This window comes from Nelumbo nucifera, chromosome 7 (assembly GCF_055504915.1).
Source record: "Nelumbo nucifera cultivar China Antique chromosome 7, China Antique-T2T, whole genome shotgun sequence".
Classification (NCBI taxonomy): Eukaryota; Viridiplantae; Streptophyta; class Magnoliopsida; order Proteales; family Nelumbonaceae; genus Nelumbo; species Nelumbo nucifera.
In genome coordinates, this window is record NC_142655.1 from 171,009 (window position 1) to 375,751 (window position 204,743).

At 39.2% G+C, this 204,743-nt stretch overlaps 5 protein-coding genes, 1 long non-coding RNA gene and 3 pseudogenes across 13 annotated transcripts; 5 read left to right on the forward strand and 4 right to left on the reverse strand.

Moving 5' to 3' along the window:
- The first annotated feature begins 4,573 nt into the window (after nucleotides 1-4,573).
- On the forward strand, nucleotides 4,574-22,097 carry LOC104597791 (putative apyrase 1). Its single transcript, XM_088891425.1, has 9 exons — nucleotides 4,574-5,304; nucleotides 6,213-6,341; nucleotides 6,457-6,513; nucleotides 6,647-6,739; nucleotides 18,007-18,212; nucleotides 18,913-19,004; nucleotides 21,052-21,269; nucleotides 21,374-21,563; nucleotides 21,672-22,097. Exons 1-9 carry the CDS (start codon nucleotides 4,984-4,986, stop codon nucleotides 21,785-21,787), a joined length of 1,422 nt encoding a protein of 473 aa, XP_088747551.1. The 5' UTR covers nucleotides 4,574-4,983; the 3' UTR covers nucleotides 21,788-22,097.
- Nucleotides 22,098-26,781: 4,684 nt separating this feature from the next.
- On the forward strand, nucleotides 26,782-30,667 carry LOC148790059 (uncharacterized). The gene is made up of 2 exons (XR_016078753.1): nucleotides 26,782-29,504; nucleotides 30,205-30,667. It is a non-coding gene; the product is annotated as an uncharacterized LOC148790059 (long non-coding RNA).
- A 2,351-nt stretch (nucleotides 30,668-33,018) lies between these two features.
- Nucleotides 33,019-63,956, forward strand: LOC104597723 (pentatricopeptide repeat-containing protein At5g15010, mitochondrial). Of its 3 annotated transcripts, XM_088891426.1 has the most exons (3): nucleotides 33,019-36,029; nucleotides 39,062-39,146; nucleotides 60,656-61,032. In XM_088891426.1, exon 1 carries the CDS (start codon nucleotides 34,075-34,077, stop codon nucleotides 35,839-35,841), a length of 1,767 nt encoding a protein of 588 aa, XP_088747552.1. In that variant the 5' UTR covers nucleotides 33,019-34,074; the 3' UTR covers nucleotides 35,842-36,029; nucleotides 39,062-39,146; nucleotides 60,656-61,032. The 3 variants fall into 3 exon arrangements, with proteins under 3 accessions (XP_088747552.1, XP_010257745.1, XP_010257744.1); XM_010259443.3 differs by lacking the exons at nucleotides 39,062-39,146; nucleotides 60,656-61,032 and adding an exon at nucleotides 63,757-63,956; XM_010259442.3 differs by lacking the exon at nucleotides 39,062-39,146.
- Nucleotides 61,830-63,670, reverse strand: LOC104597724 (NAC domain-containing protein 2-like). The gene is made up of 3 exons (XM_010259444.3): nucleotides 63,005-63,670; nucleotides 62,636-62,919; nucleotides 61,830-62,545 (listed from the first exon to the last, which is right to left on the reverse strand). Exons 1-3 carry the CDS (start codon nucleotides 63,180-63,182, stop codon nucleotides 62,096-62,098), a joined length of 912 nt encoding a protein of 303 aa, XP_010257746.1. The 5' UTR covers nucleotides 63,183-63,670; the 3' UTR covers nucleotides 61,830-62,095.
- A 10,726-nt stretch (nucleotides 63,957-74,682) lies between the features above and the next one.
- Nucleotides 74,683-104,481, reverse strand: EULS3 (hydroxyproline-rich glycoprotein family protein). 3 transcript variants are annotated; one of them, XR_016078496.1, is made up of 5 exons: nucleotides 103,770-104,481; nucleotides 103,378-103,500; nucleotides 75,616-75,845; nucleotides 75,422-75,479; nucleotides 74,683-75,017 (listed from the first exon to the last, which is right to left on the reverse strand). XR_016078496.1 is itself a non-coding variant. In XM_088891266.1 (5 exons), coding segments are annotated over exons 1-4 (984 nt in total). In that variant the 5' UTR covers nucleotides 104,400-104,481; the 3' UTR covers nucleotides 74,683-75,017; nucleotides 75,465-75,478. The 3 variants fall into 3 exon arrangements, 2 of the variants coding, with proteins under 2 accessions (XP_088747392.1, XP_010257743.1); XM_088891266.1 differs by having other exon boundaries at nucleotides 75,465-75,479; XM_010259441.3 differs by lacking the exon at nucleotides 75,422-75,479 and having other exon boundaries at nucleotides 75,617-75,845; nucleotides 103,770-104,480.
- LOC148790060 (large ribosomal subunit protein uL5-like) lies at nucleotides 86,168-88,701 on the forward strand (annotated as a pseudogene).
- A 2,550-nt stretch (nucleotides 104,482-107,031) lies between the features above and the next one.
- Nucleotides 107,032-108,943, reverse strand: LOC104597721 (plant UBX domain-containing protein 10-like; annotated as a pseudogene). The gene is made up of 4 exons (XR_016078674.1): nucleotides 108,143-108,943; nucleotides 107,819-107,992; nucleotides 107,552-107,731; nucleotides 107,032-107,457 (listed from the first exon to the last, which is right to left on the reverse strand). The product of XR_016078674.1 is annotated as a plant UBX domain-containing protein 10-like (transcript).
- A 3,130-nt stretch (nucleotides 108,944-112,073) lies between these two features.
- Nucleotides 112,074-114,502, forward strand: LOC148790061 (protein LYK5 pseudogene; annotated as a pseudogene).
- Nucleotides 114,503-196,562, reverse strand: LOC104597720 (uncharacterized). Of its 3 annotated transcripts, none has more exons than XM_088891238.1 (13): nucleotides 196,221-196,562; nucleotides 186,739-186,946; nucleotides 159,626-159,755; nucleotides 159,022-159,124; nucleotides 150,825-150,948; nucleotides 144,624-144,689; nucleotides 144,363-144,401; nucleotides 129,609-129,689; nucleotides 129,397-129,444; nucleotides 118,045-118,095; nucleotides 117,849-117,917; nucleotides 115,754-115,999; nucleotides 114,503-115,084 (listed from the first exon to the last, which is right to left on the reverse strand). In XM_088891238.1, exons 2-13 carry the CDS (start codon nucleotides 186,886-186,888, stop codon nucleotides 114,830-114,832), a joined length of 1,362 nt encoding a protein of 453 aa, XP_088747364.1. In that variant the 5' UTR covers nucleotides 186,889-186,946; nucleotides 196,221-196,562; the 3' UTR covers nucleotides 114,503-114,829. The 3 variants fall into 3 exon arrangements, with proteins under 3 accessions (XP_088747364.1, XP_010257741.1, XP_088747365.1); XM_010259439.3 differs by having other exon boundaries at nucleotides 186,739-187,204; XM_088891239.1 differs by lacking the exons at nucleotides 159,626-159,755; nucleotides 186,739-186,946; nucleotides 196,221-196,562 and adding an exon at nucleotides 159,225-159,411.
- Nucleotides 196,563-204,743: the final 8,181 nt, after the last annotated feature.

The window sequence follows — 204,743 nt, forward strand, 5'->3', positions numbered from 1 at the left end:
GATGGGATTCCACCGTAAGTCTCCGCTATAATGAGTAAGAGACTTTACGTCTTTACCAATCAATCGGTTGACCCTTAAATCTGTGAATCAGGTCGTACCGCTCGTGGCCTAAGATGAATTTAGATTGGCTTAATATGACGGTCTGTGACTTGTGCTAAGTTTGGCATGATCATATGGGTCGTATTGAGTCTGCAGTACGATCTCAGTATGATCCATATATATTATTTATATATATTATATTTATATATTTATATATAATATATTATATAAATTATAATTATATAATAATATATAATATATTAATAAATAAAATAATTGCTTTTTGAGGTACCCTTGTCAACCTTCCTGCAATTGCTGACCCCTTTTGAATTACCATTATTAATCAGTGCTGCCAAGAATCCCATTTTAGTCTTCTTCCAACCTATACCCCTAGACACCCATGGATCCACCACGACCACCACATCTTTCTCAACGACATTACAAACCAACCTAATAAAATTCTCTACGTCATCCTTAGTTTCAAAAAATCACCTCCGGCTTCTGGACTCTCCTACACTTCTCATATTTTTGCAAATATCTGGATATCTCCAACACAAAATTGATGCAAATATTTGCAACTTAACAAGAAAATACTATGCAATTCTTTTATGTCAGGACTAAAACAATGTCAAAGCTAAATTTGAAAAGAAGAACAAACAAATAAAACACAAAGTATAATGGTGCAGCTATTGTGCAAAAGAAAAAGACTATAATGGTACATTTTATACGGATCTTAAACAATACGTACCTTTGTTGAAAATGATTATAAGGATCTTAAACAACACGTACCTTTATTGAAAATGATTCGTCTTCAATGAAGATTGGATTACATATGAAACCAAAGCAATTAGATCCCAGATCAGAGCATGGGCGGTTGATTTAGAACGAGGAGGAGGAGGAAGAGGAGGAGAATGATTCAGCAGTTGTCTTACCTCGCGAGACGTTATTTTGGCGACGACAGATGGTTTAGAGTTCTACACTGCTCGCAGTCTCTGTTCGGTGATGGCTCTTCGTTTGACTAGGGTTGGGAATGAAGGGGGGTATTCTTGTAAGGGTCCGTTTGGTTTGCGGGAATAGTGTCTAGAATCGGAATCGGAATGGACTATTTCAATTCCAACTGTTTGGTTGAGTAGAATCGGAATCCCATTTCCATTCCTACTGGAATGACATTCCCCCATTTGAGGGAATGGCCATTCCCTGCCCTTCCCTTGGGAATGAAATCTCATTCCTGTTGATTTTAATTCCCATTTCCATTATTGTCTGAATCAAACAAACTATGGGAATGGACCATTCTAATTTCGATTGCAAACCAAATAGACCCTAAAAAAAATAATAATAATTTATAAAACTGGAATGGAAATCCCATTCCTTAGGGGGGTCAAGAATGCTCATTCTCCCATACGATGGATTCCCATTCCGGTCAACCAAACACTTGAAATGGGAATGGGTCATTCCGATTCCAATTCCAGGCTTCTATTCCCTTGAACCAAACAGACCCTTACTTTTCTTGAGTTTTCTCATAAATAACTATATCTTTCCCGTAGGTTTTAATAGGACTTAAACCTCCCCTGTTCATATAAAATGCCATTATATTTGACAAAAATCATCAAAAATACACTTTTATCCTTCGATGTGTTTTAAATTTTCATAATAGACTACCAAAACTGCTTCATTCGAAATAAGAAAATAACAACCCTTTGATTTAAATGCCTAGTTGAGGCATAATGACCCAAAAAGGTGAGGCGTAAGCCTCAAAGTGTTGCACGGCATAAAGAGTTTAATTAAAGTTTATAAATTAATTAAGGAAAGTAATTAATTAAAGTTTATAAAATGATGAAAGTAACACAATATGTCAAATTAAAATGATATAAAGCACACATATCCATAAACTGGAAGTTTATAAACAATAAGTTTTGGCATTTAAGCATTAAAAAAATAATAACTAATAAACTAACAATTGTAAACTTTACATTTCATGTAACAAAAACCAATTTAGAATAAAAGAAACCACTTAGTTTATTTGATCTATAATAATAAGAATAATAATTAAGAAAATAGGATCCATTAGTAGAATAAATGAGAAAAATAACAAAACCTAGGACATTACATTTAGAGTAATAAGAAAAATCTCATTTGATTTATTCAAAGGAAACTAAGAACTTGATTAGTCATTTTTGCATTGAACTCTCTTAAAACACTATGAAAACTAATAGAATTTGATTTGTCTCATTGGCTTTTTTCTCCTTTACTATTTTATTTAGCCTATAATTATTGAAATGTTCTTCTAAATGTATTAAATTATAAAAAAAATATTTGTTTAGCATTAATTCACTAAATAATCATTGGTACTTGAGGCTTACGCCTTTTTACACCTTACGCCTTAAGGCTCGAGGCTTACGCCTCATTTTGACAAATGATTAAGCATCACGTCAAAGTTGTGAGGCTTAAGTTTGTGTTCGCCTTAGGACTTAAGCTTTTAAAACAATGATTATTAGTATCTTCAAGGGAAATTTTCCAATCAATACCATATACTTTGGGCCTATTGTCACTTAGGTCCCCAAACTTTAAACTGCTACAATTCAGTTCCTAAACTTTCAAAATGTGTTAATCTAGTACCTGTCATTAACCAGTCATTAAGTGACATTTGAAAAGACACAAATGCCCATTAAGTGTCATCTATTTTTTTATTTTTTTATCAACCATCCGCATGTTGATAACAAATGAACAGTCTTAATTCCTTGCCTCTTCTGTTCAAGAAAGTTGGGGTTACATCTCAATTGGCATTCTAGTGCCCCCATATTTCTTGAAGAGAAGAGGTAAGGATATTGGACTGTTCATTTTTTTGTTAATATTTGGATGGTTGATAAAAAAAATTATATGACACTTGAAGGGTATTTATGTCTTTTTTAAATGACACTTAACTACTGATTAACGGAATAGTTAATGGCATCTATTTAATTGGCATGTTTTAAAAGTTTGAATACTAAATTATCATATTTTAAAATTTGGGGACTAAAGTGACACTATACCCAAAATCTTTAACTATTATAATAATACAAGCGTCAAGAACCCATTACTTCAATATGAGTTGAAATGATTAGTTGTGAGCAGATCTGATCTCTTCAAATATATACAAATACAAATCAAACAAGAACTAATAACGACCAATGTTTTCCAAAAAGTCATTTATTTTTAATGGTATTATCACTTAAAACAAAGAGGGTCATATTTCATTGTCCCCGAAAGGAGGTCCATTTGATCTTTACAGCCTCAATGTGGTGTCTACGATGTACCCTACCCTTTCCTCCCTCAAGTATGAACGTAGTGGATCAAATGTTAATTCAACCCAAAACCGATATAATCAGTTTGGTTCAGTTCGAGTCATCATTGGGCCTCAATCAATCGCCACGTGGACTTAATGACAGAGAATAGCAGTTGGCCAAATCGGGAACCCCTGTGCATCCTAATCTCATTGGCCACTGAGGCCATTCCCATTTGGTGCAGAGGCAAACGTTGGTATATGCCATTAGATCATGAACACTAGATGGAGTCCACTATGCCGGGAATAGTGTGTTTGACCTCAGTGTATTCAAGTTCTTTATCCTGCCATGACATGTGTCATTTTTTAAGTGAAGGACACAATGGCACTTCTTACTTAGTACTTAAGGGCACACCACCTATCATAAACCTTGTTTACACTATGTCACACTCTAGCTTTTCATGCTCTTTGGTTCTATTGTTGTTTGAACTCTCTAACTTGGCTTAGTCAATCATCCTAACTCGTTTTCTAACCCAAACATCTGAGTGTTCCTCCTCGGAGAACCATCTCGAAGCTTCTGACATTTTATGTATAGGTCGTCCGGTCTAGATCAGCTCGTCCAGTTTATATACGTCATTATTATCTATTGCATGTATATAAATATATTATTGAAATGGAATTTGGTTTTCAATATATAAATAATTAAACATAAATAAATAATATTTTACATTATTAAATGAAAGAAAAATGATTTTATATCTTATTAACAAAATGAATTTACAATTTGATAAAAAAAATAACATTCAAAACGCTCCGTAAATATAGGCACATGGCTACCAATTTTATGATACTAGTTACAGGTGATTCCGGTATCATGTCGTAAGAGTACAGTCGTCTTTCATTGTACATTTGGATGAGTGAAGATTGTATAAAATGGGATCTACTCATTAATGAGTGCGTCTCACACCGATTTTACAATCACATTCCACCGTGCATTGAGAACACATCTTCCATGAATAATAAATATAAATACAGAAGATGTTCCCGATTTACGATCAGGACATACTGTAAGGAGCAGATCCGCTCTCAAATTGTATGCCGTGGGTTCAATTGATACGATGGTAGTTCGTCATATTCTACTTAGTTGACAAGTGGCAAATTAGGCTCCCGTTTGGTTTACAACTTTACGCGTTTTATGTGCCGAGAACACGTTTACGTTATTAATGGACGTTATTGATACATTTCTATTACATAAATATGTAACAAATTAAAACAAAATCTTCGATCCTGATTGGCTGATTAATCCCACCGGCGTCATTCTGGTGCTAGCACTGCAGAATCCAAGTCCCAAGTCCTCTCTACCTCCACGCAGAAGGGCCAACCTCCAACCTTGTCGTTGGTATTGGCCATCAGTCGTTGCAAGAGAGCATCACTCCTGCGACGATTGCTTCATCTCCACTCGTCTCTCTCTAACCCCATTACCATCTCGAACCACACTTTGGATTAATTCCTTCTCTCATTTGTTTTATCTGTTCACTGGAAGAGAAGAAGAGCTGGAGCCTCTACAGGAAGCCCAGTCCTTAAAGGCACCTGGAAACGGCCGGATCCGGTATAGAACACCGTCAGCCGCCGATTTAGCAGATTCACACATCCATCCCCTGTCCGATCCAGACCAACTGGAGAAGATGCTGAAACGATCGAGACAGCAAGATTCCTTCTCCGACAAGCTGCATAGGTACAGGGGGATCATCCTCGTCGTCTCTGTCCCGCTCCTTCTTATCTCTTTCGTTCTCTTCCTCATGCCACGATCCCCCTCCGATGATCTCATCTCCGTCGAATCCGATAATGTTCGTCTCGGGCGTAGGGGCTCCCCTGAGCACCGGAGATCCCGGTCTTATGCGGTTATTTTTGACGCCGGAAGCTCTGGTAGCAGAGTTCACGTGTATTGCTTCGACGAAAGTCTGAATCTCGTTCCCATCAGAAAAGATCTCGAGCTCTTCGTACAGGTAACTTCTGTTTTGATCAAATAGTGGAAATAGAAATGGAATTTGCTGCAATGCAATGTTTCTTTTTCAAAGAGGATATTTTCAGATGACTATTCCAAGGGCCTATCTGGTTCATGGAATTCGAATTGGATTGTACGATTCCATCTATTAGAATCGGAATTCGGATTTGCAGATCTGTTTGTCCTATGCGCCACAGAATTAGAATGTTTATTAGCTCTTTTTGATTGACGTCCTGAGGTTGGAATTATAGTGCTTCTTTGGCTCCTTTAGAACAACTAAACTTGGATTCAAATAATAGGTTTACGTTTGGATTGGAAATGGAAGTGGAATTTGTTCGTTGTAATGCAATGGGTTTAGAGAAGATTCTCAGATAACTATGGTTGACCCTATTCTGTGCATGTTATTGGGATTGGAATTGGAATACAGAGTATATGCTGCAAAGAACTACATAACTATAATTCCCAGTAGGTCTTTCAGTTTCTTTAATCCTTGATTTCTAATTTTCTACTGTTTTGATGGCTCTGGTTTAGACAATTACAGGTTTCTGCTTTTGGGGCTTGTCTGCTAGGTTTTGTTTTGGTGATTTATTTGTTTTAAACCATAGACACTTTTATTCCTTCTAAAAATCTTTACCATATAACGCTGATACTTGCCTTGGCTTCATGACAAGACGAACATCAAAAACGTTTTTCCTCTATTTAGACAACCTAGCAGAATGCTCTTTTTTCTTCTATGTTTCTGGCTTCTTGCTCTGTTCTCTGAATGTTTTCTGTCTCCACTTATTTTAGCCCCCATAATTAGAGATAAATGAAGACATTTTCATGTTAACATTTATGAGGCCCATCCTATGATGTACATGTCTAGCGTGCATGTTTTACTATGTTCATTATGGTTCATTGTTGTTGCAGAAAAAACCAGGTTTGAGTGCATATGCCAATGATCCCCAGAAGGCTGCAGATTCTCTGCTATCTCTTTTGGAGCAAGCAGAAGATGTTGTTCCTAAAGAGTTGCGTCACAAGACACCAGTCAGAGTTGGGGTGTGTACTTATGATATCTTTTTTCTTTTGTTTCACTTTTCTGTTATAAAATATTTAACCTATGCAAGTCTTCCATACATGTTGTCCACTCTGATTGACTTCAATGCATATTCAGGCAACGGCAGGTCTGAGGGCATTGGAAGGTGATGCTTCAGATAGAATTTTGCAAGCGGTAAATCTCATGTTGTTCCCCCTTTGCTTTTATGACTTGTGTCAGTGTGTATATGCATATGCTTATATTGCCTTTTCTTATAAACACTCGAATAGGTACTCCTACTCATGGTTTAAAATACTTTGTTTCTTAGGTCAGGGATTTTCTTGAAGACAAAAGTTCCCTGAAGTCAAAACCAGAGTGGGTCTCTGTTCTGGATGGAACTCAGGAAGGCGCTTTTCAGTGGGTATGCCATTTTGAACTTCACTCTATATACATAAAGATTCACAGATTGCATCACAAACTACCTAGTTGACTATGAAGGAGTAATTTTTCCGTTATAGATGAAATCCTGCTATGCAATCTTAAATGTAATGATGATTGACTTTGGGAGACTGTAAAGAGAGGATTATGATGCTTTATGAATTATACCTTTCTTTCTTTAGATGCATAGCCCTTTCTAAGCTTCATTCAATTTCTCATTCTTTAGAAACATGTAGAATTCATCATTTGGGTTGGTGATTTTTTCTATTCTCTATTCTCATTTTCCATTTCATATAAATCAAGGTATTAATTATTGGTTATTTAAAAAATCAAGTTCCCTTGGAACATGTGCTATGACATCAGTTGTGGTGAGAAGTTAGCAAAGGTTCCCGTACCTTCTTGGGTGAAGAACTGAAGATGGATAAAGAAGTTAGTAGTACAGAATTAGTAGAGACAACAAAAAGGACAAGAAATAGCATTGTGTACTTACAAGAGACTAAATGAAAGTAGAAAAAACTAAAGGAATTGATGTCTACAAGCTATGGTACATCTGGACAACGAAATTAAGGACCCCCAAGAAACTCAACGGCCAAAAAAGAGTAGGAGATAGTTTCCTTTGAACATATTTAGACTGGACAACCAACTTGTGATCACCCCAACAACTACATTGATTACTGTCCACTTAGATTCCTTTTCTGAAAAGAAAAATCTAGAGCTCCTTTCAAGCCAGATATCCCAAAGAATTGCCAAAGGGACAACTGACCATAAAACATTTGCCTCTTTTGTTCATTCCATAGATGCACCATTCTGCTAATAAAGCTGAAACAGAACAGGGGAAGTATCAGTGGAAGGGAATAGGCTTGGTGAAGTGCAACCAGATTCTAGAAGAGAAGCTGCAGTGAAGAAAGATGTGGCTATATGCCTCGGGTTCCAGGTTGCACAAAGGACATAACATGTCAGTAATATTTTCTCCCTTTTTCACCAACAATTCTTTGGTTAGACTTTTTCTCCCATGCCACTGCTCAGGTAAAGAACTTGGTCCCTGAGGGGGCAGCATTGCCCTAAATAGCCTTACTTGGGAAGGAGGAGCTGATAGGTCCAATCAGACCATGATAGAAAGACTTACCTGAAAATAAACCTGATTGAGACCATTTCCAACACCTGGAATCTTAGGCCCACAAATTAATCCTCTGGCTCTAGAGCAAAGCAAGAAAGTCAACAACCTGTAGCAGCACCCGATCATTGAAACTCCTTCTCTCAAGGATGGGGTCCAAGTGAGTGACTCCCTCTTCAAAACAGAAGTATCAGCTATTGAAGCTTCCTTATTGTCAGTCATTGAAAACAGATATGGAAACAAAACCTTCAAGGGCCTATATCTTCACACCATGATCCTTCCAAAAACTTTTTTTTTTTTGAAAAATAAACTTTAATTCATAAAAGAAAAAGAATACAATGGGAGGTGATAAGAAATTGCCTGAGAGAGAAAGACAAACACTGGACACTCGAAACATCTACCAAAATCAAAACAAACAACACCCTGGACCTCCAACATCCAAAAACCAACAGACTGAAATAGAGGACAACAAAAACACCTTTTTCCCCCAATTCAAAAGACTCCCACGCATCTCCACCTTTCTGGAACCGAACACTAATCAATACTAGCTCTCTCCTCAATCCTCCTCCTCTAGACCTTCCTCTTGACCTTCATCTTCTTCATTCCACGTTTCTTCCCCTCCTCCAATAGCCACTTTTTTTTATCAGCAAAAGGATTTCATTAATAATTAACGATTTCATCTTAATACAACTGATGGCAGATTCAAATACCCCATCAGTACACTGTTTACAAGTGTGCCCAGAAAATACTTTGCCTATTTACTCCCTGTTTAGCTAATGCATCTACTACCCCATTTGCAGTTCCTTTCACCCAGCTGAAGCATGTATTTAATTTCTTTGCAATCACATCGATCTCCCTAAATGCATGTCTGTATTCCAAGGTGCTTTGCCCAATGAATTACTATCTGTGAATCATCTTGAACTTCCAAATTTCTGAGATCATGCTGTTGTTCTAATCTCAATCCTTGTAGAAGTGCCATGGTTTCTGCCTTGACTGAATCTCCTAAACCTGCTGGACCTGAATACATCACAACCACCAAACCTTGATGGTTTCTAAATACCCCTCTAAACACTACAGCCATAGGGCTGAGAAAAGCTTTCAGCGTCCTAGCCACTGGCACAATACTTTTCAGCAATTAGATATTTAGATGTCTCAGGAAATTTAACACTTTTGATATGCTCCAAAAGAGAAGGCCTAACAGCTGTCTATCACCCCATATTTGTATCTTGTGCAAAGTTAGTGCTGAGACCCTCTCCCATATACTAATCTCTTGCCTATTTTTGTCTCATGTTTGGGAATGCTTCTACTCTCTCTTTGGATGCAAGTGGATGCTACCTTAAGATGCTGCAAATTATTTGGAGAGTATAGGAGGTGAGAAACAATAGACTGTTCAAGGAGCAACACAGGTCTTGGGATGCCCTAATAGAAACTAGAAAGGATTTCTTTGAAGCAATTGATTGGGTCAAAACAATGGAGATCTTTAAGGGTTATAATGTGGATGACATGATTAGAGGCTGACATTTGATAGCAACTTTCCCTACGTTGAGGATCAAAACACAAGAACAATGGGCTCCACTGAGTAATAACAGAATTAAATTGAACTTTGATGGGAGTTCCTTTGGTAACCCTGAACCATCAGGTAATAAAGTGATATGAACTTGTGCCGGAAAGACAAAGTAGAGCCAAATCATGATCTAGTGATTACCAAACTCAAGCTAAAGAGTTGAAGTTAGCCATCAAAAGGCCAATCACAATCACTGAACTGAAGAATCAACCATGTCAAACAACTAGATAGTAAAAAATGCCAATAGAATTACTAAAATGGAGCTAGTTAGCGGAAAACCAACTATGACAATTCAAAAATTCCATGAGCCATAGTTTTGTACTCTTTCTCTACACTAGATCAAGCCACAACAGATTGCTTCTTACTTCTCCAATCAACATCAGTGTAGGCCTCACCTTTGAGATGCCCATGATCAGAATACCACATTCCTTTTCCTGGACACCCCTTCAAATAGGCAAGTATTGTATTCACTACTTGTATATGAGAAGATTTGGGCTTATGCATATATTGACTGACCACACTCACAGCCTATGGTATATCAGTTCTAGTCAAACATAAGTAGAGAAGGTGATCAACAAGTCTCTGATACACACCTTTTTTAGGAAGAACATCTCCATCATCAACTCCCAACTTATGATTGTGATCAATTGGAATTTCAGCTTTTTTACAATCCAATCTTCCTATTTCTTGAAACAAATCAAGAACATACTTCCTTTGAGAAATATGTATACCCTTTTTGATGTTGCAACCTCAATCCCTAGGAATAGGAATTGCAACGGGGCGAGTTTGGGGCGAGGGTCATATTCCCCGTCCCCAACCCCGATTATGAAATTAACCCTGTCCCTGTCCCCGATCCCCGCCGAGGATAAAAATTGTCCTCCATCCCCGATCCCCGACGGGGATGGGTTCCCCGCGAGGACCCGAATCCCCGAAATTTTTTAGATAACGACATTTATTTGAAAAATAAATTTACTTACAATAAATAAAAATTTTAAATTACAAATATTTTTTAAATATGTTTTGATATATAATAAAAATTATATATATATATACACATAATCGGGGTTGGGGCGGGGCGGGGACCTCAATCCCCATCCCCAACCCCGACCCCAATCGGGGATTCCTATTAATCCCCGTCTTCATCCCCACCCCGCTAAAATAATTCCCCAATGGGGGAAGTTGGGTCCCCGTTGGGGATGGGGAAAATTGCCATCCCTACATGGAAGTACCAGAGATTTCCAAGATCCTTAATTTCAAATTTAATAGCAAAGAAAGACTTAAATTCAACAAAACCTGAGAAATCATCCCCTACGATAACAATATCATCGACATATACTATCAACATAGTCACATGGCCATTGACTCTCCTTCTGAACAAGGTATGGTTAGCTTGAGATTGCATGAAGCCAATTTTCAAGATTGCCTTTCTAAATCTGTTAAACCAAACTCTAGGTGACAATTTAAGGCCATAAAGGGATTTCTTCAAGCAGCAAACCTTTCCTTCACTTCTTGGGATGTTCACTCCTAGAGGAAGATCCATGTAAACATCTTCCTGAAGGTCACCATTAAAGAAGGCATTCTTAACATCCATTTTATACAAGGGAAAAGAATAGTGGGCAACTATAGTCGTAATCATTAGAGTTGAGTTCATCTTGGTTATAGGAGCAAAGGTTTCCTAGTAATCAATACCATAAGATTGTTCAAAGAGGGTTAAGGGATGAAGAATTTCATTGTGTTTCAGAGCTATTATTGCTTCTAGATTTGGTGTGTTTGGACCCCACTAACCCGGATAAAAGAGTCTGGGCCCTAACCCTGGTTGGCTCCTTCACTTGTGCATCTTTCTTTAAAGCCCTTTGCTCTAACCCTTCCTTTCAAGTCTTCCTTGTTAAAGAGGTTTGGTTAAGGCAAATATCCCCCAAAATAGCAGTGTTCTGTTGGGATGCCTATTATGGTAAGATCAATATTGTGGAAAACTTGCAAAAGAAGAAACCTTTTATGTGTCAATTATCAAAAAAAAGAAACCTTTTATGTGTCTGTCCCCAAATTGGTGCTTTATGTGTAAAGTGAAGGGTGGGGACTGTAACCATTTGCTGATATCACGCTCCTTTGTTGCCAATATTTGGAATTGGGTTGTTTCCTTATTTGGGTGCAGGACTGGGGTGGATTCGAGCCGAGTTGAGCCGAATAGTACGAGGCTCGAGCTCGGCTTGAGTCAAAAACTCGTAAGCTTGAGCTCGATTTGAGAAAAAAATGTTTTATAAAAATAAAAAATTATATATAAAAATATTTTTATTTGATATTTAAAAAATTAAGAATTATAACATTTTTATTATATATGTTATTTTCTCTCTCTCTCTCTCTCTTATATATATATATATATATTCGAGCTCGGCTCGCGAGCCGAGCTCTATTAGGCTTGAGCGCGACTCGTTTATTAATCGAGCTTGTAAATTGGGCTCGAGCTCGGCTCGAAGCTCGATTGAAGTTGAGCTGAGCCGAGCTTTTCACAAGCCAAGCTCGAGTAGCTCGTCTCGTGGCCACCCCTATGCTGGAGGAACTTGCCCTCTGAAGTAAAGTTGCTGTTCACTCTGACTGTTCTTGGGAGATTGACAAAAAGAGGGAAGCTAATGTGGAAATGTATCAGAGCCGCTACTTTGTGGATTTTATGGGAGGAGAGAAATGCTAGAATATTTAAAGAAAAGGAAAGAAGTCTTGTTGAATTCAAGGAATGCATATTGACAAGGACATTTGAAATCTTCACAATTGTTGGTAGATTTCTCCTTTGATGACTTAAGGAGAAACTGGGAAGCAGTGGCTTCTACAGTATCTACCAAGAACAAATCACAAGTTAAATGGAAACCCCCACCGGATGGAGTGGTAAAATTGAATTTTGATGGCAGCTGCCAAGGTAACCCAGGGCCATCCAGAATTGGTGGGATTCAGAGAGAAAAGACAGCAATGTGTTGTCTCTTTTTTCAGGACCAGTGGGTGAAGGTGATTCTGTAAGGGCAGAGTTACTAGCAGCGGTACAAGGTATACAGATGGCTAGTCAAATTGGAGTGAACAATTTGTTAGTAGAAGGGGATTCCAAGGTAGTAGTGGGCTGGCTGAATAGCCCAAATACAGCTTGTTGGGGCTATAAGGACCTGTTAAAGAAAGTTAAATGGATGACAAGAAATATGATTGTCACGTTTCAGTGGGTCAGCAGGTCAGCAATTGCAATGGCTGGTTCTCTGGCCAAGCAAGGGGTGTTAAGGGGAGATCTGTTTTGGGCTACTTTGTAATTTGTGTTTCAGGCTTGGGCATGTTTAGTGTATATGTTTCAATCCTCAGGGGAGGTAACATCTCGTGCCTCTTCCTAGGTTGATTGTATTTTCTTTATTTGAATTAATAAAACTACTCTCATTTATAAAAAAAAAAATCAATACCATAAGACTGAGTGTACCCCTTTCACCATAAGGCGAGCTTTATACATTTCAATTGATCCATCAACTTTATGCTTCATAGTGTATACCCGCTTACATCCAATAGGAACTTTACCTTTTGGGAGAGAAACAATTTCCCATATTTGTTTTTTTTTTTCAAGAGCCTCCATTTTATGATTCATAGCATCCTTCCAATGAGGAAATTGCAGTGCCTCGATAACACTATGGGGGATAAAACAGAAGGAATGATAGAGATATAAGCACAATAAAAAGGTGGTAAGGTGTCATAAGAGACATAATCTGGGATAGGATATTTAGAACATGTTCTTTTTGATTTATGAATTGTAATAGGGAGGTTAAGGTTAGAGCTCACATTAGGAAGCTCAGTAACACATATTCAACACAAGCATCAAAAGCAAGAAGTTTAGGTTCCAAATTGCCCAAGTCTAGGAAGTTAGATTGTAATGGACATTTAATTTCCAGAGTTATCCTCTTTTTTCATCTGACAAACCACTAGTGCCAACACCGAGGAATAGGAGGCAAAGGAAGAGGTACAAGAGGAGCACTACTACCAACCACCATATACGGGAGGAGAAGAGGAGGGACCAACAATATCAATTGTAGCTGACACAAGAACAATCATGACAAAAGGAATCTGATCTTCACTAACATTCTCTCCTTGAAGAGAAGGACAAGAGGAGGAGAAGGGAGTAAACTCAAAGAAGCTGACATCTTTGGACACATATCTCTTACCAAAACAAGGATCATAGTAGTGATACCCCTTTTGAACTGAAGAATACCCAAAGAAGACACACTTGATAGACTTTGGGTCAAATTTCAACCTAGAAGAACTCATGTCATGGACAAAGCAGACACACCAAAAGACCTTGAGAGGGAGGTGGAAGTCATCCTCATTGGGAAAAAGAAGCTGATAAGGAGACTGGACATGAAGGTTACATGGGGGAAGTCTATTAATAAGATGTACAGCTGTTTGGGCAGCATCCCCCCAAAATCGAGTTGAAACATGCATGTGGAATAACAGTCCTCTGGCCACTTCAACCACATGTATGTTTTTTCTTTCTGATACCCCATTTTGTTAGGGAGTACGAGGACAAGAACTTTGGTGTAGGGATGCAAACGGATCGGATCGGATTTGAATCGAGGTATATCCGAATTTGATCTGATAACACAAATCCTAGATCCGGTCCAAAATCAAGATCTGATCGGATCTCACAAATGATGATTCAAATCTGAATCTATTAAGGATGTCAGATATCTGAATCTGATCTGATCCGATTTATTTTATAAAAATTTTAATAAATTATTAAAAGAAAAAACGTAACAATTTATATAAAGAAAAACAAAAAATACAAGTATTTTTTCAACTTTTTTTATCATATATATTAATATATACATGTCTTTTTTATAAAAAAATACAAAAAATGCAATACAAACATATTTATAATTGGATCGGATTCTTTCATATTGGATAGGGGTGATCCGAATCCGAACCGATTTTCAATCGGATCTTATTATCCGATCTGAAAATTCCGTAGGAGATTATTCAAATCTGACAAAAATAGGATTAGATTTGGATTAAGTCAGATCATGATTCAGTCCATTTGAACCCCTATTCTTGTGAATTACCCCTTTCTCGTTAAGGAAAGCTTGTAAGTGCTTCTTGAAGTATTCCTTGGCATTGTCAGATATGATAATCTTATCTTTTTCTCAAACTAGGTCTCCACCATATTGAAGAAGTTTTTAACAATTAAAGGCATTTCATCCCAGCTCTTCATCAAATACAACCAAGTATACCGTGATTAGTCATCAATAAAAAGAATGAAGTATTTGTAGCCACCCGTACAAGGAATAGAATAAAGTCCCCAAACATCAGCATATATTAAATGAAAGGCAATATTACTTTTGTTACTTTCAAAATTTGTGGTTGTACATTGCTTTGATAGTTGACAAACTTCACACTATAGATCAGAACTAGATGTAAACTCAAAACAAAAAGGAAACAAAAACTTTAGTGAACCAAAGCATATGCCCAAGTTTCAACCTAGTTTCTCATTGTGATAGGACTCAGACTAACACATTAACCCTAACTTTGGGACTGATCAAGAAGATAAACTCCATTGGCTTCATGTCCACTACCAATAATCTTCCCCATATTCAGATCCTAAAAAACACAATGAGAAGGAAAGAAGGTTATAGATCAAATGAGCAATTATGAGATTTGGTAAGGGGACCTAATAGACAAAGATTTCTATGAATTATGGAACATGGAATACAGAGTTCAAAGAAAGGTTGTTGGTAAGTTTTTTTACCCGAAATTGGAGTTTGAGATCCATCGGCAATGGTAATCTTACCTTTCTCTGAAAATAATGTATAAGTGGTGAAGTAGGAAGGCATACTAGTCTATTGATCATTGGCTCCTATGTCAACTATCCAAGAGCTAGGGGATGAGGCATGTAAGTGCAATACCTGATTTTGCAAAGGCACTGAAAGGTGCATGTGAGACAGTAGATGTGGGGTAGCCCGCTCATTTCAAGTTGATGAAAGATGCATCTGAGTTTGTCCATCACATCAGAGGTGTCATGAGTAGATGCCTGAGCAGGAGGATTTCTCTCAGGCATATGGGTCTAAGCATCATGGTTGCCTATAGCAACATGAGCATTTCCCTTCTAGTTTTAAACTTCTTAGGCTTCAAATGGGGGAATTCAATTTCTAGTGCCTATCCTTGGTGTGCAGTGTGCAGTGTGCTTCAACTTCTTGCAATATTCACAAATAATCTCTCTTTAGGCTTTTCAAATATAGGTTTACCGGAACTCTGTTTGGGCTTGGTGGACACAAGGGCAATGTGTTTAACTATAGGTACCTGCATCATAGCATTCCTCCTACACTTCTCATTTTGCACAAGGGAATATACTCTAGAGAATGACAAGATATCGGTACTAAGAATGTGCTGCCTGGTGAAGTCATAGTCAGCATTTAGTCCAGCAAGTATATCAAAAACTCTGTTCTTCTCAATGTACTTCTTGTATTGTTCAACATCTATAGGATCCTTCCACACCAAAGCCTCTAAATGATCAATTTCTTCCCAAATTTATTCTAGGGAAGAGAAATACATAGCCACCAACCTTTCCCCCTTACACATACTACACGCTTCTCTCTACAACTAATAGATTCTAGCAGTGTTTCTAGCTTGAGAATAAGTGGCAGTTAACTAGTCCCAAATATCCTTGGCTGTTGAGAGGAACACATAGTTATGGGCAATTTATGGCTACATAGAGCATACAAGCCATAACATGACCAACGGATTATCTCTCCCATTTGGAATGATTTGGATCTTTAGGTTTTGGTTTAGCTTCCTTACCGGTAATAAACCCAAGCTTACCTCTCCCCACTGATTGTAAGCTTAGTTGATTGGGACTGTTCAAGGAAATTTGTTCCGTCAAGTTTGGCAGTAGTAATCTATCCACCGGCATTATCATTACCTCCCGAGAAGACATAGATAGGCACACATACATATTTGTGTGAGTACATCGATCACAACCCTTCCAAAAAGCTTTTCTCACCAACACCACAGTATTCCAACACCAGCTGAAAACCCAAAGCCCCTTCTCACAAGGTTGAACAAGGGTTACAACAATAAAAAAGGGAGAAAACAAGTGCTGAAGGCAAAAAAGAGGAAGAAATTCCTCAAAAAAAATTTAGGGCTCTAAAAATTTGGGGATTACCTCCTGCATGCTCAGAAATTCCCACGATCTAGAAACAAGAGATTTTAGAGGCAACCAACCCACCACACGATCACACAGCCCTAAACTTCAGATCTGGATTTTTCACCATTTTTCATCCAAAAAATTAAAAAAAAAAAATCTCAAACACCTTCAACCTACCATGAAACATATATCAAAATTCTTCTAAAACTTAGGTGATCAATATGCATCCGAAACGGTAGCTCTACTTGTGAGTCACAACCGGCAGCAGAAGAGTCCCTTGATCTCAAAGTGCTCTGATACCAAGTTACAAACAATTGTGTAATAAAGAAAGAAAGAAAAGAAGAAAAGAGAAGAGAAGAGGAGAAGAAGAAGAGTTTGTCGAGAGAATGATGCGTGTTACTGTTCACACCAAGTTAACAAATGATTGTGTGATAAAGAAAGGAAGAAAAAAAGGAAAGAGAAGAAGCAATGAGGTGTGCTACTGTTCACACCCAGAAACAAAGTATTTGACTATAATGAAGAAATTACAAAAATGCACATAACTAGGTGCCCTAATACAAAAACACATAGCAAGACAAAAATGCCCTTACACTCTCAACAATGGATTGGAGGGATATCCGGTCCATTGACATTCTTGCATATAACATAGAGTCTACATGAATTGGCAGCAGACTTCTTGGATTTGCTCAATGTTATTGGCATTTGTATCAACTCAGTATTTTTTTGGGTTTGGGCTTGTAGGATATCAAGTTTCCTCTAGTAGCATCTCTAGGTGTTTTGAATGTGTGTTACAGAATTGTTTTCTATGCTGCAAATGTTTTGTTTTATTTTTTTCTTTTGTACATCCTTCATGTACACCCCTCTTTTGAAAGTTACCTCTTTTCGAAAAAAAAAAAAAAAAAAAACAAAGAAAGAAGTGTGGTACATGTCAACAGTGTCTATGATCCTGTATTAATTTGTCTGAAAGTATGGAAATCTCCTCAAAGAGATTTGATTTAGGAGTATGTTTACTTCTGGCACATGTTTCTTCTTTATGTCCAAGAAGACACTATAGCATTCTTCTTCTTTTTTCATCATATCGTATAAAAAATGAAAGCTACCAATAAAAAGATCTTGTTCTTTCAGTGCATCTTTGTTTTGCATCCTTGTACTTATTATTAATATTTTTTATTATCTTAAAAATGTCTGGTTCTTTTAGCCATTCATTCTCTCGGGATTTATGAAATATTATCAACATAACGTTCGGTTATCGAAAAGAAAAACGCAAGCTTCTCAATTCCCAACATTTATAACATTTATAATTGTAAATGAACTATGTATCAATGATGTATTCCTGCATGTCATATACTCTCTTCTAAACCTTAATAATTTTCATTGGTTATAGTTTTGCATTCTTTACTGAAATTGCTTCTAACTGGACAGGTTACCATAAACTATCTACTAGGAAGAGTGGGAAAGAAATACTCAAATACAGTGGGAATAGTTGATCTTGGAGGTGGATCTGTCCAAATGGCATATGCAATCTCAGAGAAGGATGCTGAGAAGGCTCCAACAGTAAAGAATGGGGAGGATTCATATGTGAAGGAACTGTTTCTTAAAGGAACCAAATATTATCTTTATGTCCACAGGTCTGCCATCTCCTTATGCTAATCGATGTTATGAATTCTAGGGTTAGTTATTTTTTTAATAATCAAACATTAAAGACAATTTCATTATGAATAGAAAAAATCCTTGCTATCCAAAACAATAGCAGGTTACAAACAAAGACAGCAGTATACTCCTGTATTCTTGATATAGAAATTCCTGATAAATCTTCTCCCATTCCGGAATACCCCATGCAAGATTATCTGTTGTGGCTCTTATTCTAGATAGAGAATCTGCCAAAGTATTTGCAGGTCTAAGGATCCACTTGAATGACCAATTCAGGTTAATAGCTAGAGGTCTTGCTTCTCTAACCAAGAATCACGGCATCCATGGTGCATCTTCACCTGATGTCATCTACTTTACCACCACCAGACAATCTCCTTTGACATGTAATTCTTTATCTGTTGAAGAAAATTTTAACACGTGTTTTAGTGCTAACAATTCTGCATTTAACAAGTTTCCAACACCAAGTCATCAATAGGCCCTGAGAAGCTAAGTAGAATGTTTCTCCTATCATGTCTGATCTCTTGAATGACAAATTTTTCATGGTGGATCCTTTGGTAGCTTTGAAAGACCATTATTGTTATTTTGAATGAAACACTTATATTTTGAAATATTGCTTTGGTTTCTTGAAAACAACCTGTTAAATATGTGCCTCTTTACATGTTGCATTTTGTATTGCAGTTACTTGCACTATGGTTTATTAGCAGCCCGAGCAGAGATTCTGAAGGCTGTGGGAAGTTCTGAAAATCCATGCATTTTGAATGGCTATCATGGTACTACATATATCTTCATTTCCCATAATATCTTTGATGCAGGGACATTGCTGTGGTTTTTCATTGTGTGTTTTGAGTCATTAGTGGCTTTCCTGGTTGTACTAGGATTTGGTTTTCCTAGTTACTTAATAGTTCATTTTCCTAAACATACTAGGAGTTGTTCTAATTGGTTGAGTTATTTGGGCATGTCAAATATATGCTAGTAGGCCAGAATCATAACCCTAATTCAATTTATTCATGGTCCTAAGTCAACTAGTATTTATCTCAAACCTAAGTAGTTAGACTTGTACATATCACTCTAATGGGATAGGGAATTGGGCAGCTGTTGCTGCCCAGGGCCCTTTCATTTTCTTTGGGCTACATGACGTTTACTAATCAAAAGAAAAAAAAAATGAATGGAAGAAAGAAAAAGAGGCCATTCAATGACTATATTGCTTCTACTATAGTACAGCCTACAGATTGTTTTTGATAACCAAGATGAAATTTTATTAGATCATTAAATAAGATGGTACAAGCTTCTCAAGGAGAGGCATGAGATGTAACCTCCCACAGTAACAAAAGGAAAACAAATTACAACTGAGCCCAAAACAAATGACTCCTGGAGGGCTCGGATTGCCCTGGCTACTCCCATCAAAGTTCAATCTCACTGGTCCTGAGAAAAGAGCTATGACATGTACAGATTCTTCTCTCAATACCCTCCAATTCCTGGAGGACTCGGATTGCCTTGGCTACTCCCATTGAAGTTCAATTTCACGAGTCCTGCAACCAGAGGCTTCCAAGATAGCTCCACTCTTTCTTTTCCAGAAAAGCTTCTCGCCACCTCCCTCCAATTTCTCCAAATGTCATCAAATGAGTTGCGAGAAGGAATCTCAGGTTCTAATTCATTGAATAGCCCTGACCATTACACATTCCTTTACCGCTTCTATGCTCTTTCCTTTTCTAAGAAGATTCTATCATTCCTCTCTTCCCGAAGAGTTCAAACTACTGCTCTCACACGCAATTACTTGATTCTTCCCCTTTGCTTAGGCCAAGTGAAAGTAGAAGGGTTGAAAAGCTTTTCCACCTCTGTTTGCAAATTCCCCACCTGCGCCCAAACAAAGAAAAAAAACCTTTCCCAGATATCTGCAGCAAAGGGGCAGGAGAATAGTAAGTGGTAATAGTTCTCCCCATTAGACTTGCACAAAAACACAGCAGTTAGGGGAAGATATACAAAGAAGGTCTTTTTTTTTTTGCAAGCTATCCAAAGTGTTGATCTTCCCAAGTCACACCTCCCAACTTCATCAACAACCTCTTACATATTAATATTAATATGGTCCCAACTTACTTCATCAATAACCTCCTTTTATTTTATACCTACTCTGCCTGATCTAGGCATCTAGCATATAAGCAAGCTTAACAACTAAAATAGCCAAGTCCAGAACTACAATGCCCTGGCTCATTATGTTTTGAAATTGCAGCCTTTAAGTGATAAATCTCCATTGCATGCCATCTCAACGTAGGAAATAAGCATGTGATCTCGTCAAGCAAAGTGAACTTCTTGACCTTCTATTATGCCTGCTATTTGGGAACCCTATGACCCCTCCTAACATTTCAGGAGTTGCTTCTTTCTCCCCTCCTTCAATGATAGGGTTAATTGTGAGGGAAATGTGTTGATTGTCTATTCTTTGGAGTATTTGAGATAATTATGGTGATAAGTGGAATTCGGATTTGCTCCTCACAGAGTGCACCTCACACCAACCTCACAGCACGTTGTGGCAGTGCATTAGGAACATCTCCCCATGAATGATAACTTACAAATACAGAGATGTTCCAGATGTGTGGCTCCAAGTGCTTGTGAGGTTGGTGTGAGAAGCACTCTGTGAGGAGCAAATCTGAATTTGGATAATTGTAGAAGCCAAAAACTAGTGGTAATTACCAGGGGATAATCAATGCTTGTTGTCTTCCAATTTTGAATGCAATCCTTATTATTCCTGTTCTTATGTTTGGTTTCAAATGGTAGCTCCAAATAACTTTTGCTGATAGATGATGCCCCCTTTTCTTCTTAAAGGGTCCTACAAATACGGGGGCCATGAATATGAAGTATCAAGTTCTGCATCTGGTTCCAACATTGACAAGTGCACAGGGGCTGCTTTTAAGGCTCTCAAAGTTAATGAATCAGCATGTACACACATGAAGTGCACTTTTGGTGGAGTATGGAATGGTGGTGGTGGGGATGGACAGAAAAGTTTATTTGTTGCCTCATTTTTCTTTGACAGGGCTGCTGAGGTAATTAGACATTCTTGATCTAGATCCATGAGAACTTCTATCATCATCATCATCAGCTCTGTTGCTTTGTGTCCATGCTGACTGAATCGTGTTTCTATGTACAGGCTGGTTTTATAGATCCCAACCAGCCCGTTGCCAAAGTCCGTCCTGTGGAGTTCCAGGAGGCAGCAAAGCGTGCTTGTGAAACTAAACTTGCAGATGCTAAGTCCACCTACCCGCATGTTGAGAAAGATAACTTACCTTATCTATGTATGGACCTTGTCTATCAGTTCACATTGCTTGTAGATGGGTTTGGTACGTTATAGGTCATCCACTGCTGGAAATTCATTCTTACTTTTCTCTGGCAAGCATTATTAAAGGATTCTAATCTTCCCATATTGGCTACTGTTGTTCCTTGGACAGCTCTAGATCCATGGCAAGAGATTACATTGGTGAAGAAAGTGAAGTATGGGAATTCCCTGGTTGAAGCAGCTTGGCCACTAGGTAGTGCCATTGAAGCTGCATCATCATCAACATAACCGGAACCTACATTATTTGCGATAGTTGGGAAAATTTTGGGTGCACGGATTTCTTTCGCATTAACAATTTCTAGGGACGACTGGTGAATCATACCTAAAAAGCCTTGAGGGATTAGACTGTTTTTGTTCATTTTTTGATAAGCTTCTGTAGGCAACGGAGATTGGATTTTTTTTCTCTCTCTAATATCGAGAAGTGGGCGGTGGGAGTCTAATTCAACTTCCCTTCATGCTGTTTGTTACAGAAAATGTCAATTTATTACATTTGTAAGAGAAGATTTGACAAATTGATTGTTCATTAGAACTCCAAAAACAGATGAGATCTCGGAACCCTTCTCATTTATCATGCTTCTTTGAGCATTAAACTTAAAACCATTATTCCCACTAATTTATTTTTAATTCCATAATCAGAAACAATTACTATGCTTCTTTGAAACATTTAACTTAAATCATTTTTTTCCATTTATTCATTACTTGCACAATCAGAAATTGTAGGCAATTTGGCTGATAAGTCCCAGCACAACCCAAAAAGTTAGGGTTGGGCTAGGGTTAGGTTAAATATATATAAGTCCAACTTGGTTAAATATATATAAGTCCAATGACATAAGGAAGGTCTTAATCTATTTTGAAATGTAAGGGGAAATTTTAGTATTTATCACAAACTTAAAGGGAAGGTTAAAGGCTTTTACCCTAAAAGGGTACTTTGGATAAATTGTTGAAACCTCCCTTGAGGATTACAAAATGGCTGAAACCTCCCCACTTTTATGTTAATGGTAATATCCTCTTTTGACATTTATATTTGTATTCTTCCCAATTGTGCTTTTATTAATCAAAATGAAGACGCTTAAAGTTCAGTTGTTAATTTGTCAGCTAGCCTCATGGGGATGGCGTCTGGGTGAGATTTGTAAACCCCTTTTATTTCTCGGTTTTTATCTTATTCTTTCGGCTTTTATGCTCAATAGTTACAATTTTAAGAAAACTTGACCAAATGGCTAGTGTTCGATATGGTTCGAAAATTTGTTTGAACGTATTTTCTAAAGTTCTCAATGCATATGTAATTAATTGATTTTATTAACGGTTTGAACTTTTTTCACCAGATACAAGAGATTGGGATTGCATTTTCACAACATCGGGTGGATTTCCCTTGAAATCTTGTACTCCATGAAAAGCAAGGAAAAATAGGTTATATAGCCTATAAAATTGACATTAGAATGCCTACTATCACAGATTAGAATGGGACTGCGTCAAATTAATCCTAAAAAATTGAGATTTCAGTATTTCACTACAAATGAATAACTGGATAATGCAATGTGTTTCAACGGTAAGTTATCAAGTACTAGTAAATGGATCCCTAGGATAGTTAATCAGACCAACAAGAGGAATCAGGCACGGAGATCCCCTCTCCCATACCTTTTTGTCCTAAGTTGTGAGGCATTAGCCAGGCATATGGATCTCCAATCGAATGGAAATAATGAAATTTTAGGTTTTAAAAATTCTAAAAATGTGCCAAAATCCCAATTCTTTAATTTGCGGATGACTACTTGATTTTTGCAAAAGCATCTTTCGAAGCCAGTCATTCCTTAAAGGATGTTTTCATAAAGTATGCTGAAGCCTCGGGTCAAGGCCAAATTTTCATAAATCAGCAATGAGTTTCCCAAAAAATGTGTCCACTAGATTCCAAAAAATGTTGGCTAGGATAACAGGCATCCTAATAATGAATAATGATGAGAAATATCTAGGTACTCCGATTATAAATTCTAAAGTTAAAAAAAAAACTTTTAACAATATATTGGATAAAATGAAATGTAAGACTCTATCAATTGCTAGAAGAATATCAATGCTTAATGAAGGAGAATTTGGAAGAGACTCTCACACCTCGGATGACCCATAACCTCGAATCCAGTGACCTGATCAGGACCGAGTTAGGGACCTTGGCATTAAGGGGTGACCTCATCACGATTGAGCTTGGGACCTTGGCATCAGACGTGACCTCTTCCCGAGACCCGATTAACTTGATTGGGGCCCAGTGGCCGATCTGCTTGATGTGGCAACTAGTTTTCTTCATGAGTGAGTTATTGTCCCTGATTTCTTTGAGAGCACGATGCTCGACTGTTAGACCCGTCTCGCGCATCATTCGCTTTGGAGTCGATTGGACGGACTTAATCCCTTTACGTGGATCACGTTTTCCGGCTGAGAAATCGCCTCCAAATATGGCGAACGTGGCTTCTCAGAGATCTTAGATGCGTTACGCAAAGCTCCTAGTTCCTTACGCCTATATAAAGGCGTCCTCTCTCTCTCTCATAGAAGGTACGTGCGATTTAGCTTCACATCTCTCTTACTTTCTCATTTCCTAGCTCTCCAAAACTCTTTGCTGACTTAGGCATAGGAGTGTTTGCACCGAGAGAGCATCCCAGACACTCTGATCTCTCTTTACAGCTTGGCCAGCTGTCCTACCCAACTCACCCTCCGAGTTGTTATCCAGTAGGGAGCGATTAGATCGTGCAACATCAACTGGCACTGTTTGTGGAAACTCACTATGAAAAGTCAATTTCTCACCTTTCTATTAAATGAGTAATGGCATCTTTAAGCAACGCCAACAACAACAATGCCGACAACCTCTAGATTCAGCATTGCACCTGGGGGCAAAACTAGTCTGCGTCGAACATGGAGAACCCATTAGTTACGATTGGATAGTTCACCATCCCTCTTACTCTGCCAGGCATCACGACCACCCCAGGACTGAACCTCCCTCTGCCCTCTTTGATTGCGCCTCTCCTAGCGGTTGAGCCCTTAGTGGGTCCTGTAGGAATCAATGGCCATTAGTTTTATGAGCTGGTGCAGTACATCCACTGTATAGATATGAGAATGTAGTCGTGGAAAGGTCGTTTCGCAGCAATGCCCCACCAATTTGTACCCAGCATGTAGATGCCACAGGTACCTCAATAGCAACAACAACAACATGTTGCCAACCAAATGAACGCAAACAGAACCAACATCCGAATGACCTGAACTAGGATCAGAATCAAGTGTTAGTCCCTCGCAACAACTAGAATGACCAGAACCAAGGTCGTGGTTGGGGCAGAAACAACAGCCAAGCTTGGATTCGCACCTCGGAAGCTCAGGATTCCTCATACGCCCCGTCCGAAGAAACTAGCCAAGCTAGCTCTACAGTTGACCTCAGCAACACTGGTGCAACGGAGGGGAACCACAAGAGACGCCGCAGACGCTCCCAATAGAACCCAAGGAAAACCCGCTTCACCCCAAACGAGGGGGAAGAGGTTAGTCAGGTTGCCACTTCGTCTGCTTCACACATCACCCGCGTATCACCATTAGCAGTCGAGATCCTTGTGGCTCCTCGACCAAAGGACTTCAAAGCCCCCAGCCTCGAGTCTTATGATGGTAACTAACCCAGTCGACCACCTTGATAGTTTCCAGGCCCTAATGCAACTTCATGGGGCATCATACGCATGCCTGTGCATGGCTTTCCCAACCAGTTTTCAAGGTAGAGCTCGGATGTGGTACTCTGTGTTGCCTGCGGGCTCAATTAAGACATGGAACTAGTTTGCGGATTTGTTTACTACTCACTTCACAATTAGAAAACGGTGCCCAAAGTTTGCAACCAATCTCTTGAATGTGGTTTAACGACCATATGAAAAACTTAGGGACTACATCAAGAGGTTTGACCTAAAATGGCTCTAGATCTCGAACCTCGATCCCGCTGTTTAGCTCACTACAACAGTTAACGGCGTCCGACACCTTGACTTGCACTGGGAGGTTGAGTTGAATCCTCTTGCTTCAATGGAGGAGTTATTTGATAAGAAAACCAAGTATACAAAGGCCGAGAAGGCGCTTTGATCCTGGATTGAGCTAAGTGGAAAGAGGAAGAGGTCAGCGGATAACCAAGACAACAGCAAACAAAAGAAGAGGAGCAGGTCTCCCAGACGCAACGGTCGCCTCATAGACGTAGCAGGTCTCCATAGAGAAGTAGCGTGTCGTTGGGCCGACGTTTCCAAATTCGCCCATAAAAATCAAGAACTACACTCCACTGAATGTAAAGAGTGGGGAGTTTCTGATGAAAATCAAGTCAGCCGAGTACGTGAAGTGGCTACCTCGCCTTAAGGGAGACCCAGCCAACCACAATAGGGATAGGTATCGCCACTTCCACAAGGACATAAGGCATGACACGAGAAACTGTTCTAACCTCAAGGATGAAATCAAGGAATTGATCAAGAGAGGTTACTTGAAGAAGTTCATCAAGAAGGATGACCGTGACCATCCCGCCAACTAGTCAATAAGAGATGAGCCTCCGTTGAGGAGAGATTAGCCCCCACATAACCTATCGCAGGAAGACCACCCAATTCGAGGAGTTATTAACATGATAATAGGTGGTTCTATAGTGGAAGGCTACAACACCTCGGCTAGCCAAAATTTAGTTCGTGAGCTGATCCATGAGGAGAAGAACCCGCCAAAGTGGTAGCATGTTGAGGAGGTGATATAATTTACTAAAGACGACACATGTGGGGTCTAGTACCCCCATGATAATGCCCTTGTTGTCAAACTCATCTTCCAACAAACGGTGCCAATTGATGTTGCACAATTTGATCTCTCTTTACATCTTGGTTAGTTGACCTACCAAGCTTGCCATCCGAGCTGTCATCTAGCAGGGAACGACCAGATCGCGCAACATCAATTCTTAAGGCAGTTGTAGGGAATCTTGCTTAGTTTCAGATGAACATATTTGGTATGCTAAAAGAAGTAACTAAGGAAATGGATATAAAATGCAAAGGCAGATTTTGTGGGGGAAATTAATAATAATAATAATAATAATAATAATAATAATAATAATAATAATAATAATAATGATAATAATGATAATAATAATAATAATAATAATAATAATAATAATAATAATAATAAATGTTTTTCCCTTGCAAAATGGGATCATATATGCATGGATAGGAAAAATTGTGACTTGGGTCTAAGAAAAACGACTCTTGCAAACCAGGCAAATCTCAATAAATTGGGTTGGAAGATCTTAAGAGATAATAACAATCTATGGGTGCAAGTAGTTACAAGTAGATGGGGGAATTCAATTTCTAGTGCCTATCCTTGGTGTGCAGTGTGCAGTGTGCTTCAACTTCTTGCAATATTCACAAATAATCTCTCTTTAGGCTTTTCAAATATAGGTTTACCGGAACTCTGTTTGGGCTTGGTGGACACAAGGGCAATGTGTTTAACTATAGGTACCTGCATCATAGCATTCCTCCTACACTTCTCATTTTGCACAAGGGAATATACTCTAGAGAATGACAAGATATCGGTACTAAGAATGTGCTGCCTGGTGAAGTCATAGTCAGCATTTAGTCCAGCAAGTATATCAAAAACTCTGTTCTTCTCAATGTACTTCTTGTATTGTTCAACATCTATAGGATCCTTCCACACCAAAGCCTCTAAATGATCAATTTCTTCCCAAATTTATTCTAGGGAAGAGAAATACATAGCCACCAACCTTTCCCCCTTACACATACTACACGCTTCTCTCTACAACTAATAGATTCTAGCAGTGTTTCTAGCTTGAGAATAAGTGGCAGTTAACTAGTCCCAAATATCCTTGGCTGTTGAGAGGAACACATAGTTATGGGCAATTTATGGCTACATAGAGCATACAAGCCATAACATGACCAACGGATTATCTCTCCCATTTGGAATGATTTGGATCTTTAGGTTTTGGTTTAGCTTCCTTACCGGTAATAAACCCAAGCTTACCTCTCCCCACTGATTGTAAGCTTAGTTGATTGGGACTGTTCAAGGAAATTTGTTCCGTCAAGTTTGGCAGTAGTAATCTATCCACCGGCATTATCATTACCTCCCGAGAAGACATAGATAGGCACACATACATATTTGTGTGAGTACATCGATCACAACCCTTCCAAAAAGCTTTTCTCACCAACACCACAGTATTCCAACACCAGCTGAAAACCCAAAGCCCCTTCTCACAAGGTTGAACAAGGGTTACAACAATAAAAAAGGGAGAAAACAAGTGCTGAAGGCAAAAAAGAGGAAGAAATTCCTCAAAAAAAATTTAGGGCTCTAAAAATTTGGGGATTACCTCCTGCATGCTCAGAAATTCCCACGATCTAGAAACAAGAGATTTTAGAGGCAACCAACCCACCACACGATCACACAGCCCTAAACTTCAGATCTGGATTTTTCACCATTTTTCATCCAAAAAATTAAAAAAAAAAAAATCTCAAACACCTTCAACCTACCATGAAACATATATCAAAATTCTTCTAAAACTTAGGTGATCAATATGCATCCGAAACGGTAGCTCTACTTGTGAGTCACAACCGGCAGCAGAAGAGTCCCTTGATCTCAAAGTGCTCTGATACCAAGTTACAAACAATTGTGTAATAAAGAAAGAAAGAAAAGAAGAAAAGAGAAGAGAAGAGGAGAAGAAGAAGAGTTTGTCGAGAGAATGATGCGTGTTACTGTTCACACCAAGTTAACAAATGATTGTGTGATAAAGAAAGGAAGAAAAAAAGGAAAGAGAAGAAGCAATGAGGTGTGCTACTGTTCACACCCAGAAACAAAGTATTTGACTATAATGAAGAAATTACAAAAATGCACATAACTAGGTGCCCTAATACAAAAACACATAGCAAGACAAAAATGCCCTTACACTCTCAACAATGGATTGGAGGGATATCCGGTCCATTGACATTCTTGCATATAACATAGAGTCTACATGAATTGGCAGCAGACTTCTTGGATTTGCTCAATGTTATTGGCATTTGTATCAACTCAGTATTTTTTTGGGTTTGGGCTTGTAGGATATCAAGTTTCCTCTAGTAGCATCTCTAGGTGTTTTGAATGTGTGTTACAGAATTGTTTTCTATGCTGCAAATGTTTTGTTTTATTTTTTTCTTTTGTACATCCTTCATGTACACCCCTCTTTTGAAAGTTACCTCTTTTCGAAAAAAAAAAAAAAAAAAAACAAAGAAAGAAGTGTGGTACATGTCAACAGTGTCTATGATCCTGTATTAATTTGTCTGAAAGTATGGAAATCTCCTCAAAGAGATTTGATTTAGGAGTATGTTTACTTCTGGCACATGTTTCTTCTTTATGTCCAAGAAGACACTATAGCATTCTTCTTCTTTTTTCATCATATCGTATAAAAAATGAAAGCTACCAATAAAAAGATCTTGTTCTTTCAGTGCATCTTTGTTTTGCATCCTTGTACTTATTATTAATATTTTTTATTATCTTAAAAATGTCTGGTTCTTTTAGCCATTCATTCTCTCGGGATTTATGAAATATTATCAACATAACGTTCGGTTATCGAAAAGAAAAACGCAAGCTTCTCAATTCCCAACATTTATAACATTTATAATTGTAAATGAACTATGTATCAATGATGTATTCCTGCATGTCATATACTCTCTTCTAAACCTTAATAATTTTCATTGGTTATAGTTTTGCATTCTTTACTGAAATTGCTTCTAACTGGACAGGTTACCATAAACTATCTACTAGGAAGAGTGGGAAAGAAATACTCAAATACAGTGGGAATAGTTGATCTTGGAGGTGGATCTGTCCAAATGGCATATGCAATCTCAGAGAAGGATGCTGAGAAGGCTCCAACAGTAAAGAATGGGGAGGATTCATATGTGAAGGAACTGTTTCTTAAAGGAACCAAATATTATCTTTATGTCCACAGGTCTGCCATCTCCTTATGCTAATCGATGTTATGAATTCTAGGGTTAGTTATTTTTTTAATAATCAAACATTAAAGACAATTTCATTATGAATAGAAAAAATCCTTGCTATCCAAAACAATAGCAGGTTACAAACAAAGACAGCAGTATACTCCTGTATTCTTGATATAGAAATTCCTGATAAATCTTCTCCCATTCCGGAATACCCCATGCAAGATTATCTGTTGTGGCTCTTATTCTAGATAGAGAATCTGCCAAAGTATTTGCAGGTCTAAGGATCCACTTGAATGACCAATTCAGGTTAATAGCTAGAGGTCTTGCTTCTCTAACCAAGAATCACGGCATCCATGGTGCATCTTCACCTGATGTCATCTACTTTACCACCACCAGACAATCTCCTTTGACATGTAATTCTTTATCTGTTGAAGAAAATTTTAACACGTGTTTTAGTGCTAACAATTCTGCATTTAACAAGTTTCCAACACCAAGTCATCAATAGGCCCTGAGAAGCTAAGTAGAATGTTTCTCCTATCATGTCTGATCTCTTGAATGACAAATTTTTCATGGTGGATCCTTTGGTAGCTTTGAAAGACCATTATTGTTATTTTGAATGAAACACTTATATTTTGAAATATTGCTTTGGTTTCTTGAAAACAACCTGTTAAATATGTGCCTCTTTACATGTTGCATTTTGTATTGCAGTTACTTGCACTATGGTTTATTAGCAGCCCGAGCAGAGATTCTGAAGGCTGTGGGAAGTTCTGAAAATCCATGCATTTTGAATGGCTATCATGGTACTACATATATCTTCATTTCCCATAATATCTTTGATGCAGGGACATTGCTGTGGTTTTTCATTGTGTGTTTTGAGTCATTAGTGGCTTTCCTGGTTGTACTAGGATTTGGTTTTCCTAGTTACTTAATAGTTCATTTTCCTAAACATACTAGGAGTTGTTCTAATTGGTTGAGTTATTTGGGCATGTCAAATATATGCTAGTAGGCCAGAATCATAACCCTAATTCAATTTATTCATGGTCCTAAGTCAACTAGTATTTATCTCAAACCTAAGTAGTTAGACTTGTACATATCACTCTAATGGGATAGGGAATTGGGCAGCTGTTGCTGCCCAGGGCCCTTTCATTTTCTTTGGGCTACATGACGTTTACTAATCAAAAGAAAAAAAAAATGAATGGAAGAAAGAAAAAGAGGCCATTCAATGACTATATTGCTTCTACTATAGTACAGCCTACAGATTGTTTTTGATAACCAAGATGAAATTTTATTAGATCATTAAATAAGATGGTACAAGCTTCTCAAGGAGAGGCATGAGATGTAACCTCCCACAGTAACAAAAGGAAAACAAATTACAACTGAGCCCAAAACAAATGACTCCTGGAGGGCTCGGATTGCCCTGGCTACTCCCATCAAAGTTCAATCTCACTGGTCCTGAGAAAAGAGCTATGACATGTACAGATTCTTCTCTCAGTACCCTCCAATTCCTGGTGGACTCGGATTGCCTTGGCTACTCCCATTGAAGTTCAATTTCACGAGTCCTGCAACCAGAGGCTTCCAAGATAGCTCCACTCTTTCTTTTCCAGAAAAGATTCTCGCCACCTCCCTCGAATTTCTCCCACTATCCTCCACCTCTCTCATAAATTATCTCTAATTCCTATTTATCCTCTCCCTTACTTTTGATCAATATCTATCTAAAGGAAGTTTGGATTAAAAAATTTAAGAATTATGTAGATATTCTAACAAAATTATATAATAACTTTAAAATATTTATTAAAAACACAAAAAATTATTTTATATTTTTTTGAAATATATCACGAAATAATGTTCTAACAATTTAAGTTATGTTTTTTCGGATTATCAATTTAAATATTTTTTAAATATCTAATAATATGTAATAGCTTTAAATAAATAAATTCAAATAACAACAAATTTAAAATATTTTATAGATTATTTAAATTTATAAATAACAAAATATTTATCATAATTAGATTTTAAATAGTTAAAATAACGAAGTTATGTAATAAATAAAAAAATTACTTAAAGTAGAAAAATAATTATAACATAATATTGAAATTAATAATAATTTAATATATTACAAAATTAATAATGAAATTATGTATATTATAAATTATGATTTTATGGATAATTAAATTCAATAAATATTAGTATTTTGAAATTTAAATATTTTACATAATATTTAAGTATTTAAATAACTAATTGTTTTAAATAAAAAAATATTTAAAATAACTAGATTTTAAATAGTTAAAATAAAGAAATTATGTGATAAATTTAGAAAATTTCTAAAAAGTAGAAAATAATTATAACAAGCGGTAGGGGTGCTCACGGTTCAATTAACCGAACCGTGGGGTTATTTTGTGAACCAAACCAATTTGATCGGTTTTTTGAGTATTTGAATCGAAATCGAACCGATACAATTGGTTAACCGTCAACTGGTTAACTGGTGGACCGGTTAATCGCGGTTCAGTTTTTCGGTTTTTTATGCACTCAAAATAAAAAAAGAGAGAGAGAAAGGTCGACGGTCGATCTGTGATTTTTTTTTCATTGGGGAAGATGACGAGAGATGAGAGATGAGAAACTGAGAATTCGGGGGCCGTCAGTCGGTCTGGGGAAGAAGAAGATTAGAGAGATGAGAGACTGAGAACTGAGAGTGGGGGAGAAAGAGAATGGCGTTTACTCTGAGAGAGAAAGAACTGAGAGACGAGAGACTGAGAATTCGAATGTCGTCGATCGGAGCCCGGAGGTCGTCAGTCGGAGACTCGAAGGCCATCGATTGGTCTGGGGAAGAAGAAAACCAAGAGATGAGAGATGGTGATCCGAGAGTGAGAGGGAAAAGCGTTTCATTTGATTACAAGAAAAGAAGAATGAAGATTAGAAATGGCCTTTGCGCGTCTGTCTATATGACTATCTACGACTGTAGCTAGGTGTAGCTGTAGCTAACTAGCTAGCTGTAGGTACTAGCTGATTAGTTAGCTGTAGGCGCCTGTAGATGAGTCACCAAAAAGGTGAAAATGACAGAAAGTCAGTCGTACTTAAAACTTTTTTTAAAAAAAACAAGAAGAAAGTGAGAAGGCAGATAAGCCTATTCGATTTTAAAAAATATAATATATATTAATATACATATATAGATCGATTCGATTAACCGTCGGTTCTTTTAAAGGTTAATCGAAACTGTATCGAAATCGTCGGTATTTTAAAAATATCAAACCGAAACCGAATCGATCGATTCGATTAATCAAGTTTTCGATTCGATTTCGGTCGGTTTTTTCGGTTGATTTGGGTTTTCGATTTATTTTGCTCACCCTGTAATGTTTTAATATCGTGGGGGCGTGATTGCCACGTGTCTGAAATTTCAGGGAGGACAACGTAACCAGTATAAAAGCAAGGGGAGGTTTCAGCCACTGTTAAAAATTTCAGGAGGTTTCAGCCACCGTTAGAAACTTCAATGACGTTTTAGTAATTTACCCTTGTTCTCTTTTCGGTTTTCGAAATTCCAATACCCTAAAACTCTCTCTCTCTCTCTCTCCGTTTCTCTTTTCCCCTCAAATTTTCCCTCTCCAGTCGGTCTCCACCACCAATCCATATTTGTCGAGTCCTATATCACGAAACAGGCTATAACAGCCGTATCTCTCACTCTCTGCCGCATCTCTCTCTCTCTCTTGATGATATTTGTCTGGTGCGTTTTCTGGTGAAGGCTCGTGGTTCTCTGCGAGACTCATGGTTAGGTCAAGGCTCGTTTTTCTTCTTTGATCCTCTTCTCCCTTGTTTTGTTTTTACACCAATCCATGGAAACTCTATATTCCACTCCATTGTATAGTTTAGTTCCAAATGTATAGCATCAAGTTATTCAGAATTAAAGTCGTTCAGATATTTTTATCATAGTAAAAGAAATGCATTTTGTGGAGATAGAGAGGGGTGAGGTTTGTGGAAGTAGAGAAACAAACACAAATAGCAGAATCGTTTCCTTCAAACGCTATGAACCAGAGGAATAGTTGCAAGCCACTCTGGTTATGACTGTAACAATTGATGTCGATCAATTGCGAGAAGCAAGGAAAACAGTGGATATAGATAGATTTCAACCAGGGTGTTGAAAGCTTTCGGGGGTTACGAGTTTTTTGGTAAAGGTCGAGGGTTATGAGTAGGTAGTATAGAATTGTTGTTTTGAGCGAAAACTGCACCCAAGTAGAGAGTCCATTTTAAGTTCATAATCGATTTAAGAAAGAAAAAACAAGAAGGAAGAAGCGATTCCAAGGTACACAATTTATAGATCTTCCTTTGTAGTTAATTCAGTCATTTTAAATAGTCACTCAAAGAACCATTTCAAGAAAGAAGGAACAAACTACTCTAAGGTACAAAATTCATTGATGTTCCTTTTCTTTTGCTTCAGTCATTTATGCCATTTTTTAGCAGAGACGTTCTCATCCCACGTTATTCTGATTTTTTATAGTTGTACTAATGTAATGATATAAATCTCTCTCTCTCTCTCTCTCTCCCTCCTTGATATATCCAATATAGTTCCTCCCACTTTAAACCAGCGACATGTGGAACTTCAGAAGAAGATATAACCATGCATTTTTCTCTCTCGTGATTCAAATCCATATCAATTCGTCGAATTTTTGTCCAACCCACGTCATAAAATCCATAACTACAAATGAATTGAAGCCTTCCCGTTCTAGTCTTTTCATGGGTCATTTGAATTCTTGTTTCTCCACTAAGTTTTCTTTTCTTAGTTGCTCTACTTCCAGGAATCCAAGTACCCATATGGTTGAATCAGAACATGGTGATGGTGAAGATTTTGGTGGCAGTGGTATTGATATTGAACAATTGGATGTCAAAGATGACAACCTTATTCGAGATGTTGAAAAAATTTTGCATATTCTACGGGATTTCAGGAGAGCTAGCATTGAGACAAAGCAGAAGCTTCAGTTATGTGGCATAAATGTCTCATCAGAATTGGTGATACGAGTTCTTTCTTGCATACAAAATGATTGGGCTGCAGCATTCACCTTTTTTTTGTGGGCCGGAAAGCAGCCTGGTTACACTCATTCTGTTCGTGAATACCATGCAATGATCTCGATTCTGGGAAAGATGAGAAAATTTGACACAGCATGGGCCCTCATTGATGAAATGAGAGGAGGTAGAACTGGTCCATCACTGGTGACTACTAAGACGCTCTTAATTATGATCAGGAGATACAGTGCTGTACATGATGTGGCGAAGGCAATCAGCACTTTTTATGCTCTCAAACGGTTTAAGTTCAACATCCAGATGGAGGAATTCCAAGATCTTCTCTGTGCTCTGTGCCGATATAAAAATGTGAAAGATGCTGAGCATTTACTCTTCTGCAATGACAATGTATTCCCATTTAATACTAAGAGCTTCAATATCATACTCAATGGGTGGTGCAACATAATGGTCAATCTGCGAGAAGCGAAAAGGTTTTGGAGAGAGATGGATAGAAGAGGAATAACACGGGATGCCATCTCATATTCCAGCATGATCTCTTGCTACTCCAAAACTAGAAACCTTCATGATGTTCTCAAGCTGTTTAATCAGATGAAGGAATTGGGTGTTGCTCCAGATCGGAAGGTTTATAATTCTGTCATTTATGGTCTTGCAAAAGGCAAACTTGTGAAGGAGATTCATGAACTCATGAAGACGATGGAAAAGGAGGGCTTCATCCCAAATGTTGTTACTTATAATTCACTGATCAAGCCTCTTTGCCAGGCTCGTCAAATAGATGAAGCAAGGAAATTCCTTGACGAAATGTTGCAGCATGGTCTGTTTCCGTCTATTAGGACATACCATGCCTTTCTTCGTATTCTGAGAACAGAGGTAGATGTGTTTGAGCTGTTAGGAAAAATGAAGGAGACAGGTTGTTATCCAACTTATGACACTTATAAAATGTTAATTAGAAAGTTTTGTAGGTGGCGCCAACTTGAAAATGCCTTCAAGGTATGGAATGAGATGGCAGAGAATGGATTGAGCCCTGACAGGAGCTCTTACATTGTCCTGATACATGGACTCTTTTTGAACGGGAAGTTGGAGGAAGCCTTTAAGTATTATGAAGAGATGAAAGAGAAGGGGTTTTTGCCTGAACCAAAAACTGATGAGATGCTTCAGATTTGGGCATCTGGTAGGCAAACTACAAGGTGGCAGATGTTTGGCTTGAAGGATAACTTAATCTATTGCAATTCCTCAAGCAATGCCAAAATCACTGCTAACACTGGTTATGAAAGAGATTTTTGCAGACAACCTGAAATGAGAAAGGTTACAAGAGAAAAGGGTTTCTCTTTTTGGGAGTAGTGGAATCTCTTGCCATAATAGTGGAATGGTGGAACAGGACGAATGTACCCAACCCCATAAGCTGGGACAAGGTTTAGTTGAGTTGAGAATTTCATCATAATAGTACATGAAGCTCTGCAGTATCTGATCCATATAACAACCAACATTCTTCAACTGGTCAACAATATCAATTTCCCTACCAAATGCAGGTGCACATCTAGACCCATATCAATGTCTCTCAAATGCCTTTTTAATCACTGGAAGAATTGGGCTTGGAAGTGTTCTTTGTCAATGTTTACACTAAAATATGTTCATACAAATTATGCCTGTGAAAAGTATAAAAAATGGGAATAAAAAAGATCACTTGGGGTTGGTGAACTTGGTTTTAAAAGTCTTAAGCCTTGAGATGTGAGGTGTATGCCTTGAGGCAGGTGCACAGATTTTGCCTCAAATCTTAAGTCTCATAACTTTGATGTGAGGCTTAGGCCCTTGTCAGAAAGAGGCATACACCTTACCTCAAGGTGTGACATGTGAGGCATACTTGAGGTGTAGAAAAGTGTAAGCCTCAGGAACTAATTACTATTGAGTGGTTTCGTATAAAAAATATATGTATTTTTATAGTTCAAACCATATGAGGGGGGCACTTTAATAATTATGAGCCAAATAAAAGGAGTAAAATGAAAAACCAATGGGGAAAATCAAGTTTGTAATTTCTCTTGGTGTTTTGTGGGAGTTGAATACAAGGACCAAGAAGAGCCTTCGTAAGTCTCTTTGGATTTTTGGTTAAACCAAATGGGGTTTTTCTTAGTATTCTACACTTTTGGGTGACCATAAATCTAACATCCTAAATTATTTTTCTCATTTTTCTTCCTAGTTGATTTATTTTCTTTTAATTGATTTCTTTTTTGTATAGATCAAATCAACTAAGCTGTTTCCTTTCTTATAAATTATTGGGTAACCAGAAATCTAATATCAATTATATGGCTGATTTGTCATATAATCCCATTAGTAAAACCAATTTTGATGGTGGGGAATTTTTGATATTCTAAAATATTATGATTGGTCATTTGAATAATTTGACAACTTTGGACTAGTTATGGTTGTTTGTTGGTTAGTTATTATTTTGTTAAACGCTAAAAGCCTAAAACTTGTTGCTTATAAACTTATATTTTATAGATGTTTGTAACATCTACTTTTCTATTTTTATCATTTATGAACTTCCAACATCCTGATTTTAGGAGATAATCCCATGAAGGACAGCTTTTGGAACCCGGTTTTGGAAAGACTTGAGAAAAGGCTTGCCTCATGGAGTAAAAATTATCTTTCTCTAGGGGGGAGAATCACTTTAATTAGGTTTACCCTAGCTAACCTTTCTGTTTACTTTCTGTCGGTGTTTAAGATTCCCGCAAAGGTCTCAAGTAGAGTGGAAAAGTTAATGAGGGATTTCTTGTGGGAACCAAGAGAGGAGAAGAAAGACCATAGGGTGAGTTGGGAGGTGGTAACTAAAAGCAAACAGTTAGGAGGGCTTGGGATTGGGAATATCAGGAAAAGAAACATGGCATTGTTGGGGAAATGGTTATGGAGGTTTCCAATGGAAAGGGACAAACTCTAGACGAAGATTGTGGCTAGTATACGTGGGTTGGAAGACAATGACTGGGATCCAGGAATCTTGGCAAGGACTACAACTGCTTCTCCTTGGAAAGCCATTCATGATTTGCTTCCGGTTTTCTCCCCTTGGATAAGGTATGATCTGAACTCTGGTAATCTCGTAAAATTCTGGGAGTAGCCTTGGGTTGGGGACTCATCTCTGATGGACCAATTTCCCTCCTTATATGCGCTGTCTGACTTGAAGATTGAACCCATTTCTTCTTTCTTAGTTCCTTCTGATTCTAATTCCAGTTTTGAATGGAATCCAGGGTTGAGGAGAACAATAAGGGATACGGATTTGGGCTGCCTGTCGTCTCTACTAGCCACCCTTGAAAATGTTTTCTTGGACCCGAGTAAGGATGACTCCAGAATTTGGACCCCATCCTCCAATGGTTCCTTCTCCTGTGCGTCGTTTTGAGACCTTGGTCCATCCTCCTGCTCCCTTTGGCCTTTCCTTCCCTGTTAATGAGATTTGGAGTAAACCCATTCCTCCTCGGGTTGGTAGTTTTTGCTGGGAAACTTTCCTGGAAAGAATAAACACAACCGACTTGCTTCAAAGAAAGAGACCTAATTCTTGCTTACTTCCCAATAGGTGTATTCTTTGTAAAGCTAATGGGGAAATGGCTTACCACCTTATGGTTACTTGTCCAGTTACTAAGACTATTTGGGAATGGGCTTCATCCTTGTTTGGATGCACTTGGAATCCCCCCGTGAGTTTGCAAAGCTTGTTCTCTCCCTCGTTCTCTAGATGGCTTAAGAAAAGAGGGAAAATCATGTGGAGAAGCATTAGAGCAGCTGTTTGCTGGTCCGTATGGGAAGAGAGGAACTCTAGACTTTTTTCAGACAAGGAAAGATCTATGGAGAATTTAACTGAATTGATACACTTAAGGGTCAGTCATTGGCTGAAATCTTTGGAGCTTTTTTCAGAGTTCTCCATGGTTGATCTTTTGAGAAAGTGGAAAGAAGTTGCTACCTCGTCTCAGTGCAAAAGGACCTCTAGACCTTCTTGGTCCCCTCCTCCTTCAGGATTCATGAAGTTGAATTTTGATGGTTGTAGTTTAAGGAATCCTGGGCCTTCTGGGATTGGGGGAGTTTTCAGAAATGAGGTTGGGATTATTTTTGCTATGTTCTCTGGCCCTATTGGTGAGGGTGACTCTCTTAGGGCAGAGATTTTAGCAGCTTTGGAAGGAATCAAAAGAGTAAGAGAATTAAACATTCGGTGCTTGATCATTGAAGGGGACTCGGAGGTGGTAATTAGGTGGTTGAAGGAAGACACCAATGGTTTGTGGAGCTACAGAAATGAAAAGAAAAAGTTTAAATGGCTGAGTAGGGATATTGAGGTGAAGTACAGCTGGGTGAAGAGAAGTGCTAATTCCATGGCTGATGGGTTAGCCAAGCAAGGGGTGCTTAAGGATTCTTTGTTTTGGGCCACTTTTTAGCTTTCCTTCTTGTTCTCTGTTGTGGGGGAGTTAAGATATTTTACCTCTCCTCTCTTGTACTCAAAGTTTCACAATTTTTATAATTTAATACTTTTAATGAATGTTACAGTTATTGATCAATATAAACTTATAATTTTTTTGGGGTAATTTTTCAGGCTTTTGCTTCTCTTTTTTGGTCCATTACAGTTAAACTAACACCATTAGCCTTTTAAAACATTGTTGGTGAATTATGAGCTCAAGGTACATATACCAACATATATACATTTATTGCATGCATGTATATGTGGAGGCTGATTTTATGGACAATCCAGCAATTAGTTATCAGATATTTAACTTATTAGCTCTCTTTTACTTTACATGTGTCTTGCCATTAGAGTGCATATGCCACAAGTGATAAATTGTCATTATCATTCTTGACTTTTTTCACCTGTTTCGTGGTTCTGGTGTTTCATGAAGATGTTCACATATGGATGCTGGTTTGACTAGATTACCATTTTCCTTATTAATATGTGAAAGAATAGAGTATATACATGCCTGCTAAACAACCCATGCCTGCTAAACAACCCATATTTGGGTGATAGACCACCCAACCCTCAAACAAATATATCTTTGAATTCCCTTCCACTGCAATGTTTCTTAAATTCAATTTCTTACTGATTCTTAGCCCTTGTAATACAATCAACAATTCTGATCTGAATGAGTCTCTTTGTCCCACTAGGCCCTGGTAGCCTCAGTTTGCTTCTTTTTGTATTCTAATCTGGGGTGGTAAGATGTTCAGGGGATTTTTTGTATTGGGCTTCGGGTGCCTAGCCTCTCCTTAGTTTAGATGGAAGCACCCCTTTAGGCTGTATTTGTTTTTGTTTTTTTTTTTTCTTTTTTAATATATCTTCATTTTTATCATAAAAAAATAAAGCTAATATAATCCCCATTGTGGTCCCTAAGCCTCCACCAATGCCTGATGATCTTGGATTTCCTAAGAACAACCATCAAAGTTTATCACCGTCCCAATCGAACCCCTGTTGAGCTCGCCAGGTGTTCTGCAGAGATTGCCGCTAGCAGAGCTGCTCTCCCCTTGGCTTCTTTGGTGCCAAACAGCTTGAAGTTGTCAAACCTAAACCTCAATTGGAGTCTTTGGGGGGTAGAGAAGTCAAGCCCATGGTACTGTAGAGAGATCCATGAGGAGTCTGAAGGTGAGGTGGACTGGGAAGATCTCAGAGATATTGAAGAAGAGGAAGACGACCAACCTTCAAGTATCGGAAGTGTTAGCTCTATGTAGGGTTGCAAAATAGAAAACTTTGATTGTCTGAGAACCAAATTATTATTTGGAGAGGGCAGACACTAGTTCTGGAACTAAAAGAAGCGAGTGTGGAAGAGCCTACTGTGGATTGTGGGGGTTTTACTTTTACAGAAGCTCTCCAAGAAGAGGGGGAGGTAGGAACAGGTCAAGCTCAGGAGCAAGGGATCGGTATTGGGGACTTGGGCCTCCAAAATGACCCAAATCAAGGATCAACTGAGGAACAGAACTGTTTAGTGGTCCAGGCTGTTGCTGAAGAGGAACACATGCCATCAAAGTCTGCCTTTGGGCAGGGATTTTCTCATCCGTTTTAGGGAGTTCCTTCCTCTTCTCTTGCTTCCCCTTGTTTCCCTACCTTTGCTAATTCTCTTTCTCTTTGTGCTAAATCTACTGTTCTTGGTTGTGCATATCCAGTCCTGGAAACTACACCTGATGTGATCTTGGATCTGTGTGTGCCAGAAAAACCAACAAGTGGAAGTGTGGGTATAGGGGAAAAGGAGATTATGGATTTAGTCTTGGGGAATTTAGAGACCCTAATTGAGACGGAAAATTCTGCTGGCAATAAAATGGAAAAACAGGAATTAGCAGAAAGTGAAGCAGAGGGGGAGGGGGAGGTGATTAAAATCATTGACAGAGGAAGTGTTCCTAGAGAGCAACCAAAGGGAAAGGGGTGAAGACAAAATAACCTAGGGAAAGAGCAAAGAAAACTTAGAGTCTACCTTAGGAAGGAAGGATGTGTGGATAAAAAGAGGAAGAGGAAAATGATTGAAGTGGAAAAGTTAGCGTGTGGGGTGTCTTATGAAAAGGTTGAAAATAAAAAGAGGGAGAAGAAAGGGGGAGACTAGGAGCTGGAAGTAGAAGGGGCGTACCAAAATAAGTGAAATGAAGATTTTGTATTGGAACGTGAGGGGATTAGGTAATGCTAAAAAGAGGAGAGTTATAAGAAATGTATTAAGGAAAGAGAAGAAATAGATTGTAATGATTCAAGAAACAAAACTCTCAAATTTGAATAGAAGGTGGATAAGAAGCATTTGGAATTGTAGGGGGCTGAGTTGGTCGCTCACCCCTTCGTGGGATGCATCCATGGCATTCTCACAATTTGGAAGAATGACCTGGAGTGTATAGAGGAATTAATTGGGCTGTATTGAGTATCAATAAAAGCCAAGACAGTAGTGATGGAAGTGAATGGGTGTTACCAAATGTGTATGGTCCTAACTCATACAGAGAAAGGGACCTGTTTTGGGAGGAACTTGCAGCAATCAGGGGATTGTGGGAGGGACTTTGGTGCCTGGGGGGAGATTTTAATGTCATAAGATATACAAATGAAGCAAATAACCCAAACCAGACCATAAGCACCAGTACGAGGAAGTTTAATGCCCTGGTAGAGTCTCTAGAGCTAAAAGAACCTCGCCTTTTACAAGCCTCCTTTACTTGGTCCAACTTTTAGGAAAATCAAGTTTGTTCAAAGCTGGATAGATTCTTGTTTTCCATTGCATGGGAAGATCTATGGGGAAACCTAGTTTTGAAAACATGTGGCTAGAAGTCCCAAAGTTCACTGAAAAAATAAAGTAGTGGATGGAAGAGGGGAAGCCCAAAGAGTGTGCAATGAGGAGGAAAGATCAGAAAGATGGTGCCTAAAGATGGACTTAGAAGAGATTCTGAGAAAGGAAATTTCGTGGAGACAAAAATCGAGATGTAAGTGCCTCTTAGAGGGTGACGGTAACACAAAATTTTTCCACTTAGTGGCAAATGGAAGAAGGAAAAATCTAATCTCTAGTGTTGAGATTGAAGGTCGGGTGATAACTACAGAGGAAGAAATTATAAAGATAATTTTGGATCATTTTAAGTTAATTTTTGCCACTGTAGGTGAAAGGAACTTGGAGTTGGAGGATCTGAATTGGACTAGAGTGTCTAAAGCGATAATAGCCCTCCTAGAAAAGCCATTAAGTTTGGAAGAGGTTCATGAGGTAATTTTCTCAATGGAGAGGTCTAAAGCTTCTGGACTGGATGACTTCTCAATGGCATTTTATCAAGATTGTTGGGAAATCATAAAATCTGATTTGATGGAGGTCTTCACTGAGTTCTATACTAAAGGGAATATCACCAGGAGCAAATTGTCACGAACCTAGTCTCCTCTAGCGTCTCGTGCGGCACTTGGGCAGTAGCCCGTCGCTCCACAAGTCACTTCCCTAATTGGAGCACTCTCCTGGCTCCTAAGACCAAGTAGCTTACCAACTCATCCCTCACACTGAGGCACACACTTAGGCAACAAAGGCACAAAGCACACAAGGAAAGAGAGATGGAGAACTCAAAGAACTCTTTGTATTGCTCAAGAGAGGGATACAACACTTGATTGCTTAGTTGCTTCCTTGCTTCAAATGAGGGAGGGGGTCCCCTTTTTATAGGCACCTCCACCTCCTTATGGGATTTCTCTAGAACATGAATGTTCTAGACTTCCTTTTAGACTTCTCCTTCTTCTAGATCTATCTTAGTTCTCTTAGATACATGAATGCTCTAGAATAGTTCTAGGAGTATGTACAAGGTTCAAGGGTGTTCATGAGGCTTCTAGAATGCTTCTGGAATCTCCTTGAACTCTCTTAAGTGTCTTGGGGCTTCTGAAAGCTTTTAGAGTGTTCATGAAACCTCTTCCATCAGCCCTCTCCTCAGTAGGGGTGAGTCAATCTTGTCACCTCGTGACAAAATACAACCTTCATTGCCCTAGTGCCCAAGAAAAAAGACGTTAAATCTCCAAAAGATTATAGGCCAATAAGCTTGGTGGGTAGCTTGTACAAAATCATTGTTAAAGTCCTTGCAAGAAGATTTAAGAGTGTATTGCCCCCGGTAATATCCCAAAATCAGGGAACTTTTGTGGAAGGGGAAACAAATAATTGACCAAATTCTTGTAGCAAATGAATGTGTGGCAGAAAAGAAAAGACAAGGGGGCAAAGGCTTAATTTGTAAATTAGATCTAGAAAAAGCTTATGATATAGTAGATTGGTCCTTTCTTCTAGGCTTACTGGAAATAGTTGGTTTCAGTGGTGGATGGAGAAAGTGAATTGAAGGTTGTATCAATTTGGCTCATTTCTCAATACTGATCAATTGTGTGACTAAAGATTTTTTCCTAGCAAATAGAGGATTAAGGCAAGGAGATCCCATCTCCCCCTTCTTTTTTACCCTTGTTATGGAGGTGCTAAGTAGGCTGATTATAAAGGCTGACCTGGAAAATCAGACTAGAGGTTGGAGGGTAGGAAGGAATCAGGTTGTGGTGACCCATTTGCAATTTGCGGATGACATAATCATATTTTGTGATGACTGCTTGGGTTCCAGCTTAAGAAAATTGAAGGCCCTAGTTGATCATTTTCAGAGTCTCAAGCTTAAAAGTAAATTGGGAAAAGAGTTGTGTGGCAGGAGTAAATTTGGGAGAGGAAGAAACTAGCTTGCTTGTGGGAACATTAGGTTGTGTGGTAAAAAATTGGCCCCTAGATTATCTTGGCATGCTATTGGGGGGTAAACCGAGAGCGAAGAGTTTTTGGAAACCCATAATAGAAAGATTTATTAAGAAGTTAGCTATGTGGAAGAGAAGCTACATTTTTATGGGGGGAAGAATCACCTTGATTAGATCCACTATAGCCAACATACCCACCTACTAACTACCGCCTTTAAAATTCCGATAAAAATTGCATGGCAATTGGAAAAAATAATGAGAGATTTCTTATGGGAGCTGGGAGATGAAAAGAAAGATCATTTGGTAAAGTGGGAACATGTATGCAAAGGCAAGGACCAAGGAGGACTTGGATTAGGGAATCTGGTCAAGAGGAATACAACTCTCCTAGGAAAATGGCTTTGGAGATTTCCCCTAGAAGGAGAAAGGTTACGACACAAGGTCATTGGGAGCACCTGTGGTGTAGTAGGCAATGGCTGGAATGCAAGACTAGCACCTCAAATAGCCTCAAAATTCCCCTTGGAAAGCAATCTTTGAGGTACTTCATTCCTTGGTGGTGAGACCCTTCTTTATTTACTAATCTCATGCTCTTTTGTGTCTTGCATTTGGGATTACTTTTCTTCACTCTTTGGCTGCAGATGGAACTCCTCCCCCCCTCCCGCCACCACCACCACCACCACCACCACCACAAGATGTGGTAAGCTTATTCAGTTCTAATTGTATGCGGCTACAAAAAAAAGGGCAAAATGCTTATGGAAGGTTACAAGAGCAGCTGTAGTTTGGACCATCTGGGAAGAAAGAAATCAAAGAATTTTCAATTTGAAGAGTAGATCTAAAGAGGAAGTAATTGAAACAATTAAAATCAGATCTGCACACTAGGTAAAAACTGTTGTTACATTCAAAGATATCTCAACAGATGATATAATGAAAATTGGGAGGAAGTGGTACAAATGGGCACATATAAAGAGATTACAAAGATGGATAGGAAACCCACATAGCCAAATAAATTGAAGCCGAATTTTGATGATAGTTCCCTTGGAAACCCTAGGAGAGCAGGAATAAGGGGAGTATTTCGAAATCATCATGGAGAAGTTGTGACTGTGTACTCAGGACCAATTAGGTATGGAGACTCAATTCAGGTTGAGGCAATGGCACTCCTACAGGGCCTGAAATTAGCAGAACAATTAGAATCTAGAGAGTTGGAAATGGAAGGGGACTCATTATTGATCATTTCTTGGGCTAAGCAAGAAATTCAGCTGTATGGAAATACATATTTTCTTTCAGGGAGATCGACATTCTTGCTAAGAGTTTTTAACTATATATTTGGGTGGGTAAAAGGACAGCAAATGGATTGGCAGATACCCTAGAAAAACATGGGGTTGATAGACCTACTCTTTTTTGGGCAAAAATGTAGCTGGCTGCATTACAACAGTGGGATGCTGTTCCATGTAATATGGGACTTTTGTATATTGCTATAATCTGGAGCAATGTTTTAAAACGCGGAGGTGTGACGTGAGGCATTCCAGTACCTAGAGGCATGAGGCGTAGTTTAGAACATGAGAGGCGTAAGCATCCTTAAGAGGAGGGGGGGGGGGTGAGGAGGGAGGAGGAGGAAGAAAAATCTCATTTTTCTTTAAAATCTTTTATATTAAGAAAGATGAAGATGCATAGCACTAGTTGAACCCTAACACAAAAAAACCAAATTGGGGCTGCATTGAAAAGGGGGGTGAAGCCCCCTCAGCCAAGGGGTCCGGGGGCTTAGGCCCCGGCCCACTTTCTTTCTCCATATCTTCCCTTCCCTTTCCTTTTCTTTTCTTTCTTTTTCTCTTTTTTTTTTTCTTCTCTTTCTTTTTCTTCCCCTTCCCTTCCCTTTCTTTTCCTTTTTCTTTGTCTTTTTAAATGAGGTGTGCATGAGGTGTACACCTCTAGCATGCCTCATGAAAAAAGCGTATGAGGCGTATGCCTCAAAGGTGTCAATGCTTGTGGCATACGCCTCAGGGTGTTTTGCAGGTGCCTCGCCCTGAGGCGCGCCTCAAGGCGTATGCCTCCCATGCCTTTTAAAACACTGCTTTGGTGTGCAGAGCAGCTAAAGAATCTGTTACCTGTTTTCATTATAATAAATAAATAAATTCTTTGCTAATAAAAATACATAGGTCTAGTTGCCCTGTACTTAGTATGGGGGTTATGTGTATTAATAAAAGGAAGAGAAACCCATATTGTGAGCATCGTGAAATGACTCACTTGGGCTGATTAGGAGTTGCCACCCATTTGTTAAGGAAATGGAGGTGATGGCACCTCCGAGAGTGGCATCAAAAATCGTTTCGCATTTATAGTGACTCCAATGCCTGAGGCACTGACTACACTAGTCCGTGTAAGACTTAGATGGGAGATTGGGTTGTAGGTGTTTTAGGCTAACGAGAGGGGTCGAAATGGAATCTTCACTTGATGAGAGGGTAAACGGAGGAATTTTGAGTTGAGTTTTGCTGGGTAAATATTTTGGAAGGTCGTGAGTTTGATGGTGGTGTCTGATATGAGGGTTGAGGTGTAAATGGGGTTGATTAGGGCCATTGGATTGGTATCGGTAGATTTAATGGTGAACTTGAGGGCTTTTGGGCTGAAAGTTGGGTTTTTTGGGATTTGGGTGTTTCGGAGAGATTGGAAGCGTCTGATCAGGTGTTTAGGATGAATTAGGGGTTCAAGTGGCGGACCGAGCAAAAATCGGGTGCTGCCACATATATATCTAAAGTAGATAGCTAGGGAAGTACGAAGGTAGCATTGTCAAGCTGGTCACATAGATAAAGACTATAACAATCAGATTACAAGTGGACTTCTAACCTTGGCATTCTCCATATACATTGCTGATAGTTAGTTCATTGTTCACTCTTGCTTGAGCTAAACTATCAGCTAGGGTGATGGTTGATCTTGGGACCCACTTGATTGAGCAGTTCAGGTCTCTTCCCAAAATCTTGGTTGTTCTAACCAGGACTCTAAACTTCTAAGCTAACAAAAAGAGTGGTATTGGGATCTTTTGTCCTATATGTGCAAATTGCAATCAGACATATCTTTACTCAGAGTAGAGCATAAACCTAAAGGAATTGAAGAGGCTCATTTGGGAACAAGAAAATTACATCGTGATTTGGATTGAATCTTGATGAAACAATACATCAATGAGAGGTTAGTTTGATAAGTTTAGTGAATTCTTTTTTTTTTTTTTTAATTTTTTAATAGGCCTGTTATGAAAACGAAAGAGGGCTGGAATTGACATATTGGTTCTCTTTTTATCGCATGTTTTTGAGTTGTATGCGTCCAAAGGTGCAATCAGAGTTAGTGATTTAAAAGGCATGTCTAGGTGCACAGGCGGGGTGCATTTTAAGGTATGTGCCTCGCCTAGGCCCTAGGCACAACATTTTCAAAAGGTGTGTGCCTGGTGTGCCTTCTGCTTCAGTGTGGCGTGTGCCTTTTTAAAATTTGTGCCTTTGTCCAGGTTTGCTCGCTAACCGAAGCTCCGAAAGCCCCGTATTTGTTAATGTTGTTCATTCATTCATCCTAATAAAATACATGTTTAAAATCCAATTAAAAATATAGAATCATTTTTTGTAGGGATTAAGAATTTAAGACCTTAATGTGGATTTGTTTGGCCTTGCCTTAAGGAGCTTGGTACAAAGGCGACTTGTAAATTAGTAATGAAACATATTTAACCAATATTTAGAGAACTGGACCGAGCATAGAACCAGAGAAGCGAGAGTTCAACCGGGGTGGTGTATATGTATATCTATATATATATACTACGGGTTATATAAATACTATATATAATATATTTTATCTTTTAATACATTTAAATATGGTAGGTAGATGGCAAGTTCCTTAAGTTTTAAAGCAAATGACTAGGTTCAAGTTTCTTAATTTACATTTTCTTTAAAATACGTGAGTAATAAAGTAATATGTACAATAGAGTTATTAATTAACACATGTAAAGAGGTGGACTAGTGGTTATTAAGCAATATATGGACATATGAGTCATGGGTTCAAGTCTTACTAAACACATTTTAAAATTTCAATTGTTTTAAGGACTCGGGTGGTTTCACAAAACCGGGACTGGTTCACTAGTTTTCTGGTTAAACTGGACGGTCAGCCGACTTTCATTGGTTTTTGATTAGGTGCTGTTATTGGGGCATGACCGAACCGGACAAGGTGCCAGGTCACGGTTCGACCGGTCTGATCGGTCGGTTCAGTCTGGTTTTCTAAACACTATGTTTAACATCATATTATCTATTTGAAATAGTGCAATTAGGAAAGAAATAAAGAAATTGAAAAATTGACATACTTAACTATGTTTGATTTTATTGTTTGCATTTTCACTCTGAATATGTTTTATATGTTATGGTTATGTATTTTAATTTGAGCTAATAAGCTTTGTAATCTTTTTAGTTTAAAATTAGAGTTTGCATTTTTAATTCATAATATTATTTTTTAATATTTTCATAATTTACTTTGAAATTTTTACACTTCTTTCACAACTGTTCACACAATTTTTGAATTTTTTCTTAATCTTTGTACCTTGCTTCAAAAAGGCATGTGCCTCACGCCAAGGGTCTCAAGCGCAAAATGCCCTATGCGCTTTTTGTCCGCCTTCTGCTTTTAAAACACCAGTCAAAGTTGAGCCATGAAATGACAACTTTATAATCACTTCTAATTATGACTCTATCTTAGGTGCGCCTCTTACATTGATTAGGTTGGTCAAACACTCCACAACTTATTATCAATTATCAAACACCCTTGCATTCCATCCCCCCACAAAGTTGCAGCTCTTGAGAAGACAGCTCATTTTGAGAAGACAGCTTCATTTTTTTTTTTTGTTGATATAAGTAGATCTTGAGAAGACAGCTCCATGGCATTTTGAGGGGCATTCCGAGATTTTTTTTGATAAATGAGAGTAGTTTTATTAATTCAAATAAAAAAAATACAATCAACCTAGGAAGAGGCATGAAATGTTACCTCCCCCGAGGACTGAATCATATACACTAAACATGCCCAAACCTGAAACACAAATTACAAAGTAGCCCAAAACAGATCTCCCCTTGACCCCCCTTGCTTGGCCAGAGAATCAGCCATTGCATTTGCTGATCTGTTGACCCACTAAAACCTAACAGTCATATTTCTTGTCATCCATTTAACTTTCTTTAACAGGTCCCTGTAGCCCCAACAAGCTGTATCTGGGCTATTCAGCCAGCCCACTACTACCTTGGAATCCCCTTCTACTAACAAATTGTTCACTCCAATTTGACCAGCCATCTGTATACCTTGTACTGCTGCTAGTAACTCTGCCCTTACAGAATCACCTTCACCCACTGGTCCCAAAAAAAGAGACAACATATTGTTTGTCTTTGTCTCTCAAAATCCCACCAATTCCGGATGGCCTTTGGTTACCTTGGCCGCTGCCATCAAAATTCAAATTTACCATTCCATCCAGTGGGGGCTTCCATTCAACTTGTGATTTGTTCTTGGTGGAGACTGTAGAAGCCACTGCTTCCCAGTTTCTCCTTAAGTCAGAAAAGGAGAAATCTGCCAACAATTGTGAAGATTTCAACCATGAGATTGTCCTTGTCAATATGCATTCCTTGATTTCAGCAAGACTTCTTTCCTTGTCTTGAAATATTCTAGCATTTCTCTCCTCCAACAAAATCCACAAGGTAGCGGCTCTGATACATTTCCACATTAGGTACCCTCTTTTTGTCAATCTCCTAAGAGCAGCTGGAGTGAACAACATCTTTACTTCAGATGGCAAGTTCCACCTGTACCCAAATAAGGAAACAACCTAGTTCCAAATATTGGCAGCAAAGGAGCACGATATCAGCAAATGGTTATAGTCCTCACCCTTCACTTTACACATAAAGCACCAATTTGGGGACAGACACATAAAAGGTTTCTTCTTTTGTAAATTTTCCACAGTATTGATCTTACCATAATAGGTTCCCAACAAAACACTGCTATTTTGGGGGGAGTTGGCCTTGACCAAACGTCTTTAACCGGGAAGACCTAAAAGGAAGGATTAGAGCAAAGGGCTTGGGCTTTAAAGAAAGATGTACAAGTGGAGAAGCCAACCGGGGTTAGGGCCCAGACTCTTTTATCTAGGTTAGTGGGGTCCAAACACATCGAATCTAGAAGCAACAATGGCTTTGAAACACAATGAATTTCTTCATCCCCCAACCCTCTTTGAAACCTGAAATCCCAGTTTAAAGCCAAAGGGAAAACTCGGGGGGGGGGGGGGAAGGAACCATGAAATGGGTTTCTTTTTAAAAAGGGAGATGGAATAGAGAGAAGGGAAACGATCTTTTAGGGATTGAGTGCTCACCCGAGTATCTTCCCAAAAAAGAATGGAGTTTCTAGAACAAGCATCATACCTTACAAAACTGAGGAATTTAGGGAGAATGCCAGAGATAGCCTTCCAAGGTTCTTGTTGTTAGTTTCCTCTTTGTATACTATTTCCATTCTAGAGTGAGATTGGTGAGGAGAACAAAATCGTGATTGTGAGGTCTAGAAGATGGGAGAGTTTGTGGAGGTAGGCCGTTGGAAAAAAGCTTTGAAGATTGAAACTAAGGAGCTTCTATTTGAGGAACTGAGACTAAATGGTCAGCTGAGCTTGAAAATCAGGGAAGCAAAGAGAGGGATGGTGCGTTAGAAGGTTTGGGGGTAATTGAAGGGTTCAAGGAGTTTGTTGAAGGTGCAAGTAACAAAGGCAAACAAAATAGTTGGAAAGAGTTTCTCTCAGAAACTGGAAGAAGGTTTGTTGTAGAGTGTAAGGGAAACTTTAAAGGTTCTTTTATTTCTTTGACAGAATATTTTGGCAAGGGTAGGAAGCAGATGGTCTGTTTCCCAGAGGGAAGGAAGAGTCAGGGCTGAAGACAGTTCATGGGGTCTTATGTGAACTGCTGCAACGCTTGGGTGCTAAAAGAGAAGTAACAGTAAAAAGGAAGATAAGCAGTTCTACTAGTTTGGTGAGCAATAATAATAAGCAAGAGACTCTTATAGTGACAGCTGGGGCAGGTAAATACAGAATGGGAGTAAACATACAGAGAGGAGATCGGGAAAGTAAACTGATAGTTAAAGCTTCAACTCACATTCTAGACTGGAGGAAAGTTGTAGATCTGTTAACAGCAAGCTTGAAGTTGAAGAGTACGTTTAGTTTAACACCTTTTGAGAAAGACAAGGCTTTGCTGGACTTGCTTGAGAATAGAGTAGAAGTTGAGGCATTAAGTATCCAAGCTGAACTTGGAAATTCCACATTATCAAGATGGTGTACGGGATCAAACTCCAAAGATTTCTTTGTTGAAGATGGAGTGCTGGTGCGTCTCTTAGGCCTTCCCTTTCACTTGTGGAAGCAAGAAACTGCTGAAGCCATTGCTTTGATGTGTGGAGGATCACTAGGAGGTGCCTTTTGGGGAGACCTTTTTTCAGCTTCCATTTTATTGAATGGAGTAAAACCTGAGGAGATTCCTCGGAAGATAGAGGTGCTAGTTGAAGGACAATGTTACTCAGTGTGGCTGGCTTCATCCATTGAATCTGTACTTTGGAAAGAGGCTCGTAGGGAGGGAGATGAGAAGGTTGAAGAAGAAGAACTGCGTGGCAAGAAAGGATTGGATGATTCAAACAAGAAAAGCACTTTCACTAAAATGGAAAAACAAATGCTGGAGAAACAAAAATGTAGCATTCAGGGGGTGGGTTTTATGTGTGTGGAAGCAGTGAACAGTTTGGAGGGTGGCAGGTCTTTTGCACAAGTTATAACTAGCGCCAATCTGGCTTTCTTAAACAAGGAAAAGGGGTTGGTCCAGGGAAGAACTGAACCTAGACCTGATAAAACCAAACCGAGCCTGGGGTTGGACGTGCATGGCCCTTTTAAATTTCACGTGAAGTCGCGGTTTATTAAGAATGGACCAAAGCCAAAGCCCATGTGGAATGATATTGTTGTTAATAAAGGCCCAAATGGGTCAACGGGCCCGACCCAGTCATTTAAAAAGGCGCGTGAGCCTTTAAAGAGTCACGTGACTGGGGTTATTACCAAGGTAGACGATGTTAATGGCCTATCATCGTCCCAAGTCGCGAGAAGGGGGGGGGAATGCGCGCAACGGCGGAAAATGGAGAAGAAGTTGGATTTGCAGTGGGAAACCCACAATGGCTTTTTATCAGGACTGTTGGGATATCTTGAAAGATGATCTTTTGCGGGTGTTTGAGGAGTTTTTCAGGAGAGGAATTGTCAATCCGGGTGTGAACTCTACATTTATAGCCTTAATTCCAAAAAAGAAAGATGCATCCCACCCGAAAGATTTTAGGCCAATTAGCTTGGTTAATAGCTTGTATAAGATCATTGCAAAAGTGTCTTTGAGGCTGAAAAAGGTATTGCCAGATATCATTGCACACTATCAATGAGCTTTTGTGAGTGGAAGACAAATTACTGATAAGATTTTAATTGCTAATGAGAGTTGGAGAACTTTAAGAGGGATAAGAAGAAGGGAGTGGTCTGTAAGTTGGACTTGGAAAAGGCTTATGACTTGGTGGACTGGGATTTCTTGAGGAAAGTTTTGACTAAATTTGGGTTTGGCGCTAGATGGTGTAAGTGGATCATGGGTTGTGTCCGGAATTGTCATTATTCAGTGCTAGTGAATGGGACAGTGGTAGATTTCTTTCTAGCCAGTAGGGGTATAAGATAAGGAGACCCCCTTTCTCCTTTCTTGTTCATTCTAATTGCGGAGGTTTTGGGGAAACTGATTAACAGAGCAGATTCTAGGGGGCTCATTAGAGGCTGGAGAGTTGGGAGGGTGGAAACCCCCCTCACTCACTTACAGTCTGCTGATGACACGATTATGTTTTGTGAAGGCGGTAATGTGAGCTTTATCAGGAACTTGAAGTCGGTGATACAACTGTTTGAGCAAATGTCCAACTTGAAGGTTAACCTTGGGAAAAACTGTGTAGTGGGGGTGAATTTGGAGGAGGGAGAGATCAGGGAGAGTGCCGAAGTGCTGGGGTGTGAAGTCTCAGGGTGGCCTTTGAACTACTTAGGGTTGCCATTAGGTGATAATCCCATGAGAGAGAGCTTTTGGAACCCGGTGGTGGAAAGGTTTGAAAAAAGACTGGTATCCTGGAAAAAGAACTACCTCTCTCTTGGTGGGAGAATTACACTAATTAAGGCCACGCCTGCTAACTTACCCATCTTTTTCCTGTCGGTGTTTAAAATCCCAGTGAAGGTTGCTAACGGATTGGAGAAGCTAATGAGAGATTTCCTGTGGGAGCCGGGAGAGGAGAAGAGGGATCATAGAGTTAGCTGGGAGATAGTGTGTAGGAGTAAGACTTGTGGTGGTTTGGGGCTTGGGAGTATTAGGAGAAGGAATATGACTCTGTTGGGAAAGTGGTTGTGGAGGTTCCCTATGGAGAAGGAGAAGCTATGGGCTAGAATAGTGGCAAGTATACATGGGCTGGAGCACAATGGATGGGACGCTAGAATCAGAGCTACGACCATAAGCAATTCTCCTTGGAAAGCCATTCATGACCTACTACCAGTTTTCTCCCCTAATATCAGGTATGACTTGAATTCCAGTAACTCCATAAAATTTTGGGAACAAACCTGTGTGGGGAGTGCCCCCCTAAAGGATCGGTTTCCTTCTTTGTATGCTCTTTCTGATTTGAAAAATGAGCCAATCTCGTCTTTCACCACCCCGTCCTCTTCCACTTCTGGGATTGGGTGGAACTTGGGTCTAAGAAGGGATTTGAGGGATTCAGACTTCAACAGTATTTCGAGCCTTATTGCACTTCTTGATAACGTTGTCTTAGACCCTACTAGGGCGGATTCTAGAATTTGGACACCTACCCCCAATGGCATCTTTTCTTGTGCTTCGTTCTTCAAAGTCTTAAGTCAGTCCACTAGTCCTACCTTCCCCCTTTTCCCCGTTGGTGAGGTTTTGGTACAGAGCAATACCTCCTAGGGTTGGTAGTTTTTGTTGGGAAGCCTATCTGGAAAGAATCAACACTGGCGATCTACTCCAAAAGAAGAGACCCAATACTTGCTTGTCACCTCAGTGGTGTGTTCTTTGTAAAGCGGATGGGGAGACTAGTTTTCACCTACTGGTGTCTTGCCATTTTGCGAGGTCAATTTGGGATTGGGCTTTCTCCCTATTGGGATGTAGTTGGAATCCCCCATCAGACTTGCAGGACCTTTTTTCCCCTTCTTTTTTCAGGTGGCGGATAAAAAGGGGAAGGACAATGTGGAGAGGACTAAGGGCTGCAGTATGTTGGACACTTTGGGAAGAATGAAACTCCAGGATATTCTCAGAAGCTCAGAGAGGAGCAGCAGATCTGAGGGCTACCATACATATTAGGGCGGTACAGTGGCTGAAATCTTTGGAACTATTCACAGATTACACTGTGGATGACATGTTGAGGAAGTGGGGTGAAATTGCAAATTGCACACAGACCAAGTCAGTAATGAGTGTGGCTTGGACCCCTCCACCTGGGGGATTCTTAAAATTAAACTTTGATGGGTGTAGTAGGGGAAATCTGGGACAATCGGAGATTGGGGGTGTTTTTAGGGATGAAAATGGGGTTATTTCTGCCATGTTCTCAGGCCCAATTGGAGTGGGTGACTCCCTTAGAGCTGAGATCTTTGCAGTTATGGGAGGAGTCCGGAATGCTAAGGAGTTGAACATCAGGAAACTCATAATTGAAGGGGATTCAGAGGTGGTGGTAGGGTGGCTGATTAAAGATCACAATGGTTTATGGAAGTACAATAATGAGAGGAGGAAATTCAAGTGGCTGGCGCGGGAGATGGAAGTTAAGACATGTTGGGTTAAAAGATCGGCTAATTCCCTAGTTGACGGTTTAGCTAAACAAGGGGTAGAAAGGGATTCACTGTTTTGGGCTAAGCTGAACTTTAGTGTTTCTTTTTTTTCTGTTTTTTTTTTCCTTTTCTTGAGGTTCTTTGTTGCTCTTGGAAGATAAGTGTGTTTGTCTTCCTTTTGTAAGTCTTCTATTGATGATTTAATGAAAGTGTTATTGATAAAAAAAAGGTGTTGTGAGCAAAGCCCTTCGGGATACCCCTGCATTCAAACCTGATTCAGAACATGGATACTTTTCACTACTTCATGCCACAACCTCTCCCTCTCCAGGGGCCACCTCCAAAGCCACTTACCTAAAAGAGCCTCATTCTTACTCACGACATTCCCTAAGCCTAGGCCTCCTTTTTTGCTTCGACTCACCACCTCCTACCTAATCAAGTGATCTTTTCTCTCTTCTCTAGGTTCCCATAAGAAGTCCCTCATTAGTTTTTCCAACCTCTTTGCCTCCCTTTTAGGAATTCTAAAGACTGACAAGAAATATTATGGCAAGTTGGTAAAGTTGCTTTAATCAAAGTAACTCTACCACCTGCAGAAATATAGTTTCTCTTCCAAGCTGTTAATCTTTTTTCGAATTTTTCCACCACTGGGTTTCAGAACCTACTTTCCATTGGATTTGCACCTAATGGAAGTCCTAGGTAGGATAGAAGCCACTGAGAGCAAGTGCATTCTAACAAGGCTGCTATAGACTCCAACTCCTCTCTGTTCAAATGAACTCTCACAACACAACTCTTCTCAAAATTTACCTTCAAATTTAAGGTCCTCTCAAAGTGAATTATTAAATCCTTCAGATTCCTTACCTCCATCAAATCACAACCTTCACAAGAGATTATTATGTTATCTGCAAATTGGGGATGGGTTACTGAAACTCTATCTCTACCTATTCTCCACTCTCTTAGAGATCTGGCTCTATCTGCTTCTGAGAGGAGTCTACTAAAAGCATTGACGACTGAAGTGAAAAGGAAAGGTGACATGGGATCACCTTGTCTCAGACCCCTACTAGCTGGGAAAAAATCAGTAACTATCGCGATGACTAGGATGAAATAATGGCAATTTGAAAGGCAACGATTTATCCATTTGCACCATTTATCCCCAAACCCACACTTCCTTAGCACGAGTGGTAAGAATCCCCAATCCACTAAGTCATAGCCTTTTTAAGATCTAGTTTACAAACAAAACCTTGACACCCCGATCTCCTCATCTCCTCCACACATTCATTTGCTATTAGAATCTGATCTACAATTTGTCTCCCCTAAACAAAAGCTCATTGCGCTTGGTTAATAAGACAAGGAAGCACCTTTTTTATTCTCAAAGATAAGACCTTTGCCACAATCTTGTAAACACTAGTCACCAAACTGATAGGTCTAAAGTCCTTTGGATGCTTGGCCTCTTTCTTCTTGGGAATTAAGGCTAAAAAAGTAGCATTAATTCCCTGACTCATCACTGGATTATTCTCAAATTCCTTGGAGACCTCAATTAAATCTTCTTTTACTACGTCCCAACAATCTTGAAAGAAAGCCATTGTAAACCCGTCTGGCCTTGGTGCTTTAGATCTGTCCATGGAAAACACGACTTTTCTAATTTCTTTCTCCTCAAAATTCCTTTTCAGCCAACTTCTACTCTCTTTTGGAAGCCTTTGCTAGGTCACACCTTCCAACTCCACATTAGGGCTTAGGGGTCTCCTCAAAATGGATTTGAAATAGTCAACAAAACAATTAGCTATCTTCTCTTGGGTATCATAGACTATTCCATCCACTTCTAGTTTGGACACTAGGTTTTACCTTCTTCCATTAGCTAGGTGATGAAAAAATTTAGTGTTCCCACTTCCTTCCTTAATCCACTTACATATAGACTTTTGCCTCCAAGAAATTTCTTCTCTCAAAATGACTTCATCTAATTCTCTTTTCAGATTCCATCTCTAATCTCTATCCTGAGGGCTTATGGCTCTTTGGGATTCCTTCGCATCCAGTTCCTCTATGTGGGTCAACAGAGAGGATTTCTCAACCTTAGGTCCCTTTCCACTTCACCCCCCTTAGGTCTTCCCTCCACCATTCCTCAACCTTCTTCATGAAGTCTAAGTGAGTCAACCACTTGTTCTCAAACCTAATGGATCGAGGTCCTTGCCTAAAAGGCTCCTAGGCCGATGGGGCAATGGTCAAATGTGACTCTAGGTAGAGCCCTTGTTATCAAGTCCGCCCACTTATTTTCCCAGCTTTCATTGAAAAGGAACCTATCTAATTTGGAGTAGATTGGTGTCTCCTGAAAGTTGGACCAAGTATAGAGAGCTTGCAGCAATGAGAGTTCCTTTAACTCACAGTTATTAATAAAATCGTTGAATCTCCATATGCTGGTTGTAATGACCTGTTGGGGGTTATTTGATTCATCCATAAATCGAATTGCACTGAAATCTCCCCCCAAGCACCACAGACCATCCCAAAGCCCTTGAATCCCATAAAGTTCTTCCCAAAATTCATTCCTCTCTCTAATTGCTTGGTCCATACACATTAGTTAGAGCCCAAGTAAATCCATCCTCTACCATCTTGAATTTTAACGACACTGAAAAATTACCTACTAGCTCCTCCAAAACCTCCACCGTATCCTCTCTCAAAAAGGTAGCAATTCCCCCCGAAGCCCCCCAAGAAGGTGCTGAAATCCAACTTATTCCTCTAGATTTCCAGATGCTTCTTGCCCATCTTCTATCAATATCAGCTAATTTGGTCTCCTGTAGCATCACTATATCCGGCCTTTCCCTTCTAAGGAGGTCCTTAATCTACATTATTTTCCTAGCACTCCCCAACCCTCTCACATTCCAACTGTTGATTTTCATGGAGATAAGAGATTTTGCATCCCCTTTTGAGATCAGGCCTCTACTTAGAGGCTTTCCTTCTCTCCCCTCTTTCGCTGAATTCCAAATTTTCTTCTATATCTGATATCAACCTTTTCACCTCTAATCTTTTCTTCTTCCTTCGGTTATTAATTGTTCTAGATCTGCTTAAGGCTCTTTTTGTTTTATTTTTCCTTTCCGAAATTCCTTGGTTTTCCTCCAAAGATTCCTCTGTTTGCCTATACTCCTCAAGGAGAGCACAAATCTGTCCCCAAATCCTCTCTAATTCCTCCTTCTGCATCTTTCCCATAATTGATTCATCCCCTGCTTTTTTCCTTCTTTGAACCCCTGTTTTTACTGAACCTTCTTGAACCTCATACTTCCCTGCCTCTTCCTCTTTTCTCTTAAACTCCTCCAAATACATACAGATCTGATCCCAGATTTTCTCTAACTCTTCCTGTGATTCTCTTCCCCTTGTCATTTCCTCTTTTTCTTTGCCCTCTTGGTCCCCAACTAAATACTTTCCATCCATGGCTGTTGCATCAAGTTGAGCTGCAAAAGCATTTGTTCCAGGCAGGAAACCCACATCAGTACCAAAAAACGAATTGACAATATTACCTGAATGGTTGTGGGAAGAGAACAATGACTCTTGAGGAGCCACACGAAGGGGAAAGGTCGCGGCTAATCCTTCCAAAATAGATGACTGTGGTTCTCATTGTGTTCAACCAATGTTGTTTTAGTCCTTGCATCAGAGTTTGCCTTTAGATGTTGTCCCCTGGTTGATGACTCTGTGATCAGTGACAAGGTACGTCCTGTTCCTTTATTCCTCTATCAATGCCGTGCTGCTCTAGCGAACTGGGAGCAAATTTAAGAACCGGTGTCCCCTGCCTCTCCTCTATAATAGCTATAGTAAACCCCAATTCATTCCTTAAGGTAATGGGAGAAATTGAGAGTGCTTCTTCTGGGCTGAGTTTGTTAAATTCAAATCATTGTTTTCCACAAAATGAAGCTTGGTATGAAGGCCCTCATCAGCACTGAGAGATTTGGCTTTTTTTCAGTTCCACGCTTCCAATACTTGAAGAGCATTCAGGCTTTGATTCTGAGCTACATTCTTCCTCCGTCACACAGACCTCAAACGTGTCCGTAATATTCTAATTTACTATTGTCGGAATGAGGGAACACCTTGTCTCCACTGGCAACGGGTGCTTCTTGAACCTTGGATTGCGCCGTTCCGGGGAGTGGACTTTCTTCTTCTTGCTCGGAACCCATGCCCAGTTCAGATTTGCCGCTCCACTGCGGCTAACTTTCTCTCCTGCAGGCGGTAGATGAGATTTGCTTGAGGGGACGATGATAGACCATCTTTTTGGTCCATCATCTCCCCATTTCCTTTGGTCACGTGCCTACTTAAATTGGCGTGTGGCTCTTTAAATCCTGGGTCCACACTATTTAAAACAGCCGGCCCATTCACAAGAATAGACCCATTAATTTTTAATGGGCCTGGGCCCAGCCCCCCAACCTCTTTACCAGTCACATGTTTACTTAAAACATGTGACTGGCCTCTGTTCAATGGACCAGAATGAACTGGCTCACAAGACCGGCTTGACACCTGAACCCTTGCCAACCTTTGTTCAATTTCTTTTGAAATTTGAACTCCTGGCGCAAGTCTGCCTCCAATTAATCCTCCTGTCACCGACTGAACATAGGACCTGTCATCCCTCAGCCTACCCTGCCATGTAGACTTTTCTCAAGTGGTTAAATTATTCTCTTTTTTCTCTTTTTTCCTGGTTACCTCAGATGACTTAGCCTCTTCTGTAGTGACTACTCTGCCTTGCAAACCAAGCAACCAAGCCTGTTCTGCCCCTTCATCTTCCTCCCTTCTCCCCTCCTTCCATAGCTGGGCTTCAATGGAGGTAGCAAGCCAAACGGGGTATACTAAACCCTCTGAAACAACCTCTATCTACCTTGGAATGCCACTGGGTTTAACACTACCTAACATCACTGCAACTGAATGGAGATCACAATCAAAAACACCTTCTAATTTTGCATCACAGATTACAGCTATTGACTGTAATACTTCCTCCTTCCAGAGATTGAAAGGTAACCCAAGCAATCTGACTATTACATTGTCTTCAATCTCAAAACATTTGGTATTAGAAAGAGGACACCATTTCGACACTGTGGCAACACCAGCCTCTGAGTGAATGCTTAAAGCTGAAATCTCTACTTCGTCTTCACCCAAATCTATCAAAGCTGTACATGATTCATAAGGAGTAATCACCATCGGCTTTTGCAGGTTTAATTCTCTGAGTATCGTCTGAGCAATACCTCTCCAATCCTTTGGTGGACTTGAAGTTTTCACCACAAATTTCTTCCCCCAATCCTCTTTTTCTACTGTTGCTACCAGTTTACAACTTCTTTTTCCTTTTTCTGCAATCATCCATTTCCTATCAATGGGTTCTTCCTCTCTCTTTTGTTTACCCCCTTTCTTTTCCTTTGCTACAGCCTCTACTTGTTTTGTTTTCAGCTGCTGAGTAAAGTCACTCGGTACCTCTGCCACTACCTTCCATCCATTACCCCTTCTACTTTCTAGGAAGCAAACCAACTGCTTCTTTCTTCCTCCAAAGAATTCCTGCAGAGTTATGTAGCATCCTTTTGTATTCTTTTTGCATTCTAACTCATAACTCTTTCTTCCATCAAGGTTGAACTTCGTAAAGTTCATTTGTTTACCTTTAGAACTTGCTTCTGAAACAAACATCTGCATCCATTCGATCACTTAAAGACCTTCCAACAGTATCGTAGCTTTCTTTGCCTCCCTAATCTTCAAACTCTGCTGGCCTCTGTTCCTGATCTCTTCAAATATGAGATCTTTTGCTTCAATCTTTATCACTTTCCTCCATCTTGCAACTTCTACGAACCTATTCTCCATCTTCTCCCTCAACTTCTCTCAACTTCTACTAAAGTGCTGTTCAGAAGGTATTTCACCACCACATTCAGCGGAAGATCATTCAAAAGAGACTCCTGTAAACTTGGAAGAGTTCATCCTTTGAGGAACATTTCCAAGTCATTCCAAGATTTACCAAACAGGGTTAACAAGTAGTACCAAATTTGGCAGATATAGTGACAAGACAAGAAAATGTGACTTGAGCCTTTACCACTTTTAAGACAGAACGCATGCATGTGGGGTAGGAGGCACTTTTATCATCTATTTTATTTTTTCCTTAATTTTCTTTTAATTTAATATCTATGAGCAAATTGACTAAATCGTATGACTATAGTATTGTTTTTTATTCTTCTCACTGGGTGTTTCAGGACTTGAGACAAAGAAACAAATTGGACTTCAGTCTGGTGGATTAGGAAGCACATCCTTGCAGTCATCCTCTACCATGTCGCCTCTCCGGTTGCACTGTTATTTGGGTCATCCCTCCTTGTAGAGTCTACAGGGCTTATTTTCTTCATTAAAGTCCATGTCCTTTGAAGTGTGAAGCTTACCAGCTGAGTAAACACCACAGGTCATCGTTCTCGTCATGTATCATTAGTCGTGTGTTTGGTCACTTTCAATTAGTTCGTTTTGATGTTTGGGGTTCCTGTTTTGCTGTGTCTTATGTAGGATTTAAGTACTTTGTAACATTTGTTACCATTCACAGATGACTTGGTTATATTTAATGAAAGATCTGTGTTATTTCTTATTTTTAAATCCTTCAATTTGGACTAGTATTTTTGTGTTCCAATTTGACAATGCCAGGGACTATTTGCCTGCCTGTATCTTTTTCTGCATTTTTTTTTATGATCATGGTATTAAACATCAAACCTTTTGTGTGCATACTCCTCAATAGAATGGTGTAGTAGAATGTAAAAATCATCACTTTCTAGATGTTGCTAGATCTCTCCTTCAGATGGTTGTACCCAAGTCTTATTGGAGCGATGCTGTTCTTATTTCCTGTTACCTAATTAATCATCCATTCTCTTCAGTTTTGGATGGTAAGACTCCTCATTCCTTGTGTACTTTTTATTGTTACATGGGTAGCTTTACACATGCTTTTGATTGTCACATGGATAGGCTTAACCCAAGTTCTGTGAAATGTATTTTTCTAGTATACTCAAAAACCTAGGAAGATTATAAATGTTATAGTCCTCACCTTTTTTGCCTTTCTTTATGCTGATATCACATTTCATTAGAACACTCATTTTTTTACATAAATTCCTTCTCATAATATTCTTCTTCTTCTTACACCTGTGTACGAGCGATCTTCTATATCCATAGCATAGGATCTTCCACTCAGGTATATTCTATATGTTCACCAGCTCAGGCTCGTTCCTTTGCTTTGCCGTTTGATAGTCCAGCTCCATAGGTAGACCTTGCTTCCAACGTTAATCTTGCTATTGCACTCTGAAATGGTAAGTGATCTTGTACATCTTGTACAATGTCCTTACTTCATTAAGGGGATGGGTAAGGGATCAGGTGTATACTTGAAACCATAGAAAATGACCATGAAAATAAAATGTTACTATGTATATTTTGAATATTTACAACAATTTCTTTCTGTTCTTCTTGGAATTGCTTGTCATTCCCACCACTCCAATCCTGTAGATTCTTTTAGGTGGGTTGGGTGGATGTGGGGGAGGTGATTTGGAAAAGAAAAACAAACAAAAGAATCTCATGTAAATCATCATGGAGAGAGCCTCATCTCATATCTACTGGCTCTTGTGTTCTCTTCTGTACATAGATAATAATAGAATTTTCAGAACAGTTCAGAAGAGAAATTGATTGTCCTGGTAGGGTTTCAATTGAGGAGAACAAAGGCCTAAGTAGTAGTAGTCTTGGATTGCTACATCTAGAGTAGGAGTTGCTCCAAGTACTGCAAAAGAATTCTGTAAATCATCAAGATTCAGGTCTGAAAACCAGACACTATCTTCTTTTACACATTCCCCCATCTGAAAACTTCCTTTGGTATCAGTTCTTGATACTTGATCAATGTGTAGTGCTTGGGATGGACTAACCTCAGTTACACCCATATCATTAATATCAGTAAAAGGATCGTTATCAACATCAGACTCTGGGGTTCTGAAGCTTTCAGATCCTGTTTCAACTGCCTCAAAGGAGTCCATAGTTTCCTCGTGGGAGTCTTCTTCCTTTTGCTGTTGAGAATTCACCCAGTTGTTCTTCTTGTTGTAAATTCGACAGAGAACCCAATCATCCAACTACAAGAGCGAGAGTTTGATGTGAGCTTCGACAAAATAATAATATTATATAATTGTAGTAGTACCACTTGTGATGTTAATGTTACCTACCCTTAGGCTGCCATTTTTGTTGGACCGCAGATTTGATTCTGTGAGCCGATACTCGTGCATTATCCAATTAGTCTTGATTCCTTTTGGTGCTTTTCCACAATAAAAGACTAGTGCTTTCTTTATACCGACATGTCTTGCACTTCCTGTTGGTCTAATGGGTTTGTCAGCCCCGGTTGCTTTCCAGTATCCACGTCCAGCGGCCCTGTTGGGCCTTGATCCGTTTGGATATTTCCTATCCCTAGGAGTGAAGAAGTACCATTCTTTGGTTCCAAACAAAGCTTTCTCTGCTCCATTCAACAGAGAATGAGAAAAAAAGAAACATACTGTCTGAATTACATTAAATCGATTTTTTTAGATCAAGTTAGATACCTGGAAGTTGCCATGGATCATATTTGTAGAGATCGACCTCAGCGATTATTGGAACAGGCAGACACTGGTAGCTGGCCTTACGACAAAGGTAATGAACAACGAGCTCCTCATCAGTTGGGTGGAACCGGAACCCAGGTGGTAGGTTTAACTCAGCTTCTGCGTCTCTTGCTCTCCCCATGCTTCTTCGCTGATTTTCTTGTCGTCTGCTTTGTTCCGTTTGTGTTCTGAGCAATAAAAAAACTGTGAAGTTTGCCTATGACCATAACCATGCATGCAGTCTTTGGGTATATATAGCCAGGTGCCGGAGGGCGTCAGGGGTGGGTCCCATAGCCATAGGGGCTGTGGAATAAAAGGACGCACGTGGGGAATAAGACGCCACCCATGGACTGAATTGTGAGGAACGGTGGAAGTGATCGCGGGAAGGTGGCGCTAATGGCTTGTCGACCCATTTTGTCGTGTCGCAGGAGGCGGGGCGGAACTGAGTCAAAGCTTGGAGATGAGACCGCCGACGCCTCCCGAAGGGTCAGCAAACGACGCCCGCAGACTTTTGGCGTTTCTGCGGGGCAGGAGACTAAAATTATAATTTCTTGTTTACTCTATAATTTAGAGTAGCCTATTCTCAATTTACTTGGGCTCAGTTTGGAAAGAGTATAAATACAAATATGTAGAGTGCAAAATGTTGTATTTTGTATGTATTAACACAGTTCAACTAGGGATCACTCGGATAATTTTTTTTTTTTTATCATCATCAGGTTGGTTTCGGATGGGGCGTAATGCCAATGGGAGGTGGTGGGGTTTGGTATTTAAATATCTTAACCCGGTATCAGGAAGTGGACTCTCTTGCAAGGACATCAGATCAAAATGATCAACATTTTTTTTTATTAATTTTCCGGCAATCTTGACTGTGTTCAACTGTGTTAATGCTGCAAACGAAAGAGACCAAAGAATGGATTCTGAATTGTGAAATGTTGACATTGGCAGATCCAGATATGATTTTTCTGAAGTTAAATCCCTCTGGTTAGTCATCAAAGAAAGTTGAACCGGTTGTTTAGTTTACGCACATCAATCTCCCATGCCACGTTGAAATACAATACAAGCTTCTCTAGTGGCCTTGTTTAAGCCCCAATTAGCAAGCCACATGGCTTAGTCTTTTTTTTTTGTCACGGGGCTAAGGGTGTCAATGGACCGGTTTTGAATTGGGCCCCATCCAGTGCAAAATCAATCTGGATGGATTGGACAGACCAACAAGACGTATTGGATTGGATCAATCTGGTTCAAAATATTTACTAGATTGAGTTGGACCTGATCCGTTCATAACAAATTTATATTGAACTGGGTTGGATTAAGTCAATATTTGATCCATTTATATTAAGATAAGAATACATGTCAATGGACTGGGTTTGGGTTGAAATCAATCTAAATCAAAATGAATTTGAACAGATTGGACCGTTCAGACATTGAATTTGACTGGTCCAAGTTGGTTTAAAACATTCATTGGATTGGATTGGACCTGATCCATTTATAGTAGACTCACATTGGATTAGATCAGATTGGACCAAATCCAGTCCAATTGACACCCCCTACACGGGGGCTAGAGAACCAGGTGCACGCGGGACTTTATATTAAATGAAATAGTCTTGGTCTATCAGTTTATTCTTTCTTTATTATCCCTTTACTTAGTTCTATCATAATTTTGTGATCTTTTTAAATTAAAGAAAATAAAAACATTAAGATTATATTTGGTTTGAGGAAAAGAAATGGAAAGGTAAAAAAACCTATATAAGGTTTGTAAAGGTTTTCCTACTTTCCCTTTTCCCTACTTTTTCCTTCAAACCAGTCGTTAACACTACTTAGTGAGATGCATGGTACGAGACTCTTAGATTCTTTTTTAATCTAAAGCAGTCGTTAGATTTATTTGATTCGTAGTATATGAAAAGTTCAGCAACAATATATGTTCTTGACCGTAAATTTTCTTGTATTTTGATTTTTAACAACGGAAAATAAAATAAAATAAATCTATGCTACCATAATATATGATACTGAAAAAGCTTTTACAATCGAAATCATTGTGAATTTTGATTTATGATACCGCTGTTAATTGGTTACAAGTTTTTTGGGTATCATAGTCGAACGACTCGAACCCAAATGACAATTATTGAGAAAAAGAAAATATATATATATAAACAAATATTGTGGTCTTCCCATGTCGATTGACAGCTGTAGTGCGGTCTGTTCCCTTTGACATCTCCATCCCCCCAACGGGTTTATTTATTTTTTAAAGACACGTGGTTTTTTATTGGCTATCTATTATCCATCGAACCGGGAAAGATTGCCACAGGCACAGCTTCGCTAGGCTGCTGACGTTGAGTCATCCTTTCGCTCATCTGCTGATGTCGCTACTGATTGCATCATCGCTAATGGCATCATTTCTTCGTCATTGCATACGTCTCTTTTTTGTTTTCTGTCGATTCGGTTAAGTTTTGACATAGATATTATCTGTATCTGCACTTGCTCTATTCCTGCCTTCTCCCTTTCAGGTGTTAAATTGTTTTCTGTGGGCCCCTGAAAGCTAGAATGATAAGGGAAGATCAGTTTGGTCGGTCCATTGTAACGGTTCATAGATATTACTATGCGTTTGGTTTGTAGTTGGAATCAGAATTTTTAATGATTTTTCTATAGTCTGTTTGTTCAGACATAAATTGTAATTAGTTAAAATAGAATTTCATTTTCAAGAGAGGAAGAGGGAATGGCCATTCCTTCAAATGAAAAAACCAAATAATTAGAATTGGAATTGCTCATTCCAAGTCTGATTTTAGACCTCTATTCTCATGAACTAAACGACCCTTAGAAGATTTAAAACTGGAGTCCTTGTTAGTTGTTGAACCGGTAGATCAGCCCAAGATTCAAAGTATGAGAAAGATAAACTTTGGAGAAGTATGGGAATGTATTTTAGATATGGTGAGAAATTTAGGATACACATGGATATGTTAGAAAAATTCAATAAATCTCAGGCATATACATCAAAAATACTAAATCCAAGTCTGAATGATGATAATAGATGAGATATACACATACAAGAAATACATACTCTGATAGTCCATGTGAAGTGTGAACTATTAGGACACACTTAGAAAATGTTAAAAATATATAAAAAAGTTCAAAACTAAAAACTTGCATTCATATTTTAGGGTCTGTTTTGATTTGTGGTTAGAATCAGAATCAAAATCTATCGGAATCGAAATGGTTTGTTCCCATAATTTGTTTAATTCAGACAGGAATCAGAATGGAAACGAAATCAGTAAGAATGGAATTTCATTCCCAAGGGAGGGGGAGGGAATGGCCATTCCCTCAAATGGGGGAATGCCATTCCACCAGCAATGGGAATGGGATTCCAATTCCGCCCAACCAAACAATTGGAATCGGAATGACTCATTCTGATTTTGATTCCAAATCACCTATTCCCACAAACCAAATGATCCCTTAATTATTTGGGAGACCAAAATCGTACTTATTAATATTCATAAGTATATAAATTTTAATAATCAATTATTTTTAATAATTAAATGTTAAAGTTTAAGCATATACAACTATATCAATTAAGTGAAAAAAAATGAAAAAGACAACTATATCAATTAAGTAGGTGTGGTTAGCCGGTGTTTTTTTTCCTTCATGGGGTTGGGGCTAACAAAACAAATGTAACAAAAAGGAATTAAAATATATCCGTCCATACTAGCTGAACAACCCAATATAGAGCAATAGTATTCCCGTATTGTGCAATTAATACGAGTATCCGGATTGACCAAGATCTAATTCAAGGTTCAAGTTATTGGTATTATAAAGAGTACAAAAAAATTATTTCTGATGTATGGGAATATGTTTTGGAAATGTATAAATATAAATATGGTTGAAAAATTAATTAAAATATATATTATATAATTAGGGCTGTAATTGTGTCAGATTTGGATCAGCTCCAGCCACATCTAAACCTAATCTGATTATTGAAACTTTAAATCCAAATTAGGATCGGATTTGGATCTAATCTGAATCTACTTAATTTTCTTTAAAATAAAAAAAAATTAAAAAGTTTAAGAAATTAATTACTTTTGAATTTATATACATATATAGTAAATTTATGTAAATATAAAACATTGGATGGGATCGTTAAACGAAATGCAGGCTTTGTTCTCCGAATTCGAAATACCAAATTGGATGTCTGATTGGGTTTTGAATTTTTTTGAATCCATTGACAGACTTGAATATAACAATACATTGAGTAAAATCAAATAATATTAAACGACCTGAGTAAGGACTTAGAGCCTCGTACATGCTCCTGTCCTGTCCTATTTAGATTGATTAGCTGTCTCCAATTGTAACTTGCTGCTTCTGTGAGTTGTGTTCCAGATGCATCAAAGTTGCGCCCATTAGCATTAAAGCCTAGTCCTACACAAATTGGCCATATACGCATGTTTGGCTTTGGCCAATTTGTATACTCATGTATGGCCAAATTGGCCATACATTAAGCATGCACCTCTCTTGAAACTGTATAACGAACACGTAATTCCCTCATTTACTAAAGAATTCTCCAGTCATTATAAAAGCGGAATTTTCTTTAATGTAACTTGAAGTAAATGAAATAAATTATGATAATGAGTTGAGTTTTTTACGAGCTGTTCGAGTTCAATTCGTGAAAAGCTCAGTTTGGCTCGGTTTTAATCGAGTTTGAGTCCAATTTATAAGTTTAATTAGTAAATAAGTCAAGCTATATATATATATATATATATATATAATAAAATTATTATAATTCTTAATTTTTAAATATCAAATAAAAAATATTTTTTATATATAATTATTTATTTTTATAAAATATTTTCCCTCAAATCGAGCTTGAACCGAGCTGAACTCAAGCTTATGAGTTTTTTACTCGAGTTGAGCTCGAACTCAATATTCTAGCTCGACTAGAGCCTTATACAATCTTGGCGAGCCTAGCTCGAGCTTCATACTATTCTGCTTGGCTCAGCTTGAATATGCCCCTAAAATTAAGCGCCCATAAGCTCAATTAATTTTTACTTTTTTTTTATAAAAAAAAAGAAGTAATGTAATAAATGATTCTAGCTAGTCAGAAGAATTCTCCATTAACCAACCATGTGCCAGTGGAATGATTTCTATTGGTGCATTTTTTCGTCAACGCTCTTTTTTATTTTTTCACTTTCAAGCTTTCCATGGTCATCCTAGATGCCTTTGAGAGAATTTCCATTTGCACAAACGCTTGAGATATTGCATTAAAAAGGAGAAAAAAGCACATTGAAATCAAGAATAAGAGGATTGATGCATTTTTTGTTTAAATCTTTAGTAGTAGATCTATACATTCCGGTTTTTGAATTGCAATGATATATTGATTTGTTATGGGATTGTAATGTTTTTGCTTGTATTAATAGATCAATAGATTTTTCCAAAAAACGGGGAAGTCCAAAATTAATGGTTTTGATGGTAAGAAAGAACTATAAAATGGATCTATGAATCATCTATAAATTCCATTGATCAATCAACAGCTTTATGTAAAAACAAAAAACTTTTAAACTTTTTGGTAATTCAAGAGAAACAAAAATAGGTTAATTATTTTAGTAGTTAAAATTTATGAATTGCAAATGACATGATATCTATCGTAGAAATTCTAAGATATTTTTGAATTAAGATTTTAAATTTACATTTACTAAAAAGTTTATATAGAAATTCTAATGGATCTAATTGATGATGCATGATTTGGCAGCTCCTCATTGGAGGCTGACTTGGATGCTGAGCTAGCTAGTTCGCCTGTTGACCTGTAAAAAGACAGTGTCGGAGTGCCCAGGCTGCTTTACCCGGGGTGGGCACTCCGATGCTTAAGTCAGTGAGCAGAAGATTTTGGAGAGCTAAAGAGCGAGAGCTAGTGTTTTTGAGAGATGAATGGCACATACTTTTTGAGGTTGGAGGTGAGGCCTTTATATAGGCATTGTTTGGCATGGGCTTCATGCACCGCGTCTGAGATCTCTAGGAAGACATGTTTGACCGGTCTGAAGTCCTTAGAGGTAGTGGCACACGTAGACCAAGCTTTGTACTTTATTCGGTTTCCTTCGAAATATTCAGTGCGGGAGCTAACTTCCGAGAGACCTGAGAATGATGGGATGCATGTAGAGGAGGTTAGCAAGCACGTTTCACAGGTCACCACCTAGACTTAGTCATGTCGGCAAGTCCTCGAGGGAGGTCGCTCTGAAAGAATGGTAGGATCCATCTAATGGACGCCATAAAGGTTGCGGAATGGGTGGGGCGAATTTCAAAAATTTCCTACCTTCTCCCAACTGGGAATCATATTCCCTGAATTTAGAATACAATATTCAAGGATCTACTTGAACCCTAATCAAACCAGATCTGTACCAAAAGACAAATGGGAGGATTATACCTGATCCGGAGAAGCAGTATCTCCCAAAGTTGGTGTTCACGCCCAAAGAATGCTCCAAGATCTGTCCCCGCTGAAGATGACACAGCTGTGGATGGAACAGAACCAGCAGGGTGCGTCCTACACACTGGATCCTTCACAAGAATCCCCTGGATGTACTAAACACTGAATTCTTTCAGTCTTTCTTGCAAGACTGATGTCAAGAACTGGTTTCTTGACTTTCTTTTCTGCAAAGATCGAATCTTGCAACAATGCAGATGGCGGCGGTAGGAGGAGATCTCCAGAAACGAAAAGGCTGAACTGTTTTCTTTTCTGGAGAGTATGAGATCTAATCTCAAATCGCAGGAACCCTTCTTGCTTACCAAAACCCCTTGGATCGAAATCTGATTTCTCTCCCTCTTGGTACATTCGAAATCTCCTCCTTTCTTCTTGATTAAGAAATCTCCTAATTAGGAGTTATCCCAATCCAAATCAGTATTTGGATAGGGGATAATCTTAATCCCTTTCCCAGATAGAGTTAGCTTACTCCTGATCTTATCAGGAGGTTACCAGATTCAAATCTGATTTGAATTTGGTCTCTAAGAGTGGATAAGGCTAAGAGCCCAATCCTTTTTGCTAACTTCAATCTCAAATTCGCCCCATTGATGGGTGATCATATCAGCCCACTTCGAAATGGGCTTTTGGCCCATTAAGTATTCAGTGTTTAATTAGTTTCCAATCTGCTGCCCAGTTGGGCTTCTTTGTATGGCGTGGGACCCAAGCATTGATCTACACACCAGCCACATGGGTTCGGCCCAGCCTTTAATAGAAGGCCCAGCCAAATTCACTGAAAATCTCAATGAACCCCTTGAGTCCATCGTATGAACCCTATGGGCCCAACACTTACATTAAGTGGTCCCTGGGCCAAGCCATCTTATAAAAACCCAGGGACTGTGGGCAGGTGCAAGATTAGCCCATCAGGTATTATCCTAAATGGTCTTACACTTAACCTCTCAGCCCTTAATGATCAAGCACTGCCCGACAAGAGAGGACCTCTCCCTCGGCTGCAAGGAACAGTGCTGCACTCTCCTCTCACATGGATCCCGGGAATTAAAACCATTTGCAAACATTTTGAAACCGTACATATATATGTAAATATATTAATTTTGCAAAAACAAAATTCCAACGATTGAAATCAACTGCCGGCAGTTTGGTTTCCATCAGAGAGAGTGCATTCCCGATCATTACCCTTTGTCCGACAAAGTGGCTGATTCTGTCACTATGACCACCCACTCAGATGAATTCTCAAACTGCCCCAACATACCCAGGTTTTGATCCCCACTCAGGATCTCACTGATTGGCATATCAAAGGCAGCCTAATCCAGCACCTAGTGAAGTGTCACAATCGAGTCTAGGGGTCAGGTGTAACTTTCCAGTTTTGCCCATCTATCTCCAAGGTCCAGGGCAAGACTGGAAATCTGGTCCGGTTCAAGGATTCAAGTAATCCCATGCTGTATGTGCCTCGGGTCTTACCCTGATGGCTGAGACAGGCCATCCCAACACTTGGTGGCACACCAGTATCAGCCTTGGCAGGATAAATCTCCCCAGACATATCCAACGGCTGTGAACATTTAAAACTAACATGAGTCTCTACAAATGTCCAGTTTTAGGGTTTTACACAGAATTAAACCAAACAACATGAATCAAACATGCACTTTATTTATTTCCACTAAACAACAAAAGTACATCAAAATGATTGAAGCTAAGGGCATACAAAACTGTCTAACACGCTCCTCACGTTGAGGTCACTTCGACCAATACTGACGAGGTACCACAAGTCGGCAAGTCCTCGAGGAGGAGTGACCTCTCTCAAGGACTTTTCGACATGACTGAGTCCAAGTGGCGACTTGGGAGATGTTCTCGCCGACCTCCTCTAAATGCATCCTGTCACTCTTGGGTCTGTCGAAAGTTAGCTCCCGCACCAAATGTTATGGAGGAAACCGAATAAGGCACAAAGCCTGGTTTACGTGCACCACTACCTCTAAGGACTTCGGACCGGTCAAATACGTCTTCCTAGAGATTTCGGACGCGGTGCATGAAGCCCATGTCAAAGAATGCCTATATAAGGGTCTCACCTCCAACCTCAAAAGGTATGTGCCATTCATCTCTCAAAAACACTAGCTCTCGCTCTTTAGCTCTCCAAAATCTCCAGCTCACTGATTTAATCATTGGAGTGCCCACCCCGGGTAAAGTAGTCCGGGCACTCTGATACTGTCTTTTTGCAAGATGCCCTAGTGAACTATATAGCTCGTCATTATTCAGCTAGGCATCCGAGTCACTTGCCAGTAGGGAGCTGCCAAATTTCACATCATCACTAATATTTTTAAATTAAGGTAATTTGGTTTACAATAAATAAGTAAATAACAATATGTTGATTAATTACAAAAATAAAAAATTTTATATACAAAATTGACTTAATTTACATTTGTAATTTTTAAAACGTTAAATATGTTAATATTTTTTTGGGTAGTTTACAAGATTAAAAAGAATAAATGAAGTTGAGAAAGTTTAGATGATGAGGACCTTGGTTTTTTTTGGTTTCATGGGTCTACACAACATGGGGGTATCCCATCCCCAACCCTAGATTTGATGCCAAGTAGGCATGCAAGTTGGACAGGTTGGGCAGGGTTTGTTGGGCCTAAGCCCAAGCCCAAGGTCAAGCACAATCTTTCCAACCCAAGCCCAACCCACATTGTAATTTGATACATTCGGGTTGGGCTCGGGCCTAGGCCGGATTGGGATTGGTCAATAAACTTGCTTTATAATTATACATGTATGTATGCATTCATACAAGTGTGTAGACATATATGCATGTAAATATGTTTACGAATATATGTATGCGTGAACGTGTATAGCCAGACTTGGGATTGAGTTGGAACAAGGTTGAGCTGGGTTTGGACTACCTAAGGGCTAGGCCTGGGCCCGAACTGAAAAATAAAAAAGCCTAAATTTTTGGGCCCGATTCCAATCCAAAGACATAAAACCCAAGCCCAGCCCGTGTTTAAAACTTCGGGCTGGATCAATTTAGACTTGGATTGAACCCGCCAAGTTGCACCCCTAATCCCAAGTTTCTGTTAGAATGAGTCAGAGATCCCACCAACTGAGCCACTATTAGATGGTCGATCTTACATTGTTTGAAAATATGGGTGCATTTATTGAATGACTGAAATTACTTGAAAACTAGCATATTGCTTGATTGCCAATATATGGCCAAAATTGATCCTTTCCTCTTAAAGAAACCACTTTAGCAACCTATATTTTTGGGTTGATTTAGTGCATCATAGACTATAGTCACTATATTAATTGGAATCTTTGAGTATTGTTCCACATGTTGAGATTAATTCCCTGATTTTAAGATATCACTTTAACATCCCAGATCTTTGGGTTAATTTGGTATATAATTTGAGTGGCTATATATGATGGTGTCAAATAAATAAATAAATATATATATATATATATATATATATATATATATATATATGATTAATTGTCTGAGCTTAAGAGGCTACTATAGTTAGGATCGTAGGTTTATTTACTACATTACTTGACTCACGTTTTTTTTTTCTTCAGGCTCAGTTTGGAAGGAGTATAAATACAAATATGTAGAGTGGAAGACCTTATATTTTGTATGTATTTGTACTGTACATATTTGTATTTGTACTCTTTCCAAACTGAGCCTTAAGAAATTTTGGTGCATATTTGAATGACCAAGGTTAATAGGAACTAGTGGTACCAATAGACCGGTTTTGAGTTAGATCCATTCAAATCAAAAGCAATTTAGACAGATTAGGCAGACCAATAAGACATATTGAATTGGACCAGTTCAGAACTGATGGCCCAAAGTATTTATTAGATTAGATTAGATTGGATTGGACTTGGTTCATCTGTAATGAATTTATATTGGATCAGATTGTAGTGGACCAAATCCGGTCCAATTAACACCCCTAAATATTTTTTTTGGTACCCAAAATATTAGGAACCTTGGTGCATTACTCTGATAGCCAAGATTGATTCATTGATATTGTGAGGTCACTTTCGATAGCCTAGAATTTTGGGTTGAATTGGTACGTTATGACCTAGGTTAATTCAATTTTTTTACATAATTTGGACAATTGAGAACGTATTAAACTTGAGAGATCTTTTGGATGGCCTAGATCTCTAGCTATTTTTATTTTTGATACATTATTTATATGGCTTGGATCTTTTTAAAAAAATGGGTGATTTGGTACATCATTTGTCTTGGATCGTTTTAGAAAATCTACAGACGGGCTATTCAGACAAGCTTCAATTTAAACTGTTCTGACCTACAGCGAGGACTTTAACTCAACCAAAACCCAGATTAAAGAAATAAAAAATTAGGTCAAATTACACAATGCCACGTAGGAAATATTTTGAATTCATCACTGGGACCTTAAAGAAAGCCGAATAAAACCGAATCAGGTTAAAAAAAATAGTGTAAAACACAAAGATACATATCCAGCTTGAGACCCTTTCTTACTATAAAAAAGTCCAACTTGATCTGCGTTGCAAGGGTGTTGATTATATGGTCTAGCCCACCAAACTCCATCAAACTAAATCAAAATTGACAATTTCTTCTGATCTGGTCTTACAAAGTTTTGGTTAGAGAATTCCTTGAACCGTAACTTTCTAGTTTGGTCTACTTTTCTAAATTTTAGAAATCAAACAAACCCATAAACTGTATTAAACCAAATTATTATATTTATTAATGTATATAATACAATTCATATTTTAAACATACATATGTACGAATATGTTCATTTAAAGTTTGTTTCCATTTTTAACTCATAATTTTATGTCCAAGGAGATGTTTATGTTTGAGAAAGTGTGAATAAGTGGCACTTGTTAATATTTAAATTATATTTATTATTTATATAAGTATACATATTATTTAGACTTTATAATTGAAGTCAACATCTCCCGTACTTGTGTCTTGTTAATTACAGAGAAATGTTCCCAATACACAATGGGATGTGCAGGTGCCTGTGAGGAGCAAATCCAGATTCTTCTAATGCTCAATAAAATGACCCAAAGTATATTAAAAACCATACCGAATTGTTCTATAATAATAATTTGGTCTGATTTGGTTTCTATACTAAAAATGGTTTGATTTAGTCACCGAAATTTAGTGGTTTGACTTAAGATCTCCAAGCTAAAGCTGAACCAAACGGGACTATGAACACCCTCATTTGCAAATAAATAATCTTTTTCTTAATAGTATTGCAAGTATAATTTTCAACGAGGCTGGCATATTCATACCCGAAATGAGCAGCTTATAACATAATAAGTAGCCCGAACAATTTATAGGAAACAATTTATCAAAAAACCGCATTGCAATTCCCAAAACCATATATTCATTAACAATGAGACACACACATTAGGAAAAGACCAAGGTCCCACAAGCATTGCAAACTCCATCCACACTCTAGTTTAGGTACATAAACTCAGAAGTTTCACGTAGGAATATCTTTTCCTCCCAAGACAACCTTCTATATACAGGGAAGGCTACCAAACAAGTGAATCCTGCAACCAGTTGTAAAACAGCCAGAAATAAACAAAATAAAGTCAGGTATTATGAACAGTTTGATACTGCGCATCATAATATGAACGAAATAGAAAGACACGATTTTTCATGGGCCATAGGGAAATTGTAACTTCAGACCAATGAGAGTAGGAACTTTTCTTTGGCCCAGTTCATTTTTGGGATTTTGAAGAGGGGAAAATTGGTCAATAGGATTGTGGTTGCTATTAACCAACTTACCCATGTTCTTATTTCAGAAACATGAGACTCATGGCAAAATTGATTTTCCCATGTATTTACCCCAGTAAGTGATACCCTTTTCAGACTTGGTAAATTGAGTTTCCCAAGTAGAGGGTAAATGAGAAAAAATAAAATGGTAAAAAATGCGTCCACAAGATACATTTACCTGGATTAATTAAACAAAAAAGAACATGGGTAATTGCACTTACTTAGGAAAGTAGGTTCTTGAAAAACAAACAAGGCCTTAGACATCATTTTAACAGAATACCAATGGGCAGCCAAGAGGCTCCCGCCAATACAGGATCTAAGGAGGGCCAGATATACAGTAGACCATTTTAAAACGAGATATTTAAGGACTTACAGTAGGGAGCAATCTTCCATCGTTGGTTATCTCCTTTCTTCCACTCCCAAAGCACGGCAATAGTACCATCATGAACTCCTCCATGGTTCTTATCTCCATGAAATGCATCCAAATTCAAGCGAATGTTATTTACCATTCTTATGCACCTGAAACCATCACCCAAGTCTTTGCTCTCTGTCCACAGGATTGACTGATCGAGAACATCTGGATTGTAAGGTACTAGCTGAACCTGGAAGAGTTTTTATACACAAGGCATTAAATTTAATTAGTATTGAAATAAGATAGATGAGGAACTAGGTCCACTTCTGTTTTAAGAATATTTTTACCACAAGAAATTAAATTTAATTAGTATTGACTGAGCTCAGCTCCCCACCCTCCAAGAAGGTGCCATGTGTTCACTTCCTGACCTGACAAACTATTGTTCATGCAGGAGGAGAAATTCTTGATAATTTGAATTGGAGAAATGAAAATGGTTGATCTAGAAAATTCCGATTTAGGACAGGAGGAGAAATTCTTGCTAGGATAAATATGATGGACAAAGAAGGGAAACTAAGGAGCTAAATTAGGGGGGGGGGGGGGGTTAAGATCTGAGATAAAGAAGAAAATGAGAAGAAAGATAGCACCCTTTTTATGATAAATAAGAAAGATGGCACCTTTTGGGATAAAGAGATAGTGAGAAAAAAAGAATATCGCAGTATTATTAGCAGGTGGCTTCATCATTAAATCAATTCTTAGACTTCAATTACAGTGGCTATATTTATCGAATCAGAATAAGGCCTTGGATCTCCCTTTACCTGAGGCAAACTCTAGGGAATCCATCTTGGGCTGAGTTGAGCATTCCATTGGGGGTGGGCCAGATCAGATGTTACAAGCACATGCAAAATTTTAACTTAAAATCGTTTTTGTTCCCATTGGGAGGGGATTATTTTTAAGGGTAAAAGACTTGAAGCATACGCTGAGGTTCTCCTAATTGACTTGGACATACCCTGAGGTTTATAAATAGATTTAAATATACCTTCCTGACATTATGATAGGTGAATTTAACAAGATGATGCTTTTGCCCTTTGTTAAACAGTGTCATCTTCTTCCCTATACCCCACCCCCTGCAAAACCCTACCGCCGCCCCTACGAGAGAGCTTTGGTTACCACATTAGTACAGTGTGAGAGAGAGAGATCTGAAACGCAGGTCCCAGGGCTTAAAGTCTCTCTCTGGTCCTGCCTCTTTTTTCTTCATACAGGATGCTTGCAGCTTCTAGCTGCTGATATTATGACTGAGAGTTGTTTGAGACAGTTAAGCTTTCTCCTAGAAACCAAGCCCTTTGGTATCTAGCTCCACCGCTGAAACTATGACTAAGATCCAAAACGCAGGTCCCAGGGCTCAATGTCTCTCTCTGGTTCTGCCTCTTTTCATCATGCAGGACGCTTGCAGCTTCTAGCTGCTGATATTATGACTTAGAGTTGTTTGATACAGCTAAGCTATTCTCCTAGAAACCAAGCCCTTCAGTATCCAAACCCCACTGCTCATTTACGTTAGTACACACACACATAAACAGATCTGAAACACAGGTCCCAGGGTTCAACATCTCTCTCTGGTTCTACCTTTTTTCTTCCTGCAGAACACTTGCAGCTTCTAGCTGCTGATATTATGATTGAGAGTTAGTTCAGACAGCCAAGCTATTCTCCTAGAAACCAAGCCCTTTGGTATCCAACTCCACTGCTTATCCACATTAGTACAGTAAGAGAGAGAGAGAGGGAGAGAGATCTGAATCGTGGGTCTCAGAGCTCACCGTCTCTCTCTGGTTCTGCCTTTTTTTTTTCTTCCTGCAGGATGCTTGCAGCTTCTAGCTGCTGATATCATGACTAAGAGTTGTTTGAGACAGCTAAGCTATTCTCCTAAACCATCTAGTATCCATCTCCACTGTTCATTCAAAACATCATTGAAGTTCAAGTTGACACAGGTACCAAGTGTTAATAGGTAAAATACGTTTTCTTACATTACACTTTACCTGTTTTCTTTTTATTTCCAACATTCTATTTCCTCTACTCATGATTTCAGTTATTTCTAGGATGTTTTGTTTTTGAGTTCCATAGTCTACATTGGAGCTGGGTAATGTGTTTTTTTTTGTCTTTTTTTTTTTCTTTTTCATTCAAAATAGAGAACTGCAGCACTTAATTCTGCCCTTTGTTAATCACCATTATTAACACATTGTTAGAAAAGTCAGCAATTCACTCCTCTTCTCCATTGTTTTCCTTTTCCATTCTTTTTTCTTCTCTTTCTTCTACAGTTCACTACACACCAATTGAATTGGCGTTGTCAAAATCTTAAAGTATACAATACGATTTACAATTTGAATCATGAATCCCAAGGGTTTCAATTTGAATCCTATGTCTGAATCCTTTTCTACAAAAATATAAAGATTTTTGTTTGAATACTATGATTTGATTCACAAATCTTATGATTTCTATGATTCACTACCATTCAAATTAATTCAATTAAGAATTAGTTCATTACTTTAATATTTGCTTGTTTATATTTAGTTTTTCCAAGGGAGACTTTTTTTAAGTCCTTACTAGAAAATGATTTATTTATTTATGTTATTTATGTAGGTTAAAGAGCTATTGTATGTGGATTTGTTTGACTTTCAAGTCAAACTTGATTATATAATCTTAAGCTTCTATTGTATAAGTGGTGAATTCTATTGTTTTAGGTACATATATGGTATATATAAATTAAAAATAGAGCAAAGTCACTTTCCGATATATATTTGGCCTCTTAATATATCTATATATTTAATTTTTGACAAGTTTGTAAACAATAGAAATAATCTTACATTTTACGATACAATTCACGATTCAATTCGATTCAACTTTCTCTATGATTTACAATACAATCACAGTTTTCAAAACATTTTAAAATTGCACCAGTCCAACTACTCTCCTGTGTTACTCATCCTCGTGCCTCCTTACCACCTCAGTTAGCAACTAACCCCCTTCAACCAACAATTCGAACTGTTTCCTGCAAACTGACTTAGCATCTCCAACATAATCTAGTTGGTATGAAGCTTCTGAAGGAACGCAGAAATTTTTCGCCTCTTATGTTTGCAATCCCAGTTGAAGTTTATATAAAACGACAATACTAATCTGGCTGATTCATCACCGTCATGTTAACCTCATTTCACCTCTGTTCCATCCAATAAGTAGTGCCTTTTCATGCTTTTAGTAGCATATTCTCATCAATCAAAGCCATTTTTTATTCCCTACAGACCCATTATCTTTTTCTTGATAGAAAAACAATGTTAAAGAAGGACAATATGGGGTGTTAAAAATTTTAAATGGGTCACATGTTAACAGTTTTAATGTTTTATTGGAGGGTATGTTTAAGTCCAGTGAGGTCACCCTACAAGGTACATTTAAGTCCATTAAAAAAACTCAGGGTATGTTTAAGTCTTTTACCCTATGGCAATTCTGTTTTTTGAGTAAAGGGTTTCACTATATATCCCTTTCTATCATGTATGGATAGTGATTCCTTGTACATGCTTTTTGAGGATGCCACTCCCTCTTATTAATACAGAAATCATACTAATCAAAAAAAGGACTCTTCTGAAATTCTGAATGCATAATTAATCTACTAAAACTGAAAAGAAAAAAAAAACAAAAGCTACAAATAATGACATGATTGCATCTTTAACTTTTCAAATTTCTAAAGCATCTCTAATAAGACTCTTGAAATTAATTTTATGTTTCAAATTAAAATTATTCTCAAGATACTGATGAGATGAATTAGGAGATAACTAAAAGAAACATAATTTTGTGTGAACACTGCAATAGAACAAAAGAGACGATAACTTTCTTCCATACCAACTAAACAACATACTAGTTGTAAGCCAGTAGGTGAGAAACAGTCTGTAAGCCCTAAAAGTTGGGGTTCTAGATGCGGAGGGTCTCTGTGTGGGCAAGGACCTTAGGGTGGAGGAGGAAAAGAGGAAGGGCGGAAGAGAGGAATCAAGGGCAATAATCTGTTCAAAAGGTTATGTCCTAGCAGAAGACCAAATCCTGTATTTATAGCAAAAAGCTGGCCATGCAAACATGCATAGCTTTAGGGATATTCCTCGACTATTCCCAATTAGCTAGAACAGCAGATCCTAGGTTGCTTCGGTGAGGACATGCATGGAGTGGAGGACCAGGTATTGGCCTGTGACAGTCTTCCTTAACACCACTCTCCCACTCTTGCCACGTGGTACAATCCTGGGGTCAGGGTTTTCCTTGACACCACTCTTCCGCTCTCAAAACGATCTTGACAAAGCCAAGAGAGAGGCAAAGCTGAGGAAGAGGTGGACAAGCAAAGTTGAGGGCCATCAAGTCCAAGGTTTCAGGCTTCGCAAGTTCCATGACAGCAAGGTTGGGTATGGGCGATCTCAGATGGTGGGCGAATGCATTCTTGTTTCTAGGATCGGCTTCATTTGCAAGTCCTAGGATCCTGATCTGTGAGTCTCTATGCGTGTGAGCTTGGGATTCATGGTGCTCATCAAGACACCGCAACAATGTATATATTCGTTATCTTACATTAGCCCCCTACTCAATGACAGAGACTTCTGTTGGTTGAGCAGAAATTAGGTTAGGTGTTTAGTTCAAGGTTCTTGGCTAAGTTACGTTAAGTGATTGGTCTGAGGCTCTCAACTATTAGCTCCAAAAAATCTGAAGAATTTTTTTGGGGGGATTATCCCTTGAAATTCTGAAGGATTTTTCAGAAAGAATTAGCCCCTAAAAATTTCTGAAGGATTTTCAAAAAGGATTAGCCCCAAAATTCTGAAGTATTTTCAGAAATGATTAGCCCCTAGGGAATGACCTGTTGGTGGGGCTTGGGCTTGTGAAGCTGTTCGGAGATGTGTGCATGAGATGTAGGGGTTGATTTTTGTGACATTAGGGGATGTGGGACCAAGTCGTAGTGCTGGGGATGGGGGTGAGAGGCTGCGAGGTCAGGTTATGAAGGCGGGGGTAACTTGACCTATGAGCAATGTTCAGAGAACCGGACCGGGCATAGAACCAGAAAAGGGAGGGTTCACGGGTCATAAGTTCAATTGGGGTCAAACCAGAGGTCAAACAAAGATGACACGGCATATATGAGTGTGTGTGTGTGTGTGTATTACGGGTCACAGAAATACTATATATAATATATTTTACAACCTTTAATATACTTAAATATGGTGGACAGATGGCAAGTTCCTTAATTTTTAAAGGAAATGACTATGGTTCAAGTATCTTAAATTTACACTTTCTTTAAAATATGTGCATAATAAAGTAATATGTACAATAAAGAGTCATTAATATTTTATAAAGCAGTGTTTCATGGACAATACATGGATATGGGAGTCAGAATCTGATACATGTCCAAGAGTGACTCAACTCTTGGACCTCAAAGGTTCGTGGAAGCTGCAAGATGAAGGAAAGCTTTGAAGATTGAAGCAACAGATTTCATATTTGAAGAGATAAGGATCAAAGGTTGCAGAGTTTGAAGATCAGGAAGGCAAAGAAAGCTACGGTACTGCCGGAAGGTGCTGAAGTGATTGAATGGATGCAGAAGTTTGTATTGGGAGCAAGCTCTAAAGGTAAACAAGTGAATTTTATGGATTTTAACTTAGATGGAAGGAAGAGATACAAGTTGGAGTGCAAAAAGAATGCAAAAAGTTGCTACATAACTCTACAGGAATTTTTTGGAGGAAAAAAGCAGTTAGCTTGCTTCCCAGAAGGTAAAAGAGGTCAAGGATGGAGGGTAGTGGCTGAGCTACTGAGTGATTGCACAATAGCTGAAAACAAAACAAACAAGAGATGTAGGAAAGGAAAAGGAAGTGGGTAAATGAAATAGAGAGGAAGAATCCAATGAAAAGAAATTGGTAATTGCAGAAAAAGGAAGAAGAAACTGTAAATTGATAGCAACAGGAGGAAAGAAAGAACGGAAGAAGAAATTTGTGGTGGAAACATCAAGCCCACCAAAAAATTGAGGGGGATTGCACAGGTGATACCCAAAGAACTGAAACTGACAAAACCAATTGTGATTACACCTTATGAAACTTTAAGTCTCTGATTGATCTGGCTGAAGTTGAAATAGAGATCTTGGCTTTAAATCTTCGTTCAGAGGCTGGTGCTTTTACAGTCTTGAAATGGTGTCCTCTTTCTAATACCAAAAGTTTTGAGATTGAGGATAATGTTACAGTCTGGCTGCTTGGGTTGCCATTCAATCTTTGGAAGGAGTTGTTACAGTCAATAGCTATAATCTGCGATGCCAGACTAGATGGAGTCTTTGTTTATGATCTTCATTCAGTTGCATTGAATCTAAGTGGAGTTAAACCCAGTGACATTTCAAGAAAGATAGAGGTAGTATCAGATGGTTTATCATACCCTGTTTGGTTGGCTACTTCTATTGAAGCTCAGCTGTGGAAGGAGGGATGAAAGGAGGAAGATAAAGAGACAGAACAGGCCTGGTTACATGGGTTTTAAGGCAGAAATATTACTATAAAAAAGGCTAAATCAACTGAGGAAACCAAGAAAGAAGAGAGAAAAGAGATTAACCTCAACACCTGGGGAAAGATTTCAGGGCAGAGTAGGCAGAGGGGCTGGCAGAATGTTCAGGCAGAGACAGGAGAGTTAAATGAAGACAGGAATGTGCAAGAGGTTCAAAATTCAAAAGGAAATGAGCAAGGGTCGGTTAGATTTCAAGGTTCAAACCAGACACTTGAGTAGGTTCAGTCTGGTCCAGCAAACTGAGGTCCATCACGTGACAACTTAATTGATCATGCGATCATTAAAAAGTTTGGGGGATTGGGCCCAGGCCCAAATCAAACTAGCAGGCCTTTAGATAAGTCTGGGCCAGCGATGTTAAAAGGGGTGGACCCAAGTTCTAAAAATCCACGCGCCTCTTTAAAAGAGCATGTGACCAAGGAAGGGCGGAGATGATGGATGCAAAAACTGGTCTATCATTGTCCCCTTTGAAAAAGACCAGTCCGTCACCGATCGCTGGTAAATGTTTCAGCCACAACAGAGCGGTGAAACCAAACTGGGTTTGGGTTCCAAGCAAAGGAAAAAAGGCCTATTCCCTGGAACAACGCAACCCAAGGTTTAAGAAACACCCACTGGCACTTGGCAGTGGAGGCAAGGTGTTCCAACGTTCCAGAGGGCGAATCAGAATGAAAAGGACCCTATTGAGCGCTGCGCAACGGAGGAAGAAAGTAGCTCGGACTCAGACTTTGAATATACCTCAAGCATCGAAAGTGTAGAACTTTCCAAATCTAAACCACCTAGTGAGGATGAAAGCTTCCACACCGACGTGGGACTGAGAAATCGCCCAGAAGAAGCCCTTTCAAATTTTTTCTCTACCTGAGGAAGTGGAGAACAAGGCAGTTTTTACAGAGGAGAGACAAGGGACACCGGATCCCAATTTTGCTCCAAGTTCCTGACAATGATAGAGGATTAGAGGGACAGGATGCATCTTTGTCACTGATCATAGAGTCATCAGTCAGGGGACAACTCTTGAAGGCAGATTCTGATTCCATGGATAATACGGTTTTGGTAGAACCCAGTGGGAACCCACAGTTACTTCACATGGAAGGATTGACCTTGGCTCCGCCCCTTCTAGTTGGCTTTTCAGCGTCATCGCCCAGTTCCCCTAACCTTTCAGGTAATTTTGTCAATTCGTTTTTTGGTACTGATGTGGGTTTTGTGCTTAGTACAGGTACCCTAGCAACTCAACTTGAAGGAGTGGCCATGGATGGAGAGAATCCAAATGGTGACAGGGAGGGTAAAGGACAAGAGGAAGAGTTGTGGAAAAGGAAAATCCAGGAAGAGGGGTTAGAAAAGATCTGGGATCAGATTTGTGTGTATTTGGAGGAGTACAAGAAAAAAGAGGACTTGGTAGAAAAGGCTGAACATCAAGAAAGTTTAGTAAAGTCTGGGATGAAGGGCTGCAAAAAGGATGGAGGTGAATCCAGGAAGAGGGGTTAGAAAAGATCTGGGATCAGATTTGTGTGTATTTGGAGGAGCACAAGAAAAAAGAGGACTCGGTAGAAAAGGCTGAACATCAAAAAAGTTTAGTAAAGTCTGGGATGAAGGGCTGCAAAAAGGATGGAGACGAATCAACCTCAGAAAAGTTGCGGAATGAGGAATTAGAGAAGATTTGGAGGCAGATTTGTGCTCTCCTCGAGAAGTATAGGCATATAGAGGAATCCATGCAGGAAAATCTAGGAAATTTGGAGAGGCCAAACACAACAAAAGTTGTCTCAGGCAAATTCAGAACTATTAACAACCGAAGGAAGAAGAAAAGATCAGAGGTGGAGAGGTTGATCTCAGGCATAGAAGGTGATCTGGAATTTAGTGGAAGAGGGGAGAGAAGGAAAGCCTCCAAGTAGGGGCCTGGGATGCCAAAACTTTAGTCTCTATGAAGATTGTCAACTGGAATGTGAGGGGGCTGGGGAGTTCTAGGAAAAGAAGGCTAATTAAGGACCTTCTTAGAAGGGAAAGGCCGGATATTGTGATGTTACAGGAGACCAAATTAGCTGAAATTGATAGAAGATGGACAAGAAGTATTTGGAAATCTAGAGGACTAAGTTGGGTTTCTGCACCTTTCTTGAGGGGCTTTGGGGGGCATTGCCACCTTCTATGGAGGTAATGGAGGAGCTAATAAGTAATTTCTCAGTGTCGTTAAAGTTTAGGGTGGTGGAGAATGGATTCACTCGGGCACTAACTAATGAGTATGGACCAAGCAATTATAGAGATAGGAATGAATTTTGGGAAGAACTATATGGGACTCAAGGGCTATCATATGGGATGGTCTGTGGTGTTTTTTTTTTTTTTTTTTTTTGGGGGGGGGGGATTTCAATGTAATTCATTTTACAAATGAATCAATGATTTCATCAATAGCCATGAGTTGAAGGAACTCCCTCTATTGCAAGCTCTCTATACTTGGTCCAACTTCCAGGAAATACCAACCTATTCCAAGCTAGATAGGTTCCTATTCAATGAAAAGCTGGGAAAACAATTGGGCAGATTTGATAACTAGAGCTCTACCGAGAATCACTTTTGAGCATTATCCCATTGGCTTAGGACAGGAGCCTTTTTAGGCAAGGACCCCGATCCTTTAGGTTTGAAAACATGTGGCTGACTCACTCAGACTTTGTGAAGAAGGTTGAGGAATGGTGGAGGGTAGAATTAAGGGGGGTAAAGTGGAAAGGGGTAAGATTTCACAAAAACTTGAAAAGATTGAGATCACATTTTAAGGAATGGAACAGGGACCAATTTGGGAGAATAGAATAATTGAAATCTTCTTTGATGACCCAAATAGAGGAATTGGATGCGAAGGAATTCCAAATAATCATAAACTCTCAAGAAAGAGATGGGAAAACCAATTTTTTCATGAACCAGCCAATGGAAGGAGAAGGAAAAACCTGGCATCCAAATTGGAAGTGGATGGGCTAGTCTTTGATTCCCAAGAGGGGATAGCCAACTGCTTTGTTGAGTACTTCAAATCCATTCTAAGGAGGTCCCTAAGAACTAGAGTGGAATTGGAAGGTGTGACTTGGCAAAGACTTCTGAAAGAGAGTAAAGGCTGGTTGGAGAGGAACTTTGAGGAGAAGGAAATTAGGCAAGCTGCTTTCTCTATGGACAAATCTAAAGCACCAGGGCCGGATGGGTTTACTATGGCCTTCTTTCAAGATTGTTGGAATATAGTCAAAGAAGACTTGCTTAAGGTTTTCAAATAATTTGAGGATAATTCAATGATAAGTCGCGGAGTCAATGCTACCTTTCTAGCCTTGATTCCCAAGAAAAAAGAGGCTAAGCATCCAAAGAATTTCAGACCTATTTGTTTGGTGACTAGTGTGTAGAGGATTTTGGCTAAGGTCTTATCTTTGAGGATTAAAAAGGTGCTTCCTTGCCTTATCAGTCAAGCACAAGGTGTCTTTGTTCAGGGGAGACAAATAGTTAATCAGATTCTAATAGCAAGTGAATCTATGGAGGAGATGAGATCAAGTAATCAAAGCTTCGTTTGTAAACTAGATCTTGAAAAGGCCTATGATCTAATGCATTGAGGTTTTTTGTTACTCGTGCTAAGTGTGGGCTCGGGGATAGATGGTGCAAATGGATAAATGGTTGTTAATGACTTTTTCCCAGCTATTAGGGGCCTAAGACAAGATGATTCCCTATCACCTTTCTTATTCACTCTTGTTGCTAATGCTTTTAACAACTCTTAGCAGAAGCGGATAGGGTTGGGTCATTAAGAATCTTTTCCATATCATATCGGATGAGATGGACCAATCAACATTGGACTTCCTGTTTCGGTGAATACGGTTGTCGTAGGTAACCGGTTTAAAAAAAAACAATTAAAATGTCATAAAAAAAATCATTTAAAAATAAGAAAGACGTTAGCGTATTCGCCGTTAAACGTCACCGTCCCCCTACTCACCTGAGAGCTAATTAGGTGTAAGTTTGAATATGGCGAGGGTTTCTTCTATCCCACCGCTTCCCTCCATAAACGATCAACCTACTCGGTTGCCTCTGTAACCTCGACTGTGGAGAGAAATGGCTTCAAAGAAGAAGCTCTCGAACCCAATACGAGAGATCAGAGTTCAAAAATTAGTCTTCAACATCTCCGTCGGTGAAAGTGGAGATCGTCTCATCAGAGCCGCGAAGGTGTTGGAGCAACTGAGTGGGCAGACCCCCGTTTTCTCAAAGGCTAGGTACACCGTTTGGTCTTTTGGTATAAGACGTAATGAGAAGATTGTTAGACAGTTGTATGCCCTTAGCTTCAATCAGAATTATGTACATTATGAATTTATTGTAAATGAATAAAGTACACATTTGATTCATGTTCCTGTGGTGTGTTTCTGTGTAATACCCTTAAACTGGACACTTAATGAGACTTGTGTTAGTTTAGAATGTTCACAGCCATTGGGTAAGTCTGGGGAGATTTATCCTGCCAAGGTTGACACTGGTGTATGGCCAACTGTTGGGGTGGCTTGTCTCATCTACCAGGGTGAGACCCGAAGCACATGCAGTGTAGGATTAATAGAACCTTTGAACCGGATCAGATTTCCAGTATTGCCTTGGACCTTGGGGATAGATGGGCAAAATTGGAAAGTTACACCTAACCCCTAGACTCGATTATGATACTACACTAGATGTCGGATTGGACTGTCTTTGATGTACCAATCAGTGAGATCCTTAGTGGGGGTCAAAACCTGGGTATGTTGGGACAGTCCGAGAATTCATCTGAGCGGGTGATCATAGTGACAGGATCAGCCCCTTTGTCGGACAAAGGTAATGATCGGGGATGCACTCTCTCTGATGGAAACCAAGACTGCCGGGAGCCGATTTCAATTGTTGAGATTTTGTTTTGCAAAATATATTTATATAAAGATATATATATATATATATGTTATGGTTCCGAAATGATTTGCAAAAGGTTTTAATTCCCGGGATCCATGTAAGCAGAGAGTGCAACACTGCTCCTTGCAGTCGAGGGAGAGGTCCTCCCTTGTCGGGCAGTGTTTGATCATTATGGGCTGAGAGGTTAAGTGTAAGACCATTGAGGATAATACCTGATGGGCTAATCTTGCATCTGCCCACAGTCCCTGGGTGTTACAAGGTGGCTTGGTCCAGGGACCACTTAGGGTAAGTGTTAGGCCCTTAGAGCCCATAAGATGGGTTTCAGAGGGTGCACTGTCCATAACAGTGCATTCGGCCAGGCCTTGTAACAAAGGCTGGGCTGAACCCATGTGGCTGATGTGTAGATCAATGTTTGGGTCCCACGCCATACAAGGAAGCCCAACTGGGCAACAGTTTGGAAGGCTAAGTGAGTACATAACCTTAAATGGGCCTTAAGCCCATTTCGAACTGGGCTGATTTGATCAGTCAATTAAAAGGGGCGAATTCTGAGATGGATCAGCTGATAGGATTGGGCCTAGACCCTATCCACTTAGAGAGTCCAAGATCTAAATGAGATTTAGATCTGGAAGCCTCCTAATTAGATTAGGAGATGGCTGATCTGATCTGCAGATAAGATAAGGGTTATCCCTTATCACTTAAAGGGACTTCTAATCCAAATATGATTTGGATTAGCAACTCCTAATGGGATTAGGAGTTGATCCCTTTAAGATTATGAAAGGAGAAAGGGGCGGCAACTGTTAGGGATTGATGTTCAATTCTCTTCAGAGCTGAAAATCACAAGAAGAGAGATTCTGCACCCTGCGAATACTCTCTTGCCGCCTCCTTCCTGCCGCCGCCATTACCTTCAGTTCGATCTCCAGTTCTTGGGAGAAATCAAGATCTGATCTTGATTCCAATCTTTTGGGAAAAGATTGGTTGGAGCTGTACTCACATGCCATCCAATTGATTCTTGCGAAGGGTCAAGTTCTTTTGGAAGAACATTGCTGATTCTGCTCAATCCTGCACTGCGCCATCTTCAGTGGGAGCAGATTTTGGATCCTTCCTTGGGTGTGAACACCTCCATTGGGAGATACTGTTTCTTCGTATCAGGTACATTCTCCCTCCTACTCCTTTTGGTTCAGATCTGGTTTGGTTCATGGTTCAAGATTGATCCTTGAAAATATGTTTTTTAAAATAGGGAATTCGATTCCCTGCAAAGATGGGAGAAATTTTTTTTTTGAAATTCGCCCAGTCCATTCCGCAAGACTTGGGCGTCCATGGGATGGATATCCCATCCCTTCAGAGATTGCATGCTACGTCACAGTCAGGGGTGAGAAGGCGATGCAACTTCTGGAGAGTGGGTTGAAGGTCAAGGAATACAAGTTGTTTAGGGGAGGAACTTCAGTGATACTGGATGCTTCGATTTCGGTATTCAGGAGCATATCGATTTGTGTATCAAGTATGATCCTTCAACCGGTATTTATGGTATGGACTTTTATGTCATTCTCGAACGATCGGGATATCGCGTTGCTCGCCGTCGTAGATGCAGATCTCGTGTTGGGATCCAACACAGGGTCACAAAGGATGCTATGAAGTGGTTCCAAGTGAAATATGAAGGAGTGGTCCTTAACAAGGCTCAGACAATAGCAACTTCTTAGGGAGATCCCCATTAATCTGGATCCCATTTAAGTTTTGGCAAGGTTTGTAGACCAGGAATATTCGTTCTGTTTTATGTGAGTTTGTAGACCATTATATGACCCAATATGACCAACTTCTTAGGCAAGAAGAAGAAGAAGAAGAAGAAAGAAAGAAGAATATACCTGTGATAGAGAGTGAGGGAGAAGAATATACCTGTGATAGAGAGTGAAGAAGAAGAAGAAGAAGAAGAAGAAGAAGAAGAAGAAGAAAGAAAGAAGAATATACCTATGATAGAGAGTGAGGGAGATGAATAACCTCTTGGATGCTGATTGAAGGCATTGTGGATTTACGATTTCAAGAGGGAGAAATTCGACCAAAAGAGGGAACTGGAAAGAAATAAGAATGGGTAAGGGAGGATTCGGTTAACGGATAGATTAAAGAGTGTTTTAAATTTTAAATAACGTATAAAAAAATAATTACCGATAACTGTTGTATACATGGCAGTAGCAGAGGTTTTAGATATGATATGGTTTTTCATATCATAGTCGAACCCTATAATCTTTTGTGAGGGTTGTGCTTTGATGGAGGTGAGAAATCTGAAGGATTTAATAATTCTCTTTGAGAGGGCCTCAAATTTGAAAATAATTTTGAGAAGAGTTGTGCAATGGGGATAAATCTGAATAGAGGGGAGATAGAGTCTAAAGCAGCCTATTTAGAATGCACTTGGTCTCAATCGCCTTTATCCTACTTAGGACTTCCCCTAGGTGCTGCTAATCCAAAGGAAAGTAGGTTTTGGAACCCTGTGGTGGAAAATTTTGAAAAAAGATTGGCAGCCTAGAAGAGAAACTATATATCCTTGGGGGGTAGAGTAACTTTGATTAAGGCAACACTAGCCAACTTGCCAATCTACTTCTTGTCAGCTTCTAGAATTCCTAAACGGGAGGTTAAGAGGTTGGAAAAATTGATGAGGGTTTTCTTATGGGAGCTTGGGGAAAAGAAAAAAGATCACTTGATTAGGTGAGAAGTGGTAAGTCGAAGAAAAAAAGAAGGGGGGTTAGGGTTAAGGAATGTAGTAAGAACGAAGCTCTTTAGGCTAGTGGCTTTTAGGGGTGAGCATTATTAGGTTAAAACTAAAAAACCGAACCAAAAATTTTGGTTTCGATTTTTTTGGTTTTTTCGGTTTTACAAAATTTCCGTTTCAGCTTTCAAGTTTGGAAATTCAATTAACCGAAAAAACCGAATTAACCAAACTTTATTATCTATATAATATGTACAATATATATTATATTGCATTATATTATATATTGAAATATATAATTTACTATATACATTGTATAATACATATTACATATATAATATCTATAATATATAGTGTTGAAATTTGGTTAACTGAAATAACAAAAAATCAAACCAAAAATTTCAGTTTCGGTTATTTCGTTTTTTCAATATTTCAGTTTTGGTTCATTTTCCATTTCAAATTTTGGTTTATCCAGTTCGGTTTTAACCAAATAAACCGTTTTCTCACCCCTAGTGGCTTTGGAGGTGGCCCCTGGAGAGAGAGAGAGAGAGAGAGAGGTTATGGCATGAAGTGTTAAAAAGCATCCATGGTTATTCTGAATCAGGTTGGGAAGCTGGGGTATCACAAAGGGCTTTGCTCACAACACCCTGGAAGGCAATTTCTAGCGTTCTCCCCAAATTCCTCATGGTTGTAAGGTATGATGCTTGCTTCGGAAACTCAATTCTTTTTTCGGAAGATATTTGGGTGGGCACTCAACCCCTAAAAGCATCCATGGCTGTTCTGAATCAGGTTGGGCTGGGGTATCTCAAAGGGCTTTGCTCACAACACCCTAGAAGGCAATTTCTAGCGTTCTCCCCAAATTCCTCATGTTTGTAGGGTATGTTGCTTGCTTCAGAAAGATAATTGGGTGGGCACTCAACCCCTAAAAGACCATTTCCCTTCCCTCTATTCTATCTCCCTCTTTAAAAGGAAACCTATCTCAAGGTTCCTCCCCCCCCCCCCCGGGTTCTCCCTTTGGCTTTAAATTGGGATTTTGGGTTTTGAATAGGCTTAAGGGATGATGAATTTGCTTGTGTTTCAGAGCTCTTGTTGCATCTACACTCTGTATGTTTGGACCCCCCTAGACCTGATAAAAGGATTTGCTCTCTAACCCCAGTTAGCTCTTTCACTTGTGTTTCTTTCTTTAATTCCCTTTGTTCTACCCCCTTCTCTCTGGTATTCCCTATTAAGAAATCTGGCCAAGGCCAATACCTCCTAAAATAGCTATATTCTGTTAGGAAGCCTTTTATGGTAAGATCAACGTTGTGGAAAACTTGCAAAAGAAGAAACCTTATATGTGCTTGTCCCCAAATCGGTGCTTTATGTGTAAAGTGAAGAGTGATGATTGTCACCATTTGCTAATATCTTGCTCTTTTGCTGCCAATATTTGGAATTGGGTTTTATCATTATTGGGTACAAGTGGAACTTGCCCTTTGAAGTAAAGTTGATGTTTACTCCCTTTGCCTTTCGGAGATTGACAAAGAGAGGGAAGCTAATGTTGAAGTGTATCAGAGCAGCTAGCTTGTGGACTTTATGGGAGGAGAGAAATGCTAGAATTTTTCAAGAAAAAGGAAAGAAACCTTGCTGAAGTAAAGGAGTGTATCCTCAGACTTGTTGGTGGATTACTCCTTTGACAATTTAAGGAGAAATTGGGCAGCAATGGCATCCACAGCCTCCACAAAGAACAGACTACAGGCAGATTGTAAACCCCCACCGGAAGGAATGGTAAAATTGAATTTTGACGGAAGCTGTCAAGGCAATGCAGGGCCCTCGGGCATATAAGGGATTCTGAGAGATAAAGACAGCAACATCCTACCTTTATTTTCAGGACCAGTGGGTGTTGGTTATTCTATAAGGGCAAAGATACTAGTAGTGGTACAAGGCATATAGCTTTCTAGTAAACTTGGAGTGGAAAGCTTGATAGTTGAGGGGGACTCCGAGGTGGTCGTGGGCTGGCTGACAAATCTAGAAATAGCCCTTTGGGGTTGCAAGGATCTTTCAAAGAAAGTTAATTAGTTGGCAAGAAATATGGCAATTAGGTTTCGGTGGGTTAGCAAATCGGCAAATGCAATGGCTGATTCTCTGGCTAAACAAAGGGTATCAAGGGGAGACCTGTTTTGGGCTATATAATTGTAATTCAGTCTAGTATGTGTTTATTTGCATATTGTTAAGTTCCAAGGGGAGGTAACACCTTGTGCCTCCTCTTAGGCTGACTATACACTCTTTCTTTGATTAATAAAATTGCACTCATTAATCAAAATAAAAGTCATTAATTAAAACAAGTAAAAAGGTGGACTAATGATAATTAAGCAATATATGAAAATAAGAAGTCATGGGTTCAAGTCCTATTAAACACTTTTTTTTATCAGCAAAGAAAAATTTTATTTGATACTAGATTTAAAATTTTACAACTTTGTGTATGGGATTCGAACTCCCATACTATTACATATTTCTGTCCCTCTTTACATTGCAGCCCAAAACATTTGTTGCCTCAAAGCCCCTTGTTTAGCAAGATAATCAGCTAGCCCATTTGCACTCTTTCTAACCCATTTGAATTCAGCCTCTACCTCCCTTGCGACCTTTTCCACTTCCCTTATCACTTGTTTGAAAGTCCACGAAGTAGTTCTATTGTTTTTAGCCCAAGAGACGATCACCTTGGAGTCCCCTTCAACTTCAATATGCCTCATTCCCAGTTGCTTAGCTATCTTCAGTCCTTGTACATTGCCATTAACTCAGCTTTTAGAGAGTTGCCCATGCCAATAGGTCCAGAGAATAATGCTAATATTCTCCTATCAGAATTTCTGATTACTCCCCCAATACCTGACAGTCCCGGATTTCCAAAAGAGCGTCCATCTAAATTCGGTTTGATTTTGTTACCATATGGAGGTTTCCATTCCATCCTTACTCTCTCTTTCACTCTTGAAGATTGTGCTACTTCTGTCCAAGATCTTATAATGTCCATGACTGAGAACTCTTGAAAGATATGCAAAGATCTTACCCAATGAGCTACTTTAACTTTAATTGTGTCGATTACCTCCTCAATTGTTCTACTCTTGTCCAAGAATATTCTGTTATTCCTTTCTTCCCAAATCACCCAACAAATGGCTGCCTTTGTAGCTTTCCACATAACCTTCCCTCTTTTCTTTGGTTGCCTCAAAAAATCTTGGTTGAAAAGTCCCGCCACATCTTGCAGGGAAATCCACCTACAACCAAAGAGAAAGCAAAAGAATTCCCAAATGTGATGCACAAAGGAACAAGATAATAATAGACGTGTCAAGGTCTCACCACTTTCCTTACAAAGGGAGCACATGTGAGGAGAAAGGCAAGCAAAAGGCCTTCTTCTCTGCAGCATATCACAAGTATTAACCTTGCCAAGGAAAATTTCCCAACAAAAGGCTTGAATTTTTGGGAGGATAGGCTTACTCCAAATTTCTTTTACAGGGAAGTCCCCATCCGGGTTATTAAGTGTGGCAAGAACACTAAAAAAGGAGAAACAAGAGAAGAGACCATCTGAGGAACCTTTCCATATTCTGGAATCTTCCAAGGATGGGTCCAAATGAACTTGTCCTAATAGATCCAGCAATTGAACTAAAGAGACACACTCATTTTCCCTGAGGCCCCTTCTAAATCCCATATTCCAATTAACCCCATTTGGTCCAGGATCACCCAAAATGTTTATTGTTTCCCCTTTGAAGTTTGACAGAGTGTATAGGTCAGGGAAGAGATCTTTAAGTGGACTATCTCCCACCCAAAGGTCTTCCCAGAAGCGAACTTTATTACCCTGGCCCACATCAAATCGAATGGAATTAAGGAATGTTGGGTAAATTTCATAAATTCCTTTCCAAGGAGAATATGAGGAAATATGAGAGGCAACTTTTGCATCCCAACCATTTCCAACCACACCATGAATACTCACAATGACTTTGTGCCACAACCTGTCTCTCTCAAACGGGAATCTCCACAACCATTTTCCTAATAGAGCTGAATTCCTAAGTGAAATATTTCCTATTCCCAAACCCCCTTTATCCTTAGGCTTTCTAACTTGATCCCAATTAATCAGGTGAGTCTTCCTCTCCTCCCTTGGGTCCCAAAGGAAATCTCTCATGTATTTTTCTAACCTCCTTGCTACTCTACAGGGTATTCTAAAGGTTGAGAGGAAGTAAATAGGGAGGTTTGCCAAAGTGGCTCTAATCAATGTTATCCTTCCACCTAAAGAGATATAATTCCTTCTCCACAGGGCTAGCTTCCTAACAAATCTTTCAATGACTGGCTTCCAAAAACCTTCTGACCTAGGGTTCCCACCTAAAGGTAACCCCAAGTAGCTAATTGGCCAACTTCTAATCTCACACCCCAAAATCTTTGCAAATCTATTAAGTTCCCCTTCCTCCAAATTGATCCCTACAATGCCTGTTTTGATCCAATTTATCCTTAAACCTATCACCCCCACAAAGTTTTCCAATAGCAACTTTAGGTAAACCACTCCTTCCTCATTACCTCCCTCACAAAAGAAAATTGTGTCATCCGCAAATTGAAGGTGAGTAACAACCACTTGATTTCTACCTATTCTCCACCCTCTAAACAAACCTTGGGAATCGGCTTTTGCCACCATTCTGCTTAACACCTCAGCCACTAAAGTGAAAAGAAAAGAGGATAAGGGATCTCCTTGCCTAATTCCTCTCTCAGCCGGAAAGAAATCCTTTGCTACTCCATTAATAAAAATTGAATAATGAACCGAACTTAAACATCCTCTAATCCAAGATCTCCATTTGGTTCCAGAACCCAACCTTTCTAAAATTTGAAGTAGCACTTCCCAATTAACCATATCATATGCTTTCTCTAGGTCCACCTTACACACCAACCCTTTTCCTCTACCCTTTCTTTTTTCTGCAACACATTCATTGGCTACTAAAATTTGATCCACAATCTGCCTACCTTCCACAAAAGCACCTTGGAATGGTGAAATGATCGATGGTAGTACTTTTTTTATCCTCTATGAAAGAACCTTTGCAATAATTTTATATACACTCCCAACAAGATTAATTGGCCTATAATCTTTAGGGGTTTTGGCCTCCCTCCTCTTTGGGATGAAAGTGATAAAAGTGGCATTCACCCCTCGAGGCACCTCTCCTTTGTGAAAGAATTCATTGAACACTTATAGAATATCAGTTTTCAACCAATCCCAACATTCTTGATAAAAGGCCATTGAAAATCCATCTGACCCGGGGGCTTTTGATCTTTCCATGGAAAAAATTGCATTTTTAATTTCTTCCAAAGTGAAGTTCCTCTCCAACACCTGAGACTGCTCTTGTGAGAGCCTATCCCTTCCATTTCTGGTAGCCCTGTTGTCACCCTGCTTGAGCTTGTGAAGATTTCCTTAAAATGATTGACAAAGATTCTTGTGATCTCCTGACTCTCTCTAACTTCCTGACCCCCTCCTCCACAGTAAAAATTAAATTTTTCTTCCTCCTTCCATTTGCAATTGCATGGAAAAACTTAGTATTACCATCTCCTTCAACAATCCATTGACATCTTGACTTTTGTCTCCAACATATTTCCTCCTTCCTTAAAATCTCTTCCAATTCTTGCTTGATTTTCCATCGATCCTCTCTCTCTTCTTCTGATAACCTTCTTATTGCCTCTTTCTTGTCTAGCTCCTCAATCTTCCTCACTATATTTTCTTTAATTTCCTTTACCCTCCCAAAATGCTCTTTGTTCCACTCTTTTATTTTCCTTTTTATCCTCTTTAATTTCCATGCAAAGCATAACATTTTCATACTCCCCAAAGGTTTGAGTTCCTGCCACCAATCCTTCAATCTGGTTTTAAATAAGTGATCCTCAAACCACATGTTTTCGAATCTGAATGGAGTCGGGCCTCCCCCCGGAATTTCCTTCTCAATGGAGATGGGGCAATGATTTGAGGTAACCCTAGGTAGCCCTTTTACTACTATTGAGACCCACAATTCTTCCCAGTCGGGAGTGATGAGAAATCTATCCAGTTTGGAACAGGTTGGGGGGATTGAAAATTTGACCATGTATAGTCCACCCTTAACATCGGAGGTTCACTCAATTCAAGGCAATCGATCAAATTATTAAACTTCCTCATGCTGGTAGTGATTCCTTGGTTCGGCTTGTTTGTTTCTCCCGAAAATATGATAGCATTGAAGTCACCTCCCACACACCATGGTCCCTGCCAAATTCCTCTAATAGCACTTAACTCCTCCCAAAAGGCCTTCCTGTCTCTATAGGAGTTAGGACCATATACGTTTGTTACCACCCATTCACACCCATCTGAGGATCTTCTAATTTTTAAGGAGACTGAGTATCTACCAATCAATTCCTCCACACATTCCATTTCCTCATTTCTCCAAATGGTCAAAATCCCTCCTAAGGCTCCCCATGATGGGGCATATGACTAGCTTAGACCCCTGGCTCCCCAAATGCTTCTTATCCACCTTCTATTCAGCTCTGATAGTTTGGTTTCTTGAATCAGAACCAGATCTGGTCTTTCTTTTCTAAGATGTTCCTGATTATCCTCCCCTTTTTGGCACTTCCAAGGCCTCTTACATTCCAGCTGACTATCTTCATTTCAACCTACTTAAGACCCCTTATCAATGGCTGCCTATTGTTCCCCTCTTTTTCTTTTCAGGCTCCCCTCTTCCTTCTTCTCATAATTAACTCCGCACTTAAGCTTCTCTAGCTCACTTTGCTTTCCTTTCTTCCTTAAACACACCTTACTTCCTTCACTCTTCCTTTCCACTCTTTTGTTTCCTTCTGGCTCTTCTTTATCCTTCTGATTCCGCCTCCTAGCATCCACCTGGCTTAAGGTTCAAGATACTAACTTTGGTTGGGTGATGGGGTGGTTCACTCTATGTTCAATCTTCTCCACTCCTAGGGCCGGGTCCAATAGGTTTTCCAGAATTAAGGACCATATTCTAGCTCTCTCTTGTTCTAAGCTATTGTCCGGAAGGTTCTTGGAATCTTGACCTGTGGCATAGTCCATTAGAGTATTCAAGGGAGGATTGGCATTGGTTGTACCTGCGCAGTTCGATAAACATAGTTTAGAGTGGTGTATACTAGGACTCACAGACTGAAAAGATGAAAACAGAGAAACGGGGTTAGGGACTCCCTGTGCCAACAAGTCTGAATCCTTCCCTTTATCAATACCCTCTAATTCGGAATCCTTGGCAGGCAAGTCTGATTTAACTTTAGTTTTTTGTTCCTCCTGTGCTTCTTTGTTTGGGTTAGTGCCAAGATCCAAAACTCCATTATTATTATCTTGACGATGTGTCTCCCCTTGGATTTCTTCCTCTCCCCTCCAGACTGACACTGGGTTCACCACTAAGACTGGTGCTGGACAATCTCCCGATTCTTCTCTTGGAACCAAACTAGCGTAGTTAGTGGGGTCTTCGAATAGCAGCTCTGTTCCCATCGTTTCGTCTTCCCACAAGTTGCGCGTCTTACCAGTGTTGACACTTTCGATGCTATCTTCTAACTTCGATGATATGCCTTCTCTTGCATTAGATCTTCCCAATCGCTTTCCTCTTCAGATTCGTCGTGCTCGTGCCTATTAAATTTCGGATTTGGCTTATCAGGGGATGTAGAGTTGTTCGTTGGCACCGGTTTCCACACCCAAGTGTCTCAGCCTCCTTTTCCGGCGATCCCTGGAGCTTTAGAAATGGCCCTGCTTCTTTGTGTCAAAACCACGGCGGGGGGACACACAACGGGGGTCGAGAAAGACGATGATAGACCCCTGCTGACGTCTGCCACCCTTTGGGTCGAACTGCGCACTAGTTCGCTCGGTTCGCCCAACGATCTCTCTAAAAGCGCAGGCTTAGCATTAAAGGGGGCTTTATTGACCGATCCAACTGTCACCTCCACAAATAACCATTTGGAAGCCACGCGTGAATTAATTGATGGCTCGGATTTAAAGTTTACATTAATGCCATGTTTTCCAATTTTCGAATTGGACAACTATTCATTTTCCTTTATTTTTCCAGAACAACCAACCTTCTTTGATTCTTAGACCCTTGCCACGTCATCGTCTTCTACCTCCCACATGTTTCTCCACAATTTCTCCTCCACTGACGAAAGCAACCAGACCACATTCTGAAATCTGCCTGTTTCCACCTTCATTGTTCTTGGAATTTCTTCCACTTTAATCCCTCTCAAACTCAATACAGCCGCGATAAGATTTGAAGTGTCCAGCACTTCCAAGAGGCCTCCGCACTAGGAAATTAAACACATTTTAAATTTTCAATTATTTAAGGAGTGGGTGGTTTCACAAAACCGGGACTGGTTCACCAATTTTCCGGTTAAACCGACTGGTCGGCCGGTTTTCACTGGGTTTTTAGCATATACGGTTATTTGGGTGTGACTGAACCAACCATGGTCCTAGGTCGTGGTTCAACCAGTCCGGACTGGTTTCCTAAACACTGCCTACGAGTTTGTGTCGGTAGGGCACTCTGCTTTTGGTAGTACTTTTGAAAAAATTGAATCCTAGTTACATAACATAGTAGGTAACTGAAACGTCAATCATATAAGCTTTGTAGCCAAGGAGCCCATAGGGTCAATACATGGCATGTTTAGGTAATTAAGCGCTAGTTTACGAGAGTAATGATTGTGCCTTTTTGTGATGGTGATATTTAAACACTGTATGGTGTTCAAATTTGCTAAATCTGTTGTTTTTATTGTTGTTAGTGTTTCTTGGAGATCAAGTTTCCTAGGCTTTGGCTTCGCTCATCTCCTTGGTCTTGTCTACAGCTGTTTTACTATAAGAATGGAAAAGGTTGTGACCTTTGATGTTATTACCAATGACTTCCATCAGAAGATGAAGTCTCTGGATTATGAAGAGGCTACAACAGTGTTAAATGAGCATTCTGATCTTGATCCTGCCTTGGTTGTTAATCCTTTGGACTCTCTGAACATGTTTCAAAGCTTACAGAAAGAGTGCAAGGTGACAAAGTTCTAGTGGAAGACGCTCAAGTCTAGATGTGAGCCATTTAGGAAATGAGCCGATTTCATGCTTCACAACCCTATGTTTGCTCTACAACTACATGAGTTAGGCCTATGGAAATTTACTATTCTTTTGGCCTTGTCGAAGAGCAACAAGTTAGGATTTATGAATACCCTCGCAATGTAGTGGTCGTCAAGCCCGCATACCTTCATTACTACATGGAGCGAGTTTATAGTGACTGTAGACGGCATGGTTGTGTTGTTGTATTCCATATTTGGGTGAACGGCATCTGGGGGCAATGTTCTAATGAAGGTCACTTGCCCAAGGATGCTGATGCCCTTCATCATGCCCTTCTTGCCCAAAGCGCTAGTGTCTTATTTCGCTTTGGTCCTAATTTCTGGTTTAGTAAGGCAAGAGTCGTTAAGGCTATGTTTAGTTTGAAGGAAAAGGTAGGGAAAGGAAAGGAAACATAGGGAAATCTATACAACGTTTGCAAAGGTTTCCCTATATTTCCCTTCCTTTCCCTACTTTTTCCTTAAAACCAAACACAGCCTAAGGGTGGGGGAGCTGTTCACTTAGTGCAAGTCCTCCTGAGGAAGGCTATTAGCGAAGCCATTTTAAACTCGCTACTCAGATTGTGGTGGGGAACACTCCCCCTTTTTTATCAATAACTGGAATTGATTAGATTAAAAGAATTTAGTTACAGCGCTCCAAAGAGAGATAAACAGTCTTAACTCTCTCCAGGAAGATAACAAAAAAGAAAAAGTTACAGAGCAGCCCAAAACATTTGATCCCTTCCCACCCCCTGCTTTGCCAAAGCATTAGCAAATGCATTTGCTGTTCTCTTGACCCACTGAAACTTGATTTCCAGTCCTCTAGTTAGCCACTTAATCTCCCTCCTCTCATTAGCATATTTCCCAAGTCCACTACCTTCTTGTAACCAACTTTAAGACCAGCTTTAAGTCCCCTTCAATGACTAATTTTTGTATATTCAGTTCCTTAGACTTCCTTTAGCTTTAGATTTAATGTTTCTTGTGTAATTTGAATGTAAGCCAATAGGCATGAAACAATCTGTAAGCTCTGAAAATCAGGGGTCTGGATGCCGAGAGTCTTTGTGTGGGCAAGGGCATTAGGGAGGAGAAGGAAGAGAGGACTCAAGGGCAAGAGTTTGCTCAAAAGGTTATGTCCTAGCAGGAGACAAAATTCCATATTTATAGAAAAAAGTTTTCCAATGCAGACATGCACAGCTTTAGGGACAATCCCCAATTACTCCCAGTTGGTTGGGGCAGCAAATTTCAGGTTGCTTCAATGGGGCACGCATAAAGTGGGGGACCACTGACCTGCATTGGCTTTCCCTAACACCACTCTCCTGCTCTCGCCACATGGCACAATCTTGGGGTGGGGGTCTACCACATGTTACATGTTGCTTCTTGTGGAGTGAGTCACAACACGATCTTCGGTGAAGCCAAGAGAGAGGTGAAGCTGGGGGAGAGACAGATAGGCAAAGCTAAGGGCCAACGAGTCCAAGGTTTTGGTCCTCACAAGCTCCGTGACAATGAGGTCAAGGAAGGGTTATCTTGAATGGCAGGCAAATGCATTCTTGTTTCCGAGACCGAGTTCGCATCATCAGTCCCTAGGGGCAGAAAATTTTCCATCCCGTCCAATTAAAATCGAATGTGTCACCCTCTCCCTCTTTCATTTCAAACTGACAGAGTCTAGACCTAATGGTAGTCTGGCCTCCAAAAAAATTATGAAATCCAATTAATCCGCTTCTTTCTCTTTTCTCATTCCCTCTCTCTTCTCTTCTCCTCCCTCCCCATTGTCCCTACACAGCATCAAACTGCCCCCACAACCCGAATCACCACTGACTTCCACAAGAATTTATGTTCCAAGGACTAATTCTGATTTCCCAAAGCGGGCCTTAACTCAAGAGTTTCACTTTTCGTTGTCAAGTTATGTGGCGAGATGCATTCTGCTTCCGCAAGCTGATTAAGTTAATAATTTACAACCAAAAAGAAAACATGACTGTATAGAAAACACCCCAATCAAAATCAAAGAGGAAACTACTTTTTCACCTGGTTTCTCATCCTCATTCTCTGTCAGAATCACCTCTGTTAGAAAGAAGAGAGAGGGGTGATGCCGAAGGAGGAATTTCAACCTAATGTCTATGGTTCCCATGAAAGAATGGGAACTCACCTTCTCAAACAAAGATGGGTAGGAATGTACAAAATCATCAAACCCGTCTTCGTTCTTGCTCGATTTGTACTCCTCCAGCACGTTAACCGCTTCTGACAACCACACCTCTCCTTCCAAATACCTTACCACCTATCTCATTGTCGGACGTGACACAAGATCACTACTGGAGCACATCAACCCTAACTTGAGCACCATCACAACCTCAACTTTGTTATAAACCCCATTCAACCTTGGGTCTACCACATCACCCAAGATGCCCCCTTCTGTCCATCTGTCCCATACCCAATCCACCAATATTAACTCTTCTGGCAACACTTTTGGCTCAATGGATCTCCACGCGTAAGTCACCTCAACAAACAAAGCACCATAGTTTTCAAGGCACCAAGGCGAGGCTAGGCAACTGGGGGGCGCCTTGTCGCCTAGGCGATGGATTTTTTATGTTAAAAACATAGATCCTAGGGTAGTTCCCTAGGTACCATAACCATATTTCTTTAATAGTTATTCATGATTTTCATAAGAAAAGTATAAATTTCATATTAAAGTATAGAAAATCAACATATTCATGAGAAGAAAAGGAAGAAGGAAAATAAAATTAAAAAAAAATATAGGGGCTGAGCCCTTATTTTTGTTATAGGAAAAGAAGAAAATAAAAAGTATTGGTAGTAGTAGTAGTAGAAGAAGAAGAAGAAGAATATATGGAAGAGGAAAATGTGCTGATTAGATAAAATTTTTAGTTCTTCCTTAATTATTGGTTCAGGTTTTCAAGTCTTTTGAGGGTTCAATACAACATTTAGCAATGTTTGTGTTGATTAAACTCTAATAAATAAGAAAATAATAAAAAGAAATAAGTATATAAACACACAAAATGATTATTTTAGTTTAATAATGTCTATTTTATAATTATAATCTCAAAAAAGAATGAATAAAAAAGTATTTTATAGTAGGAAGTAGAAAAGTGGTAGGCGATTAGGCAAGGCGAGGCGAGCCTCAAAGGGTGCCTTGTCGCCTAGGTGCCCGCCTAGGCGTCGCCTTAACAACAGTGCAAAGCACTGAAAGCAAACACATCCGAGCTCATAGTAATCTTCCCCGTATGCATCAGCTCCAGCGCCAGACACCCCAACGTGCACACCACCCGGGTGGTACTTTGGTTCAACCCATGCTCGTACAACCTAGCGAGTCCGAAATCACCAGTCTACCATTTAGTTCGCCGTCCAACAACAAGTTGCTCACTTTAATGTCTCTGTGAATCACTACATGCTCCCATTCTCCGTGCAAGTACAATAGACCCGATGCCACGCCTTTGATGATCTTGAATCTCCATTCCCAGCTCAGAATCAACTTGGGTTGGTCAAAAAGGAACTTATCTAGGCTCCCATTTGACATGAAGCCATACACAAGGAGAACATCTCCTTGTCTATGAATCTACGATACCATCCTTTTAATTGGACAAGGTTTCTATGCCAAAGATGACCAATGCTTGCGATTTTAGACACAAATTCTCTCAATCCCTGTCTTGATTCATGCGAGATATGCTTAACTGTGATTTACCGAAGCATTGGAGATTGTCGTTAGGTTCCATCAGTTTGATATGAAAGAGGGAGAGGGTGGTGTTTTCAATTTTAATTGGATAGGGACAGAAAATTTTCTGTCCCTAGGACACAAACGATGCGAACTCTCCGGGACCGGTTGTCTCGAGATCTGAATCCATGAGTCTATGCGTGTGACTTTGGGATTCATGGTGCTCAACCAAGACATTGGAGCGATGTATATATTCATTGTCTAACACTAGTAGTTCAATGTCAAACCTAACTAGGTACTTGTATGCCCCCACCTAATGATTTAGGATCAGTTAACTTTTTGAACTTAGATCTCCTACTAGACATTTGTGTTTTATTCTAAGCTGCTCTTATGGAAAAACTTGTAAATGACCAACACTCTTCAAGCATTAATCCAAAGATAAATGACAAATAACAGTAAAAAGGAAGCAAAGTAAAGATAAGAGACAAGAAAATGCTAATGTGTAAAAAAATAGATAAAATATGATAATTGCGATGACTTTTTATAGCACCAAAAAGAGAGTAGAAACAATAAAATCATTAGAAACATGGGAATCAATGATCCTAAAGTAGAAATATCAAGAAACATAACAGACACAAAACCTTTTTCAAGGTAAACCATATATCGAGCAGCATTTTGGGGGGAAAGTAGGATGTACAAACACATACAACCATAAAAATAATGAGCATTTCTGTCAAAGGAAACTTATCAGAAACGCAATTTTCACTGCAACATAAATGGAAGCTCAAATTACAGAAATAAGAGAAAATGAAAGGAGAAGAAAACAATTGAGAAGGAACTATAAACATTTTTATAGAGTACTCTACAAATAATATTTTATATGCAAAGGGAAGGAAACATAAAACCCACCGTTACTTCGTGCAGAATTCAAGAATTTTTAAAATTTAGATAATTACGTTGTAATTCAGCTTAGTAGATGGAACTCACTGGATGGGTGGCTCCAATTGAATGTTTTATGGCCTGACCAGTGGCTTTATTCACCAGAGCAAAACTGGGAAATCCCTCTTCATCCTTTACCCTTGTGCTGTATTTCTCGTCTTTGTACCAGTGCTAGAACAATATAAAAAACCCAATTGTAAAAGCAAAGATAAAACAGAAATAACCAGATAATATCAATCAAAAGCAGATTAAATAAGGAAAAATGAAGAAAATAGCACAACACCCAAATGAAAATAGTTTGGATTCATCAATTGAACTGAAAGAAAAACCGAAATAGAACCAAACCAGAACAAAGAGAAACACCCAGGAAAAAAACTAGAAACACAAAAAAGCACAAAGTCCAACCACAAGGTTCAGATATGAATCGTCGGAAATCATGCCTGAAATTCGTCATTCTCATTAGATCGCGCAAGTATAGCTTTCCCATCTCGAATGGTGAGCGAGTACCCAATCTCAGCCTTGGTGTATATGCGAACAGTTCGTTTATTCGTCAGCTCAGAACCCTCTTGGTTGTGATGATAGACGAACGAAGGTAGGTGAGGACGATAATGGTGATGAGTTTCATGGTGAATTTCAGGAGTGTCCGGATCCAACCCTTGGCTCACCTGGTGCGAGACATGCTGAACCGAAGGGTGTCCAGATGGGACTGGATCAAAACCTTGGTGAGAAACATGCTGGACTGAAGAGTACCCAGGTGGGTCTGGTTGGATTACTTGGTGAGAAAAGTGCTGGACTGAAGGGAAGTGTGGCCGGGGCTGAAACTCAGATGGGTAGGATGGATGTAAGCCTTGGCTGGAGTGGTGAGAAATGTGTCGGACGGACGGATATTCAGGTTGGGGTTCGAAATGATGGGAACGTGGTGGCGGGCATTGTTGGTAGGTTGGACGGTCTTGTGGATAGGCATCGTAGCTGAGACCAGATTCAGATGCTAGCTCTGGCCTGTAGTTTGGTGGTGGGTACTGTTCTTCTGTATCTCCAGATTGCCTGGGATGGTCAAACGGGAATTCCATTTCAGTTCACCGCGAATCCGCGATAATCGCGCCTTCAAGACGATGAACCAAATATTGAAGGGAGAATGACTGTTCAGCCCACCTCAGAGTTCTTAGTCCAATCGTAACGGAGTTTACAAGGGTGGCTAGCCGCTATTAGCGGGGACCCGTGCGGTGTACGAGAAAATTTAAAAGATTTAATAAATTTTTTATTATTAATTAATATTAAATCATAATAAAAACTTGTTGTTAATTAATTAAAAGTATTGGAAGTTATTGTTAGTATCTAAAATTTTAATAATTTTACTTTTTATTTAATATTGATTTACAGAAAAATAATTATTATTAATTTAATATGAATAAATATTTTTTAATAAATTTAGTTTTATTAATAATTTGTAATAATTTTAATAATTTTTATTATTTTTAAATGAATTTTTGATTAACTTTAAATAAACAAAAATAATTATTAAAGTTAATATTTTTATTAATTGCACTAATAATTAACAATTATATAGGAATGACAACGGGGGTGGGTTTAGGACGGGGCACCCCATCCCTATCCCTCCCATAGTCAAGACACTCTACCCCATCCCCGCCCCGTCCCCAATGTCAAGTGGATTCAGAGCAATTCAATCACTCTTCAATGTTGGGCGAGTTCAAGAGCAAGGCATCCCACTCCTCATCAAAAGATGGAGAATCCTCAAATTCCCACACCTTATTTACAATTGGGAATGGGGCATATGACAAATTTTGTTACTATAACAAGATTTTATAGTGACAAATGTAATTGTCACTATAGGCCTAAAATTAGTAACAAATTTTGAAATTCATCACTATATTTTAAGATCTATAATGACGGTTATATATATATATATATATATATATATATATATATATATGTTGTTTATTACTATAGTTAGACTTTATAGTGATGAATGTAACTCTCACTATAGGCCTAATGTTAATGACAGAAATTGAAATCCGTCACTATAGGCTATAGTGATGTCACTACAAGTGACCGATGATATTTCATCATTTGTTCATTACTATAAATCTTATTGTAATGAATTTTTAGTCTATAGTGACGGATTTGATCTGTCACTATTAATTAGGACATAAGACTCAAAGCCAAATTAATTATTAATTGTGACAATTGGATCTGACATGACCCAATTATACTTGACACCTATAATTACCAATGATAATAACAATTTACAAATTTCATAATATAACCTTAATAAAGATGAAATTAAAATGCTAAAATGTTTATATATTGATAAAATATATATTTTTAATGATAATGAACTTATGTATTATTTAAAAAGTTTATTATTTTAGACATTAAAACAAAACAACAATTATACAAAAGAGATCTACCTTTATATTATTGACTATATAATTGGTTCTGGTCTTAATCAATTCAAAACAGAAAAAACCAGCTTCAACCTATTACTAATTGGGAGAAAACCATGCACATAACCAAGCCAACATAGTTGGTTCGGTAAGTTCAATTTTGTCGGGTAAACTAAACCCGTTAACAGCCCTATCTACTAAACAATATTATTTTTCAATGCATAGTTTTTATATATCGCTAGAAACATCAAGAAAATGCATATGCACTAATGATATGGGTTATGCATAACCCATTTTACCAATCGGCGAAGAAAGCAACGAAAAATTGGTTCCAGATTTGCCCATTTCAACCTACCCACATCGAACACGATCATTGTGCTCTTCACGGTTGCAAACAATTCCACCCGTCATATGATCTGTCTCTTGGATGTTTTTTTTTTTTTTTGATAGTTCATTATTTTAATTTTATTAACACGATCATGTTAATTTTATTAATAGTTCATTATTATAATAGTTGATTATAAATTAGTAAAAAATATTAACACAAAAAATATAATTTTAAATTTCATTTGTGATTAATTATTAATAATACTATAATCATTAAAAAATATCACTAAAAAGATGAAAATAGATTTAGTTGTGGTTTAAAATAAACAATTAATAAAATAAATTAGGATTTCAAATAAAATTACAATTAATAACTACAGTATTTATTAATTTAAAAATAACTACATTAATAAATAATAGGCCCTTATAAAATCAATCAAGAAAATTTAAAGTTAATTAATTATTAAATAACATTAATTTTAAATTTAATTAATTGGATTGGAGTAAGATTGCTTTAGCCCACTTGCGAATGCCATTTTTACTCCAATTTTGCTTTACAAAATTTGTACATTGTACTGCTCCCAATTAAAAACTAACATCTATTAATTTTAAATTACCTTTATTTAAAAACTAAGATTGACTTGACCCAACTAAAATTGTCATAAGCTCCTTTTGCTTAAATTTCACATTCCAATAACTAGTACACATAAATATTCAGTACCAACTCATCCGACAATCATTGAGGTTAGTCACTCTTCGATTCAAATTGATATTGTACTATACCATTGACCTTGTGGGGGTGTAAGAGATCACTGAGGATGTATCTCCTATGCAGCTATCAAGAGCTATACATGCAAGTGTTGTACGTTATATATTTGTAACAAAACAAACTTGATTTGTACTTATCATCGAAGATTTACCATAAATACATACAATTATCAAGTGCAGTTGCACCGGCAAATTCTAGTTGTTTTCTTCTTTCATTTTACTTTAAAGAGACAAGTTTTCCTACACTATTTTCTCCGGAACTAACCAATAACTGTGATACAGACGCCCAGGGCATTGTGTAAATTAAAACTCAAGTTAATCTCACTTCTCAACTGCATTACTGAATAAGTTCCTTTCTTTTGCTGGTTTCATTATTTTTATCATAGACAACAAAATGAGATTACAGGATTTCCAGGAATAGGGTTGCTCTTGGATGGAGTCCGGCGTCTTTGAGGGTCATTCCCATCTGTTCGTAACCATAAACTTTTCTCGGAAAACTGGAGATCAATCTATAACTTCCTATCCCCGGTAAATTGAGTGAATCGATGTATCTGTATACTGAGTGTATCTTGTCTGTGCATAAGAAGCTACGTTCTCTTCTTTCCCCATTGGGGAACCGTATCAATATCTGGAGAACCAATTACCAATAAGTAATTATCAGAATCATTGGCAGAGTTAAGTGGAACATCGAGCCCAGAATAATAGTTTTGACAATGTTCTACCTGGGTAGTTTGTGGATCCTTTCCATGAATAGAAATTTCCCTACGTTGAGTTTCTTTGCTAGTCGCTTTGATTTTATTGGGCTGTTCTCGGTTTAGTTTTTCGCTATTTGCCTTGGTCTTTACTTCTACTGGCTTCTGAACCTTTTCTCCTGCAGCTAGTTCTTTAGTTCTCTCTTTCTCCTGGAATTATATATGGTCAATCAAATCTATTAGTCCCATGTGCAATAAAATTGTTAACTAGTTGTTCTTGGCGTACTATATAGACACCTTATCAATCTTAAGTGATGCAAGATATGCTGCATCTTGTTCTTCCCTTGGCTGTCGATCTATCTTTCTCTTTTCCTCTTCCTTTTCTCTTCCAGAACCAAAAGCCAAGCCTTGATCCTCTATTACTCTTTGCAAAATCTCCACCAACTCAGTTGGGGAAACAGGACCTTCAACCTACATACAAGACAAGGAAACAAGAGAAAATTACTCAAGCGTTCCAAACTCATCATCATTATATTAATTCATTTTGCTAGATACTATATATCAGGAAATCCTATTAAAATATGCAGGATTTCTAGTTAAGCAAAGGCAACCCCAACCCACCTGTCGCAGGACTGCTATACTATTACCAGAAGGAGCAACTATTGCACAGAATGGAAAAATTTCTGCTTGCAAAGCATCGACCATCGGTAATCCCTCTCCCTTACTTGCAAATGCACCCCAAGAAGCAAAGTTTGCATCAAGGAATTGTATCACCAATTCGCAACATAGGGTATTGGTGCAGAAAGGAGCTGTGAAGGGGTGATCTGGAGAGTGGAGATAGATGAAAACGAACTTGTGTTCATCCTCTGCCATCTTCAGAACATTAACAAAACTGCAGGCAAAGAAGAAAGGATGTGAGAAACCATACTGCTGTTCAAAGCTAGCACTCCTCGGGAACATCCAGAGGCGGCTCTTGGGGATGCTGCCACTGAAAAGTTGCTCTTTGTTGTTGATCTCTTCTTCCTGCTGCAACTGTGGGAGTTACTCTATGACCAATGGTTCGGGAAACCCCCTCTATGATACTCCGCGGGAGGTTCACCATTCGTCGGACAATCCCATTGAAAAATGCATCCCCTGATGCTCTCCTAGTTTCTCTCGTAATCAACGACATTGCTAGCTAGCTCGGCTGAAGAACTCTCTATCTTTGCTTTTGCTTTTAGTATGGTGGAGCAGAATAAATTGTGAACTCTAAATTCTTCTGTACTATCGTGTTAGAAAAAAATGGGGCAAATTTATTCATATATTACAGTGCAATGCACGAGGCTCCTACGTACAGGGTTAGGGGTAACTGGTAAGGCCCGTAAGGGAGTACGCAGCCTACAACTGTTTTCAAGATTTGAACCTCAACCGAGCAATCCAATGGTTGTGCCAAACCCCACTCTCAAATTTATTCATATATTCTGTGCCTAAGGATTCGACAATGATACCAGAAACACATCATACGGGAAAACCAAAGTTTGATTTCAAAAACTACAATTTTACATAAAAAACAATAATAATGTTTTTGATTTTTCAACTAGATCTGCTTTTGTTTTGAAAGATAAAAATAAGTCGGCGTTGTTGAATACATGTTTTTTAAACCCCCTACGCTCAGTTTGGAAGGATTACAAAACTTTGCATTTAATTTGTATTATTTTATATGCATTTGCACTCTATATATTTGTATTTGTACTCCTTTCAAACTGAGCCTTAATTACATTTTGTCCTCTTAAATGTGTGAAATTGTGAATCAACTAAAAAATTGGACAAACAAGGACATTGTGATTGAAAAAGGATCTTTCATTCACTCCTCTAACTACATAATAATATTTCATTAACTACATTTAATAATTTATAATATTTTTATGTAGGAAAAACATACATAAATACTAGGATGAGCAAATGGGTAGGTTCTATTCGAAACCGAATGAAACCTACCTCGAATTGGTCTTGAACCGACCCTCACCCAGGTTGGTTCTAGGGTCTAGGGGTTTACTTTACCCAAACTGACCAGATGAACCAACCTTAGAATTGAATTTGCCTTAAAATAAACCCCGAAATATTTTTAAAGATGTAAAGATTTGAATCTAAGCACTCATGATTACAACAGTCATGGTCTCACTTGATAGTTACTTAAGTGATTTAATCAGTTTTTTTTTTAAATATTTGAATGTATATAATACATAATGTTAAAAGGTAATATTTACAAAATTTAAATTATAATGACAAATTTTGAAACATATATTAATATATTATAATAATCTACATATTAAATTACTCAATTTAATCAATAAAAATAATATAAATTTTAAACTATATATTATTATTATTAAAAATCAAATTTTTAAAGGATATGCTTCCTTTTTTTTAAAGAAAATAAAAAAGAATAAATTTCACGGATAAACCTTGAAACCAACCCTGAAACTATCAAAGCTAGAACTAACCCTGGAACAGTTCCAAAAACTTAGAACTGACCCTCACCCCTAATAAATACGAAAAGATTTTTTTTTCTGATATTAATCACAGCTTGACACCATAGGAGTTGTCGTGAACAATATAACATCATATCAACAACCTTAATAAATAATCACACAATTCTCTTTTTATTAACCGACTACCGCTAGGACAATTCATCAAACACACAACTGGACTACCCCTTAGTTGGCCATAAATTCGATAAGCTCAGCAATTATGATAGCTGCTGAATCCAAGGACTTCTTTTGTCTTTTACTGGATAAAAAGGATTAATAATAAAGCATTTGATAGCATGGTTATCAACGATTGACTTCATTTTGTCGTTAACAATCGAGTTTAGGACTTACTTAATAACTTATTCACTAAACGATAAAGCAATAAGTCATTCAGTTCCACCACTCCAAATATTATTATCCAACCTTAGCTTATGCCGCCCTTTATTATAATTTTCGTATTAGATTATTTTAAAGACATCATATGATAAAAGCCAACGCAATCATTATGGTGATATATTTTTTTATTTCAAAATTTTTGAGATATTTTAATTAAATAAAATTTTCACATTATCATTCATATTTACAATAGTAGTATAGATTTTGAGAACCCCCCAACTAGCTTCATATTGGAAGACTAGCAAAAAGATGCAGAAACTGTGCCTTATTTCATATTGGACCGAAAAATTTACCACGTAGAAATGCAGAAACTTGAAAAAAAATGCAATTAGAAGTATACTTTAGGGATGGGAATGAGGCTTGCCAAAAGAAATCATCCTTATAACTGGACCCTGTTTATTCCCTATTGGTGCGGGTCTTCTTCAGAGCCTGTGCCTTATTTCCAATGACACTTTGGACCATTACTTTCTTTTCTTTTTCTTTTGGGTGGGTCGGCGGGTTGCTTTTTTATTTAGACCTTTGGATTCCCTTCAACTTTGATTTATTAAAGAGATGCCAAAAGGAATTAGTCCGCTTTAGCTTTAATGAACTGTCAGGCGATTGATCGTCAAAGTGGGATATGCATATAAAAATCCAGTAAAGATAGACTACAATATATAGAGAATCCGATTCCCCTTCATGCTTTCACACATTTTCAAGAATAGCATTCAACTACAAAGAATATATACGGTTAGGTTCACGGAATCAGGGTGGCTTCCTCTTCAAGTGGGTAAGGATGCAACTTGGGCCATGTTGCAATATGAAATTAGTTAGAGTGAACCTGGCCTTGGGCAACCAAAACCCAACATCTCTTCGCATTTGCTAATTTGCATAGGTTAATATTAAATATCTGTATTCATGTATATAGATGTCCTAAATTTTACATGATACTTTTAGAAAATAATAATAATTTTAATATCCTTATCAAAATCAAAACCCATTAAAAAGGATAAGTAATTACAGCATGGTGTGTTGGTGAATTTAAATTTCATGTTTTATTTCAATTGTTAATAAAAATATTTTTTATTTTTCATATTTATTGTTGTTTAATTTGATAAACACTTAATATTAGAGATGTGCATAATTTTTTTTGACAAATCTCTGTATTTTCTATAATTTCCATTTCTATCTATTTTTGACTTTTTATTATATAATTCTGACATTATGTGTTGACAGTTGACCTATTTGACTTGAAAGGAAACCAATCTCATTTTTTTTGGAAATTTTACATTTTCTATTTTGTTTCCATGATTAATTGTAAAATCAGTTCTTGTTTATCACACTTATATTTGATAAATATGGCAAATTTATAGTATTTGAGATATGTTAAGTTTTCCTATAAATTTTTTTATATTTTTGTTTTTGTAATTCTATCTATTATTTACTTTTATTATTTAATTATAGCATCATTGGTTGATCCATTTTACCCAAAGTATTGGACCATTAATATGTAAGTTGGGCAAATTGGGTCAAGTTTGTGCTCAATGTAAGCCCAATCTACGTTGAAATTTGATACACCTAGGTTGGGTTCGAGCTTGGATTAGTCGATCATCTTTATGCTAAAATTTGACATAAATGTATGTCTATACATACACATTTATGGAAGTATGTGCCTTTATATGTATGTATGTATCCCCTCCGCCCCGAGCTCGTGGTACCGCTGTTCTTTTCCTCCCCCTCCATCGGGTAAAGGCTCCAAGAAAACATGGGTTTATGTGGCAGTTGGAGTTGCAGCCACTTTATTTGTGCTTATTGCTGTCTTGGCCGTTGTTTATTATGTTGTCTTACAAATAAGAAGTCGGAGGCGCCCAATTGATTCTGTTACTGTCATCAATTCATTCGAGAAACCCCTCAAAAGTACAATTAATAGGGACTTGGCTGCCATCAAGAAGATGAACAGGGACGTCTCGAAGGAAATAAGTTTACTCAACAAGATCAATCATTTCAATCTTATCAGGCTCTAGGGTGTTTGTTTTAGTGAGGGGAATTGGTATCTTGTGTACGAGTATGCCATGAACGGACCTCTGTGTGACTGGATCTATAGCGACAAAAGTGGACTGAAGGTTTTGAGCTGGACACAGAGGGTTCGAATTGCTTTGGATGTGGCTACGGGGCTTAGCTACCTCCACAGTTTTACCAGTCCTTCCCATGTTCACAAGGATATAAGGAGCAGCAATATTCTTCTTGGTAGCGATTTCAGAGCCAAGATTGCTAATTCTGATCTAGCAAGGTCGACTCAAGGGGAGGAAGGTGAATTTGCTTTGACAAGGCACATCGTTGGAACAAAAGGTTACGTGGCATGTGAGTATTTGGAGAATGGTTTGATCTCACCGAAGCTCGATGTTTATGCATTTGGGGTCTCGAGGTTGGAGATTATTACAGGGAAAGAGGCAATTGTTTTGTGTGGAGGAGAAGATGTTCTCTTATTAGATGCTGTACTAGCATGCTCAATGAGTAAAACGCAGAGCAAAAGTTAAAAGGGTTCGTAGATCCTTCTCTGCAAGCCAACTATCCATTTGACCTTGCTCTGCTCATGGTCAGATTGACTCAGAACTACGACCAACTATCTTGTCGGCCTGGCATGGATGAGATTGAGCAGTCCCTATCAAAAATCTTAGCTACCACACTGAATTGAGCAGCCCACACCCTTGCAGCCAACAGAGGCGTTCTAGTAGTACCAAGGTTTGAAGTATCGACATGTATCGTTTCAGAAGCTCCCTGATATGCTCTTACAGAGGTGTATCGGGGTTCTGACCGGTTCAGGGGGTGGAGGAGCCTTAAATCGTCCCCCTGAATCGGTTTGAAAATATAAAATAAAAAAAAGTACCAATATTGCCCAATACACCCCACCGATGTATCAATATTTTGAACCTTGAGTGGTACTGCACGTCTGGGGGTAGGGGAACACCACCATTTTCACTGTCTTCTGGCAGCAAAACACACAGTTCGGCAGAAAAAAGGGATCAGGCATCATCACCGGAATTGCTCATCAGTTGAGTTTAATTTTGAAACTTGAGGAATAGTAAAGGACAAATTTGATATTTCATTTCCTTCTATTAACATTTGATGATGATGTCAATTTTTAGAAACAGTAAGAGTATAAGGATACTTCACAAACAGTAAGAATAATTTAAGAAATTTACCCTTAAACAAAATGAAATAGTAAAATAGGATTTAAGTAGTTGATAAGGCTTAGATGATGGTCAAGATTATGCTGGCTTAAAAAATCATGATTATGTGCTAAACCTAATTCAAATTTCGAACTTCTAATTTTTTATTATTTCACATAATAAATGAAGAATTTGGATTTTGTCCTCAGACGGGCCTCACAACTCTTGCAACCCTGCATTGGAACATCTCCCATAAGTGAAAACATAAACTCATGATATGACAACTCAGAAAACATATTCCCAATTTAATTTGTTTTACATAATTCGTGATATGACGTGTCTAACGACAAGAAATCAATAAATCAACACTTCGAAGTTTGAACCATGTTTTTAGCCTAAATTTTTTCTGGATGAAGAGGGGAATTTGAAGACTCCTTTTGAGCTCAAAACTGCTTTGCCACACGAAAACCCTGAACTCCTTTCGAGCTCGTTTAGGAAAACTTACAAACCAATCCAAATTGAAGACCTGTAACCTCTAAATATAATACAACATTTGCATCCTGTCAAACATCACCTGCAGGATGCATTCATTTCTAACATGAGATAATACTCTTTTTTTTGCATCTTTGTTCAATTATTTACTTATAGTGAACACAAACTCTCGTACCAATGGCATCAAAGTTGGTTAAACATAGTTAGTTACATAGGATAAATCGTGCATGGTTACATTTGCATATCGATAGGCAGAGGATCTAGGAAATTTCCTGTTTGCTGCAGTGCCCACGTTTAGAAAAAACCCATACAAATATGCAGATAGAGAGATAGCAAGTGCGCATACACACTCACATATATATATATATATATAGAGAGAGAGAGAGAGAGAGAGAGAGAGAGAGAGAGAGAGAGAGAGAGAGAGAGTCCCACAATGTTAAAACATGAAGCAGAGTTGTATTAGCAAGACGGCAATAATTGTACAAATGACGGGCTAGGGCAAGTCCGGGCAGACTCGCTTACTTTTCAAACTACCCACATCGCCTGAAAAGGCCATGTCAAGCGAGAGACATTCATTTCTACAAGCTTGGTCGTGGAAGTGGCCTTGCCACCACTTGTAAAGACATACCCGGGCCAGGCCTCCAAAGTTCTTTTATTATGCCAGCCCCATTGTAACATCCCAAAACATAGAAATTCCATTTCCATTGAGATTTTCTAGGTCCAGATTCACCTGTGCGAAACATGAAGGAAAGTGGGAAGAACTAATTCTCAACCATGTGTGATAGGGGCCTGGGATTTGGTGGGATACATGAGTTATCATGGCTACTTGGAGATCTGAGGAGAGGGTTCCATCGGTCAAATACTATCCGGCCTCCACGACCAATTCTTCCATGAAAACGATATCGCAGTTTAGATGTCTCATTATCAACTGGAGGAGTTGGTGGTGCAATGCCTGAAGCAGCCAATTTTCCTGGATCTAGAGGTCTCGTGAACAAGAAAACTGGCTCAAGAGGATCCTGCATTAATCCCACACTAGGTTGCATTAGCAGTTACTTTCAATGCAATGGGAAAATAAAGAAAATATAAACTGGAATACGATATTCATGAAAAATGCTTAGAAGGCCACATCAAACAGTACTCCGAATAAATGGTAGTGTAGGGACAAGTTGCATATAATCTTCTGGTGAACTGTTTCTATCGAGTAAAGGTTTCCATCCCAACTAAGAATTTTGCAGATCCTGTCTTGCACTGCCACTGCCAATTCCAGATAAAAGAAGGTCCCAGCTCAATTCAATAAAGCTCTAATTCCAACTATTTTTGGATAAGCTACAAGAATCCTGTCACACCATATCACTCAAGAGCCATATTTTGCACCACCACCAAGTCCAGATAAAGTTGAAAAAGAAACTTGTACAAAACTCTTGTACATGAATCCCATTTGTTTCAAGCTAGTGGACTATACAGAGAATGGAGAAGGATTTGAGAAGTCAGACTCAAAATAGTTGGACTAGGGCTTGGTCACCTTGGTATGTTTTCTTATCATGGCACTCAAAACAATTGAGAGGGAAACATGTACTTACAGTTTGGTTTACCACTCCTTGCTACTAACCAAAAGTTGCAAGGAAATAGGATAATATAAAAAAAGAAATATAACTTGATCTTGCAGAATAAATATATTTGTATACCCTCCTATGGAACCATCCATGAGGCAGATGCCGCCGTCTCAACTCTCGTTTCATCCGCCCTGTTGGGATCAACATTGTCTTCGGGTCCATGAAGGACAGATTTCCTACTGCAGCTGGTCGAATACTAGGGCGACTATTTTCCATGTCATCAGAGTCAATAAAATCATCCTCACTTGATCCAATTCTAGAAGAGATGGGTGGGAAGCCAGGGAGTGCCAATCCATCTTCAATGAGTTGTGTCTCATGCTGAAAAGCCATGACAAATTGCCAATTAATTGCTCAGTAAAGATCACTATCAGCCGCAACAGATTCTCTAATATAACAGATATGATCACTGTAATTTAAGAAGCTGTTGATTAGTATTTATGTTAATTGTGTGTACTGTTTATTTTAATTTACATTTGGAGAAATATATGTTTTTTCTTTACAACACACTCTCTCTACAACTCTTTCTTTATCACCTGTTTCTGCACACCATATACAGCATAATCTGTACATCTGTGTTGCAGCTGTGATCTTTCCTCCAACATTCCTTCACTTCAAAAACTCCAAGCACGTCAGTCCTGGTCTGCTCTCAGAGCATTCAGTGATGGTATGATCCATCACAATAACTGTTATGATTGGTGTAAAGTGATATTATACTTTTTATTGGCACAGATTGTGAGGGATTATGAAGCTGTTTGTGAAGAATACTTGATCACAGTCTCTGGACTCAGGTGATTGAAGTTGCTGTTTGGTGAAGTGAAATGAGAATTATAGGTGAGCAGATCTGGTTGACGGTCTATAAGACCTTTTCTGTGAAGTATAATCTGTGACTTGTGAAGTGAAGCAAGAAAAAGTGGTGAACAGACGGGTGATGATTATTTTAAGCTAGAATTTGGTGAAAGAGAACAGAATCCAAGTCTTCTATATCGTGCTGTTTATTGATTTCATGTCATTTTGGATGACTTCCATAAAATTGAATGGAAGTAATTTTGTTGTTTGGACAGAGTCTTTAAGATTGACCAGTGCACCTCACCAAGAGGCACAATATGACTTTCTGAAGACTGCAGATTCCAGTCAATCGTCAAATCAAATGTTTGACCAGTGCACCTCACTGTTTGGTTAAGGCATGTGTGAGTGACAGTAAAATTTGGTTGAGGTAGAAAACTGTCTAGCTGTGTCTTCTTTCTTTAAAGAATTTAGGGAGTTCAATTAATAGATTTTAGAGCAAAATACGAGTACAGAATGATCAATGGTAGTTTAGGAAAGTATATATTATCTTTATCTGTTGATATATTTTCTGGTTGTTGCAATAAAGTTTTAAGTTTTCTTTACTATTCTCCATAGCTGATTTCTATAAATTCACTTTTGATTGACATTCTTCAAACAATTGCTGGAAAGTGCCTTCTATTAGTTACTGTTAGTGAATTTTCTTGTGGTTTTACTATTATTACAAGGTATACTGCCAACTTTATAAAACTTTTGGAAGATACTGGGTGGTCTCATCTAACCTGAAAATCCTCATCCAAGCATGAACAATAAGGGACTAAGGGTTTTCTCAAGAAGAGGATAAATTCTATGAACCTGGTCCCTTGTTATCAGTTTATCACAAGAGCTCCACGGAAGACAGTGATTGCTAGAACTGAACACTTCTTTTGGTCTCCAATTTTACCAGAGATGCTTGATTTACTTTGGCAAATTTTATACTGGCTGGCTTGATAATGTATTTCCAACCAAGATATTTATAAGTTGTAAATGTTGCATGTCTCCTACAAATGATCATTTCATCCTTGTAACTGCAATATTAAAACACAATACAGTGTTATTGCTAGAGCTGAATACTTCTTTTGGTCTTTGATTTTACCAGAGATTGCTTGTTTTACTTTTGCAATTTTTTTACTGACTGGCTTGATTTCATATTTCCAACTCCAGATGATTTAAAGGAATTAAATCGTCTGCACATGTCTCATACAAATGATCATTTCATCCATGTAATTGGGATATTACAACACAATGCTAACTCCACTCATTGAAGCAAATTATAATAAAATAAAAAAGCACTATAAAATATTGTTGCAATCAAAACAGAAGAGACTTGAAATCATGTACTTACCTTATATTTCATTTGATTACGTTGAAGGTTAACTTCACATTCCATGACCTCTCTTTTCTTCTCTTCCCTCTGCAACCAATTATTTTGTTAGGAAATAGAATTTGTATCCTTGCGGTTGGTTCAATATCTTTACAAGCTAAAAAAGAACAAAAGAAACTCAGGAGATTTTAAATTTGTCACCAGAAAGATGTTGTACCTTAATCAAAGCCTCCAACACTGTCTTCGCCTGGTCCAAGTTGCGCCTCACCTAAAGATAGTGAACTCAACAAATAAAATGTTTCAACACAAGGACAACATGAACAGTTAAAACAATAATCTAATTTTTATTTAAAATAATATTAGAACATATGTAACATAACATCATAACAGTTCCATTTACCTATTTTCAAGAGAAAACATATACCAGCTCTACAAGAGAGTGGAAATTTGTGGCATATACATAGATTAGGCTAACTGTTGAACTTTGCTTAAATCTATTATTAGTTGTTTAGTTGTTAATATAAATATGATCAAGGGGGCTGACCACTACACCTTTTGGAGCTCTCTTTATTTTCTCAATCTCTCTCTTTTATCCTTTCTGGTTTTACGGCTGAACAGTAGTAAAATAGGAGATGGGGGGGGGGGGGTACCTAGACATATCAAGCCCAACAAATACTCAACTAAATGTCATAATACTCATGAGAGAAGGAGAGAGAGTATAATTTATGAGAAATTAGAAAATTTCACATTTGCAAGTTCTAATGATAAAACCATCACATTCAAAACATAGAATTGAAGTATCACGGCATGAAGTATCATCATCCATAATTAGAAAAGTGTCACCGGATATCAATATATCACTTGCAAAGTGGAAAATCAGAGTATCAGAATTAATGATCCACATAAATTGCAAAACATTAACATAAGTGTGTCATCTCATATTCAATTTAATGTGATGCATTGAAGGAATGAGAACCATGGTGCCCCCATTTCTAATTCTAACATTTTAGTATAATATTACAATAGACAAATTTGGAGGGTTTTCATCCTTGGTATTGTTTCCCTCACTTTTATTTATAATATATGTATTACAAAAAAATAGCTTAAAAGGTAAGAGCATATACAATGTATGCCTCAGGCATGCCTAGGTGAACAGGCGAGGTGCATTTTGGGGTATGCACCTCGCCCAGGTCCTAGGTGCACCCCTTTCAAAAGTATGCGCCCCGTACTCCCGACCACACCCCTCGAGGCAAACACTCTTATCTTCCAAATACAGCTTGAGCCCTCAAGAAAAAGAAAAGGAAATAAGAAAAGCTCCGAGAATCCCCTATTTGCTAATGTTGTTCATTCATTCATTGCAATAAAATAGCTTCTTAAAAGGCAATGAAAATTATAAAATCATTATTTTTTTATGTGAGAAATAAGAATTTCAGACCCTAACATAGACTTGTTCGGGCTTGCCTCGAGGGGCGTGGCACAAAGGTGACTCATAGAATCAAGAATGCAATATGTTTTACATCGCATTAGCTACTTGAAGCAATGCAATTAAGGAAAAAAAGATGTTGTGGGTTTTACATGCTTGAAAATGCTTTATATGTTTGCTTTTATTTTTAAATTTTCATTTGAATATGCTTTACATGTTATGTTTATGTATTTTAATTTTAGATAATAGGTTTTTTAAAACATTTATTTTAAAATTTAAGTTTATATTTTTATTAACATTATGTTTAATATTTTTTTTTTGCATTTTTTTGGCTTTTTTTTTTGAATTTTCTGACTTCTTTATTTTTTAGCTTTTTTTTTTTGTAATTTTGGAACATGCTTAAAAAGGCACGCGCCTCGCCTTGCACTTTTAAAACACTAACCTCTAGACATTTTCTTAACATCTTGCTTGGACACATGCATCCAAGACTCCAAGTGTATGCCTCCAGTACCTTTAGAAACATTGGTTTGGCATGTAATGCAAGAGAAAAAACTAGAAATGATGTTATCTTTGTCCTTGCCATTGACTGGCCTTCAGGAATTGTGGTTGTGCTTTAGTGGGAGTGTCATTGATGATCTTGATTCTCACTGGAGTTTTAAAGTCAGTAATTTAGCAGGAACCAATAAGTCTATTCTTTTAGATAGGAATGTGGATGATGTGGACACTCAATTAGGTGACAACTGATTATGTATAGGGCTAAACACAAATGTAATAGGTAGAGGGAATCAGGATAAGGGGAGGAATCTATTAGCTCAGAGGTGGTAGGTGGGCTACGGTGTGCTAGGAGCAAAAAGGTGTATATGATTGGGGTGATAGCAGTGTTTTAAAAGGCACGCCTAGGCGTACGCCTGATACGCCTTGCGCCTCAGCCCAGGCGTGCTCCTTTTTAAAAATTTGCACTTTTTGCTTTTTTTTTTTGAGTCTAACAGTTGGGCCGAGGGCTCCACCCCCAGACCCCCGACCACGCCCCTCAAGGCAAGCCCGAATAAGTGTATGTTAGGGTCTGAAATTCTTATTTCTCACATAGAAAATAATGATTTTATAGCTTTCATTGCCTTTTAAGAAGATATTTTATTGCAATGAATGAATGATCAACATTAGCAAATGGGGGGTTCTCGGAGCTTCAGTGAGCGAGCGAACCGGAGCAGAGTAGGCTTGCCTCGAGGGGCGTGGTACAAAGGCGACTCATAGAATCAAGAATGCAATATGTTTTGCATCACATTAGCTACTTGAAGCAATGCAATTAAGGAGAAAAAAGAGATTGTAGGTTTTACATGCTTGAAAATGCTTTATATGTTTGCTTTTATTTTTAAATTTTCATTTGAATACACTTTACATGTTATGTTTATGCATTTTAATTTTACATAATAGGTTTCTTAAAACATTTATTTTAAATTTTAAGTTTATATTTTTTTTATTAACATTATGTTTAATATATTTTTTTATTTTTTTTTGCATTTTTTTGGCATTTTTCTGAATTTTCTAACTTTTTTATTTTTTAGCCTTTTTTTCTGTAATTTTGTGCCTTTTAAAAGGCGCATGCCTCGCCTTGCGCCTCAGGCCCAAATTGGCCCTTGCGCGTTGCGCTTTTAAAACATTGCGTGATAGAGATTATTACAGAGAGGCCCTTGGGAAGGGACATATATGTTGCACGTTACTCTTATATATGTTGTTGAATGTAAGAGGAATAGAAAGAGGTTCTTCATAGCTTTGACTGAATTTTTTGGGAAGGGACAGAGGCAACTGGTGTGTCTACCAGTAGGAAAATAGAACCAAGGCTGGGGGGAAGTAGACTGGTTGCTCAAAGAGTTCTTAGTTCAAAGAGTAGCAAATGAGAAAAAAGCCTTCATAAGGGAGGAGAAGGCCATTGCAGAATGGTGGGAGGTCTAGAGAGAGAGGAGTGGGATAGTAAGTTTGTGATACAAGCCAAGGAAAAGGTTAATGATTGGAGGAGGGTAGCTGACTTACTGGCAACCAGGTTGAAGTTGAAGAGTGTCTTCATAGTAACCCCCTTCGATAACTGTAAAGCCATCCTAGATCCATTAGAGAATGATTTGGAAATATTAGCTATCAATGTTCAGGCTGAGTTCGGATCATTCACAGTCTTCAAATGGAATCCAACATCCAACTCCAAGGATTTTTTTGTTGAAGATGGTGTGGTGGTGCGTGTAATAGGCTTGCCATTCCATCTATGGAAACAAGAAATAGCAGAGTCTATAGCTGTGTTGTGTGGAGGAATCTTGAAAGGTGCTTTCTGGGGCGATCTCTATTCAGTAGCAATCCTGCTAAGTGGTGTGAAGCTAGAAGAAATTCCACGAAAGGTAGAGGTACGAACAGAGGGGAGCTTTGTCTCTGTGTGGTTAACTTCCTCCATTGAAGCAGGGCTGTGGAAGGAGGCTCGGTTGGTAGGAGGGGAGGAGGAAGAAGAAGCACTATGTGGACTAGTGAGATTGGGTAATTCAAATGGGAAGGGATGTTTCACTAAAAAGGGCCAACATATTCTGGGAAGCCAAAAAGCTTTGGGGTAGTTGGAAGGTCAAACCTGGAGAAAGCAAGAAGAGGGTATGACAAATGGCAGATCCTTTGTGCAGGTGGTGTCAGGGGAAAAAGACAAAAAGCTTCTACTGTCGAAAGGGAGAAGGCTGAACCAGCAATCTCAGACAGGGAAAGTTGCTGGTTCGACCATTAAAACAGGGGGGCGTGACTCTTTAAGTGGTCACGTGGGACGAAAAGAAGGGCCCAATCGAGTGGATCCCTATTATGGTGGGCCGGAGAAGGCTTTTCAAATAAAGGACTTAAAGTTGGGCTCCTATAGTCTTGAGCCCAAGGCCCATTATAAGACAGATGGGCCAAGGGACTTGTTAAGTAAGCACGTGACTAGGAGGAGGGATGAGCTGATAGATGAGATAAAGCGTCTATCTTCTTCAACCCCGAACCCTTCCTCTCAACCGAACAGTTCAGGCGCAAAAAAGTCTCAAGACTCGCAGTCTCGAGGCTCTCTACAGTGGGTCCCATCCAACCTGGCGAACCGTCTCTCACCAGATAGGCGCAACCCGAGATACATGAAGCCTAGTGATGAGAACAGAACAGGGCTTGAAGATTGGTTGAGTGAACAAAACAGTAACGACGATTCTGATAGAGACGAAATGCTAAGTCTGGGAAGTTTGTCTCCGAAAAGCAACAATGATCTTCTTGAAACAGAAAGTTTGCATACAGAGTTGTTCTTAGAGGAAGAGACTGAAGAGGCAGGTGGCGGGAAGACTAGGAATGGTGAAGAAATTGGTTCTAAAGCTGTGAAAACTCCTCCTCCCTTCGTCGAGGGAGCTGACCCTGAGTCTAATGAATTACAGGATGTTGGTGGAGAGGGACAAGAATTGGCCGTGAGGATGGATGCGGGTATTCCAGTGTCGGAAACACAGAGAAAGGTTTTCCAAGTGGGTAGGTCGTCAGAAAGTGATTCTTTCACCATGTCTACTTCCCAACCTTGTCCAAAAAGGGGAAAGGCCTTAAAACCATGTGCCGCCTGTCAGCAAATCATTTTCAGTGATTCTAGTCCTACCCCCGTTCTATCAGGTATGGGTGTCAAATCTGTTTCAGGTACTGACTTGTTTGCTATGCCTGTAATAGATATCCCAGCTTCCCATCCAGGAGTTTCTGATGCAAGAGAGAGGGTGATAGTGGAAGGAGGAGAGAGGGTGTTGGAAGGAAGTATAAGGGGGAGGCGGATAGAATTTGGGAGTTGATCTGTACAATGATGGAGGAACAAAATAAAAAGGAAGGATTCGTAGAAGGATGCTGTAGCAAAAATAAGTGTGAGAAGGGTAAAATTCTTTCTCAAACATTGGCTGGAAAGGATGGAGAAATTGGGAAGAGGGGGAAAAGATGAACAAATAAGAAAAAAAGATCTGAAGTGGAAAGGCTAATCTCAGACATTGAGGGGGATTTAGAATTCAGTGGTAGAGGGGATAGGAGGAAGGGCCTAAAATGAGGAGAATATGCCCTCTTATTGGGTCCTTTGCTATTTTGTATCGATGAAAATTATTAGCTGGAATGTAAGAGGGTTAGGGAGTGCAAGGAAGAGAAGGGCGATCAAAGACCTACTCCGAAGGGAAAAACCTGATATTGTGTTGTTACAAGAATCCAAACTGATGGAATTAGATGGGAGATGGGTGAGGAGTTTTTGGAGGTCTAGAGGTTTAGGTTGGAGCTCGTCTCCTTCTTGGGGAGCCTCGGGGGGGATTGTAACACTATGGAGGGAGGATGTGATGAAAGTAGTGGAAGAATTGATAGGCAGATTCTCAGTTTCCATTAAGTGCAAGAATGTAGAAAATGGGTGTGTATGGGTCTTAACCAATGTTTATGGCCCTAATTCCTATAGAGAGAGGAATGAGATGTGGGAGGAACTATATGCAATTAAGGGGCTATGGGATGGTCCTTGGTGCCTGGGCGGGGATTTTAACGTCATTAGATTCTCTGATGAAACCAGTAATCCCCAACAAGTAATCTCAACAAGCATGAGGAAATTTAATGATTTTATTGAAGATTGTGAACTGAAGGAAATACCTCTGCTGCAAGCCAGTTACACTTGGTCCAACCTTCAGGAAACCCCTTTGTGCTCGAAGTTGGATAGATTCCTTTTTAACCTTGCCTGGGAGAATAGTTTGGAAAACTTGGTTGCTAGGGCATTACCCAGGGTCACCTCCGATCACTGTCCTATCCAAATAGGAACTGAGTCTTTTCCTATAGGACCCAAACCTTTTATATTCGAAAATATGTGGCTTACCCATCCAGATTTTGTGAAAAAAGTGAAGGAGTGGTGGGGTGAGGAGGAGAGGGGGGTAAGATGGAAGGGGATCATATTCCACAAGAAATTAAAAAGGTTGAGAGCCAAAATAAAAGAGTGGAATAGAGATCAGTTTGGTTGAATTGAGGAGCAAAAATTGGGCCTAATCTCTCGAATAGAGAATTTGGATGTAAAGGAATCTCACAATGGGCTGACCGAGGAGGACAGAGTATTAAGGAGACAATTAAAAAAGGAGTTGAAAGAAGTGTTATTGAGGGAAGAAATCAATTGGAGACAAAAATCTAGACACAAGTGGATTAAGGAAGGCGATGGGAACACTAGATTCTTCCATGATTTGGCCAATGGGAGACGAAGAATCTAAGACAGGGGGAGAAATCCCTTGCGACATACTTCTCAACCCTGAAATTTTTATGGCAAGAGATTGATCTGATAGAGGTTGTAACATGTGATACCCCCAATGATGCTGAAACATACAGGAAATTAGTTGAATGGAACAGGGTCTTTGAGTTCCTAACTAGGCTGAATCCTGAATATGATATCACAAAGCAGAACATTTTGTCCAAGGAAAGTGTTTCATTGTCGCAAGCATATGCTTTGGTCAGCAGTGAAGAGAGTAGAAGACAAGTACAGGTTCAAGGAGTTGGCATCAATGATCATTTTGCAAATATGGGGGTTAAACCCAAAGGGGTTATAGGGGCTCCCAGTGGCACAGGAAAGAAGGAGGTGGTCTGTGAATATTGCAAGAAGCCGAAACACACCAAGTACTGGAAAATGCATCCTAGTCTTGTCCTTATTCGGTTCCAAAAGAAAAATGATAATAGAAAGACAGGGAGTGCAAATGCAGCCATGGGTACAGATACAGAAGTTGAGCCTGCCTGTGCACAGTTGGCAGTCATGAAAGCTGAGTATGAGAAGTTTGGAAAGATGATCAACCATCTTGAAGGTGTAACTTCATCATCCAACCCTTCTAGAAATTCAGCCACCACCGCATTTGCTCATTCAGGTATAAGAGCTTCGGCTAACCATTCATTCACCTCAGGTAATCCTAAGACCCCTTGGATCATAGACTTAGGTGCTTCTGATCACATGACCAACCTTTCCACTCTGTTTGTTTCGTATGATTTGCTTCCTGGTCAAGACAAAATCACCTTAGCTGATGGTTCTCTTGCCTCTATTTCTGGCAAGGGAACTGTCAAGGCTACAGACTCCTTACTCTTATCTTCCACTCTTCAAGTACCTAAATTAAATACCGATTTATTATCTATAAGTAGCTTGACCAAGTCATTGAATTGTTATGTAACCTTTTTCCCTTCTCACTGTGTGTTTCAGGACCTGGAGTCTCGGAAGGTGATTGGGAGTGGCCATGAAGCGAATGGAATATACTTGCTCGACATTCCTGGCCAATGCTTTGATCATCCCAAGAATGCTGCCTTTGGTTCTACTTCTTCAGAGTCTGTCAGTCGAATTATGTTGAGTCATTGTCGGTTGGGTCATTTACCTTTTTCTGCTTTAAGTCATTTACTTCCCGAATTGTTTAAGGGAGTCAGTGTGTCCAGTTTCAATTGTGAGTCATGTAAATTGTCAAAGCATTGTAGAAACAATTACCTTGTGAGCAATAAAAGATCTTCTTTTCCTTTTCATGTGCACTCTGATGTGTGGGGGCCTTACCACTTATCTTCTATGGGGGGCTACAGATATTTCATCCTATTTATTGATGACTTTTCTAGATTCACTTGGATATACCTAATGAAATCCCGTGATGAAGTCCCAAGACTTGTGAGGCAATTTCATGAGCTTATTTTAACTCAATTTGATACCAGAATTAAGGTTTTCAGATCTGACAATGCAAAAGAGTATTTTGAGAAGAGTTTATCCTTGTATCTCTCTGACATGGGGGTTATTCACCAAAGCTCCTGTGTTAGAACCCCTGAACAAAATGGAGTTGCTGAAAGGAAAAATAGACATATTGTTGAAGTTGCAAGGAGCCTTTTGTTTGCCTCACATGTTCCCACAAGATTTTGGGGTGATGATATTCTTACTGCTATCTATGTTATAAACCGTATGTCATCCAGGGTTTTAGGGTTTAAATCCCCCTTTAGTCTTCTTCATCCAGACAAGGATCTCTTCCTGATTCCTCTTCGTGTGTTTGGCTGTACCTGTTATGTTCACATTCCAAGTGCCCAGAGACATAAGTTTGAACCAAAAGCCCACAAATGCATCTTCCTTGGTTACTCCCCCACACAAAAGGGTTATTGGTGTTTTGAGCCAAAGACTGGCACTCGACATGTCTCTATGGATGTTACCTTTGATGAGCTTTCTCCTTTTTATGGTTCATCTCAGGAAAGACATTGACAACAGGGGGAGAGTCTGTCACAAGTATTTGCTATTCCTCTTCCTGTTCTAGTTGAGTCACTTGACAAGCCTGTATCCTCACCAAATGAGTCAAAGGAGGATCAACCACTTCATTCCTCTTGCCCTAGTGCCCCTATTTCTTTACCTCCTCGTCCTACCCATAATCCCAAAGTGTATCAAAGGCAAAGATCCAGGAATGAGCAAGTTGTTTCCCTTACAACAGATGAGACTCATACATTCCCAATCACAAATGAGATAGCAGGTACTGCTTCAGCCACTTTGGAACCATCTTTCCCAGATCTTGATGTCCCCATTGCTGTTAGGAAAGAAAGCGAAAGTGCACTGCACACTGCATTTCCAAACACCTTTTTTATGATCTACTTTCTCCTTCATACTTTGCCTACTTCTCTTTAGTTGCTTCTAACCCCATTCCTAGGTCTGTGTCAGAAGCTCTTGGGATTCCAGAATGGAGAGACGCCATGAAGTCTGAAATGGATGCTCTACACAAAAATGATACTTGGGAGGTGGTGGATTTGCCTGAAAGGAAGGATCTAGTTGGGTGCAAGTGGGTCTTTACCATTAAATACAGGGCTGATGGGGACTATTGAGAGGTACAAGGCCAGACTTGTTGCAAAAGGCTACACACAGACATATGGGATTGACTACCTAGAGACCTTTGCCCCTGTTGCCAAGATGACATCTGTGGGGGTTCTCTTATCTCTGGCAGCTCACTTTGATTGGCCTCTTTATCAGTTGGATGTAAAGAATGCATTTCTGAATGGTGACTTACATGAGGAGGTCTACATGTGTCTTCCTCCAGGGAATGTATGGGAAAGATATGCAAGGAAAGGTATGCATATTGAAGAAATCACTTTATGGCCTCAAACAGTCTCCTAGAGCTTGGTTTGAGAAATTTAGAGCTGCACTTGTTAAATTCGGCTATGTTCAGACACAGTCAGATCATACTCACTTTGTGAAGAAAAGTGGATCTCTAGCAGTGTATCTCATTGTGTATGTTGATGACATTATAGTGACTGGTGATGATGCCTCAGGCATTCGGGCCCTTAAGCCTTTCCTCCGTACAGAATTTGAGATTAAGGATCTGGGGGAGTTGAGATACTTCCTTGGCATAGAAGTTGCTAGATCCAAGGATGGGATTCTTATTTCCCAGAGGAAATATGTCATTGATTTACTGTCTGAAACTGGAAAAATGGGTGCTAGACCAGCTGCAACTCCCATTGATATGAGTCACAAACTTTCAGCTTCGGATGGAACATTGTTGGAAGACAAAGGGGTCTTTCAGAGACTTCTTGGGAAGCTCATGTACCTGTGCATGACTCGGCCAGATATTGCGTATGCTGTCAGTTGTATTAGCCAGTTCATGCATGCTCCTAGAGATACTCATATGGCAGCAGCATAACGAATTTTGTGCTATCTAAAAGGCTCTCCAGGAAAAGGAATTCTATTTACCAAGCATGGTCATCTGAAACTTGAAGCCTATACTGATGCTGATTGGGCTGGAAATATTGATGATAGAAGATCTACTTCAGGGTATTGCAGTCTAGTGGCTGGTAATGTTGTCTCTTGGAGGAGTAAGAAACAATCAGTTGTGGCCCGATCCTCTGCCGAAGCAGATTATAGAGCCATGGCACATGGAGTCTCTAAATTGTTGTGGCTAAGGTCCTTAATAGAAGAACTTGGGATTGATCATGACAAACCCATGATGTTGTACTGTGATAATCAGGTTGCCATCAACATTGCTCACAACCCAGTACAACATGATAGAACCAAACATATTGAGGTTGATAGACACTTTATTCGAGAAAGATTCTCTTCCAGTGAAGTGTGTCTTCCATTCATTACTTCTGAAGGACAATTGGTAGATTTCCTCAGCAAGGGTATTTCCAAGGCAAGGCTTCAACATGACACTGGCAAGCTGGGCATGATTAACATCTATGCTCAGCTTGATGTTATGGCCCATAGGCTGTCATTCTATGTTATGTTTATGTTTTCCTCTGTAATGGGCCTTATTCTGGGCCCATACTCTCATATACTCTGTTTTTGTAATTTCTTGCCCACCCAAGGGCCTCTCTGTAATAATTCAAAGATTAACTTAATAAAATGTTTTAGAGTGTTAGAGGGAGGTTAAGTTCGAACCTCTCACTCTCTAACTCTCATTGCCGCCAGCTCTCTCTCTCTCTCATCTTCTTAATCTTCTCTTGTTTGTTTTCTGGTTTTGCATCTAATCTCAAGCAGTTCTATACTTCAAGAGGGCTGTTTTCAACTCTTTTTTTTCTTTCAATTATTTTTTGTTGAACTTGCAGATGCTACTAGAAAGATGAAGTGATCCAAGTTGCTACTTGTAATTCTAGGAACAGAAAGGAATGCAAGCACCAGCTGGTAGGGTCTCGGATCTGCTACCCATGAGTTGTTCCCACATCTCTACCCATGAGACATTATAGATGCACATTGGGAATATCTCCCTTTCCATTCATGGGGAGATGTTCCCAATACACGACAGTAGTGCTCTGTGGGTAGGGATGTGGGAAAATTTTGTGGGTAGCAGATCCGGAGTGAGCTGGAAGATATAACAATGGCAAGCTTACCTTATCTATGTCAGCAACAAAATTTCTTTAACAATCAAATTGGAGAAAGGTAAATACTACACATAATTCATAAAGAAAGAGGAAAGGCAATTACTTCAAAGGATAATGAAATAAAGACAAAGAAGATAGTGACTGTAGGACAAACTGAAAGATTAGCTTATGTATGCAGGTCAAACCATAATTGTAACCTTAAATTCCAGAAAGGTTAAACCAAGCTCTAAGCTTTCAAGCTGATCCCCCTTATTACCATAGTTATGGTATTCATGCATATTAGCCAAGATGAATTCTATGAATACACAGGAATAAGGTGATAGTGGTTTTTACCTGACGAAGTTTTTCAAATGACTGCACATTGTTTTCTCTCCTTTGCATCTAAAAACCATGAAGAGAAAAGCTTGTAATTCGATTGACTAGTAAATCTGGTTTGTGTGTGCTTCAACAAGAACAAAAATAGAACTTATCTACTCAATTGGAATAGATATTTAATATTTAACTAGCAACAAAAGTCATGCACCAAACTAAGCATAACATCTCACCCTTCTTGTATGGAGTCTGTGTGCTTTCTCCCTTGGTCTAAATACATTGTACGGATTGGTGTCATTAACCGGTGGAGGTGGCTGAATAGGCAGAAAAAATCTGAACATTAGCTGGCGCTTCCAGTGCCGTTAAACTTAACTAATCCATGGAACAAGATAGTGGTGAGCAGAGCATGCATTATACTACATTTATCTTCATGTATCTGAATCCTTTTGCCACAGTAAGTAGAAGAGAAGTAAAGATGTTTTCAGAATCACTACAACAAGGAGTCACTCTGATGACAATTTAAAATCAAATAGGAGACAAAAGTTGAACTTTCTCATGGATATTCAAAAAGAAAATGAGAAAAGTGCATTATATGGTACTTAATTGGTGGACACAAACAGGACTTAATTTCCAACTGGATTTACTGCAGTAATTCAAAGATTAGGACAATATCCAGTCTACACCTCCCAAGACCCCAGATAGCTGAGACCAACATTGGACAATGGCCTTTTTTTTTTTTTAAATTACAGCAGTGATTCAAAACTTGGTGATCTAGATCAGGGATAGAGTAGGCCAAATCGTAAGAACTGGTTCATCAGTTTATTCCTGATGAATCATAATTCTTTTACTATCTTCTATTCCTATCCCTGATGAATCATAATTCTTTTACCATCTTCTATTCCCATTCCTGATGAATTGGCTAAATCGTAAGAATTATATTCCTAATGAATCATAATCAAAACAAATAGAGTAGGCCAAACTCTTTCCAACTTCATCTCAATTTCTGATTTATCTTCTTCCATTATCAGTTTATTCCTTAACTATCTTCTATTCCTATATTGTCCAAGAAGCTCCTGCCTCTCCAAGGTAGCTCAAAGCAATGGAGGAGGAATTTTCCGCTCTTGAACATAAAAACACATGGGAGTTTACTACTCTCCCATTGTTGAAGCATGTTGTAGGTTGTCAATGGGTTTAAACTGTGGAGTTTCTACCAAATGGCTGGATAGAATGACTTAAAGCATATGATTTGGTGGATTGGGAGTTCATTCTTTTTTTTTTTTTATTAATGATTGGGAGTTCATTCTTGAAGTGTTAATGTAGAGAACAGTGATGTGGTCCCCATTGTGTTCGTGAGATTGTATTAGCAGTTAGTTATTTCAGTTGGTAGTTTATTAGTTCTTTTATTATTTCTTTTGCCATGTAAGCAGTAAGGGTAATTCAGCCCTTTCACTTTTATTTGAGTATTAATATAAATTGTAGAGTGGGGAAACAGATTGTCAACTCTCTCTCTCTTTTTTCTGAAATCTCCTCTTTGAATTCTCCTTCTCTTCTTCTCTTCGTCTTCTCCTTCTTTCTCTCTCAATCTTTCTTGATTATTTTCAGTGTACCTAGGACTGATTGTAGTCCTATTCGACTACATGGTATCAAAGCCAACCTAGGAGTTATTATGCTAGTCTAATTAGCAAACATGAGAATTTCCTAGGGTTGGAAGTTTCAGCAGAGGTTTGTTCATCAGCTGGTTCTTGGAGGTTGCTGGCAGTGTGCAGTCGATTCCCAAATGTTTGTAGGGCCTTGGAGAGTGTTCAGCAATCAGGAAGAATCAGAAGGGAAGAAATCTCAGTTTTAGGGTTCAGACCTTGGTTGGAAGGTGGCGGCTAGACTTTTCTGAGTAAGTTGACTTTTTTCTTGAGATCGAACCTTAAAAGACCATCTTTTTATCAATCTGGGAGGTGCGGCTGGAGGCTTTAGTTCTCTCCTGAGTTTTTTAGGGTTTCAATCCAAGAACTGATCATAGGTCAAGAAAGAAACCCTAAAATTTGATCAGTTTTGATTGTTGCCAATTCTAGGGCAATAATTTGACCAGTTTCAGCATTCAAGAGTGAGGTTTCTGCTTCTGGAAAACCAACAAATCTGTTTCATCATTTTTGGGTGGTGGCTGAACCTTCTAAGTCAGCAGTCAAGCAATCTCTGGGTGTAAAAGGTTTGAAAGAATTCTGAATTCTGATATTGAGTGGGAAAGCCAGAAGGATGCCCAGACTTACAGAAGGCAAGTTGAAACTAAAAGGGTGTTTGAATTTCTAACCGGTCTGAATTCTGAATATGATATTGTGAGACAACAACTTCTCACAAGAGAAAGTGTGACCTTATCACAAGCCTACTCCTTAGTGCACAGTGAAGAGAGTAGGGGAAAAGTCATGTTGCAGCATCAGCCTTTTGAATCAGCCTTGGCAGTAGCTAAACCCAAGTTTAGGGTGATAAGGAGAGGGATATGAAGAAAGAAGACAAGAGGGACCTAGTATGTGAACATTGCAAGAAACCTAAGCATACTAAAGACACCTGTTGGAAGTTACATCCTCATCTAGTTCCAGTAAAACTCAGAAACAAAAGGGGAAATGTCAACGTGGTTGTTACTACTGATTGTGCAACCTCATCGAGCACAAGAGCCACATCCCTAGACACTTTAACTGCTGTCCGGGATGCTCTTACTCAGTTGGAGAGTGAAGTTGGTAATTCAGCACCATCATCTCAGCCGTCAGTCACAACATCAGCTCCTCCCACTTCAGCTTTTGCTCATTTAGGTACACGGGCCTCAGCTTATCATGCTTCAGCCCCAGGTAACAGTAAACACTGTTGGGCGATAGACTTAGGTGCATCTGATCATATGACTGGCTTGTCCTCATTGTTTACTACCTATCACTTATCCTCTAGTAGAGACAAAGTGTCTATTGCTGATGGCTCTCTTGTTCCCATTTCTGGCAAATGAGACATTAAGTTGTCTAATGCCATTTCTGTCTTCAATTTTGCATATTCCTAAACTTATTACTCATTTGCTTTCAATTAGTAGCATTACCAAAACCCATAATTGTTCAGTAACATTTTTCTCTGATCGATGTGCTTTTCAAGATTTGGAGACAAGGAAGGTGATTGGGATTGGCCATGAGGCAAATGGAATCTATCTGCTTGGAGGGAGCTCACATTGGGAAGATAGTGAAGTTAGGAGGTCTTTTGTTTCTCGGTCTGTTGGTCAGGTTATGCTTTGGCATAACTGGTTGCGTCATTTATCTTTTAGGTCTTTGAAAAGTTTGTTTCCTAGTTTGTTTGAGTTTGTCCAAATGTCCAATTTGAAAGGTGAAAGTTGTGGGCTTGCAAAGCATTGTAGAACAACCTATTCATTGAGTAATAAAAGTAGTATTCCTTTTGAAATTGTGCATACCGATGTTTGGGGACCTTATCACATCACTGCTATGGGTGGGTACAGATATTTCTTGTTGTTTGTTGATGACTATACCCGCTTTTCTTGGGTTTACCTTATGCGTTCTCGAGATGAGGTTCCTACCTTGACTTGGATCTTTCATCAGATGATTTTAACCCAGTTTGAGGTCAAAATCAATTTTTTTAGATCTGACAATGCAAAAGAGTACTTCGCAAAACCATTAGCCTCATATTTCCTTGACCATGGGATGATCCAACAGAGTACCTGTCCTCATACACCTCAGCAGAATGGGGTTGCTGAGAGGAAGAATAGACACATATTGGAGGTGGCTAGAAGCATCATGTTTAACTCCAATGTGCCTATACGTTTCTGGGGAGATGCCACTCATACAGCTGTATATCTCATCAACCGAATTCCTTCAAGGGTTCTTGACATGAAAGCCCCATTCACTCTTTTATATCCTGATAAAGAGTTGTTCACCATTCCCCTTAAAACCTTTGGCTGTACTTTCTTTGTTCAGACCCTTGGTCCTCATCGTTCCAAATTTGATCCTAAAGCCTCAAAATGCATTTTCCTTGGTTTGTCTCTATGGATGTCATTTTCTTTTAGGATGTACCTTATTATCCTAGGGTTTCTTCTCAGGGGGAGAGTAATGAGGTTGGGGTTCACTCATCAGAAGTTCCATTACCTGTCCCAATCATTGAAGAGGGGTGTAGTGGGGAGGGTTGTCAGAGGTGTCGGGATTTGAGAGTTTATCACAGACGGTGGAGGCAGGTTAATTTTAGTCATCAGTAGTCCAGGCCAGCCCCAATTCCTTTTGTAGATCCAGATCCAGGTACCACAGTTCCTTTATCTTCCATTACAGATGAGATACCTTCCATTGTTGAGCCTTCACCCCCTTTTGTTGAGCCTTCACCTCCATTGGATGACCTTGACCTCCCCATTGTAGTCCCTAAAGGCAAACGCCGTTGCACCTCATCTACAACTCACTGTATTTCCTAGTTCCTGTCTTATGATCATTTGTCTCCATCTTAAAAGTCATTTCTTGCATTCATTGTTGATATCCTCATTCCCTAGAATAGTGCAGGAAGCCTTGTCAGTATCTGAATGGAAGGATGCAATGAGGGCAAAAATGGATGCCCTTATAAAGAACAATACCTGGGAGCTAGTTGATCAACCTAAATGGAAAAAACCAGTTGGATGTAGATGGATGTTTACTATGAAGCATAATGCTGATGGTTCCATTGAAAGGTATAAGACCAAATTAGTTGCAAGGGATTTACTCAGACATATGACAAAGACTACTTGGAGACTTTTGCTATCAGAGTTTCTCACCTCCAACATGCAGTTTGCAGATCTTCTCACCAAGGTAGTTTTAAAGAAGAAGTTAGAAGTAGATCTATGCAAGTTGGGAATGACAAACATCTATTCCCAACTTGAGGGGGAATGTAGAGAACAATGATGTGTTCCCCACTATGTTTGTGTGATTGTATTAGCAGTTAGTTATTTCAGTTTATAGTAGATTAGTTCTTTTATTATTTCTTTTGCCATTTAAGCAGTAAGGGTAATTCGGCCCTTTCACTTTTATTTGAGTATTAATATAAATTGTAGAGTGGGGCGACAGATTGTCAACTCTATCTCTCTCTTTTTCTCAAATCTCCTCTTCGAATTCTCCTCTTCTTCTCTTCGTCTTCTCCTTCTTTCTCTCTCAATCTTTCTTGATTATTTTCACAGTGTACCTAGGACTGATTGTAGTCCTATTCGACTACAGTTAAGATGTAGGAGTTTCGGGGAAGGTGGTGCAAGTGGATAAGGGGTTACATTTCCTCCTATTGATAGTTTGATACTAAGTTTGACCCTCTTTCCCCATTTCTTTTCACCGTAGTAGCTGATGTTTTGAGTGATATGATTACAAAAGTTGATGTTGATAACCTGATGAGAGGTTCAAGAATTGGGAGGGATGCAATGGTACTAACACATCTGCAGTTTGTAGATGACATTATTCTGTTTTGTGTAAGGGATTCGAAGTTACTCATTACCTTGAAGAGAATGATGACTAAATTTCAAAGGGTTTCAAATCTTAAGGTGAATTGGGATCAGAGTTGTGTGGCGAGAGTGAATAGATTGGTAGATGAGGTGGGACTTCTAGCTAGGATTGAGGAGTATGAGGTATGGAAATGGTGTTTACATTAATATAGAGGGATGCATCAATATCACACAACTATACAATAATGCATCAATCAAGAGTCCAAGCAACATATTATATAGATTTTTACAAATCAATACATGCACAAATCCATTACTTTTGTTATTTTCTATTTATGTTCAAAGCAGAAAACATAAGCAACTATTATATTTTAATTATTATACCAACCTTTTATTTTACTATTTTCACTTTTTAACATTAATAAAAAAATAAACTAAATATTAAATTCTAAAATGTTTAGTAAACAACATTTTTATTTTTTTAAACAATAAATATTTTATCAAATCTATTAAAATTTCTAAGATATATTTCATATGCAAATTCATAATTTTTAATTACTAAAATACTTATTCCATTATTAATACTTTTATTTCTATAATTTTTTGAAATTCAAATCGCTTATGGTATAAAAGTAAGTTTATTTGATACATTCATTCAATATTATATTCTCAAATATTTTGTAAACAATATTTTTATTATTTATTTAATGTAAATTAAAATAATAACTAGTAATTTATAAAAATATATAAAAATTTTAAGATGTTTATCATGTACAAATTTCTAAATTTGAAGTACTTAAATCATTATTTTATTACTAGTATTTTTGTTTAATTTTTTGAGATTAAAAATCATTTTTTTTATATAAATGTGGATTTAATAGAATATTTATTCCATTAGTTTATAAAATACCAATTCTGAATATTATTTTTTTTTTTTAGTTGAAGTTGAGTTTTGAACATAAACATATGTTATTTGTTGGATTGCATGTTAACACAAAGGTTTATAAAAGTTATTATGTTTCATTCAATATCACAAGAAGCAAGGTGGCGTAGTGGTGTAAAAGCACACTCAAAGATTGAGGTGTAAAAATGACTAGAATTCAAATCATGCTATAATCATTTTTTAATAAAGAGACATAAAAAGTGAGTGCAATATAGTATCGGTTCATATTAGTGCATATCGGTTTGATACAATGTGATATGCACCAATACATGCCCATATTGGCCCAATACACATGATTCAAGGGATATGCCCTTGTTCGTAGCGTATCTCGTACCCATACACACCGATACTGAATTACTAATATGATATGCCCCTTATCGGACATGTCGTATCGAGATTTAAATCCTTGGTTATGGAGATTCCCCTTGGAACAAGATAGATTGTGGTACAAAAAATTTAAAAGCATTCATGGCTTGGAAAACAACAGATGGGGTGCTGGCCTCGACCTTATGGCCTCTAGGTTTTCTCCTTGGAATGCTATCCACGGAATTCTGCCTTCCCTTCTTGCTTTCTGTAGGTATGATGCTTGCGCAAGGAAGAAAGTGTGGTTTTGGGAAAATGTTTGGCTTGTACAAGGAAGAAAGTGTGGTAATGGTACCTTTTGGGATTTAGGATAGAGGAGAGGCTTAAGGGAGTCTGAAATGGGGTTGGTAGATGATTTTATTTTGATTCTAAGTTCAGTGTTCTTGCATCAGTTGTGCTCAAATACTAGAATTCTAAAGGTAGTCCTAGGTAGGTTACAAGCCAAATCCTTGCTTCACATCCCAATACCTCCACAAAACTTAGAAGTTCCCTTCATCCAAGCTCATTCCAACAATTCCACTTTTATCCCAATTTATCCTCAAATTTGAAATTCCCACAAAATTGTTGATCAATAACTACAAATTTCTCACCATGTCTAGGTCAACATACACACAAAACAATTACTTGATCCTCATCAATCCTCCAACCCTTAAATAGCCATTGTGTATCTACCTTCATAATCACTATGCACAACACCTCAGCCACTAGGGTGAAAAGAAAAGGGGTTAAAAGGTCCCCTTGTCTTATACCACTTAGCTGGAAAGAGATCTTTTGATACACCATAATAAGAATTGAGTAATGGAGTGAGTTGACACAACCTTTTAACCATAACCATAATAAGAATTGTTAGACAGTGTATGCCCTTAGCTCCAATCAGAATGATGTACATTATGACATTTATTGTAAATGAATAAAGTACATATTTGATTCATGTTATTATGGTGTGTTTCTGTGTAATACCCTTAAACTGGACACATATGAGACTTGTGTTAGTTTAGAATCTTCACAGCCGTTGGATAGATCTGGGGAGATTTATCCTGCCAAGGCTGACACTGATGTGCCGCCAAGTTGGTTGGGGTGGCTTGCCTTAGCTGTCAGAGTGAGACCTGAGGTACATGCAGTGTGGGTTTTCTTGAAACCCTGAACCAGACCAGAATTCCAGTATTGCCCTGGACCTTGGAGATTGATGGGCAAAAACTAGAATGTTACACCTGACCCCTAGACTCGATTATGATACTGCACTAAGTGTCGGATTGGGCTGTCTTTGATATGCCAATCAGTGAGATCCTTAGAGGGGGTCAAAACCTGGGTATGTTGGGACAGTCCGAGAATTCATCTGAGTGGGTGATCATACTGACAGGATCAGCCCCTTTGTTGGACAAAGGTAATGATCGGGGATGCACTCTCTCTGATGGAAACCAAAGCTGTCGGCAGCCAATTTCAATCGTTGAAATTTGTTTTTGCAAAATATATTTATATATAGATATGCATATATATATATTATGGTTTCAAAATGTTTGCAAAAGGTTTTAATTCCCGGGATCCATGTGAGTAGAGAGTGCAGCACTGTTCCTTGCAGCCGAGGGAGAAGTCCTCTCTTGTCGAGCAGTGTTTGATCATTATGGGTTGAGAGGTTAAGTGTAAGACAATTAAGGGTAATAACCGATGGGCTAATCTTGCATCTGCCCACAGTCCTTGGATTTTTATAAGGTGGTTTGACCCAGGGACCACTTAGTGTAAGTGTTGGGCCCATTAAGAGCCCATGGTGATGGGCTCAGGGGTTCACTGTTTCCTACAGTGAATTCGGCCAGGCCTTGTAACAGAGGCTAGGCTGAACCCATGTGGCTGATGTGTAGATCAATGTTTGGGTCCCACACCATACAAGGAAGCCTAACTGGGCAGCAGTTTGGAAGGTTAGTGAGCACATGGACTTAATGGGCCTAAAGCCCAATTCGAACTGGTTTAATTAGATTAATTAAAGAGGGGCGGATCTGGGATTTGGATCAACAGATAGGATAATTATCCTTATCCACTCAGAGAGTTCAGATCCAAATAAGGATTTGGAACAGGAAGCTCCTAATGAGATTAGGAGGGCTGATCTAATCTGCAGATAAGATTAGGACTTATCCTTATCTCTTAAAGAGAGTCCAGATTCAAATAAGGATTTGAATTAGGAAACTCCTAATGGGATTAGAAGATGATCTCTTTAAGGCTATAAAAGGAGGAGGAGGGCGAACCTCCATTCACTCAATCTGATCTCAGATACAAGAGAGAAAGAAAGCAACAGTAAGACTGCGCCATCTTCTGCTCTTGTCTTCTCCTCCTGCTACCGCCATTGCCAGTTCGTTCTCCACCTGTAGGAGCGATCAAGAAAAATTATTGATATCAGTTTTTGGTGAAAAACTGATTTGAAGTTGTGCTCACATACCCTCCATCGAATTCTTGCTGAAGGATTCGGTTCGTGTGAAGAACCTACTGATTCTGCTCCACCCTACATTGTGTCATCTTCAGTGGGAGCAGTCTTTGGAGATCTCCTTGGGCGCGAACACCTTCATTGGGAGTTATTATTTCTCCGTATCAAGTATCTCCCTCTCCTACCTTTTGGTTTCAGATCTGATTCGGTTTAGGGTTCAAGACTGATCCTTGAAAATGCAGTTTTCTAAAACAGGGAATATGATTCCCACATAGGAGAGAGAAATTTTTGAAATTTCGCCCTACCTTCCTGCAGGGTTCGGCTGTCCATATGATGGATCTCTCATCCCTTCAGTTGACACAACCTTTTAACCATAGCCTCCATCCAGCTCCAAATCCCAACTTCTCTAGGACTTCTAAAAGAAACCTCCAATAAACTAGACCGTAGGCCTTTTCCAAATCCAGCTTACATACCGATCCCTTCATTCTGCCCCTTCTATTCTCGACAACACACTCATTAGCCAATAAGGATTTCATCCACTATCTACCTGCCTTCCACAAATACCCCTTGGAACGGAGAAACCATTGATGGTAAAACCTACTTGAGCCTTTCTGACAGAACCTTTGAGATGATCTTATAAAGACTCCAAACCAAACTAATAGGTCTAAAGTCCTTTGGAGAAATTGCCTCCTTCTTAGGTATCAATGATATGAAAGTAGCATTTGCTCCAAAGGGGATCTCCCCTTTACCCTATGTGTGGTTGCAGTGCAATTTTATTTGCACTACTACAAATGCATGGGAGTTCAAATGAAAAGAATGAAAATTCTAGTTTAATTTTCTTTTGGATATTACTTTATTCTGCATCAGGTCTTATTTTACTTCATTTGTACTGAAATCAAACAAAATAAAGTAAAATTTGAAATAAATATATATCCAAATTTGCACCCAAATCATTTGTACTACCATAACTTTGCATCAGTGCAAATTTATTTCTAGTGCAACCAAATGCAGCCTTAAGGAAAATTTCATTAAAGACTACCAAGAGCTCAAACTTCAAGAATTACCAACACTATTGATAAAAAACCATAGAGAAACCATCCAGTCCAAGGGTTTTAGATCTATCCATTGAGAAGATTGCTTCCTAGATTTCTTCCACCGAAAACCTTCTTTTCGATAACTGAGGATTGTTCCTCAGAGATTCTATTCCATTCCAATTCCACCCAATCTGAACAACTCCCAAATGGTTCAGAAAACAGAAACTTAAAATGATTCACAAATATCCTTACAACCTCCCGACTCTCTCTAATCTCCTAACCTTCCACTATAAGGATTGAAAAGTTAAAAGTGTTCTTATAGGAGCATTTTCAAACCAAAAACCATGGTAACTTGAAATACCTTTTGGGTATTGAAGTTGCAAAGACAAAGCATTGAATTAATTTGTGTTAGAGGAAGTATGTCCTTGATTTTCTTGAAGAGGCCAATGTTTCCAAAGTGCAAAGCACAAAAAAAATGTGCACGGGCCATTTTATGCCCAAGGTGCAAGGTGCAAGGCGCAAGGCGAGCTATGCGCCTTTTCGAAGCAAGGCGCAAAAATGCAAAAAGTACTAAAAGTTAAAAAATGCCAAACAATAAAAATGAAAAATATTAAAAATATTAAGCTCAATATTAATTAAAAATATAAACTTAAATTTTAAAATAAATGTTTATAAAAACCTATTATCTTATATTAAAAACACATAAACATTACATGTAAAACATATTTAAAATGAAAAAAAAAACAAGCATAACATATAAAGCATATTCAAGCATGTAATCTCTTAATCTCTATTTTTTTTCCAATTGCATTACTTCAAATAGCTAATGCGATGCTAAACATTATGCGTTCCTGATTCTACGATCCCAAATAAGTCCATATCAGGGTCTTAAATTCTTAATCCCTATAAAAAAGGTTTTATAACTTTAAGTGTCTTTTTAAAATATCTTTTATTAGGATGAATGAATGAGCAACATTAGCAAACATGGGGTCCAACCCAGCTGCTAAGCACCAAAAGACAGAACAGAAGGCACAAATTTTCAAAAAGCACGCACTTGGAGGTGCTTTTTGAAATTGAAGCCTATACTTCTGCAGATTGGGTTGGATTAGCCTCTAATAGGAAGTCTACAACAAGATACAAAACCTTCCTTGGAGGTAATTTAGTCACTTAGAAAAGTAAAATGAAGGGATGAGAGATCCATCGTATGGACGCCAGAATCTTGCGGAATAGAATGGGCGAATTACAAAAAAAATCTCTCCATCCTACTGGAAAACGTATTCTCTATTTTAGAAAAATCATATTTTTCAAGGATCAATCTTGAACCAAGAACCAAACTAGATCTAAACAAAAACAGTAAGAGAGGGATATACCTAATACGGAGAAACAATATCTCCCAATGGGGTGTTGACGCCCAAGGAAATAACCAAAGACCGCTCTCACTGAAGATGGTGCAGTGTAGGATGGAGCAGAATCAGCAACGTTCTTCAAAAGAACCAAATCCTTCGCAAGAATCAGCTGGACGGCACGTGAGCACGACTTCCAATCAGCCCTTTCACAAAGGATTGATATCAAGATCCAATCTTGATCACTCCCACTGAGAATAGGAGATCAAACTGGCAAATATGGCGGCGGCAAGAAAGAATTAGCGCAGGGATGCTGAATTCTTTCTTCTGTGATTTCAGCTCTGAAGAGAATGTGAATCTCTCTAAAGGTTGCCGCCCCTCCTTTTATAAGCTTAAAGGGATCAGCTCCTAATCCCATTAGGAGTTGCTGATCCAAATCATATTTGGATCAGAATTTCCTTTAAGTGATAAGGGTAAACCCTTATCTTATCTGCAGATTAGATCATCCATTTACTAATCCCATTAGGAGGTTTCTGAATTTGCTAATCTAATCTCAGAATTCGCCCATCATTTAACTGATCAAATCAGCCCAGTTCGAAATGGGCTTTAGGCCAAATAAGGATATGTGCTCACTTAGCCTTCCAAACTGTTGCCCAGTTGGGCTTCCTTGTATGGCGTGGGACCCAAACATTGATCTACACATCAGCCACATGTGTTCAACCCAGCCTTTGTTACAAGGCCTGGCTGAATACACTGTTATGGACAATGCACCCCCTGAAACCCATCACATGGGCTCTATGGGCCCAACACTTACCCTAAGTGGTCCCTGGGCCAAGCCACCTTGTAACACCCAGGGACTGTGGGCAGATGCAAGATTAGCCCATCAGGTATTACCCTCAATGGTCTTACACTTAGCCTCTCAGCCCATAATGATCAAACACTGCCCGACAAGAGAGGACCTCTCCCTCGGCTATAAGGAACAGTGCTGCACTCTCTGCTCACATGGATCCCGAGAATTAAAACATTTTGCAAACGTTTGAAAACCGTAATATATATATGTATATCAGTATATAAATATATTTTGCAAAACAAAATTTCAACGATTGAAATCGGCTGCCGGCAGTCTTGGTTTCCATCAGAGAGAGTGCATCCCCGATCATTACCTTTGTCCGACAAAGGGGCTGATCCTGTCACTATGATCACCCACTCAGATGAATTCTCGGACTATCCCAACATACCCAGGTTTTGACCCCGCTAAGGATCTCACTGATTGGCATATCAAAGACAACCCAATCCGACACCTAGTGCAGTATCATAATCAAGTCTAGGGGTCAGGTGTAACTTTCCAATTTTGCCCATCAATCTCCAAGGTCCAAAGCAATATTGGAAATCTGGTTCAGTTCAATGATTGAATTAATCCTACACTACATGTGCCTTGGGTCTCACCCTAGCGGTTGAGACAGGCCACCCCAACATTTGGCAACATACCAGTGTCAGCCTTGGCAGGATAAATCTCCCCAGACTTATCCAACGGCTGTAAACATTCTAAACTAACACGAGTCTCATAAGTGTCCAGTTTAAGGGTATTACACAGAAACACACCACAAGAACATGAATCAAATATGTACTTTATTCATTTACAATAAATTCATAATGTACATTATTCTGATTGGAGCTAAGGGCATATAACTGTCTAACATAAAAAGCATATTGTTATTGCAAGGATAGTGCTAAAGTTGAATATAGAGATATGACACATACTGTGAGCTTTATGCCATTAAAGCATCTATTTGAAATAGTTGTATTCACCCATGAGAAGACCTATGAAACCATATTGTGACAATCAAGCAAGTATCCATATTTCTTCTAATCCGGTCTTTCATGAAAGGACCAAACACATAAAGGTTGATTGTCACTTTGTGAGAGAAAAAGGTACTTGGTGGAGAGATCAACATATCAATGTAGGTTCAGAGAAGCAATAAGCAGATTTTTTACCAAGAGTTTTAGCCACAGAAGAGTAGTAGAATACATATGTAACAATCTGGAACCTTATGATATATGCTCTCCAGATTGAGGAGTGTTAGCAGTCACCTAATCAGGGGTGTTTTAGTACTTTCATTATGTTTTTATTATGATCTAATGTCATTGTAAATGGACAACCATGTCCTAACTAAAGTTGTAGCACATGCTTAATCAGGGGAATAAAAGTAATCATACCTCACTTTAGAAATCTATAAATAACATTTGACTGGGTTGGTAGGCTATTCTCTTTAGTTCGGCCCCTCAGTCTTCTTCTATTCTTTTTCTTTCTCTCCTCATTATATGTAGGTTTCTGTAGGGTTTTCTTGATAACCTAGACATTATCAGTATCAGATTGCATGCCATAGCTTATCAGAACCTCCACACCCACTTTCCTAGAAGTGTAATCCTCCCCAACCCTAGGCCACCTTCTAACCTTCTATGAGACTCCTGCAAACCAACTCCTATTTTGCCAAGTAAACCTGTTTAGAACTGTCCTTTTCCCAAAGAAAGCCCCATGCTTTCCTCTAACCTTTTTGCTACTGAACTCAGAACCTTAAAAACAAAAGATAGTAAATGGGTAAGCTAGTTAATGTTGTCGTAATTAGCGTTACACTTCCCCCAAGAGAGATGTAAATTTTCTTCTTAGCAGTCAGCTTCTTGGTGAATCTTTCCACTACCAGGTTCCAAAGGATTGTGGATTTAAGATTGTCTCCCAAGGGTAGACCCAATTCCCAAACCCAAGTACATTATTGACCATTGTGAAATCGAGCAATATAAGGATTTCGATACTTTTGGATGTTCTCTATAGCATTAACACTTTTAGAAAATGTAAAATTGCACTTTGTAACAAATTGTAATATAAAAAAAAATTCTCCATGTGTTATTTATTTACATTTAAACAAATTTTGACAAATGATATCTACCTTCAAAAACTTATCCTACCCGGATATAGTATGGATGGAAATGGATGTGTTATCAGTTACAAAATTTACAGTCAAAACTGAAGTATCTGACACAAATCAGCACCTTTATGTGAATAGATGATCATCTTGTTAACTTCTTAACCAAGGGAGTTACTAATTTGACAGGATTCTAGGCAAGTTGAGCATGATCGACATCTATGCTCCACTTGAGGTTTACTAAAGGTAAGCTATAAGGTTATAAAATAAAAGGGCAGTATGGTCTTTGGTCATGTCAGTAGTGGTAACTGTGTTTTTCCTAATGACTGAAGTGTAAATATATGAGAAGTGGTTTTCCAGCCCTATGTCAGTTTACTCTATATAGAACATTTTACACATATAGGTCATTCCAAGTATTTAGCATGTGGAGGTTAATTTAACCAACTTACAAATCAGGTCCAAGATGAACAAGCAGGGTAGTTTTAAGTCAGTTAACTTGGATGACAATGGACCCAATAACAACTATGAATTAATAAAGTAACCAAACTCACCTGCAAGCGGCGTAGAATAGGCTTTTGCCACCGCTCTCGCTGATAAAAAGAGCAATAAACCATACATAAGAATTTAGTCAACAACATAAAACATAAAACATAATTCATAAATAAACTGAAACTACACCATTTGTTAACAACAAAATAAAATATGCTCTTAACTACATAAATGAAGAACAAGAAAAACCACTAAACTGTTAACTGCTTGACATGCACAAACATACTTAAATAGGAAACCAACTTGGACAGTCTAAAACACACCTTTGTCTTCCAGTAGTTATATACAGATTGCAGTACTGCATACTTTACGGAATGAGACTGCAATGCCTGCATCATAAAGGCAACTGCAAACAGTTAAAACATGAAAAAATCAATCTCTCAAGCAAAACATTCCGCATGTCCTCTAAGGGAAAACCCTCATCTCATGACAAACCAAAATGACAAGGACTGGATTTTTTTTTTTAATTACAGAATTTTCACAAAGATCAAAGGAAGAAGATTATGGGAAAAGCAATCCTATAACAGAAGATAGCCCAGGCAATACAACCCCAGGGTCCAATCCCACAAAAGACAAAGTAAAACCAATGACAAAATGGTACAAAGAAACAAATCTCTGACATACTATTGCCTATGAATGCCTATTTGTGCAAGACAGGAAATAAATTTGCAGATCCTGGGGTCTAATAGAATGGAGGGTTCACCCTTGCTCACCAAAGATATTCTGTCTCTAATGTAACGACTCATGCCCTAGGACCCTCATGAGGGAACAGTCATCCAACAAATAATCACCTGTAAAACATCCTCATTTATCAAGTGGCTGCATCTCAAGGAGAAAGATAATCTGAGAGCCGGAGGTGAGGGAACAAAGTCATTCTGGTAGATTCTTCATCCCACTGGACCAGAGTGGACCAAAATTATATCAACCTAGAACTAGCAGAAAACAACTCCTATGCCCAAGGCTCCCATTGCTACACAGTTTTCAATTGAGCTACATCATGTTTCTGAGGAAGGAATCCAACCAAGGACCCTCTTGGAAGGTCAACACGTCAAAGAAAAAAGTCAGGCAATATACCTCTGAACTAGACCTGTTCATGTTAAGCCCGCGGGCTCGGGCTTTCCCAAATAGTCCCCACCCAATCCCGAGCCCAACTTAATAATAGTATATAACTATATACACAATAAAAATATAATAAATATTATATAATATCATGTAATAATAATATCAATAGAAAAAAAATGTATTATATACTATTCTATATATTAAATAATATACAAAATATTATATAATATATAATATATTACATTTTTGAAGATAAAATAAAATATTATTAAAGGAAAAAATAAGGCATATATCAAACAAGGAATGTGATAAGATATCACCACACAACAACCACAAGAAAAGGCCCCTTAACTTCAAATCCAAACTACATACTCGCAAACCAGCCCCACCCAGGACTTTTACCAAAAACAACAGAAAAACTTAGACAAACAAAATAAAATCCACATATGCCCACAGCTTGACACTATCAAAACTTGCACTACAGAAAGGACTTTCTTCTTTTCCAACCATGATAAAGACAGTCTTGAAACATAACCTTGAAGGCAAAATAAATGAACCCAGACACCAAGCCCGAGACTTCTGCTAAAACTCTTAAACTTCCCCCCTCAACAGTGGCCACTTCACCCAGCCCCACCCCCCATCATCATTCTTTGTCCACAATTCCTTCCTCTCCTCTTTTACCTTCCCCCCTTCCCCAAGAACTCTCAATTTGTTAGATTCTTCCTTTCTATTTTTTTTAATATTCAATTGCTCTTCTCACCACCACTTCCCTCACCCCAAAAAGAATTATCCAAGAGACTTCCCAATTTCCACATGTCTATCCACTAGTCAATCAATACCCACCCTCCCCTTGTCCGAGTTACCTTCCTTAGAAGACTCTTCAACTCCACGCCCCCCCTCTCCTTTCCTCTTCTTCCTCAAATTGAGATTCTGTGATTGCCATATTTCCCAACACTCTACATCTGTCACCCTTCCCCCCTCCCTTCACTGCTACCTTTTCTATGACCTCCTTCTCAGCGATGTTCTCTTCACCTTCCTTCTCTTCTGTAAGATTGAACCCATTTCTTCCCCCTTCTCCCTTTGCGAGTCCTCAGATTTTTTATTGGATGGAAAAGAACCTAAAATCTTTCATCAAGGTTTGACCTCAAGCCTTGATTTTCGACCCATTCCTTTTGTAAATTATTTTGAATCTGCAGCAAGGGTCGTCCCCAACTAGCCCTTCCTTATGCCTATGAAAGACTTTGGTAACATGAACCAGCTGCCTGTTTTAAGTGTGTCATTAACAAGATTTTTTGAGACTCCTTCAACCTTTCTCATACCTAAATCCACCCCCAATTTTCCTACTAAAACCGATTTTCTCAAAAGCTTCCTCCTCACAAGCCAGATCCATTTCCACTGCACTCGTTTCTCCCCCAAAAACCAGGTCCAAGACCATGCTTCCAGCCCTTAATGAACTTACCTTACTCTTTGATGCATAACCTAGAGCATTTACTCATCCCCTTCAACCTCAGCTGGTTCAGCAGAACTAATTGTCGTCAAGACCCTATAACTCTCCTCTACCACAGCCCTACCTTTCGTGGCACCATCATCTGGTTCCAGCAAAAGCACTTGAGATTCATCCGGGATCGTATCTGGGCCTGTTTCAACCTTCAAACCTCTCAGACAACTTGACGAGCTCAGCTCTTCAGTGCTGGAAGGTTTTAAGACATGATTTTTAAATCCAGCTACTTTTTTTGCCTTCAACCGATTAGACGCACTAACCTTCCCCAACCTCCTCCTATATGACCCAACCCCTGCTAATCTTCTTGAGCAACAGACATATTTTGGGCTGCATTTTTCCAGCAATCCACCATGTTTGTCTTCTCTTGGAATCCACCACAGAACCGACTGTGTGGAAGCTTTTTCCTTTCCCACACTCATCTGTCAAACTTCGGTTAAGGACGATGATGGACGCAAAATACCATCCCCCATCATCCCCCCAACTTGACTCATGTGAGTCTTTAAGAAAACATGTGCCTTCTCTTTTATGGGCCTGAATGTCGGCCCACCTTCCAACATATGTTCTCCACATATCGCTTTTGACAAAACCAGCCCAACTCCCTCTTTAATCCCAGCCTCCTTCACGTGACTACTTAAAGAGCCACGCGGATGCGCCTGATCTGTTAGGCCCACCCGGTTTGACTCTCCCTTCTGGTTGACCCCAGCAATTCCTCAACTTAATTGCTGGCCTGAATTTAAATTCTCTTTTATCTAGACATATGTGTCTTCTTTAAAACTATTAATTAACACTTGGGCATATGAAGAGCCATCTGCCACTGTTTTTTTGTCGTTTGGCTTTCTCCACACTCTACCCCTGCTGTTCCAATTTGGTGAAACTTTTGTTCCCTAATGCCCCAACAAACTAGGAATTGCCACGTAAGCACTCCCTCTCCACCTGTTCATATTCTTCCCTCCTACCTTCCTTCCCCAGAAAGGCTTTCATGGAGTTTGTCATGCACACAGAGTAGGAAGATGAACCATCTGTCACAAACTCCACCTTTCTGGGTGTTTCTTCTGGTTTCACACCATTGAGCTTTAAGGCTGCTGAATGAAGATCACATGCAAAAACACCGACCAACTGAGAACTGCAAATGGATGCCAAGGATTCAAAAACTTCTTCTTTCCACAGATGAAAGAGCATCCCAATTATTCTAACGATGATAATATCTTCAATACCAGCTTCTCTGGCATTAGACAGAGGGCACCATCTTGACATTGTTATCCAGTAAATTGACTAGAGCCTTACATTTTTCAAATGGGGGGTAATACCGTAATACTAATGGAGCTTTTTTTTTAATTCCATTACTGCTATGAACTTCCAATCCACTGGCCGCTGCTTAGTTTGAATCACCAGTTTCTTTTTCCACTCCTCCATACCTCCGTTAGGCAATCACCCTACTTCCCTGAGCACCCTTTCTAATTACCATTGAGAGGTCTTTTGGATCCTTCTGCTCCTCTATGACCTGCTCTGGTTCTCCATGTTGTTCACTGCTTAAGTGGTCTCCCTTTCCTTGTTATAAACCTGGGCTTCTTGCTGCTCACTCTACTCCAAGAACTCTCTGAGGACTGTTGAAATCTCCTTCCATCCTTCACTTTCCCTTCCTTCAGGTAAGCATATAATCTGTTTTCCCTTTACCGAAAAACTCATATAGTGTAATGAATCTTCCTTTAGCATTTGATTTCCTTTCAGCCTTAAACCCTCTATTTACCTCAATCTTTGTATTCTTATAGGTATCTTCTCTTCTCTGAGATAAGGCTTCTACCACAAACCCCTGAAACAATTCTATTACTTCTTTTCCCACTAACAGCACCATCGACACATTCATCTCCCTTACCTTGAGTTCTGTAGCTCTCGAACAACAGTCTTCCCTTCCACCTTCACCAATCTTCTCCATCTCCCAGTCTTCCTGAGTTCTGTAGCTCCTGAACCCATGACCTTATGCATCAGATTCATAGGGTAGCTCACTTTGAGGGAACCTTTTAATTACATCTATGCATCAGATTCTCTTAATTACATCTATGCTAGGGGTAGAGACAACCTTTTAATTATGACATAGAAGTTTAAATGAATAGAGTGGAATATATTATTAATAATATATAATTAATTTATTATAAAATATCTGTCCAAATCGGGCTTCCCGGTTTATATACGACCATGCTCAGGCTCAAGATCTAGGCCCGATGGTCAGGCCAGGCCCGTGAACAGGTCTACTCTGAACTGGCCAACCTGCTTAAGCCAGTGCATAAGCTTAACATTCACAAGCTTTGTTACTTCCTTCTATGAGTAGTTTACACCTTTGGAGATTTGCATTCCTTCACGACCCCCCCCCACACACACACACAATGTGCATATATTTAGTTACACAAATATGTAGAATTCTCTCCTCAGATGTCATCTCTCATCTACACCATACCCAGGCCCCTCCTCTATGGTTCACTATAGAGCACTAGTGCAGAATAATGTATACATGCAATCAGCATTGCAATAGAGTTGACACCCAGGAGTTGCAAGGAAAATAAATGAATAATATACTATAATATATAATTAATTAGTTAAACCTATTGCCAAAGATTGTCATGTTGTTCTGCAAAGAGTGTACGCCCTCTCAACTGGTGGTCACACAATCAGTGTAGGAACAGGCAGTGTCAAGGCAAGGAGTGCGCCTTTTTGAAGCAAGGCACAAAAATACAAAAAAAAAAACTTAAAATTTTAAAAAAATGTCAGAAATTTAAAAAAATACCAAAAATTTTAAAAAATGCATACAATATTAAACGTAATATTAATAAAATTATAAACTGAAATTTTAAAATAAGTGTTTTAAAAAACCAATTATCTAAAATTAAAATACATAAACATAACATGTAAAGCATATTCAAATGAAAATTTAAAAATAAAACCATACACATAAAGCATTTTCAAGCATGTAAAACCCACTATCTCTTTTTTTCCTCAATTGCATTGCTTCAAGTAACTAATGTAATGTAAATCCAAGGTTCAACATATCGATATGCCGGTAGGGGCGTATCAGCCTGTATCTTTGCTCGTCTTTTATTTTTTATTTTTTTAGTTTTTCTTTGAAACTGGTTCAGAGGGGTCGGTTTAAGCCCATCTACCCCCTGAACCAAGTCAGACCCTGAAACTCCCCCTGTAGAGGCATATCGGGAAGCCGCCAATATGTATCGAAATTTTGAACGTTGTGTAAAATATATTGCATTCGTGATTCTACGAGCCACCTTTGTACCAACGCCCCTCGAGGCAAACCCAAACAAGTCCATGTTAGGGTCTTAAATTGTTAATTCTCACATAAAAAAGTGAATGTTAAGCTTATTCTCCACAAGTCAAATAGGATCTTGACGGAAGTTATATGGGAGCAAGTGGAATGGCATGGTGGGGTTATAAGAGGTGCAAATAGAGCAATTTTGTCACTCTATTCTGGCCTGACAGAACAAGGAATAGTTCTTCGAGCAAAAATTTCTGCACCCTATGGCATGAAATTGGCAGCATCACAAAAATTAAAGGATATTTTGGTGGAAAGGGATTTCAGGACAACATTTAACTGTTCAATTGAGGGCAACCCAGAATATGGAGGTAAAGAAGTATCCTAAGAGAAATAAGAGGAATGCTAGCTATGTTAAGAGCACAGATATGCTGGATCCCAAGAGAAAGGAACAATCTAGCAGATTCTTTAGCTACCAATGTAAATGGTGTAGGCTGAAGTTTTAAATGGGTATACGAGTGTAGCAGTGGCTAGCAGGGCTCATAATGTTTTACAATTATAATTTCATCATTCTTTTATTTCTTTCTTCTTTCTTAATAATTATTTTTCTTTATTTATCTTCAAAAGAAATGAAACCTAATTCACCTCAACTGCAGAATCCAACTGTAAAAGAACAGGGACAGGTGAACCAAGAGTAGGCATTATGATTCCTGCTCTTTCCCGGGCCTTGTGATCCAAAACCTCCAATTTGAAAAGAAGAGCCTCGAACCTGTTTTGACATGCATATGCACAGACAATTACCACTGGTGACAGGAGAAATATCAATTTTAGAAAAGGAAAAAAAGGCAGCAAGAATTGTTCAATGGTTTTAAAGAAAACAATTTCCAAAACAATATTTTGTAATCATCTAACACATGTATTTCTAGGTTGTTGAATGTACATACTCCCATGGACATGAACACCAAAAGGTAGCTTCTTACATGCATGTCGGTCATCATCAACTGAGACCTCGGAATTTAGACTTTATCTACTACAAAATTAAAATGCATTAAGGAAAAAGGTGTGAACAAGTTGTTGGGCTCAAGTGCTACACATGGCAGCATATGAAAAAGAAAGTAGTTTTGATAAGCAACATGTGCATTTTGTAGACAAATTGTAATTTACTAGTACTCAATAAGCAATACAAACAATCCTTTTCTCCCAAAAAAGAAACCCTATCCTCACTATTACTTTAAAAAGATTGAATAGAAAATTAAAGTTTGAAAATATATTGTGATGCATATTTGTGGTTATCAAAGGCAAAGGTTCCAATAGATCAAAAAAACAGCAAATTAGGGTTGTCTTCGTGTCTTGGGACATCGATCGGAAAAGAGGTTTAGGGGAAAATAAGGTGTCACTGGCTATGGATCCTCTCTATTCCCAGACCTTGAACTCCATTGTCTTGTCCTCTTGTGCCTCCTTTGGAAAGGTCCTTTGAAAAGGTTTGGTGCTGCCTAAAGTATAAGTTTTCCATTGGAAGGTTTTGCAAAAGAGGAGACTTAGCTGGAGCCCTCCCCCCATGCGTTTCCTATGACAGAAAGTGGTGAAACTACTACTCATCTATTTTTCTCCAACCGTTTTGAGAGTTACTGTTTTCTCTATATCATTAATTCGCTATGTATGGGATCCTCCAGATAGTGTGGAAAGAGTATTTCAAGACTCCTTCAGTCCGGCCAAGGGGTTAGTTACTTTGGAAGTATGTGGAATCACTGTCTTGTGATACCTATGGGAGAAGAAGAATGCAACAATCTTCAAGGAAGAAGCCTGCACCAAGGGTGCAATTATTAAGAATATCATGATTAGGGTGGTCCATTGGGTAAAGGCTTTACCATGCATAAACAATGGACACCATTGAGGCTTTACCCATGTTTCCATGGAGTTGTTCTCTTCTTATTCATATGATGACTTGTGGAGAAGGTGGGAGGGAGGTAGCTGCATCTTCTATGAGGAAAATAAAATTCAATAAACAATGGGCACCATCTGTGGAGGGGTTTGTCAAATTAAACATTGATGGGAGCAGTGTAGGAAATCCAAGTCCATCAGGTGTGGGAGGTGCTTAGAGACAAGGATGGACGCATAATTGCTATGTTCTTGGATCCAACTGGTGATGGGAACTCCACAATGGCTTAACTTTAAGCCGTACTTCAAGGACTACAATGGGCCAAGAAAATGAATATAAATAATTTAATTGTAGAAGGTGATTCCAAGGTTGTAACTGTATGACTAAAAAATAGTGAGAAATCAGTGAAGGGCTATGGAAATGAGCTAAGACAGATTAAATGGTTACCAAGGAGCAAATATGCTGGATGATTGTAATGCTACAAGAAATCAATTGTATTGAGCTTGTTTATAATATCAATGTTCTTGAAGTGGTAGGGTAGTAATTGCTACCCCATCCAAAGGTTGATTGTAATGCTTGTAATATTTCTGATCTTCATTGATAAAATTTATAAGTTATTCATCCTTAAAAAAAATGTATCTAGCCAACCACCATGGCTATGAGAAAAACCAATTTATCCAACTGATAAAATCCAGGAATCCCTCTTCATGAAGAGGTCATGCTTATATATTTGACAGCATTCCACACCAACAGGACTAAAATATTACTGAATCATGTGTAAAATAGCATATATTCTCTCTCCAACCTCACCATTCTCTCTCACATTCTACACTACTGAGTTCTTTTCAACCCCCACTTCATAAATGGTTACAGGCTTACAGCAGTCCCAGGTTGGGTAGTGGCTAGAACTGAGAATCAGTGAAATGAGCACTTGGGTCAGCCAAAAAAGAAGATAAAATAAGATCAACATTACCTGAAAGAACAGAAAGATGAGAGAGGAATGAGTTTCTGGAATTATCTGGTTCATTCGTTTCCAGCCCCCAACTGGCTCATTCGTTTCTCTTTGACTTGTCTAGTTTATAAATATAGAGGAAGACGTCGTGTGATATGATGCATTGGAAATGAAATTGAATTAGGCTTTAATGTCCAGATACAGGAACAGGAATGCAACCTAGTTTGGAAACACCAATACACTAGGCATGTGGAGGTATCCAGGTATGATAGGAATGATGTTTTTGTTAAGGTTCTAAGTCCTTCTAAATCTAGTTTACTGCTGTTGTGTTTAGGGGTGTCCATGAAAAACCAAAAAACCAAACCGGTCGGTTCGTTTTGGTTCGGAATTTTTGAAAAACCGAAGGACCGGTTCAGTTTTCAATTAACCTATAAAAAAACCGACGGTTAACCGAACTGACCGGTATATATATTTATATATATATTTTATAAATATTTTTAATATATGTCACATATTTTCTATGTATTTTATATAAAAACATATTCATTATATATAAATATATACTTAATATTATATTTATAATGATCTATTTATAAATATATTATATATTTCTAAAATACTTATAATATATTATATACCATTTATTATTTATAATATAATATTATACATTTATTTATATAATATATATTATAAATATAAAAAACCGAAGAACCGAACCGGTCAAAAACCGAAACCGGCGGACCGGTTAATCGGTGGTACCGGTTCGGTTTCGGTTTGGCAAAATGAAAAAACCGGTACTACCGGTTTGGTTTACAAAAAGGGGCCATGGTTCAGTTAACCGAACCGTGGACACCCCTAGTTGTGTTATCATTCCTCTTCCATTAAGTCTTTGCTGCTGTTGTATTCTCATTCCTCTTCTCAATTCTTTCTTTTAGTACTTATTGCTTCAACTCTTCTTACTATCTATATCCTGCATCAAACATTGTGTCATCCCCCCTCCATCAATAGACTCATAGTGATGGAGAGGCCTCAGCCCTAGAGTAAGAAGAGGTATGTGACAAGTCTAAAGAGACCAACAGAAAAGAAGCAACAAGCTTCTGATTTCACTAGTTAATTGTTTTTCAATTCTATTTTGATGACTTCTAGTTGTGTCTCAGTTAATTCTAGCATTTCTAGTTGATTTATTGCTGTTAGAGGATCTTTGAATTAATTATTAAGGTTTTATCAGACACAACAGTGGGACTACCTTGTTCTTGATAGAAGAGCACCTTGCTATTGCCAACCAGTTTCTCTAAAAGTCATTAAAGGAGAACTGATGGAACAGATCCAAAGTCTTCAACCATTGTATTGCCCTATTCAATACACAGTCTTTTAGTTGCTGTTTATTTCTTTCCTTCTCTTGAAATATTCTATCATTTCTTTCTTCCCATATTGTCCAAATCAAGGCTGCTCTCGCACATCTCAACATTGATCTTCCTCTTTTTGTAGGCCAACTCAAGGTAGATTGGTCAAAGATCAACCGTATTTCTGCTGGCGAGCTCCAATTACACCCAAACAAAGAGAGAAGCCAAACCCACAATTCTGTAGAGAGTGGACATGAAATGAATAGATGGTAACAGTCCTCCCCTTGAGCTCTATAAATGGTACACCAGTTGGGAGAAATACAAAGGAGGGGTCTTCTCTTTTGTAGGTTTTCTAAAGTGTTTACTTTTCCATAGTACACTTCCTAGCAAAAGGCCATAACCGTTAGGGGAATTGGCCTGAACCAAATTTGCTTCGAGGGAAAGACCTGTTGAGTAAGAGGCTGGGACAAGGACTTAAAGAAAGAGGCACATGATTTATCAAAAAAAAAAGAAAAGAGGCACATGTAAACATCCCTTTGGGACTAAGGACCCACGCCCTTTTGTCTAACTTGAAAGGATCTAGACAAATTTGGTTTAGGAGGCCAAGAAAAAGAGATAACGAATCAACTTCAGCATCCCTTAACCCCCTACAAAAGCCAAAATCCCAATTTGGCTCCAATGTTATCCCCGAGGATGAGACAAATTTTGAAATAACCTCTTTTTTAAATGAAGAAATAGAGAACAGCAAAGAGAAAAGGTCCTTTAAAGGGGTATTTCCCACCCAGATATCTTCCCAAAACCTGACAGAATTACCAGAACAAGCTTCATACCTAAGAAATCTGAGAAACTAAGGGATGAGTTTGTGGATGGCTTTCCACGGTGCTGCCAGGTTAGCCCACCTTGATACACCTTGTCCCACCCATCCTCTGAGATGCCATGAATACTCCCCACCACTTGATGCCAAAGCCTCTCTCTCTCCAAAGGCCAACGCCAAAGCCACTTCCCCAATAATGCTTGATTTTTTTGAACCACCCTCCCTGACCCCAAGCCCCTTCCTTTCTGCTTCTACACACAATTTCCCACTTAATCAAATGATACTTTTTTCCCTTGTCCTGGTTCCCAAAGGAAGTCTCTCATTAATTTCTCCAGTTTCTTGGCTTCCCTAGGCGGAATTCTAAAGACAAACAAAAAGTAAGTGGGTAAATTCGCAAATGTGGCTTTTATTAACGTGATCCTGCGGTCCTTCCACCCAAAGAAATGTAATTCTTCTTCCATGAGGCTAATCTCTTCTCAAACTTCTCTACTACTGGGTCCAAAACCTACTCCCCTTAAGGTTTGCCCCTAAAGGAAGCCCTAAAAGGACAAGGACCCGGATGAGATAGAACACTGAAGACACCCTACAATAACCTCAATCTCCCTATCCTCCAAACTAATACCCGCTATGAAACTCTTTTCCAAATTTATTTTCAGATTAGAAAGTCTTTCAAAGCATTTTATTAACTCCTTCAGATTTGATACCTTTTCACTAAATCCCCCTTCACAAAAGATCATTAAGTCATCTGCAAACTGAATGTGGGTAACTGGGATCTTGTTCCTCCCTACTCCCCAACCCCTAATGATCTCTTCCCTGTCAGCCTTAGAAGTGCTTCTACTCAACACATCAGCAACTAAAGTAAAGAGGAACAGAGAGAGTGGATCCCCTTGCCTGATATCCCTGCGAGCTGGAAAGAAGTCCTTTACCACACCATTGACCAATATAGAGTAGTGGCAGGATACACACCCAAGCATCCACTTACACCATCTCTCCCCAAAACCACAATTCCTCAATACCTCAGAGAGGAACTGTCAATCTACCCAGTCGTAAGCCTTTTCAAGATCAAACTTGCAAACAAAGCCCCTTTGCCTAGATATCTTCATCTCCTCCACACAATCATTCGCAATTAGGAACTGATATGTTTTTTATCTTCCTGGGATAAATGCCCCTTGATTTTGCCTAATGATGGATGGGAGGACTTCTTTAATCCTTAGAGAGAGCACCTTAACCAGAATTTTACAGATACTTCTCACCAAACTGATAGACCTAAAGTCTTTTGGATGATTGGCATCAATCTTGTTAGGAATTAGAGCCAAGAGCGTAGTATTGACTCTAGGACGTACAAAGCTATTGTCTACAAATTCCTAAAAGACATCACATAAATCCTCTTTTAGCACCTCCCAACAATCTTGGCAAAAAGACATTGTAAAAGCATCTGGGCCGGAAGCCTTAGATCTATCTATTAAAAAGACAACATGCTTGATCTCTTCTTCCTCAAAATTCCATTCTAACGACCTTGCCTTATCATCCTCCACCCTAGGCCAATCTATCCCTTCCACACTTGCTTTCTCATTCAAAGGCCTCCTGAATATTGATTTGAAGTGGTCCACAAATTTCCTGGTTGGTAATCACCTCCCCATCCACCTCTAGTTTTGTCACAAAGTTCTTCCTCCTTCTCCCATTGGCCAGGTCATGAAAGAACCTGGTATTCCCATCCCCTTCCTTAATCCACTTATGCTTAGATTTCCTCCAACTATATTCCTCTCTCAGAAGTACCTCTTTCAGTTGTCTCCTCAACCCTTTGGCATCCTCAAACATGATATTTTGGGATTCCTTCAGATCCAATTCTTCTATTTGATTGATCACGCTCATTTTTTTGTTCCTCAAGTCTCCCAAAATGATACCTATTCCACTCTTTTATTATAGATCTTAACCTCTTTAATTTCTTAAGAAATCTGACTCCCTTCCAGTTTATCCCTATTAGCTCCTCCCCCACCACTCCTTCACTTTATTCACAAATTCCAGATGGGTTAGCCACATATTTTCAAATTTGAAAGGTTTAGGTCCAGTAGCAAAGGACTCCGAACCTAACTTGATAGGACAATGATCAGAGGTGACCCTGCGCATAGCTCTAGCAACCAAATTTCCCCACAAACTTTCCCAAGCTAAGTTAAAAAGAAATCAATCGAGTTTTGAATACGGGGTTTTCCTAGAGGTTGGACCAAGTGAATTTGGCTTGCAAAAGTGTGGTTTCCTTCAACTCACCAAGAAAACATGTAGCAGCTTGCTTGCTTTCTTTCTATCTTTTCAAGTTCAATTTTCTACTTAATCTTAGGTGATTTCTACTGTAAAAATCAGTAGAACAGATTTGGTAGGTCTGTTCTCCACATTACATAGATCCAGAGTCCTTATCCAACTCTTAAAGGAATCATTAAATTGAGTTTCCATAATCTGGGTCTATCAGGGCTAAAAGGTGCCTTCTAAGATCATGGGCTTCTGCTATTGTTTAATTAGGATTAGGTAATTTAAACTGAACAAGGGCTGAACTGATGCCACTTTTTCAAGATCTCAGATTAGCACCCATGCTCAAATACACTTCCTTGAAGATTGAAAGAAACTCTCAATTGGTAATTAGATAGATGCAGGAAGGTGGAGAGATAATTGGACAATTTATCACTTTTAAAGAGAGGCTAGATTATTTTTTCGATCAATAAACGTAAACTTCATTGATTGGATATGAATTATAAAGATTATAAGTACAATAGGAGAAAAAACAGTTTATCTCCAATACCAAAAAGCTTTACAATTGAGCCCAAAACATTTGATCTCTCCAACCCCTTGTTTTGCCAAAGAATCAGCCATGCTGTTAGCCATCCCTTGCACCAACGGAATTCTAACATCCATACCCCAGGCTATCCATTTAATCTTCTTTACTGTGTTTTTGCACATCCATAAATCATTTCTTTATTTTGTAGCCATTGGATCATCAATTGTAAATCTCCTTATACAATCAACTTGTGCACATCTAACTCCTCTGCTCTGCCTACCCCTTCAAAAACCGCCATTACTTGAGCCCTCAAGGAATCACCAATGCCAACTGGACCTGAAAAAGTTCAGCCAATTCAGTTGTAGATTCCCTTGCTAGGGCAGGGTTTACAGGGGAGAATTGTATTGGGGCCATCCAATTAGGGCTAGCCTTTGTTTCTTTGGAACCTTTTTAGGGTGTGTGTCTGGTTGTTAAGATAGCAATGGGTATGTGAGTTGTTCTTGTGCTTTTCTCTTTATTGCTATGAAGATTCTCTGTTGCTATCAATTTATAGCTATTACAGCTCCATTGAAAGGAGAAACTTTGTATTAGAAGGTATACAGGTTGGGGAGTAGAGAGTGATACTCTGTAATTGGGATTCATTTTCATTTCTCTACATTCTTATGCCTACAAGTAATAATATTTTTGTTACAAAAATACTAAATTCCCATGATGATCTAGTTCCCATGTGTCCAATATCAGGCTATCTTAAGTTATTCAACAAGGACTGAAGAGAAGTATTTCACTTGTACAAAAGACCCTTTCTTTTCTTTTCTTTTTTCTCTTTCTTTTTTATTTAAATGTTTATTTTGTGGAAATAAGCTGGAAATGAACCAGATAACTCAATATAATAAAACAAAACTAAACAATAGTACAACATAGATCTGCCTCAGCTTAAATTGGATTTACCAGAAAATGCAAAAAAAAATGCAATTAAATAAAAAGAAATTGACAATTAGAACAGATGCTGTTATATAAGGAATGCAAAAGCATTACAAGAGAAAAAATATATATTATATATCAAATGGACATGGTAAAGTGATGTCACTTTTCAGGTGGAAGAATCTTCTTTTCGTTGTTGAACTCTTGGATCCAATCCTCATCCTCATTGTCTAGGTCATACTCAATAAACTCTCCAAGCTCAGCCCGAGCTGCAAATTATAAGCAAAATCTTAATAATCCAATAAAAGATAAATTATGTAGAAGATACTGTCACAGTTTCTAAAGATTCAAAGAACAAAGTTAACAAACCTCCCCTTCCACAAGGGGCGCAGTGGGCAAAAGAGATGTAAGTGGAAAATTGGCCATTGAAGGGGACTTCAAGATGATAATTAGTTGGCTGGTTAATAATGAAGCATAGAGTTACATAAATGAAATCAAGCAGTTCAACTGGCTCAAAAGGAATGTGCCACTGCAAATACATTGGGTGAAGAGATATTTACATGGAATGGTTGACGGATTAGTCAAATTGGCAGTGGATTGGGAACAAATTTTCTGAGCACAACCTTAAGAGATTCGTAAGAAGCATTGCGGCAGTGATGGGGGGTGTTAACCATGCTCTCTGACCTTTGACTGTATAAATTGTAAATAATTTACAATGAAGAAATCTGTTATTGATCAAAAGAAAAAAAAAAAAAAAAAAAAAAACAAACCTCCCCTTCCACGCAAATAAGATGTTGGTTGAGTGAAGGTGCGGGAATAATCTCGTTCATAAGTATCCACAACAACAAACTGTGGGATCGGTATTTCAGGGGCACTTTTCTTGTTAGAAGTTTGTTGTACCTGTAAGATAGAAATATAATCAATCAAATTCTGGCTAGATACAAACAAGGTTTAAAGTATCGATATTATACTCCTGATATGAGAAGTATTGTATCCCTATCCATGGCCATAGATATGAGATATGCCACAACTGGATACATATCTCACAAGTTCTGTGTATCGGCATGATATGCCTCCGTATTGAACCGTATCGGTGGATATGATCGGATGTGCATCGACACAAAAACACATTGGTGCTTAGTCCGATGAAATTATGTATTAACCGCTTTTGGATTACTTTTTAACTTTAATAAAAATTGAAAATTATAATTATGAAAATCAAAACAGAATTATAATTATAAAAACTGAAATAGTTAATTTAAGGTTTAATTTCCCCAAAATTTAATAAGAACTGAAATTTATAAATTAATTTATTTTGTCTACCTTACATGATTTATGTATTTCATTTTACATATAAATTACATGTTAAATATAACATATAATTGTATGATGTGCACATGTTTTAGAGTGTTAGTATTGTTGTTTGCAATGTTTCTCTTCATATAAGCTATTAAAGTGTGCATCTTCATGTGTTTATACCTTATTCACAGATAACTCAGCTTTAGATTTAGAGTTATTAATGTATTTATGTGATTTGGATGCATTTCTTAGCCTATCCAAGTGTTTCGATATCTTTCGTCCGTATCCATGTCTTTCCAAAGTGTATCTGTATTTGCATCTGTATATGAGCTATCCAATTCGATACTCAATACTGATACTTTGATCCTTGGATACAAATAAAACTTTGATTTTTTAAGATAAATAAACAAGAAGATTTTGTTACTAAAAAGAGTAAATACAACTAACACAGGTACCAAGGAGTCACCCTGGCAAACAGCATAAAGAACAAAAAAAGATAGACTCGCTAATCCAAGGAAGACATGATACACAATGCAAGAAAGAAATCCTAATTTGCCATTTAAAGTGTGCCAAAAGTCAGTCCCAAAATCTTCTTTCTTGAGGCCTTCAAATTCTGGAAGAACCAGCACCCAATAACAATCTTTGAACTGATTTCCACCCCAACTTTCCATGCTTTTCATCTTCCCCTCAAAGATTCTTTTGCTTCTCTCCTTCAATACCTCCCGGCAGACAGCAAAGGGAATACAGCTCCAAATAACTTTAGCTTTAGGATTTCCATGAACTCTCGGCCAACAACCAAAAATTTCAACAGAGTCCCTTGGCACCCATCAAGACACCTTGGAGAGATTGAAGAAATAGGCCCAGATTCTTTTCACAAAATTACACTGGACCAACAGGTGCAGAGTATTCTCCTCTTCAGAAAAACACAATACACATCTCTTTGGGAACTGATAGCCTCTTTTCTTCAAAATAGCTGCCCATTGAAATCAGCCATGCAAAAGCTTCCACTCTTGAGGGAACTGGTTTCCCCCAAACACCTCTAATTTGTTCAGCCTCCAGCTGATTCCTTATCAAAGCATTATACATAGATTTTTTTTTAATAGTGAAGAAGAATTTATTAAAAAAGGAAGGTGGAAGGTTTGATTGTGAATCTTCCATCTTTACATTCTTTCCACCATTTAACATCTGAAACCAAAGTGTCACAATCTGACACAGGCCTAGCCTAACCTACGCTTGGTGCCTTCGTTGAGTGGCACTATCGTAAATATCTCCAGTATGATTTTTCAGAAAAGTGATGTTTCCTACTAGTAGACCTCCAAAAGCTTAACGTACTCTTTGAGGGGTGGTCAACCTCCTTGGGTGCCTAACCTTGGCACTCCATAAACCAACATCCCTTGTGGGGCGGCCTTGGTTAATGGCTAGTATGGCTACCAAGGTTCCTCATGGGCACACACGCTCATGGGGACAGTTCATGGACCGGCACTATGCGATGCACATTAAGGGGAGACTTTCCATGCGGGTCAAGCCCAAGCATGTCCCTACACCTCACCAGCCCCATGCCCAAGCTAATCAAGCTACCCCATTGTCCATAGCACAAGGTGTGTTCACAACCCAGCGGTTGCCTTACATCATCGGCACAATAGGTGCCTCACATCATCGGCACACAGTTGTCTCACATCATGGCATTCCCCCTTTGGCACGTAAGAGGCGCCTCCCATGGACCGGCAAGAGCCACAAAGAGCCTCAGCCATGCACCGCAAGGTCATGATCCAATGCCACTAACCTTGGTGGAGCCTTCATCGGGCCAACACATGGCCCTTTCAACACTAGGCTTGTCCTAGCCGCACATGGCCTGGACGCTACACAGGTTTCTTCTGTTGCAAACCTACCCTATGACAAAAGGGTCAATTTCCATTACCTATAGCTTATCCAGCAGCTCCACAGACTCTTCCATCTCCCAATCAAACAAAAATCTCCTAAAGGTAGGGCAAAGCTCACACAGCTTTCTAATTCCAATCCAATCATCCTCTAAAAATATTACACTAGACCCATTCCCCACCCTCCAAGAGAAAGAAGGAAGCATCAATGAACTTCATAATCCTCTTCCACACACTTACCCCATAAGATGACCTCTCACCTCCCTCACATCCCACCCAAAATTCACCACCCTATACTTACATACCACCACATCCTCCAATAGAGCCTCTGTCTCCCTCCCAAACCTCCATACCCACTTCCCCATCAAAGCTTTATTAAGGACTCACACCTTTCTCACTCCCAATCCCCCATCTTTTTAGGTCTACACACAAAGTCCCACTTAACCAAACGAAATTTCTTCTTTTCCACCCTAACATTCCATAGAAAATCTGTTTGAATCAACAAAACAACATTCATACTAAATGTATGAAGAAGCAGGGGCTCTTTTTAAATTAACAATGATTTTTTTGAAGATAAATAAAAAATAAAATTTATTCAAGAAAGAAGAACAAGGTAAAGAAAAGGTGATGAGAAATGACCCATTCCCAAAGGAACAGAGAAAAACCAAACCAAAAACTATTGCACATCAAACCCCATCCACCAATCATGAAATGCAAAAGGAAAAAAGCACCCACCCAACCCTATACAACCAAACATAAAAATCAATCACACAATGACTTTACTTCAAAGCCCTAAAAACTCAAGGCTTGCCATCCCACCCATCCAACACAATGAAACCACCTGCTTGCAGTTCTAATCCCCTCTAATCCTTCTAAGCTCACAGCATAATAGCCCCATCATCTTGAAAAGAAATCTCATTACTTTTTTTTTATCAATAACTGCAGAATTTTCATTAATATAAAAGGTAAAGATAGATACAGAAAGTACATAATACAACATAAAGTCAATGAGAGACAAAAACTCTTGTATCTCCCCTACAAAGTTCCTGTCTTACAGCTTTGTCCAGAAAAGTGTTCCCCTCTCCACCCCTTACTTGGCTAATACATCTGCTATAGAATTAGCACAGACTCACTGAATCTTCACTTCCATGTCTTTTGTTGTCCATTTAAACTTCTTTTTCAGATTACTGTATATTCACATCCACAGGTTATCACATTGTAGCCAGCTCACTACCAGTTTAGAGTCCCCCTCTACAATTAATCTCCTAATGATCAACAATCTTGCTCTCTGTATTCCTTCCTTCAAGACCAACAATTCTGCTCTAAGAGAGTCTCCTTCCCCAATTGGTCCTGAGCATAGAGCAATAAAACGGCCACTCTCGTCTCTAAAACACTACCTATACCTGATGATCCAGGGTCTCCCATACTACTTCCATCAAAATTAAGCTTAAAGAAGCCTCTGTCTAGTTGAGACCAATATGGAATAGTTATTATCCTACTAGATTGAGATCCTTTAATTCAAAGTCCTTTTTGCTTTCTTTGTCTTTTTAACAGGACCCAATCCAAATAAACCCCCTTCAGTCTTGTGAACACTTTTGAAACCTGAACCATTCATTGAATCATCTAAACTGCAGACAAGACCTTCAATAAAATTCGTATCTCCTTAGGCTCAAAAACTATTCTTTCTAACTCCCAAACCGCATTTTTCTCAAACACCTGATCTGCCTTCTCCAGCCTTTTTCCCTTTCTAGAAGTGTCCCCGGACAAGACCCGTCTCTCTTGGACTTCCTCATTTCTTAAATCGGTCATCCACTTCTCAACATCTGCCTATGAATCCTTTTTACTCTTTAACTGCAGACAAGCTCTTTCTTCCATTTATCTAAGTCCTTCTGCCAATTTCCTCTCCCCCCAAGAAAAACAAACCCAATATTTTACTTACCTCCATTTCTTTATTCACCACAGCCTCTAGGTCAGCACTTTTTCAACTCCATGGGTTTCATTGATCATCACGTCCTCTTCGCTTGAGTCCAAATTTGATTTTTTTTATCAGAACAGAAAAATTATTTATTAAAATACTAATTAACAGTTACAGTGCAAGGATAATCCATCATATATGTGACCCCCCAAAATAAAGTGGGTGTATTAACCCCTGCTTTGCTAGCACATCAGCCAGCCCATTGTGTAGAATTAAAAGCAGAGCCAAGACATTGTCCAGCTCCAAGACTCTGACTCCCCTCCTAAGACCCAAATTCCAGTCAAGCTCAGAACCCCTCCTAGAGGAGGACAAGAAGGTGGATACAGGCTTATTCTTAAGGTTGGATATGGAGAATAAAGACCCAAATTGTTCTTTCAAAGGCAAACTCCCCACCCAGACATGTTCCCAAAACTTTACCAAATTACCAGAGCACAGATTATACCTGAAAAAAGGTAGGAAAGAAGGATAGCATGTATGGATTTTCAAGGAGATGCAGTAGTAGCTCAAGCCAATACTTCCTCATCCCAGCCATCAGTTGCTAGCCCATGGATGTTAATAATCACCTTTGCCCAGAGTTTATCCTAATCCACCAGAAGTCTCCACAGCCACTTCCTATACTTCCTTTGAATGTTCCTAATTCCTAACCCACCTCCAGACCTACTTCTACTTACAATCTCCTAACATGTGGTCCTTCCTTTCCTCTTGTAGTTCCCACAAAAAATCTCTCATTGGCTTTTCTAGGTTATTGGTTCCCACAAAAAATCTCCCATTGGCTTTTCTAGGATACTACTAACCTTTGCTGGAATTTTGAACAGTAAAAGGAAAAAGATAGGCAAGTTGGACAGAATTGATTTAGTTAATGTCATTCTGCCACACAAAGAAAGATAACTCCTCGTCCAAGAAGCTAGTCTCTTTGTGAATCCATCCACCACAAGGTTCCAAAAACTTACATTCCTCGGGTTATCTCCCAAAGGTAACCCCAAGTAATTCATTGGCCATTGTGAAATTTCACATCCCAAGATAGCTGCACACTCTGATACCACCCTTTCCTCCATATTAATCCCCACTTCACAACTCCTATTGAAATTTATTTTCATCTTTGACAACTGCACCACTATTATTTTGAAGATAAATAAAAGTTATATTAAAACAGAAAACACCCGGATGAACAGGAAAAACACCCAACAACTGCTTAAGACATCCAAATATGCCAAACCATCCCAACAAATCCAAACCCATACAAAGCGAAAAGAAACAACATAAGAACAACGAGACTCAAATCCAAAACCCATACAAAAACCAAAGCAAAATAAAACCACTCTCACCCTAGACCCCAAGTGGGAAACCAAACCCCCAAAAGACTCCAAATCAACAGTCAACTTAATCATTTTGATTGTCATCTTCCTATTGTCTTCTGACTGCACTTTGGTGTTTCCTTACCTTCTTGTTAGGTCCAATGCCAAAAATACCTCCTTTTATCCTTGAAAAATCCTTTGAGACTGGTATCTGCTGTTGGCTTCTCTTGATCTTCTGACCTTTGAGCCTTCTAACTGTATTTAAAGTTCCAACAGCTTCTTCCATCTCCTCAGATTTTTGACCCTATCTGGAACAACCACCCCCCTCCAAATCCTCTTGCTTTTCTTTGATGTTATCCTCCCCACCTCCGTTAGGCTTTTCCATCCCCTGAATTATGAAATTACTTGAGTTGTAATTAACCATTGTATCATCTTTATTATTGTTCTCCCCATTCCTTTCCTCCACAAACCTGAAAGCTTCTTTCACGAACTCCTCCCCTCCTAAGAAAAATAGACCCAGATTTCTGATAACTTCCACTTCCCCATTCACTACTTTTTCAATGTCACAAGTTACCTCCACCTTATGTGTCTCATCTATCATTATGTTGTCCTTACTTTCCTCCCTCAAGACCTCCCCTCCCTAAGTCCACTTTCAGTCCCCTCTCTCCGTTTTCTTCTAAAGGAAAAGTTCTGCATCTTTTCCTCTTATACATTCTGACCACAACCCTGCTCTTGTTTCCTGCCCCCTCACTTCCCCCTCCCTCATTCTCTGCTCCTTTCTCCGCTCCCTTCTCGTCCACTAAACCATTATCCCCTTTCCATCCTATGCTCTTTCCCACCTCCGCCTCCTCTCTTGTTTCCTCTGCCCCCACAAGCCCAATCATCTCAGCTCCTTGACTGTTCTCCCCCTCTTCCCCGATTGCAACTCCATCTCCTTCCCTCACATCCCTTGTCACCTCTCCACTTTCTCCTTCTTCCATAGCCGCTCTTTGCTCTTCCATATCTCTAACTTTAATTTCTTCTGTAGAATCTTCCTTACCGTCAGTGCCTTCCTGTAAAACTTTGTGCTCCTCTCCTTTATTCTGTTGATGGATTTTGTCTTCAGAACCCTCATGAACTTCTTCCTTCTCTTCTTCACATATCTTTTCTTCCTTATCGATTTTCTCTGTAATCAATAAACTCTTCTTCCTAGGGAAGAAATTTGCTTTTCTCTAGATGAGTCCTTCTACATTGCTAATAGCCTCTTCTGTGACCTCCTTCTCTATCGACCCCTCTTCATCTGCTGCATTACCTACTCAATCATCTAATTTTTCAAAACCTTCTGTCGTCCTTTGCATCGCACTCGAGCTACCTGATTTAGTAATTTTAAAACCATTTTTTTTACTCCAATAATAACATTTTAAAACTTGAGCATCCCCTCCAAAATCACTAGGCCTATTCTTCAGCCCAAAACTAATGGACTCAAAATTCTTGGGCCCACCATTGAAGACCTGTCCTAAATTTGAATATATCCTTCCTGAGTTGTCTTCTTCAATTTTCCCCATGTGCTCCCCATTGCCATCATGTGTTGGGCAATCATCATCAGGCCTTGCCAAGTGTACATGTCCCTCTTTCTACTGAGATGCATGTCCCCTTTCTATTCCATTTACTCCAGCCTCCCCTTGCTCATTCTCAACACTAATAAGGTCAGTAGAAGTTCAGGACTGTTATCAGTCTTGAACCCTAATGGATTTCAGGTTCGAACATAAAAAGAAAGGTAAAGAGAAAAGAGGAGGAAGAGGGAGGAGAAGCAGTAGAACACAAGAGTTGAAAAGGAGGAGCAGAAGCTTGATGATCTGCCGCCGCCACTTTAATTAATATTTATAGGTTATGCTCATTACATGGAAAGGACAGACCTGCCCTTAGTCTTTACATAACAAAATAGAGCAAAAAGACTGAAATAAATAACAACTGAAACAACTAAATGACCAATAGCTAACCCTAGGAAGACTAGAACACCTTCTACCCTACGAACACAGTGGGACCGTAGCTGTGGGGCCCACATCAGTGTTCTCTACACTCCCCCTCAAGTTGGTAATAAATGTTTATCATTCCCAACTTGGATAGATCCGCCTCTAGCTTCTTCCGTGGTACAGCTTTGGTGAGGATATCTGCCAACTGCATGTTGGAGGTGATGTATGGGAGACACACTTCTTGTGATGAGACCCTCCCTCGTACAAAGTGTCGATCAACTTCAATATGTTTAGTTCTGTCATGCTGCACCGGGTTGTGTGCTATATTAATAGCCGCTTGATTATCACAATACAGCATCAGGGGCTTCTCATACTCAATACCCAAGTCCTCAAGTAGTGATCTCAGCCACTCCGTTAGCCATTGACATGTACTCAGCTTCAGCACTAGATCGGGAGACAACACTCTGCTTCTTACTCCTCCAAGAGACCAGGTTACCTCCCACAAGGGCGCAATATCCAGAGGTAGACCTTCTGTCATCAACACTCCCTGCTCAATCGGCATCCGTATAGACTTCCACCTTCATGTGGTCATTGTTCTTGAACAGTATACCTCTACCCGGGCATCTCTTCAAGTATGCTAGTATTCTTTCTGTTGCAAGAAGGTGTGTGGTTCTAGGAGAATGCATGTACTAACTGACAACACTAACTGCATAACTGATATCTGGCCAAGTGAGGCATAGATATAGGAGCTTTCCCACTAACCGCTAGAACATAACTTTGTCTTCAAGCAGCTCCCCACTCTCTGCACTAATCCTGTGGTTCTATTCAATGGGTGTATCTGCAAGTTTGACACCCAGCCTTCCAGTTTCAGCCAACAGATCTAGAACATAATTCCTCTGAGAGACAAAGATCCCCTGTTTAGATCTAGAAACCTCAATACCCAAAAAATACCGAAGTGTACCCAGATCTTTCACCTCAAACTCTTGATGAAGGAGCTGTTTGAGGGACTCAATCTCATGGCTGTCATTTCCTGTCACCACAATATCATCAACATATACTGCAAGTAGTGTCAGTGAGGACTCCACCCTCTTGATGATAGTGTATGATCTGACTGGGCCTGTACATAACCGAACTTCCCAAGGGCTAGTCTGAATCTGTCGAACCAAGCTCTAGGTGACTGCTTCAAACCACACAATGCCTTATTGAGCCGGCAGACCTTCTTACCTGCCTCTGTATCATAGAATCCAGGAGGCAACTGCATGTAAACCTCTTCCTGCAAGTCTCCATTCAGGAAGGCATTTTTAACATCCATTTGGTACAAAGGCCAAGTGTAACTTGCCGCAAGAGATAATAGAACCCGAATGGTGGTCATCTTGGCTACCGGGGCAAATGTCTCCAAGTAATCTATACCATAAGTCTGAGTGAACCCTTTTGCAACTAGCCGAGCTTTGTACCTCTCAATGGAACCATCCGCATTGTGCTTCACAATAAATACCCATATGCATCCAACTGGTTTCTTTCCTTTGGGCAAGTCAACTAGCTCCCAGGTATTATTTTTCAACAGGGCATCCATTTCAACTTGCATTGCACCTCTCCACTCCGGGACTGATAGGGCTTCTTGCATTGTTCTTGGAATAGGGACATCAGCAACGGAAGTGAGATAGGACCTGTAGGAGGGAGATAGGCGATCATAGGACAAAAACTGGGAGATGCAGTGGGTTGTAGATGTGGTGCAATGCCGCTTTCCTTTACGGATGGCAATGGGAAGGTCAAGGTCATCTGCAGGGGGTGAGGTAGCAACAATGGAAGGAGTCTCTGTGGGCCCTAAGACTGTAATATCTGGACTTGGAGCCGCAGAAGAGATTGGAGCTGGCCGGGACTGCTGATGACCGGCCCCCTGACCACCCTCGCTACTGCAGCCCTCATCACCCACTGGAATAGGTAAGGGAACAGCCCCAAAAGTATTAACCCTGCCCTCACTGCACTCCCCGTGAAGAAAAGGACCCAAATCTCCACGCTCGCTACTCTCCCCCTGAGGAGAGACCCGAGAATAGTAGGGTGTCTCCTCAAAGAAAGTGACATCCATGGATACAAACTTCTTCCCTGAGACAAAATCATAGCAGCAATAACCCTTTTGAGTTTGTGCATAACCAAGAAAGATGCATTTGGAGGCCTTGGGTTCAAACTTGGAGTGATGGGGACCGAGAAGCTGAACAAAAAAGGTACAACCAAATGTTTTGAGAGGAACAGTAAACAACTCCTCATCTAAGTATAGAAGGGAAAAAGGAGATGACATATCAAGAACCCAGGAAGGAACCCGATTAATAAGATATACCACCGTGAGGATAGCATCACCCCAGAAGCGAATAGGGACATTGGAGGTAAACATAATGCTTCTAGCCACCTCCAAGATGTGTCTATTCTTCCTTTCTGCAACCCCATTCTGCTGAGGTGTATGAGGGCAAGTGCTCTGGTGAATAACCCCATGAGTAAGAAGGTAAGATGCCAATGGCTTAGCAAAGTATTCCTTTGCATTATCAGATCTAAGAACTTTGATCTTGGCATCAAACTGGGTTAGGATCATTTGGTGAAAGTTTTGGGTTAGGGCGGAAACCTCATCTCGTGAACACATAAGATAAACCCAAGAAAACCGGGTATGGTCATCAACAAATAACAGAAAATATCTGTACCCACCCATGGAAGGAATGTGATATGGCCCCCAAACATCCGTATGCACAAGATCAAAAGAACGATTGCTCCTTTTATTGCTCAACGAATAAGAGTGTCTACAATGTTTAGCAAACTCACAGCTTTCACATTGCAACTGGGACAACTCAACAGACTCAAACAAATTAGGAAACAGACTCCTTAAGGACCGAAAAGACAAATGACCCAATCGGTTATGCCAAAGCATAACCGAACTCACACTCTGGGAAGCAAGTGACTTCTTATCCCCTGACTCTTTCCGACGAGAACTCTCCCTGAGCAAATAGATCCCATTCGTCTCACGGCCAGTCCCGATCACCTTCTTCGTCTTCAAGTCCTAAAAAACACACTGGTCAAGGAAGAAGGTTACTGAACAGTTCATGTGTTTGGTAATACTACTGACTGAAAGAAGGTTAGTATCAAGTTTAGGGACATGTAAGACAGAAGACAAGGAGATGGTATCCGATAGCTTGATGTCACCCTTGCTAGAAATGGGGACAAGAGAGCCATCAGCAATAGATACTTTATCCCTACCAGAAGATAAATGATAAGTGGTAAACAATGAAGGCAAGCTAGTCATATGGTCGGATGCACCTGAATCTATTACCCAACAGGGTTCAGTGGTACCTGGAGCTGAGGCTCGAGTACCTGAATATGCGGAAGCAAATGTGGCGGGGGCTAATGGTGACTGCGGTGGCTGAGCTGAGTTCCCAACTTCCCTTTCCAACTGTATAAGAGCAGCCCAAACTGCGGCTAAGGTCTCTAAGAATGTGCCTCTTGTGCCAGACGAGGATGCTGAATTAGTATGCACTGCCACATCAACGTTACCCGTCTTGCTTCTTAACTTTGCCGGGACCAAATAAGGATGTAGCTTCCAACATGTTTCTTTTGTGTGTTTGGGTTTCTTACAATGCCCACATACCACATAATTGTTGTTCCCAATACTGCCTTCTGCCTGATTCTTAAACTCCATTTCGATCAAGAACCAGAAGTCTCAAAATTAGGGTTACTACAGTCAAAAACAGCACTTGGACTATCAACCACAATCACAAAATCAGTATAGAACCAATTTGTACTCATAGTGGATGTACATGAAACAGGTATAAAACTGATCTGAAATCAGTAACCACACACAACAGCAACAGTCCGAACTGTTTTCACCCCCTTAGAAGAGTTCGAAACCCCAAAAGAAAACTGAAAAACAGTTTGAAGAACAATCTGATATGCTGAAGCCGAATTGGGGTTTTAATCAGTCCTAAAAGTAAATTCCCAGTCGTACACTCCAGACAGTACCGTACGGATAAGGTTTGTAGTAGGGTTAATATGAAACCCTAAAACTGATCAATGTTGAGGAGAGAACTATTAGGGTTTGCCGTAGAATTAGATCACAAGATGCAGTCCAGTACTAGGGTTTGCCGCAGGATTAAGACAAAATCCTAGAGTAGTTCGGCCACCCTTGCTAGATAGGTCCAACCTATCTTCTCTTATAGTACTTCTCTCAGAAAATGAAAAAAACTTACAATAGGATGTTGTTCGCTGCCTTCCAAGGTTACCCGAACCCTAGCCTTCTCTGATTCTTCCTGATCACCAACTCGTTGCAACTGTGGCAATTCTTCAAACAACTGCTAATCCTCTGGAGATCTCCAAGAACCAGTCAACGAACTCTACTTTCTCAGCTTCCAGCCTTAGATGGTTCTCATGTGGTCGGCTGGACTAGACTCACATGAGAAACCCTAGCTTTGATACCAAGTAGAAGTTCAGGACTGTTATCAGTCTTGAACCCTAATGGATTTCAGGTTCGAAAACAAGAAGAAAGGTAAAGAGAAAAGAGGAAGAAGAGGGAGGAGAAGCGGTAGAACACAAGAGTTGAAAAGGAGCAGAAGCTTGATGTTTTGCCGCCGCCACTTTAATTAATAGTTATAGGTTATGCTCATTACATGGAAAGGACAGATCTGCCCTTAGTCTTTACATAACAAAATAGAGCAAAAAGACTGAAATAAATAACAACTGAAACAACTAAATGACCAATAGCTAACCCTAGGAAGACTAGAACACCTTCTACCCTACGAACACAGTGGGACCGTAGCTGTGGGGCCCACATCAATGTTCTCTACAAGGTCCTTTTTTTGAAACATGGCCAGCAATTTATTTTGCCTCGAACACTTAAACTCCGCTGCCCCTTCAGTCTAATTTCAAATTTCTCACCCTATTGAGTTTATCGCCTTCACAGACTAAGTTTGTACCGTCAGCAAATTGTAGGTGGATAAAAGACACTCTATCCCTTCCCACTCTCCATCCTCTCACCAGCTCTTAATACACCCATGAATCCACTTAAACCATTTGTCTCCAAAACCATAGTTTCTCATCACCTCCAACAAGAATTCCCAGTCCACCAAGTCATAGGCCTTCTCAAGATCAAGCTTATAGACTAACCCATTTCTTTTCATCTCCTCCACACACTCATTATCAATTAGAATTTGATTAATAATCTGCCTAAACTTCACAAATGCTCCTTGATTTGGGTAAATAAAGGAAGGAAGAGCAGATCTAACCCTTCGCGAAAACACCTTCGTAATGATTTTATACAAACTATTGACTAAGTTGATCTAAACTCTCTTGGATGGTTTGAATCGAATTTTTTGGGGACCAGGGAAATGAAAGTGGAACTCAATTCTGGTTTTATAACCCCTCCGTCAAAAAACTCATCAAAGACCCTTAATATATCATTTTCCAAGATGTCCCAACAATCCTGGTAAAAAACCACCGTAAACCCATCTGGTCCAAGTGCTTTTGCTCCATCCGTAGAAAAGACTACCTCCTATATTTCCTCCAAAATTAAAACTTATTTCTATCCAAACCTTGTGATCTCCCAATAGTCTTGGTCAATCTGTCCTAATCCTAACCTCTCATTCAAGGGTCTTCTAAAAATAGATTTGATATATTCCACAAAGAATTTAGTGTTTCCATCCCCTTTCTTTATCCATTTGTGCCTGGATTTTTGTCTCCAAGTTATTTGTTCTTTGAACAATATATCCTCTGATTGCTTCCTTAATACCCTTCTCTCGTGCTTGTCATTTTCTTTAAAAGTTCCTTGAATTTCTTCATCATCGAAAGCCTCAATTTGATAGATTATTTCTTGCTTACTCTCTTTTAATGTCCCAAAATATCTAATATTCCAATTTTTTATCTTAACATTCAAATCCTTCATCTTTTGGTGAAACTTCATGCCTTCCCATTTAAACCTTGGATTACTTTCCATCCACCACTCCTTATCTTTTTTCTTTGAACGTTTTTTTTTTTTGATAAATAACAAAGACTTTTATTAAAAGATAATAATAGAAAAGGTACAAAAGGAGGGGTAAAAATTCTTAACCCTCCCAAGAAAGCAATTCAGATTACAATGTTGCCCAGAAGAAATTAACTCTTCCCACCCCTTGTTTGGCCAATGAATCTGCCAAGGAGTTGGCACACCTCTTTATCCATTGAAGTTTGACTTCCATATTTTGGGTGAGATGTCTAACTTTCTTTTTTTCATTCAGAAACTTCCACAAACTAGAAGTATCCTTCATCAACCAATTTATAGCCAACTTAGAGTCACCTTCCACTATCAATTTTCTGATATTTAACTCTTGAGCTCTTTTTAACCCTTCCAAGACAGCCAATATTTCAGCTCTAAGAGAGTCCCCCCATCCAATAGAACCAGAATACTATGCAATAATTTGACCTTCATCATCCCTGAAGGCTCCCCCTATACCCAACAGACCTGGATTTCCTTCACTACTACCACCAAAGTTTAGTTTAGTGAAACCTGAAACTGGAGGGGACCAATTGGGTGGGATACATTCTTTCTTGGAGCTGACCAAGCCACTTCTTTCCACTTCCTGATGATGTCTCCTTCTGAATAATTTTATAAACTTTGCAAAGTTTTAACCCAATGGATCACCCTTATAGAAATCAGTTCAATGATTACACCCTTATTTCTTCCTTTGCCATGAAAGGTCCATTGATTCCTTTCCTCCCAGACTGTCCAACATACAGCTGCTCTTACACACCTCCACAGAATTTTCCCTCTCTTCTTCAGCCCCCTAACAGTAGTAGAATGAAATAAGCTTTGTAAATTTGGGGGAGGGGTCCACCTGCCACCAAAAAGAAAGAAAAACCAACACCAGATTTCTGAAACAAATGGGCAAGAAACCAATAAGTGATAGCAAGTCTCACCATTCTTCTTACAAAGGATGAACCAGTTTGGGGATAAACACCAATTAGGCCTTTTTCTTTGACGTAAGTCACAAGTGTTACACTTTTCAAGGAAAACTTCCCAACAAAAAACACTAATTCTGGGAGGAATTGGTCTACCCCAGACTTCCAAAACTGGAAAAGGGATTCCAAAGACAGGAGGGGAATGAGCCAGTTCCTTGAAGAAAGAGGAGCAAGAGAAGATACTCGAAGGAGACGGAGCCCAAATCCTACTATCCCTCCTAAGGGGGTCAATAACCACCCCCTCAAGGATATTTAGCAGGTCAGCAATGAGGTTCAGTTCCAGTTCTCTAAGGGCCCTTCTAAAACCCAAATTCCAATCAATGGTTGAATTAGAGGTGGTCAAAACAATGGAGACTGGCTCATTTTTAAACCGTGATAAAGAATACAAGGAAGGGAAAAGCTCTTTTAGCAGAGTGCTTCCCACCCAAACATGATCCCAAAATTTCGCGCAATTACCAGAGCACATATCATACCTGATTAGAGGACGAAAAGAAGGAAGTATGGCATGAATTGATTTCCAAGGAGAAGCTCTCGTAGCCCTAGTTGAAACTCCAGAGCCCCAGCCATCCGCCGCTTGCCCATGAATACTTAAGACAACTTGAGCCCATAATTTATCCCTTTCCAAAGTCAATCTCCAAAGCCATTTCCCCAACAAAGCTTCATTCTTTTTTTTGCAAATTGCCTAAACCAAGCCCACCATCACTTTTAGTTTTGGTAACTATATCCCACCTGACCCTATGATCCTTTTTCTCCTCTCTTGGTTCCCATAAGAAGTCTCTCATCAACTTTTCCAAAATTCCACATATTCCTTTGGGCATTTTAAACTTTTTTTTTTCTTTGAACATTGGGTGACAAAGCCACATATTCTCAAACCAAAAAGGAGATGGACCCCTTCCTCTTAGATCATCCTTGGACAAGGAAATTGGCCAATCATCAAAAGTTATTCTAGGCAAAGCCCTCAGGACCAAATCTCCCCAATGATCCTCCCAATCCACTACAAACAAAAATCTATCTAATTTGCAACAAATCGGGTTAGTCTGAAGGTTAGACCATGTGAAATTATTATGCAAGAGAGGCAACTCCTTGAGCTTAAAGAAAATTTATAAACTCATTTAATTTCCTCATGCTAGTAGTAATTCTTTGCCTCTCCTTATTTGTTTCCCTGTCTTATTACATTGAAGTCCCCTCCAATACACCATGGTCCTTCCCACAATCCCTTTATGTCTTTCAATTCTTCCAACATATCATTCCTTTCCCTGTATCCATTGGGACCATAGATATTTGTCAAAACCTAGTTTCAAAAGAACAAAAAAAGTCCGCAGCAAGTTCCAGTTTCAAAAGTCTTTGCATAGATAAAAGGAGGCTTATATGGTATTAGGCCTAATAAGCTCATCAAAAATCACAAAAGATGAGAGAAAAGGTGACTAGAAGATTTTTCTCAAAAAACTGATAAGAAGAGTTTTTGAGTGGGAGTTTTGGTTGGGAGTGGGCAATAGGGATGGGTTTCCGACGGGTGCCGATATTGGTTTGTAGGGTCTAGGTTTTGTCATAGTGTTTTTTTTATGAATGGGTTTTGCCATAGTGTTGTAGTGAGGTTTTCTCTTTTTAGCTGGGTCAAAAGTATTATTCTATGTTTGGGGTGGTTTTCTTTCTTGGGGACTGGGGCTTCTTTGCTTGGTTCTCTGGGTTTTGCTTCCTCTCTGGTGATTGCTTATCACCTTCCTTGTAATTGCTTTTTTTATTTAATATTTTTTTTATATTATCTTCAAAAAAAACATTCAAACCCATCAACCACTTGTCGGAATTTGATTGAGACTATGAATTTCCCTACCAGTTCTTCCATCCCTTGCACCACATCATACTTCTAAGGGTCACTAGTCCTCCCGAAGCTCCCCAAGACAGACATAGCCCAACTTATTCCCCTGGCCATCCAAACACTCCTAGCCCACCTACCATCAAAAGCCAATAGTTTAGATTCTTGAATAAGAACTATGTTTGGGTTCTCTTTCCTAAGCAACTCCTTTATTAGAGTTCTCTTCCACATGAACACACACTCCCTAGCCCTCGGACATTCCAACTAACAACATTCATTTCTAACCTATTCCTTTTACCCCTACCTCAATACCTATTTACTTGCTCCTTCTTCTTCTACCCTTCCTTTCACTATAGTCCCAATCACATTCCACATACAACATTAGTCTTTCAACCTCACTCAACTCTTTCTTCCTCATTTTCCCATCTTCTTTCTTTTGTAGGAAGGCTTTCAAATCATTTGGATCTTTTAATTTACCCCCATGACTTCCCACAAAATCACCAACTGAATTTTCTGTACTCTTTTCACTAAAGTCCACATCACATTCCACATCCAACCTTGTCTTTCAACCTCACTCTGTGAAGAGTCTCACTGATGTACCATATTAATATAGTCCCTTGTTGTATTGTATCTCTTATTTTATTGTTATTTTCTCTTTAGCCCTGCAAGGGCTTTTCTGTAAATATTCTCATTTCTTTAATCTATATATTGAGGCTCTTGGGGTTGGGTCGAACTATTCAGTTCACCCCAGAATTCTGTCTTCTCCTCTCTGGTACGAACTGCTTGTTTGACATGGTATCAGAGCACACTGCTCTGTAATCAGTATTTGCTTCACGCTCACTCTCTGACATCTCAAAGGCTGCTGATTTCTGGGTGCTTTGTCTGAAGATGGGGCTGTTCTGATCAACCCTAACTCTTGCTCTCTGTTCTGTGATTTCAGCAAGAGAGGTCTTTCTAGAACTCTCTTGGAAAGCTTCTGTTTGGAAAGAAACTTGATTGGTTGTGTCACCCTGGCCTGTTCTACCAACTCAGAAACTTTCTTTGAGATTGGACAAGTTTTGGAGGAGTTCTGATCTTCTCTCTAGGGCGGCAGAAGTTTTCTTCCTCCTTCCTTGGACTGGTGTATTCCCAGGTATTCTCCAAGCTTTGAACATTAAATCCTTGGCTGCTATTGCTTCAGATTAAGGGGTTTCAACAGACCTACTACATTCCTCTTCAAGCTGTCATCTGAATTGTATTGGTAGCCAATTTGAACTGCACAAAGTAATTCCCTATCTGGAAAACTCCCCACATCAGGTTGGTGAATCTCTCAGTCTTCTCAATCGACTGTCATTTATTTAGAACCCTAGTTTTCTTTGTGCTGCCCTAGGGTATCTTTACCCTTCGGTTACTTGGTAGGCATTTGTATTCAGTACTGGAGGGTATTTAATCCTCTCCTCGGTTCAACAGTCCTGGAACACTCAGGTTGGACTGTCAACACAGCACACAATCTGGTTGGTGTTGTTCCAGACAGTTTCTTGGAGGATTTTGATTCCTCTACAGAGTGACATATCTGTATTGAAGATATTCAGTCATATTTCCCTTTTTGGAGGATTTTGATTCGGGGACATACTGTTTTTATTGCACGTGGGAGTAGAAATCTGGTGGGAAGGATCCCTCTAAAACTCAAATGTTATGAGTGTAAGGGGTTTGGACATATAAATCACATTGCAAGAAGAAGAATGTCTGCACCTATTGCAAACAGCATGGTTATATCATTCCAAACTGCCCAATTTGTCCATCCAAAGGCACTATGAAGAAGAATCATCCATGGGCTTATTAGGTGTCCCGAGGGACAAATGACCGATGCCTCTACTGCCAAGGGAGAATCCTCTACTTCCATGAATAAGGAAGAGATACAACAACTTGTATCCTCTACTATCTCATCTGCCTTTTCTGCTATTGGTCTATTTGGTGAGTTCTCTAGTTATTGTTCTTCTCCCTCTCAAGTTATTCTAGTACTACAAATCATATGACTGGAGTCTACCCTAAACCACCAAACAGACCTTCTGAGGCCAACCATAAACATATTGTCATTGCTAATGGTGAGAAACTTGACATTATTGGGAGTGATGATTTGTGTCTCAAACTCCTTGTCCCTTGCCAAGACTTTCCTTGTTCCTAAACTTACTGCTAACCATATTTCAGTTGGTCAACTAGTTGATGAAGGTCACATTCTATCTTTTCCTCTGGTGGTTGTTTGATTTAGGACTAGTGCACTAGGAAGGTGAAAGGGAAGGGGCGTAGGCTGGGCCACTTGTTTGCATTGGAGTTTGAGATATCACAATCAGCACCATCATCTACTTATTTTAACTCTTCTACATCGAGTCTTGTTTTGGGTCAAAGAAACTATGTCTAGGATTTGTGGCATAAGCGTTTGGGGTCACCCAAACTATGAAAAACTTAAATATTTGTTTAAGTCTAGTTTTATTAGAACTAAAATTCCTTATATGAAATCCTTTGATACATCTTGTGTTTCTTGTTGTTTGAGTAAGAGTCGTATTTTGCCATTCACTCACAAAGTTGAACATGCCACTTCACCCTTTGAAATTATACATAGTGATGTTTGGACTTCATCTATTGTTTCTCGATTGGGATACAAGTATTTTGCACTCTTCATTGATGACTATACCAGGTACACTTGGATCTACTTTCTTAAACACAAGTAAAAAGTTTTCCTAACCTTTCGGTTGTTCATACCATGGTTTGAGTACAGTTTCAAGCAAGTGTGCAAATATTACGCTCCGACTCAAGGGAGAATACAATGACAGAGAATTTCTGGTTTATTTGAAAAATCATGGCATACAAGTCTAACGGTGTTGTCTAAACACTCCTCAACAAAATGGTGTGGAAGAATGAAAGAATGGCCACATTCTCAATGTTGTGAGGACTCTTCTACAAGAGTCACATGTGCCCCCCACCTTCTAGGTAGAGGTCGCTAGTACAGTTGTGCATTTGATTAATTGTATCCCTTCATCAGTTCTTGATAGCATATCTCCTTACCAAAAGATGTTTCGATCCCCCCAAATCTTTCCCATCTTCATGTTTTTGTATGTCTATGCTTTGTACATCTTCCCCCTCGTGAACATTAAAAGCTTTTAGCTCAATCTGTCATGTATGCTTTTGTGGGATATAGTCCTAACCACAAGGGATTTCTTTGTCATGGATGCAGAGATTCAAGCTTTGCACGAGAACGACACTTGGGACCTAGTTCCAGCACCTTCAAATGGCTCTGTTATTGGGAGCAAATGGGTCAACTCCATCAAGTTGAAATCTGATGGGTCTTTAATCAAATATAAAGCTCGGCTCGTGGCTCAGGCTATATGCAGAAGTATGGCATCAATTATGAGGAGACATTTGCCCCAATGGCCAAGATCACTATAGTCGTGTTCTCTTAGCCCTCTCTACTGCACACTCTTGGACTATCTTTCAACTAGATGTGAAAAATGTTTTTCTACATGGACACCAAAAAGATACTGTATATATGAAACCTCTACCCAGGTACTATAGTTATCACTCCCTCACCTGTTGGTTGAAGAAATCTCTCTATGGGCTAAAGCAAGCTCCTCGAGCTTGGTTTGAAAAAATCAGAGATGTTGTTGTGCAAGCCAGGTATAACCAGAGTGCTTTTGATTACTCTTTCTTTGTGCAGAAAAGACCCCAAGGTTTTATGATTCTCCTCCTATATGTGGATGACATGTTGTTGATTGGAGATCATATTGAAGGAATTCAAGAGCTCAAGTCTCTTCTTCATAGTTCCTTTCACATTAAGGGTTTAGGCCCTCTTGACTATTTTTTGGGACTTGAAGTTCAAAGGAGTTCCCGGGGATATTTCATTTGCCAACAAGCCCAACACAAGTATGCCTCTGATCTTGTCCAATTGGCCGGTCTTATCGACAATAAACGAGTAGACACTCCCTTGGAGTTGAATGTAAAATTGTCCAAGTCTGAAGGTCCCTTGCTTACTAATGCCTCCCTCTATCAGCAACTTGTGGGATCTCTCATATATCTCACCATGATTCATCCTGACATCTCACATAAAGTCCAAGTTGTCAATCAGTTTGTCTCTGCCCCTTGTCAACCCCATTTGACTATGTTACATCGGATCATTTGTTATGTTGGGGGCTCTTTATCACAGGGTCTCTTCTTCTCTTCATCTTCTTCTATACAATTGAGGGCCTATGCTGATGCAGATTGGGATGGATGCCTTGACACAGGTCGTTCCACTACCAGGTGGTGTGCCTTCATGGGTGACTCTCTAATCTCATGGAATTTTTTTTCTTGGAGAGAAAGTAAGGTATCATTGTATTAAATACGAACAAAATATACAGCAAGATAAAGTGCTAAAGGAACTAGAAAACTGATCCCTCTAAACTTGAACCCCACCCTGCTTTATAAAAAGATTATCCTGTGCAAAATGGACTAAGAACCCATACCCCTAACCAGCCTATCACCAGACAACCAAGAAAACATCTTTCCCACAATTTTTTGAAAAATAGAGTCAGCAGAACTTGCCTTATTTTTGAAAACCCGACTGTTTCTTTCTTGCCACAGACACCTAAAAACCACTGCTGGGGTTAAATTCCAAACTAATCTTCCTCTTTTACTCAAGCCCTCCACTCTCCAACCTTTTACAAAACCCTGTACTGAACCTGGGCAGCAACTTTTCACTTCAAATAATTGTGAGATTCTGTTCCAGATCTCTGAAGAAAATTTGCAGTGAAGTAATAGATGATTCACTGTTTCCAGATGTCCTTCGCACAGGACACAGCTATTTGAGTCCAGCAGAGCACCTTTCCGAGAGAGGTTATCCCTTGTAAGTATTTCTGTTGAGGTAAGTTGTCCATACAAAAAATAAAATCTTTAAAGGCACGTTTTTACTCCAAATGATGTGTGTTTGAACGGAAAGTCCTTCTGAACTGTCCACCATCATGTAAAAAGATTTGACTGTAAACTTTCCAGTCTTCTCCCACCTCCAGATTCTACTATCAACCCTTGTTGCCTCCACTTGAGTGCTGTAAAGGAATTGCAGAAGTTCCATCCACTCCTCCACTTCCCAATCATTTAGATTCCTCCTCAATTGTGGGATCCAAACCACATTATCATCTTCGATTTGCAAACTTTCAACAACCTTAGCTTCCTTGTTTGCTGCAACTTCAAACAAAACAGAGAACCTCTCATTCAAAGGTCTCTCCCCACACCAAACATCCTTCCAGAATTTGACCCTCTCCCCATTTCCTACTTTGAATTTCACACCTTTACAAACCAATGGTAAGATTTCTCAATACCTTTCCAAACCGAGTATCCATAGGAGTGATTTGAAGTTCCTGGATCCCATCCCATTTTTCTAACACCATACTTGGCTTACACCACCCTTTTCCACAGCTCTCCTTGACTTTCCCCAAATCTCCAAAACCACTTCCCCAGCAGAGCAGTATTGATACTTTTCACCCTTCTAACCCCCAGAACCCCTACAGCTTTGGGCTGGCATACCTTGTTCCAGTTCACCAAGTGGTATTTCTGCACTTTCCAGCCTCTCCAGAGGAAATCCCTCATCTTCTTTTCGATGGTAGCATCCATTCCTGCCGGGATTGGGTATAAGGAAAGCAGATAATTTGGGAGGGAGGATAAAACACTTTTCACCAGGGTAACCTTGCCTCCATAAGAAAGATACTTGGTTTTCCAGGATGCTAGCTTCTTTTCAAGTCTTCCAATAATTGGCTCCCAGATTCTTTTCGAATTACATTTAGCACCTAGGGGCATGCCCAGATATTTTAGAGACAACTTTCCCACCTTGCATCCCCACAAGTCTGCCCAACTGGCCAGCTCTCCAACAGCCACTAACTCACTTTTGTTTAAGTTAACTTTCATGCCCGAGACTACTTCAAACCATTTTAGCACTGACCTCACAAAATAGAGTTGCTCTTGTGATGCATCACAGAAGATCAAGGTGTCATCAGCATACTGCAGTAAATTAACCTCCACCTTCTCGTTACCTACTGTAAAGCCTTCTAGGAAACCCCCCAAACCAGCCCTCTTCACCGATCTGCTTAAAACTTCCATCACGCAAATAAACAGGGAAGGGGATAGTGGGTCCCCTTGCCTGATTCCTTTCGAACTTTTGAAGTTTCCAGAAGCTTTCCCATTTACTAGAACTGAGAAGGAAGGAGTACCCACACAAACCTTCATCCAATTTCTCCATTTAGGTCCAAAGTTCATTCTTCTAAGCACATAGTCCAGGAAGCTCCGGTTCACATGATCATATGCTTTCTCCAGATCTACTTTGCATATCAGCCTACCCCTTCCACTTCTCATCCTTGAGTCGATCAGCTCATTTGCCACTAAAACCCCATCTACCATCAGCATTCCTTCTACAAAAGCTCCCTGGCACTCCAAAATGATGTGCCCCATGACTAGCTTCATCCTTTTTGCTAGCACCTTTGCAAGGATTTTATACATGCTTTCTATTATTAGACTAATAGGCATGTAGTCTTTAATATCCTCAGCCCCTTTCTTCTTTGGGACCAAAGTGATAAAAGTAGAGTTTAGACTCCTTTCTAAGATTGCTGATGTATGGAATTGGGTCATTCCTCTCCTACACCCATCCCTCCGTATGCAGACAACACTAGTGCTATTAAGATTGCCTCTAATCCTGTCTTTCATGAAAGGACGAAGCATATTGAGGTGGACTGCCACTTTATCCACGACCTGTTTCTTGTGAACTCTATCTCTCTCACTCATGTTGCCTCCAATATGCAAGTTGCAGACATCTTCACAAAGGCCATGACGAGATCCAGACACTTATTCCTTATAAGTAGACTGATGCCCATGCCTTTGCATCAGTTTGAGGGGGAGTGTGAAGAGTCTCACTGATGTACCACATTAATATAGTCCCTGTTGTATTGCATCTCTTATTTTATTGTTATTTTCTCTTTAGCAATGCAAGGCCTTTTCTGTAAATATTCTTATTTCTTTAATCTATATATTGAGGCTCTTGGGATTGGGCCAAACTATTCAGTTCTTCACCCCAGAATTCTGTCTTCTCCTCTCTGGTACGAACTGCTTGTTTGACACACTCAATTTTTTCTTCCTCATCTTCCCATCTTCCTTCTTTTGTAGGAAAGATTTCAAATCATTTGGATCTTTTAATTTACACCCAAGCTTTACCACAAAATCACCAACTGAATTTTCTGTACTCTTTCCACATCCATTCCCTATCTCTTCCCTCACTTCTATAGATCTAGAACCTGAATTCACCTTAGTAACCACATGATCAGTAAGACTCTCAACCTCCAACTCACTCTTCTTCATGTCCTCCAAAAACTTCTCAATTAGTTCCCAAATTTCTCCTCCCTTACTCCTTAGAAATAGACCCAGAAACTCTTCCTCTCCAATCCTTCTCAGAACAAGGAGCTCGCGGCTTTTGGACAAACTGGGGAGCTAAAGTAAACGCTGCAGACATAGCACACAGGTCAGTACCCAAATCCAAATTCACAACTATAGCACCATACCTGGAGGGGGTGTAGGGGAAGACTTTGTAGCCTTCCCCAAATCAGAAGAAGGGGGTTCACTAGCTTTTCCGAGTTGGGTCTGTTGTGGCAAGTTCCCTATAGAAGAGGCACACTGTGCTGGACTTCCGTTATTCAGCATCTTACTCCCTTCTGGATTTTCCTTGTTAGGCTTCTGATGGCTCACCATTACCTCTTTATGAACACCCTGCGAGAGGTCTCTATAGGGCAATGATTCTTGTGTCTGGCTTTTGGTTTACCTCCTCAACAACCAAAACATCCTCCACCTCCTTCAAATCTCTTCCAACTATCACCTGACTCCAATCAGGGGTTGTTTCCAACACCTTTGTCTCTTCAAAGAAAAGTTCAGATATATTAAGATCCTCTTCCACCTCTACTGTACCTTCATTTTCACACATGCTGCCAATCAATGAATCTGTGTCTAACTCCAAATCATCTCCGTTGGACATGTCATAATCCAACCATCCTCCATCCACTGTATCTTTCTCCTCTGATCTCTCCCTACTATATCTTGGATTAGGCCGATCTTCTGTTGATCTACCAATGCCTTTTTCCACATTTGTTTCTATTGGACTCCACTGCATTGACTGTTTTGACCCAGGCCTGGCATCAATCTTCACTGTAGCAGCTAAGGGGCAAGATGATAGATCAAAGTTATCGTCCTCCCTCGAGTTCTTTGACCTACAAGGGCCACAACTCCCCATGACTATTTAGAGAGTCATATGAGCCAATTAAATTGACCCAACTTGGTTTAGAACCACACCCTTTCCCGGTCTGGCCCATAATCAGTTCAGACAGGGCCAGAATCTTTTCCTTCATTAGTCTTTCTGGACCCCACCTAGGATCAGACTGGGCTCCACCTTTCACCACATCAACATAAGAGGATGGCCCCACTCTTTTTCGAGGTTTTAAAATTTATTAGAAAAACTTCCCTTTTTTGTGATAACCATTTCACAGACTACATCATTTGACTGTTCCACTTCCCTGATAATTTTGTCTTTTCCAATCCCCCCTACTCCCTCTCTCCTTTCGCCACATGGGAATCATCTTGCCAAATCATCATCACCATCAACCTTTGAGTTGCCCTTCCAGATAGGCACTTCATCTTCCGTAGCAAGCCAAACTTTCCTCCACCAACCTTCAACCAGCAGATCACAGTAGCATGGTATAACATTCCAGCTTCCTCCAACCATCTCGAAATACAAATCATCAAAGATAATCTTCCAGAGTGCCTTCAAGAGCTGTTACTACCTTTTCAATAAATCCTTCCTTCCAAAGATAGAAACGCAATCCCACCATCTTCACTAATATACTCGAAGCAGCAATTTCCTTTTCATTGCAACTCATTTTCCAGCATTCAAACAAAACCAATCCTACCTCAGTTTGCACAGCTGAAACTTCCACCACTTCATCACCAATGTCGAAGACCGCTCTGTTATCACCGAAAGGTAGAATAACCACTGCATTCTTGATCTAAAGCCGTTTCATCACCACATCCAGAACTGATTTCTAGGCATTGATTTTCCCACTTGCAGTAATTACATACCTCTTCTCACAATCTTCTCTTTCAACCTCTATCGCCATTTTTGGTCCCTGTGAGAACTTGCAATAATCACCAACCATGGACCTTTCGTTGACCATCGCTTGAAGAAGAGTCATCCATATCACAGCCCGGGTTCTCCTCCACCCCCTTAGACTGAGCAACATCAGCATCCTCTTCAATCAATTGATCCTCCATATTTCTTTCTTCAGAATGAATCAGGTACTGCTGTATCTTCTCATTGACTAGCTTCCAGCCACAGCATCCCTTCCCTTCTGGCAGACAAACCATTTGCTTTTTACCTCCTTTAAAGAACGCTGTAACTGTTACAAACCATCCCTTTACACCTCAGAACCACTTCATATTTCCTGCTTGTAACACTCAACGAGCTTTTCCAACCATGCATTCTAACAGAGAAGATTGCCCCATCAACAAAACCCTTCAACCACTGTGCAGCTTCTCCAACCAGTAGTATGGTAGTTTTCCTCTTCTCCCTAATTTTCAAAGTACATTGGCCCTGGTTTCTGCACTCTTTGAAAATCATCCTCTTAGCTTCAACCTGTAACTCCCTTTTCCATTTCATTGCAGCTGTGAACTTTTCTCTCCCTTCCATTTTGTTCCCAACAAAACAAGGTCTACCAAACGTCCATCTTCAAATTGGGCCCGAGGACTTACCCCCCCTCCCTTTCAGCACCAGTTATCTCTATAACGTTCCTTACAGGCCTGTTTTTTTTCTGGTTTCCTATATCATCCCTTTCTGAGATCACTGAAGGTGAAGACAGACCCCTATTAAGGTCTACCAAACATCCATCTTCAATCTTCAAACTGGGTCCAAGGACTTACCCCCCCCCCCCCTTCAAGCCCATGCATGTGATACATTAAGTGGTCACATCACATGATACAGTTTGACCCACTGAAACAACCCGGTTATCTTGCACCAGTTCAAGAAACCTCTCATCTCTGGGATCAAATGTTCTGAGCTCAATTATAAGATCATAATCTTTTGTCTTACATGCTATCTACCAGCCATTACATGGAATGCTTGGCACACTGTTTATAAATTATTCTTTTATTAAATTAATACAGTTCAAGTGTTACTTTTTTTTGGTAGAAAGTTCAAGTATTACTCAAAACAAATGGCATAAGGTGTCCATCTTGTCATGGCAAGGCTAGGTGGGTGCCCTCTAAACTAAGTTAGTACAATCCATTGCTATATTTTGAAGCATCCACATAAAGCAACCCTCAAGAAATGCTTATCACCTAAGTGATCCCTTGACAACTATGAAGAAAACAATAGAAAAGGCAACAGGCTCAGTTGAACCATACAACAAATGAATACTCCTTCAATCCCAAACAGCGATCTATATCTATTACAGTACAATTTAGATTAGCTAATTGGACAAAGAAAAATGGTTTCTATACAAAGCTGAAAGAAAGCGCAATATGTCTATATTTTCTAGTGAGTAAGGGAACAAAATACAAAATGGCACTTTTGAAGAAGTACAAAGTTGGCTACCACACATATGTTGCAGAATAAGCAATTGAAACAGTGCATCAGAGAATAAGCTTAAAATGGAATATCAGGACATAAGGATTACCTCATTATCAGCCTCTGCAGCAAAACGAAGTAACTGTGAATTACGTGTAGAAGTTGTCGCCTCCTCATCTTCAAAGTCTTTAACAGATTTAACAATCTGAATCTTTTTATGAATATCTAGAGGACGAGGCCTGAATGACAACCTACTCATGTCCACTCATCTCCCAGTGAAGCAAATATTTCTCATGGGTCATGGCATACCCATTACACTTTCAACAAGGAACAGTATGAAGAAACAATATTCAATATTACTCAAATGTAACAAAACTCGGCATTAACAAGCAATCTTCCAGTTGCAGATTAAACATCTATTCAGAGCAACAGAAAGAGCATAATTGACGATTGAAAACATCCTTTTGTGTTGGACCAACACAGCATTGCGAACTAATGGTTTATGCACTCAACTTGCCCCTAATAGGCTCAACTCAGGAAGTGTTAAAATTGGGAAGTTACAATCAGGGACCCATCTGCCCGGAAAAAAACAAAAAAAAAAGAATGTTAACAAATAGCAGAATATAACTGTACATAATTAAATAACCAACCAAAAATAAACAAGTTTAAAAAAACTGACAACAGAAGAAAGGGAAAAGACAGTTTTACACACATCCTTGTGGCAATATGAACTTGGGAGAGAGTGGAATTAAATGCATAAACAAAACCCCTATCCATCAATTGTACTTTTTTTTCAATAAATAACAGAAATCAATTCATTAGTCAGAAGCAAACACCAGCTGCTCAAAACAAATGGGCAGCAAGACCGCTTCCAAACAAAAGCCTAAGAAGTAAAAAAGAGAAAAAGAGAGAGACTTGTTACACATTACACTGGACCGAATGGGCCCTAATATTTCTTTTATGTTTAAGTAATGCTGTATCTGTTTTATGTGTTAATGGGCCTTTTCTAAATGGACCTGTAAACCTCTTTTTAAGTTCTTTTAAGTTAGTGCTTTTCTGGCCGCCCAATTAAAGGGCAGACTTGTAATTAGCATGATTGATTAAGTTTAATAAAAGATTAGTGAAGGGAGAGAGAGAACCATCGAACTCTCTTCTTCTTCTCAATCTTCTTCTTCTATTCTGCTGTAACCTTTCTTTCTCTCTCATTTTTTTCTTATTTCTTTTATCAGTTTTATAACAGATTTGAAGGACAGACTCACATCTTGGTATCAGAGCATTGGTATCAGAGCTAGATGCCTCCTTTTTGCATCTCATGTTCCTATTAAATTTTGGGGGATGCTATCCTTACTGTCACTTTTTTATTAAACTTATGCCTTCATGGGTTCTGGGTTTCAAGACCCCGTTTAGCCTTCTCTTTCCAAATGAGGATCTCTTTTCTCTTCCACTCTGAGTTTTTTGGTGCACCTGGTATGTTCATGTTCATAATCATCAGAGACACAAATTTGAGCCTAAGGCACATAAGTGCATTTTTCTAGGATATGCCTCCACACAGAAGGGATATGCTGTTTTGATCCGATTCATGACACCCGCTTTGTCTCTAGGGATGTCACTTTTGCTGAGTCTATTCCTTTCTTTGGTATTCCTCCAGAGGGGGAGCATTCTGAGGATCATTTGCTATGTTTCCAGTTATTCCTCTTCTACTTCCTTTTGAGTCTTTTGTTGAGTCATCTTCTTCTGTTGCCTCTCCTTCCACTATGTCTACCTCACATGTTCCTGCTCCCCCTCCTCCCCCAGCTCATCCTCCTATATTTTCCTCACATCCTGTTCTCCAAAGGTGGTACCAAAGACAAAGATTTTGGCATGGGCAAGTTGTTTCCACTCCTTCATCAAAGCCTCTTGCACCTCCCATCACTACTGAGGTAACAAGTCAACCTTCTTCTAACCCATCTACTACCTTACTGGACCTTGACCATCCTATTGCCCTTTGCAAAGGCAAGTGGAAGTGTACAACACATTATATCTCTAAACATTTGTCCTACAGCCTTCAATCCCCTACCTATTATTCTTTTCTTGCCTTTGTTTCTACCCATGTGATTCCTAGGTCTGTACCAGAAGCCTTGTCCAAACCTGAATGGAGGGATGCTATGATGACTGAGCTAGATGCTTTGCATAAGAACCATACTGGGATATTGTGGACTTGCCTGAAGGGAAGGAACCAATGGGTTTTAAATGGGTATTCACTATCAAATATCATTCTAATGGCACTATTGAGAGGCTTAAGTCTCGATTGGTTGCTAAGGGTTACACTCAGATGTATGGTATTGATTACTTTGAGACTTTTGCTCCTGTGGCTAAAATAATTTCAGTTCGAGTTTTGTTGTCTCTAGCTGCTACTTTTGATTGGCCCCTTCACCAGTTTGATGTTAAAAATGCCTTCCTAAATGGAGACCTACATGAAGAGCTCCATATGCCTTTACCTCTAGGGGTGTATGGAAAGGAAATGCAAGGGAAGGTGTGTAAATTGAAGAAGTCTCTTTATGGTCTCAAACAGTCCCCTAGAGCCTAGTTTGAGAGATTCAGAGCTGCCCTTGTTTCTTTTGGTTATACACAGACTCAATCTGACCATACTTTGTTTGTAAAGAGAAGTAACTCTTTGGTGACTCTTCTAATTGTTTATGTTGATGACATTATAGTTACAGGTAATGACACTCAGGAAGTGATTAAGCTCAAAAGATTTCTTAACACTGAATTTGAGATCAAAGATTTGGGGGATCTCAGATACTTTTTGGGAATTGAAGTTGCTAGATTTAAGGATGGTATCTTCATTTCTCAACGCAAGTATGTTCTTGATCTCCTTGCAAAGACTGGTAAACTTGGTGCTAAACCGGCTTCTACCCCTATAGACCTAAACCATAAGTTTTCTGCTACTAATAGTGAATTATTGAATGATAGGGAAGTGTTTCAGAGACTGCTCGAGAAGTTGTTATATCTCTACATGACTTGACCAGATATTTCATATGTAGTAAGTGTTATTAGTTAGTTTATGCATTCTCCTAGAGATACACATTTAGCAGTTGCAAAAAGAGTTTTGTGTTACTTGAAAGGTACTCCAGGGAAAGGTATTCTGCTTGTCGAGCATGGACACATGAATCTAGAGACATACACTGATGTTGACTGAGCCAGATGTATTGATTATAGGAGATCTACCTCAAGATGTTGTGCCTTGATGCCAAGGAACATTGTCTCATGAAGAAGTAAGAAACAGTTTGTAGTTGCCAGATCCTCAGCTAAAGCAAAGTACAGGGCAACGACACATGGAGTGTCAGAATTATTGTGGTTAAGATCACTTTTGGGAGAGTTGGGTATTGACCATGAAAAACCAATGATGCTCTACTATGACAACCAGGCATCTATTAACATTGCACATAATCCTGTTTAGCATGATAAAACTAAGCACATAGAGGTTGATAGACATTTCATAAGGGAGAAAGTTGCTTTAGGGGAAGTCTGCTTGCCATTTATTGCTTCAAAAGAGTAGTTGGTTGATGTTTTCACCAAAGGTATTCCAAAAGGAAAGCTGACACACTATATATGCTTAGCTTGAGGGGGAGTGCAGAGAGATTAGACCAAATGGGCCCTAATATTTCTTTTATGTTTAAGTAATGTTTTTTTTATCAATAATTTATGTTTAAGTAATGTTATATCTGTTTTATGTGTTCATGGGCCTATTAACCTCTTTTTAAGTTCTTTTAAGTTACTGCTTTGCTGGCCGCCCACTTAAAGGGCAAACTTGTAATTAGCATGATTAATTAAGTTTAATAAAAGATTAGTGAAGGGAAGGAGAGAGAGAGAGAGAACCATCGAACTCTCTTAATCTTTCTCTTCTTCTCCTTCTTCTTCTCCTTCTTCTTCTTCTATTCTGCTGTAACCTTTCTCTCTCTCTCTCATTTTTTCTTATTTCTTTTATCAATTTTATATCAGATTTGAAGGACAGACTCACATCTAACCCCATTCAAGAGAGTCTCTTCCAATCCCAGCTCTTGCTAAAGAATCTGCCAACATGTTAACACTTCTAGGATTCCCAGTTGAATTAGTTGTTCAAATTTGAACCTAGCAAGCCAAACTCACCATAGGCCTGAACTACCACAAATCTGATTCTGAAATCTCATCCAACCTATAACCTGTTTAGCATTCATCCTCCACTTCCACAATTCTCAAACCCTGCATCATTGTTAGTTTTAGGCCATGAATTAGGGCCATCAATTCTGCCTTTTAGGAATTCCCAAAACCAGTGGGACCCAAAAAACTTAGGATTGCATTGCTCCAATGGTCCCTAACATCTCCCCCCCCCCTCTAGACATCCCTGGATTACCCAAATAGCACCCATCAAATTTTAGTTTACACCTCCCTGCCACTGGTGGAGACCAATATTATCACCCTTTGGGGATCACTAATCTGAAACCCAGTAACAGCATGTGAAGCAGCAGATATTACAACCTCTGCAAGTAAACATCAGAGCTTAGCAATTTCAGAAGCACTGCAAACAGCTAAGAATTGGAAAAAAATAATCACTGTTCTATGATACGCAAGCTGTTATTTTGGCTCTAAAATTTGCTGGTTAAAGTATTTCATGGCAATCTAGCTAGATGAAATTAAGAAATGTTGTGTAGATATTGGGCCTGTAGACTTCTTACATGTTCCTAGAAATTTTAATGCTCCAGTCCATAAATTAATCTAACTGCCGCCTATGAGGCTTAGCTATTCATCTCAGGCAAACCAGAAGAACAATGTGAATCTCCTTTTTCTTCTATTGGATGGATTCATTATCCGTGTGGGCATTTTCTGTAGGCTCTCTGTTTATTTATTTATTTTTGATAAGTAAATTTTTAACTTCTTCCTGTATTTAGAACAAAAGCAAAACCAAATTGTGGTTTTAAAAGACAGATGAAGTAAATTATTAACTTGGGAGAGCAGCTGTCTAAAAGAAATTCAGAAACCATGCATAGCACTATATTATGTTTTAAAATTTGCTGCATCATTGTTCTCTGAATTTTGGGTTTTGTTTTGGAGTCAATGAAGATCCATGCAAAGATAATGGGAATCAAATGTCAATTTTAGACCAACGTTCCTTTCAAATATTATGAACTTGGGAAGCCAGGGTACAAAATTTCTTCATCCTAATCACAGAATATTGTATCCAACATGTTAGATATGTGAATAGAAAAGAAAAGAAAATGTTGGAGAAAACTATCAAAATTCTGATATGAGCAGAATATCTATATCTGACCGGGCCTAGGTTCAATTTGGTCTCAGAATGCAAGACTCGGAGGGATTATAAAGCTACTTTCCTGTATGTGACAAACTGACAATTTAGATGCAATATAGGAAACTTCCAAAGAGCGAATGCATTCCTCGAAAATTCCAAAAGATATTATAGACTGTTATTGGAAAAATGTGTTTTTAAATGACAAAAATATGTTTTTACAACGTTTTGCATCAAAAGATTCAAGAAATCTCTTTATTCGTGTAAAAAATATATAGATGCCTAAAAGTTAATTCTTCATCATGTGTCCATTTGGAAGTCATTGGTCTATTTATGTTGTAAAACATTTGGAAGTCATTGTTCGCCAATGTTACCATTTACCAACATCAGTTACTATAGTTTTAGACCTTTGGATTCTATAAGCTCATGTGTCATGTTAATCTGTATAGACTATGGAAAAATGTCCTCCTTACATGGCTTTCTTTGTTCAAAATTGGAACTTCATAAGGTTTAGAGATCTCATCAATATTAATGTGCTACATGATTAGTTTCTATTATATATCTCCATAGTCCACACTAATCGAAACAGAATCACATATCTCCATTAGAGTTGAGTTAACACAGTTCTTACATATTCTTTGTTTCAATTTTTCCTCAAGTTGACTTATGAAAGTTATTCTGGTATTCTTTCCCTCCCAGGATGATTGTCATAATGGAGCAGAGAGAAGCTTTAAGAAGTTCAAGAGACAAGATAGAAAATGATGAAGTTGAAGATGCAGAAGTTGCAGGAAGTTCAATCTTGTCTGAACAGATAAAGCATGACATTCCATGCCGGGCCGTTGAAGAAATCAATCAACAGGACTGCCTAGTAAACTGGATGAGCATGGATGAAACCCAGCTTCTGAACTTTGAAAAATATAAAGATGGTGACTGTGGTGCAGATTATGAAGATACTGATGACAGTGATGATGAAGATAACGAGTGCTGCGATGAGGATGATATTGATATTGATGTTAAGTACAGGCAGAATGATGGCATTTCACAAGTTGCAGACACAGTGAAAAGAAATGCCCATGAAGGCATTGATGGGGAAAAAGATATATCATGCTCAGGAAATCCAGCTGGTGGTCAGAGTGAACCAAAGGAACCAAATGCAAGTGAAGACATAAATGGATATCAAAACAAAGGCCTGTTAGTAACTGATTCACAAATTATTAACAACAAGAAAGAACATAAAAGGCATTACAAAAAAGAAAACAGAAAGATTGGAGGAGACAGAGTGTTCTAGTGATTTGAACAAACACCTCACGTGTGGATTGAAAAATTTGATGCTGTGGTTACAGATGCAGGTCAGTTACATGACATTGAGCACATTCCAATTAGTTAACAATTTGCTTAGAATGTTATTCTTTATTCTTTTTTGTTTTCATGATGGACTCCATGAATGTTACAATCACCTAAGAAATTATCAACCAAAATGTCATAATGTCATCTCCCTTCAAAAATGGGTGTGAGTATTGCTATTATCATCCAATATTAACAATATTGGCCAACCAAATAGCATGACAATATCTAGTCACAGTGGATATTATGCTCTACTTCAGTTTTTCCCTTGGTTTTTCTTTAATAGCCATCTATGAGATTAACTTATTTCTCTGTTTTCTGTACCTATTTACCTATTTGACTGATTCCCTGAATGCTATATATTACTTTTATAAATATATAGCTGGAATTAGTTTTTCTTTGGAACAGCCTTTTCAAAACTCGAAATATGGAGTGACTTATTGGACCGGATTGGACTGGTCCAATCCAATCCACTGTCCTATTGGACTGTTCAACCTGGACCAAATTGGACTAGTCCAATCCAATCCATTGACTTATTGGACTGTTCAATATGTTCAACCTGAACCGGATTGGACTGGTCCAATCCAATCCACTGTCCTATTGACTGTTCAACATGGACCGGATTGGACTGGTCCAATCCAATCCACTGTCCTATTGACTGTTCAACCTGGACCGGATTGGATTGGTCCAATCCAATCCACTGTCCTATTGGACTTTCCAACTTGGACCAAATTGGACTAGTCCAATCCAATCCATTGACTTATTGAACTGTTCAACCTGGACCGGATTGGACTGGTCCAATCCAATCCACTGTCCTATTGGACTGTTCAACCTGGACCGGATTGGACAGGTCCAATCCAATCCATTGACTTATTGGACTGTTCAATATGTTCAACCTGGACCAGATTGGACTGGTCCAATCCAATCCACTATCCTATTGGACTTTCCAACCTGGACCAAATTGGACTACTCCAATCCATTCCATTGACTTATTGGACTGTTCAATATGTTCAACCTGGACCGGATTGGACTGGTCCAATCCAATCCACTGTCCTATTTGACTGTTCAACCTGGACCAAATTGGACTAGTCCAATCCAATCCATTGGCTTATTGGACTGTTCAATATGTTCAACCTGGACCGGATTCGACTGGTCCAATCCAATCCACTGTCCTTTTGGATTATTCAATATGTTCGACCTGGATCGGATTGGACTGGTCCAATCCAATGTGATGAATTACCGTATGACCCAGGAATCTAGGCCTCCTTTTCAAATCAATGCTTTGATTGAAGAAGCCGGTCCCCTTAAGGTGAATATAATCTTTTTTCTTAATAATGTTCTTAATTTGGCTAAGTATATCTTCAAATCTGGATCAAGTTTTAACAATTCATCATTTAGGCTGAGGTATTGATCAACAAGGTGAATAATTATCAATTATCTTTTTTCTTAACAATGTTCTTAATTTGGCTAAGTATATCTAATCTGTCTAAGTATAAAGTTTTAACACTTCTAATCTGTGTTGAGGAGACTCGGGGTGTTGGAGGATAAGGTAGACATGCTTCAAGCAAAGCCAATTGAAATGCCTTACAAAAAAGAAGAGCTGTTAAATGCTGCTGTTTGCCGTGTTGATGCATTGGAAGCAGAGCTTATTGCCACAAAGGTATCACATCCAAATTTAGTGCTATAATTACAGTGCCTCTGCAATGTTAGGGTGTCATTGGTGGGGCTTTCTAATGATTTTGGAGCACTTAATTTCTGCCAATAACTTGTTTCTGCAGTTCTCATCTTTTAGGAGTGCATGCATATGATTCTTCTTTGATGAATGATAAACTTTGTATTAAAATGAAGGAGAGGTTCTAAACTTATAATGTAGGGGTTGGTAGGTAGAAGGCAAGGTCAATAGGTAGCCTTGCTTCAAATCCAACAAGGTATGTTCTGAATCTAGTGGAAAATCCAGAGAATAGGTACTGGTTTTTTCTAGTAGCAGAGAACTACTAGAAAATAACAAGAAAAGAAGAGATCATGTGTTTCTCTAACACTGATTTTCAAGAGAACAAAGAAGTAGACCAAATTTCTAAGGAAGAAAAAAGCTTAAATTTAATTCATTCCTTGTCTTCTTTGAACCGAATTACATATATTTATAGAACTCTTCTTGACTGAAAGAGAAACCCAGAAATTCAAGATTAGAAGCTCTTCAAAACAGTAGTTGATTTAAACTAATAATTTCCTATTCTACTAAGTGCAGACCTTCTAAAAAAATAGGACACAGAAAATAACAGTTGGTTTGAAAACACAAAAATAGAAACCATAAATTTAGAAACTGCTGTCAGCTTCCAAATCTAGGTGCACCCATTGATTTCTCCTTCTACTCACATGTTTTGACAACTTTGAGATGCCTAAATTTCTCCAGAAATTTATTTGTTGTATCTTCTATTGTGAAGGCACTGAACTACTTCAGGTTCCTCCAATGAGAGTATAAATATGTGGAAGATACAACCAAAACAAAGCCTACTAGTTACTCTGAAACACAGAAGCCCTCTAGAAGATATTGAGCTCTTCTTTCTTTTCTTATTTTTTCTCTCTCTATTTGATCTATTTTTTTCTCTCCAAATCTTTTCTGTTTTTTTTTTAACTTTTGTTTCTCATATAAATTATTAGTAAGAAATTCTGCATATCCATGTAGAAAAAAAAAAGACCCTATGAGAGCAATTTAAGGTGGCTGGCAAGTTTCCACTATGAAAGATAAGCAATCTTTTCATATTTGTGAGTCACATTATAGTCTTATATAACACAACAGATCAATAACTATTTCTTATTTTATCTCAGAAAATTTGGGGGGACTCAAGTGCAGAGTTCCTGAACCCAAAACCAAAAACAGATCAATAACTATTTCTTATATTATAGTCTTACTCTTGAAGTTCCTGAACCCAAAACCAAAAACAATACAAAATTAAACTGTTTGGAATGACAGAGAGACGAAATACCTGAACGAGCAAGGAGTCTACCGCTGGATAAAGAGAGAGAGAGATGAGATAGATAACCACAGCAGAGACTGGGGAGTGCCGTCGGTCGCCGGATAACACTAGAACGATGGAATGATGGTCACCATCGCTATTCGCTAGAGAGAGAGACGAGAGAAAACAACTGGAGAGAAACCACCGCCGGAAGTACTGTCGGAGTTCGAGGAATAACACCGCCGGAGAGAAACCTTCTTCTTCGTTCAATTGCCGGAGGGAGCGGTGAGGCGTAGAGCTAGGTCTTCGAAGAAAATTTTGGAGAAAACTTCAAACGAATGAACGGACATTTTGATTCAGCGGCTTTGTCCAAATTCGGTCCGCATTATAGATGGACCACTTAAATTTGGACTGGTCCGAGTCCATACGATTATTTAGACCGTCCGGTCCGTCCATAATCCCTTCGGATTGGACGGGGTCCAACCCGAAACCGGTCCATTGACACCCCCGTTAGGGACCATTGGAGCAATGCAATCCTAAGTTCCCTAATTCATGGCCTAAAACTAACAATGATGCAGGGTTTGAGAATTGTGGAAGTGGAGGATGAATGCTAAGCAGGTTATAGGTTGTGATGAAGGGCATTTTGGTCACCCCACACAATTATAGACACGTGGACATTGTCAGCGGCACAACATCCAACTCAGCAAGACAACTCAACAAATCGGCACGTGGCAATCTACATCAGGTACGAGGCCGAGCTGAGGCGAGCTCGGCCCGCCAACAACAACAGCTCGCCCCGAAACCATTCCACACATTGCGCCTGCACGAACACCGTTACCACAACTATAGGAACAGTTCGCTAAACCGTATGCCACAAGACCCGTAAGCGACTTGTAAACCGTCGCGTGAATCTAGCAACTAACTGTCTAGCACAACCACAAGCTGCGGAAACAGCTCCGCAGCAGAGTCAAAGAGGGTGCCTGATGACACCTGAACCCCATATAGCTATAAGAGGACCCAGGATCAATCCAAAAGGTATGCACACATAAGCTCTCATACTCTCTTACATATTCTCACTTAGTCCTACTTACTAACTTAAGCATCGGAGTGTCTCCCTGGTAAAATTTACCCAGACACTCTAACTCTTATTTTCGTACAACTCTTCTTACCTCGAATTCACAGCTCACAACTCGGCATTATAGCTTGGCATCGTCGGGTTGGAACCCAATTCGGGCCACATTACTAAACACGAGGGAGTGAGCAGATTGTGCTTCACCAATTAGTGTCGTTTGTGGGAAACGCAGCAAAAAGCTAGTATTTCCTTTCATTCATCTTTTACCTTTTCTCATTTTCCTTGAATAAATCTTTCAATGGCATCTTCTAGCAACCCTTCAGCCAACAATGTCAATGACCAAGTACCAACAGACACAATAGGCCAGATGGATGTTCCTTTACCGCCCATCGATGTGCCGAAAAACGTGAATATGCCACCCCCACCTCTGGTTGTGGATCCTGTGGCACCTCCCCAGTGGTGGACGCGCAATAGTTCAACGACTTGGTACGGTGTGTGCACAACATGATGAACAGATACGATCATGGGAAAACAGGTTCATCTTCATTGTTGGGCAACAACAACAGCCATTCCAACAGTAGCAGTTCTGACAACAACAACACCAGTTCCAACCACAGCAGCAGCAGTATCAGCAACGATAGTAGTCCCAACAGCAGCATTACGTGGCACCAGATCAACCACTTCCCCATGATAGTCAACAGGTACTACAAGGCAGTCAACAACTCCCTCCACAGAATAATAATTTGGAAGAACCACCTCGCCCATGGATCCACTGTCAAATTCAAATCCTGGACAGAGAAGACGCAGCAGCCCGGAATGAATAGGTACCTACGGAAAGCCAAGCCGAGGCACTTGCAGAAACTAATGCAACTAGCTCCACTAAGTGCACCAAGAAGAAGAAGCGTACGCATCACGCGGGGAGAAAAAATACAGCTCGTCCGCGCAAACAACGGTGCCCAACCTGGAGAGAGCAACACGACAACCAGTAAAATGACTCCATTTTCATAATAGCCTAGCTTGACCCGCGAAACCCCACTCGCACCAGAGATCCTCAAAGCACCATGCCCAAAAAACTTCCGAGCTCCTGCTTTGGAATTTTATCGAGGAAAGATAGACCTAGTAGAGCATGCTAACAGCTTCAAGGCCCTTATGCTCCTTCATGAAGCGAACGACACCAACATGTGCATTTGTTCCCCACCACGCTGAAGGAGGAAGCATGGCTTTGGTATTCAAGATTGGCCCCAGGATCCATCATAAACTAGGATCAGTTCGCCAGGCTACTTATTAACTAGTTCATCACTAGCATGCAACACTCGAAATCAGCAACATGCCTATTCAACATTGTATAGAAGCCCAACGAAACACTCAGGGAGTATATTTGAAGATTCAATATAGAACGGCTACTGATCCCTAACATGGATCCCTCCGTACAGCTCATAGCAACAAAGAAAGGAGTCAAGCATCGTGAATTGAAATGGGAACTCGAATTACATCTGCCAACAACCATGGAGAAATTCCTTGAAGTAGCCCACGACTTCATCAGGGCAGAAGAGGTAGTAGGAACGGAATTTGAAGCAGCATGGAAAAGGAAGCGAGTAGATGGAGGCAAGCACAAGCTGGACTAGGCAAAGGAGCAGGTCGCCAAGAAAGAGCAGATCCCCAAGGAGAAGGCGTAGTAGCTTGCTACGCCGCAAAAGTAGGTCGCAAGCCAGAATAACAAATTGGCATTCAGCAACACCACCAGCGTACACCAAAGTGTTTATCACATTAAACACCAAGAGAAAGGAAATCCTAATGCAGATTCATTCCAATGACTATGTGAAATGGCCTCCCAAGATGAAGGGAGACCCCAACACCCGGAATCCAAATAAGTATTGTCATTTTCACAAGGATTTTGGACACGACACTGAGCATTGTTGGAATTTAAAGAACGAAATCAAAGGCCTCACCAAACGAGGTTACTTGAGATGCTTCATCAAGGATGAACGACAACCTGAGGCAGGAACCAGCAAGAGGCGCCCCAGAACAACAGGCAGCAGGAGCAAGCTACTCGGAACCAACAAACATAGGAAAGGCAGGTCCGAGGGACCATAAGCATAATCACCAGGGGCTCAACAATAGCAGGCTACACCACATCAGGCGGGAAGAATGCAGTGCAAGAACTGAAGCAAGAGGACAGCCAGTTGTGTAAGCGTCCCCGAAAGGAGGAAGTTATTTATTTTACAGAAGATGATATGCGCGAGGTTCAGTACCCCCATGATGATGCCAATGGTAAAACTACTCATCAATGACTTAAAGGTAAGAAGGATCCTAGTAGATTTGGGCAACTCGACAAACGTTTTGTTTGTAGAGGCTTTTAACAGGATGGAACTTAGTAAAGGTGACCTGCAGCCCACCGACGTACCCTTAGTGGGATTTAGTGGTGAAGTGGTTTGCCCAATTGGCAGAGTCAGGTTGTCGATCGAAGCGGGCTCGCCACCCCACACGGTGTGTTTTGAGCATGATTTTCTGGTAGTGGTTATCGCATCGCCATATAATGCAATCCAAAGGACCAATCTTACATGCATTGCGAGCTGTGGTCTCAACGTACCACCTCGCATTGAAATTTCCAACAGACACGGGGATAGGTATGCTTTGAGGAAACCAATTAGAATCTTGAAAGTGTTATGTAGCTTCTCTAAAAGCCAAGGACAAGATGACAGTCGATATCGACCTAGAGCCACCATCAGAGAATGCGGACGAAAGAGCTCGCCCAATTGAGGAAACAGTTGCAATACAGGTCTCCAAAGCTGAGCCTAAAAAAACGCTCCAAATAGGAGCTGGCCTGAAGAAACCCATGCGATCTGAACTAGTAAGTTTCTTATTAAATAATTTAGAGGTTTTCGCTTGGTTAGCTGTTGAAATGCCTGGTATAGACCCTAGGTTGATAACTCATAAGCTTAATGTGGACCCTACAGACAAACCAGTCCGACGGAGGAAAGAGAAACCTTGCCCCGGAAAAGGTGGAACATAGTGAACGAGGAGGTGGGAAAGCTATTTGCAGCAGACTTCGTAGAGGAAGTCCAATACCCAAGTTGTGTGGCAAACCCAATTCTAGTAAAGAAAGCAAACGACAAATGATGGATGCGCATAGATTTTAAAAACCTGAACCAAGCCTGCCCAAAGGACAGCTTCCCCTCACCCAACATAGATCGCCTGGTGGATGCGACCTTGGGATATGAACTACTCAATTTTATGGATGCCTATTGGTGTGATACGGAGCATGTCATTAACCACTTCAGAACACCAGTTTAAATATTTATAAATTTGTATGATTCTCAAGCAACTACTAACGTAGTAAAATGATGAGAACGGGTCGTATCCATAGGGAAGCGAGGGAAAAATTAATACATACTCAAATCCGGATAAGAGACACAAGAGGGAAGTGTAGAAATATAAAAATTAAGTAATTAAACTAAAAAAAGATAGAATTCGAACATTGCAGAAAAATAAATAAATAAATGAAGGAAACGAAAAAACAAAAAATCAGTAATCCGATCAGAGGTAGTATTCTTCAGATCTCTCCTTCGACCCTCAAACTTCTTGAGCTAGGCCTTCTGTCTTACTTGGCCGAATTCCAGATCTGTAGAAAAGAAAACGAAGATCAAATAGAATAAAAATAAATTGCAGAAAGGAAATAACAAAACTGAAATTGAAAGAATTAAAATTAAATCTAAGACTAATGGTTAGGATTCGAATCCAAATGTGGCAATAGTGGCTTTGGCGAACTACAAGTAGGAACCCCTCCTCTTGCTTGGGCATCCTCCTCTTCCTCTACCCTTGAATTTATCAATATCAGCCTTTCGTCTTACCTAGGGGTAGAATCCAACCCCTTCTCAGGAGCCCTTGGGTCCTTTTTATAGAGAATGATGGACACAACCGGGATTAAAGAGAAAGAGGGGGGCGGCAACTAGGTTTTAGTAAAGATATGGGTGCCCTAGGTTTTCTAATGGAGGGTTATGATGGTTTTGGGGTGATCAGGGCGCCCATAAATAAATGGTGGAGATTGAGGCACCTAGGGCTGAAAGGTGGAGATTAAAAGTGGTGGGTAGCGCCCTAAAGTGGATGGCTGGGATAGAAGATGGAATGGAGGGTTGAGATCTAGTGGTTAGTGGATGAATGGTGAGGATTAACAATTAGGTGGCGCCTTAGGGTTTAAAAGCTACAAAAAGAGTGCCCTGGAATGAATGGTGGAGATTAGAAGAAGTGGAGGGTGGAGATTAAACAACTGAAAAGAATGGGTTAAAAGGCGCCATAGGGTTTAAGGAGAGGGGAGCATGCTAATACAGTAAGAGGGGCGCCATTATGGGTTTAGCAAATAGGAGATGCCCTCCTGTTCTCAGTTTTTCACAAAAACACTCCCTTTCTTAGCTGGACCTTCACACCAGCTTTCCAAAAACTGCAATTCAACCATTAAATCTTCCCAGTTTTGCACAGAATTTGCATAGAGACCCTCAGAGGTCACAACATTGAAAATAACTAGGAAAATGACACAATTTGACTACTCTAAAGCTGAAAATACCCTTGAAATGATGCCCTTAAGGCATCAGAATGCAGAGTTATCACACCCCCAACTTAACCATTGCTAGTCCCTTAGCAATGCAACCTTAAAATTATACTGATCATAAAGATCCTTCCATCTCAAGATCATCCCTAACAGAATTAGTCAAGCATTCTGATTCTAGAATTCTCAAACTCTGTATAGATCAGTATTGGGTTTAAGGGGGTCAAACTATCTTACTTTGAATATTACAGAAATTTGGTTTAAAATTCATATATACCTTTCCATTTGCAAACTGTCTTAATAAGCTGAGATTGGTTTTTAAAATCAGACATGTATTCTTCTTATCATTTTTTTATGGTGGATTTCTACCCCTAAACTTGATTTGCACACTTATTTCTATTGTTACCTTCCACCGTTTTACGCAAATGTCGACACTTGCCTTAGGTGAAGAGACTCGGTTACTAAGTGTTAGGTGATTGTCTTTGCCATTCCCTTTTCCATTTGATGCAAATCTCGACACTTGACTTAGGTGAAGAGACCCCGTTACTAAGTCTAGGGTGTCCATTGACCTTTTATTCTCTATTTTTTTTTGGCAAACATTGTTCAGGCTAGTCCACTGTTTTTAACAATTTGAATAATTTTTGTCTAATTTCTCAATCTTTCTCTTCTTATCTTTACAGAGGCAAACTTTCGAGTATTTTCCAATTTCTAAACGGTTTCGACAATATTCAAATAAAACCAATTTTTATTCCTATCACTTTGTACCATTTTCTACAAAATTCAATATTCTTTTATCAGTTTTCTCAACTTTTTCTGTTTGGGAATCTCTTTTAATGGAAAAAAAATTAAAAATTTTTTAGTGAAATTGAATTCTACATATTTAAAGGCTTAACTTCTCATTTTTTTTTTCATTTTTCTCTCTCTTTCCTCAGCCCTCAACTTAAATTCCATTATCCCCAATGGCATAACTAGATTGATGCAAAAAGGACTTTGGCCAAAGGGAACAATTAATAGGTTTTCCTGAGGGTGGTTCAAGGTCTACCAACTGGTCTCGAATCAAGAAAAGAAAAACTCTAATCCTAACATCAGAAACACTAAAACTACGTTGGGTTGCTTCCCAACTAGTGCTAAGTTTAACATCTTCAGCTGGACACATTCACATACTTTCTTCATCTAAACTCTCCGACTCACTTTCATCTTCCGACAAACAAGGTTCAGATTGAGCTAACCAAGGGGTAGGCAGGGCCTCTAAAAGATCGTCCACTATATCCACATTGTACTCATCTTCCCCTAGGTTTGGATACTTAGAGGCACTGAAAACATTTTACCGGATTTTCTGCTCCCCTAATGAAATGTCCATTTATCCCGATTTATAGTTTGTATTAGCCGTTGCTAGAAATAGACATCTTAAGATTATCGGGATACGGTTCAGTTCCTCGGTTGGGGTCATGTCTATGATGATAAAATCAAATGGGAAATGACAACCCTCTACCGTGACAATGACGCCCTCAATAACATCTCAAGGAGTCTTGACTAACCAATCAGCGAGTTGTAGAATTATCAGGGTAGGTTTTAACTCGCCGATCCTGTACCTATCATGAATAATGAATGGAAGTAGATTTATACTGGCCCCAAGATCCAATAGGGCCCGATCGAAGGTGATTCCAGAGACGACGCAGCTTATGAGAGGAGCACTAGGGTCTTTCATTTTTTGGGGAAGTTGGTTTAGGAGAGCTGCACTAACATCTACCGATAACATCATTTTTTGTGGGGCCGATCATGGCTCCATCATTTGAGTACACAGCTCTTTCAAGAACTTGGCATAGGTCGGGATATGTTGGATCGCGTAGAGGAGAGGGAAATTAATATGGACTTCCTGACTCTCCTCGTTGCAAGTCTCTTTGTTCTTTCGCACCGGCCCGACTATGAGTGCAGTTGAAAAGGGAACTACGGGTTGGTTCACTATAGGCTATTCTTCTAAATTTTCCTTTCCTTTTTCATCCCCCCCAACTTATGGTCTCCTTGCTCATTTTCTTCTTCATTAACTCTCTTTTTCTCACATGGCCCCTTTAAAATCCTCTCACTCCTTAAGGTTGTAATAGCCTTGGTATTTTAAAGTTGAGGGTTCATAGGAGGTGGTTGAATTTGCTGTAGGGGAAAACTCGGTGGCTGATTTCTAGGGTTTGCAACCGGTTGACTCGGTAGTTGCCTTACTCCTCTTCTTGCCTGGCTTTGGCTAGCTGTCCTATTTGGCTCTCTAATCTATCGATGGACTGTTGCTGATTTAGAATCAGCTGCATGAATTGGTCATCTACTGTACGGGTCAGAGGAGGTTGTGGGTAAGCTTGATAAGATTGGACCGGTTGGTTCCTATGATACATCTGCTGGAATTGGTTCTGCCCTTGTGGGCTCTGAAATTCCTGGGCCATGGAGTTAGATGGACGGTAGTGCTGTTGGGACTGTGTGTAGGTTTGACATGGTTGAGTCGGTTGAATCCCAGGCTAATTACTGTACTCCCAGTGAGTCTGGGTTTTAGACTATTGAGAGTGCACATCTAGTAGGGGGTTTGTTGGACTTGGGCCCTATAAGTGAAGTTAGGCTGATTCCCCCTTTATAGGCGGCCACTTGGCCTGCCTCTTGTGGGGGGGAAAGTTCTGGTTCCCTCTTTTTCCTTTTTTCAACAAATAGAGGACTTTGTTTCTTTCAACGTTCCATGCTTGTCTGTTGTGTGTGACTTAGTTGTGTTGTGTTGTTTCTAGTTTATCTATTGCCTACTGTTGGGCGAGCTGATTTCCGGTGCTGGCAAGCTATTCGAATCTCCATTTTAGGCATAATACCGGTGCAGGTTGTCTATGTTCCACGCCCGGAGAACCATTTTGCCTTCAAGTGTCTCAAGTTCGTATGCATTCCCACCAAAAATTTTAGAGACTCTATAGGG

Coding starts and splice junctions, on each gene's coding strand:
- LOC104597791 (XM_088891425.1), top strand. CDS start 4,984: ATGCTGAAACGATCGAGACAGCAAGATTCCTTCTCCGACAAGCTGCAT. Junction 18,213..18,912: donor TATTATCTTTATGTCCACAG/GTCTGCCATCTC, acceptor TTTGTATTGCAG/TTACTTGCACTATGGTTTAT. Junction 21,564..21,671: donor ATTGCTTGTAGATGGGTTTG/GTACGTTATAGG, acceptor TTCCTTGGACAG/CTCTAGATCCATGGCAAGAG.
- LOC104597723 (XM_010259443.3), top strand. CDS start 34,075: ATGTGGAACTTCAGAAGAAGATATAACCATGCATTTTTCTCTCTCGTG.
- LOC104597724 (XM_010259444.3), bottom strand. CDS start 63,182: ATGGGGAGAGCAAGAGACGCAGAAGCTGAGTTAAACCTACCACCTGGG. Junction 62,920..63,004: donor TGATCCATGGCAACTTCCAG/GTATCTAACTTG, acceptor TGAATGGAGCAG/AGAAAGCTTTGTTTGGAACC. Junction 62,546..62,635: donor ACAAAAATGGCAGCCTAAGG/GTAGGTAACATT, acceptor TCGCTCTTGTAG/TTGGATGATTGGGTTCTCTG.
- EULS3 (XM_088891266.1), bottom strand. CDS start 104,399: ATGGAATTCCCGTTTGACCATCCCAGGCAATCTGGAGATACAGAAGAA. Junction 103,501..103,769: donor ATGAGAATGACGAATTTCAG/GCATGATTTCCG, acceptor ATATTGTTCTAG/CACTGGTACAAAGACGAGAA. Junction 75,846..103,377: donor CAATTGGAGCCACCCATCCA/GTGAGTTCCATC, acceptor AAACTCTTCCAG/GTTCAGCTAGTACCTTACAA.
- LOC104597720 (XM_088891238.1), bottom strand. CDS start 186,888: ATGAGTAGGTTGTCATTCAGGCCTCGTCCTCTAGATATTCATAAAAAG. Junction 129,445..129,608: donor ACAGACTCCATACAAGAAGG/GTGAGATGTTAT, acceptor CATGGTTTTTAG/ATGCAAAGGAGAGAAAACAA. Junction 115,085..115,753: donor ATGGATGGTTCCATAGGAGG/GTATACAAATAT, acceptor GGATTAATGCAG/GATCCTCTTGAGCCAGTTTT.